The sequence below is a fragment of the Eschrichtius robustus genome, chromosome 9 (assembly GCF_028021215.1).
Source record: "Eschrichtius robustus isolate mEscRob2 chromosome 9, mEscRob2.pri, whole genome shotgun sequence".
NCBI lineage: Eukaryota > Metazoa > Chordata > Mammalia > Artiodactyla > Eschrichtiidae > Eschrichtius > Eschrichtius robustus.
This window is the reverse complement of record NC_090832.1, coordinates 21,875,648-22,164,005: the sequence shown is the minus strand read 5'-3', so window position 1 is coordinate 22,164,005 and position 288,358 is coordinate 21,875,648. Positions and strand designations below refer to the sequence as shown.

The 288,358-nt window shown below is 39.5% G+C and overlaps 1 protein-coding gene and 1 pseudogene across 1 annotated transcript; both read left to right on the top strand.

Moving 5' to 3' along the window:
- The first annotated feature begins 57,727 nt into the window (after positions 1-57,727).
- On the top strand, positions 57,728-288,101 carry AIG1 (androgen induced 1). The gene is given in 8 exon segments (XM_068550808.1): positions 57,728-57,946; positions 57,949-57,992; positions 57,995-58,234; positions 120,671-120,826; positions 146,650-146,751; positions 249,719-249,834; positions 280,324-280,487; positions 287,398-288,101. Coding segments are annotated over 8 exon segments (972 nt in total). The 5' UTR covers positions 57,728-57,834; the 3' UTR covers positions 287,436-288,101.
- LOC137769084 (large ribosomal subunit protein uL23 pseudogene) lies at positions 90,937-91,456 on the top strand (annotated as a pseudogene).
- Positions 288,102-288,358: the final 257 nt, after the last annotated feature.

Here is a 288,358-nt window from a genome sequence, read left to right as displayed (position 1 = left end):
AGTGGTTCCCCTTATCAGAGCTCCTGCTAGCTCAGTGATTTAAGCTCCTGCAGTTTTATAAATCTGCTATCTTAGAGATGTGACTTCTGAGGGTGTCACATTAGGTGATAGAATTGCTGAAGAATTGCTCAAGATATTTTAAGGAATATGCCTAGAAGGAGATTAAATCACCTTTGCCCACATTCCATTGACCAGACAGAGTCACATGGTCTCAACCCAATGCAAAGAGGCTGTTAAATCCAACCCTGTGTCTGCCTAGGAATAGGAACTAGGATAGATGACCATCTAGTCAGTCTCTACAACAATTCAAAATCAAAGAGCTAGTTTTCAGGTAAGTGCTCAAATAACAAGTATACAATACCAATTGTCAACATTTGTGCTCCCATGCAGATTTATTGTTCAAAGAATGTATCATTTATTTTGTAATTCCAAAATAAGATCATACTAGTCTCTTCTACTCATTTAAGACACTTTGCTATTTGGATGCCAAAGGCTTGCTTAATTCTTCCAGAGAAATTCAAATCCTTATGCTAAAGATAATACTTAGTGGTTCTTTAATCCTGCATCAACTTTTAAAGTTTTGAAGCACTTTTCTCATTGCTATCGAGACTTAAGAAAAGTTTCGTCAGGATAGAATAATTACTGCACTGTATCTAGATAGGTCAGCCTTTCCAATACTTAGTGGTTCTTTAATCCTGCATCAGCTCTATGAGAATTTGCCACCATTAACTACAGAGGAGAATTTGGCAAACTGAAACAGAGACCTTCAAGAGATGTAGAACTCAAATGTTTCAAGTTACAAAATCTCAAATGTCGTTATTTAAAAAAAAAAACAAAAAACAGTCTTTTTAGGGATATCCTAATTAAATAATATCTGGCATAATACATAAGAATCCCTTATGTTCACATAATATCTTATGTACATGTATTATCTTATTTGATTATCACAGTCACCCTAATATATTCTCTTTATTTGTCATCATAGTACCCAGATTTTCTATGGGGAATGCTACTCTTCACCTACTCTCTCAAGTTCCTACTGTTTGAGTGGAGCTGATACCTCTCATTTATGGGATGGACATACAGCCTAGACCGGGCCAATAAAACTTCACATCTGCCTTATTGCAAGGAGTAATTCAGAGATAAACACAAATCCAAGTCATGCTAATCAGAGTCATTGCCAATCAATGATTTAACTACTGTTGTAACAGTTGAGAAACAGACCTTCTCTTTCTGAAGCTCGCTGGATATAAGCTGGAGTTTTTGGTGGCCATCTCACCCCATGAGCAGAACCTGCCTGAGAGTTGGATCTAACAGAAGAAAGCAGAGCCACGGCATCGAGAGTGACTGTCTTAGTCTGTTCGGACTGCTGTTGCAAAATACCATAAACTGGGTGGTGTATAAACAACAGAAATTTGTTTCTCTCAGTTCTGGAGGATGGGAAGTCCAAGATCAAGTTGCTTGGCAGACTGATGTCTGGTGAGAGCCTGCTTCCTAGTTCATAGATGTCATTTTCTTGCTGTGTCCTCACATGCAAGAAGGGGCAGGGGTGCTCTCTGTGGTCTCTTTTATTTATTTATTTATATTTTGGTCATGCCACACGGCCTGCGGGATCTTAGTTCCCCAACCAGGGATCGAACCCCAGGCCCACGCCAGTGAGAGTGCCAAGTTTTAACCACTGGACTGCGAGGGAATTCCCTGGGGCCTCTTTTAAAAGGCACTACCTTTTATCAGGTCACCTCATGACCTTCATGCCCTAATCACCTGCCAAAAGCCCCACCTCCAAATACCATCACACTGGGGATTAGGTTTCAACATATGAGTTCTGGGGGGGGACACAAGCTTTCAGTCTATAGCAGTGACTGAGTCCTCAGTGATATTGTTTGAACCGGAATCCAGCCACACCAATGCAAGGCTACTCCTGGAGGGTCAATGCATTATTTTTGTTTCCTTTTGCCATTTTGAGCTGAGTATCTCTCATTTGCAGCTGAAAGAGTCCTATGCTTTTACTTGAGCTGTTACTACTTTCCCTATTTTATAGGAAAATAAACTGAGGTTTAGAGAGCTTAGGCAACTTAACTGGTAGGGCAAAAGGAAAATTGACTGAAAGGGCAATGCTCTAATTTTTTATTTAATTAAGATTCTTTTAAAGTTTTAAAGCACTTTTCTCTTTGCCATCAAGACTTAAGAAAAGTTTCGTCAGGATATAATAATTACTGCACTGTATCTAGATAGGTCAGCCTTTCCAATATTTATTGGCAGTTGTTGTGTAGCATTTTGTTATTATAAATATGAATGCTGAGTCATTCCCAAGAAGTAAATAGTAAATTTAAGCACTTTATGAGCCGTATGATGGATGTCTCTGCTTCTGTTCTGTACTGTACTTGAAATGAAATTTTATCTACAGTTGAGCCCCATGTCTGATCTAAAATCAACAGAGAAGGTTTGAAATACTCAAATGTGTGCCTCTTATGAAATCTAGTGGATTTAGAAAAAAGCATGTATGTACTGTATACTTCAAAATAACTAAATAACAGTATTCTTAATGGGAAAAAAATCCCATTTTTTCCTGGAACTGTGAATGGAAAACTCAACTGCATACCATTCCAATTCAAGGGTCTGTAATCTTAGACCATTGAAGAGTTCCTCTTTCCAAGGAATGTTTCTCTGTGTGGTTTCTAAACCTCCTGACTTTTTGCAAAAATTTAGCATACCCTGGGAAGCTTAAGAGAAACAGCAATATAAGAATATTACGGGTCTTCTTGAGTTTTCACGTTTGACGCATAATTCTTCCATTTTTATCTATCCTATTTAGTCACACTCTTTACTTCATTTGCTTTTACTTAATCTTCAGAACAAAACAGCGAGCTATCAGGTAGTCATAAGGATTTTCTCTTTCACAACAAATGTGAAGACAAAATTTGCTAGGCCTCAGCCATAGGTACTACAGAAACATGTGGACAGCCAAGTTGTTAGGAATCTGGTGTTCTGCTTTACTCTTTTAAAAGTCAATAGTTATAATTTCAGAGCACTAGATTTAAGATTTTTCTTTTTATAATAATAATAATAGCAATAATTAACATTATAGAGTGTTACTTTGTAGTAATTAATATGCAAATAACGTTATGCACATTTTCTCCATCCTGACAATAGCCATTAATTTTATTTGAATTTCAAAGAAATTACACAACTGTCTCAATTCAATCAACTAAAAAAAATAAAATAAAAATAAAAGTCAATAGTTATCATTTTAATCAAACTCTGTAGCATTCTATATGGTGTTTGTTTACCTTACTCAGATTGTTTCCTAATTGCCTGCTTCCTCCTGATGCCCTCTGAACAACATATGTGAATAAATAGCTCACACAGAGTCACAAACAGGGTAGAGAGGGAAGTTAAGTTTCCTTAGCTGTTAAATAGAAATACTAATGCCTTCCTCAGGGAATTTGTGCAGATTGAAAGGTTAAATGTTCTTTTCACCTTTACTGTTCAGTCCAAAAATAAGCACTGTAAATCTGTATGTGAATATAAGATATTAACGATAATTTAGCACCAGTTTTTTAACTCCTCCCCTGACATAAAAATTATGGAAATACATTTAAAATCCAAGAACTAACAAACTACAGTCACCTATAAAACATAACCTGTGACAAATTAAAGTCAAGTTAGAACAAGAGTAATTGTACAGTTAAACTGTATTAGCTACCATATATATATACACACACACATACACATAGTTTTAGTTTAAGTTTAGCCAAATAGAGAAATCAGATTTGAGAAAAGTCCCTGTCCTATAGATGAAGATGTTAGGAAGTGATTTCTGTGGCAGTGCTCTGATGACTCATCCCTCAACTACCATGGTTTCTTAATTAATTTGAGATATTTTAATTAGATTCTTCCTCATCGTCACTTTAGCCCGGCATCTCTGGGTGGGATCATTCCCTCCTCTCCCTCACCCTCAACATCCCCAACCCCAGCCCAGGCAGCTGCCAGTTAAATTTTTTTTTAATATAAATTTATTTATTTATTTATTTATTTATTTATTTATTTATTTATTTATTCATTCTTTCATTCATTCACTTATTCCTGGCTGCGCTGGTTCTTCGCCGCTGCACGCGGGCTCCCTCCAGCCACGGCAAGCGGGGCTCACTCCCCGCCTAGGTGTGCAAGCCTCTCACCGCAGTGGCCTCTCCTGTTGCGGAGCGCGGGCTCCAGGCGCACGGGCTTCAGCATTTGTAGCACGTGGGCTTAAGCAGTTGTGGCGCACGGGCCCAGCCGCTCCGCGGCATGTGGGATCCTCCCGGACCAAGTCCCGAACCCGCGTCCCCTGCATTGGCAGGCAGACTCCCGACCACTGTGCCACCAGGGAAGTCCCTGCCAGTTAAATTGCCACCAGGAAAAGCACTTCATCACCTAACCGCAAGGAGAGTCAAGTGGCAATAGGACATAAATAAAACTTGTCTTTGCTACTTAGCATTTCAACTTCTTGGTTCTTATCCTCTGTCTCCTAACCCTCTCCTTATCCTTACCCAGATTCCTGCTCCCCTGCTCCCTTGAGTCTCATGTCTTCTCTGAGGTCCCCTCCCTGCCTCCTCTGAAGGCTCTCCCCCTCCAAGATGATCACTACTTTTTTCCAGTTTCCTTTTCCATCAAACTCACATTCTTTCAGACCTGCTGATCTCAGAGAAGTGTAAACAGAAAAACCAACTAATCAAGCCTAAAGTGTGAAAAGTTGCTTTTTCCTGCCTGGGATTTTGCATTTTAAGCATGTTAACCCATACTCATCTACAATTAGTGAAATCCCATGGAATTTAAAGGGGATTTTGGTTACAGGGTGGGGACATCTATGGCAACAGACTTCTTCATTCCCTTAACTTTCAACTCATTTGTGAAGCTTCCTCCCCCTTCGGTTAGGGCCAGTCTCTAAAGACTCTACATTTATTTCCCCAGAAAAGTCGCTTCCGGCTGCCATCTCAAGCTTGATGGCAAGAGTGCAGCGTTGTTCATGGAGCATGAAAGCAGCTTGCAGAGTCCTGCTGACTGGTATGAACCCACGAGGAAATAAAGTTTTTCATTCATGTGTGCACATACACACACACACACACACACACACACATACATACACACACATACACGCATATGCACACAAAGCAACACTTCTTCCTCATTCATGGGCAAACACAATTTCAATTGCATTGGACACTTTTTCACCTTTTTGGTCTTAGAACATAGAAAAAAATACAGGCGTGACTGGTGATTAAATACTGAATTGTCAATTGACAAGTATAGAAGCTACAAACTTCAACTTCCTTGGCCTTTGATGAACTTACTCTCTGGAGGTCTTAGAGAATCTTGGGAAGAATGAGTGTTTTGTGTAAATTTTATTATTTTTGCTGAATATATGAAGTTGCAGTGATTCTGTCTAGGGCAGTGTCCGTAAATTGTTGCAATATATTATCTTTATTAATTGCTTTGCATAAACTTACATCGAATTTATTGGTAGAAATAAATTGCATTTATGGTTTATTTGATATTTTTTGTTTGCGCCCCTTGAACTCCAGGAACCAGGAAGATCAAAGTGTTCGAGGACCATAGAACCATATATTCCCTCAGTCTGAGCACAGACCCATGAAGGGAGCAAGAAACGTACATTTGCTCTTTAGCTCTTGTTCTCAAGAGCTAAAAGTGAGGCGAGAGTTACTAAACTGTTTATGTGAAAAAAAATTATTTATGAGACAGGGCTTGAAAAAATAGTCTCAACATTCTTCCACATGTATAATCCACCTTTTGCCTCCACCGTACTACTAAGATACTTCACAGGCTGATTCACCACCTGACTTCCAATGGTCATGTTTTATGGCCTCATTTTAGTCCTTGTATCCCACACTTGACACATTCTCATATTGATCCTTCAATGCTGGAGTTCCCAGAGTTTCATCCACTATCTACTGGGCTCACTCTTCTTCAGAGTTCTCAAAGTAGAGGCCCACAAACTGGATACAGTCCACAGATACTTTCAATTTGGGCTCAATAGTATTTTAGGCAAATATAAGAAACAGGATTTGAAACCTGAACTTTTCATTTATTCATTTAGATTTTCCAGGTTCTTTTAAAACATGGAAAGATTTGACAACACTAGACCAACATTTGTGCATCATAGCTAATTAGTTGGAACTAAATAGAAGTTGCTGGCCATTTGTTCTCCGGTTACTATAGTCCTCACCACTCCCTACTTACTGAAATCTCTGGTCCACCCCCTAAACTCACTTCCATGAGTGAGTATTTGCAGCTACGCCTCATGGACTCCTCCTGTGGAGTCTTATCCTTACTTGTAGTTTGAACTACCTCACTCTAAAGTTCTAATCCAGAACACATTCTCAGACACCCTACAGTATCTCTGTTCCCCCTAGATGTACTGTAGTAGGTTCCTCACTCTCAACATGTCCAAAACCAAACAGATTTTTTTCCCAATTGCCCCCAAATTCGCTTCTCCTGTAGTCTCTATACAGCTAATAGTGTCACCGTCTGTAATGGTCAGTTTTATATGTCAACTTGTCTAGGCCATAGTAGCCAGTTATCAGATAAACACTAATCTAGGTCTTGCTTAGAAGGTATTTTGTAGATGTGGTTAACATCTACAATTAGTTGACTTGAAGTCAAGGAGAATATCTTTATAATCTGAGTGAACCTCATCCAATCAGGTGCAAAGCAACATTGAGTCTTTCCTGAAGAAGAAGAAATTTGGCCTCAAGACAGCAGCATCAGCTTAGCCCCTGCCTGAGAGTTTTCAGCCTGCCAACCTCCCCTACGTACTTCAGACTTGCCATCACCCACCATCCTACTGGCTCTGTTTCTCTGAAGAACCGTGGAATTGATGCCCCAGCCATTTCGACATCCATACTAAGAATCTAAAAGCCTTCCTCAACACTTTCTCCTCCATATAGCTTTCATCCAGTCATACCCCTTTCCAATTATTTTTCAAAATAATTATCAGATCTGATTTCATATTTCTGTAACTTGGATCTTTTCCCTATTACTTAGACATCCAAGTCCAAACTCCTAAGTAGGGTACACATGGCTACTCATTTTCTGGTACCTGCCTACTTCTCCAGACTCATTTCTTACTGTGCTACCCGCTTCCCTGAGGCTGATGAGCTCAGCAGTGAGCCGGCTGTGTCTGGGTTTTAAAAGCTCGGGTCTGGTGTTTGCATTTGGTCCTCCTGTTGTTTGCACAGGGTATCTTCTGCTTTTCAACCTCTGGACTTTGACTTAGTTCCAGCTCCAGTCCCTGGGAAACCCAGTCTTTGACACATTCTGCTCCACTTGGCCAGTATCTGACTGACCAGGCCAATTCCATCTCCTACACGTAGGGGTGAGTTAGCAAATCAAACAAGGGGGAGGAATGGCTAGGTTAGAGCCAAGATTGAGGCGAGATAGGAGGCTGTGAGCTGAGTGGAGAAAGTGCCAGCAGCAAAGCAAGAATTTGAGCCCACAGTTGGTGCAATGGGAAAACAAGACTAGGAGAGAAATATGCCAAACTATTGCTAGGGTGATCTGATTTACTGCTTCAAAGACCATGTTCATTTCATGCCCAGATGAAATATCTATATTACACATTATGACCCTTTTCCGACATAGGTGTAGGAAATAGACACTCTTAGGTACTCGAGTGGGAGTATAAATTAGAAAAATTTTTAAGAGGGCAACTTGACAAGTACCTTAAATATTTTAAATGTGCATTCACTAGCAGCAAAATTTTTTTTAAGGAAAGAAGGGGTTCAGCTTTATTATTTAATATTGCTCAAGATGTCCTACTTATGCAATAAGACAAACAGACCCACACTCACCTATCTACTCTATTCCCAAGAGTAATAATTAATTTAATAATAGATACATAAAACTCATATGAAGAAAACTATAATTTCATTGATGTTTATATGAGGGCTAAAAACATCTCTCTTTGATGATGCTAGTATTCTTATATATAGAAAACCCAAAGAAATAACTGATAGTTTCACATTAGAGTTCAGTAAGGCGGTTAGAAATAAGGTAAATATATAGAATTAATTATATACATCAGCAATACTACTTAGAAAAAAGAATGAGGAAAAGGAAGCAGTTCAAATAGGTAAATGACAGGTAGATTAATCAATAAATAATTTGGGAAAATTTGCTAGCCAAGAAAAATTATATTCTTTCTTCATACAACGCACACACAATCCAGATGGTTTAAATATGCAAATAAAGAATATAATAATATAATAAAATATGGGAGCACCAAAACAAAATATAGCACTAAAACAAAACTCTTTCTCGGTGTAGAAAAGCCTATTGTGACACTCAGGAAAAAATCCAAAAAGTGAAAAGGAAAATATTGACAGTTGATTGCATAAATTTAGAAACTTAAATACCATAGAAAACTTGGCCAGTATATAACAGACTAAGAGGAAATACTTGTGATGCATTTGAAAGGTTGAATATTTTTGTTATAAAGCGTGCCTACACATGGGAAAAGAATCTAAAAAAAAAAAAAAAAAAGAGTGGCTATATGCATATGTATAACTGATTTACTTTGCTGCACACCTGAAACTAACACAACAACATCGTAAATCAACTATACTCCAATTAAAAAAAAAAAAGAGTGCCTACATATCAGTAAGTCAAACACTCATTAGGAAATAAGCAAAGAAAATGAAAAGGTAATTCACAGGAGAGACTTATAAATGAAGAACAAACACAGGAGAAGTTGACCAACATCACTAAATAAAATACATACAAATTCAAACAAAGCAAAATATAATCTAATACCTATTAGGGTGACAAAGATTAAAAAGATTTCTAATCAATGTGGAAGACAAGAAACACCTCAAGAGAAGAATGAGCAAAGAAAAAAAACCAATTTTTGTATATCAGATTAACAGAGATGAAAAAGATAGACATAATGAAGCAGAACAGAGTGATTAATTTGTGTTTGTTCTTCCTGTAAGCATGTTCTACCCCCATTCCAGCCTTTCTATTTTCTTATCTCATGGATTTTTCCAGATTTGCCAGACAAAATCTCCCTGGCTCTACCTGTCATTTGTACACAACTGAACTTATTGACCAAATTGTCTGGTTTCATAGAGAGGTGGGGAGAAAGTGGAAAGAGAGATGGAGACAGAGATGGAAGAAAACAGAGGGTGATTTACAGGGAAAGAGAAAGTTGAGGTTCAAAGGGTCATGAGGGCTGCAGGACTTGAGCCCCCTGCCCCCCACCCCGGGCGGGGGGGGGCAGCACCCTTCGGAGTCTGGAAACCAGCTCTAGGTTTACAGCTTTTTAAAGTTCCCCAAGTATGGCGTGGAAACGGCAGAGTCATCAGATGCCAAGGGATAGTGAGGCCCTGGAGAATAAGCACGGCTGTTGCAGCCCTGTGGACAGAAGGCTTTGGGGATCTCTCTGCTGCACTGGAATAGTTTTAAGAATTCCCCAGATTTTGCAAGACCTTGTGGCTTAGGGTGGGGGACAGGTTTGGAGGAGATCCCCAGTTACAGCTGTAATTTAATCCCTTTTCCCACGTCAACAGGATAGACCACCAAGTCTAATTTAAGTTTTGTTTTGTTTTGTTTTTAAGTAAATAAGGGAATATGACATTTCTTGTGCACCAAGGCTTGGTGGCTTAGTTGCAACATTGTTATCCAGCATGTGGAAGAACAGGCACCGCCAGAAAATAAGCATAACTATTCAGGAGGACTGTTTGTTAATACGTGTTAAAATGTAAAATGAGCATTTTTTTCACTAGCAATCTTAATCCCAGGACTTTACACTAAAGAACTGTATTTATTGAGCAAAGCGAATAGATATACTGCAAAATTGCTTATAATGGCGAAAAGATTTTGGAAAATTCTGCTTGCCTATCAGTAGGAAACGGCTTAAATAAATTGTGAAATAAACCAGGGTACATACATACAATGGACTATTCTGAAGCATTAAAAGTGATTATGTGCTCAAAACATTAGTCATTAAGGAAATACAAATCAAAACCACAATGAGATGCCACTTCATATCCACTAGGCTAAGTATAATTTAAAAAAAGAAAGAAAATGACAAGTGTTAGTGAGGATGTGGAGAAATTGGAATCCTCATACATTGCTAGTGGGAAGGTAAAATGGTGCAGCCACTGTGGAAAACAGTTTGGCAGTTCCTCAAAAACTTAAACATAGAATAATCATACCACCCAGCAATTCCACTCTTGGTTATATATCCAAATGAACTGAAAACATATGTCTATACAACAACTTGTACATGTATGTTTGTAGCAGCATTATTCATAATAACCAAAAAGTGGAAACAACTGGAATATAGATGAAAGGGTAAACAAAAGTGGTGTATCCATGCAATGAAACATTATGTAATGATAAAAGGGAATGAAGTACTGATACAACCATAAAAAGGAACAAAGTACTGTGATGGTTAATATTTTGTGTCAGCTTGACTGGGCTAAGGGATGCCCAGATAGCTGATAAAACATTATTTCTAGATATGTCTGTGGGAGTGTCTCTGGAAGAGAATCAATAGACTGAGAAAGAAGATCTGCCCTCCCCACTGTGGATGGGCATCATCCAATCCAATTCAATCCAATCCACTGAGGGCTCAAATAGAACAAAAAGGCAGAGGAAGGGTAAGAGTTACATTGTGTGGTTCTTGTAAAGACTGAGAAAATGCGCATTAAAAGATCCAGATTGAAAAAAAGAGTGAGAGAGAGGGAGAGAGAGATGGGACATTCACCTCTCCTGCCCTACGACATTGGAGCTCTTGGTTCTCCAGCCTTCAGACTCTGGGACTTACATCAACAGATCCAAGTTCTCAGGCTTTTGGCTTCAGACTGGGAGTTACATCACTGACTCCCCTAGTTCTCAGGCCTACAGACTCTGACTGAATTATACCACCAGCTTTCCTGGTTCTGGGGTTCCAAACTGTGGGACTTCTTGGCCTCCATAATTGCATGAGCCAATTCCTATAATGTCTCCTTCTATCTATGTCCTTATATATCCTACTAGTTCTGTTTCTCTGAGGAACCCTGACTAATACAGGTACTGCTACTGATACCTTTCTCCACATGAGTTACATTCACAGGTTCCTGGTGGACATACCTCTGTGGAGGCACCAATCAACACACTACAGACATGTAGCAAAATATCTCAAAAGAAATCCTTGAAGGGTGTGATTTCAAGCATTATTAGTTTTTCATATACTTAACTGTATTTTTAAAATAAGGAACATGCACTATTTTCCCAAAACCAGTAGAAAAAAAAGAATTGTTAACAACTAGAGTTTGCTGGGGTGTAGAGAACTGAGATTTTCATGTACCATTGGTATAATTGTAAATTGGTAGAGCCTTTTAGAGGGCAATTTGACAATTCAATGTCTAGGAATTTATCCTGTGGGAGTAGTTATACCCTTGTGCAAAGTTATATAGGCTCAATGATGTCCATTAGAGCATTGTTTGTGATGGCAGAAAAGTTTTAAAAATTACTTTTTGTGGTCTATTTCCCCTAGGCAAAATTTCCTTATGGACCTAGAGCAAGAGAGAGTAAATAATTCTATATTATGCAGCCATTAAAAATAAAGGAGAGGGGTTGTTTTCTGTATATTGACAAGGGTTAATAGCCACAATACATTGTTAAATAAAAATAGCAAGTTAAAAGCACTATGTATAGTGCGATCTCATTTAAAATTACTGTTTTTATACACTCCAGAGAAAAATTCCAAAGGATGTATACCAATTGGATAGCAACAATTATCTTTGAGGGATGGTATTACAGAATTTTTACTTCCCGTTTTATGCATTTCTACATTGTAGGAATATTTTACAATTAGCATCTATTATTTCCATTATAAGAAGGAAAACAATGTAGGTTTTTTGTTTTTTTTTTTTAAGAAAGAAAGAAAAATCCCACAGAGAGCAGCCTTGTTCCAGGGCTGGGTCTTGGGCCAAGATTTAGACTCTGCTGCACAGCAGTGGACAGGACCTTACTCAGCTGGAGCTTGTGAATAGCTTGATTGACGTTCTCTGCCTGGGCTGGGCTTTCATGCATCTGGCATGGCTCAGCTGGGAACCCCCTTGAAATTTCCATGAAAGGGCCTCTCCTGCTGTGTGTGTGATATTGACCATTTCTTAGTTTTCTGCACAGGGAGCCAAGAATGCCACCAGCAGTGGAACCAAGCTCTACTCAGCTCATTACTTCTTAGCTGTGTGACCTCAAGTAAGTTATTTAACCTCTCTAGGCTGCCTACCTCAAAGGTCGATTTTGAAAATGAAGTTAAAAAACATGTAAGATATCTTCATAGATGTTGCAACATAGTAGGTGTGTAATAAATGTCAATTCACACCCCCACCAACTCTGCCACTCAATGGGAGCCCTACCATCCTCTTGGTGGCATTTTATAAATGGGAGAAGGAACAATTTTGGGTTGTCACCACAGTGAAGAAGCTACTGACTTTGACTAGATCTGTAGGCAGGGTCCAGGAATGCTAGATATCCTGGAATACAAGAGACAGTCCAGACAATACAAATTTATCTAGAATCCTACAAAACTTGTCATTGTTCCACAAGGTATTCATATAAGTTAAAAACCTATTTATATTACCTGAGTCTAGAAGCTAATTCTATTTTATATAACAACACTACATTTCCCAGGGGGAAGATCGTATTTTGTTTTGTTTGGACTTTACCACTGTTTTTGATCATATTCTGACAGTAGCACCACTTATGTATGCTATTTCAGTCTCCAAATAAAACACACCTCTAACCATCTGCCTTTATAGTTGTCACAAGTAGGTTTGGTACATAGGTACAGTCATCTCACTACAGTGTTATGTCTTCTAGAATGCTCATTCCTATGCATTTACATAATGAAATCCATGCTAATCTATTATGAATTATTTTTCTCCTATTTCTCTTTTATATAAGTTTGTACATTCTTTTTAATTTTTTAGGAAACTTTGTGTATATAGGTTACATTATTCTTGGCTTTTACTTTGGAATCATAAAGGTAGCATTACAAAATAGTTATTACAAAAAGAAGACATGACAGAGTCTAGAAGATCATAAATTTTTTCAATTGCAGCCAAAAACCTGGAAGAGAATATCTCTCCGGTGAAGTAGGGTGGGTTCAACAATTGCATGCTTTCAATTGTAGGATAGTGACATTGACAAAAACTCAAGTATCTCACTGTCTGCATTTCCACAGGGCTTATAAGCATTCAAGATAACAGCCAACATTGATCCTCTGGAGCCAGAACCAGGGAGGCAACAGGGCCCAGAATAACACTTACGAGAAAAGGTTCTGTCCAGTTCGAGAAATCAAATAATCTTGCTGTCCTTTGTCAAACTGGAAGGCAAGAGATACATCATGATCCTGTAGAGGAAGTGAAAGGCAAGAAGCAGAGATGCAAGTACACTAAGAAGGGGCAAGGTGGAGACAGGTGTTGGCAGGTAGTGGATGAAGTAATAAGTTGGATGGGAGTAGGGTGAGGAGTGTGGAGCTCTTTTTTGGCCACAGCATCTCTTTAATATGGGGACTGGGCTCCAGCTGGGCACCTTGATTTGCATGATTCCACTGAACAGTGAATCTTTGTTACATGGCTTCTTAAAGGTGTCATCCAGCATCTGAAAGACAAGAATTAACACATCTGACTTCCTCAGTGGGCCAGATGCTAATGGGCCAGAAGATGGAGGAAAAGCATCAAAAATTGCCGATAAATAAATTGCTATTTATATTTTGGAATACTCTGTGTTACTTTTATTTTAGTTTATATCTGCTGGTGATGGAAGGTCTTCCTTCACAAAGTCACTGAGAACATCAGCATAGGAAGAACCATGGTAAGCTTGGTCTAGACTTAATAAGGATAAAGTGTACGTTTTGTTTGGAACTGCGGGCATACTGCTGGATAAGGGCAGGTCCCTCGCTGTCCTCACACCAAGCATCCTGAATGGAAGAGCATTAAACTCTTGGAGCAGTAGGTGGGAAGTCTCCAAGCTCTGCTCCAGGAAATCTCACCTTGTCGTGATGGGCAGGATAGATTAAAGTCAGGCAGGACTAATGGCGGAGAGACCGACCAGGTTTCAACAATCCAATCACTATGTGAAAAAGGCATCTACTTGGTGGCTCTGTGAGTATGGAAAGGAAAGGGTATTAGAGAGACCATGAGGTAAGAGAGAGAATCTAGAAGGCAAGTGAGAGAGAAGAATCTCCGTCCTTGGACATGCTGGTTGAAAAGGCCAGTTAGCCTTGCCCCACTGCAGAAACTGTGGGGATCAGGCCAAACCAACTGAAATGTCAGCAGAAGTATCAATATTTGCCTCTATTAGTAATGTGAGTACTAAGTTACCAGTCCTCATAATAAATACAACACAGAGCATGGAGACCATGAGATGGTACTTGTGAAAGCAGTTGTTTTCTTGGAAGACTTGACTTCGGTGCTGTTAAAAAACAAAGCTAGAGGGGCTTCCCTGGTGGCGCAGTGGTGGAGAGTCTGCATGCCAATGCAGAGGACACGAGTTCGAGCCCTGGTCTGGGAGGATCCCACATGCCGCGGAGCAACTGGGCCCGTGAGCCACAACTGCTGAGCCTGCGCGTCTGGAGCCTGTGTTCCGCAACGAGAGGCCGCGATAGTGAGAGGCCCGCGCACCGCGATGAAGAGTGGCCCCCGCTCGCTGCAACTGGAGAAAGCCCTTGCATAGAAACGAAGACCCAACACAGCCAAAAATAATAAATTAATTAATTTATTAAAAAAAAAAAAAAACAAAGCTAGAAAGCTCAGTTGTTATTTGGCCGATAAGATTTATTTATCTTGCTTATATGAAGAAATAGTTAACAACCTTAATAGTTTTAAATAGCCCTGAACAGTTCTCTGTCTGAGAAAAGTTAGTCAGCTCATATATAGGTAGGTGTGATGGTGTCTCAATATAAATTAATTAGTACACAGAACCACAGACAAATCATTTGTTTTCTCCACTTTCTCCACGATGGCACACCAGCTCCTCCACCTTTTACCACTGGTTAACACTGGCCCGGGAGAATCCAAAGGAATACATTCATTGCAGGGTTCTTTTCTACATACCTAGATGCCTATGTGGAAAACTTACAAAGAAATACTAATAGAGAATAATAAAGAATAAGCCGATTTCAGGACTCGAGTGGGTGAGATGCCTTGAAACTTGGTTTCAGTACTAATTTTAAGAAACAGACAATTGAGAAGCATGGCAAGTTCCTGAACTAGGTAGGGACAATTAAAATGGTGTTTTAACATTTAATTATAGTTATTGTTTAAGGTAAAAGCGGGAGGGAAAAGACCAGAAGGCTTTACGGGAGCTTGCAGGAGGAAGAGTCGTCGTGATCCATTCAGGCTGCTATAACAAACAACCGCAGATGCAGTAGCTTATAAGCAGCAGAAATTTACTCACAGTTCTTGAGGCTGGAGGTCCAAGACCAGCATGATAGGGTGAGGTCCTCTTCCAGGTCCCAGACTTCTTTCACCTTCCCATGGTGGAGGGGCTAGGGAGCTCCGTGGGATCTCTTTTGTAAGAGCACTACAATAATGAGCGCTTCACTCTCACTACCTAATCTCCTCCCAAAGTCCCCATCTACTGATACCATCACCTTTAGGGCTTAGGATTTCAACATAAGAGTTTTGAGAGTACACAGACACTCAGATCATGGCATTCTGAGTGTGTTTTCTGTCGTGCACTGTATAGCTGTATCATGTTAGGTGGAATTATGATCCTGTTACTGTCCTTACTTGAAAGTTAAGTTGAAGGAGATGCATATGGGTACCAAGCTGATAAGAGTAGACTCGTGATGGCCAGTTTTATGCATCAACTTGACTGGGTGAAGGGATGCCCAAATTGCTGGTAAAATATCATTTCCAGGTGGGTCTATGAGGTGTTTCTGGTAGAGACTAGCATTTGGTTCAGTAGATTGAGTAAAGAGATCCATTCTCACCAATGTGGAGGGCATCATTCAATTCATTATGGGTGCAGATGGGACAAAAAGACAAAGGAACGGTGAATTCTTTCTCTCTTCTTGAGCAGGGACACCCATCTTTTCCTGCCCTTGGATATTGGAGCGCCTGGCTCTTGGGCCTTCAGACTCCAGGGCTCACAGCAACAGCCTCCCTGGTTCTCAGGCTTTCAGACTGAGACTGAATTCCACCCCCAGCTTTCCTGGTACGTCTGCCTGCAGATGGCAGATTATGAGACTTGTCAGCCTCCATAGTCACATAAGCCGATTCCTATAATAAATCTCCTCTTCCATCTATCTCTCTATCTCTCTATCTATTCACCCATCTAACATCTATCAATCAACTGTCTGTCTATCCTGTTGATTCTGTTTCTCTGGAGATCCCTAACAATCATCATAGCAAATAAAATGGAAAACAGGTGGAGTTTCAGATTTTTTTAGTGCCTGGAAAAAGGGAAAAGAAAAAGTGGCTATAAAAGATGTTTTAGATAAGGTGGGCACTATAATTTGAAGCTATGCCACGTGTGAGAATGAGGAACTGGATGAGAGATGTGAGGAAATAGGTGCTACCACAGAAGAACAGATTAAACAGCAAGGCCAGTAATTAGCATTAAGTCCAGTAATTAGCATTACGGTCAGTACAGGGCAACTAAATTTAGAGATGCAAGGCCACTAGATTTAACCCAGAAGAAATCACTGTTAATCTCAAGTGGATACCCAATTAAAGGATAGTGCAAAAGGAGGGGGAAAATGCTAATAGAAAGCAAGGGAATAATGAAATTACAAAGAGAGATAGGGGGTGGGAGAAAGAAAGCAACAACATGTGTCTGGACCTCAGAAATATGGAAGTTGAAAGATAAATTTGAAAAGCGTGAGTGAAAGTCAGAACGTTCTGGTAGTTTTAGAATTCCTGCTACTTTTTATTGCTCTATGAAGTATGAATTGTGGAGCCTTAAAATTGTTTTGAACATAGCATAATAGATGGGGGAGAGCACGGTTTCAGCACACAGCGCCTCTGTCTTGTCATCCATCCATGAGAAGGACAAAGGCAGTGCCGTGAACACAGGGGAGCGGGAGAAGCCGGTAGATGAAAGACGGATACAGTAACGGGAATAATGATTAAAGAAACAGAGGAAATAAGTGTGGGGAGGGAATAAACATCTATTTCCTGATAGGAACCAGATGCTCTAAATACATTATCTCATTCAACCTTCACCACAGCCCCGAGGAGTACGCGTCACCACGACCCGTTTAGGATCGAAGAAGCAGGAGGTTAAGCAACTGGTCCAAGAACATACAGCTACATGGAAGCTGAGACTGTGTTCAGAGTCTCCTATCACAACATTCGTCTCCTCGATACGACAAAAAAAAAAAAAAAAGGCATTTGTAGAGTCGAAGAAACAAAAGGAGAAAAACTGAAGCTGAAAATTATTAAGTAGAAAAAGTCCTAGAGAGGTGATGTTAAAAACATTCTCACAAGCCATGGTCAAAGTCAAGTCAAGGGTCACAGTCATGGAACAGTTGTGGAAAATGCCCCTGAACTATTAAGGAAATAGTAACTATTTACGAAAATGTAATTTCACATATGGAGTGGTGGGAAGAGACTTGGATAATCAACCGAGACATAGTATGAAAATTGTAAATAATGAGGAGACTGTCATGTTTCCTCTGGCAGAAAAATACGGCCAGATTGTGGCAACAGTTCAAGAATTTTATGAAGGAGAGACCCCCCCCTGGAGAAGAGTCATCTTTCCTCTCCCTTTCCCCAGTCCCTTCTACGAGCCAGACCTTTCTCAGAAACTCTTGATTTGGGGAAATAAAACCGGCAGGAAATTCAGCGTTTGCTCCTGGCAGCACTGCCTTTCTTTTCAGGCCGCCCCCCTACATTTCCCATTTGATTCATCTATTATAATATGTATCCACATCACAGAGCCTCCATAACTAAAAGAACTACTAGCTATTAGCAAAAAAGTATCTCCTTCACAAGCGATTTTCTTAAACGTCATTACTTTAAGTCCACGTAGAATAAATAAATCAATAAAATGTAAAATGTCTCTTTCCTGGACAAAACATTTCTGAAAATTGTTTATTTCATGAGAAACGCATGACAGATGGTGTGAGGAGTGGTGAGGCATTCAAAACAGTACAAAGTTTCCTACTGTTCTGTCAGATGTTTCCACTCTCTGTTCCATCCATTAAACGCTGACTGACTTTTCCTCCACAAACTTCAGTTTGACTTTTTAAAAACAAATAATGCTTCTGGTATTCATTTAAGATTTTATTACACTGTTACTGGAAAACTCCATCTGAAATGGAACCTTCACGTGACACAGAACAAGTGGTTGGAAGCATCCATTCTCATATAAATGTCACAACACAGAGAATATGATGCTCGTTGCTCAAGGAGCGTTGATTAAATTACCTATGATCGCCGAAATTATTAAATTCAATGTGTAGCGTGATACATAAGTAGTTGTTAAATTTGTTTAGTTAAAGAAAATTACTGTTAAGATTTTAAACGTCCCATCTGTCAGTAACTGATTTGTTAAAACAATACCATAGAAAATTATGTTACCTCAAGGATAGTTCTATTTAGCTACATTTGCGTAAACGATGACTGGTATTCCCCTTGAGGTCCACTCTACTTTATGGCTGTGAATTGATAAATACATGAAATTGAAGTATTTGCACGCCCACTGGCACACGTGTGCATACAAACACAACTTCCAACAAGATATTGTTTAAATATGGTCCTACATGACCCAGATGTTCCAAGCCTACTACATGCTTCTCCCTCATTCAGTTTGTTTCATTCATTCTCCTTTTATGAATCTTTCGAACAACAATTTTGGATCGAAAGGAACAATGAGCTTCTAGAAGAAAACTTGTAGAGATGTGGATGATAATGTTTTCAGTGGGCCTTCCAGATGACAAGTGTGTCACCTTTTTGTTCTTCCTGCTGAGTCAGATCCTTTATTGAATCAAGTGACTTGGTATGTGCTGATCTATGGTCAAAACCTAGATTTTTATCACATTTATATAAAAAAGACCATAATCTCTAAAAAGAAACAAGAAAAAAGGAAAGATATTTGGATGAAAGACCCCAATTAAAGGCCAAAAACTTTTCAGCAAAACCATATCTGCTGAAAATTAGAAGAACGTTTTCAGTCATTCTGGAAATAAATTGACTCTACTTGGCAACCTTCACGAAATGGAAAGTACTGCAGTGTCTCCTGCCAGTTTTCTTGTGTGCAACTGACCAGTGCTAAATAAGAAACAAGCCCCAAACTCCTTTGCTTTAGTTTTTTGTCTGACCAGCAAACCAGCTTAACGAATTATATCATTTTTATAAAAGATTCGTGAAGTAGATTGCCATCTGTAATTGTCTGTTTTTGAAACACAGCACTCAGTAGCATAATTGGCTAAAATTTCGTTGTTAATAGAATCCTAATGGTAATTACCAACTGAAGAGAAAACGAAGATATTGAAATCTGAGTAATTTGAAGCCACATTTTTAAAGTGGCAGCAAAATAAGGCTGCTATGCTGTCTTCCCTTCTAGGTTTCTTGTCTCCAGAATTCAAATTTGTGACAAGCACAGGTTGGTACTTCAGCTTTATAGAGTTAAGTTTCACTGGAGGATTAATGGAGAGAGAGATTGGGAGAGAGGGAGAGAGAGAGAAAGAGAGGGGCTAGCAATGCAAGCATGCTACACATGGTTCAGAACAGATGTCTAAGTCACCTTGTCCTGACTTCCATGGTACATTCCAACCATCTTAGTAGAAGAAAGAAAATGTGATTCCTTCTTCTGAGGCTAACTAACTACTTTAGTGCATCCATTAAGAAGTATGTATAGAGTATTTATTTGCCAGTAATTACAAAGTGAATGTTAGCCCCAAAAAGCAATTTCATTATCAATGGTGAATATCACCACTAAAGAATGGAATTTTTAGGTTCTGGTCCTTTGTTATGATATGAGGATTAAAATAAGATTCTGCTGAGATTAAGTCTCTGTTGGAGGAAGGGAGATAGACCTATCATCAATTCTCTTGTGATAGTTTTTTGGTCAGACATCCTACTTAGCATTAGGATCTAGCTCAGCCCCTCCATTCCCCATTTCAACCAGATGTTCATCTTAAGTTGCAAAATGTCAGTAAACTAACATACAATCCTTATATATTTTGCATTAGATCGTGGTTCCCATTGCCCTTAGAATAAAACACTAATGCTTTTCCAGGCCACACGAAGCCTCCTACAAACTGGACCCTGCCTATCTCACTGATTTCATATCTACTACACTGCTCCACTATTCTCTAGCCACACTGCTCTTATTAATTTTCCTATAACATTCAAAGTCACTTTTTAACTTAATTTAATTTTTAAATTTTTGCACTTCCTGTTCCCTCTATCTGAAATGCTCTCACTCCAATCTTTTTTTTTTTTTTAACATCTTTATTGGAGTATAATTGCTTTAAAATGGTGTGTTAGTTTCTGCTTTATAACAAAGTGAATCAGTTATACATATACATATGTGCCCATATCTCTTCCCTCTTGCATCTCCCTCTCTCCCACCCTCCCCATCCCACCCCTCTAGGTGGTCACAAAGCACCGAGCCAATCTCCCTGTGCTATGTGGCTGCTTCCCACCAGCTAGCTATTTTACGTTTGGTAGTGTATATATGTCCATGCCACTCTCTCACTTTGTCCCAGCTTACCCTTCCCCCCTCCCCGTATCCTCAAGTCCATTCTCTAGTAGGTCTGCGTCTTTATTCCTGCCCGTCTTCCCCCTAGGTTCTTCATGACCTTTTTTTTTTTTTTTTTTTTTTAGATTCCATATATATGTGTTAGCGTACGGTATTTGTTTTTCTCTTTCTGACTTACTTCACTCTGTATGACAGACTCTAGGTCCATCCACCTCACTACAAATAACTCAATTTCATTTCTTTTTATGGCTGAGTAATATTCCCTTGTATACATGTGCCACATCTTCTTTATCCATTCATCTGTTGATGGACACTTAGGTTGCTTCCATGTCCTGGCTATTGTAAATAGAGCTGCAATGAACATTGTGGTACATGACTCTTTTTGAATTATGGTTTTCTCAGGGTATATGCCCAGTAGTGGGATTGCTGGGTCGTATGGTAGTTCTATTTTTAGTTTTTTAAGGAACCTCCATGCTGTTCTCCATAGTGGCTGTATCAATTTACATTCTCACCAACAGTGCAAGAGGGTTCCCATTTCTCCACACCCTCTCCAGCATTTATTGTTTCTAGATTTTTTGATGATGGCCATTCTGACCGGTGTGAGATGATATCTCAGTGTAGTTTTGATTTGCATTTCTCTAATGATAAGTGATGTTGAGCATTCTTTCACGTGTTTGTTGGCAATCTGCATATCTTCTTTCTCACTCCAATCTTCATGGCTGAGCTCAAATGCTGCTTCCTTACACTGACCTTCCTTCACCTTCTTAGTTACTGTTACTTCACCTTGCTTTATTTTCTTGGTAACAATTATTTTTATTTGAAAAATTTGTGTTCATTTGTTTGCTGGTTTATGGTCTATCTTTTCTGTTGCTAAAATGTAAAGGACATGAATGCATAAACCTCATTTCTCTTTTCCATTGCTGTGTTTCCTGTGCCTATGACGATGCCTGGCACCTATTTGGTGAATAAATGATTGAATAAAAGAATATGTGGAAAAGATCCTTGATTGAGGTCTCTGTTCACAAGGTCTTCTGGTTATTGGTGCCTCTTCTCCATTTTTCATGACCGGCCAGTCTAAGTTGCTCAGATCTTATTTCCCCAAATTTGAAGGCTCTGATCTCGCTCCACCCCCTGGTGTTTATGTCCTCCTACCTTTGTGCACCCACTTGGCATGTGGCTGACTCTAGTACTCCCCATGCCCGATGCCCCTAGCTGGACCCAGATGTAACTTAATTTCTTGCCACGGCTTCTGATGCCCAAGGCAGCTGTGGGATAATGGGAAAAAAGCCTGGATCTGAGTCCAATTCTCCTGCCACTCTGTGACCTCTGGGAAAATCATGCAAAGCATTAAACCTGATGTGTTTTCTGAGAGGCTAGGTGTGGGCTGTAAGAGAAAGGAAAAAAAACGAGACTCTCACGTATTTGACTTGAGTAAACAGAGCTGTGTTTACTGAGATGGAGATGAACGTTAGAGAAGCAGGCGTGAGATGGGGGAGAAGGTGGGCAGCTCCATGTTGGATGTGTTCATTTCGAGGGTCTAATTAGACATGCAAAGTTAGAGGTCAGAAAGTCACTTTACTATAGATGTCTAGATATCAGGAGAGCAGTCCGGGCTAGAGGTACAATTTTAGAAGAATTAGCGTATTGGAAGTGTTTAATGTTTCAAGATTGGACGAGATCACCTACCTGTCACCTACAGCATAGAAAGAAAAGAGAAGTGGCCCAAAGTCTGAGGTCTGGGCATGCAACATTTAGAAGTGGATGAGTGAAGGAGCAACTGGCAAATGAAGGGCAAACAAGGGTGAAGAGAATCCAGGAGAATGTGAAGAAATGATGTAACCTCAATCACATATTTTATATATAACTTAATAGATATTTACTAAGCATGTAATCAGTGCAAGTCACTTCAGGGTAACAAAATGAATCAGATTTGCCATGAATCCTGCCTTCAAGGTGATTTCACTCTAGTAGAAGGATAAAGGTCTACAAATCATTCAAATGCAAGGTAAAGGGTGATAAATGAGTCACAGATAATAGTATAAGATTTTAAAAGTGTGTAACTAAGTGCAGTGTGGTATCCTGGATTGAATCCTGGAACAGAAAAGCACATCAGTGGAAAAGCCAGTGAAATCTGAATTAACTCTGTGTTTTAGTTAATAGTATTGTACTTTTGTTAATTTCCTAGTTTGGACAAATATGCTATTGTTATTTAAGAGTTAACTTTTAGGGAAGCTGAGTCAGTGGCATACAGAGATTCTCTGTAATGTCTTTGCAACTTTTATGAAAGTCTAAAATCATTTTAAAAAAGTTAAACAGTGTGGAGATTGAGATGAGACAGACCTGGGGAGCGGAAGGTACAAAGGGGAAAACGGCATGGTTTAAAGGGGGGTGGGTAGGATTAGTACACAAAACTGAAGAGGGGGTGCCTTCTAAGCAGAGGCAAAAACATTTTCAAAAGCAAGGAGGTACAGTTCTGACTAAACATAAGATGTCAAACAGCATGAGCTCCTCGGCTAAGTGGTTCTAAGTGTGGTTTAGAACTACTTCCTTGCTAGACTCAGAAATGGGGGACCAATCACTAGACCTCGGATTTTGCATCATGTCCCCAAACTTCTTATCTATTAGACACTCAACCCAGTTCCCCCAGAGACTATCTGTCCCCATCTGGTGAATCTCATTTTCTTATTTGGTCCGTGATGGCAGATATATAACATATTTTTACAGCTACTTTGATCAAGCTGTTTTGACATGGGACTTTTTGACATCACTTTACCCATGTTACAACTTCAATTCAAATGCTACTTAAAAATGAAGGAGCCTTCCTTTCTTTCTCTTGGACTCTTGAGCATTTTTCTGAAGGAATCACTTAGTAATTATCACTTTTTGCCTTAAAGCAAACCAGTGCCTGAGAAAAAAGACACTGTACTGCAATGGGGAAGTACTCAGGGTCTGTAGTTGCTGTTCTATTTCCTGCTGGTTACATAAGGTATAACCATAATCATCGTCTTTAACTTTTCTGAATGGTTTCCTCACTATTGTGATGCTAGTAACCTAAGCATTGGGTTGCTGTAAGCATGTAATGAAGTAAAATCATGTAGTCCAGGGCCTGGAATAAAAGAAGTGCTTGATAAATGTTTGATATCATTCTCAAGAAGTTTTTCTCTAAGAGGAGAGATTTTGTCTTATTCATCTTGAAACCCCTATAACACAGTGCCTTATGACTATCAAGCTGAATCCTCAAAGGAAAAGACAAACAGCCTGTCGAGATATTGTTCAGTCCCTCTTGAGAACTGTACTGCATTGCTAGTCTTTAGTGTATAGCAAGTGTAGTGCTTTGTGCTGTAGATATCTTAGCATTAAAGGGCTCTCATTGTATAAATTTTACATAAAGAAATTAAAGATCAAAGGGGTTAAATGACTTGCTTAAGAATATACAAGATGGCCAGTGGCCATGTTACTCCTATGAGATAGTTCCTATTTCACAAAAGATGAGTCAACATATATTATTTAAATATCTACTCTGTGTCAATCACTATCATGAGTACTTTCAAATAAAGATTTTATTCTTAAATATGATCTTAGAATTTGGATGTTACTGCCTGCATTTCCCCTGACTACTGAATTGTATTTTGGTTGTGAGCAGTTGTAGCTGGATGCCCTGACCTAAAAGAGTCCATTTTAGTTTGCTGTCTAATCTCATTAAGTTCCTAAAGTCATGTGACAAGTTTCAGATTACTAACAGACTTCTTTCCTACTAGAGCTCTTTCCTTTACTCATACCTGCTTTCTCTGCTATTCTATGGCCAAGGAACTCACCATAACTCCTGTCACAGCTGATGAATGATATCATTCAGCTCAAAAACATCCACTTCTTCGTTCTAGGTGAAAATTCTACCTAATTCAGACAAGATGTAAAGTCACAATATGTGATGTGTGACAATGTCTGGTAAAAGATCAGCAAATTTCCCTAGTGCTTTTAACGCAAAAGTGTGTGATGCTGCACTTCCTTTCTATAATTAGAGGTGGATATTTGTTTTATATATATATGTGTATGTTTTATATATCTATAAAACATATATTTCTTCTCATTTGTGAACATTAAAACATATTTTAAAAACTCAACATGTTAGCCACAATATTGAAATCATTGGAATGAGTGTCTTTATTTTTTCTATCATATTTGTAAATTAACAATATTTTATAAAACCCTATACTTCTATTTATACTTAATATGAAAGTGTGCTTGGGGTTGAGACAGTAAAAATGTGAATATGGTTGAAAGCTATATTAAGGTATTTTTAATTAGTTTTTTCTAAATTTTTATAGAATTTAAAACTTGTGTTCATCAAGTTAACTATTAATACATAACAATATAATAATTGCAGACTTCCCCTTTTATATTGTAAGAAATACATGACTGGTTTGGTGCAAAAGATGTAGAACACAGATCTTTCCTTTCTATGTCAGCAGAGTGATGTTACATGCCCAAGTTCTTGCATTTGATCAAAGCAAAACCTGTTTGTTCAATACCTCCTCTAACCTCCTGAAGAATTGTTTTTTCTAAGTGAATTTGTTACAAATATTTATTTTATGGTTGTTAATAATCTATTTGCCTAGTACTGTGCTTTTGTTTAGCTTACTGGGTCCTCATATGGATGTTAGGGTGGATGGGTGAATAGAGATTTTTATTGAAATTTGAGCCTTTCTAAGTTTCCTGAGAATGTCCTTTATTACTCTTCTGCATAGCAATTTTACTCCTTGAGCTGTGGGCAGCTTAAGAAGAAATAACTAAGGATATGAATAGAGTAAGAAAACATTGTTTTTTAAAACCAGTATTTTTAAATGTATCAACGTCTTCTATTGAATCATACCATGTAAAATTGGTGTCCCAAAATATTGTAATGTAATTTCAAAAGAATTGCCCTAATGTAATTTTTTTATAATTGGCCTATATGCAATTGTCTACCTAATCTTTTGTTCCTATAATGATAAGAGAGAAGTTCCTTAATTCCATGTTTTCCACAAAGATTCCTTTGACAAAGTTGACTCTTTAAAAGAAGATGCTTTCAATAAGCCAATCAATTAAATTCCCCAGGAGGTCAAGACACAGGTAAACACTCCTACCCTGGCTGCCTCTTATCTTTCCTTTCTCCACACATTTGTTGTTGCTGTTGTTCCATGAACCCCTACCCCAAACTAAGAAGGTTTGCCAAGACCAGAGCTGATTCTATTCTGTCTAGTACAAATTTATAGTTAGTAAATTCCTTCTAGTTTTATTCCATGAATGAAATTCCATGTCTCTTCATTATGGTGTTTTATAATAATCCCCTCACTCATTGATTCATTTATTTTTCTGGAAAATTTTTATTATCTGGCTAAAATGTGTCAACCACAATATTAGAATTTAGAGATGAAAATATGAATAGGAGAAATTTACAGTCTTCATAGACCAATGGTAATATAGGCTTATAAATCATCAAAATACACTATAACAGATAAAAGTGCTAACTGTATAGAAGCACAGAGGAAGAAGTAAGAAACTATAGTTGACTGAACAGAAGTTTCCCAGAAGAGCTGGGTCATAAAAACTGTGTAGGTGCTCATCGGGTGGAGAGGATGAGGATGGACACCTAGGGCGCAGGCAAGGAGTGGCAGAGCAGGCAAGTCAAAAGAAGAATCTAGGCATTTTTCCAAAGAAAACATACAAATGGCCAATAGATACATAAAGAGAAGCTCCACATCACTAGTATCACTAATAATCAGGGAAATGCAAATCAAAACTACAATGAGATAGCACCTCATATGTTAGAATGGCTATTATCAAAAACATAAGAAATAACAAGGGTTGGCAAGGATGTGGAGGAAAGGGAAGACGTGTGCACTGTTGGTGGGAATATAAATTGGTGCAGCCATTATGGCTTCCCAGTAAGAAGGTTTCTCAAAAAGCTAAAAATAGAACTATCATATAATACAGCAGTCCCACTTCTGGGTATACATCTGAAGGAAATAAGAACACTATCTGCACTCCCATGTTCATTGCCACGTTGTTCACAAAGCCAAGACATGGATACAACCTAAGTGTCAATCAATGGATGAGTGGATAAAGAAGTTGTGGCATATATTTATATATACAATGGGATATTATTTAGCCATAAAAAAGGAACACCTGCCATTTGTGACAACACGGATGAACCTAGAGGACATTATGCTAAGTGAAATCAGTCAGAGAAAGACAAAAACTGTACATTTTCACTTATATGTGGAATCTAAAATAAATAGATTAAATAGTTGAAATCATAGAAATAAAGAGTAGAACGGTGGTTGCAAGGGGCCACAGGCTGGTGGAAATGTGCAATTGTTGGTCCAAGGACACAAACTCCCAGCTATAAAATGAATAAGTTCTGTGGATCTAATACACAGTGTAGTGACTGTAATTAACAATACTGTATCGTATATTGGAAGGTTGTTAAGAGAGTAGATCTTAAATATTAATACCACAAAAAATCGATAATTATGTGAGGGGATGGAGGTGTTAGCTAACTTTATTGTAATCATTTTGTAATGTATACATGTATCAAATCACCACAGTGTACATCACAAACTTACATGTGTTATATGTCCATAATGTCTCAATAGGGGCTTCCCTGGTGGCGCAGTGGTTGAGAATCTGCCTGCCAATGCAGGGGACACAGGTTCGAGCCCTGGTCCGGGAAGATCCCACATGCCACGGAGCAACTGGGACCGTGAGCCACAACTACTGAGCCTGCGCGTCTGGAGCCTGTGCTCCGCAACAAGAGAGGCCGCGATAGTGAGAGGCCCGCGCACCGCAATGAAGAGTGGCCCCCACTTGCTGCAACTAGAGAAAGCCCTCGCACAGAAACGAAGACCCAACACAGCCATAAATTAATTAATTAATTAAAAAAAAAATAATGTCTCAATAAAGCTGGAAAATAAAAGAGAGAAGAGTCTAGAAAAATAGAACTCAGCCAGATACTAAGGGGTCTATATCCCAATCATCTTGAGAACAGGGAGGATTTATAAAAGGGTTTCAGTCACAGGTTGAAATAAACACACAAAGTCATAATTTCCTCTACATAATATATATCATTTTCTTTTTTCTGGCACAGAATGTTAGGATGTTGTTTAATTTGGCTATTATTATCGTTAGGTATGACTTTATTGATATCAGAACACTTAGCAGCCAAAAATGGTCCAGAACTATTTCTTGTTTAATTAACTCTTCCCCTCCAAGTCCCTAGTGAGGATTCATAAAATTTTACTTGATGATAGGAAAGCATTCCCTTCTAAGAAAAGAGCCGGGTTATTGGGCCATCAAGATGCAGCCCACTGGGGGGACCTTCAAGATGGCGGAGGATTAAGAGGCGGAGATCACCTTTCTCCCCACAAATACATCAGAAATACATCTACATGAGGAACAACTCCTACAGAACACCTACTGAACGCTGGCAGAAGACCTCAGACCTCCCAAAAGGCAAGAAACTCCCCACGTACCTGGGTAGGGTAAAAAAAACAGAGACAAAAGAATAGGGACAGGACCCGCACCAGTGGGAGGGAGCTGTGAAGGAGGAAAGGTTTCCACACACTAGGAAGGCCCTTCTCGGGCGGAGACTGTGGGTGGAGGAGGGGGGAGCTTCGGAGCCACGGAGGAGAGCACAGCCACAGGGGTGCGGAGGGCAAAGCGGAGAGATTCCCACACAGAGGATCGGTGCCGAGCAGCACTCACCAGCCCGAGAGGCTTGTCTGCTCACCCGCCGGGGCGGGCGGGGGCTGGGATCTGAGGCTCGGGCTTCGGTCAGATCCCAGGGAGAGGACTGGGGATGGCTGCGTGAACACAGCCTGAAGGGGCTAGTGCGCCACAGCTGGCCGGGAGGGAGTCCAGGGAAAAGTCTGGAGCTGCTAAAGAAGCAAGAGACCATTGTGTCCTGGTGCACGAGGAGAGGGGATTCAGAGCGCCGCCTAAAGGAGCTCCAGAGACGGGCGCGAGCCGCGGCTATCAGCGCGGACCCCAGAGACGGGCATGAGACGCTAAGGCTGCTGCTGCCGCCACCAAGAAGCCTGTGTGCGAGCACAGGTCACTCTCCACACCGCCCCTCCCGGGAGCCGGTGCAGCCCGCCACTGCCAGGGTCCCGTGATCCAGGGACAACTTCCCCAGGAGAACGCTCGGCGCTCCTCAGGCTGTTGCAACGTCACGCTGGCCTCTGCCGCTGCAGGCTCACCCCGCATCTGTACCCCCCCCTCACCCCAGCCTGAGTGAGCCAGAGCCCCCGAATCAGCTGCCCCTTTAACCCCGTCCCGTCTGAGTGAAGAACAGACGCCCTCAGGCGACCTACATGCAGAGGTGGGGCCAAACCCAAAACTGAACCCCGGGAGCTGTGCGAACAAAGAAGAGAAAGGGAAATCTCTCCCAGCAGCCTCAGGAGCAGCGTATGAAATCTCCACCATCAACTTGATGTACCCTGCATCTGTGGAATACCTGAATAGACAATGAATCATCCCACAATTTGGGGGGTGGACTTTGGGAGCAATGATATATATATATATTTTTTCCTTTTTCTCCTTTTGTGAGTGTGTATGTGTATGCTTCTTTGTGTGATTTTGTCTGTATAGCATTGTTTTTACCATTTGTCCTAGGGTTCTGTCAGTTTTGGTTTTTTTTTAGTATAGTTTTTAGCCCTTGTTATCATTGGTGGATTTGCTTTTTTGGTTTGGTTGCTCTCTTCTTTCTTTCTTTTTTCTTTTTTTTAATTACTTTTTAATTTTTTTATTTTTAATAATTATTTTTTATTTTAATGACTTTATTTTATTTTATTTTATTTTTTTCTTTCTTCTTTTCTTTTTCTCTCCTTTTCTTCTGAGCCATGTGGCTGACAGGGTCTTGGTGCTCTGGCTGGGTGTCAGGCCTGTGCCTCTGAGGTGGAAGAGCTGAATTCAGGACATTGGTCCACCAGAGGCCTCCAGGCTCCACATACTATCAAATGGTGAAAACTCTCCCAGAGATCTCCATCTCAATGCTAAGACCCAGCTCCACTCAACGATCAGCAAGCTACAGTGCTGGACACCCTATGCCAAACAACTAGCAAGACAGGAACACAACCCCACGCATTAGCAGAGAGGCTGCCTAAAATCATAATAAGGTCACAGACACCCCCCCACACACCACCGGACGTGGTCCTGCCAACCAGAAAGACAAGATCCAGTCTCATCCACCAGAACACAGGTACAAGTCCCCTCCACCAGGAAGCCTACACAACCCACCGAACCAACCATAGCCACTGGGGGCAGACACCAAAAAACAACGGGAACTACGAACCAGCAGCCTGCAAAAAGGAGACCCCAAACACAGTGAGTTAAGCAAAATGAGGAGACAGAGAAACACCCAGCAGATGAAGGAGCAAGGTAAAAACCCACCAGACCAAACAAATGAAGAGGAAATACGAAGTCTATGTGAAAAAGAATTCAGAGTAATGACAGTAAGAATGATCCAAAATCTTGAAAATAGAATGGAGAAAATACAAGAAATGTTTAACAAGGACTTAGAAGAACTAAAGAGCAAACAGACAAAGATGAACAACACAATAAATGAAATTAAAAATTCTCTAGAAGGAATCAATAGCAGAATAACTGAGGCAGAGAACGGATAAGTGACCTGGAAGATAAAATAGTGGAAATAACTACTGTAGAGCAGAATAAAGAAAAAAGAATGAACAGAATTGAGGACAGTCTTAGAGACCTCTGGGACAATATTAAATGCACCAACATTCGAATTATAGGGGTCCCAGAAGAAGAAGAGAAAAAGAAAGGGACTGAGAAAATATTTGAAGAGATTATAGTTGAAAACTTCCCTAATATGGGAAAGGAAATAGTTAATCAAGTCCTGGAAGCACAGAGAGTCCCATACAGGATAAACCCAAGGAGAAACACGCCAAGACACATATTAATCAAACTGTCAAAAATTAAATACAAAGAAAAAATATTAAAAGCAGCAAAGGAAAAACAACAAATAACATACAAAGGAATCCCCATAAGGTTAACAGCTGATCTTTCAGCAGAAACTCTGCAAGACAGAAGAGAGTGGCAGGACATATTTAAAGTGATGAAAGGGAAAAACCTACAACCAAGATTACTCTATCCAGCAAGGATCTCATTCAGATCCGATGGAGAAATTAAAACCTTTACAGACAAGCAAAAGTTAAGAGAATTCAGCACCACCAAACCAGCTTTACAACAAATGCTAATAGAACTTCTCTAGGCAGGAAACACAAGAGAAGGAAAAGATCTACAATAACAAACCCAAAACAATTAAGAAAACGGTAATAGGAACATACATATCGATAATTACCCTAAATGTAAATGGATTAAATGTTCCAACCAAAAGACATAGACTGGCTGAATGGAAACCAAAACAAGACCCATATATATGCTGTCTACAAGAGACCCACTTCAGACCTAGGGACACATACAGACTGAAAGTGAGGGGATGGAAAAAGGTATTCCATGCAAATGGAAATCAAAAGAAAGCTGGAGTAGCAATTCTCATATCAGACAAAATAGACTTTAAAATAAAGACTATTACAAGAGACAAAGAAGGACACGACATAATGATCAAGAGATCAATCCAAGAAGATATAACAATTGTAAATATTTATGCACCCAACATAGGAGCACCTCAATACATAAGGCAAATGCTAACAACCATAAAAGGGGAAACCGACAGTAACACAATCATAGTATGGGACTTTAACATCCCACTTTCACCTATGGACAGATCATCCAAAATGAAAATAAATAAGGAAACAGAAGCTTTAAAAGATACATTAAACAAGATGTACTTAATTGGTATCTATAGGACATTCCATCCAAAAACAAAGGAATGCACTTTTTTCTCAAGTGCTCATGGAACATTCTCCAGGATAGATCATATCTTGGGTCACAAATCAAACCTTGGTAAATTTAAGAAAATTGAAATCGTATCAAGTGTCTTTTCTGACAACAGTGCTATGAGACTAGATATCAATTACAGGAAAAAATCTGTAAAAAATACAAAGACATGGAGACTAAACAATACACTACTTAATAACCAAGAGATCACTGAAGAAATCAAAGAAGACATCAAAAAATACCTAGAAACAAATGACAATGAAAACACGACAACTCAAAACCTATGGGATGCAGCAAAAGCAGTTCTAAGAGGGAAGTTTATAGCAATACAATCCTATCTCAAGAAACAAGAAACATCTCAAATAAACAACCTAACCTTACACCTAAATCAATTAGAGAAAGAAGAACCAAGAAACCCCAAAGTTAGCAGAGGAAAAGAAATCATAAAGATCAGATCAGAAATAAGTGAAAAATAAATAAAGGAAACAATAGTAAAGATCAATAAAACTAAAAGCTGCTTCTTTGAGAAGATAAACAAAATTGATAAACCATTAGCCAGACTCATCAAGAAGAAAAGGGAGAAGACTCAAACCAATAGAATTAGAAATGAGAAAGGAGAAGTAACAACTGACACTGGAGAAATACAAAGGATCATGAGAGATTACTGCAAGCAACTATATGCCTATAAAATGGACAACCTGGAAGAAATGAACAAATTCTTAGGAAACCACAGCCTTCTGTGACTGAACCAGGAAGAAATAGAAAATATAAACAGACCAATCAGAAGCACTGAAATTGAGACTGTGATTAAAAATCTTCCAACAAACAAAAGCCCAGGACCAGATGGCTTCACAGGCGAATTCTACCAAACATTTAGAGAAGAGCTAACACCTATCCTTCTAAAACTCTTCCAAAATCTGGCAGAGGGAGGAACACTCCCAAACTCATTCTACGAGGCCACAATCACCCTGATACCAAAACCACACAAAGACGTCACAAAAAAAAGAAAATTACAGACCAATATCACTGATGAACATACATGCAAAAATCCTCAATAAAATACTAGCAAACAGAATCCAACAGCACATTAAAAGGATCATACACCATGATCAAGTGGGGTTTATCCCAGGAATGCAAGGATTCTTCAATATACACAAATCAGTCAATGTGATACACCATATTAACAAATTGAAGGAGAAAAACCATATGATCATCTCAATAGATGCAGAAAAAGCTTTCGACAGAATTCAACACCCATTTATGATAAAAACTCTCCAGAAAGTAGGCATAGAGGGAACTTACCTCAACATAACAAAGGCCATATATGACAAACCCACAGCCAACATTGTTCTTAATGGTGAAACACTGAAACCATTTCCACTAAGATCAGGAACAAGACAAGGTTGCCCACTCTCACCACTATTATTCAACATAGTTTTGGAAGTGTTAGCCACAGCAATCAGAGAAGAAAAAGAAATAAAAGGAATCCAAATAGGAAAAGGAGAAGTAAAGCTGTCACTGTTTGCAGATGACATGATACTATACATAGAGATTCCTAAAGGTGCTACCAGAAGACTACTAGAGCTAATCAATGAATTTAGTAAAGTAGCAGTATACAAAATTAATGCACAGAAATCTCTTGCATTCCTATACACTGATCATGAAAAATCTGAAAGAGAAATGAAGGAAACACTCCCATTTACCACTGCAAGAAAAAGAACAAAATATCTAGGAATAAACCTACCTAAGAAGACAAAAGACCTGTATGCAGAATAGTATAAGACACTGATGAAAGAAATTAAAGATGATACAAAGAGATGGAGAGATATACCGTGTTCTTAGATTGGAAGAATCAACATTGTGAAAATGATTATACTATCCAAAGCAATCCACAGATTCAATGCAATCCCTATCAAACTACCAATAGCATTTTTCACAGAACAAGAACAAAAAATTTCACAATTTGTATGGAAACACAGAAGACCCCAAATAGCCAAAGCAATCTTGAGAAAGAAAAAGGGAGCTGGAGGAATCAGACTCTCTGACTTCAGACTATACTACAAAGCCACAGTAATCAAGACAGTATGGTATTGGCACGAAAACAGAAATATAGATCAATGGAACAGGATAGAAAGCCCAGAGATAAACCCACGCACATATGGTCACCTTATTTTTGATAAAGGAGGCAAGCATATACAGTGGAGAAAAGACAGCCTCTTCAATAAGTGGTGCTGGGAAAACTGGACAGGTACATGTAAAAGAATGAAACTAGAACACTCCCTAACACCATACACAAAAATAAACTCAAAATGGATTAAAGACCTAAATGTAAGGCCAGACACTATCAAACTCTTAGAGGAAAACATAGGCAGAACACTCTATGAGATAAATCACAGCAAGATCCTTTTTGACTCACCTCCTAGAGTAATGGAAATAAAAACAAAAATAAACAAATGGAACCTAATGAAACTTAAATGCTTTTGCACAGCAAGGGAAACCATAAACAAGATGAAAAGAAAACCCTTGGAATGGGAGAAAATATTTACAAATGAAGCAACGGACAAAGGATTAATCTCCAAAATTTATAAGCAGCTCATGCAGCGCAGTATCAAAAAAACAAACAACCCAATCCAAAAATGGGCAGAGGACCTAAATAGACATTTCTCCAAAGAAGATATATAGATTGCCAACAAACACATGAAAGAATGCTCAACATCACTAATCATTAGAGAAATGCAAATCAAAAGTACAATGAGGTATCACCTCACGCCAGTCAGATTGGCCATCATCAAAAAATCTACAAACAATAAATGCTGGAGAGGGTGTGGAGAAAAGGAACCCTCTTGCCCTGTTGGTGGGAGTGTAAATTGATACAGCCACTATGGAGAACAGCATGGAGGTGCCTTAAAAAACTAAAAATAGAACTACCATACGACCCAGCAATCCCACTACTGGGCATATACCCTGAGAAAACCATAATTCAAAAAGAGTCATGTACCACAATGTTCATTGCAGCTCTATTTACAATAGCCAGGACATGGAAGCAACCTAAGTGTCCATCAACAGATGAATGGATAAAGAAGATGTGGCACATATATACAATGGAATATTACTCAGCCATAAAAAGAAATGAAATTGAGTTATTTATCGTGAGGTGGGTGGACCTAGAGTGTGTCATACAGAGTGAAGTAAGTCAGAAAGAGAAAAATAAATACCATATGCTAACACATACATATGGAATGTAAAAAAAAAAAAAAAAGTTCTGAAGAACCTAGGGGCAGGACAGGAATAAAGACGCAGATGTAGAGAATGGACTTGAGGACTCGGGGAGGGGAAAGGGTAAGCTGGGACGAAGTGAGAGAGTGGCATGGACTTATATATATTACCAAATGTAAAATAGATAGCTAGTGGGAAGCAGCTGCATAGCACAGGGAGCTCGGCTCGGTGTTTTATGACCACCTAGAGGGGTGGGATAGGGAAGATGGGAGGGAGACGCAAGAGGCAGGAGATATGAGGATATATGTATATGTATAGCTGATTCAGTTTGTTATAAAGCAGAAACTAACACATCATTGTAAAGCATTTATACTCCAATAAACTCCATAAAGAGCAGATATGACTGCTTTCCTCCAATAAAGATGTTAAAAAAAAAAAAGATTCAGCCCATCTTTATGCTTATTTAACCTCACTTCGACCTTGAGAGCATTTAAATGTTTTATTCATTATTTCATGTGCTTGATATAGTCTCATTTCTTGTTTAGGTCCTCTCTAAGGAATTGAATCATTAAAGTGAAGCAGAAAGCTCTCTGCAGTCTTTGAAACACAGGTCAGTGTGGGGAAAAATGGGCTTAAGAAACAGTGACTTTGTGAGATGTAACTTAGCAAATCAGAAGAAAAATAGTAGACCTCTGTATTCAGCCTTAATAGAGTAACAGAACTCAGATTTACCTTCCTGCCATAGACAGCTGGAACACTGGACAAAATACATGAAACAAATGTTTTTAGATATTTGGCAATAGGCACTGCATGTCTGTGATCTCTGATAAAATTTCTTTTTTTTTTTAAACATGAATCTAGCATCAGTGACCTGTGGAACAATACCGGGTGGTTTAACATATTTGAGTCTTGGGGAGAGGGTAAGATTATTTGAGGAAATAATGAACAAAAATGTTGTAAATTTAAGGAAAATTTCAAAAATGTCTTCAAAGAAAAGCTAACAATGTAAATTAAGAATAATAATTTAGATCTAAATTCCAGATTACATCAATCCAAATTGTGAAGTGGGGAGAGACAGTAAGGACAGTAAAAGACTAAAAGATTTCTGATTTTACACAGATGATAACTAATAGATACAGTTACATTCTTAACCTTGATAAAAAATATTTCAAACTGCTTTTAATAACAAAAAGATAATCACTAATAGAAAAAATTGTAATTGTGCCTTCCAAATTACTAGAGAAATAAGAGCTAAGAAAATATAGTTGATGAAAATATAACAGGGTAAAAAAACTATTACACAATATGATCCTGTTTTATTATACGTATATATGACATATATCGGAAAATAAAAAAAAAGAAAAACCCCCAAATTATAAAAGTGGTTGTTGGGCTTCCCTGGTGGCGCAGTGGTTGAGAGTCTGCCTGCCAATGCGGGAGACACGGGTTCGAGCTCTGGTCTGGGAGGATCCCACATGCCAGGGAGCAAATGGGCCCGTGAGCCACAATTGCTGAGCCTGCGCATCTGGAGCCTGTGCTCCGCAGCGGGAGAAGCCGCGATGGAGAGAGGCCCGCGCACCGTGGTGAAGAGTGGCCCCCGCTTGCCACAACTGGAGAGGGCCCTCGCACAGAAACGAAGATCCAACACAGCCATAAATAAATAAATAAAGCACACCTAGTATAGTGTAATTAAAAAAAAAATTTCATTAAAAAAAAAAAAAAGTGGTTGTCTCCAACAGGTTGGGATCATGGGGTTTGTGGTTTGTTTTCTTATTAATGTGTTTCAACTGTTCCTAAATATTCTACAATTAGAACACTATTTCTGTGATTTAAAAAAATCAATAAACATTAAAATTGTAAATTAAAAAAAAAACCTCATGATATATGCATCCAGATAGATTAGATTCCATGTTGGTGAGGATGGGGAGTAGTAACTGGAACTTCCATTCATTGCTGATAGGATGTAAACTGGTACACCATTGTGGAAAAACAACTTGACAGTTTCTCATAAAGTTAACATATGCTTACTATACAACCAAGAAGTCCCATTTCTAGATATTTACACAAGAGAAATGAAAACACATGTCCACAAAAAGACTTGTACATTAATGTCCATTGCAACTTTATTTATAATAACCAAAGATGTAAATAGCTCAAATGCTCATCAACAAATGGTGAATGGATAAAGAAATTGTGGCATATGCGTACAAAGGACTACTACTATAAAAAAATAACAAATTACTGACATAGTCAACAACAGGGATGAGTTTCAAAACATTATCCTGAGCAAGAGATGTCAAACACAAAAGAATATACACCACATGATTCCATTTATATGAGGCCTTAAAATGACAAATTCAATTTAAATGGACAGAGAGCAGATATGACTGCTTGGGGCTGGGAGAACGGCAGCAATTGACTACAAAGGTGCATAAGGGAATTTTGGGGTTTGACAGAATGTTCTATAGTTTGATCGTGGTGGTTGTTACATGGCTATCTATATCTCTCAAAACTCACCAAACTGTACTGTTAAAATAGGTACATATTATTGTATATAAATTATTTCTCAATAAAGGTGATTTTTAAAGCAGAATAACAATGGCATAATTATATGATGAAATTGAATTCTAACGTAGCACTTATCTTTTAAGGCTTTAAAGTCAGAAGGTCTTGAAGTCAACATTCACTAACCCTGTGATCTTACAGCAAGTGACTTCAACTTTCTTAACTTTTTCCTTATCTTAAAAATATCGATACTGCCTCACAGGATTGTTACTACTAAAAGTACTTCAAATTCTATGTAAAATTATTTTTCAACCCATTTTTATGCGTTGAAAATAATTTTTTACTTAATTTTCATATAATTTCAGATTTATAAAATAATCACATTCTCCATATAACTTCACTCAGATTCCCCAAGAGTTAACATCATGTATAACCAAGAGATAAAAATAAAGAAATTAACATTGGTCAGTACAATCATTGAATCTTACTCACATTTTTATCAATTATCCTTCGAATGTCATTCTTCTTGTCCAGGATCCAATTCATTCCAGGATCTCCTGTGACACTTAGTTGCCACATATTCTTAGTTTCCTTTAATCTGGCACTGTCCCTCAATCTTTCTTTGTCTTTCACGCCCTCGACACTTTTGAAGAGTGCTGGTCAGTTATTTTTTAAAATGTTCCTAAATTTAGGTTTATCTGATATTTTCTCAAGATTAAACTCAGGTTATTTATTTTGGATAAAAATTCCACAGAAATGTTATTGTGTCCTCTTCACTGTAACACATCAGCAGACACCTGCTGTTGATCATCGTCTCATTACTGGTAATGTTAACTTTGATTAGTTGGTTAAGATGATATCTTCCAGGTTTCCTCACTGTGGTTACTATTTTCCCATTTCAATCAATAAGTAACTTGTAGAGAGATACTTTGAGACTACATAAATATCCCATTTCTCATCATATTTTTCACCCAGTAATTTTGGCATCTATTGCTGATTCTTGCCTGAAACATTTATTACCGTGTTGGTTGCCAAGTGATGATTTTCTGTTTTCACCCTTCCTTCTCTATTTGTTAGTTGGAACTCTAGCATGAGGAAGAGCTTTCCACTCTCTCCACTTATTTATTTGTTTCAATTATCTATTTACATCAGTATGCATTCATGGCTTGTTATTTTAGCCTATAGATTTTAATCCATTATAATCATTATTAGTTCATTCATTTTTTGCTCAAATTGTCCCAGATTTGACCATTGAAATTCCATTCAAATTGACTCCTGTATATTTTTGACATTTCCCCATCACTTTTAGGCACCTCCTTCTTTTCTGGTACCACAACATATTTATCTTGCACTTTTTTGGTCTCAGTCCTGGAGTCAGACATTTCTCTATGGAACACTGCCTTCTTTCATTAGGCAATAATTTAACACTCTATTAATGAAAATGAAAGCTCATGTTCCACCTCTTTAATCAATCTTAAAATATGAGCCTCAAAAACGGAATGAATAATAGATGGTAGTAGAAAGATGAGAAAAGACATGTGGAAGCTTGGGTTTTCATCAAGTGATTGGCTTTAAAACCAAAATTGTTGTTGGCTTTCAGTCTTGCCAGTTGAAACATACCTTGGGAGTTTACATACTATCCAACTGATACTGGAGTCAGAAGGTGAGGATGGGTTGGGAAGAGTATGAAACTGCCATTCAAGATCTTGCTGGTGCTGCACAGAATGCCTCAAACATGGGTCATAAGCAGGACTGTGGAGCTAATATTTGAGTCATCATAAAATTCTGGGCTCAGAGCATGGCAAAGAGGAACTAAGTTTAGAGAGTCAATGAATGAGCCATTTGTTGTCCCAAATGACTTACTAGTTAGGCAGTAACACAAAAAAGCCTGGCTGAGCTCTGGGTGAAGTTCAACAACCTGTCTATGCGGGAATCCAAAAGAGTAACTTCAGTCTCTTCTGCACTGAGAAATGGGATTGAGACCCTAAAAGACATTTTCCATTGGAATTTCTGTGAAAAAGGGAAATTCAGTCACAATTCTAGAGAAATGATTATCATATGGACCATTTCACTTGGTAGAAGTTTTCAAAATGACTCTCCTGAATTTTTAATCAATCTTCAAACATCATATATCTTTTCAACACAAGAGTGAAAATTAATATGATTAGCATGTAACTGGCATAACAATACTTGAAGAGTAGCCCACATCCTGAAGCTACTCAGGCAAAATTCCAGGCTTTTATAAAAATGGAAAAAAATCCTCAGAAAGTGTACAATGCCACATTTTCCCACCCAGGTTGGCATAAATAGAGAGAGAGAGAGCGAGCGCAGAGTCCTGACAATTTTTTCAGGGGTACATTGTATCCCTTTCTACATTTCCATATCTTTCCTCTAGTCTAAGTGTTTTTCTTGAACTACTTTAATTTTTTTTTTAAAGTAGAGATGGAAGGAATCTCCTCTATCCCCATCCCAGTCAGGTTGGAGTTAACGGAGCCATGCCAGGGACAAAGAACTCACCAGGCCCCTGAATTGTGCTGATAGCAACTCCTTTTAAGTGGGAAAGCCTAAGAAATCTGTAAGGGGACCAAGAGTGTGCTAATGTGGGTCTTTTCCTGGGTTTTTCTCCACGTAGCATGCCATTTTCTGCTTCATAAAATAGTCATGTGAGCTGCTGTCCCTCATTCCACCCTAGAAGATGGCCTTGAATAGCCTGGAGAAGTCAGGAGTTCCCTCTCTGGAATGTTGAGCAAGTACATTTTTACCTGATGCTGTAACACTGGATTCATCCTTGGCTCTGAAATCTTCTCCCACGTGGTCTGCAAATCAACTTATCCTCATCCCACTACGCCTGCTTACTCCACTGCTTCATCTGATGATTGCTTGTAATGGCAACATCTGTTGCTTATCTGCCTTTTAGGAGGTTGTGGAGATGAGTGAGGTAATACGTGTGAAAGTGAAAGGAAAGCACTTCAGCTCACCCTTTGCCAGGGGTAGAGTGTCACTGAACACCTCATTTTCCCAGAATGCCTCCTGATTTAATAAGAGAAGGTGTCCTTTTACATATAGGAAAACATAATTACCAAAGAATGAAGAGACTTCGTGGAAACACAATTGAAGATGCAAATAATCCAAATTTAGGACTCAAATTTCCAGATTTTACAAGGGCTATATTTAAAACACTGCTATCTCCCTACTCCATGGAACACATAAGAAATGTGTATTAACACATGTAAGATCCAGCGTCCTAGTTACACCAAATTGCGGCTTTCTAGACTCTAAAGCACAAGGCAGAGTAATTCTTCTCATGGTGGAATGCATTTAATTAAGAGTAAGGCTATGGTCAAACCATTTGAAAATAACTTTATTGAATTTACGTTCATATCACAGCCTATTTCTAAGCATGATTAAATTTTTTTAAATAATATGCATATTTTCTGGTTTAAAAAGTAAAATAGAATCTATGTAAACCTTGAAAATGTAGAAAAAATGTAATGTAAAAAATGTGAAGTGTAACACAATAAAAATAAAAATCACTGTTAAAGACAACCACTACTATAATTTTGGTTAGTAAATCCCCTCCAATTTTTTTCTTTCTGTTTTTTGAGGTGTAATTGACACATGCCATTGTGTAAGCTTAAAGTGTATAGCATGTTGATTTGCTACATTTATATATTGCAATATGATCGCCACCCAAAACTTTTCTGTCCATGTATTATAATTATACTTTTATATATTTTACAATTACATTGTATTATACAATTACATTTATTACATATAGTTATATAGATTTATATAATATAACATACATGTGTTATATATCAATGTATTATAGAATATTATATATTAGTATCTATTATTATACACTATTAATATTATATAGCAATAATTATTATTATTTTATTTAAAAATCAGATGGCTCCTACTTTGAAAAAAACTCCTTCTTACATTTATTATGAAACTTTTCCTGTGAACTTATACAACCTGAGTTTTAATGACTGTGAAGTATTCTATTGGATGATTGTACCATAATTTATGTAAACATTTTACAATACTTAGGTAAATAACATATTGTTGGGACATGGATTCTTTTTTTTATATTATTAACAGTGGTCAAATTAGTGTTCATATATTTGAATCTCTATGCATATCCGTAATTTTTCCCATAGAATACAAATAGGCGAAATATGTACGTATTCAAATTTAAAAGTTTTTGTCACATATCTCCATATTGACTGTAGAAATTTTGCCTCAAGTTACACCCTTCAGGCCCTGTTTCCCTATTTCTTTATTCTAACTTTTAGGATTGCATCTGGCTACAGACAACATAAAAATCTGACCACAGTGGTTTTCAAAAGTAAGAGGTCTAATTGCCTCAGGCCGCAAAAAGCCAGGAGTCAAGGTCTGCCTGGTACAGGTGCTCAATGATATCATTGGAAAGCCTGTCTTCTTCTGATCAGTTTTGCCAGATTTGGCATTCGGCTTGCATCCCCTGGGTTGAAAGATGGCTGTTGTGCTTACGGGCATGTGTCAGTAATGCTGATTCAGAGAAGGAAGAGCACAAAGCTTTCTCCTCGTGAACCATCATCATTTGTTCAGGAAGGGCCTCCCCAGGGACATCTACCTGCATTCCATCACAGCACACCCCTTGCTACCAGGATAGGTGATTATTTTAGACTTCCTAATTCCTGATTCTATAATAGGAAAAGGCAGGAAGAGGGGTTTTGAATATCGTCGAGTAGTCAGACTCAGGGCTTGCAACATATGGTACGTCTATTTGAAGTTTTTTAAAACATAATGCTAAAATTACCCTCCCCCCTGAACGCTTGAACCAAAATACACATATTTTGATATATGTGTTGTTCATATTTTTTTGCATTTTTTTTACTGGAGTATAGTTGCTTTACAATGTTGTGTTACAGTTGTTTCTACTGTACAGCCAAGTGAATCAGCTATACGTATACACATATCCCCTCTTTTTTGGATTTCCTTCCTGTTTAGGTCATTGCAGAGCACTGAGTAGGGTTCCCTGTGCTATACAGTAGGTTCCCATTAGTTATCTATTTTATACATAGTATCAATAGTATATATGTGTCAATCCCCACCTCCCAATTCATTCCACCCCCCGGCTTCCCCCTTGGTATCCATACCTTTGTTCTCTACATCTGTGTCTCTATTTCTGCTTTGCAAATAAGATCATCTATACCATTTTTTTTTAGATTCCACATATATGTGTTAGTATATGATATTTGTTTTTCTCCCTCTGACTTACTTCACTCTGTATGACAGTCTCTATATATAATTTAATATCATCTTTTCATTTAATATTATTTCATATGCATTCTCCTATGCCATTATACTTTTGAAAAATTGACACCAAATGGCTGCCTAATATGATGATTTTATTCTTATCTTCCCCAATTTCCCCTAACTTTTTTGCTATCTTGATTAATTCTGTTTTGAACAGCTCTACGTGTAATTTTTAGTCTGAATCTTGGATTATTAGAGTTCTATGAATGAGGGCTTCTATCTACTTTGATGTTGTGGTCTAGGACTTTTTTTTAAATTAAAATTTTTTTTAAAATTTATTTTTAAATGAACTTTTTATTCTAGAATATTTTTAGATTTATAGGAAAATTGTAAAGATTGTAAGAAGGTTCCCATAAGCCTTGTACCCATTTTCCCCAGCTGTCAACACCTGACATTAGTAGAGTACATTTGTCACAACTAATGAGTCAACGTTGGTACATTATTATTTACTAATGTCCATACTTTATTCAGATGTCCTTAGATTCTACCTATTGTCCTTTTTCTGTTCCAGGATCCCATCCAGGATGTCATTTATTAACATGTCTCCTAAGGATCCTCCACACTGTGGCACTTTCTCAGACTTACCTTGTTTATCACGGTCTTAACAGTTTTGAGGAATACTGGTCAAGTACTTTGTAAAATATCCCTCAAATTGTACTTTTATGATATTTTCCTCACAACTAGACAGGGGTTATGAATTTGGGAGAGGAAGAACACAGAGGAAGAGTATTATTTTTATCACCTCATATCAAAGGTGCTATCAACATGACTTATCACTAATAATGTTAAGTTTGATCTCTTGGCTGAGATAGTGTCCTTAAGCCTTCTCCACTGTGGGGTCATTCTTTCCCCCTCTTTCCATACTGTACTCTGGAAGGGCACCACTATGAGAAGCCCACACTTAAGGGGTGGACGTTATTCTCCACCTCCTTGAGAAGGCAGTATCTATATAAACTGTTTGGAAATTCTTCTGCATGTGCAGTTATTTATTCATTCATTTATTTACGCCAGTAAGAAACTCATGGATATTTGTTAAATACTTTGGGTTATAATTCAATACTACATTATATCTTTTCTTGCTCAAATTGTTCCAGCTTTGGCCACTGGGAGCTCTTTCTGTTGGCTCCTGTTTCCCTTTGGCATACTTCCATCTTTGGTTTTGTCGTTGCTGTTGAACACTTCCCTACTTTATAACACTACAAAATGCTTCAGGCTTATCTTGTGTATTGCCTGCTCCAGGCCTAGAATCAGTCATTTCTCCAAAAAGCCTGGTTCCTTTTTCTGGAGAATAGAATTAGAAACTAGGATCTGGACACTGGGCTTGTTTAGTACTTTACATCTTGTAATCATGAATATATTTTCTCCAATTTTAATCTTGTTCTCATTATTTATATATTCATTATTTATATATTCTAAGCCTATTCTTTGTGTCCTTTTCTTGATAGAAATAAAGCAAGGATGTTTCCAAACATACGTTAGGTTTCTTCTAATTTTAATATGAGTAAGGGTGATACATGGATATTTGCTTGCTGACAGAGGCCTTTTCAAACTTCCTGAGGTCCACCTGAAGTTCCCAGCCTCAGCCTTCTGGTCACCCTTTACAAACCCTGTGAACTTGCACAGGAGGAAGGAGAAGGTCCACTCTCTCATTCTGCATCACCTCAGTAAACCCAGCCATAAAAACGCACTTCTGTTGTAGTTTCTCTTCCTTCACACCTCCCACTAAATACCCCCAAGATTCTGCCTCTGAAAAATAAATTTTATATAGCAAAGTAGCAACTGAGCAAAATACACCCTGATTTGAAGCTCCATTTTGTACCATTCCCTTTTTAACACCGTTTTTGTGAAATGACAAAACAAGAAGAACAGATTTAAGAAACATGAGGAGCCCCATTCATTCTTATGCAGGCATTATAGGCATCATACAGTGACAGAGGCCACTGGCATCAGAGCTAAAATAAGAAGAGAAGTAGTGTAATGGAGAATCCATCAATCACATTAACAGCAAATTGCATACTAATCATTTATCTATTATTTATCATACAGATAAGTGTATCCTGTCTAGACTGCAGAAGCACTTAAATACAAAGGTGCCAATAATTACAAATAGAGATAACTTTATTGAATAATAATAGACATTAATTATAAATTAAAAGGAATGGAATATAAGGAAAAACACCTTCTAGATTGCGTTTATTGACACAGCCTATTCTATGAAATTGTTCAAGGAATTATGGTTTATGTTAGCTGCTGAATCTGATTTTGGAAATTAGGTGAAAAAAGTACTTGTTCAGATTTTTCAAATAAACATACTTGTTAGAAAAAGGATCCCAAAAATGAGTAGAATTTTTAATTTACATAACCAGTGGCTTTGGTGTTTCCAGATATTTTTATTTGATTTTCAAATTTTTATTATATCAATTTTATGTCCAATAAAAGAACTAAAGCAAATAGTTTACTTGGTCAAATTTACCAATCATGACTTGTGTAGTGTTAAACAGGGAAAGATCTCTGTTAAAGACAATCACTATTATAATTTTGGTTAGTAAAAATCACAAAATGTAGTGTAGAATTTAACACATATTTAGATAAAGTCAGGAAATAGCCCCAAATCTTCCTAATTTTTTTTCATTCAAAAACTGAGTTTCCCCTTTTTTGCTTAGTTGTTCAGTTAAAAGAGAATTTCATTTGGACAGTGTGACCAATGGCTCACAGTGGGACAGGGCAGGCAGGGAGGAGCCAGGCCTGACAGAAGGGCCCATTCTGTCCAGTGGGAAAGCTGACCTGCCTCCTAAGGCTTGTAGCCTGGGTTCAAGCTCATGGGCATTTACTCAGAGAAAATTGAGTACGTGGGGGACCCTGGAAATCATTACCTTCATCTAGGGAGTCCTTGGCTCATGTGATAGACGCCAGGGTTGAGAGTGGAGATCCATGACACGACACCAGTGTCTCAATGAATGTGTGGGTCCCAGCCGCAGGAGATCCAGGTGTCCACGGATGGACTTGATTTCAGGAACAAGATTCCAATATCTGGCAGAGCATTTGCCTGGAATAAAACAAGCTCCTCATTTTCTGAGAGTATCCAGATAGGTCATTTAAGAAAGGTCTTGAACTGGATTAAAGCAGAAGCCCAACTTTAGAATCAGAGGCACATAGCAAGAGTGGGTTTGGGTACAAGACCACCTTTTAAGAACATGGCACCAAAGGGAGGTTGTGATTAGGGCATGAATGCAGAAGTCAAAGTTCAGCTGAAGACACTTCACACTGGATCAAATAAAAAGCAAAGGGGTCTTGGTCTCAGCAAATCAGTTGCTGGAACAGAGCACCATGGAAAGCTTCAGGACTGATTTGGTACCTCAGCAGGAACCTTTAGTATGGGGTCAGTTTGATGATGATGGGATTTTAGGTGAAGGCTTCTTTCTGCTGGACCAGAGCAGATTAAATATCGTTGACTCAGGGCTGGAATTGCTCTAGAAAATGGGAAGGCAGGAGGCACAGCTGTGGGGAACTGGGAATTACAGGAAGCTCAAATCTGGAGACATGACAACTAAAGGTAACATGACATCCTGAATGGGATCCTGGGACAAAAAAAGATCATAGCTATCTGAATAATGTATGGACTTTAGTTAATTATAATGTATCAATTGTATATTATTAGTTACAAATGTGTCATAAAATGTACAGTGTTAACAGTAAGAGAAACTGGGTCCAGGGTATCTAGCAATCTTTTGTACTATCTATGACTTTTCTTTAAATCTGACACAATTCAAAAATAAAAGTTTAGTTTAAAAAAATCAAGCTTCTCATCATCTTCCTCTTCTTTTTTCTCTTTTTCTTGTAAACATTTTTCCTGTTCAATGAGAAAACAGCATTTCTAATTTATTTGATCCGGGTGTTTTTGTTATTATACAACTCAAAATGCTTCCCAGTAATATGACATTTATACATATATTTTGTGTATTTCATGTACAAAAACTGGCCCATTTGCCTATGTACTACTCTCTGTACTGTATCAAGAACAAACATATACTATGACTTCAAATGTAATAACTCATTTGAAAAAATACTTTTGTTAATTTGGAAAAAGCACATTTTAAGAACAGTATTATTGAAAAACAGAATCAACTTTTGCCAATAAAGATTAGATTAAAACTTGAAATCATTCTAAATTTACTTCCTTACTTCTTTCCTTCTTTCCTTCACCTCTCGCTTTCCTTTTTCTTTCCTCCTCTGCCTCCTTCTGTTCCTTCTTTTCCTCATTCCCATTTTCTTTTTTTTTTAAATAAATTTATTTATTTATTTATTTTTGGCTGTGTTTGGTCTATGTTTCTGTGCGAGGGCTTTCTCTAGTTGCGGCGAGCGGGGGCCACCCTTCATCGCTGTGCGCGGGCCTCTCACTATCGCAGCCTCTCTTGTTGCAGAGCACAGGCTCCAGACGCGCAGGCTCAGTAGTTGTAGCTCACGGGCCCAGTTGCTCCGCGGCATGTGGGATCTTCCCAGACCAGGGCTCGAACCCGTGTCCCCTGCATTGGCAGACAGATTCTCAACAACTGCGCCACCAGGGAAGCCCCCCATTGTCTTTATTTTTCATTTTAATAGGTTTGAAGTCCTTACTTAGATAAGTCTTCTTTGGATTCCTCCACATTCTAACATTATTTAGCAACTCCCTGTGGATTAATAACCTGGAATATATATACCATGAAGTATTCTGTTAAAATCTACAATTATATTTGATAACTATAAACATCTAGTTCAATCCCATCTTTTGATAAAGAACTTGAGGTTTAGGGTTTGGAGAGGTTGCCCAAGATGAGCTATGTAATTCCACAGATTAATAAATAGCAGAACTGGGCCTGAATCCAGTGGTCCACCTCCCAGTCAAATGCACATTTCACTGCACAGTATTGTCTTCACTCTATAAAAATTACTCTGTTTGCAGAGTTACTCTTGACATTTCCCTTCCTATAAGGAGAAAAACAAGTTTGTGCCAGTAACTATTTGCCTGGACTTTATCATCTATTGTTCAGCAGGATGTTGTTAATCCTTTTACAGCCTAACTTTATTATCTCCCTAAAAGTAAATGCTGAGAAAAATTCATGATTCTCTTACTTAGATGAAAGTGTCAGCTAGCTAATAATTTATAAAATTAATTTACTACCGTATGGATTTCCCTCTCATCTAAACCTTTTTTACAAGTACATATATGGGCTGAAATTTTAATAGTGTAAAGAGTGGTGTTGTTTTTCAAATTGTCTTTACAGTTATACAGCTGTAAAGGAGGTGAAATTTGTTAGCCGTGAAGGTGATGCTGTAAAGATATACAGTTACTTGTTCAAAGAGGCATGCTCCTTTGTGTATTCTGGGCTGTTCTCTATTTTGTAGCTATAGTCTATTTGCTGCAATTTTCTCTGAGGGAATTTCTGCTTCTATCACAAATGGTCTGTGTCCCAGAAGAGCTACCCAAGTTAATTTCTAATATTCTTTTTATTCCCTACAAGTCAATGTCCTGCTTCATGAAAGATATGTTTTCATGTCCTGAGGGCAATTCTTTTGCTCAAACTAGCAGCTGCCTCAGGTGGTTTTACCTGATATAGCAACTGCTGTCATCTTACTTGTCTTTCAGTGGTGGTGCATGGACCAATGGAAGAGTATTTAGAGATTTTTAAAAATGGCTCTATAGGTCAGATTATTGGCTTGGCAGGCATGGGTTTCTGGTTTTGTTGACAGGGGATCCTACCCTGCTCTAACACTTGAGTTTGGTTAGGGCTAGGTGACTCTCTGGCGCCACACACTGGCATCCTGCTCATAGGCAAATCCCTTTGGACTCTCCATCAATCAGTGCAGCAGGTAATATCCAGAAAAATCAGGGGAAGAGAAAGGTAAACATTTCTGCAAAATCTATCTGATTTCAGAGATTTAGGACTAGCCTAAGTAATTTTCTTTCAAACTTTCTTCCCTTCAAGTATTTAAAGTTAGAGCTAAAGCACAAATTTAGCTTTGAGTTCCCATTTGTACCATATATTTCTTAATTTTCATGTTTTTCTGTTTTAGATTTTCTAATTACAAATAACATAAGCATCATTGAAACAAATCATTTAAAAGGAAGAAAATAGCGAGAATCTCCACCCTATCCCTTAGAGAAAACCACTAATCACACGCAGTATATATCCTTCCAGCTTTTTAACTGTTTTTATGCAAACATGTATGTAAACATACTACCAAATACTACCAAATAATACATCATAGTGTTTGTGTGTGTGTGTGTGTGTGTGATTTGCACTAGCTTTTTAACTTAACAGTACACATTGACCATCTTTCTATATCAATACACAGTCATCCCACTCTTTTTAATAGCTGCGTAGTATTCCACTCTCTGTTATATGGAGTTGTCATAATTTATTTAACCAGTCCCTCAGTCACGTACCTTTGGATTTCGTTTATGTTTTTGCTGAAGGTAACAGCATTATACATGTACCTCTGATTACTTGGGACAATATTTCTGTAGGGTAAATTCCTAGAAGAGAAATTACTAAGATGAAATATTATTTCAGTTTATACTTTTCCACCAAGAATGTATGAAAATGCTTATTTTCTTATGGGCATACCTAATACTTTAAATTTTAATCCTTTTTATTCTTCACCAGTCTAAGTGAAATTTGCTTTCAGAAGTGAGTATCTTTTTTAAAAATGTTTCATGATCATCTGAATTCTTTTATGAATTTTATGTTCATATTTTTTGGGTATTTTACATAGTAGTGTTTTCCTTTATCTCACAGATTTGACAGTTAAATTTCCCTCCTTTGTCCTTTGTCTTTTATCTTTGTTTATATAATCATTTCTGTTCATCTTTTTCTTTATGGTTTCTATCATGCTGTTATTTAGCAAGGTATTAGTCACATAAAAATTATTTTCTTCTGGGACATTTATTATTTTTGTAATATGTTCTAATAAACTACAAGTCTAGATTTCATTAATCCTTTGTATATTTTTCTTGGCTGTTCTAACTTATTTATTCTTTTCCAAGTGAAATTTAAAAATAATTTTTCAAGGTTCTGAAAATGCTACATTTAGTTTTCAATTGTAGTTGCAATAACTTTATTATAATTTATCACTTTATACTCTTTCCCCGATATGGTTATGTTTACTCTTTATTTTGCTTTTTGTATTTCATTAAAGGCTTACGTCTTTTTTGTTGGATTTATTTCTAAGTATGTTTATTAGTGTTTTTAATGAGTCTTCTCTCCTGTTTCATTTTCTAACTTGTTATTGATTTTTGGTATATTACTCTTGAATTGACTGTTTCCCTGTACTTACTTTCTGTTGCTATTAATACATCAAATAATTTTCTTGGTCTTGCTCCAAGGATGTTATATAATTGTTGTTAAGTGATAGTACATTTTCTCCCAATATGTATACTTTATTTCTTTTCCTTATATTCTTTCATTGGTTAGAAGTTCCAGAATATTGTTGACTGATAGTGGTATTAGCAGAAAGATTTCTTTAATTTATGACTTCAATGTAATTATTTTTGATATTTAATTACTAAGTATCATATTTGTTCTGGATTTCTGAAAAATACTCCTTATCAAGTTAAGAAAGCTTGTTTCTTTCATAGCTCACTAAGAATTTTAATCAGAAGTAATGTTGAGATTTAGGAGATGACCTTTTAGCATCTATTAACATTAAATTTACGTATTTCCAACACTGGATACATGACATCATACATTTGCCAAACCCATAGAACTGGACAACACAAAAAGTGATCCCTAATGTAACTATGGACTTTTATTAGTAATAATGATCAATTGTAACAAAAATACCACACTAATGTAAGATATTAATAATAGGGGAAACTGTGTGTGGCAGGGAGAGAGGGAATATATGAGAACTCTATACTTTCTGCTCCATTTTTCTATAAACCTGAAACTGCTCTAAAAAATAAAATCTATTAATTTAAACAAAATAAAAAAAGAAAAAATACACTAAAAAAGTCATTTAACTCTCCTCAGCCTCAGTTCCATCATCTATAAAATGAGAGGCTTAGACTAGTTGATCTCTAACTTTTCATCCAAAAAGAAGATTCTATCATTCTCACTGCCAATATAAAGATGTCTGGCTGCCAATATATATATTTTTTCTTCCAGTTTTACTGAGATATAACTGGCATACAGCATTGTGTAAGTTTAAGGTGTACAGTATAATTATTTGATTTACATGCATCACGAAATGATTATCACAATAAGTTTAGTGAACATCCATCATCTCATATACATACAAAATTAAAGAATTAGAAAAAAAATTTTTTTCTTCTTCTGAACTTAGGGTTTACTCTTTTCACAACTTTCATATATAACATACAGCAGTGTTAATTATATTTATCATGTTGTACATCACATCCTCAGTGCTTATCCATCTTATTACTGGAAGTTTCTACCTTTTGACCACCTTCATCCAGTTTCCCCTCTCCCACCCCCCACCTCTGGTAACCACAAATCTGATCTCTTTTTCTATGAGTGAGTTTGTTTCTTTGTTTTTGAAGTATAATTGACCTACAACACTATGCTAGTTCCTATTACACAACATAGTGATTCAATATTTCTATACATTTCAAACTGATCACCACAGTAAGTCTAGTTATGATATTATATAGTTATTGACTATATTTCCCACACTGTACATTTCACACCTGTGACTAATTTATTTTGTAATTGGAAGTTTGTACCTCTTAATATCTCTCACCTATTTCTTTCCTCCCCCCCACCTCTCTCCCCTCTGGCAACCATCTGTTTGTTGACTGTATCTATAACTCTGTTTCTGTTTTGTTATACTTGTTCATTTGATTTGTTTTTTTCTTTAGATTCCACATATAAGTAATATCATGATTTTTTTTCTCTGTTTGACTTACTTCACTTAGTATGAGAATCTCTAGGTCTATCCATGTTGTCACAAATGGCAAGATTTCATTCTTTTTTATGGCTGAGTAGTATTCCAGATATATATATGTCACATCTTCTTTGTCCACTCATCTGTTGATGGATACTTAGGTTGCTTCCATATCTTGAATACTGTAAATAATGCTGCAATGAACACAGAGGTGCATATATCTTTTGTAATTAGTGTTTTTGGTTGTTTTCAGATAAATACTCAGGAGTGGAATTGCTGGATCATATGGTAGTTCTATTTTTAATTTTTTGGGGAATCTCCATATTGTTTTCCATAGTATATTTTCCATAGTATATATTTTCCAATACTTATGAAGGTAGAAGAAAAGAGTATTTTGAAAAACATAATTCATCAGTTTAAGCAAACTGTAAAGGAACATCATTATGCAATTCTGGAAAATAAATGGAACCATATAATTATTGAATGAATCTGGTGATGAAATTGTAGTTTATGTGAAAGGGATAATGGTGAAATGGAGTGTAAATAGGTATTGATGAAGCATTCATTTAAAGAAAATAGCTCAAGTTTTTAAAAGATAACTTCAGATGCCTCAGGTGCCATGAAACTAAATGACATGGTCTAATGATAACTAAAAGATTGTCAATCATGGAAGTTTTATGAAAATTATTATAAAATGATTTGTGGCTTGGGGAATTCGTATCTAAAATTTTCTCATCCTTATAAATCAGACGATGATGTCCACAAAGATGCTGAGATACAGATGTTGTTTCTGCCTCATATGATATATTTCTGTCAGATATATCAGATACATCTGCGTGGGTGGAGCAGGCAGCTGCCTGTGAGGGGTGATGGGAACTGTAACATATGAGAAAACACAACCCAGAGCACATGGCTCTTCAGTAACAGAAAGGGAATTAAACCTGAGGTGTGAGAGGCACTGACTGGCAGTATCCACAGCGTGGTGTTATGATTAAAACCCCAAAATACATGATTTCATATCCCAGTTCTGCCCTTTGCTGGCTGTGTGACTTTTTGGGCAGTTTACCTAATTTTCTCTCTGTCTCCATTTCCTTTTATGTAAGATGCAGATAATAATAGTAACCACTCTCAGTGAGGATAAGAAGAGCTAATATTTGTAAAGTGCTTAGATCAGAGCCTGGCCCACAGTAGGTGTTATATGGGTGTTTATTAAATAAAAATAGATACACTTGAACCCTGGTTTCCTTAGCACTATCCCACTATCCTATGACTCAGCAATTTTTTGAAGCCTGCCAGGAAATCACCCCAAGTATCTCCTGGTATCATCATTTAGCTGCGTGTAACAGAACACCCTACTACATTGCTTTCAACAAATAGGGGGTTATTCTCACATCACAAGAAGCCTGGAAGGAGGCCACTGCTGGCATGGGTTCAGCAGGTTATAGATGTTAGGGCAAAGAGCTCTGGGATCCTCTGATTCTTTTCTTCGTGCTTACAAGGTGACTACTGAAGCTCCAGTCATCCTGTACGCAGTGAAACAGGAAAAATAAGGATGGGGGTAGGGCTGTAGGGAGGGGTGTACTAATGGAATACTTCTCAGAAGTCCTTTCAGCAGATTTTGACTTTACACAGAATCGTGGCTTGGCCCAGACACATCACTGCACGCTCCAAACGTCCTTTTGGGTCTGTTCTCTTCTTCTGTGTGCAGAGTCCAGCAGGCTTGAGATGGTTTTTTGGACACCCTGGGTAAGATGTTAACATGGCACTCTTCCAAAGTCCCACCCTGCAGCCTGCTAGCTGACTCCAGCATACAGGTGTGGTGGTGTTGTTCTCGTTGTTGTTGTTTTGGCTGATACAATTTTTAAAAATTTGGACTACAATGAGTCTACATAGGGCATTTGCTCCAGTTTTTCAAAGATCCAATTTTACACTCTTACCTTACATCTAGCTTGACTGAACTATATACATGCCTGGTCTCTGAAGGGTTTGGATTTAAGACTTCTGAAATATCTTTAAACTATCTGTTGAACATTTATTTAGACTAGAGGCTGAAGGCTGTTGGGAAAAAAGCCCCCCTGGTGGTAGAGGTCTCCCTCTTCTCTACTCCCCTGAGCAAGTAAGTTCTAGTCCCAAACTTCTAAATATGGTCTACTCAGCAAAACAAAAGCTCTGCAATTATCCTGACACCCACTGGGGAGAAGAAATTTAGCAATGATTTACTATTACTCTAGAGCGCATTAGGAGGGCTCTCTCACCAGTCACCCATCCACTGAAGCAGTTTATGAAAACGTTTCCTCCCTGAGAATAATTCTGGTAAGTGGATTACCTTCAATTTGCCACACTTCCAGGGATATTTTGGTGCCATTAAGTGACTGGCACCCCCAGGCCATCTGGCTCTTCTAACACAGCACACTTGTGATGCTTCCAGACAATGCAGACACTGCAAAGGGGGCAGTTTTTGACAAAGGAAATGGTGAGTACAGGTAGAATTCGGATCGCCACTAAGCCATCCACGTGGATTGTTCAAAGCAGGAAGATGACATCCTACATCCCGTAGAGGGACTGGCAAAGTGGGCTTTCACTGAGTCTTGCCCAATGTGCTGGGTCTGGATATGTGCACACCGAGAGCATTCCTGGCAGGACGAGTAGCTTTGGCAAAGTTACTGACAGATCTCAGGAGTGAAGGGGATGTTTCAGATCTGTCTGAGATCTAGCCGGTGCCTCACGCCAAATGTCAGCACTACTTTTTCTAAAGCTTTTCAGTCACTTTCTGTAGAATTCTTGGTGTTTAGAAATCTCATAACTTAGGGTTCTTTATATATATATATATATATATATATATATATATATTTTTTTTTTAAATTTGGTGGCACTCGGTCTTAGTTGCAGCTCGCTGGCTCCTTACTTGCGGCACATGGGCTCCTTTAGTGGTGGCATGCGAACTCTTAGTTGCAGCATGCATGTGGGATCTAGCTCCCTGGCCAGGGATCGAACCCGGGTCCCCTGCATTGGGAGTGTGGAGTCGTAACCACTGCGCCACCAGGGAAGTCCCGTTAGAGTTTTCTATAGCAATTCCGTCCATTTTTAAACCTGAAAAAAACTGTTGCGATCAGCAACATGAGCACAACTGCTCGTTGCTGCCGCTCATTTGCCGTGTAAGTAACAACCCTTCCTGGTTAATAGCAAAAAAGTCTGGCTAATGAAATGTATTGGCACTATGTTTCATATCTAAAGCAATTAAGAATATCTGTAGTGAGAATCAATTATTGGGAAAAAGAGTGATTTTTGCCCACTTCTTAATCTTCCCAATTGCCCTCTAGGGCAGAAGAGCTCTCCTTGGAACCTCAGTCCATAATAAACACATGTGAACAAATATACACATTAGGTTGTAAAAGGATGGTTTCTTAACTGGTTTTTGAGCTACAAATAATCCCTAAAAAGTGGCTTTCTCAACTAAATATGCAGACATTACAGTGTATTTATAGTGATTAGAAACTGGAAACAAACTAAATATCCAAAAATAAAATTTAAGCAAAATTATGTTCCTATTATGTCATGCTATGCAACAATTAAAAATGATTTTTACAAAGAGTTTTAAATAATAACATAACCTACTTATTAAATTTAAAGCAAAAAGAATCTGCTTGATGCAAATTGTTACACGGTATGTCACAACTAAGTATATATTGTAAGAAGGACTGGCAGGTATGTGCTAAAATGTTAACAGTGTTTTCTGTGGGTGGTGAGAGTGGGAGTAATTTTTTTTAATTTCCTATTTTAATATCATAAATATGCTGCTTTTATAATGAAGAAAAATGAGCAACCCAAAGGTATCTTTTCTGCGATACTGAAGGGATTCTTCCCAAGCCCAAACCTCTCAAAGGGACACATCCCATCTTCTACCCTTATGGTGCAGACAACTGTGAAGGGGGAAAAATAATCCTTTCAAATACATTGACACTGTTAGAAAATGCTTATCCAATGTAAACACAGAACCAAAGGAAATGCATAAACATTGAATATTATAAGGATACGCATAAACACAATTATTCCTCCTGAATTTGTAAGCAAATACCCATGGCTATATGAAGTTGGCTTGGTGGAATACAACGTAAGGGAGATAGAGGGTCCTTGTCATTTCCAAAATTAGTAGGGATTATCATCACCAGTATGTTAGATGCTCTCCCCCTTCAAAAAAAAAGAAAAAGAATGAAGAGTCTGTATCAGTTTTTAGAAGTACTTAAGGAGGAATAACTTGAGCCCATATATAGACTAAGAACTATTAACAATAATCAAAGAAACACTAATGTATAATAACTAGAAGCAAAAACAAGGTCTTAAACTCTTCCCTTGGGAAAAATGTTTTCATGAAACTCCACTGGACAAGGCTATTCTCCTCCATCCCCACTCATTGTGGGGCAGTATGAAAAAGCTAAAAAAGTGACATGCAGATATTTCTTCTGTATAGTGTACAATGAAAAACAGTATTCTCTAACTCAAATATGGAATCATGTAAAACTTATCAGTGATTAATGTATTATAGTTCATAAAAAAGGATAACCTTCCACAGAGTGAAGTTTTAAGTGCAATACTGTATTGCAGTACTTACACTAAAAAAAACGCAGTCTGTGTGTAGGTTAATATTTTTTTCACAGAGACATGTGAAACATGTCTAAGATTACTAGATATGGTCTAAAAAGCAAAAAGAGCAACCTGGATGTGTTCATAAATAATCATCAAGATGTTCCAAAAATTGTAGACTGACATTCTCATAAAATATTTGAGTCAATGTTTATGCAAATGTTTCATTTTTTTTAAAAAAAGCCCACAAAACTCATTATCTTATTATGGTTAGCAAATAACAAAAGCAAACCATTAGAATAGGTTCAAAACACTTTTTGAATGCTATAGTTACTTAAAAAGAAATTGAGTACAGAATAAAATTTTAAATGGCTTTATACAAATATTATTATATTTTTCAAGGATGGGATAGGGAGTCTTATTTATGATTTTCTAAATTGTAAGGTAGGAAGGTATATCAAATTTTAAGGATATCACACGAACTCAAAACTCTATTAAGGACTTAGATCTTCAGTAGATCTACTTTTTAATTTTGCAATCTTATGAACCTGTAGCATGGACACACAATTTTTAAAAATGCACCCAACTTTTACATGAAGATAAAACTAGAAATCATCAATAATGAATAGTTTTATGCTGGCAGAACCTTCTTGGAATTATCTTGATTTGGAGGACATTAACTTCTATTGGCATAATTATGAGGCCGATTAGAAAATATCTACTGGGTTTCTTTATTTTGGTTAAGGGATTGGTTGGAAAAATTCAGGAAAACGTTCATGAGTTGCTACTTTACCTCTTAACACTCTGCACTCTGCTTTCCCTGCCCCCTCACTCCACATTCTGTGACTCAGAGACTATTTTCAGAGGACACCTGTTTTAAATGGATCCACAGGAAATACCTATGTTGTCTTTTCATAATCTGACCCTGCATCTGGTTAGCTGAAATGTGATGCGGCCCACAGAATGAAGCAACTTCAGTATGACAACATTTACTGGAAGGCGGAGGGGATACAGTTTATATTTATTTTCCTTCCATTAAGCCCTGGCATTGGAGTGTAGGAAAAAAATAAATCAGGAAAAGGGCAAAACCAGTTTAACCCTCAAAAGATTAGTATTAAATTACACAAACGGGTTTTACATCCAGACTCAGGATGATCTGCTCCTGAACTGAATGTAATCTTGCAGCAGAAACTTATCTGACACTCCTTTCTTTACAACGTTTTATTTATAAACCCCTGGTCCACAGTTCACAGTCTACCTTGTTATATATTGATAGGATATTTATAAACCCCCTGTGGAAAGTGCAGGGCAGCCTACCCACTGGAATAGAACAATAAGGGGATTTCATAGTGGTTAACAGTAGTCTACCACTAAAATTCCAGTTGGGTCCAAAATAAAGCAAGTCACTCGGGGGGCCCCGTTTCACGGGTTTGCACCCCCCCCCCCCACGTGCGCGCCTCCACCGGTGCCACTTGGCCAGCAAGTCCCCGAGCTGGACCGTTTGCCCACACTGGGGTCCGCTCCTTCCGGGCGGGTTGCCCGGCCCCCGCGTCCGGCCCCGCGCCCGCTCACCCTGGGCCGCGCTCCCTCTCCGCCCGGCCGCTACCGCTGGCGGCGGTCCCCGGAGCTCGGCGCGCGCTCCCCGAGCCCCGGTCGCCCTCGGAGGCCGCCCACCCGCTCCCGGGGCTCTGAGGGGCTGCCCCGGGCCGGGTCTCCGGGGCCCGCAAAGGCAGGAGCAGAATGACGGAGATGACGAAAGAACTGACGCCACGCCGCCCACCCGGCAGCCGCCGGTGCCCGCACACACCGCCCCGCCCCGCCCCGCCCCGCCCCGCCCGCGAGGTCGCCCGCGCGCTCGCGCCGGTCCCGCGGGACACGTCCCGCCCCGGCCCCCGCCCGCCCGCCCGCCCCGCCCGCGGCCGGAGTTCCCACAGCGCCCGCCCGAGCCCTGTGCCGCCCGCCCTCCTGGTCGCCGAGCCCGTCCAGGCCTTTCGCGAACATGGCGCTTGTCCCTTGCCAGGTGCTGCGGGTGGCCATCCTGCTGTCCTACTGCTCTATCCTGTGCAACTACAAGGCCATCGAAATGCCCTCGCACCAGACCTACGGAGGGAGCTGGAAATTCCTGACTTTCATTGATCTGGTAAGGCCGCCCCCCCTCCCCCTCCACCTCCCCCGTCCTCCCCTCACCCCGAGCCCGTGTGTGTTTGTGGCTGCGCCGGCACCTGAGCGCGTGCTCCAGCATCCACCCCGGTCCTCGCCTCCTCCCCAGTGACTGCGTCTAAAGGCCAGGCTGCCCCCGCAGCAGCACCTTCTGAAGCACCCAACGTTACCTGGTAGCTGGGGCACGAGTGGAGGTGGGGGCGCAGCCAGGTGGTGGGTTCTTTGGAGGGGAACACACACCTGCTTCTAAGAGGTGACACGGGAAGATTCTCAACTTAGCAACTGGATCAGACGACCTTGATCATGAGCGGCCTCAGCCCCATTCGCCCCCAAGGTGCTTTCCAGAACACCCACCGTGGGATCAAGTCGCAGCAGCTGAAGGAAACTGGGTATTGTCGAATTACTTGGCGCTTCCTCTGAAAGGACTGCCCTCCTAACAAAGGAGAGAAAGCTCCTCATAAAGAAGAAAAATCGCCTAATAAAGTTGTCTTCTTTGCATCTGTTTTTGCCCATTGTCAGTAATTTACTTCCAACCTTCCCCCCCCACCCCAGAAGCATTAGAAGAGAGAGCTTTTCAAAACGCATTCACAATGGGACTTTATACTTTCCCCATCTTCCTATGTAAAAGTTCACAATAGTTTGCATAAGCAGTTCCTCTGTTGGCACAATGATGGCCTTGGCAGTTGGAGGGTTTTGGTTTTTTTTTTTTTTTTTTTAACAGTTTATCCACTTCTGGCACTAAAAGGGCTGGAGAAATATCACATGAGCATAAAATCCAATAAGGACATGGGGTGGAACCTAGGAACTTCAGGGTGAAAGACTGGCTCAAACATACACTAAAAGATGGTCAAGTATGGACAGAGAATTAAAACAAAAGCGAGGAGTTCTGAGGACTAGAGAAAAAGTAGAACCAATTCCTGGATCGCCAGAACTGCCCGTCCAAGGTTATACACAAGGTTGGCTACACAAGCAAGATTGTAATCTCTAATTGTTGACCCTTCATTTTCATGAAGAGAACTTGACACCTGTTTTAAGATACTTCCAAAGGCTTAGGATGCTTCAAAGATATGCAGTCAGCAGGTTTTTGTATAGAAATACCATTTTAAATTTGTATCATGTTAGATACTTTCAGAGAGGAATTTAAGTCCTTTTCCCCAGCACTTTCCAAACTGAGCACCAAGACTGACCAGGACATAGAGTGTTTCAGGGGTTTCAATTTTCAGTTCCTCAACTTCCAGCTCTTTCTTGAAACTGATCTTCTCTGAACACGGGTGTTGCCTGCCAGTTCTCCTTTCTTCTGCCCTGTTCATCCAAGGGACGAGCACGTGACAAGGCTCTGTGCTATATTTATCTGTTCCTTTTAGGATTCAGAAGATAGACAGTTGTCACTAGAACTATCTTCATATTTGATTGAAAAACAAAGTCAGACTTATCTTGACAGAAAGTCTTCTTGGGTTGATTGGCTCGTCATTGAGGATTGGCTCTACCTTTTATGTTATGTAGCAGACTTCCGGAGACTGAAACCTGCAGCCCTGAAGTTCTGATAAATATGTATCAGAGTGTTAGAAATCATGTCCCCTTTTCAACTGTTCAAACTTATGTTAAAAATATTTAGATGTTATTTAAAAAATATGTGCATAGATTTTCAGAATTCTTTTACTGGCTATGTGAACAAAATTTCTCTTGGATCACTACCTTATCCCATTTCTCCTGATCTCACTTTGAGCTGGCCCATTTGAGTGTTGTCAAGGAACAGCACTGAGCTGAAATACGGATGGAAATCCTACCAGAACCATAGGAACTATGAACAGTTCTCAGAAGCACCTTTGCATTAGATATAGTTTTGGGGGCGCAGGGGAGGAGATTAGCAGGTGAGAGCGGTAGAAATTGAAGGTATTGTTAACCCATGGGAGAAATGACAACTCACATTGGCATTGCTTACTGTGTGTTATAATACAAGACTCACAAGAAACAATGTACCTCTCATAACCTTTGAGTGACGTGAAACTGTAGTAGAGCCAATCTGACTCTGCTTAAACTGTCATACACTTTATATTTTAGCATTTGGTGGTTGGACCTGCCTATTTTAAATAATAATCATGACAAATATATTTTTGTCTCTCAGAATTCAGGCCATAAATTCAAATTTGAAACTTTTACTTTGTTTCATATTTAAATTCAGTTTGTATAGGGCCTTCAGCCAATTATTCAAACTTTTTATCTCTGTGGCTTCTGATTAAAATATAATAAATCTTTAATTGAGGGTTCCTGTGAGAAAATATGTCTAGAATATATTCAAAGAAACAGTCATGTGAAGTGTTATTCTTTTTGTTTTTAGAGATTTAGAGTCTTTGGAGCCTAAACATTGTACAGCTGTTAAAACAACCAGCCTGTGAGTCCCTACTATTGGCATGAAAAGATTAGGCTACTATAATTTACCCATTTAACTTTTCATTTTTCTGTGTTAAAGAAAACTGAATAAACTTTATTACTTAGTGCTTTGGACATTTTTAATGATTCTAAGCTCATTAGAGCAATTTTGGAAGAGGGTTTAGCCTCTCAAAACTTCAGTGAGAAGGCCCTTGTTCTAGCCAACTTGGATCACAGAGAGTCAGGACATTTATCCTGGTGGCCACAGTCTGATTCCATGATCTGTGGCATCAGTGTACCAGAATGTAGCTCAGGAATCTCAGGCGACATATCGAGGAGCATGTGGTTATGTGGCAGGGGCCGTTCCAGCTATATCCATACCTTACTTTGAGTATGAGAGTCATCCCAATAGAATCAGAGCTCATGGCAAAAAGTGAAATGAAAGTTATTGCATAAGTGAATGAATCTGCATCATTTGAAGAAAATTCATCAGCTGTGATACTGGTTAAGAAGATACTTGAACATTAGTAATGTTCAGTAATCTTATCCTGTTATCAGTAATCTTATACTCTTATTGTTATTCCCCAAGAGCTTCTTTTCCTAGAATCGAAGAACTGTAAAAGAACTAAAAAGTGCTCCAGGAAAATTCAAGCTAGTAAATGGAAATGGAATACTGTCTCCGCATGATAGGCAGAATAATAGGCCCCCAAAGCATGTCTACATCCTAATCCCTGGAACCTGTGAGTATGTTAGGTTACCTGGCAAAGTAATTAAAGTTGCTAATCAACTGACTTTCAAATAGGGAGATTTGCTCAGATTATCCATGTTACCCCAAGGTTTCTTAAAAGTGGAGGGAGGCAGGGGAGAAGAGTCAGTTGGAGGAAGATGTGACGGTGGAAGAAAGTCCCAGAGAGGTGCAACATTGCTGGCTTTGAAGATGGAGGAAGGGACCAGGAGCCAAGGAATGTGGGAGGTGTCTACAAGCTGGAAAGGGCAAGGAAATAAATTATCCCTAGAGCCTCCAGAAGGAACACAGCTCTGCTGACACCTTGATTTTAGCCCAGTGAGACCCATTTTGGACTTCTGACCTCCAAAACTATAAAATAATAAATTTGTGTTTAAATCACTAAATTTATGCTAATTTGTTGCAGCAGCAATAGAAGACTAGTACACTTGGCTCTAAATCCTGTGACCTAGAAAAAAAACCTTAAATGTTGTTGTACTGATGTGGTGACTCAGCTAGTTCTTTATGTGTATTAGATAACTGGTTAATTTTAGTTTTAACCAGAAACTATGCTGAGGAGACATACATGTGACAACAGGCAATATGAGAATCTATAAAAATGGAATAACTTTGGAAAAACTAGGCCTTTTCTTTACTGTGAAGTATTTTAGAAATTATCATTGCGAAACATGCCATGCTGGGAGGAATACTCTTAACTGGAAATAAGCTGGAAAGAAAAAAAAATTAAACTGACTAATGTTCAAATATTTTCTTAACCAATATCACAGCTGGTGGATTTTCTTCAAATGATGCAGATTCATTCACTTATTCACTAATCAAATAGTTTCCCAAGTTATATAATAATTGTCCCCCAAAATAATAGAAATGAGGAATCAGTCAAACCAACATACATAAATTAAAAGAAAGAAACTGGATGTTGAGGCCTCAAAGTAGTGCTGGAATACATTGGGTGTTAGGAAACATTTGAATAAATGGAACTTTCCAGATGTTCAATGAGTATTCTTTTCTTGTCCTGTTTCCTCCTAAAAACATTCAAAACACTACGGATTTTTTTTTTTTTAAATATATCAACCAGAATTTTATTCAGCTCTATATGGTAGAATGTCTAATACGTGAATAAGAATCAACTTCTTTGAAAAACATGAACTGGACATTTGTTATAAAAAATTAATATTGATTTTGGATTTAAGACACTCTGATTTTTAAAGGTTGAAATAGAAATGTGATGATCCCATTTGCTCTAGTTTGTGGTACTCGCCATTTGGATAGTTATCATGTCTTAGGGCTCCATTATATTCATTATTTCTCCTATACTGACTTTCCATTCATGCACAGGCTGAACACTGGTGAGGCCCCACCTCCTCAAAGTGTGGTGTGAGGACCAGCAGTGATCTTATCTGGGAGCCTGGTAGAAATGTGGACCCTCCAGCTCCACCCCAGACCTTCTGAATACGAATCTACCTGTTGATAAGATCACTAGGTGATTCTTTTTCACATTTTAGTTTGAAAAATGCTGCTCTAGGCCATGCTGTTTTTGTTTTGTAATTTAACATGGAATAGCTTGTAGGACACAGCCTTCATATATTAATTCTGCCAACTATATTTAAAACATATTTAAACGTATTTCAAAATATATTTAATTATGTCACTTTTACTGTGACATAGTTAAAAACATGTTGTAAAAAAATTACAACTGTAAAATAAAAGAAAGAGAAAAGTATGTATTTGGCACCAAGGGTAAGCTATTTGTTGCAATTGAGAAACAAGTTTGGCTAATCTTCAGGGAAATCAGGTGAAAAAGAATACACGTTTGATTGCATTGTCTCTACTGTTGGAATAAAGGAAGCATAACAATTTATCAGGAAAAATACAATTCTTACCAGGCACTGACTTTGCAAGGTTATTTATCACTCAACTAGTCATATAAATGACATCGGGTAGCATAGCAGATAATGCCTTTGATTGTTTTCTAGCAGATTATCTATAGAAATATTCTTATCGTTGATTTTTTTTATATTATGATTTTATGAAAGCCAAAGGCATGGTCTTCTGTTTTGACTGGGTGAAGGCATTTTTGCAGAGGTTTAAGGTAATACAATCTGGGTACTTATTTTTGTTATCTAAATCCGTTTTGCAAAAGAATTTGAGAAAACCACAGAGTGAGCAGGATAAATAAGGGCTGGGATGTTGAAAAGCTTGGGGTGTTCAAACAGCAGGAAATGGTCAAGTACACCTGGAGGATACATTTTTTGCTTTTAGACACACTAAGAATTTTTGACCTTTAAAAATGTTTAAAAGGGAGAAAAAACTGCATAAGTATACTAAGTGATGCGTTTGAGTTTGTCTTATATTTACTTATATACTTATAATAAAATATTCTTGACTCCATTTCCATTAAGTCCATGGCTTAATTTTAAATAGGAAATAAAATATCTTGAGAAGAGATTCTATATACTATTATGTAACTATGATACTTAGCTTTGCCATTCAAAACTGCAGAGTGCCATGTGAAGGCCAGTAGTTCATTGAGTAGTCTGAACAAAATTAGATTGGTTTGTTTTGGTTTGGTTTTTTCTTTTTTTTGTTGTTGGATATTATACAAAGAGGGTGAAACTGCAAATTTTTTTTTCAGTACAATCAGACTTGACCCTAAAATGCACGTAAACTTTAAGGATTAAATAATGCTTTTTCCTAACCTGGGAGAAGAATTTTGAGTATAATACTTTACACAGAGTCCTCTTCCCCCTCTTTGAAAGTGTTTCTTTTGGATCAAACATAAAATAGGGGCCTGGTTTTGTCAGAGTCGGGGAAATAGTTGATGATATAATCTCTAATTCCCTTTCTTAGTTGCAAATGTTATTGAAATTACAGAGTCATCTGACCATGTTGAGGTCACTTCTTTTCCCATCTCTGCCATCCCCCATGTCTGGTATAACATTTAACAAAATTGGTAGCTGCTCTTGAGGCTTTCATTTGTTTCTCTGTGTTCCCCTGAAATGTCATATGTTTCTGTGGAAGTGTGAACAATAGTACAATTTTCCATATTGAATCAGATGTTCCTGTGATCCAAGCACGCTTGGAAAAATCTTACTGCTTAGGATTCCATAACAACATAGCTTTCTTTTGCGTCTAGCAGCCCGTGGCTAGACAGTTAAAGGGCCCCTGTCTCACCTGCAGGGTAGTCCTGCCAGAGGACAGTGAGTACAGACCTCTCTGCATGTGAGAGACCCCTGGATCAGATCCATCGTGGAGGGCAGCAAGGTATGCAATGTTGCTTTGATAGGCTGGATCAAGACAGGCTAATTGGGAATCACCAGAGAAATTGCTTGAATTCACCAAGTGATAAGAATACTGTCATTTTGAATCTTGAGCAAATGGCATGTGTTCATGACAGTGCTTTAGAAGCATGGAATTCTAAAAAGTCAGTGAGACAATGGTCTAGCCCTTTCAGACTGACATATTTAGAACTGTCAGGCTGTATTATAACTTAAAATTTTAATTTCAAAAGCAGTACATAAAATTCCAGAAAATTTGTATAATACCGGAAACCGTAGGGAAGCATATGTATTCCATCTTAAGTATCCCTAATTTTCAGTGCATCTTAGCATTGTAGTGCTTCAAGATGGTATTTACTTCAGAACTTCGTGAACACTCAGAAACACACATAGAGGGAAAGTCAGACTGCATATATATGCATGTATACATTATATGCATGTATGTGTATATATGTGTGTGCACATTTATATATTCAGGTTTCAGAAAAATCATATTATTTATAAAAATTATTTTTAAATTATATTTAAATTAAAGGAGATACCAATGTTAGTATTTTGACATTTGCCGTTTGAGCCATATATGTACTTTTCTTTAAAACAAAAATTCAATATATACATATGGTTTGTATAAATTTGTTTTTAAAATTAATATACACCATAATTCACTCTTTTTGGTGTGCAGTTCTGAGTTTTGACGGATGCATAGTAGCCACCGCCACAATCACCTAAAAATATTAAAATATTCCCTTGTGCTGTCCCCTTATAGTCAAACCCTCCCCTGAATCTTAACAATCACAGGTTTGTTTTCTATCCTTGTAGTTTTGCCTTTTCTAGAAAAATATGTAAAGCATACAGGATATAGCCTTTGAGCCTGGCGCTTTTCGTTTAGCATAATGCATTTCAGATTCCTCTCTGCTGCTGTGTGTATCCATAATTTGTTCCATTTTAACGCTGAGTAGCATTTTATGGTATTGATGTATCGCTTTGTTGATTCACTCATAAATTGAAGTGCATTTGAGTTTTTCCTAGTTTGGGGTGATTATGAGGAAAGCTGCTATAAACATTTGCATACAAGTTTTTGTATGAACATGAGTTTTTATTTTTACTGGGAGTGGGATCGCTTGGTTATATGGCAAATATATGTTTAGCCTGATAAGAAACTGCCAAACTGTTTTCCAGAGTGGTTGTGCCGTGTTGCACTGCCATCAGCAATGTATGAGAGTTGCAGTTGCTCTGTGTCCTGTCAGTGTGTGGCATTGTCAATTTTTCTTCTACTTTAGCTGTTCTAATAGTTGTGCAGTGGTATCTCATTGTGGTTTTAATTTGCATTTCCCTCATGACTAATGGTATTAAGCCTCTTTTCTTATACATTCTTTTTTTTTTTTAAACATCTTTATTGAAGTATAACTGCTTTACAATGGTGTGTTAGTTTCTGCTTTATAACAAAGTGAATCAGTTATACATATACACATGTTCCCATATCTCTTCCCTCTTGCATCTCCCTCCCTCCCACCCTCCCTATCCCACCGCTCTAGGTGGTCACAAAGCACCGAGCTGATCTCCCTGTGCTATGCGGCTGCTTCCCACTAGCTATCTATTTTACATTTGGTAGTGTATATATGTCCATGACACTCTCTCACTCTGTCACATCTCATTCTTATCATACATATATCTTCTTTACGAAGTGCCTGTTCAAATCCTTTGCCCATTTAAAAAAAACGGTTGTTTTCTTATTGTTACGCTTTGAGAATTTTTGTGTATGCTGAATAGAAGTTCTTTGTCAAATACATGATTTGCAAACATTTTCTCCCTGTCTGGGGGTATCTTTACATTTTGTTGGTATAGACAGGCCCCAATTTACAATGGTTCGACTTTATGATTTTTCGACTTTTTTATAGTATGAAACTGATACACATTCAGTAGAAACTGTACTTCCAGTTTTGAATTTTGATCTCTTCCTGGGTTAGTGATATGTGGCACGATATGCTCTTGCAATGCTGGGCAGGGCAGTGAGCCCCAGCTCCCAGTCAGCTATGCGATCAGGAGGGTAAACAACCAATACACTTACATTCTGTTTTTCACTTTCAGTAGAGTATTCAGTAAATTACATGAGACATTCAACACTTTATTATAAAATAGGCTTTGGGTTAGATGATTTTGCCCAACTGTAGGCTAATGTAAGTATTTTGAGCACGTTTAAGGCAGGCTAGGCTAAGCTATGATGTTCAGTAGGTTATGTGTTCAGTGCATTTTTGACTTAGGCAATATTTTCACCTTACCATGAGTTTATCAGGATGTGACACCGTGGTAAATTGAGGATGATCTGTAGTGTCTTTTGCAGAGCAGAAGTTTATCATTTTGATGACATCCAATTAATTTCTGATTGGTGTGTAGTGCTATCTCATTGGGGTTATAATTTGCATTTCTCAAATGGCTAATAATCTTGAACATCTTTTCATGTCTTACTCGCCATGTGTATGTCTTCTTCAGTGAAACAAATAGTATTGTTTTGTTAAATTTTACTTTTTGTTAAATATTAAATACATTTGATTTTTGCATATTGACCTTATATCCTATGATTTTGCTAATTCACTTATTCATTCTAGGAGCTTTGTTGTGGATTTCATGGAATTTTCTTTTTTTATATAGACAATCATATCATCTGCTAATAGAGACAGTTTCCTTCCTTTCTAATTGTCATGGCTTTTATTTCTTTTTCATGTGTTATTGCATTGATTAAGACTTCTAATATGATACTGAACATAAGTGGTGAGAGTGGATATTCTTGTCATTTCTTTTTTAGGAGGAAACAGTCTTTTACAAGTAAGTATAATAGTAACTATAGACTTTTTTTGCATATACCCTTTATCAGTTTGAGTACATTTCCTTCTGTTTCTTGTTTACTGAGAAGCTTTTTTAAAAAAATCATAAATGGATGTTGAATTTTGTCAAATGATTTTAACTGCATCTATTGATATGTTCATATGGCTTTTTTTCCCTCTTAATATGGTGAATTACATTGATTGATTTTTGAATATTAAGTCAGTGTTACATTCCTGGGGTGAATGCACTTGATTGTGGTATATTGTCCTTTTTATATATTGCTTAATTTGATTTGCTAATATTTTGTTGATTTTACCTCTCTGTTAATGAGGAATATTTGTGTGTAGTTTTTTATTTTTCTTCTTTGCCTGACTTTGGTATTAGTGTAATGCTAGCCTTATTCCTCCTCAGTGTTCTGGAAGAGATTGAGCAGAATTGGTTTTGCTTCTTCCTGAAATTTGTGACAGAATCTATAAGTGAAAACCACTGGGCCAGGAGTTTTCTTTGTTGAAAATTCATTTTGGTTGATTGCAAGATATAGGAGTATTCAGCTTATTTCTTTCTTTTCACTGAGATTTGGTAGTTTATATCTTTCGAAAAGTTGATCCATTTCATCTAATATCAACATTCTTTCCTTATCTTTCTCTTATTGTCTTTAGGGTCTGTGGTGATAACCACATTTCATTCCTGGTATTGGGAATCTGTGTCTTATCTCTTTTTTCTTCATCAGTGTGGCTAAGGACGTCTCAATTTTATTTATGTTTTTCAAAGATCAGCTTTTGGTTTCACTAATTTTTTCCTATTGTTTTTCTGTTTTCAATTTCATTGATTTCTGTTTTTAAAGTTTATTACTTTCTCCCTTTTGTTTTGGGTTAAATTGGTTCTTCTTTATTAGTTTCTTAACTAATAAATCCGTGGAAACAGATTGTTTATTTATTAAATTGAGTCCTTCTTCCCTTTTAAAACATTTAATACTAAGTACTGCTTTAGTTGCATCTCACAAGTTTTAATACATTTTATTTTCATCGTCATTCACTTCAAAATATTTTTTAAATTCCTTTGAGTCTTTCTATTTAAAAAAATTATCAAGTCTTTTTTTTGGGAGCAGTTTTAGGTTCACAGCAAAATTGAGGGAAATGTAGAGAGAGTTCCCGTATATTCCTTGCCCCCACGAGAGTCTTTCTATTTTACAATGGTTATTTAAACGTGTGGGGTTTAATTTACACATTTTTGGCTATATCTGAGATATCTTTCTGTCATTTGTTTCTATTTTAAATTCCATTATGATCAGAGATCATTTTCTGCATGATTTCAATTCTTTTAAATTTGTTAAGTTTGTTTTTATGGCCTAAAATATGGACTATCATGTTGAATATTTCATGTACACTTGAAAAAAAATGTATTCTTCTCTTGTTAGGTAGAGTGTTCCTTAAATGTCAATTACATTAAGTTAGTGGATAACATTGATCAGGTCTCCTATATCTTGCTGATTTTCTGTCTGCCTGCGCTCTCATTAACAGAGAGGAGCATTGAAGTCTGTCTGTAATGGTGTGATTGTGTAAAAGTGTAATTGTGGGTTTGTCTATTTCTTGTTTCAGTTTTATCAGTTTTACTTCCCATATTTTGGGGCATATACATTGTTAAGTACATACACATTTAAGAATGCTATATAGCTTGATGAATTGTTTGTTTTATGATTATAAATTTTCTTCTTTTTCCTTGATAATTTTCCTTGTTCCAAAGTCTGCTTTGCTTGCTATTAACGTAACTTTTCCAGCTTTCTTTTGATTGTATATTTTTTTTCATCCTTTTACTTTTATCTTATCTATAGTGATATATTTAAAGTGGATTGTTTTTTGACAACATACTGAGTCTTAATTTTAAATTTATTTGATAATCTCTATACTTCAGTAGATACCATTTACATTTAATTTAATTATTGAAATGGTTGGATTTAGGTCTACCATTTATTATTTGTTTTCTTTTTCTTACCCTTTTTTTTTGTTCCCTCATTCCCCATTTCCTGCCTTCTTCTGGATTATGTGCGTATTTTTTAGTATTCATTTTAATTTAACTCTTGGCTATTTGGATTATCTCTTTGTATTATCATTTTAGTTGCTGTTCTGGGATTATCATATACACACCTCACTTTACACAATCTAGAGTGAATAGTTTACCACTTCAATTAAAACATACAAACCTTATCACTTTACCCTCCCCACTTTATGTGATAATTGTCATATTAAGTACATCCAAATAACTTGAGAACTCCATAGACAATATTATAAGTTTTGCCATCAAGTCAAATATTTTAAATAATTTAGTAGAGTAAAATACTCTATTATATTTACCCAGATATTTACCATTTTTATTGTTCTTCGTTCAGTCCTTGTGTCTATATTTCCCTCTGATATCATTTCCTATAAGCCTGAGAACTTTTTTTTAGCATTTCTTTAAGAACGGATCTACTGGCAACAAATTCCTTTAGTTTTCCTTAATCAAAGACTTCTTCTGTTTTGCCTTCAGTCCTGAAAGATATTTTCACTGGGTATAAAATTCTTGTTAATAGTTCTTTTATCACTTGAAAGATGTTGTGCCACTGTCATCTGGCCTCTGTGATTTCTGATGAGAAATCTGCAATCATCCAAACCATTGCTCCCTTGAATGTAATGTGTTGTTTTCCTCTGGCTTGCTTTAAGTTTTTTCCCTTTATCTTTAGTTTTCAACAGCTTGATTATGATGTGTCTGGCCCTGTTTTTGTGAGTTTATGCTATTAGGGATTTGCTGAACCTCTTGAATCTGCAATCTGATATCTTTCACTCAATTTGAGACGTTTTCAGTCATTGTTTCTTCAGATATTCTTTCTGCACCCATCTATCTCCTTTATCTCTTCTTCTGGGACTCCATTGATATGAATATCAGACCTTTTGATTATTGTCACACAGGTTTCTGAGGACGTGGGGGTTTTTTTTTCAGTCTTTTTTTTCCCCTCTGTTCTTTAGGTTGTATAATTTCTATTGATTTGTCTCCAAATTCACTGACTCTTTCCTTTGTTATCTGCATTCTGCTATTAAGTGCATACAATGAGTTTTTAAATTTCAGCTTTTGTCTTTTTCAGTTCTAAAATTTCCATTTTCTTCATAGCGTCTACTTCCCAACTAAACATTTCTATCTTTTATTCTTTTAAACAATGTTCACCTTTTACCTTATGGAGGATCATTGAAGAGCTGTCCTAAAGTCCTTGCCTGATCATTCCAACGTCTGGGTCATCTTAGAAGTGGCATTTGTTAATTGTCTTTTTCCTTGAATATTGATCAGATTTCTGGCTCTTTGTATGTCAAGTTATTTTTGAATGTACCCTGAACATTTGGAATATTATGTTGTGAGACTCTGGGTCTTGTTAAAGCCCTTTGGAAAACGTTGACTTGCTTTTCTGTTTGATTGTTTAAGAGGCAATCAATCGGGTTAGGTTCTAACGTCATATTCTGTCTCATAGTGGTTCTGATGTCAGCTGAATTTTCAAAGATTTTGCAAAGCTTTTTGGATCTTACTGGAGCTTACACCACTCAAGGGTTAGTCTAGAACTACAGTAATGTTTTCTATGGTAGTTCAGGTCTTGATGCCTCTGCTATGCTTCTTTAGGTTTGTTCTGGGCAGGTCCAAGACTTATGTCAGTTCATAACATAGACTTAGGAGTTGCTTCTTTTCAGCTCTCTTCTCTCCATGATTTCTCCCATACTCTCCAGCCCTCAGACACTCTTTTTCTTGGTTTCTCTGGCCAGAAAGATGGAGTCCTCTCAGAATCTGAGCCTCCTATGCTGCCATGCAGTCCTACACAATTGGAGCGTCCTTCACAGAGAAGCAGCAAGAGAAAAAATCCTCTGTAAGAAGGCCTTTTCCCAGTTCCTCTGGTTTTTCTTGGGGTTTAAGATACATGTGCTGTTGCCTGTGCAGCTCTGTGACTGGGCCTGGCCTCAGAGCACGGCTGGGAGAGAAATGAAAGGTGAAAAAAAAGGGATCTCCCTCAAAATCTCCAGCACACAGGAGTCTTTTTCCCAGACCTCTGGCCGAGAAGAAGGTGTTTCTCCTGGAGTTTTTGCTGTCTGTACTTGCTGCACAGTTCCAGAATTCAGCTTGCCCTCAAGTCAATTCTAGGGAAAAAAGGAAAATAAAAATTCATGAATCTCACCCATTATGGATCCTTAATTCAAGTTTTCACTTTAATTGCCAATACACCTGGTATGTGTACTTTTCAAAGTCCTTAGGTGGTGGTTTTTTGTACTCTGTTGTGAGTTTTAGTTGTAATCAGTGGAAATGATAGGCTGCAGTCAGCTTTCTCCATCATGGCTGGCACTGGAAGTAGCTTACATATCATTTTAATACCTGTTTTTTCGACCTAGAATATTTTGTAAATATTTTTCCATGCCATTATACATTCTTCCATAACATCATTTTTTTTTTTTTAGTTTAAAAATATTTATTGCTAAAAAATGCTAATAACCATCATCTTCAGCAAATAGTAGTAACATTGAAGATCACTAATCACAGATCACCATAACAAATGTAATAATAAAAAAGTTTGAAATATTGTGAGAATTATGAAAATGTGACACAGAGACACAAAGTGAGCAAATGCTATTGGAAAAATGGCACCAACAGACTTGCTCGACACAGGGTTACCACAGAGCTTCAGTTTGTAAAAAACTCCGTATCTGAGAAGCGCAGTAAAAGCGAAGTGCAATAAAACAAGGTATGCCTGTATTACCTTCCTCTTCTGAAAATTATGGTTTGTTTAAAAATCTGGAAAGAATGATGAACAGTCATTTCCTTTTGTTATAAATATTTCAAAAAAATTTTTTTAAGTTTGTGAAAGTTACGACCACATAACATCATTTTTAATGACTGCATATTCCTTTTTATATGGGTGTTTATATTGATTGTCTTAGTGAACAAATGGATAAATAAAATTTTACACACATCTGTGATTATTTTCTTAGGATAAATTATTAGAGGCAGAATTGCTATACAAAGTCTTTAAAAGAGTATCTTAAACTTTAAGTCAGTAAATTTACATTCTCTCCAATATTTAGAGTGCTTATTTCTCTATATTCCTGCTAATACATTTTTCTATGAATAGAAAAATAATGCCAGTGATCACTCGAGGTGCTTTAGCCACACAGTTTCCTGTCCAGGAGATGCTGTGTAAATATTTCACCACATATGTCATAAATATAAGTGACTAGCTATCTTTGACTGTTTATAAAACCCAGTGGTATTAGGCACATTTAGTTTGGGCTCATAAATACTTGAGGCAGACATAAATCTTTAAGTGCCTAAAACATCCCAGTTAGGATGGAATTGACATGGCTGAAGTGAGCAAAATAGTTTTCTATGCGCAGTAATCATGGGTTTGCTTGTTCATTCTACTCATCTTGCATTAAAATTATATGTTAACTGAGTCATGAATGATTTATTAGATCCAATTTGAAAAGTCAACATTAGGAGTCCAAGGAAAGTGTGTTTGCTGTAACATTACCCATCCTTTTCTTTGTAATTACACTTACACATCTTTGCTATTTCTAAAAAGACATATGAACATTAAGAATGCATATAGTATGGGAAAATATCCTCTTCTAAAATATTAAGGCATTTGTTCTATGCCAGAACAGATCATTTCTGAATCAGCCCAGGTCTTTGCAGAGAAGAGAGATGGCACACTTAATTTCGGTAATTTGAGTGAATTTAGTGAAGGAATGATTTACAAGGGTGGGCAGGGTGTAGAGAAGTCACAAGATATAGCACAAAACTTGTGGGCTAGTAACAGGGGCAAGTTACCACTGTGAGGCCCGAGCAGTGACCTTCGGTGCTCATCTGGCATGCAAGGACCCTCAGGGATTGAGGGAACAAAACAAATACCCCTGATTTCCTTCCCCTTCCTCTGTCTGATTTCCTGCCAGTACTCCTCCTTGGTTAAACCCTACAGGAAGTCAGAGGGTAAGAAAGCCCCTTCATGCAGTGCACAGAGATCTACCAAAATGAATATAGGAAAATTTATTGAATTTAAATCCCCTACCACAAGCACATTCAGAAATCTCTGGCCAATTTGCAACCATTTGTATATGATGAAGGAAAATTTTTGTTTCAGAAGGTATTAATTTATAGTTGAATATATAAAATGATAATTCTTAACATATGAGATTTTTAGCAAAATATACTATCAATTTATTGTAGAATTATATGCAACATATTATACCTGTTAAATAGAGGCTTTATAGCATAAAAGGTGAGCAGTTGGGTTTAGAAGTCAGATCGAATTTGAATCCCAGCCTTTCCATCTACCAGATCTGATTCTGGGTAAATTAATTACCATCTCTAAGGCCTAATGTTATTATTGCTGTTGTTTTTAATTTGTTAAATGGGAATAATGATAGTATCTATCACATAGAGTTGTGAGGATTAAATGTGATAATGTATATTAATTGTATAACCCAATGCCTGGCACATATCAAGTAGTTAATAAATGGTATCTACTATTATTCTAATTGTTACATATATACCTGTCAACAGAGACAAGAACCATGATTTGAGACGACTGTGGTCATTATAGGATGAAACTAATTTTTTAACTAAGTATAGTGTTCAGAAAGGATAGAGAGTTCAATGATTAAGTGCACAGGCTCTGGAGTAAAATCTCCTGGGTTGGCAGCCTAGTCCTGCCTCTGACTGCTTCCTTGGACAAGCCACTTATCTGCTCTGTGACCTAGTTTCTTCATCTGAAAAGTGAGGATGATAGAAATATGTGTATACATAGAAAGGATGAGGGACTTCCCTGGTGGTCCAGTGGTTGAGATTTCACCTTCCAATGCAGGGGGTGCGGGTTCAATCCCTGGTCCGGGAGCTAAGATCCCACATGCCTCAGGGCCAAAAAACCAAAACATAAAACAGAAGCAATATTGTAACAAATTCAATAAAGACTTTAAAAGTGGTCCACATCAAAAAATCTTTAAAACAAAATAGAAAGGATGAAATTCACAATAATGTAAAAAATTTAGAATTTACAGTCAACCTGGTTTCAGAATCTGAGAGGATAGTCCCATGAAAGCCAGGGCTAGCGAAATTGTTTCCAGATATGTAACTGATGGCCCTCCATATCTGCTGGTCTAAAATCTAAGATGATAGTACTGAAGCTCTTTTCTTGTTTCTGATTCAGGGATAAAGTGCCTGGAAAGACTTCTTTATTCCAGGGGCGTAGATCTGGGAGGCAGCCAAAGTGTTGCCTAATTGGTGTCTGTAAAACCCAGAAACAACTAGGCAAGAGGGAAGTAGGAAAAGGTCTAACAGAAGTGCATTACGTCCTAAGAAATGTAATATACACAAACAGAGCATTGTAGGTTTCTACTAATAAGCAGTAGTGTACTCTGAGATTTATAGTTTCTTTTTCATGTACTCCATTACTTCAGAGTGATAGAGAACCAACCTATGAGTGGGGCAAAATGCCTTCTCAACAGGGCAAATGCTCATTACCTGGAAAGCTTACAAAATACTACTAAATTGAGCTAAAATTGTACATATAAATTATTATTCATCCATAGTTTTGGGACTAGAGCAGCACTGAAGTAAAAGAGTGACCCCCAGATCAATCTACATATCCTATCTGTTGGAAAATACTAGTCTTAGATAAATCTTTTTTTGTTCTGAGCTGAGTAAATAGAATAAAACCCAACTATATACAACCCTTGAAAATATTTGAATAACAAAGGAAATGGAATATCATCTTAGAAACTCACAAGAAGAGCATGGTAATAAAGATTATTTACACTAGGAAACCAAAAAATTTTAGAAAACTATTCGGAATTCTCAGATTCATTAGAATGAATGGCCTCCAAGAAACAGAGTACAATGTTGCAAGTTGGGAATAGAAAAATGAAAAAGCAACAGGATGAGATGAAAAGGAAGGTGGGTGAGAGAACATTAATTGCGAGACTCTAAAATCCACAATGGGACCAGTAAAAGCTAAAATCAATACTGTGGAAAATCAGATCAGTTTGATGGAGAACAAGCTAAAAAAAGGAAAAGGAACTAAAACAAGCTAAAAAGGAAAAGGAACTAAAACAATGAAAATGAAGCCATAATGTAAAGAGAATGGAAAGTCAATAACAATTATTGATTATTTCTGAAAAATAAACCACAGCAGTTAGAACAGAAATAATAATCAAAACAAAATTGAAAAAAATTCCCAGTGCTGGGGGGAAAAAAGTTCTGGGTATATGAATTGAAAAGGTTCATTATCTCTCAGGCAAAATAAATAAGATATGACACACATCTGGACTCATCCTGGCAAAGTTTGTGATTTAAAATAATTATTAACTATCATATAAGTCTCCATGCATGAAAAACAAAATAAGACATAAACATAGAGCACTTTAACAAATTACCTGCTAGGGAGCAAATATTACAGTACTCTGAGTCATCTAAATTTAGTATCTATCATTTAGACTCCAAATTAAAGAAAGTGACAGAGCAACACCTACAGAATTTTGAGGAGAAAATGATGTGATTTAAAATTTTATATTCAACCAAGTTATCTTTTTGAGTTCAGGTAATTGACATTCATTATCAGTTATGCCAGTTTTCATAGAATCCCACCCCTATTTACCTCTTCTTTTTTAAAAAAAATTCTATTTATTACTGCCTTTTTATTGAACAAACTGAGAGGAATTAAAATGTAAAATTCAAGAATGAAGTAGGCATAGTATAAAACTTGTGTTGTCTATGAAAATGATGAATTATAGGGTAAAGTCTAAAGAATCTGTTAGGTTTTTTCAGGTTGCAAGGACCAGTGGAATAGTTAAAAACTAAAATGTCACTAAGGGAGACTATTGGCCAGACATCTAGCTGAGTTAGTGAGGTCCGAATTATATATTTTTCTAACGTTGTTTTCTTGATTAAAGTTACACAGAACTAATCTGAACAAACGTTTCCTAGCAGAGATACTACTTTAGTGAGTACAAGAGAATTATTTGTAATTAGCACCTGAAAGTACTAATCTGAGCAGTGTTGGTTTTGCTGCTTCTGTTGCAGTTTACATGAATTGATATACCAAAACTGGCTAAATCACCTTTCTAAACTGTTAGAATGCTTTTATTACTGGTCAGTTTCAAAGGCAAATTACAGTCTTATTTAGGCCAGTCTAAAATAAGAGATCTCACCTGTGTAGACTGCTCCTCTCTTTGCTCTTAAAATATGATTTCAAATAGCATAGAATTTAAAAAAAGAAGAAGAACCTTGTGTTGTCACTGTAAATAAGACTTAATCTTGAAATCTCACGATATGAATTTCCTTGGACTAAGATTTCACTTATGTGTATACCACCACAGTGCTATAAATACTATATGATGGTCAATAAATACTATATGATATTACTTGATTAGAAGTTTTCTTGATAACTTCTCTGTCTTCAAAAAAAAATTTTTAAAAAAAGGAACATCCTTCAATCTAGACATGGGTCTCTACCAAATTTAAGTTAGAAATTAATAGTAGTATATCATAGATACAGTAATACAATTACAATTGCTTTATTCCTACTTTACATTTTTACTGAAGGACAACCTAGCATTATCATTTTAAATGAATTTTTCCTTCTAATATCTAAAATTTCTCCATATGTTAACAAAAGTTAAACTCATAACTTGACTGTAATAAACATAATCTGAGCCAATTTCTGTTTGTCACAGAGAGCCATTATGATGTGACCTAATTTGATATTTTAAAAATTGCTACTAATGACTTTAGGCATAAATAGAAAGGGAGCAGCACTATACCAGAGGATCGAAATTATAAAGGAAAAGTGAGATTTTTTTTTTTTCTAGAAGAATGCCTGGCAGATGTAACCTCCCTTGCTTTTTGCTGAAATGGGGATTGCTCTGTTATTTTGTAGAGGGAGACTTTCTCAGAGATATTCTGCTGTAGCCTCTTTCCCAGTCCTTATGTCCCCCCTCATTTCCTCATTTTTTACGCACAGATTCCATGGTCCAACATTTTCACACCCTTGCACACCATCAACTACCATGTCCTTTTCTGCTTTCAGTCTTATTGGCCTAGAGAACCTTTAATTCTGATTAAACCCAGCTACTACCTACTCATTCTTGCACCTGAGCAGCTGAGCATGATTAAAGAAAATCATGGAAGCATGCTGTTTCGTCCTCCTTCATATTTATGGCCACAGATATCATGTGGGCCCTCAGTACTGCCCAACAACGCACTACATTTCCCTAATCATTTGAATCTCCTATTTTCACAGCACCGTTTTCATCTGTTTTCCTCTATCCTTAAATCTTGGGCATCCCTTCCCTGATCCACTCACACAGAGAACAATCTTTATACTCGCCAAAGAGCATGGTGAACGTGCTGTTTGTTTCAATTAGAAAACAAAAACAATCAGAAGAAACTTCTTCATCCTCCCACCATCAAATCTGCCAATCTACCTTCATCTGAGCCTGTACTCCATGTTCTCTCTGTTAGGACGGATGAACTGCCCATACTTCTAAGGACAACTCTTCCATGTGTGCACTGGACTCCAAAACTTCTTGCCTACTTGAGTGTTCCATTACTGAGATTATTTCCTCTCCTTCCTGTATTATACAGTTTCCCACTTCAGCTGCTTCATTTCCATTAATCTGCAAACATACTTTACTATCTTTTATCATAAACAAAATAAAATAAAATTTATCTTGGTCTTGAATCTTTTAGTGCCACCCTATGTCTCTTGTTCTGTTTCCAGCAAAACTCTTTGAAAGAGCTGTCTACACTTCCAGTTTCCACTTCCTCTTCCCCCATTATCTCTTAAACCCACTCCATTCTGATTAAGGTTACCAATGACCACCACAATGACAAATATAATGGCCAATTCTGAGTCTTCAGTTAACTTAAACTCTCAGGAACATTTGATCCAGTCAGTCACCTTCTCTTTCTTGAGACACTTTCTTAAAACTTGGCTTCTGGGAAAATACACTCTCCTGACTTTCCACCTACATTTCTGGCTGTTTCTTCTTAGTCTTCCTTTCGTAATTCTCTTCCTCTTCTTAACCTTTCAATTTCGAATTCCCCAGAAATCAGTCCTAGATCCTCTTCCCTGTATAGTCCACACTCACTCCCTTGAGGAACTCATTTAGCATCATGAATTTAAATATATTCTATGTGATGATGATCCTCCAAATTTATATCTTGAGCTCCAATCTCTCCTGAGCTCCTTATTCTTATATCCAACTGCCTGTCTCTGCTTAGAGGATTAATATGCATTTCAAACTTATGTTCAAAAACAATTATTGGTTTCACCTTCCAAACTTGTTTTTACCTCATTGTTCTCTATTTCAGTAAATATCACCATCATCCAGGACAGCAGTGTTGTACAAATCTGGGTTGCATTGTTCCTCTGAATTAACTGAATTTTTAATTTGCATCTTCTGTGTACTTTCCCCACTGGGATCTCATTTATTCAAAATAGGCTTAAAAATGTAAACAATTAAGCATCAGTATCTAGCTCTTGAAATTTTTAACCTAACTGGGCAGCTACTATATTAATAATATGATGAAAATGATCAACTAATATCCCTTTGTTAGAGAAATTGCTGTAAATCAGGGAATAACCTTCATACCAGTCAAAGCACACACATAATGCACCCAAAAATCTTTTAACCAGTTTTATGGCTTGAAGATTTTTTAGCAAAGGGTTTTTGATTTTTAAAAATTCAGCTTTTACCTAGTGTTTAGGGAAGTAGCAAATATTTTGTAATAACTGTGAATGGAAAGAAGTCTTTAAAAATTGTATAAATAATTAAAAAAATAAATAATGGATAGAGGACCTGAATAGACATGTCTCAAAAGAAGACATACAAATGGCCTACAGCTATATGAAAATGTGCAAAACATCACTAGTCATCAGGGAAATGCAAATCAAAAGCACAATGAAATATCACCTCACACCTGTTAGGATGGATCTTGTTAAAAAGACAAGAGATGACAAGTATTGGCAAGGATGTGGAGAAAAGGGAATGCTTGTACACTGTTGGTGGGAATGTGAATTCGTATAGTCATTATAGAAAGCAGTATGGAGGCTCCTAGAAAAATTAAAAATAGAACTGCCATATGATCCAGCAATCCCACTTCTGGATATATATCCAAAGGAAACGAATTCACTATCTTGAAGAGATATCTGCATTCCCATGTTCACTGCAGCATCATTCACAGTTGCCAAGATATGAAAACAACCTAAATGTCTGTCAGTGGATGAGCAAATAAAGAAAATGAGATAGACAGATAGATAAATAGATAGAAAGAAACAATGGGATATTTTTCAGCCTTAAGAAAAGAAGGAAATACTACCATTTGCAACAACTGGGATGAACCTGGAGAACACTATGCCAAGTGAAAAAAGCCAGACACAGAAAGACAAATACTTCATGATCTCACTAATATGGGAAATCTAAACTGGCCAAACTCATAGAAGCAGAGACTAGAATGGTGCTTGCCAGGAACTGGGAGAAGGGGAAAACGGAGATGTTTATCAAAGGATGCAAAATTTCAGTTATGCAAGATGAATAACTTCTGGAGCAGTACTATATTATACACTTGAAATTTGCTAAGAGGGTAGATCTTAGACATCTTGAAAGAAAGAGAAAGGAAGGGAGGAAGGAAGGAAGAAAAAGAGGGAGGGAAAGAAAATGATAACTGTGAAGTGACGGATGTGTTAATTAGCTTGATTGTGGTAATCATTTCACAATGTATACATATATCAAAATATCAAATTATAAATCTTAAATATATACAATTTTATTTGTCAATTATACCTTGATAAAGCTGAAAAAATCAGTTTTTACCTAGTGTTTAGAGAAATAACCATAAATCATTTTTTGATTTGACCAAAGATGGCCACATTGTTTTTGACTAAAAAGTGGTAAATATTATGTAGAAAATCTGAAAAAGATTGACCAAAAAAAATCTCCTGGAACTAATAAGTGATTATAGCAAGGTTACAGGATACACTCACTTTCCTGTATACTAGCAGTAAACAAATGAAATTTGAAATTAAAAACAAAATACCATTTACATTAAGATGCCCCAAAATGGAATACTTAGGTATAAATCTAAAATAATCTGTGTAGGATCTATATGAGAAAAACTACAAAATTCTGATGACGAAACCAAAGAAGAACTAAATAAATGGGGAGAGATTCTATGTTCATGGATAGGAAGACTCAACACGTCTGTTTCTCCCAACTTGATTTAATGCAGTCCCAATCAAAATTCCCAGAAAGTTAGTTTGTGGATATCAAAACACTGATTCTGGCAAAAGACCCAGAAAGCTAACAGAAGATTGAAGAAGAACAAATTTGGGGGGCTGACTCTACCTGACTTCAAGACTTGCTATAAAGCTACAGTAATTAAGGCAGTGTGGCATTGGTGAAAGAACAGATGGACAGATCAGTGGAACAAAATAGAGCCCAGAAATAGACCCAAATAAACACAGACTACTGATCTTTGACCAAGGAGCAAAGGCAATACAACGGAGTAAAGATAGATAGTCTTTGCTAGAACAACTGGAGGTCTACATGCAAAAAATGAATCCAGACATAGACCTTACACTCTACACAAAAATTAACTCAAAATGGATCACAGGCCTAAATGTAAAAAGCCAGACTATAAAACTCCTAGAAGATAGTATAGGAGAAAACCTAGATAACCTTGGGTATGGCGATGACTTTTTAGATACAACAGTAAAGGCATGATCCATGAAAGAAATAATTGATAAGATGGACTTTATTAAAATTAAAAATGTCTGCTCTGCAACAGAAAAGAAGAAGACAGATTGGGAAAAAGTATTTTCAAAAGACATATCTTATAAAGATCTGCTGTCCAAAGTATACAAAGAACTCTTAAACCTCAACAATAAAAAACAACCCAATTAAAAAATGGGCCAAAAACCTTAACAGACACCTCACCAAAGAAGATATATGGATGGAAAATAAGCATATGAAAAGATGCTCCACATCATATGTCATCAGTGAAATAAAAATTAAAACAACGAGATACCACTACACACCTATTACAATGGCCAAAATCCAGAACACTGATGACACCAAATGTTGACAAGGATGTGAAGCAACAGGAACTCTCATTCATTGCTGGAAAAGGTACAGCCACTTTGGAAGAGAGTCTGGCTATTTCTTACAAAACTAAATATACTCTTGCCATATGATCCAGCATTTGTGCTCCTTGGAACTTATCCAGAATAGTTGAAAACTTATGTTCACAAACGAACTTGCACATGGATGTTTATCGTGACTTTATTTGTAATTGCAAAAACTTGGAAGCAACCAAGATGTTTTTTTGGTAGGTGAATGAATAAATAAACTGTGGTGCATCCAGACAATGGAATATTATTTAGCACTAAGAAGAAATGAGCTATCAAGCCATGAAAAGACATGGAGGAATCTTAAATGTGTGTTATTAAGTGAAAGAAAACAATCTGAAAAGGCTATATACTGTAGGATTACAACTATAGGACATTGGGAAAAAGGCAAAACTACGGATACAATGAAAAGATCAGTCGTTGCCAGGAGTTGAGGGATGGGAGGATGAATAGGCAGAGCATAGAGGATTTTTAAGGCAGTGAAAATACTTTGTATGTATTACCATAATAATGGATACATGCCATTATACATTTGTCCAAACCCATAGAATTTACACACCAAGAGTGAACCCTAAGTTAAACTATGGACTTCGGGTGATTATAATGTGTCGATATTGGTTCATCAGGTGTAACAAATGTACTGCTCTGATGAGGGATGTTGATAATGTTGGATCTTGTGGAGGAGGGGCAGGGGGTATATAGGAAATCTCTGTACCTTTCCCTCAATTTTGCTGTGAACCTAAAACTGCTCTAAAAAAACAAACAAACAAAACAAAACAGAGCTGGAGGAATTAGGCTCCCTGACTTCAGACTATACTACAAAGCCACAGTCATCAAAACAGTATGATACTGGTGCACAAAACCAGAAATATAGATCAATAGAACAGGATAGAAAGCCCAGAAATAAATGCACACACCTATGGTCAAATTAATCTACAACAAAGGAGGCAAGACTATACGATGGAGGAAGGACAGACTCTTCAAGAAATAGTGCTGGGAAAACTGGATAGCTACATATAAAAAAAAAAAGGAATTAGAATATTCTTTAACACCATACACACAAAAAAGACTCAAAATGGATTAAAGACTTAAATGTAAGACTGGATACATTAAAACTTGTAGAGGAAAACACAGGCAGAACACTCTTCAACATAAATTGCAGCCATATCTTTTTTGAGCTGTTTCCTAGAGTAATGGAAATAAAAACAAAAATAAACAAATGAGATATAATTAAACTCAAAAGCTTTTGCACAGCAAAGGACACCATAAACAAAATGAAAAGACAGCCCACAGAATGGGGAAAATATTCACAAGTGATATGACCGACAAGGGATTAGTCTCCAAAATTTACAAACAGCTTATGTGGCTCAATATCAAAAAACCAAACAACCCAATCAAAAAATGGGCAGAAGACCTAAAGAGACATTTCTCCAAAGAAGACATACAGATGACCAAGAGGCACGTGAAAATATGCTCAACATTGCTAATTATTAGAGAAATGCAAATCAAAACTGCAATGAGATATCACCTCACAGTAGTCAGAATGGCCATCACCAAAAAAATCTGCAAACAATAAATGCTGGAGAGGGTACGGAGAAAAGGTATTGCCACTATGTATTCCCACTACATATTCCCACTATGCTGTTGGTGGGAATGTAAATTGGTAGAGCCACTGTGGAGAACAGTATGGAGATTCCTTAAAAAACTAAAAGTGGAGCTATCATATGATCCAGCAATCCCACTCCTGGGCATATATTCAGAGAAAAACATGGTTCAAAAGGATACACGGACCCCAATGTTCATTGCAGTGCTGTTTACAATAGCCAAGATATGGAAGCAACCTAAATGTCCATTGACAGATGAATGGATAAAGAAGTTGTGGTACATATATATGATGGAATATTACTCAGCCATTAAAAAGAATGAAATAATGCCATTTGCAGCAACATGGATAGACCTGGAGATTATCTTACTAAGTGAAGTAAGTCAGACAAAGACAAATATTGTATGATATCGCTTATATGTGGAATCTAAAAAAAATGATACAAATGAACTTATTTACAAAACAGAAACAGACTCACAGAGTTAGAGAACAAACTTATAGTTACCAGTGGGGGAGAGTGAGGGGAGGGATAGATTGGGAGTTTGGGATTGACATGTACACACTGCTGTATTTAAAATATTAGATAACCGACAAGGACCTACTGTATAACACAGGGAACTCTGCTCAATATTCTGTAATAACCTAAATGGGAAAATAATTTGAAAACAAATAGATACATGTATATGTTTAACTGAATCAATCACTGTGCTGTACACCCGAAACTAACACAACTTTGTTAATCAACTATATTCCAATATAAAATAAAATTAAAAATAAATAAAGTCCTAATTTTGGGACTTCCTGGCGGTCCAGTGGTTAAGACTCCACGCTTCCACTGCAGGGTGTGTGGGTTCGATCCCTGGTCAGGGAACTAAGATCTCAGATGCCATGCAGTGTGGCCAAAAATAAATAAATAAATAAATAAAGTCCTAATTTTCAAAGAAGTGTAAATATCAAAGAACTAAAAGTGCATCATTAGCTCTTTTTATATGCTGCTACTACTGTCGAAAACTTTATTTGCTTTTCAGCCAGAAATATTGCAAAGATCAAAGAGCTTTCTAAGGGATTTCTAACTAACAATAAAAATAGGTACTCTGCATAATCCAGGCTTGCAATGCTCTCTTACATAGAGGACTCCATATTCCAGGAAAGATAGAGACTTTTCAAAAGTCAATCGTGGAAAAAATTATACACATAAAATAGTATAATAGATATATGCAAAAGTTATTAAGCATAATTATAAAATTGATTTTGCTGTTGTTGTTTTCCACGTCATGTTCCTTTCCCATCCCATATTTCTGCCTCCTGCCTACAGGTAGCCGCCATCCTGAATTTTGTGTTTATCATTCCCACTTTTAAAAGATAGTGTGTACTCCTAAACAATATATCGTGTTGGTTAGTTTTGCTTGATTAGGGCCTTCATAAAAATGGTATCATTGTGGAGGCTTTCTTTATGCAAATAGAAATGGCATGTTTAAGTAGGGTAAACTTGACAGTACAATGAGCCTTTGTGATATTGTTTACATGCCTGTGTTTCTTATTGCCTCAGTACTGTGTAATTTGGTCTTGCAACTGATTAGCCAGTTAGGAACTGGAAGGGTGATATGTAAATGTTACTGTCTAACTGACAGAATGATTTATTAGATGCGTATATTTGAGGAATTTCACCTGCTTTGTTGTTTGGGAGGCCCAGTGCCAAACTGAAACATGTGTGTCAAGGGCAGAACTGTGGCCAGCTTTTTAAGAAAATTCAGCCAAAGTTGAGTTCCATTCAAGTACAATTTGGTTTGTTTGCCAGTGGTGTCATACTGATTTTAAAATGGATTTATCTTTCCTGTACCTTCGATCAGCAATGTTGAAACTTTCAGCACGCTTGGATATAACCCATGGGTCCTGATGTCACCCACTCGTTGACTACACTAGCTTAATTTTTGCCACTGCTCATGCTAGGACTTTCTATTCTTCCAATGTCAGCTGCCAAGTGGAGCCCCTGAACCATAAGATTTCCATAAAGATGTCTTCCCTTTTTGCTTAGAAAACTATGTGTACTATTCATTGACCCAGGTTGTTTACTTTGGTCTCAGAGATGGTTGGCGTTTTGTTTTCATTAAAAATATTCTTTTGGGCTTCCCTGGTGGCGCAGTGGTTGAGAATCTGCCTGCCAATGCAGGGGACACGGGTTCGAGCCCTGGTCTGGGAAGATCCCACATGCCGCGGAGCAACTGGGCCCGTGAGCCACAACTACTGAGCCTGCGCGTCTGGAGCCTGTGCTCCGCAACAAGAGAGGCCGCGATAGTGAGAGGCCCGCGCACGGGGGTGAAGAGTGGCCCCCACTCGCCGCAACTAAAGAAAGCCCTCGCACATAAACGAAGACCCAACACAGCCAAAAATAAATAAATAAATAAATAAATAAATAAATTAAAAAAAAATATTCTTTTGAATTCAGTATTTTGTCTCAGTGTGATTTGGATAGAAAATGCTATCAATTATTTTTATAAAGAAAGCAGAAAAAGAAGAAACTTGACAGTTGGCCATAACTTTAATCAAAAAATAAAAAAGCATTCATTTACTTTAGGAAATAACAGGACTAAATATTATAAAAATGTGTTAGTTAAAGGTTCCTAATTTTAAAATGGCTCCCTTAATATTCTGATCTTTTTAAGCTTTGTTTTAAAAGGCAAGTGATATATACATACCCCCGTAAAGATTTTATAAGATGCTAATGGAGAATAGAATAATATGGTCATACTTAAAGTTTATTACCTTAAATAATTAATTTAAGCTCGCTGGTATAAAAGCTTGAATTTTATTTTGTACCATTTTTGTATGCATATCTGAGAAGCTTTTATTTTTCTTATAACTCCTTTTACTGGTACTGATGTCAAACTGCTTTAAGTAGCAGACATAGGTAAAATTTATAAAAATGAGCTGTCAGGTTGATGGTTTTTATTCTTCAAGTTTCTATTTTAGTGGAATAAGGTGAGAAAATATGGCAGTGAGATGGCACATCTAGAGGCATCTGAACCCAATGCTCAAAAATCCCAGGGAGCACATTCTATCAACTAAAGTACAAGTAGCCCACGAGGGTGGTACATATCAATAATACCCAACATGTGTGAATTACTCTGTAATCACACTGTTTGCATTCTAACATCTTAGTCTAATTTCTAGGGAATTGTTGGTTGGAGGAAAGAGGAGCAAGTTGGAAGCGTTGGGGAGAGGAAGACCATGCTCAAGGGCATGAATGGAGCCTGGAACAGAGAGATCTGCAGGGGCTGGCATCTGTTGGAGGACACATGAAGGGTGGGGTCCTAAAAATGAGGGAGAAAGAATCCAGAATGGCTTGTCAGACAAGACCACCATAGAAATCATCTACTGTGACTCCTGAATTAATGTCTGAGCAAACATTTTCAGTCAGAAGAATGGCTTAAAACATCCAGGAGATGGTAAATGGAAATGTCATTATTTCAGGTCTCTGAATATTTTTTAAAGCTCATACACAGAACATACCCAGTGGGAGATTACATTAATTGTTCATCATTGCATTCATTTTAACATTCGGAACCCTGCATGTAAAACTGTCTAGATAAAATAATACTGCTTGATATTATTTTTCGTCACCATCATACATATTTACTTTCTGTTCTACTTAACAGATATCTGATTTAAAATACAAAAGTTAGTTATGAGCAGAGACAGATGTAGACATGCCAAAGTCGTCATTTATATTTTCATCAAAGCCAAAACCAAAGTAAAACAAAGAAACAAACCAAAAACTCCATACATCTGATTGCCACTTTATTTATCTATTTATTTTGTGTACTTAACATAGGTGTTGAATTTATCTTGATATTGACTTTATCCAATTATTTTTTTTGAATTTTATTTTATTTATGTTTTTATACAGCAAGTCCTTATTAGTCATCAATTTTATACACATCAGTGTATACATGTCAATCCCAATTGCCCAGTTCATCCAACCACCACCCCCACCCCCCGTCCCTTTCCCCCGTTGGTGTCCATACGTTTGTTCTCTACAACTGTGTCTCAATTTCTGCCCTGCAAACCGGTTCATCTGTACCATTTTTCTAGATTCCACATATATGCGTTAATATACGATATTTGTTTTTCTCTTTCTGACTTACTTCACTCTGTATGACAGTCTCTAGATCCATCCATGTCTCTACAAATGACCCAATTTCGTTCATTTCTATGGCTGAGTAATATTCTATTGTATATATGTACCACATCTTCTTTATCCATTCGTCTGTCGATGGGCATTTAGGTTGCTTCCATGACCTGGCTATTGTAAATAGTGCTGCAATGAACGTTGGGGTGTATGTGTCTTTTTGAATTATGGTTTTCTCAGGGTTTATGCCCAGTAGTGGGATTGCTGGGTCATATGGTAATTCTATTTTTAGTTTTTTAAGGAACCTCCATACTGTTCTCCATAGTGGCTGTATCAATTTACATTCCCACCAACAGTGCAAGAGGGTTCCCTTTTCTCCACACCCTCTCCAGCATTTGTTGTTTGTAGATTTTCTGATGATGCCCATTCTAACTGGTGTGAGGTCATACCTCATTGTAGTTTTGATTTGCATTTCTCTAATAGTGATGTGGAGCAGCTTTTCATGTGCTTTTTGGCCATCTGTATGTCTTCTTTGGAGAAATGTCTATTTAGGTCCTCTGCCCATTTTTGGATTGGGTTGTTTGTTTTTTTCATATTGAGCTGCATGAGCTGTTTATATATTTTGGAGATTAATCCTTTGTCCGTTGATACGTTTGCAAATATTTTCTCCCATTCTGAGGGTTGTCTTTTTGTCTTGTTTATGGTTTCCTTTGCTGTGCAATAGCTTTGAAGTTTCATTAGGTCCCATTTGTTTATTTTTGTTTTTATTTCCATTACTCTAGGAGGTGGATCAAAAAAGATCTTGTTGTGATTTATGTCAAAGAGTGTTCTTCCTATGTTTTCCTCTAAGAGGTTTACAGTGTCCAGTCTTACATTTAGGTCTCTAATCCACTTTGAGTTTATTTTTGTGTATGGTGTTAGGGAGTGTTCTAATTTCATTCTTTTACATGCAGCTGTCCAGTTTTCCCAGCACCACTTATTGAAGAGACTGTCTTTTCTCCATTGAATATCCTTGCCTCCTTTGTCATAGATTAGTTGACCATAGGTGTGTGGATTTATCTTTGGGCTTTCTATCTTGTTCCATTGATCTATGTTTCTGTTTTTGTGCCAGTACCATATTGTCTTGATTACTGTAGCTTTGTAGCATAGTCTGAAGTCAGGGAGTCTGATTCCTCCAGCTCCGTTTTTTTCCCTCAAGACTGCTTTAGCTATTCGAGGTCTTTTGTGTCTCCACACAAATTTTAAGATTTTTTGTTCTAGTTCCGTAAAAAACGCCATTGGTAATTTATATAGGAATTGCATTGAATCTGAGATTGCTTTCGATAGTATAGTCATTTTCACAATATTGATTCTTCCAATCCAAGAACATGGTATATCTCTCCATCTGTTGGTACCATTTTTAATTTCTTTCATCAGTGTCTTATAGTTTTCTGCATACAGGTCTTTTGTCTCCGTAGGCAGGTTTATTCCTAGGTATTTTATTCATCTTGTTGCAATGGTAAATGGGAGTGTTTCCTTAATTTCTCTTTCAGATTTTTCATCATTAGTGTATAGGAATGCAAGAGATTTCTGTGTATTAATTTTGTATCCTGCAACTTTACCAAATTCATTGGTTAGCTCTAGTAGTTTTCTGGTGGCATCTTTAGGATTCTCAATGTATAGTATCATGTCATCTGTGAAGAGTGACAGTTTTACTACTTCTTTTCCAATTTGTATTCCTTTTATTTCTTTTTCTTCTCTGATTGCTGTGGCTAGGACTTCCAAAACTATGTTGAATAATAGTGGTGAGAGTGGACATCTTGTCTTGTTCCTGATCTTAGAGGAAATGCTTTCAGTTTTTCACCATTGAGAATGATGTTTGCTGTGGCTTTGTCATATATGGCCTTTATTATGTTGAGGTAGGTTCCCTCTATGCCCACTTTCTGGAGAGTTTTTATCATAAATGGGTGTTGACTTTTGTCAAAAGCTTTTTCTGCATCTATTGAGATGATCATATGGTTTTTATTCTTCAATTTGTTAATATGGTTTATCACATTGATTGATTTACGTATACTGAAGAATCCTTGCATCCCTGGGATAAATCCCACTTGATCATGGTGTATGATCCTTTTAATGTGTTGTTGGATTCTGTTTGCTAGTATGTTGTTGAGGATTTTTGCATATATATTCATCAGTGATATTGGTCTGTAATTATTTTTTTTTGTATTATCTTTGTCTGGTTTTGGTATCAGGGTGATGGTGGCCTCATAGAATGAGTTAGGGAATGTTCCTCCCTCTGCAATTTTTTGGAAGAGTTTGAGAAGGATGGGTGTTAGCTCTTCTCTAAATGTTTGATAGAATTCACCTGTGAAGCCATCTGGTCCTGGACTTTTGTTTGTTGGAAGATTTTTAATCACAGTTTCAAGTTGATTACTTGTGATTGGTCTGTTCATATTTTCTGTTTCTTCCTGGTTCATTCTTGGAAGGTTATACCTTTCTAAGAATTTGTCCATTTCTTCCAGGTTGTCCATTTTATTGGGATAGAGTTGCTTGTGGTAGTCTCTTAGGATGCTTTGTATTTCTGCGGTGTCTGTTGTAACTTCTCCTTTTTTGTTTCTAATTTTATTGACTTGAGTCCTCTCCCTCTTTTTCTTGATGAGTCTGGCTAATGCATTATCAATTTTGTTTATCTGCTCAAAGAATCAGCTTTTAGTTTTATTGATCTTTGCTATTGTTTTCTTTGTTTCTATTTCATTTATTTCTGCTCTGATCTTTATGATTTCTTTCCTTCTCCTAACTTTGGGTTTTGTTTGTTCTTCTTTCTCTAGTTCCTTTAGGTGTAAGGTTAGATTGTTCATTCGAGATTTTTCTTGTTTCTTCAGGTAGGCTTGTATACCTATAAACTTCCCTCTTAGAACTGCTTTTGCTGCATCCCATAGGTTTTGGATCGCCGTGTTTTCATTGTCATTTGTCTCTAGGTATTTTTTGATTTCCTCTTTGATCTCTTCAGTGATCTCTTGGTTATTTAGTAACGTACTGTTTAGCCTCCATGTATTTGTGTTTTTTACATTTTTTTCCCTGTAATTCATTTCTAATCTCATAGCGTTGTGGTTAGAAAAGATGCTTGATATGATTTCAATTTTCTTAAATTTACTGAGGCTTGATTTGTGACCCAGGATGTGATCTATCCTGGAGAATGTTCCATGCACACTTGAGAAGAAAGTGTAATCTGATGTTTTTGGATGGAATGTCCTATAAATATCAATTAAATCTATCTGGGCTATTGTGTCATTTAAAGCTTCTGTTTCTTTATTTATTTTCATTTTGGATGATCTGTCCATTGGTGTAAGTGAGGTGTTAAAGTTCCCCACTATTACTGTGTTACTGTTGATTTCCTCTTTTATAGCTCTTAGCAGTTGCATTATGTATTGAGGTGCTCCTATGTTGGGTGCATATATATTTATAATTATTATATCTTCTTCTTGGATTGATCCCTTGATCATTATGTAGTGTCCTTCCTTGTCTCTTGTAACATTCTTTATTTTAAAGTCTATTTTGCTTTTCACGAAGATGGCGCCGAAGGTGAAGAAGGAAGTCCCTGCCCCTCTGAAAGCCGAAGCCAAAGCAAAGGTTTGAAGGCCAAGAAAGCAGTGTTGAAAGGCGTACACAGCCACAAAAAAAAGAAGATCCGGACGTCACCCACCTTCCGACGGCCCAAAACACTGCGGCTCAGGAGGCAGCCCAAATATCCTCGGAAGAGCGCTCCTAGGAGAAACAAGCTTGACCACTATGCCATCATCAAGTTCCCCCTCACCACCGAGTCAGCCATGAAGAAAATAGAAGACAACAACACACTGGTGTTCATTGTGGATGTCAAAGCCAACAAGCACCAAATTAAACAGGCTGTGAAGAAGCTCTATGACATTGATGTGGCTAAGGTCAACACCCTCATCAGGCCTGATGGAGAGAAGAAGGCATATGTTCGACTGGCTCCTGACTATGACGCTTTGGATGTTGCCAACAAAATTGGGATCATCTAAACTGAGTCCAGCTGACTAATTCTAAATATAAAAGTTTTCACTATAAAAAAATAAAAATAATAATAATAATAAAGTCTATTTTATCTGATATGAGTATTGCTACTCCAGCTTTGTTTTGATTTCCATTTGCATGGAATATCTTTTTCCATCCCTTCTCTTTCAGTCTGTATGTGTCCCTAGGTCTGAAGTGGGTCTCTTGTAGACAGCATATAGATGGGTCTTGGTTTTGTATCCATTCAGCAAGCCTGTGTCTTTTGGTTGGAGCATTTAATCCATTCACGCTTAAGGTAATTATTGATATGTATGTTCCTATGACCATTTTCTTAATTGTTTTGGGTTTGTTTTTGTAGGTCCTTTTCTTCTCTTGTGTTTCCCACTTAGCGAAGTTCCTTTAGCATTTGTTGTAGAGCTGGTTTGGTGGTGCTGAATTCTCTTAGCTTTTGCTTGTCTGTAAAGCTTTTGATTTCTCCGTCGAATCTGAATGAGATCCTTGCTGGGTAGAGTAATCTTGGTTGTAGGTTCTTCCCTTTCATCACTTTAAGTATATCATGCCACACCTTTCTGGCTTGTAGAGTTTCTGCTGAGAAATCAGCTGTTACCCTTATGGGAGTTCCCTTGTATGTTATTTGTTGTTTTCCCCTTGCTGCTTTCAATAATTTTTCTTTGTCTTTAATTTTTACCAATTTGATTACTGTGAGTCTCAGCATGTTTCTCCTTGGGTTTATCCTGTATGGGACTGTCTGTGCTTCCTGGACTTGGGTGACTATTTCCTTTCTCATGTTAGGGAAGTTTTCGACTATAATCTCTTCAAATATTTTCTCGGGTCCTTTCTCTCTCTCTTCTCCTTCTGGGACGCCTATAATGTGAATGTTGTTGCATTTAATGTTGTGCCAGAGGTCTCTTAGGCTGTCTTCATTTCTTTTCACTCTTTTTTCTTTATTCTGTTCCGCAGCAGTGAATTCCACCATTCTGTCTTCCAGGTCACTTATCCGTTCTTCTGCCTCAGTTATTCTGCTATTGATTCCTTCTAGTGTATTTTTCATTTCAATTATTGTACTGTTCATTTCTGTTTGTTTGTTCTTTGATTCTTCTAGGTTTTTGTTAAACATTTCTTGCATCTTCTCGATCTTTGCCTTCATTTTTTTTCCAAGGTCCTGGATCATCTTCACTGTCATTATTCTGAATTCTTTTTCTGGAAGGTTGCCTATCTCCACTTCATTTAGTTGTTTCTCTGGGGTTTTATCTTGTTCCTTCATCTGGTACATAGCCCTCTGCCTTTTCATCTTGCCTGTCTTTCTGTGAATGTGGTTTTTGTTCCACAGGCTGCAGGATTGTACTTCTTCTTGCTTCTGCTGTCTGCCCTCTGGTGGATGAGGCTGTCTAAGAGGGTTGTCGCCACTTTATTTTTTTATAATATCACAGAGTCCTGAAGATTTGTGTACACTTTAAGCACAAGTATCTAGCATTCAAATATGACTTAGGCCATTACCAGTGAATCTGTACTTTTGGAGAGTGTTGCTGGAGTGTACATTTAAAATCAACACAGAGCAGGGCTTCCCTGGTGGTGCAGTGGTTAAGAATCTGCCTGCCAATGCAGGGGACATGGGTTCGAGCCCTGGTCTGGGAAGATCCCACATGCTGCGGAGCAACTAAGCCCGTGCGCCACAACTACTGGGCCTGTGTGCTGCAACTACTGAAGCCTGCATGCCTAGAGCTCGTGCTCCGCAACAAGAGAAGCCACCACAATGAGAAGCCCATGCACTGCAACGAAGAATAGCCCCTGCTCTCCCCAACTAGAGAAAGCCTGCACACAGCAACAAAGACCCAACACAGCCAAAAATAAATAAATTAAATAAATAAATTGTTTTAAAGGATTCATTTCAATATAAAGATGCCTACACATTGTAGAGATGTGTCATGAGTAAATAACCTATGTGGACAATTTATTTAGATGGAGCAAAGTGATAACTTATCTATAACGTTGCCATAGACGCAAATATCTATCATCTAGATTGTGGGAACTAACTATACAAAATTCTAGTGATATTGCGAGTGAACTGAGATATTTTCAAACTAGACGTGAAAATGTGAGTCCTTAAACATAAACTGGAAAAATTCCTCCCCTCCAAGTGCAAGCAATGAAAACATGCCAACTGGCTGTCTGTGGAAACCTCATCATTTGTTTACTTACCATTTAGCCTTTGTTCCAAGTGGCTGAAAAGCAGAGGGGAAAGAGCCTTAGTGAAGACTCTGAAGGGGCAAGACAATTCAGAAGGACACAAGGAAGGGGAGAAGAATTCTGAATCAGAGGTGGAAGGGATATCTTCTGTAATACTCGTTCTCAGAACCCCTGAGTTACAAGTCTTTTCTGAAAACTTGGAAATCACTGAAGTATCCTTACACCGTGATAACTTGGAAACACTTCTAATTTAATATCTTTCATGTGTTTTGGTTCCTGTGGTTCTTTGTGTTTGGTTGGTTGTGTTTCTTCTAAAAGAGGGAAACGAAGAACAAACACTTTCATTAAATTCATGGTCTGGTTAAACAGATGATGGACAGCATGGTTTTACAGAAAACTTCCCTCGGAAAATTTATGTGCTTGAATTATTGTTGTTTTAACTGGAGTTATATGTTTTGCATCAATGTTTCGACTTGTCAGAATGGCTGCACAAAAGCTTTCATGCTGAATTACATCTCTCAATTGACAGTTATGTAAAAAGTATTTTCAGAGTACAAGGAAGATCATATCCTATGTGGTCAGAGGTGACTCCATGGCAGCTTTCTCGTACTGTGTTTACTGGGTGAGATTATTGTAAAGTGAGCTTCAGACTCTAGAGTCAAACCTAGTTTAGGAACATTCCAGATTTACTCTACTGAAAATGGAAGGTAAAAGTTTTCTGTGAGATTTCTTACCTGCTACATAACACTTAAGAAAAATTTACTCAACTTAAGACAGTATCTCGAGAAACCTAAACCCAAGCAAAAAGGCTTGAAAGGGAAGACATCTTCTGACCCTGATGGTTATTCGTGGTGTCTATATGATAGCGCAACAAGCTAAATAGAACTCCTTGCTTTTCCTTTTCCCTGATCTAACCTCTATTTCTAGGAATACAAAACAAAAGGGCAGTTTGCAGCTCAGAGAATTCTCACTTAACAACTTCAGCTGGATGGGACCCAGAACCTGGCTCTGGTGTATAAAATTACACTTTTAACTGTACGTGAGAATATTAACACTTGCCTTTGCCAGTTTCAAACAGACACATATATGTGGTATACACGCAGGTATTTAACTTTCTGAGATATTTACTGTTAGAAATGCCTTTTAAACCCCTGGACTATAGGTGTATTAGTGTGGAATGCCATGATTCCATACACTTGACCATACCTCCTTACTGTGTCCCTTATACATTTATTTATTCACTCACTCACTTGTTTATTTTATTTTGTTTAGTTATTTATTTATTTTCTAAGCACAACAGATATACTGAGAAGTGCGCAGATCTTACATGAGTAGCTCAAAAAATGTTTACAAAGGGAACATATCTGTGTAACCACCATCCAGATCAAGATATCAAACACCAGCACCCCAGAAGCCACCCTTGGCCCCTCCCTGTCATCACCCCCTCAAAGGTAACCACTCTTATGGCCTCTATCACTATAGACTAGTGCTGCCTGTTCTTGATTTCTATAGAAATGGAATCATGCATTTGTGCCGGGTTTTGTGGTCCAGCTTCTTTTGCTCAGTATTGTGTCTGTGTGGTTCATCCATGTGTTTGCATGTAGCAGTGATTTCTCCTTTTTCATTGCCGTGTAGGATTCTACTTTGTGTATTTTAAAATTTACTTTCCTTTCTATTGCTGATGCACTTTTGGGTTAGTTTCAGTTTTAAGCTATTAAGAATAATGCATCTATGAACATGGTGGTGTACGTGTTTGTTGCACGTGTATGTCTGCCTAGGAGTAGAATTGCTAGGTTAATATAGACTACACTTATGTTTAGTTTAGTAGATACTGCCAAACGGTTTTCCAGAGTGGCTTTAAAATTTTACATTCCTGCCAGCAATGTTTAAAAGTTCCAGTTATTCTATATCTTCACCAACAATTTATGGTGCCAATTTTTTAAAATTTATTTTATTTCATTATTTTAATTTAGCTATCTGGGGGTTATACATTAATACTTCATTGTGTTTTAATTTATATTTCTCTAATCACTAATAATGTTAAAATTTTTTATTTGCTTATTGGCCATTTGAATAGCCTCTTTTATGCAGTGCCTGTTAAAGTCCTTTGCCATTTAAAAAAACTTGGGTAGTCTTTCTTTTCTGATTTGTAGGAGGCTTTTAAAATACATATATTAATATATATACATATATATGAATATATATACATATATATATTAATATATATACATATATATTAATATATGGATAGATGTGTATATGTATATGTATGTATGTATATTAATATATACATATACGTATATATAGGAGTCCTATTTCAGAAGTATATATATATATTACAAATATATTTTCTTTCAAGATATCTTGTCTTCACTCTTCATGGTGCCTTTTGAACAATTGAAGTTCTTACTTTCAATGAAGCTCAATTTATTAATCTGTTCCATTACTGTACATGCTTTCTTTTGTCCTTTTAAGAAATAGTTATATAATCCAAGATCATGAAGATATTCCCCTATGCTATATTTCCAGAAGTTTTGGCATTTCACCTTTCACATTTATCATCCGTCTGGTAGTGATTTTTGTGTCTGGTGGGAAGTAGGAGTCAAAGATCATTTTCTCTCATGTGGATATCTGTTCTTTTGCCCAAAGAATGGCAGTGGCAGCTTTGTTATAGATCAGGTGACTGTTTATGTGTCTGTCTGTGTCTGGATTCTCTTCTGTTCCATTGGTCTATCTATTCTTGCACCAATGCCCCACACTTATAATTACAGTAACTATAAATTAAACCTTGATAGCTGGTAGTGTAAGTCCTCCAACTTTACTCTTCAAGGTTGTTTTTATTCCTCTTGGCCTTTTGCATTTCCATTTAATTTTAGAATCAGCTTGCCATTTTTTACACGCAAAAATTAGGATATTAATTGAAATAACATTGAATGTTATCCATTTAGGGAGAATTCACATTTTGCAATATTGTACCTTCCAGGAACATAGTATATTCCTCCATTTCTTTAGGGCTCCTTTAACCTTATCTTAGTAAAAGTTTGTGGTTTTCTATGTGGTGGTCTCGCATACTTTTATTAGCTTTATTCCTAGTTATGTGTCCTCCTTTTTGTTAGAGAGCTGCTTCTAGTTTGTATAGAAGCAAAATCTTCCTTTAGACTCACAACCTTAAGCAAAATGTTATGGAGAAACTATTTTGAAGCTGAAGAGAGGAAGTGCCCCTGTGCCTTGAGGAGGAGGTGGGAGTTTTTTTGGTTGGTGGTTTAAGGTAGATGAGATGCAGTATGTCTTGTCCAGATGGAATCTCTGGAAATCTTAAAAGCAGCAGATGGGTGTGGGAAGAATGACAGAGAATATTGAGAAGCAGACTGACTTACTGTCTTGGGTAATTGCATAGTTGAATGAAGAAACCAATGTGTATTTTAAGTATCTGAACCAAATTCATTGACTTGAAGCAAAGACCCATTCTAAACAAATAAATTATATCCTGGACCTACCTTTCTACATCTTTGACTTACTTCACCAATCACCAGAGATTAAAAATTTTATAATTAATGATCAAAATATTATCCAGGTGACTAAGTGATAAACTTGTTGGATTTACCATCAAGCGGATTTTCCATTAAATAAAACAAATCTTCAAAATTTAATAAATCATGCATGAGTCAGTGAGAGCATACTGCTTCAGAGTTTCAGAAGTCTCTTGGAATTCCCTCTAATTACTCTTCTGTTTTTCTTCCCTTCCCCAGACATGCTTTGGGAAAGAATATTTCTTATTCACTGACTTCAGTGTCTCAGCTCCAAATGACTTCTCACACTGGCTCCTGACGTCTGTTGAAATTGCTTTTCTCATCAAGACACAAAGCCTCCTCATTGTCAGATTCAGTGGAAACATTTGTACTTCTCCAGCTTCTTTTCAATATTTGAGGTTATTGAAATACTCCTTCTCCATGGAACTCTTCTGTCATGGCTTCCTTGACGTTCATCATCCTCTCCTGGTCTTTCTCTTCCCTCTCTGACACTCTTCATCAGGCCATTTTCCAGGCTCTCTTTGTCCTGCACATGTTGGTATTGCACATGGCCAGCTTCAGACTCGTTTTCTCTTTGTGAACTCTCATTCTAGTGGAACTCATTCATCTCTGTGGTTTCATCGATAAATCAGCATTCTGATATTTTCGAAGGCTGTCTTGAAATATCCTATGCCACAAACACCTCTGTCCGGCTACTCGTTGGATTTCTCCATTTAGTGCCCCAGTGACACCTTAAAATTAATGTCAGAAACGGATACTTTGTAACATGCTCTGCATTTTGGTGAGTAGCACCCTTTACGGTGGGCCTGAAACTAGGAGGTTGTTATTGACTCTTCTTTCTCCTTTCTCCTCCCATGTCCAGTGACAACATCCTGGCTAGTCTTCCTCCTTAATATCCTTAATATTCTGCAGTCTCGGTCTTCTTCTCTATATCCACTACTATTTTTCTGTTCCCACATCCCCTCACACCTGGCCTTCCTAAACAGCCTCCTGATTGGCTCCTCTGCCTTCAATATTCTCACACTCCAAGCTGTTATCTGCTCTCAGGGTGAGCTCTCCTAAATGTGCTGCTCCTCTGTTTAAAATCGTACAGGGCTTCTATTTCTCCTTTGACATAAAGGCCGAACTCCTCGCCATGGATTTCTAAACCTGGCTCTACTGGAGCCCCTCTCTGCTTCTCTTGTCTCCTCTCTTGACGTTAGTTCTCCAGAACTGCTTGCCGTCCCTTCCGTCACTCTGCTCGCGCTTCAGAAGTGCTGCTGCTTCTGCCCAGAACAGGCACACCCCTCTCCTCATCCATCCCCCTCCTTCTGGCCTCCTACTCATTCTCCAGAACTCAACGCAGATAGGACACTCTAGTGAGACCTCATCTCATCCTTCCCCACCAGTCTCGACTCTAATGTTATATTGCATCGTGTTTATCTGTTTTGATCCCCCCCACTCTGAACTTCTTGAAGGCAAGAAACATGCCTTTCATGTTTTTTTTTTTAAAATAAATTTATTTATTTTTGGCTGCATTGGGTCTTTGTTGCTGCGCTTGGATTTCTCTAGTTGCGTCAAGCGGGGGCTACTCTTCGTTGTGCAGCTCGGGCTCTAGGTGCGTGGACTTCAGTACTTGTGGCTCGTGGGCTCTAGAGTGCAGGCTCAGTAATTGTGGCACATGGGCTTAGTTGCTCCGCGGCATGTGGGATCTTCCCGGACCAGGGCTCGAACCCGTGTCCCCTGCATTGGCAGGCAGATTCTTAACCACTGCGCCACCAGGGAAGCCCGCCTTTCATGTTTGTGTTCTCCCTCCACAGTTGCTTTTATAAATAGGCACTGTGTTAGGCCCTGGGGATGCAAAGATGAATAAGACATCATCTTTGCTCATGGGCTCTCACAATATAGAAGGTGAAACAGAAACATCAACAGGTAATTACTGTGTGATTTGATGAGTGCCGTGTTACAGGTGTTTTTAAAACAGGGAAGAAGCGGCACCTGATTCCAGGTCTAAGAGAGTTCTATTAAAGTGTACGCAAGGAATCTCTAGAGAAATAATGTGTGGGGAAATAATCCGCTGAGTAAAGATCATCTCCAGGAAAATTCCTGGCAACCCTATAACACTGTAGTCAGTGTTACCAGTTGCTCTCCTGAGATTGTGCCTCAGATCTCCAGAGGCAGAGAACTGTATAGGAGTTAAAATATTTACAGTTGATACCAGAACATGTAAATAAACATTATGAGGTTTGGATGGAGAGGTATATGCATTAAGCTGTATTTTGACTAGAGAGATATATATGCATTAAGCTTAGTGGAGACTTGAGAGAATTAGCATCTTATTTTGTGTGCCCAGGAGCTCTCTGACCAAAACCCAACCCTACTTGAGACAAAAGTTCACCCTGACTTTGTAAATGTTTGCCTTTACGATGAATGAGAAGAACCTAAAGCCTTGAAATGTTCAGTCTAGTTCTTTTTTCAGATATAATGTTAAATCCCCGAAAAGAATCCAGCAAAGCAGGATCTTCACATTTTCGTTTCCCTCTATCCATATCCAAGGAGAGGACACTTCACGGTTGAGAGTGATTCCATAGGTGTTCTACTGGGCCTGGAGGGTGGCCAGAGCCTTGTGCAGTTTAGGATGAACTGACACTAGAGCAGTCAGAGAAGGAAGTTGAATTCATCTGGACCAAGGTAATCTAGTCTGTGTACAGGATTGTCTATGGTAGGGCCTTGTGCTGATGCCTATATACTTGAGGTACCATGACTGAACTTCAGGACGTTTGGAGAGTCCCTGAAATTCCACACAAAATTGAGTATGTGTGCATAGGGGGAGAAAGGCCATCGCTTTCATCATATATTTGAAGCTCTTGTAACTCAGAGAACCGCTGGTCTACACCCTTTGGTTTCTGTTTACTATATTTACTCCTCTGATAATCATGTCGTGAGGATCTAGGTCTTAGGCATTTTGCTCCATTCTGACTTACTATTTTGACGTGTGTTGCAGCAATTCAAGTCAGCAGTCATTGAGAGCCTAGGTTGCAGGCGCTTCCACGTGCAAGATCTCGTTAAATCGTCACAGTAAATCTGTGTGTTATATATTCTTATGATCCTTTTACAGAAGAGGAAACTGAAGTTCAGAGTGTAAAAAGAACTTTCCTAAGAGCAGCTGAGCCCTCAAGCAGGTGAACTGGGCCTAAGAATCTGAAGATGGATAGAACATTATGCTCTTCTTCAGGAAAAGCTCACAGTCTTCTAGGGCAGCCAGACAGAAATGAACACCTAAATACAGCGGCATAAATTCAAGGGTAGACCAATATACAATATAAAATCTCAGCACCAAGGTGTATGTCATCCCTGCAGCTGTGCTTTGTCAAGGAGAGAGGAGCGGGTCTTGAAGGAGGAGTAATAGTGCACTAGGCGGGCTGAAATTACAATGCATACCAGGCTGATGTAAAAGCATTTGCAAAACACAGATGTGAGCTAGTCTTCTGCTTGTGATAAAATGATAATGGTTTGGGATGGTGAGCCCATAAATAAATATCAGAGCTTAGAAAGAGGCAAGTCGGAGAACCAGGTTCTGCCCTGTGTATTTCCACATATATTAACAAATCTACTGTTCCTTTCCAGAAAGTAGCCGAGGCTATACAGGTAGCCACAATTTAAAATGCCTTTTTAAGATTTTTTTTCCCCAAGGCTAATTCAGTAGGTGTGTCCCTCACACTAGTAAGTACTGGAACGACTTGTTGATTCTGTGAGTTCTCTTAGGACAGAGACGCACTGTAGACATTTTCTTAACTGATCTGAATACAAACCAAATCCCAATCTAACAACTCACCCAGACACACAGGTAATTGTTTTCATCTACTTCATAGCCCTGAATAGCAGGAAAGTTCATAGAAAGTACATCTTCAAGCTGAGCTATCAAAACATATCTGTTTTCAAAACTCTTATAGGGATAGTAAATTAATGCTTGTTTTTTTCTCCTGAAAAACAGTATAACTAGTTTCAAACAATGCTAGGTAATTCCTAAGGGGAAATAGTTTGAGAACCTTTGACATAATTAGAGTATGCTTTAGCTTGCTGTTTTCATTACAAGTTTTCAACAAGTTCTCAGAAACATGAATGGAAAAACTTCTCTGATTCCACTTCAAGATATGTGGGAAAGAAAATGCACAAAGGTGAAAGTGATGGCAGGGAAAGAAAGAGAATACAAGCAAATATGAGGCCAGCACTATTTTTATTTTATTACCAATTAGACGTAGTGAGTTATAATTTGAATAAAATGTTCAGCTTGTAAGTGTATATTTTTCCACTTGAAAAAGTCAGTTAAACTGTGATAAGATTTTCAATGGATGTCAGCTTACTGGTAGTCCATCACTAGAACATAGTATCCTGGCATACTATATACCCTTATAGGATCATGTCCATCGATTGCTTCAAGTATCCTGACTAAAACCTGTATTTTTAGGTCTCTGTTTCTTTGTATGTTTTACAAAAACTTGAGATCATGCTCTATATCAAATATTTTTCTGGGCCTGTATTCCCTCATCTGTAATATCGAGATTATTGGAGTCCCTGGCTCCCGGGGTTATTGTGAGGATTAAACGAGAAGGATTAGTAGAGAGCCTAGCTCAGTGCCTGGCACACAGTCAGCATTCAGTTATATTAGTCGTTGCTGTTGCGGTTATGGTTACTTCGTGTGTGATGAGAACTTTTGAGATCCTTCTCTTAGCAACTTTCAAATAAGCAATACAATGCCATTAACTATAGTCATCTGTGGTTACTTTTTGTTACTTGTTTTTCACACTTGATTATATGAGTATTTTCACAAGTTGTTAACTATTGTTCAAAGGTATGATGTTTCAAGGATATATAAACATCCCACCATTCCTTCAAGTTTTAAATACGTCATTTTGGTCAGTTTAACAATTTCCAGATTGTTAATAGTATAAACTCCAGTGAAATAAACATTCTTGTCTGTAAGTTTTTGTGACCCAGTAAGGTGCATTTATAAAAGTATTTTAAAGACTTTTGATTCATCTGTTCAGATTACATCCCTGAAAGATTGTACCCATTTAGAACTCCCCATTTCTATTACAGTGTTGAAATAAGAATTAAGTAAATGTAAAAGAATGTGGAGAAATGTAACAGAAAGCTGTAAGTTTCAGAACCAGAATATTTGCTTTCTTTTATACCTTGGGAGGCAAAGCAAATATAATGTCTATTATCTTTCATATTTAAAAGAAGCTTTTGTGTGAGGACATAAAACATTGTGTAGAAGTCAAGAGGGCTAATTCCAAGACTGACTGATAGCGGAATGTATACAAGCTTGAGGAATTCACTCTACCTCTCATAGTTATATATAGTTTGTAAAATGGTGATACAATACCTATCTTAAAGGACTCTTGTGGTAGTTAAATAAGATTGTTAAGCACCAGGCAAAGGTCTTGGCACAAAGTAAGTACCTGTGGTTGACCACAGTGTTATTGACCAAGGATATAATTTTTGCTGAAGAGCAAGGCTTCAGCCTTCCTCATTTATTGCAACTGTAGATTCGTAAGGTAGCAGAGTTCCCATCAGGTGTCCTGGCTGCTCCGTGAATGAGCAAGGGGCAGAATGCCATGACACCTGTCAGCTGTACTGTCAACATTTTCGATGATCCTGGTTAGGGTTAGATTAATATGGTTCTCTTTCTTGATTGAGCATACATTTAGCTCCAGCCTTGTTCCAAGCACTGAACCAAGCACTGGTGATTTGAGAATGAATAAAATGTAATCTTTGTCCTTGATGGGCTCACAATATAGACAGGAAGTGGTTACCATCTTCTCTGGGTAAAATCCTTCTCTGTACTTTTAGTGAACATTTTTTATGTTCTTCTGTTGAGACAGGCACTGGTAGATATTTGGGGTTAAAAGTGAGTAATCAGAAAACCAGGCCCACCCCGAGAAGGTAAGAATGTGGTATTACAAGTTAATTAGCAAGCATTGGTAGAAAGAGGATGAGCTTTCCATCAAAAGACCTGGGTTCACAGTCAGCCTGCAAAACATACTGGTTGAATGATTTTGAGCAGGCCAGGCCACTGTATTCTAAGCAAGAAGACAAAAAGAGTTAAAATTTGATTATTCATTCATTCATTTGGCAAGTATTTATTGAGCGCCAGGGAATAACATATACAACAAATCCCAACCTTCAGGGATATCAGATTCTAGTGAGAGAAAGGGGAGGATATAAAAAAATGCTTCTTGTAAAGAAAAAGAAAAGGCAGAGAAGAGAGCTAGGGAGTGTCACTGGGGAGGAGGGGTGGACATTTTACAGAGAGTTACAGGGAAGGCCTCACTGCAAGCTAATGTTTGAATGAAGACAGTGAGTAAGTAGTTCAAGGAAACAGCAAGTTTAGAGGCTCCAAAGAGGAGAGCACTGGGGCTGGAGCAGGGTGAGGGAGGGGGCCAGTGGCAGGAGACAGGGGAGGGCCTTGTGGAACATGCTATTGAGGACTTTGGCTTTTACTGCACATGAGATAGGAAGCTTTTGAAGGACTTTGAGCAGACTGACATGATCTGACTTTTCACAACCTCATTCTGGTTGCTGTGTAGAATAGAGTGGAGAAAGGCAGAAAAGCAAGGTGGTCAGATGGGAGCTTTTCCAACAATCTAGGGGAGAGTTGGTGGTGACACGGACCGTGGAGGTAGCACTAGAAGTGGTACAAAGTGTCAGACTCTGGAGATGATTTTTTAAAATAGAGCCATCAGGATTTGCTAATGAATTGCATGAGCAGAGCTTGGGGGCTGCGTTACTATGAAGTCAAAGTTGCCATCCATGGAGATGAGGATGACTGTGGGAGGAGCATATTTGTTGGAGAACACAAGGAGTTTGATGTTGGACCTGTGAAGTTTGAGATGCCTATTTGAAACATTCAAATGAGGATGTTGAATAGATAGTTGGACTTCAAGGGAGAGGTCTGGGATAGAGATGTAAATGGGGATGGGAGTCCTTATCACAGAGATGGTATTCAAAGTCAGGAGACTGGATCAGATCTCCAATGTAGTGAATGTGGCTGGAAAAGAGAAGAAGTCCAATATCTGAGCCCTGGGGTACACAGAGTTTAGAGGTTGAGAAGTTTGGGAGGAACTAGCAAAGAGACTGAGAAGGAATATCCAGTGGGAAAGGGGGAAAGGCCAACTTGCATAGCAACTATATAAAAGCACATTACACGTTGTAGACTACCATATAGATGATCATTATATTACTATAACACGCTTTTGGAAAAATGCAGTATATCATGATTTTGGGTGCAAAATTTGACTGGAGTATATTTCATGTATAGCCTTTACAACCTGTTCAATTGTGGTGACTACCAAACACACACACACACACACACACACACACACACACACACACACATTATTTCTAAATGTTGTCCTCATGACATGAAAAATTTAAAGAATTTTCCTATCAGAGATTGATTCAGGCACAAAGATAATTTGGGCATCACTGGAGCTGGTTACATGCAGCCCTGTGCAGAATGTTTCATGATAATGTTCAAGTAGAAATAGTCATCTCAATCTCTATATTTACTACGTGATTTGGAAAAACACCAGAGGAATTTGGGTCCACAGAGATTATAATATTACTAAAATCGATGTATACATTATTTACAATATGCTTTCAACATTAAGGTAAGACAGACCTGTTGATTGGACTTAAGACAGGGGCCAATTTTTCTATATAAAAGACACCTTCCAGAAAATGGTTTGTGTAAACATGCTTTTGTCATTATGTATCTGTAGAGAGCCTTTTCACATGTTGACTATATTTATTCAATTTAAAGACCTTAGTTTAGTAGCTTGACACATTATGCTAAGTGAAATAAGCCAGTCACAGAAGGACAAATACTGCATGATTCCACTTATACAAGGTATCTAAAATAATCAAATTCATAAAAGAGAGTAGAATGGTGGTTGCTAGGTGGTGGGCAGAGGGGGAAATGAGGAGTTGCTAATCAACGGGTATGAAGTTTCAGTTATGGAAGGTGAATGAATTCTAGAGACCTTTTTTACAACATTGTGCCTGTAATTAATAATACTGTGTGGTACACTTAAAATTGGTAAGAGGGTAGATCTCATGTTAAGTGTTCTTATTACAATAACATAAAAAATAAAAATGAATTAAACAAAGGAATTAATTTAGTGGCATAACCCCAAGACCTATCATTTATTGCCTTATGATTTGGTAGTGTTAATAAGTAACTAAATCATAATATCCTATTAAGAGTTTTACAACAAAGAGGGAATTGAGAGACCTAAAGAAAAACATTGCCAATGCCACTCCTATATGGAGCTTCTGGAGAGTGTTCCAAAGAAAGAATTGTCATAGTACTTTCTCTTCATCACTTAGTAACACATTTCTAAGCTCATGTCTGGGAGCATTCCGGCTACCAGAGCAACTTAGATTTTTGCCCATATGTGCTCAATTTAAATATCAAACATGTCATAAACTTTGCCACATATATCTTTAAATCAAAGATTTTTGACGACAAAGCAATTCAAAAGTATGGAATAATTTTCATAATATGCTGCCCTCTCAAGATGTATCCATCTCTAGAGCGATACTTGAGTTAAGTGGAGTAAAATCCACTTCTGTGCATGGGTAACAACCACTAATCCAAAAGCGCACAGGCAGCTGGTCCTGATCATAATAGATGCATATACTGTGGATGGAAGAGAATAGCACTGAAGCACTACGCTTCCTATACTCCCAGAGGAAGGTAGGCTTTGCAAAACTGTGGAGCCTTCACTTAAGATAAAGGGGAAAACAGTTATGTGTTTGCAGTAGCTTATGAACACTTTGGACTTAGTTATCTAAGTGGCTTATCCCTTCTTCCTCCAGTGTTTGGGATTTGAGGCTTCTACCTAGATAAAGAGTCTTGGGCAGAGGCCTTCGTCCCTACCTGTAAACCCTATTCAGTGCACTGCTTGGTGTGATTAGCACAATCACAGCATAACAAAGGAAAAGAAGGCCACTAAAAAGAAAGATTTTTCTGATTCTGCATTTGGGGAGATTTCATTCATAATATTTTGTTGTCACAAAAATATATTCTGTCCTGGGCTCAAAATCAGTATTAGATTTTTTTTTAAATAGCCAAAGCAGATGTTATATATACTATACATAAGCTTCCTCGTGGTCAATCTATAAATTTGACATAATTTGATGAACACCTGTAGATACGATTTTCAATTCAGTTCTAGCATCTGATGTCAGTCACAATAGAAAAGATGGCTAGATTAGCTGTTATTTGCCCACCATATGTCTGTGATTTCTTCTCTCATTTACCAGTTTGAAACATCAACCTTCAGCTGCTGCATTCTGATCAAGAGAGTTATTGACTGTAAGTTGAACATCCATGTAATATTAAGAATGAAGCGTATATGTATTTTTTCCTTCAGAATGTGTGAGCATACTACAACTTTACGTTTTCTATGGACTAAATTTTTGTGTCCCCCTCCCCCGAAATTCATATGTTGAAATCATAACCCTCAAGGTGATGGTATTAAGAGGTGGAATCTTTGGGGTGATTAGGTCATGGTAATGGAGCCCTAGTGAATGAGATTAGTGCCCTTATAAAAGAGACCCCACAGAGGTCTCTTGACCCTTCTGCCATGTAAGGATGCAGCAAAACCAAATGTAAAATAGATAGCTACTGGGAAGCAGCCACATAACACAGGGAGATCAGCTCGGTGCTTTGTGGCCACCTAGAGGGGTGGGATAGGGAGGGTGGGAGGGAGACGCAAGAGTGAGGAGATATGGGGATATACATATGTATAGCTGATTCACTTTGTTATAAAGCAGAAACTAACACACCATTGTAAAGCAATTATACTCCAACAAAGATGTTTAAAAAATAAATAAATAAATAAATATTTTAAAAAAAATAAAAAAAGACAACCATCTATGAACCAGAAAGCAGGTCTTCACCAGACACCAAATCTGCCAGCACCTTGATCTTGGACTTCCCAGCTTCCAGAACTGTAAGAAATAAATTTCATAGTTTATAAGCCACCCAGTGTATGATATTTCTATTATAGAGCCCAGATGGACTAAGATAACATTACATAAAGCTTTTCTCCCAAAGATCATTTAACGTATCTTCCTTTCCCTTTTTTTCCCTTCCTCCTTCCCTCTCTCCTTCTCTTCCTTCTTTACCTACCAAAGTTGCCATTAAAATATCACTACTAGTTATTTGGAGAAGCTATTAAGGCACTTTCTTAGGATCAGCTCCAGTGTGGTCCGCAGCTAGGGCTTTCTCACTAGCAAGTGGTCGAAGGCTGCACTGTTCACATCTTAACTCGTAGAAAGCATAAGTAAGCATTTGATTTTTCTAAAGCCCCGTGGTAATTATTTCAAATAAAGTTATTGTTAATGGTTCTGATTTTTAAAAACTACATCCAGAAAAATCTTATTTGGAATCACTTAGAAATTTATAAACAGTTTTTTTTTTTTATATACTAAATTTAGTATACTATACCCTGGACAGGACAGTTTTTCATAAAGTTGTTTTTCCCAGCTATCTTTAAAGTTTGGTATAAATTTTAGTGTGCTTCCTGATATAAAATTTAGTATACTTTCTGATTTCTAACCAACAACAGATGATTTTCATTTATTTGTTATTCTGGTGAGGAAATTATTGCTAGCTTTCAAAGTTAATGTACCTTATGAAGCAACATAAAATATGCATTTTCTGTTTTCTGAGAGTTTAGAACTCTTAGGCTGTTTCTCCTTGATTTTATACTTTTAAATTTATTTTGATTTCTTAATGGGTGGTACTGAATTAGAATCTGTCGGGAGAAGTTTCCAGATGAATACTGTTTATAGAAGAAGAACTGCGTATTTTTATTAATACCTGTTGGAACTCCAGAAGATTTTGGATTTTCCTTCATTATCCCATCCACAATAAAAGTGATGAGACTACCTTTACCCCTTTATGGGGTATATATTCATTATTTTTTTTTGTTCTGTCCGTGTACAGCCTTGGCTACTGATGGGTTTTTACTATTTATTAGCTTTTAAACACACACTTTGTATGTTTATGAGAACAGAAATGTGACAGAGTCAAAAGATGTATTACTTTAATGTAACTGAAAGGAAGAATGCCATTGCTTGTATTTCTATTGCTGCAAGGCACTCAGTTGCTATTCACTGTTTTATAAACATATATTTTAGATTGATATACTTAATTGATAGTTTTCTAAATTATCTCTGATATTTTTTTAGAACCTATGCTTCTGCGCATTTTGGTTCCAATTTCTTTTTTAATTTTTCTTTGTCCCAGACATTTACAATCACCTCAGTACATGAAATTCCCTCCTCACAGTACTTTTTTTCTCCTCAACTCCCCTGACACTTATCATAACCACCCAGGATCTTCTTGCCACGGCCATCCCTGGGTCTCGTGGTCATTGAGAACAGCTTGACCTCTAGCTCATTCTTGGATCACAGCCTGCCATCATTCAACTTGCCATCATTCAACTTGTTCACTCCTACCGGACCTGTGACTCGTCCCCCCCGCCCCCAAATAAAAGCTCATGCTGTATCACTCCCCTGTTTTTCTCTAACCACTCTAAACCCTGTGATCTAGCTCTTTAGTTATTCAGCTCCGGACACCCTCACAAACCTTGTGGGTTTGCCCCGCCGACGCTCATACCCATTAGGTCCGTTTGCGTGCCCCGTGACTGGGGCACTGAGCACGACCGGAAGCAAATGCAGGTACCCCCCGATTTTCCAGAGCTCACTGTACACCACTTGGCTTTTATGAAAGTACCTGTTTTCCATAACTGAAAGAAATCCATAGAGGACTTTCACTTTTATGGAAAAAAAAAAAGATAGAAAGTGGAAAGAGCGTTCAGCATTTGTTTTACAGTGAGTTATTATAGATTCTCCTGAGCAGTGAGAATGGCATTGCCAAGCTTCTTTCCCTGGAAATACATTCAGTATCACAGCATCAAGCCACCATAGCTTTGAACTGTGTCTGTGAGCATCTGTGCTTTATGTCAGTTTATTTTGTGCATCTGTTAGCAAGACGTGTCCTAAGGTAATTGCTTCTCTGCTTTACCCTTTTCAGCTTATGAGAGGTTCATACGAACACTCTACTTTCGGAGAGCGGGGGACACCTGTAATAAAACAGTGCAGCTCAGTTGAAATATAGCTGTGTGATCTCCTTCTTTACAAGGCCCCCAGCATTTCCAGGCCATCCTTCTACCAGCCCCAAGTCAGGTCCCCTCTCTCTCCACTCAGCTGTCTTTGCCACTGTCGTTAATTCTGTAATTAGTAAATGTGTGTTAATACTACACCCCAGCTGTTGTGCCAGTCTCTAGGGATACAACATTGAACTAAAACCTAACCCTGCCGCCATGTGCCTACAAGAAAGTCAGGCATTTATAAAATAGCAACACTAATGATGATTGCATTACACTTGAATCAAGTGGCAAAAAAAAAAATAAAAGGTGACCTGAAATGCAGATTGGGGTAGGGAGAGGGAGACTCTAACTTGCTCTAGGTAGCATTTTATTGTTATTCTTGTCTTGCTTTTCCTTACAGTTTTACCACATGTGTGTCCCTGGTCTAATATTGCGGGGTTTGTTTTTTTTTTTTTCCATTTCTTTTAGAACTTTATCTAAATAGTGTGATACTTTTTCAGTCTTCTAAGATTTGCTTTTATTGTTCAGTGTTATGCTTGTGCAATCATCTGTGTTGATATATGTAACTCTAGGTAATTTATTTTCACTGCTGTATATTATTTTTTTAATATCTCTGTTTATCCATGGTTGAGTCTGTGCACATTTGGGTTGTTTTATTTATTTTTGTTATTATAAACAATTCAGATATGAATAGGAAAGGTATGATAGAGATTGGTTAATTTTCAATATGCATGCAAATTTTAGTTCTGGTCTTTCACTTCAGCCTTCTCTATCGAACACAAGTACCACAAATTAGTAGCAAATTTGACCACTTTGAATGTTGCATCATATTTAAAATGTTACAATAATATCTCCATCAGTTTTCCTGATGTACTATCTATAGAAGGTGGCATAAAATAATTAAATGACCCAAAGTCAATAGATAGGTCAGACCGTCTATCTGAATAATTAAAAACAAATGTCCTTCCCTCATTCGTAGCATTTCATTAGAATAACTAAAATATTGTCAGCAACGCTATTAAATATCAGGGAAGTCATGGTGAATTAAATGAGGTCTCTATTGTCTCTCGGCTCCAAATTCACCCTATAATACCTGCTCTTCTGTAACTTTTTAAGCATTTCTCCTTCACATTGAGGATAATGTTGAGCTTTCTCAGTAAAGGGCACTGAAGGAACATTGCAGGAGGATGGGGCTTCACTTACTGCTTCCAGCTGCTGCCCCAGTGGTCAGCTGTGTGGGTAGAAGGACATTCAGTATCGTTCTGCCCCAGCCACAGGCAGGGAACGTGTAGTCCCTGCAGCTCTTCCAACAAGAGCACCACCTGCACCAGGTCTCCTGCCCACAGTGGTCACTCAACTCTTGTGCACCTGCCCATCAGCAGAGGCCCCCTTTCCCTGGGAAGGCTGCTTCTTGGTGGAGAATTTCTCCACCATCCAACTGGCTGCAAACACACCTTCTCTAGTCTGAAGCCCATCCTTGGGGAGGGGACTTCTTCCAAGTTCTTCTTTCCTTGGGTACTCTCCCTGAGCCCTGGGGCACCCTCTAGCATTCTGTTTACATCTAATACTTACTCTCCTATGATAGCCTAATCATTCTTTATATTAAACTTACCCTACTTTAAAAAAGTCAATGAAAAATCTAAAACCTAGCATAAACTTACACATCCAGTGTTCTAAATGTCACCAGTTTTTAAAGTACAAGAAAATCATGTTACAATTTAGTTATGACTCAAAATTATGTCCATTAAGTTACAGTTGACCCTTGAATAAGGTAGGAGTTAGGGGCGCTGACCCCCATGCAATAGAAACACCCATGTATAACTTTATAGTCAGCCCTTTGTATCCAAGGTTCCTCATCTGTGGATTCACCCAACTGCAGATCATGTAGTATGTAGTATTTACTACTGAAAAAAATCCGTATGTAAATGGACCTGGGCAGTTCAAACCCATGTTGTTCAAGGGTCAACTATTTTAAAGCTATAAGAATAGCTTGTTTCTCAATAGAAACATAAGGTGATAACTTTGTGAAGAAAGTAATGGTCATATTTACTTTGTTACCTAAGTAATTGAGAACTGTAATGTATTTCTTAGTTTCCTAATGTCATAAATAACAGTACCACTTCTAACTTTTTAAAATTTCATACTCGTCTAAAGGACAGAAGCATATACCTAGAACTCCAATCCCATTCCATGTTGTATACTCTAGGTACCAGGAGACATACATAAGACCATTCATAGGTATATGCATCCTCAACTTTACTAGATAATGCCACTATTTTCCAAAGTGATTGAACCAAAATGTACTCCCTCTAGCATTGTTCCACATCATCTTCCACAATTGATATTATCAGACTTTTCTGTATCATTAATGTAATTATAAAATGTCTTAGGGACCTTTCATTTTTTCTGAGATTTTATATTGGCACTTGAGTTGATTGGTGGTAGGACCCTTCCAGCACTAGCTTCATACTTTCTCAAACTATAAGAACCCTGGGATTTTATAAATACTCTTAATCTAGAGGTAAAATATTATGGAGTCATAGATGAACTAGTGGAGAATAGAAATGAAAAGAATGGTTCATCTTATACCTTTTAGGCTCTGCACCAGTAAACTTCAAAATGATATATTAAACAAATTAACGTGGTAGAACAATGGCCGGTTTGAGTTAAAAATAGAAAATATTATCTGTTAGGGAGTGAGACCTTTCAGAGCCCATCCAAAAGCTTTGTGTGGAAGACCCTGTTTCTGAAGGCAGAAGGCAGCATCTAGAAACAGGGAACTGCTTTCATAAGTATTTTAACCATTCAGTTCCCTGCCAAGTATTTATCTACAATTATGCAGACATAGTCTTTATGTAGACTCAATGTTAGACCAAAATCAATAGATTCATAAATATTAAAATAGAAACGTCTATGGACAGGGGCCATGTTTTTCTAATCGACTTTATTAATACAACTTTACCTGCAGATGTATATGCTCTTAATACATATAGTTTTGTTTGTTAAATATAGATTGTGCATGGGTTATGATTCTATGTCAACTTATCACTTAAGATCTGATTTGGCCTTAATTCACGTCCTTTTTTATTTAGGTTTCAGATTTATCTAACTCTTTAACTAATGATTATGTTTGGCACTTAAATCATCTTCTGCTGCAGTAAATTGTTACCACAAGTAAAAATTTAGTCAGAGAAAATAGATTTTACAGTGTTAGAAAATTTAATGCACTTCAGAACAGATTTGTGTTATTAAAGTTACAACATTTTTTTCTTTAAATAACTGTTCACCACTGTTACTGTGCACTTAGCAAACGCAGGTGCCACTAAGTTAGAGGTTAGACACTTCTAAGTACATTCACGTTTGCCGCACAATGTACGATCATTTAATAGTCTGCGTTAGTAGTTTACTAAGTGTTTTGTATGTAGTAATCAATAAATATTTGTTAAATAAATCAATGGTGTGTTTAATTCAGTATTTGAAAGGATTCATGCTAATACTAATAGCTGAAAAAAATCTTTAAGCCTATAAAAGTTTTGAGTAACTTCTAATGTCAGTGTAGCGCCGTGAAAACACCCGAGGGAAATTTTCTGTCGTATTTGCAGATTAGAATGGAATCTCTGGAAAGATCCCTGCAGTACTCTTATCAGGATGGTGCTGGAACATGGCATGATTGCACCCATCACTTTGTGAAGCACATCCAAATGTTTTCTTTAGATGACTGTTCTCCTTGCTACTTAGATATTGAAAATGATTCTGTGATATTGTAACGAATTTTGTGGAAAAGCTTTCCTTTCCAAAGCTGCTTATCTAAGTGCATTATTTCTGACTGAAAAGCTTATTTTTCTTTCTGACTGTCTGAATGGATTGCTAGCCAGTGGTGACTTATGGCTGACTTCATCGATTTTCAGTAATGAGATAGAGCAGTATGAGGTAAATGTCTGTGTACATGGGCAAGGACTCTAAATCACATTCTGAAAACCACGGGCTTGATGATGCAATGAGTCCATCTCCTCAGAAATGTTTGTGGTGAAGATTCCTTGAAAATGCTTGGGCTTAAAGCACATCACTTAAATGGCAGATTTAGAAAAATAAAGTTACAGTCATTAGAGTGGGAGAACCATATTGTCTTGTTCAGGCTAACTCTCTCCAAGGGTAGTAATGGAAAATTCACCAGGCAGTACATCTGATGGGTATAGTCTCAGTGGATGAAGGAGGCAGAGAGAACTTGTGGTACTTTTAAATGCATTTATTTCTCTACAGAGTAACGTTCAAACATGTAACTGATCACGGCTTCCGTATAACTGATGGACTCTATACTGTAGAATTGCCACAGATGTTCAGATGTCCCAGGCAAGGAAGGCACTGGAAGCAAATGCAAAAGAATCCTTGCAGAATGCACTCATCTGATTTCATACTGAGTCACTGCCCCTTGGTGTTGAAATACGTTTGGGATTCACTCTTGATCTTGATAATAAGAAGGAGTTGTGCACTATTAAAAAGTAAGACATTTGTGGAATGGAGGGGGAGTCCCTTAGAAGATTGTGTGTTATGGTATTGCTATTTTGTAGCTGTTGTATTCTTTCAACATGGTGTTTAACTCCTTCAGTCAAATTCACTCTTCATTGAACACACGAATTGCCATGGATTGCTTTTAGGCAAGAACTGCATTGAAATTTTTATGAACTGAAAATAAAATAACTGTTTATGCTATACAGTACCACATGATATATGACTGTGTGAGATACAGGAAGACCTCCAACTCACACCATTTTTCCAAATGTGTTATTCACCCTTCTGCATAGGAGAAATTACACAGATACAAGACATCCATGTATGTTACATGGGCATGGGTCACCTTTCTTTTCTTCTCTTTTCTTTTCTTTTCTTCCTTCCTCCCTCCCTCTCTCTCTCTCTCTTTCTTTCTTTCTATTCTACTATTCTTTCCTAGATTACATGTACGTTTACTATACATAATATTGTACACTAATTACAGAAGAGTTTAGATAGATTTTTCATTTCTTCTGTATCATCTCCCCTTTAATTCATGCTCTTTCCTCATACAGAGGACTCCTCTAGGCCTTCCCTTATGACACCTATAAATCTCACTGCCTTCTTCCCATCTGTTCTCTCCACAGTTTTCCTTCATTCCATGATCCACGTCACTCCAATTTCATTGCCACCCCTCAGAGTTCTGCCTTCTTGTTTCCTGTCTGCCGTGTCTAAAATTAACTTTAAAATAAGCAAAATCTTCAAAACAAACACTGTGGTACTCTTTGCATTAATCTTATGAAAGTACAATATAATCAAAACGCAGTTCAAGATAGATACAAGTTACTGGAAATCTTACTCCCAAAGGTCAAGACAGCTGTACTGTCTTTAAAAATTCATACAAATAGTGATTCCATTTCTTACTTAAGGTGCTGCTTTTCTTATTTTAGTGCATCCTTAGTTCTTGCCTGAGTTTGGCCAAGTAGGCTGAAATATAAAAATTAGCAACTGAAGTAATGACATAACTTGATATATAGACTATAGCTGTGGTACAATCACATATAAATGAGGATATCGAAGATGACCTAGTGAAATGAAATAAAACCCATTCTGGATAAACTATATCATATATGTTTGGGAATAAATGTTAGAGATCTAATGAATTTGCCCTCTAGTACAAACAGAATTGTAATAGTTTAGTGCATTCCAGAGAAAAAAGGAAAATAATGTTAAATTAATTTAATAAAAACCACTCATGTAAAAAAGATAAAGATATGAATGGAATTTTGGTACATTTCCACACTTGTAGAAATGAACCTAAACCTAAAATGACTCAGTAAACAAGTTGTGATTTCTGACAGGGAGAATTGAGGGGGCGGAGAGAAGATGCAGAGTGAATTAAACAGTAGAGAACATTCTAGAGGAGCAAATGCTAGAATGACTCAAAAATATCCTGGGATTTTTTTTTTTCATTCTGATAGATTTCTATTTATATTTCTTGGAGAGGTATGGTACATTTGACCACTTCATTTCTACACATGATGATACAAAATAATAGGAGCAACCAGCCTGCTAAGAACTCAAAGCCAGGTGGTGTATATGTGTGTCATGCTGGGTTGATGGTTTGGAAATGCCAGCTCTGCAGAATGGCTGGAGCCGAATAATGCTTCAAGGTAATCCTACATAAGATTCACTTGTGCATCTCCATGTAACTTTTACATTCTTAACTTAATGACTTTTAAGTTACAATGGACAACATGATATATATATAGGCAATAGAGTAAAATGTCTCTAATGTGATTTGTTAGCTGTCAGCTCAAATCAAATTTTAACAAAGTAGAAGAAATCTAAAATGGTTTAACAGTTTTGGCTAACTGCTTCTTAAACTAGCAAATAACCAAAAGTCAATCCTTGCTTCTCTGCAGGGAATGATGGCCTGTTCCATCATTTTTAGGTATTACATTTTGAGGATTAGCCAGTGTGAGTTAAAAAAAACAAAAACAAAAACAAACAAACAAAAAACAACCCTAACAAAACCCAACAATTCTCTCTCTGTCTCCTGATGTTTGGAAATCAGGTGAAAATTGTTTTGGGTACCTCCTTTCTTTGATTTCCACATACTCACTTTGGGGAAGTCTTCCACGGCAGTTCAGGCATGGCGGCCATACTGTGGTCATAAGCAGGGGAGAGCCAGTGGAGAGACCTACAGACAGTGACAGGGTAGCCACCAGGTAATAGTGAGGGGACTGCTGTGTTAGATGACACCAGTGGATAAAAAGAGTAAGAAAAGGAATCAGCTGTAGAGAAGTATAAGATTTCATAATACCATTAATCTTCTAAATTTGGCAAAATGTTGTTCAGACTATTACATTTATATTTGCAGAACTTCTTTTGTTTTTCTCTTCTAGAATATGAGATTGTTTCTCCCCTTTCATTTGCATTTTAAATCTTCATAAAAGTGTCTGTTTCCCAAGAACCAGTGAATCATTTATTTATTTAACAAACACTTATTGAGTAATTTAAACCCTTCTTAAATAAGTTTTTGCTTCCTCTGTTTTGAGGCTCAGCTACAGTATTACACATTTAAGATCATTATGCCTTCTTAGTGAATTGATCCCTTTATCATTATGAAATGTTCTTCTTTATTTCCGGTAATATTCTTTATCTTGAAACCTACTTTTTGATATTAGTATAGCTATTCCATCTTTCTTATGATTAGCATTCATATTCATTTACCTTTTAACAAATCTGTACCTTAACACTTGAAGTGCTGTTTGCTTTTTAAATGCAATCTGTCAATCTCTGCCTTTTAATTGGAGAGTTTAAAACATTTGTATTTAATGTAATTATAGGTATTGTTGGATTAAAGTCTGATATCTTATTTTTTTCTCTGTGTCATCTGTTCTTTGTTCCTTTTTCCCAATTTCTGACTTCTTTTGGACTACTTTGGTATTGTTAGTATTCCATTTTATTTCCAGTATTGGTTTATTAGCTGTGATAGAAAGAATTTCTAAATTGACCCTGAAAGATGTCCCACTGTAATCCTGGGAACCTGTCAATGAAAGAGCTGTAACTCCTCTGATTACACTATGATATATGCACAGTTGACCTTAAGAAAGAGACATTATCCATGTGGGCCTGATCTTATCACATGAACCCTTAAAATCAGAAAGCTTTTTCAGGCCAGAAGAGGAAAGCAGAAGAGTCAGAGAGATCTGAAGCATAAAGAGTATTTGATATTCTGTTGTTGGATTTGAATATGGAGGGAGGCATCATACAAAGATTGGAGAGCAGACACAAGGAGCTGAGAGTGACTCTGTCTAAGAACTAACAAGGGAACATGAACCTCAGTTTTATAGTCTAAAAGAACTGGATTCTACCAACAATCAGAATGAGCTTGGAAGTAGATCCTTTCCTTGAACCTTGAAATAAGAGCCCTACTTGGCCAACACGATGAGTTTGGTATTGTGGAACCCTGAGCATAGAAGCCAGACTAATCCACCTGGACTTCTGACCTAAAGAACTGTAACCTAAGAAATTGGTGTTTTAAGCTGCTAAGTCTGTGGTAATTTGTTTTGCCACACAGACAACCAACACATTAGCTAAAGATCTCCATTTTATTGTTTTAGTGGTTGCTCTAGGGTTTACTATATGCATCTTTAACTTATCACTGTCTTCTGCCAAATAATATTATACCACCTTATATGTAACTAAGAATTCAACAGCAGTATGTCTTCCATTTCTACCTTTTTGTCTTTTGTACTATTGTAGTCATAATTTTATTTCTAAATGTGTTTAAGACCTCACAATATATTGTTATATTTTTGCTTTAAATAGTCAATATCTTTTAAAAATTAAAACAAATTCGCAGAGAAATCTTTTATAGTTATCCACATATTTACTATTTTAGCAACTGTCATTGCTTAGTATAGATTTGAAGTTATATTTGGTATCATATTCTCAATTCCTTTTACATTTCTTATAGTGAAAGGCTATTGGCAATGAATTCTCTCAGCTTCTATTTGTCTGAAAATGTCTTTCACCTTTGACAGTTTTTCCCCCTTAAGCACTTTAAAGATATCATTTTACTGTTTTCTGGCTTGTGTTGTTTTATACAAGAAGATTATCTGAGATAATTTTTGTCTTTACTTTTCTGTACATGATGTCTTTTTCTGTAGTGACTTTCAAGATTTCCTCTTTTTCACAGATTTTCAGCATTTGATTGCACTTCTGTATACCCAATAATCAACTTAAGAAATAAAATACTGATATAGTTTAGGCCCTTGTGTCCTTTCCTCAATCTTATCCTCCTTGTAGAGGTACCTAAATTTACTGTTATTAATTCCATGTGTTTCTTCATATTTTACTTCATATACATGCATCTTTAAATTTATCTTTGCACTTTTTGAAATCTATGTTAATGGTGTCAATATGCAGCATTTTTTGTTTCCTTTTTTGTTTGTTTAGTGTTTTGTTGTGAGAATAAAAAATTGATGTGTGCTTAGAATTCCATTGTGTGACTATAGCATGATTTATTTATCTAGTCAACTATTAAGAGATATTTAGATTGTGTCATTTTTCTGAAGCAATGAATGTTAAAATTAACTTTCATGTAAATGTGACTTCATAGTGAAGTCACTAGATAAAAGAGTATATGCATCTTTAAATTACTAGATATTGCCAATTGTTCTTCAAAATGGTTTTCCCAATTTGCGCTCCCACCATAAGGATTCTGGTTATTCTCCATCCTTATAATACTTGGTACTCTCAGAATTAAATTGTGAGTAGTTACATGGATGAGAAATGCTATCTAAATTTGCATTTCCCTGGTTATCAATCAGGTAGGACACGTTTTAATATATTCACTGCCAGATTGTCATAGAGATTATTATTCCCCAGTATGGCCACTCCAATTTCTCAACCCCCATTAGGGTTGGCATAAAGATCTAACATCTAAAGTCATAAGATGTGCTATGGAAAATTTTCCCAAGTAGGAAATTATTCTCTGAGTCATTTAAATCATTTCTGGTCATCACAGCATGATTCTTGCCAACACTTTAATTGTGCCATGCTCAACGTGGCAGTCTTAACTTCTCCTCTGGTTTTTCTAGTTGTAGAGAAGCAAGAACCCTTAAATCATTGAAGGCAAAAGGTAGGCTAAATTATGAAGAAGAATAGAACATTACTCTGACTAAGAATGACTAATAATAGCAGGATTTGTTGAGTTCAGAAGAGCCTGGTGTATTATACGTAAAAAATACTGCAGGATTTTTGTTTATTTGACTAAACCTGGTGGTGGAATCTCCATTACTGGGAATTTTCAATGTGTCTAAGATAAGAGTTTAAACAGAGTGATTAACAATCTGAGTATGTCAGTGCTTTGCTGAGGATAATTTTGAGGGTCCTTCTTCCTTTTGTTCTGTGCCTCAGTGAGGAACAGAGCTTTCACAGATTTGTTCCACTGCCAAGATGGTAATTCACTAAAAAAATTATTTTGTTATGTTTGCTAAACATAATGAGTAAAGTTGTATCTTTTACAAATAAATCATCAGTAAATTATTTCTTGTAAATGAAATCAGAAAAATTCCCCTGAATCTATTCTCGGTGCTAAATGGGTATGATTTTGAGCCTAGGGAATATATTTTCTGCCCTTTCCATAATTTGAATTATCATCTGCCAAGCTGTATTACAGTATGCTGCCTGCCTTCACTCGAGGCTAGGGATCATCAATACTTTTACCCCCACTTTAGGAATTTCACAAATAACTGGGCTCTAGCGTTTCAATGTTCTCTCTCTGTGATAGTCCAAGTAAACATAGCTGATGTCAGTAATTTAATTTGTAATTGATTGGGGAAGGTACAAGCGGTTGTTTTACATTTTTGGGGAAAATGGTGTGGGTATCTAAGTTTACATTACTTTGGACAGATTTTATTTCATAAAGATTGAAAACCTGAGAAGGAGGTCATTTAGTTCAAGTTTGACAACAGAAAATTGCTCCATTTCAGTCTTGATTATTGCGTTCAGTTGATTTCTCTATGACTCAAGGACTAGAAGCTTTCTACCACTTCCTTCGGTAGAAAAAATTTTGACTCTAAGAGATTAAATCATAGGAAGGTTTCTTCACATTCAGACTAAACTGTCTCGTTTATTATTGATCTTTTTTTTAATGTATTTATTTTATTTATTTATTTTTGGCTGTGTTGGGTCTTCGTTGCTGCATGCGGGCTTTCTCTAGTTGCAGCGAGCCGGGGCTACTGTTCGTTGCGGTGTGCGGGCTCCTCATTGAGGTGACTTCTCTCGTGTGGAGCACGGGCTCTAGGTGCATGGGCTTCAGTAGTTGTGGCACGTGAGCTCAGTAGTTGTGGCTCGCGGGCTCTAGAGCGCAGGCTCAGTAGTTGTGGTGCATGGGCTTAGTTGCTCTGCGGCATGTGAGATCTTCCCGGACCAGGGCTCAAACCTGTGTCCCCTGCATTGGCAGGCGGAGTCTTAACCACTGCGCCACCAGGGAAGCCCTATTGATCTTTTTTAAGTCTTTTTCTTTGCACTTTTTAGATGTTTGTTAAATCACACTAGTCAATATTACTAAACCACGGATGTGATGTTTTAAAATAAGGGACATGTCATTTGAGAACTGATACCGCCTTCTGTCCATGCATGTTTTGCATTTGTCCTTAGGTGTGCAAAAATGGAAGCAGTGTTTTTAAGATGAATTTTCTCACCTATGATAGCAAGTTGTAAATGTCTGACTCTTTTTCTATTTGCAGGGCTAGCTCTTAAAATGTGCTTCTGATCCTCTTTTACCCTGTGTCATGTTGCAAAGGTGTAGCTTGTTTGCTGCCCTACAGCTTGGGTTTCTTTCAATCTCATTGACTAATACCAATCATTGTCTCCCTCCAGGTTATCCAAGCTGTCTTTTTTGGCATCTGTGTGCTGACTGATCTTTCCAGTCTTCTGACTAGAGGAAGTGGGAGCCAAGAACAAGAGAGGCAGCTCAAGAAGCTCATCTCTCTCCGGGACTGGATGCTGGCTGTATTGGCCTTTCCTGTTGGGATTGTGAGTATGATGTAAAAAAGCATTTAACCACAAAAGAAACTTGGGTCTTATATCAGACTTCTAAGAGGGAAAAAAGGGCTCATTATAGGCTTCCGTATTGGGGCTGCCATAACAAAGCACCACAGACTGAGTAGCTTAAACAGCAGAAATTTATTTTCTCATGGTTCTGGATGTTGGAAGTCTGAGATCCAGGTGTCTGCAGGGTTGATTTCTTCTGAGGCCTCTCTCCTTGGCTTGTAAAGGGCCTCCTTCTCCTTGTGTCTTCACATGGTTTTCCCTCTGTGTGTATCCCTCTCCCAATCTCCCCTTCTTAAAAGGACACGAGTCATACTGACCAGAGCCCCTCAATGAACTCATTCAATCTCAATTGCTTCATTAAAGACCCTGCCTCCAAATACGGTCACATTCCGAGACACTAGGAGTTAGGACTTCGGCGTGTGAATTTTAGGGGGACACAGTTCAACCCATAACCGTTTCTTAAGCAGCCCAAACTTGAAATGTATGTTCCGTGGGTCTGTGACCATTCTGGTATTTTTGAACTTAGGAGAGGAAGTCAGTATTAGCTCATACTTCTTCACTTACCCAGCGGTGCCATTAGCTAATATCACTTAAGTAAATGCTGCTTAATGCTTGGGTCTGTTCTGGCTTCGTTGATTTTCATTGTTTTCAGTTAGATTCCCTCCTTAGCTTAACTTCCTTTACAGATCTGTTCATCATCCATTGTCTGTACGTAAACCATGTTTCTTGAAAGGGCTGGGGCCCCATGAGATTCTATAGATTTTAACCTGTGTATAGCCAGGAGAAGGATGAGAGAATGCTTGTAAATTGTGAGAACAATTAAGAGTGTGTTATCTAATTCAAATTCAGAACTTTCATTGGCCACCTGATTTCTGGGAAAAATAGAAACCCATGTACCAAGTCCAAGGTCCTCTGTAGGCAGAGTCAGAAAGTTGTTTTTTAAATCCTTCCAGGACTTCCCTGGTAGCTCAGTGGTTAAGAATCTGCCTGCCAATGCAGGGGACATGGGTTCGATCCCTGGTCCAGTAAGATCCCACATACCACAGAGCAACTAAGCCCGTACACCACAACTACTGAGCCTGCACTCTGGATCCTGAGAGCCACAACTACTGAGCCCACATGCCACAACTACTGAAGCCCATGCACTCTAGGGCCTGTGTGCCGCAACTACTGAGCCCACATGCTGCAACTACTAAGCCTGTGTGCCTAGAGCCCATGCTCTACAACAAGAGAAGCCACCAAACTGAGAAGCCCGTGCACTCCAACTAGAGAAAGCCCGCACACAACAACAAAGACCCAACTCAGCCAAAAAAAAAAAAGAACTTTAAAAAAATAAATAAATAAGTCCTTCCAATGACTCTTATTTATACCTGGCAGAAACCTCTACGTGCTTATTCTAAGACCAGTTAGTGGACACCCAGACTATCACTGAATTGCTTTTTCTATGTACTGAATTGTGTTTTCTTGGATGAAGTAACCCTCAGCTCTTGAGAACAACACAAGGAGAGTAGTATAATCTGGTCACACTTCTCTGTTCATTCCTCATCCTTACCCTCTGAAAACCTAGATAGATGCTCAGATTGAAGCCATCTACCAAATCTCTCAAACTCTGTTGCTTAACATAACAGAGTTAAATGCTTTATATAATATATTTGATATTTCCTTCTCTGGACTTGCCTTATAAAATGCAAACACCTTCTATCAGAATACTCATCTGAGAGAAAATTTCCATTGGTATAAACTGTAAAGACTAAACTTTCTGCATGAAAGAATTATCTAGAAAATCCAAGTCTGTATATTTTCTGTTACTCTTTTTACTGGCTTACTCCCTTGGAATTTTTCTTCTTCTTCTTCTTCTTTTTTTTTTTTAGTTGCAGCATGCAGGATCTTTTAGTTGCGGCATGCTAACTCTTAGTTGCAGCCTGTGGGATCTAGTTCCCTGACCAGGGATTGAACCTGGGCCCCCTGCATTGGGAGCGTGGAGTCATAGCCACTGGACAACCAGGGAAGTCCCCTTACTGCCTTGGAATTTCCATAGGCATGTCACTTACCCTAGAAGTCTTCCTTGGCTAGAAGGAATATAATAATAACACAATACAAAGGTAAATAGGAATACAATATTAACCATTTCTCTTAGCTCTGCCTCCCCTTCTGTTACGTGGTGTCAAACTGTGTCTCTGTGAGCTTAAGTTGTATGTCTTGCCACTCTCACCAAAGGCTCATTGCATATGCCCTTTAGACATTTATGACATTACTTTAGCCGAAAACTTTTTGCTCCTGCTTGAGACTTGAGATACTTGTCAGCTTTCAGTATCCTTCCTGAGTTTAGCCCATGTATGTATGCTTCATGGTTTGTAAAAGAATGGGAGCCTTTTTTGTTTGCTTGTTTGTTTGATTACATCTGATATTTTCCTTTGTGCTTCACAATTTTTGTTGTTTTCGAAGAGGGAAGAGAAGTAATAATGCCTTTAATTTCACCCCCCTTTTTAAGCCAGAAATCATAATATTATACTTGCATTACATAATGTACCTTTCCTAGCTGATGAGCTTCACAGAAGAATTTAAAGAACAAATAATGAATCAGAGATGTGCGGTTTCAATGATTTCTTTAACTCTTATTTTTTTCTTGCCCACTGGTATTTTATAGTCAATATTTATGTTTTTCATAATTTTCCCTGTTATTATGAGTCATTTTCCCTTTTACAGTCACTGGCCTTTTATTTTTCCTGACCTTTTTGGAGCCTCCTCCCCACTCCTTCCTCTCTTTTTCTCTTTCTGTCTCTCTCTTTAATATTAGGAAGAATCCTGGCCCGTAATTTCCTTACATTTTCCATTGTTCCTTACTCTGTCATTTGATTTTTTGTATCTGTTTACCTGATTTCTCACTCTAATGCACAGAAATTCATTCTGAGGCAAAAAGCTGTTAATGCCTTCTTCCTAGACCCCATTAATTTTATTGTGAAGTCATATTTACAGAGGATATGAATTTGGTTCTTTATAATCATTTTTATCCAAAATATTTTTTTCATTAAAACATACAATTTCATGATTTTTTTCCTATCTTTCCCCATGGTTATTTCCCAGCTTTCCTTCCCAATGAGCCCTAATCTTTGCTATGACTTCTGTATCTCCTCCATCTCCCCCAGCTGCTCAGTAGGGTCTGGAATTCCATGGTAGTTTTACCACTTAAGATTTTCTTCCTTGTTAACATATGTACCCTTCCTGAAGCAATGCCATTAGGAATCACCTGAAGTGGTGTCGTCTTTACTCTTCCTGTGGCTCCCGGCCTGGGAGGGAGGTGCCTGGCCCAAAGAGTTCATTATATCAGAAGGACAGGAATAGTAGTAATGCCCAGGACCTGTAGGATCTGTAGTGTAAGAATGCCTATGTGTGCAAATGATTGGTTATAACATTTGTAATTAAACAGCTTGTACCATGTTGGTTGACACAGTCAAGATCCTAAAGGGCAAACTATGCCCAGAGAGCCTGGGGCGTGGCTCAAGCATCCTAAGGAGGAAGGTACAGAGGCTCCACTTAGAAGCCTGTGGTCGGTCTCCAGAGACCTCCAGGCTCTGACTGCCAGGTGACTGCCAACCTCACAGAGGACTTCCTCTGCTATCTTCTCCTGGCTTCCTCAGCTCCACGCCTTCTGTTTGTCAACCACAAGTTTGCGGGGGGAAAGCAATGTTATTTTTGCTTCCTGGTACAGGGCAAAAAGGCGATGGGCATAAAAAGAGGGCAGAATGGCAGCTGAATGTATCACCTCTGCTCAAAGTTTCCCAAAGAGACCTCTTAGCCCCGAGCTTTTCTGGCACTCCCATTGTCTCTCTCTCTCTCACCTCAGCTGTAACTATGGCAGCAAGAAAGACCTGGTAGGTTATCTAGGATTTGTATTTTCTCCACTAATGCTTCCTCCAGTAACGAGCTGACAGTAATTGCTTTATGTGGGCATGAGGCACTAAATATGATTTTGTGACCCATGGACCTGATGTGTGTCTACTTCATGTACTCTCTATCTCTCTCTCAAGGATATATAAAAATAATGAAGCATTCCAATCCAAGATAATTGGGGTAAGGCTTTGTTTCAGCATAACCTTGAAGAAATCAGGCAGGGTTGCTTGAGTGAACATAGCATGTATCATCCTGATTTGTGTAGATTCCCATAAATGCAAAGCTGGCCTTGATTAGTAACGCTAATGGCCGGAAACCACCGCCACTCCCAAAGCCTTGCAGCTCATTTTTGCAGGGATAACCCCTGGGAGGCTCTTCTTACCATGTGCAGTTCATTTCTGAACGCTGTCCCCCTTTTAAAGAAGCATTACAAATAATTCTATGACATTATGTGGTCTGGAAGCACTGAAGTTTATTAGGAGCAATCAAACCAAGAATGTCTTTTGTCTCCTGTGAGTTCGTTGACTTTTGTGCTGGCAGATACTCTTCTAGTTAAGAGAATAAAGCTAAGGCTTTTTCAACCAAAAAGAAAAAAAGAGAAAGAGTAGCAAACAATGAGTATGATGAGTATGAAATTGCCTCTTTCAGAAATCCTAAATGTGTCTCCAACTGCTATCCCAAGCAGCCCATTTAATGACGAAGAACAATTATATATTTTCCATTCATTCGAGTCTGTGCATCCCGTTCCTCCGCAGCTGCTCAGCTTGCGTGATGCACATAATCAGATCTCACCACCTCTCCAGTACACCTTTGTCCCTGGGCTTACTTGGGTTACTCTAGACCAGATGCTGGGTGGCTGCTTTGCTAACCGTGATGGATGGGTGAAGATGAGGATGTACCTGTCTCAATAAAGAAGCAGTGGGTCTGAGAAGGTCCTGGAAATTGGGATCTGTTCTAACCTAGGATGGGATCCAGGGTATCCTGAGCAAACTAGCATGTGCCCCGATGAACTTTTCTGGAATCTGAGCTTTTCATCTGAGTTTAGCCTCAAAGCTATTTGTTAACTCTTTCTGGTGTTATAATCATGTTCTGGTAAAGACTTTGTGAAGATTTTACATGTAACAACCTAGTCTAGAACCCTTTAAAGCTCATTTTTGCTTGTGGTGGGAACTGTATGGTACCTGCTGCCTTAGGAAACATGGAAAATGGAGTTTGAAGTTTCAAATGCACACTCAAAGAAAAAGTATCTAGCAATTATTTTCAGAAAGAGATTCCTCAAAGTCTTCATTTATTGATATACTAGCTAACTCTAAGCCATCCTTCAGAAAAATTTTGTGATGCATATAAATTTAGATTGTCATACCTCTACGATTTAAAAAAACATTATTTTCATTTCCGATTTTTAGAGGTAAGAGATTGGCTTAAATGGAAAGCAAACTTAGTAATGAATATTAGTTACTAATAGTAATGTCTGTTAATGTAACACACAAAGGAAGGGAATTTGATTCTATTTGAGATTGTAAATAAAAGCCAGTGCTTTTCTTTCTGTTTTGATATTAAGGGGAAACTTGGGATTTAATACACTTAATATCTCCTGATCCTCTCTTTATTAAATTTTCACACAGGTACCTAAAATCAAACTCTTTTCTATTTTCTTTAAGCCTTCACTGATGTTATAAGTTTCTTCAAATGCCCTTTTTCTTTCTCTTCACCTTTGAAGTTAAAAATATAATATCTGCTAGGTCATATTTTATGGTTAAACCCAGTTCATTTGGGGTTGAGTCAGTCATAGGCTTTCCCCCTGCGCTGAAATGAGTGTGAGTTGAGTTGCCTAAGGGGAGGTTCAGAGATGAGAATTCATTCAAGATCAGTTAGCAAAAGGAGCCTTTACCTCCCATACCATTTTTCAGTCTTCTGAAAAATGTTCAGAAGACTGTCATAACCTAACCTAGGTGAGTTGTCTTAAACTCACCTTTTTGAACGCCTTTTCAAAAGACCAAGGGCATAATATGACTAGACAGATGTACCCGATAGAGAACCAGGTTGCTTCTTGACCATCTTATATATTCTTCTCTCCTAAATGAAAACCAAAGATTTTCTGCCTTGGTGAACTATTTAATTTGTACACATTCATGCTAACTCAGAGTAGTCAGCTTGCAAGACAAATATCTTCAACACAAAAAATAACCACACTTTGACAAAAATTTTACTGTAGGTGCCTACTTTTAATCACTCTACAATGAAAACCACACATTTATATCCAGAACATTCAAAGGACAGAAGTTCTAGTCAAGTCAGTAGTTATTTGCAGGTACATGGAGCTTACTAGGTATAGCAGGTACTGAGTGCTAGGAGCCATATAGTGGTGACTAAGAACTGATCTTGCCCTTCAGGGTCTCACAGTTTAGAGAAGGTGACTTTATAAGCCATATCAGCAAGTAAATTGAAAGGTAACATGATGAGTATAACAACATATGCAGGTACAGAAGTAGCCCATAAGAGGAAAGGATTGGTTTTACTGAGTGGGAGGTCCTGGAAGACTTCCCAGAAATGATGATATCGGAGCTCTGTTTTGAAGAATAACTAAAAAACTTATTGGATGTGTAAGTTAGTGATACTCTCAGCTGCAAGTAACAGAACACCCCCAGATATTCACCTGGCTCACTCTTTCGCTTCATTCAAGTCTCTACTCAAATTATTCCACCTCAGAAAATCTTCCATGAATAACCTGTATAAATCAGCCTCCCTCCATCATTCTGTATGCCCTTAACTTACTTTATATTCTCCTTCATTGTTACTGCTACCTGGCACATTATATGTTTATTCTTTTATTTCTACTGTATGTCTTCTCTGACGCGACACCTGCCCTATGAGGATAGGGAGATTGTGTGTCTAATTTACTGCTATAACCCAAGCATCAGAAGCAACGTGTAAATAGTTCAGTATTTTTTGAGTGAATATCCAACCAACCGTGGCTTAAGCAATAAAAGTATTTAATGTTTCATAAAACAAGAAGCCTATAAGCAGGTAGTTTCTGGGTTGTATTGCTCAGTATTACCATGTGAGGCTTATGGATTTTCTGTTTTCCACTTTTCTGTCTCCAGAATCTTGGCTTTTTGTCTTTGAACATGCTACCTACAATCTCAAAAGGGTTGATAAACCACCAAACATCATATGCTTTGCACCCATGTTCAAGGCATGGAGAGGAAGACACTCTTAAGGGAGCTCTCCCTAAGGGTTTGTCTCTTCATCGTACCAATGAACCTTTCCCAGAAGCTCCATCAGCCAGTTTGCCCATACATCTCATTTGACTGTCACATGGCTAGAACTGGCTGCATGGAATGCTGGGAAAGCAAGTAGGAGACAAAGGGAATGAGCTCACCATGAGGGCTTTAATTAATTATGATTTATCCTCATGAGTTAGGCACACTGCTGCCCAAACAAAATCAGTAGTTTCAAGAAATATTATAAGTAACAAATTTTGAGAATAATAATTAAATGTAAAGTAAATAAAAACTAATAGAATTTTAGGTTATTTATTGTTTATGTTGATATAAAAAATAGATATTGTAAAACTGATGAGACTAATCATGGACATTTTCTATCTTAGCCAAGAAAGGCAGATTTTTTCCATTCATTCTCTGCCAATACCATTTTTTGGTGCATTCTCAGCAGTATTATCATGAACAACTGTCTAAATCTGACATTTGAAGAAGTTCTTCTCAAAGAAAATCACATATGTTACACAACTGACTAAATGGCTTATGTTCATTTTCTGAAACTCCATATGAAATTTGTCAGAGGTAGCCCTGCTTTAGTCCAGCAACCGGGTTCAGTGAGTAAAAATCTGCCTTTAATAATAGTCCCCTAGAAATCGTAGAGAATTATCGTGTTCTGTATACCATCTCACAGAGTTCCCACTCTCTCTAGGCAAAAAGGCCACAAATATATTCAGAAAATGAAGATATCTTCTTCCCATATTTATATCCATAAGTAAGATATGTATTTGAAATATGTAATGGAGAAAAAAGTAGACTTGTTAATTAAGTCTATTAACAATTAACATAATTAATGTTAATTCAATAACATTAATAATGTATATGATTCTTGTTCTCAAAAATATGAACCCCCGAGACTTCTCTGGTGGCGCAGTAGTAGAATCCACTGCCAATGCAGGGGACACGGGTTCGAGCCCTGGTCCGGGAAGATCCCACATGCCACAGAGAACTAAGCCCATGAGCCACAACTACTGAGCCCGCGAGCCACAACTACTGAAGCCCACGTGCCTAGAGCCTGTGCTCCGCAACAAGAGAAGCCACCACGGTGAGAAGCTTGCGCACCATAATGAAGAGTAGCCCCCGCTTGCCGCAACTAGAGAAAGCCCACACGCAGCAACGAAGACCCAACACAACCATAAATAAATAAATTTATTTAAAAAAAAAATGACCCCCCCCCAGAAACCAGGACCTTTTGTATGCCCTTGTTTGGGGGACCAAGAACAAGATGCAATATTAGTTGTTGATTTAAAAAAAAAAAAAGAAAAGGAAAGAAAAAAGGAACACTTTCATTTTTCGTCTTCCTTCTCTGCATGTTTCCTTCCCTCCCTATCTCTCTACTTCTGTTTCTGTCTCTCTTTCTCTCTTACCTTTGCCCCACCCCATCCTTCTACCACAAGCGTCTCCTTCTTCATAGAAAAATAAATAACAATTTGCTGTATGGGTGTTCCTGAAATTACTACAGCCCCTGTGAGCATTTTGAGGTAACTCTTACCTGTTTTAGCTGGATCAAAATGTGCTGTGTTAAAGCAGCCGATATCAAAAGGAATATTTCCCCCCAAGGAAGGAGCTAGTGGAATTTCCACCTACACAGAATGTATTAACTTTTTGTTGTGCAATTACCATGCTAATGATTTGCTTATTTTACCACAAAGAGCCAGTCTTGGATAGGACTTTCATTCATCATGCCTTTTTGTAACTCTCCTAGGAACAGAAGTTGAGGCATGATTCTGGCTTTGGGGGACGTTTTCCCAGAGACACAGGCAGGAAGGCGGGAAGGAGAGAAGACGGGAAGATGAGAGATGGTGAGGGGAGAGAACGTGTGCAGCCACAGTTCACAGGTGGCCCTGTTGCCCTGCCCACTGTCTCCTAAGTGCCTGTGAAGAAACTTTTCCAAGAAGTTTCCCTCTTCAGAACGTCCCTTTAGCCTGTAGGTTAGGTCTGTGCTTCATTTACACAAGGGAACAAACATATGCCAGCAGTTTGGGCAGTGGTGGCCAAAGTTTGGTGCAACATAAGGAAAATGAAGGGAGCTGTGTCTCAGAGGGAACCAGAGGAGCCCTTCTGTCCCAATCTGCTTCTATGCTTCTCTGAGTTCCCTACCACTTTGTTTATTATTCACCAAGGGGAAACTAGGGAGGGATGTGAAGTAGGAAAGAATCCTAAGCATAAATTAGTGGTGTGCCAAGGTTGGAAGGCGTGAATGGAGAGGAGTTTTCTCTGCCCATTTTTATCACCTCACCCCGCTTAATCCTAAGGAGGGCCCCTCCCCTTTCTTTGCCTTAACAATCAACTACAAAATTAGAATTGCTGCCTTCATACAAACACAAATAACAAAACAGAAAGAGCCTCAGCGCCCCCATGCCTAGAAAATAATACATAGGAGCCCAGGGGTTTGCTGTCAAAATTAGCAGAGTCAACAAAGGAAAACAGCCCCTACGTTCACTGATATGGTAACATTATTGTCTGACTATTCAGAAATTCTACCTATACCCCCTTCCCTCCCAAATTACTTTAGAGTCCTAAAGAAGATACTACATACGCAGAGGCATTTGCTGTCACCTTCTGAAACTTCTTGCCGTCTCCCTTCCCATAGTGGCAAAACCCACCAGCAACTCAAGAGCCTGAAAAGTCTATGAATGAGAGCTCGCTCCTACTACATGCTGCTGGGGGTCAGACACTGCACCAAGGGCTGTACTCTGATTGTTTATTTAATCCTCAGAGCCCCCAAAGTTCGGAATGTCCATCATTCCCACTTCACAGAAGATGCTTCTGTTGTACAGCTAGACAGACAGGGCTCCCATTTTACAGGTCCCTTGCCTGAGGTCCACAGCTAGGAAACGGTGTGACCTGGACTTGAACCCAATCATTCTGATAATGGAGTGCTTGCTCTTTGCAAGTACTCTAAACTTTTTGACAAACCAAACCCAGCTTTGCTTTTCATCATTCAGCTGATAGACACTTTCAGCTATGTTCGTGAACTCCAAGCTGACCACAATTTCTCATTTAGGACAATGCATCAAAAATGAGAAAGGGGCTTATGCAGAATCTGGCTCAAAAGTCACTGTTTATCTTTTTCCTTGAGGCTGTTTAACCAAAGCCTGTTCATTTGTGCTTATTATTGTTTCTCTGTGATACATTATTTCATTGGCACCATAGAGCCAGTGGTTTCATACAATTTTACAGGCCAGTTTACAAAGTACGAATTTTGGCAAGGAGAGAACATCTTCCTGCCTTGTCTTCTTGTTTCAACAATTGGATACAGATTTAAGCCACCACGGATTTTACCCAGTATACTGGTTTTTAATATGTGAAAATAAGGTATTATCAGTAGAATTAGCTACGTTTTTTAAAAATGGATACTGAATGTATCTAGTACCATCTGTAAATCATCTCTGGGTTTCTAAGAAGGCATAGTTCAGAGCTACACAGTTGCAAAAGAGTATTTTTGGCAAGAGATGATCCAGTACATTCTGCATGGGTATCCTAACAAATCAACTGTGCCTACCCAGTGAAATACCTTACTAAGAATTCTTAAGAGCCATTTTGTTCTGCTTTATCAAGAGAGAGTTTTCTGTCAAATTCGCTTTTCTTTTAAAATGTATAATTTATCCCCCCCGCCTCCTATTTTCGACAAGGATTTGAGGCGGTCTGAGGTACATCAGTTAATCAAAGTGGCCCAGCCTCCTGGGCCTCAGCATCGTTCAGCAAATGCCGCCTGTAAATAATCTTGCCTATTTGATGTGTCTTCTATATTACACTGCGGGACACACAGAGGAACTTGCTTGTGTACTTTATCTTGAAAAATGAGGCAAGCCAGGAAAATGGGGAGAAACCCTTCGATAGACCTTCTGGCAAATTCAGTTAACATTTATGGAGTGCTATACACCAGGGACTGTGTGAAATGCTCTCACACGGTTTCACTCACTCTATTAGGGGATCTTATAAAAACAAGAGGCAGTAGGCAATAGGAAGCTCAGTCATCCCTACAGACTGTGATGCCAACATAGAGGACTGGGGCACCGAGGAGGGGAAGCTGCTGCCATGCTGGCCATCAGAGCCGCTTCTTGCTTTGCTCAGTCCTATCTAGAGAGTAATGCCTGTCGTATTGGACCCAGTCAGAAATATCTGTTGCTCTGTGCTTGAAGAGTCTCAAGCAAAAACGGAATAAGGGAGGAGAAAGAAAGCAAGCTCTGGGGGTGGTGGGGATCATCCACACCAAGTAGATTTTCTTTGGGTCTCCTTGCTCTGTTAGCACAGCTTAAAAACAGATGTTTCTTCCCAATCTTGGCACCTTCCTGAGATGCTGATCCTCAAAGTAATTAGTTTAGCGTAACCTCCTGGCTCTTAATTGACGAGAAGGTTCTTGAACCAAAAAAAAAAAAAAAAAAAAAAAATCCGTAATTGGTCAGCAGTTCTAGAGGGGGCCTAAACAGATGACAGAGAGTTCAGGTAGACCAAATGCCAAGGAAAAAAACTCCTGAAGTGCTGTCAGGCAGACGGATTGCTGACGCTCAGGCTGCACGCGTGCATCTTTGAGCCATTTTGGTTCCAAAGATGATGATTTGCTTTCTGACTCCTTCCACTGTATTTATACAGCATAGATCATCATAGAATGATATAAAGGCAAAAACAAAAATCCACACAAATTTCTACAATAAGCGTTTGTTACTTTTGTAATAGGAAAACCGCACATGTGTTCTCATTTGCAAATGTCTTATTTAGAGATGGTCTAAATTTAAAGGGTAAATTGTTCATAGAGGGAAAAGAAGGAACACTGGTGTGTTGTTGATACGATACTAAAAAACAAACACACCAACCTCTCCAAAAGGTCTTTTCCCATTGCAAACTATGGCTAGAACTGGCTACATGTTTTCCTAGTTTGTTTATGCATATAATCTAAAAATTAACAAAACACAGAAAACCTTAACCTCCTTCCTCTCTTATCTCCATAGCAATTCAAAGGCAGTGAGGTGGCCATTTGTGGGTGTCCCAGCTGGGACAGTACTCAAATGCCATTAAAGCCTGGGACCAAAGACCCAGACACTCAGTTTTGTGAGTCTTTTTTACAGGAATTCTTCTCTCAGTAAATGAACTCATGCTAAGTGATTATAGACTGAAGTATAGCTCAGAAAGATAATTAATTTATAATTACAAAAAAATGGTCAGGGCAACTGGAGTCTCTGTAAGCTCTTCCTAGAGGCAGAACAACTTTGAAGAAGGCAAAGGATAGCCAGAAGAATCCTGGGGGAACTCAAAAGCAAGGCACGGGGTTGGGGGGTGGTAACTGGATGATAATAGTGGCAGGTAGTCAGATTACTATGGTCTGATCCATTCTTTTGCATCCTAAGGATTGACTTGCTAGGTAGACTATAATGCTACCTTGGGTGGCCAGGGGACCCCCTGCTCTAAACAAAACTGGAGACACGTTCGTGTTTTTTAATACCAATAAGCCTAACCACTGTGATGACCAGTTTTCTCCTGTTAACATATCCTTCTTGGGTGGCTCTAACCCATTTGTTCAGGCTTCGTCTTCCACTGTTACCGTAGTATTCCTGTCAAGCCATTCTGATACTACACCCAAGACACTGAATATAGGCAATCATTGACACATAGCCACCTAACATAGGTTGCTTCTACGAAAGGATGATCTAATTACTTACTTAATTAACTTTTTATTAGATTAGATTACATTAGATTTTTCTTTATTCTCTGGTGGGACTTTAAATTCAAGTTGTGGTTAGCTGGATGTCTCTCTTATGTACTTATAGCTACCCTGTGAATATTCATTTTAATGTAATCATATTAAATAACTATAGTCCCCTTTTATTAAAAAGAGAGAGAAAGAGACAGCAAGAGTTGGATTATTCAGTGATTTTATGATGACAAAACATCCAAATCATTTTTCGAAAAAGAAACTTCTATCAATGCTAATTGACTGGCAGTGGTTTTCTAACATAATAAGATAGTCTTGTGTGAGGTTTCTGGATGTGTTTAATTATTCTATTTATGTCACTTGACAGAGAGTGAGAGAAGCCTTGATCAATTTATTTGGGTGCGGAATTCAGTTTAAAATGGATCAATTTATACACTAATATGTATACAATAAATAACTAAGGAGAACCTACTGTATAGTTCAGGGAACTCTACTCAATGCTCTGTGGTGACCTAAATGGGAAGGAAATCCAAAAAAGAGGGGATATGTGTATACATATGGCTGATTCACTTCACTGTACAGCAGAAACTAACACAACATTGTAAAGCAACTATACCTCAATAAAATAAATAAATAAATAAGATGGGTCAATTTAAAACTTTGAACCCATAAAGGAGAGTCAGTTATTAGAATGCTAGAATGACACACCTTATGGGGTCATCTCACCGGTGTGAGGCGTAAGGTAACCAGATATTGTCAAAAGAGCATGAGCCTGGAGACAGACCGGTAGTGATCAATCTGTGTCTGTCTCGCACTCTTTATGGGAAGATTTTTAACTTCTGATTTGATTTCACAATTATAAGGCCATTTGTGTTTTGTCCCTGTTTCTGTAGTTTGGCGGATGACCAAAAAGCGGAATAAACAGAGTTTCCGCCCTCAGGGCCCCCTCTTTTCCACGCCCTACCCTCTCACAATGCACACCACTTTCCTAACCAGGTCCACCGCCTGTGGGACGCTCTCAGCACAGTGTAATAAGCCTTCAAACATCACTCTTCACAAAAGAAGACTGCCACCATTAGAGGCCAACCCCAGGCAATTTGGGTTCTGTTGGTGGAAAAGAAAAGCAATCTTTAATAAAGGCCATTAGTTTCGTGTTTCAGTCAGTGGTGAAACAAGCCAGGCGGAGGTGCCATGAAACGCTGGAAAGAGCCAGAATCGGGGGAACCACGTGATTGGTGCGGTTTCAGCCTGTAGGCACAGGAATGACCCAGGGCATGACCCTGGGCAAATAGTCTGGAGACTCCAGGTCATAGGGCTCCAACCCCACAAGCTGGTGTTGTGGGGAAAGGCTTGCATCTCAAAGATGACATGAAAATAAGAGAGGATCCTGCTAACGACTTTGAGTAAGGAAGGGGGCATGGCTCCGCGGAGCAGGACAAGCCCCTAGTGTCAGTTAGGACCAGAACATATTCTACATCGGCACTGCGTCTCTGTTCTGTGGACGCGAATTTGCCAGAGGGAAGATGTACCTGGTCAAATCATCCGTGCTGAGGCGCTTGCAATTCTATGAATACACTTTTTACTAATGAAGGCAAGAATGATGCTTCCACCTTGTTCTATGTTTCATGCTACTGTCCTGTGGTTTTACATGTATGTCATGTTAGATCCATGATTTTTGGTGATTTTTCTCCATCTCTGACCATTTTCCTTTTCCTTTTTCTAGAATGATTAATCAAAAGTATTTACTCACCAAACATTCATTGAGTTCCTGCTCTATGCAGGCCTTCCTAGAGAACTGAGAAATGAAATAGTCTTTGGCATCTGTGAGATAATAGAAATATATATATATGGGTCTCTGCCCACAGTTCCTGGCACAGAGCTCCTAAAACTCTTGCAGTTTCCTAAGTGATAAGAACACTACTAGCATCTCTTGTTCTAATATTTAGTCGTTGACCCCGTAACTGACACAGGGCTCCTGAAACCTTTGTAAATTCCTAAGTCAAAAGAGCACCAGGAATGTCTTTTGTTCTAATGAGGTGACTCTGGGTGTGCTCCTGGATAGGGGCTGGTCACCAGAAAGACCAAGGCATGATAGAAGCTTGGAATTTTCAGTCCCACCCTCTATTCTCTTGAGCAGGGAGAAAGGCTGAAAATGGAGTAAATGATCAATTATGTGTTCATGATGAAGCTTCCAAAACTGCCAATAATATGGCGGTCGGGGGCTTCTGGGTTGGTGAAGACGTGGAGGGAGAGTGGTGAACCCAGACAGGGCACTGAAGCGCCACACCGCTTCCCACATACCTGCCCTATGCATCTCTTCCATCTGGATGTTTATATGTATCCTTTACCATATCCTTTATAGTAAAGCAGTAAATGTAAGTAAGTGTTTCCCTGAGTTGTGTGAGCCGCTCTAGCAAGTTAATCGAACCCAAGATGAGGATTGTTGGACCCTCGATCTATGGCCAGTCAAGCCAGAAGCACAGGTGACAACCCGGGCCTGTGGCTGGCCTTTGAAGGGTGGAGGGGGCCAGGCTCATGGGACTGAGCCCATAACCTGTGGGATCTGCTGCTATCTCCGGGCAGTAGTATATGAACTGAGTTAAACTGTAGGACACCCAGCTGGTGTCAGAGAATTGGTTGGGGGGGAAAATAGCCTCCACACACTTGGTGACCAGACGTGTCAGAAGTGGAGTGTTCTTGGTGAAGGTAAAGAGACACACAGGAAAGAAAGACATAGTAGGGGAGAACTGGATTTTTCTCCTACTCAGGAAGGAAAAACCTGAGTTTTTCCTTTATAGCACTGAATTATTCATTCATTCAATTATAATTCCTTCAAAAGTATGAACTATGTGCAGAAAGTGTTTAAGGAGGTTAATAGCAATGGCTCTGGGTTCCCACTGTCTGGCCTCACATTCTGGCCAGCTTATTAACTTTTTGACTCTGGGAAAGTTAAGTTTTCTAAAGCTAAGTTTCTTCATCTATAAAAGTAGAAAAATAATAGTAGCTATCTCAAGGTAGTTGTGATTCTTAAATAAGATCTTACTCGTGAAGCCTCTGGCCCATATATAGTTGAAACTAAATAGATGTAAACCATCCTTCATAAAGTACTAGGAAAGATTACATTCATATAATATTCTAGAAATGACGAAATGTAGTGATGGAGAACAAATCCATGATTGCCAGGGGTTAAGATTGGGGGGAGGGTGTGATTCTAAAGGAATAACATTAGGGAGTGTCCTTATGGGGATGGGACTCTTCTGAATCCTGATTGTGGTAGAGGTTGCATAAATGTATACACATGGTAAATTTTTATAGTACAATAACACCCTCTAAAAAAGAATGCATGTAAAAACTGGAAGAAGATCTGTAGTTTAGTTAATAGTATTATACAAATGCCAGTTATGTGAGATGTTATCATTGGGGAGAGCTGAGTGAAGGGTACACAGGAACTCTCTGTATTATTTTTCAACTTCTTGTAAGTCTTAGATCATTTCAAAATGAAGAGTTAAGAAAATTATAAAGCACCAAGAGAGATGTGATGACACAACAGAGAGGGAACAGTCTGACCTTTGCCTTCATGGAACTTCCATTCCGCTGGAAAGAGAAACTATTAATTACACCATCAATTATCTAATCCTAATTACACTTATTGTTAGAAAGGAAAAGCATAGTATGCTTTGAGAGCACGTGCAGGGAAAGGGGGCCCGAGTCTGGGGCAACTCAGGGGAGGCTTCTTGGAGGTTATGACGTTTCTGAACCATCTCTATGGTAAGGATGAGCTGGGAGGGCTGGGAGAAGGCATTCCAGGCAAAGGGACCAGCACATGGGGGGGCACTTGGGGTGGAAGGAGCCCTCCAGCAGCTTAGAGGGCCCAGCAGGTTAGAAGGCTTGTAAGAGTCACAGCTAAATGGGCTACTGTTACAAGCAGAAACCTGTGATGGGTCAGGGAAGGAAATAATTACTCCGGATAAGAGACTGGGGTGGGGGAGGGGAGGAAACAACTGCACAACGAGAGTAACACTGATTGAGCTTGGATTTTGAAAAAAAAATTGTAATGAGTTTTAAGCTATGGTTATAAAAAGCACAAAGGAATGGGTACTTGGAGGTGTGTGGTGAGTTTGGAAAACGACACATAGTGTGGTGATTTGGTTCCTGAAAGGAGCTGGCAAGGGACCGCAAAGAGAATTTGGGGCCATATCACAAAGGGAGTTTGGATTTTATTCTGCAGGCAAGGGAGAGCCATTGGAAGCTTTAAACTGGGAAGTTCTTGAATGTTGTTATAACAAACATTTGATAACTCTGAGGCCAAGATAAAGTAGAAATAGAGTTAAGAGGACACTGAAGCCAGTGGGTCTAAACAAGAAGCGACCACAACAGTCCAGGACAGAGACAGGGACACGGTGGCCTGAAGCTGGGGTAAAGGCAGCTGGCGCTGGGAGCGGGGAATGACAGAGGAGCCTTTGTGAAAGTCAACTCAACAGGCAGTGGTGATCTCGGATCCAAGAGCTTCACGTCTAGTCATTTATTCCCCCTGAGGTTCTAAGTGCAAAAACCATTAACATAACATGTCCATTGCAATGTTATTGGAAATTGTAATAATTGGAATGAACGTATGTATTCATTAGTGAGTGCTTAAGTAAATGATGGTGTGTAGCATACAGTGGGGTACTATGAAGTGCTTCAGAAAAATGGGGTATCTTTTAAAAATATTTTTAAATTAAAAAATTGCAGGAGACTAGGTATAGTGTGACCTAATTTTGTAAAATACTGTATGGAATGCATTTTAACTGCGTGGAAAAAAATCTTGAAGGATATACCTGTCCTTTTGGCAATGACTCACTACTTCAGGGTGAGATTGCAACTAATTTTTGTACAATTCTTTATGGTGATTGATTTACAACAAATGTTTTCATATTTAAAAATATCTGTCTCTTGCACTTTTACATGAATGGCATGGTCTTGGATTGGGGTCCCTGTGAACAGCTCTGAGATGGAGAGTGCGTGCAGGAGGGGGCTCTTGGGAGATATACCTGTTAGGAAGTGAGGAAGACAGCATTGGGTAGAGGGAGAAGATGACCCACACTGCAGCTGTAACGGGCATCCTGGGAGCTCTTAGAGCAGGGATGACCCTTCAGCGTTGCCTTAAATTGAGGCAAAGGGGCTGGGTCTTTGTATCCTTGCATCCGTAAGTCATTGGATTTAGACTGTCCCTGGGGTAGGGGCATGGCCTTGAGCAAAGCAGTTCCTTGCAGCTGAGGGCAATTCTAATGAGGGATGCAGCTGACAGTGGCCAGCAACTGATATTCCCAACATCTGCAGGATGGATGCATGGACCCTGAAGAGGGAATCTGGGGTAAGTACTACAATATCCACTACAGTTAATTGATAGAAGTATAAAATTTATTTTCTGACTTTGCAAAACTTGCCTAATTACCACATGTAGCTTTCATGAATACAAAGATAAAGGAGGAAAAAGGATGATCTCAGTGCAGAACAAAATCAATGAAATGAAACCTTTTTGATTAAAACAATCTTAGCAGTTAGGAATAGAAAGCAATTGATTTAACCAGATGAAGGGTGCTTCCTCTAGCCTACCCTTTCTTTGAAGGTGGGCCAGGCCCCTCAGGTTCAGGACCCAGTCCATAGATTTGCATGGGCCCAAGACCATTGTCATCCATCTCAGTGGCCACAGTTCACAGAACACTCAGATTCTGGTGTTAGCATTTGCCTCCAGGGCAGTCCCAGTTTCTGTGTTTGCTACTGTTCTGGTTTTTTTCCTTGTTCTTTTTTGTCTGTATGGTTTTTTTGGCTCCTAGTGATTTCCCTTCCTTTCTTGTCCGCTCAGCAATACATTTGAAAGTATATTTGTCGTAATTTATTTAGCACCTAGTGTTTCACAGCAGGAAGGTTTCTCAGTGTACCTAGTCCACAGGACTGAGGAGAGCTAAACCCCCATTGTCTATACCAAAGGCAGTTTTTCCTTTCACTGCTTATAATGTGACTTTCAGTTTTATGTGGTTTTATTTTTTATACTTTATTTCTTGCCAAAATTCTACCCATTCACTTTTATCCTCTTCTCTCGCTCTATCTTCTCTTCTTTAAGTCTCAATTTTTCATCTCTGACTGCTTTTCTTTAATGGAGAATTATTTGATCATAAGTTAATTAATACATTTTCTGGTTTGTATTGTTCAGTTACCCCCCGCCCTTTTGGTCATATTCAGCTTTATCTCGCTCTCTTTTTTGTGGTATCTCTTTTTTTGTGGTAATGTAATGAATACATTCCATGCTATTTCTTTTTTAATGATTACTCATCCTTAAATCGGTTTGTTCTTTCTGAGCCAGCTATTTGTGAAAGGCTAGAACTAGAGACAGGCTAAGGAACTGAGTGAGGGCAGCTTGAATTTCTGTCTGTTTCCCACCACCGCCCTCCCCTGGAGAATGGTTTCTTTCTGGGTCTGACTCATTTCTCTGTCTTTGACTCTTATTGATCACAGCCCTGTCGTATGGTGACAGAAAGCTTGGTCTTCATCAGGTGAGCAGGAGAGGTCCATTCGGGCTGGTTACCACAGATCCTGTCTTGTTTACCTCACATGCCCCACATCCTGCTTCTTGCAGAGATGCCATGCTTGCCCACTGCCTCACTGAACATCATCACCTCTGACCCCTGAACGTTTCCCCAGGGCTCCCATACACTCAGAGCTCTGGTTCCCAGCAAGGGTCACAGAGTGTCCCTTACAGTGTGTCACCTGTAGCGATCTCTTTGTTCTGCTCGCCAGACCAGAGAGCCCTCGGATCTTGTTTCTTACATCAGTGTCTCCCCCGGCCGTGTTCAATTTCCCTAACACTTGGCAGCCAGTTGAGAAGAGTGATTATTGGATTAAGGATGTTCCCTGCTTCCATTGGTTTCTTTCTGTTTCTTATTCCCCTTATTCTTGGTTGATTTCAAGAAAGAGAGCCTTTAGTCTTCCATCTTGATCTAGAAATTCAGGGAAGGATTATTTTAAGATGATAGAAGACTTATACAGGTAAAAGAAGAGCTAACGGATAAAAGATCTGAGAAGGGATGAGCTAAAAGAAAAATCTTGGAAAGAAAGGGTTATCTCCTCACAGACAGGAGGACACAAAATGTGGACAACATAAAAGAGAAATCTTAGGTCAATGGGAAGAAAATTGAAGAAGTAAAAAGGTCCTTGCTTCTCTGGGAGATGTGGGGTCTGACACATATAAGGAACAGCAATGCACCTTTATTCATTTATTCAGCAAATTTTTACCATAAACATGTTATATGCCAGTTAGTGGGGAAACAGCAGTAAACGAGACAGAGAAGTCCCTACTTCCTGAGACTTCACTTTCTCATAAAAGAGCCAGACAGTGAACAATTGAACAACAACAAAAAGCCTATTTTCCATCAGGGTTTCTGATAGAAAATAATGGAACAGTGGTGAGGCTTCCATGCTGTCTAAAGTAGACCTGAAGGAACAGAGAATCCAGCCATATGAAAATGAGGGAAGGACATTCCTGGCATAGAGTGGAAAATGCTGTGGTTCTGAGGCAGGAAAGCACATGATGAGTTTTAGGAACAATCAAATTGCCAATTTTAGCTTAGGGAGCAAGAAAGAATACGGTACAAGTGAAGGTTGGAAATATAGGCAGGCATCAAATCATGCGGGCTCCTGTAGGAGCTGGGCTTTTATTCTCACATAATTACTCAGTCAGAAAAGATAATTAAGGACCTAAGTGTGGATAAATATGGAGAAATTATAAATTCTACCAAAAAGATGAAAGCCATGAGAAAGGTATAACATCAACATGTGCTTTAGAAACTCTCTAAATGGAGATTCTGGTTTTAAAGTAATTTGAGCAGAATGTACAGCATAAAAAAATATAATGTAACTCACAACCTCATCATTACAGTAGAGGAATTCTTTGTCACACTTCTAGGAATGAGTACTAGAAAAAAATTGTACTCTGGAACAAAAGATACTATAACATTTCAGAGTGCCCTATGCTTCCCTGTGCATTTCTGAAGTTAACAGTATGGCTGAGGGAAGTCAGCCAGAAGGAGAGCACCTGCGGACTCAGGATCTCCTAGATGTGCAAAGTGGGAAGACAAGGGCCATGTCAAAATGAGGCATTCACTGTCTGCATGGAGGCCATCAGAGACAAAGCCAGCTAGCATCCAGAGCACACAACTTACTCTCATGCTTTGTGCATTTGGAAAGAGAAATCACAGCTGGAAACATGTCTAAATGTTACTTCTCAGCAACAGTGTGACCTTGGAAAGAATCGATGGGAAAGCAGATCATGAAAAGGAAATCTAGAAGCAAAGGAGTAGAGCCCAAAAGAGAATTTAAATGTTTTCCAATCAGTAATTGGTAAAGTCTGAGTACTAATAGATTTGTTTTAAAAGGGAAAGCAGTTCCATAAACTCATGTCATGTTGAAGCTGAAAACTTAAAGATGCATTCATTTAGTTCCTCCTTCCCTCCTTCAACAGTGGATGTTTGAGATCACGCTAAATGGCCTTCACAGACCAATCTACAGATAAGTGACTTTTTAGCCTCCTTCAGGGTAAATGTCTCTGTGACATCCTTTGCATTCTAATTGGTGTTACTCAACTCCAAGGAATTTCCCACTGATCACTAAAGCTTTTTCTTAGAAGTAAACTAAAGCTGATTAGCTTCAGCTTCTACTGGACTCCATATGAGAGACTCCTTACAAAAAGAGGACAAAGTATGAATCCAGTTTTCTTTTGTGTTTATTTCTAATCCTTCCAGGGGGTTCAAATGAGGCCTCAATAACCACTGTAACACGGGTGTTTTGTCTGGGAAGCTTGAAGAACTCGGAAGTGACTGTGCTTCTCCCACTCTCAGTTCAAGTACAGTATTCTGGTCCTGGCAGCACAGAAGCAGCAGGTGTGTGCTGGGGAACAGCTGGCTACCAGTCCTGGACGGAGAAGAAGCTTCTTCACAACAGTAGGACGTTTCAATATCACTTAGCCTGTCCAGGAGAACCTATTTTTGTTCATATCCATGCCCTGGTAGTAGAGTTCAAACTTATTTTGGGTTTGCTGATGACCATACCATCAAGAGGATGTCAGTGCAGGAAGCCAAGAAGCTACCATCTGTGCAGCGTTTTTATCTCAAGAATTGTTTAGAAGGCTGATTACTCAGTTAGCTGTACCTCTTGATCTTCTAGTGTTACACTGAGAAAGGTGACTAACACTTTCTTGAAAGTCACTTTGCTTTTAATAACCCATATAATTCCGTCAATCTATGGTAGGGGTCAAAGGATTGGCCAAATTGCACTATTAAGTATCAACCCCACAATGCTTTATATGTGGTAGGGACACCATGAATGATCATTCCTGGTGAACAGAAAGTTGCTCTCCAGAGTGATGTGCTGGCAAACTTTAACAACCAGCTCTCTAAGGATAAACTACCTGATTTGTAGCATTTGCTGATTTCCATAGCAGAATATTAAGAACAACTTTATAAATTCAAAAATTTAGATGAAATGGAGAAAATCTATAAAAGGCAAAAATGACTAAAACTAACTCAAGAAAAAATAGAAAACCTGAAACCTCTATACCTATTAAAGAAATTGAATTCACAATTAAATCTTCTCACAAGAAAACTTATAAGTCCAGATGATGCCACTGGAGAAGTATATCAGATAGGTAAGGAAGAAATAATACCAACCTTGCACAAAGTCCTTCACAAAATAGAGGAGGGAATACTTCCCACTTTATTTTTTGAGGCCAGCATTATCCTGTAACCAATATTAGAAAATGATGTTATGGGAAAAAAAAAAAACTAACTAGACATTGATATACTTTATGAATAAAGATGGAAAAAATTCCTTAAAATATCAGCAAGTCGAATCCAATAATATATAAAATATTATAAAATAAAAAATAAAATAAAATAATTAAATTAAAAAAAGATCATCATAATGACCAGGAATTAAAGGTTGGTTTAACATTAAAAATCAATTGCTATCATTCATCATGTTAACAGAATAAAGGAGAAAAAAATATATGGTCACCTGAAGATATGCAGCAAAGCTATCTGAAAAAATTCAGCACTCATTCATTACATACATAAATTAAGAATAGGAGAGATTTTCCTCAACTTGATAAAAGACACCTAAGAAAAACCTCCAATTAATATTAAACTGAAATGTTGAGAAACTGAACACTTTCCCTAAGTAGGGAAGAAGACAAAGATGCTCACTCTTCATCACTTCTGGTCAACATTGTTCAATAAGAAAAGAAAAAGAACTAAAAGTCATACAAATTGTAAAGAAAGAAGAAAAACTGTCTTCATTTGTAGATCGTGTACATATAAAAACCAAAATAATTTATAACATAACCACTCAAATGACTAAGTGAATTTAGCAAAGATACAGGATACCATATCAATATACAAAAAATCATTTGTGTTTTTATATGCTAGCAAACAAAGAATGTAAAAAAAAATTTTAATGCTATCTACAATAGCAGAAAAAACATAAAATGCTTAGTGGTAGACTTAAAATATGTGTAAGAGCTGTCACTGAAGACTACGAACATTGAGAAATTAAAGATCTTAATAAATGGAGACATAAATTATGTTCATAGGTTAGAAGACTCAATATTGTTAAGATATCTTTTCTCCTCATATTGAATATATTGATTCAGTACAGTCATAATCAGAATTCTAGGGGGATGTCTTTGTAGAAATTCACAAGCTGAGATTCTAAAATTTAAATGAAAATGCCAAGGACTTAAAATAGCCAAAACAATATTGGAAAAGAAGAGTAGAAGCATATGGCAAGCAGGAATCTAAGACGGCCCAAAGATTCTGCCCCCTGCTACACGGGCCGGTATAATCCCCTCCCCTTGAGTATGGGAGGGGACTTGTGACTGTGATGGGATGGCGCTGTCATGATTAAATTACATTATGTGGCAAAGGTAAAGGGAGTCTACTGATGGCTCCATCCAGGATTGAAACGGTTTCATGCCTGTGTATGGACACCCAGGCCACATGTAAAACTTTGGTTCTCATCCTACAGGAGTAAATACCCCTTAACCATCTCTCTGGTCAAGGGATACAAACAATTATTGCACAGTCAGTCTTCCAGGGTCAGACCCGAGAAGGAGACCCACACAGGCCCTGAGGCATACTTGTGTCTACTTAGGCAGGAAATTCCAAGGTCATGGTTTCCCAGGATGTGGTTTAGAAGGGGAGGGAGTGCAGGCTCTGGGTAGACCAGCCACTTGGACCTGGGATTGCCTCACTCCATGGCGAGGGAGGAGGCTCCAGGTGGCTGGAGCAGAGCCTTCCAAAGCAGGACATCTCAAACGTTTACGTGCATAGGAATGACCTCAGGATCTTATTAAAATACAGGATCAGAACATATCAGGCTGGGACCTGCATTCTGCACATCTAACAAGCTCTCAGGTGGCGTGGGTGCTGCTGATTCATGGGACCACACTTTGCGTAACAAGAGTGTAAAGCATGGAGCCCACCCAGGCCTGAGGGCAGGGAACACTGATATTCAATACACATGAAGTTAGTAGTGGAATGAACAAACCCAAGTTGTGGATAATTCAAAAATTATTTGTTGTACTTGGAAAGATCCTGATGATAGTTAACCTTAAGCTAATAATAGATGTTTTTTTCTTTTTTCCTCTTGTGCATTTATCCACTGAGTGAAAATAGTTGCCCCAAAAGCAGGATAAATAACTGGGGACCCTAATCTGGTATGAAAACTACGTGTGTTATCTACAGTTGCCTATTGTAATTATCATTCAGTGTGTTTTATGAATCAGTGAATGTTCATAACATCCTGGGTTTTAAGGGTGAATTTTTTGGGGGGGCTAAGACTATCCGTGTGATAACTGACGTGCTTCTAAAAGAACTTTGGAATCCTTCTGATTACTAGCCTTGAGCTATAAACACCAGGAGTTTTATAAAAAGTGGCAATAAAATATATATTATTAATAAAATGACAGGGCATGGATGACTTACAAGAAATGAGATAAAATTGTTTCTGTTTAACATTCATGCCACATTTTATCATTCCGTAGTATTTATTATTTTGACACATAACTCTGAAGGGACTATGAGACCTCCCTCTGGGATGGTTCATTCCCTTTTCTATGCTACATTTATAGACTATTTACAAAAGCATTCATTTAAAAAAAAAAAAATTCTATGGTGAAGGTTAAGGCCTTGGGCCATTCATTTCTTTATTTTATCTGAGCTTCCTCTCTCACCATTAGTTTGAGGAAAGATAAGATAATAAATTGAGTACTTTCCTTGCTTTTGTTGATGTTGCTGATGGGTCAAAATAAACCTCTGGAATCCAGATGAATTTATGAGTTATTCATAAATTAAGAATCTTCCTTAATTCTTCGTACACTCTGCTTCTCAGTGTCGCTAAAGCCCCCGCTTAGGCTATATAAATTAATACATTTGCTGGAATTGTGACTTTGGGACATTTTATAGCAGTGATTTCAATGCTGTGAGTGGTGAAATAGAAACTTGAGAATGTGAAGATTAATTTAAACCACATGATGGGTTCAAGGAAAATACACTACAGCTTCTTGAATGTGTTCTAACGCTGTACAGGGGGGAATGGGATCCAAAAAACCACCAATGAACTTTTAAACCCTCTTGAGAGGAATCAAACCAACACACTTAGCCCTGGAAGGGAGCTGTTCCAGATGACAGAGAGACCATCTCTCTCTCCCTCACAAACAGAGCCCTTCGCCTGAGAGAACACAGTTGGGAGATCAAGGAAAGAGGAAGGACCCCAACAGTTACCACTAATGGGTTGAAGTTAGAACAATCTTTGCAGTTATTAGCTGGCTTACTGATTTGTCCTTCATTATAAATTATAGTTTTGTTGGGTTCTTTGAACAATAGATAACCAACAAATTGTATGCTGTGGACAGTTGGTGCCTTTGAAATAAAGGATCTCTTTTTCCCTTCCAGTTCGTTGTAGCGGTGTTCTGGATCATTTATGCCTATGACAGAGAGATGATTTACCCGAAGTTGCTTGATAATTTTATCCCAGGGTGGCTGAATCATGGAATGGTAAGTGGACTAAAACAAATGATTTCCTTTTATTTAAAAAAAAATCTACTAAAGAGCTGTTTTCTAATTTAAGCTGTCCACAGAATCTACCTAAATAGCTGTGAATTGAAAATTATAATGAGAGAGTACAGTTAGAGAAGAAAACTGAACGTAAATAAAAAAGGTCTTCTCATGAAATTGAGTCACTATTAAAACTACGTAGTAGATGAATCCATAGTTTATAAGAGGTGTCAGTGGTGTTAGGTATAATGCAATTGGCTCACTCCAGGATTGATTTAATTTCTGTGCCATTCAAAGGTTTGTCCCCTGTTGGAGACTAAAGATTGATTCCCACCTGCACCACTATGGACACCCCATGCCTCCTCCACTTCACATCAATGAGATTGTGTTGAAAGTAACCAGTGTACTTGGAGAATTTCCCCTGGAGGGGAGGCAGGGCTATTACTTTCCGTGGGAGAGTTGCTACAGACGTTGGAGGTGTCCTCAGCGGTGGTTGTCCACCTTGTCAGGGTCTGCCCATCCCAGGGTATTTGCCTGCAGCTGCGAGGTCTTTTCCTTCTTCTCAGTCTAATTCTTTCAGATGCTTTAGCAATGATGTTACCTTCACAAGTTTCAAATCAAATACTTTGGCTGGTTTGCACATTGCTTGACAAATTTGAGGGTATATTTTCTGCAGAGAAATTTTGTGTCGTCTTCCCTTTCCATCTCTGGGATTGAGCACTGTTTTGTTATTAACTAAGAAGCCTGCATTTTTTGGTTACAGCAATTTTTAGAATGTGTCCCTGGGTGCTCCTAGTGAAAAGGGCAACCCATGACAGAAGTTATAGGGGAATGGAGAACTGGAAATCACGCATCTGAGGTCCAAAGTGTTTCCCTTCTGCCCCCAATTTTGGTATATTTTAAGAAAATGCTGTGTAGTAACAAACAAACACTATTGTACTGAGGGGCATTGACCAAACCTTTTGTAAGCCAACCCCTCAAAAGTAGCACATCTCAGAGAACTGGAATTTTCCTTGAGTCCAATTAGAGCCACACTGTAGAATGATTAACATGGCACCTCAGGTCTAGTTACAAACAAATCAGTTGGGTCTTGTCAATTAAATTTAACCAGGAGCCTGACATGGTTACTCTGCCTCTCTCCAACTTTTTGCTTTTCTTGAATGTGGAAATGCTTTCATAACTCCCAAGTCTTTGCAATCCTCTGCCCCCAATGCCCTTCCCATTCTTCACTGGGAAACTCTTGCGTATCCTGCCAGCTTGTATACTGTCTTCTTCATGGAGCCTTTCCCCACTTTTACAAGCCAAGTTTGCTCTGCTGTTAGCTGTGCTGGCCCCGCACTTTCATATCTCCATGGTACATGTCCGCAAAAATGTTATACAGCTAGTGCAAAATGGCAGCCTTCGAATCCTGCGTCTCTGCCCAGCCAGCCACCTGGCATATAGGAAGACCAGTACATAATCATTAGATTGATGACTAATGCAGTACAGCCAGTCCCCATAGTTCTTTGCCAGTCAATACTGATAACTACTATTTTTCGATAACCTACTATGTGCCAGGCTATATAATTTAATTTTCTTAGTGGTTCTATGAACAAGAAATTATTATCCCTTTTACAGATGAAGAAACTGAGGCTTAGAAAGTTTCTGACACCAGAAGGGCCTTAGCTGAGAACAAATGATTGCATCATGTGCTATAGAAGTAGAGTCCTGGGCAATCTGGCCTGTTGTCTACATCCCTAAACTGTACAGTGTTACCTTCTGGCCAGAGAATAAATCACAATCTTTGCAGATACTGGCACTGTCTAATGTTGCGAATGAATGGTTTATTAAGTTTGTATGAAGTTATTAGAACTTCAGCTGGACTCTCCTAATTTTCCCTTGATTCACTTTGATGGGTTAAAATTCTCACTCTTGGAGAAAAACACTACTTAGAAATGCAAGGAGGATTTGAGTGACAGAAATATTTAGGAAAGGGAAAAGATAAATTAACAAACATGTCAAGTCCTCTCAGATAATATGAGCTCAGTAGATTTCTTTCCCAATGAATTTTGTCTTAGAAAAGCTGAATGACCATTTCTTGGCTTTTTTTCATGTTCCAATTCATGGTTCCAGAATTACTAACAAAGATGTTGGATTTGATGGCTGAGGAATATTTTGCAATATTAAACAATTTGCATTACTCTAAATATGTATATATGAAACTTTAAATACATCATGCATAAAACATGGTGCTAATGCTTTGGATTGGCAATTAAAATATGAACATTAAATGCTGGAATCATGAATAATTTAATCTTTATAAAAATGTGTAAGATGATTTATGAAACATCAAAAAATTAAATCAGCATTTTCAGCTTTTTTAAAATTGTATTTAATTAATTATAGTTTGTATTTGCCTTTAATTTTAATAACTACTTTTGAATATCTAACTTTAAAGTATGAAAATAATTCATTAAAATTTTTACATGTATTTAATGTTCATGTTTTGATGAAAACATTCAAGTTGTATACACTTTAATTATAATTACATTTTATTTTTAATTGATATTTTAGATTAATACTGTTAGTAGAGCTCCAGTTTTGTAAGAATTTCCATTGTAAAAACATATTTAGTGAATTTGCTGAAATGAAGGTGAGAAAATAAAATTTGGGGATATTTATATTATACTACATATTTATATTTGTAATTTATAAATTTTACTACTCATCCAATCATATTATTTTATTTTATTTTACGAAAATATATCTAAGAATGTAGGAGGATAGAACATATTTTATTTAATACTGCCTAGTTTAATTTGTAACCGTCAAATATTTCTGCAAATGGTTTACGGCTCTCTAGGCCTGTTCACTATTATTGCCTGCTTAGATCTTTATAACTACAAGAATTCCAAGAGAGAATGTACTCTGTTCTTACATATAGAATCATATTCATTGTTTGAAGAATCTCAACATAATTTCTAGGGATCCAGAGCCCTGAACCACAGAACTGAGATGCAGTGTATAAGTCTATCAATCATGACACCACTTCAGGAGAATCATCAAGTCAGTCTTGAATTTGCAGCATTCAAACAGGCATAAGAGAAAACTTACAGGGTCTGAAATCCACAGGGGTTTCAATTTTGATTTACACTAAAGTTGCCAAAAGTTAGACATGATTATAACTAAAGGAAAATATTCTACCTCTTTCTTTCCATTGTCTTCCTCTTTTCTCTCAGCAAGCAATCCTAGAATTTATTTGCAGAAGAGAAGAGGAAATGGGTGAATAGAAGGGTAATACACCCTTGCTGTGTAAACACTAGGTTATCTCCAGGCTCCATTAAAAGAGCACACACACACACCCCCTCCACACAAAGAATTTTAATTTATTACAACTAAAAATACAAACATATAAAGTATAGCATATTTATTTATTTATTTATTTATTTGATTTTGGCTGCATTGGGTCTTCACTGCTGTGCATGGGCTTTCTCTAGTTGCGGCGAGCAGGGGCTACTCTTCGTTGCGGTGCACGGGCTTCTCATTGTGGTGGCTTCTCTTGTTGCAGAGCACAGGCTCTAGGCGCAAGAGCTTCAGCAATTGTGGCACGCGGGCTCAGTAGCTGTGGCTCGTGGGCTCTAAAGTGCAGGCTCAGTAGTTGTGGTGTACAGGCTTAGTTGCTCCGTGGCATGTGGGATCTTCCCAGACCAGGGCTCGAACCCATGTCCCCTGCATTGGCAGGTGGATTCTTAACCACTGCACCACCAGGGAAGCCCCAGTATAGCACATTTAAATGGAGTCAGTTCAATATTCAAAATCAAAAATTGTTCTGTCCTTGCAACCCTATTTATCTTTGTATTCCCAGCAATTCAAACAGCATACATGCCCATTAGGCATTCACTAAGTGTTGATAATGTAAAGGATGTTTGTGTATTTGCTTTTGAAACTTAGAAGAATGTCAAGTTTACATTTATTTCTTTCTATCACCTTTTATTCTCAGTCCACTGATAATCAGACAAAGGGAAAACAGAAGTGATATCAGCAAATGAATCGGAGTTTCCAAAATGTAACGAGAGTGGTCACAGATAGTTGTGGTAGGATTCCGCATGGCTGCCACATATGGGGGCTGAGCCTTGGTTTAATTCAATCTAGCAAACATTTTTTGAAAACCCACCACATGCAAAGCACCCTGCTAGGCACTGTGTAGTTAGGGGATGAGAAAAACACATGCAGTTTTAAAGGATGGGAAGGGCATGTTTGAAGTGGATAAAGGTAAGTAAGAAAACAGTTTCCCAGACCAACAGAGTCCCCCCAACAGACTGTGTTCACTCTGGCAAGGAGAAGCACTGTTGTTACTCTGGCTTGTTTCTTAGTTGCAAAAGTAGAACTGTGAACATTTCTCTTCTGCTGATTATAATTTTAAAGCATTGTCAATGGAGTAAATACACTTTAAAAGCAATAAGTAAATAAATATTTAAACTCTAGAAAGATGGCAGACTCTCAGTGATGCTATAACAGGAAAAACCCAACAAGACAGTATCAGCTTATTGAAGACCTAATTAATGTTTATAAAGTGCTTGTGAGAATGCCAAGCACTGCAGAAGGTTAGGATATTATTATTATTCCACAGATCTTTAAGCAGACATGACCTAGATGTTCTTAATAATCACAACAGGAGTTATCCATTCCCCATATAATTTATCAGGAGACAAAAACATAAATCCCACCTCTCATCATGCTTGATTTGTCAGTTGTTCTTGTTATATGTAACTGATCCTCAAGAGAACCTTAATTTAGGCAAATGTTTATTCTGTTCAATATTATTTTGACATTTGGTAATTACTAAAGTTTTTGTACATCTGTCTTTCCCAGAAAAGAAGGCATTAAATACTGCTTGGATGATCATTGGTTTTGCAGGAACTCAAATTTGACACTATTCTTTTGGTAAATAATACAACTTATAGAAATTTTCCTTTTCTGGGATAAAAAGATTATGCATTTCATGACCTGTGGAGTCTGCCACCCTGATATTGGATATTTCATAGAATAAGTTGTTGGTTGAAAGAAGACCTTCTTTTTCATATGAAAAAACTACCTTTCTCAATTTTCACAATATATTCTAAAGTAACTAGAAGATATCTGAAAATTTTCAAAAATAAAAGTAAGACTGGAACAGAGGTCAGAAATTTCTTGGGAACTTCTTGCTAAGGCTCCCAATGGACCTTCCAAAGAAAACAAATAAGACCCCAAAGAACAAGAAGGAGAGCTACATCCACAGTGAGGCAGATACTTTCAGAATTATTGAATACTGTTCTCGTCTGTAAGCTTTTTTCGTGTCAAATTTTACTGATTTTAGCTTCTTCCATTGTGAATTTTCATTTGTGATCATTAGTTCTACCAAGCCCAGTTCTCCTGTGTTAGATATTGCCCTTCTAAAGTTTGACATGAAGATTCGATTATTCTGTCTCTTTTAAATCAGTAATGGATTTTAAGGTATTTTATTTTAGCTTTTGTCGATTCTCTTTCTTATTTATTATTTCAACTGGAAATATTGTAAATTGAGAAAATGTATTCTTTTAAATGATGTTTGAGAAACCTTTGAACAAGTTTGTGAGGCAGAGACGAAGAGGGTTTTCTGGTTCCACATATGAGGAGCTTGGAAGTTGCAACTCCGTCATAACAGGTAAAAAGCTCAACAGATTGAAAACATCAACAACGCTTCCTGGATCCATATGAGAAGGGAGAACATAGAGCAAACCACTGCCCCAAGGTTAGAGAGACAGACAAGCAAATACAGAGAATAACAACTGAACTGGAGCAGAGTCTCCTGAGCAGAAACCACTGCGGGAACCAGCACCCGGGGAGGGAAACCTGAATGGTAATTGATGGATTACTGGAGGCTCAGAGAGGACAACCTGAGAGTGAAAAAGTCCAGGGTGGCCCAGGCATAGAGAGGTTCCCACAATATTGTGAGATTTACCTGCAGGAGCTCAACCAGATTCCCAGAATAAATTTCAGAGAAACATCCCTTCATGCTTCCAGCAGAGGGAAGAGAAAGGAACCATTGTGAAATACATCAGAACACTCAGCTCTTAGCAAAGCCTGACCTTAATGGAAACTAGTTAACCGGAGTCTAACCTGCTGAGGTATCATCAGAGCCTAACTGACCTGGGAGGAGGGACATACCCAACTCCAGCGGGCTCTAGCCTTCCTGTCCTACCTGAGGGGGAAAAAAAACCCCAAGAAACACTTGGGAAGTTCATAGTCCAGAGGCACAGTCTCACTAAAAGACTGAGTCCTAATCATAGGACTGTAGAACACTTTTCCTCCTCTGACACCTCACCACTATATTACTAAAGGCCTTTTACAGTAGTTCCTTTTACTCAGTACATCATGTCCGGCTATCAAAAAAAAAAAACATCACAAGGCATACCAAAGACAACAAACACAATTAGAAGAGACAGAGCAAGCATCAGAACCAGACATGGCAGGGATGTTGGAATTATCAGACTGGGAATTTAGAACAACTATGATTAATATGCTAAGGGATAAAGTAGGCATCATGCAAGAACAGATGGGCAATGTAAGCAGAGAGATGAAAACCCTAGGAAAGAACCAGAAAGAAATGCTAGCAATAAAAAACACTGTAACAGAAATAGAGAATGCCTTTGGTGGGCTTATTAGTAGACTAGACACAGCTGAGGAAAGACTCTCTGAGCTAGAAAATATATCAATAGAATCCTCAAAACCCGAAAGGCAAAAAGAACAAAGACTGAAAAAGCAGAACAGACATCCAAGAACTATGGGATAACTACTGAAGGTGTAACAGATGCATGATGGGATTACCAGAAGGAGAAGAAGGAGAAAGAAACAGAAGAAATGTGACTGAGAATTTCCCTCAAATTAATTTTAGACCTTAAACCACAAATCCAGGAAGCTCAGCGGACACCAAACAGGATAAATGCAAAATAAAACAAAACAAACAAACAAAAAACCCTATGCCTAGGCGTATCACTTTTAAACTACAGAAAATCAAAGGTAAAGAAAAAGTCCTGAAAGAAGCAAGAAAGAAGAGGAGGAGATAGAGAGGCTAGGATGGGGAAGGGGAAAAGATAGAGAGAAGAGAAAAGGAAAGGAGGGAACATCATGGGTGAGAAGAGAAATGGCCACGAAAAGGAGGGAGATCGAATAGGAGATGAGAAAGAGGAAGATGGGGGGAAAGGGAGTTAAAAATGTCCTAGGGTAAAGAAGGCACAGTGTCACGGCCAAACCACACAGTTTTAAATACCATATCTCCTTCATAGCTTCTTGAGCTTTGGGGATTAATTTTTCTCTCTTCAGTACCTGGCATAGTCCTTGGCATAGTGTAGGTACTCAATAATCATCTGATGAATCAATAGATGTTAGTAGATTGAGCTGGCCTCCTTTCTGTTCCTTGAACACACCAAGCACTCTGCTTGTCTTGGAATGCTCTCCACCAGAGATCTGCTTAACTCACTTCTTCACCCCCCTCAAATCCTTGCTCAATGGCACTTTCTCAGTAAGGCTTATGCTGAGTAGCCTATTAGGCACTGCAGCCACCCCGTCCCCCCGGAATCCCCTTACCTTGCTCCTTATCCCCCTCATGGCACTTACTGTCTTTGACATATTATATGCTTTTATTTATATGTTGTATTTAGAGCTTATTGTCCATCTCCTTCTTCTAGAATTTAATTTCCATAAAGGCAGGGATCTTTGTTTTAGTGACTGATTTATCCCTAGCACCTGGAACAGTACCTAATTCATTGCATGAATGAATCGACTTTATCAATAGTCTATGTCCACATTTTCTCTTGTTCTCTTTTATCCCACTCTTTCTCGTTCCCCTCCATAATTGTTGACAGAGGATGCCACCCCAAACCATTCACTTTTTTCCTAACTTGTATTTTACTTCATTTTTCAAATTCAGCTGCACTGCAGCCAAATCTTGCATGCATGGCCTGCTGTCCCCCGAGAGGGGCTTATTGGTTGTACATGTATTGTTTCTCTTACCTGAAAAGGCCAGAATTGATGTCTGAAGAACACACCATGGGTCCTTGGAACATCTAAGAGCTACAGGCCAGATAAGTAATAGCCTGGATCAAATGTGTTGAAAAGCTCTTCCATATATTGATTGTTTTATTTGGGTATTAGTTATTTTTTCTCTAGCGTAATAGCCAGATGCCTTTTTAAAGTAACTTCCTGCCATCACAAATTCCTTTGTAGAACTGATTTTCCATGCAAGGGTAGAATTCAAGGTTAATATTACTTGGCTTACACTCTGCCCTTTTTCTTGCTACATTTAATAGATGAGCAGGCCCAGCAGTACTGTGAGTTCATCAAAAGGTCTATAAATTATATTCAGATATTTTGGGGTCAGCAAAACCCAAAGAGTGGTTTACTCAAGTTTTTTTACCCCTAATCCTTAAATCCATAGATATTTCAAAGTAAACTTCATTCATATGTTTCCCATTCATCTGCCCTTAGCTCTTCATAGTTGGGGGACGGGTGGGGACAGGCAGGCAGGTGTTGTCCTGGGAACTGGCTTCCTTCTTCACTACCACAGACAGATCATTCATTAGCCACAGACTTAACTCCTTGGCAGAAGTCCATCCCTATATCCTTTCCAGTTCCCTTTTAATTGAAGTTCCAACCTCAGCAAGCATCAGTGATGGCTGCCAAAGAAAGTGAAGTGGGAAAAAAGCTGCATTTTCTGTCACAGAGGCACAGAATGCCAGAATCTTGGACTTGGGAAGTGACTCCAACGATCATCTGGTCCATACACCATGTGATACTTAAATCACTTGAACAATATACTGGCAAATTCAGTCTCTGCTTGAGCATCCCTGATGATGGAGCTTCAGTAGTAGACCAAGACCATGGGGTCTTCAGCTTAGGAAAGACTCTCATAAGGAACTGAGTCTTCCGTTCTTTTTAAGTCCAAATCTGCCCAGTCCCTTCATCCATTATTCAAGATTGAAACACCAGTCCTATTTGTTCTCCTCATGTTCTCTTCCAAAAGGGTCTCACTCTCCCTCATGACTTCTATCTCTGCCCTACAAGAGTTATTCCCAAGTCTGTACTTCCTGGTCCAGTGTCTCATAGGGCATCACACTCTGCATTTGACACAAGGACCTTGAGATAAACATATTGAAACAACCTCATTAACCCCTCCTCTAAATCTTGTAACCTCATCTTTCATCTCCTTCTCAATAATGGCAAGATGCATCTAAAAGCTCCTTTTTACCAGACCCCTCAGAGTTAGTTGGCAAGCCATATCGTATATACCTCCAAAGTAGCTGTCGAGTCTGCCCCAGCCTCCTAACCTCCACCATCCTTGCTTTAGTTCAAGGCTTCATCATCATTCAACTGAACTGAGGCAACAAGCTCAATTCATCTCTCTCCTCCCCACCGTCTCATCACCAGACCTCTCTCCGCACTGCTGCCTCAGTTATTTTTCTAGAAGAACTGAAGGTCTGACGCCCCCTTTCTGCATTTCTTTCTCAGACACCACCTATGAGTGAAGTAGCCCAGAGGCTCCTCGGCATCTGAGTAGGTCTTCTCACTGCACTCATAACACTTTGTTTATACACCTATGTTTTCTCTCATCACATTGTTTGGTTACTGTTCAGTTACTTGCTTACTCCTCCAATTGGCTATGAGGCCATAAAGGACAACAAAATTTTTTATCCTTTCCTCCAAAACCTAGCATAGTGTCTGGGATTAAGTGCACACTCAGTAAACGTTTATTGAGGAAATGGTATACATGCCCTTCATCACACTCTCTCCGCTGACCAGGCTTCAGCTTGTCTAGATTTGTTTTTACACTTTCACATGATTTGGCAAGTGCAATCGTCCTTGCTTATTAGTGTTGTCCAAGCTTCCATCAACTTTTTTGGCAGTTTCCCTGTTCTCTAAAGCTTCCACATCATTCTTACCTGACCAGTGTGGTTAAGCTAAGATTTAAAGTTGTTGTTATTTTTGTTTTTCCACAAATTGCAGGACCCTAAGATGTATTCCTAGGGAATTCCAGCTTGTTAAATGCAGTGTGAATATGGGATGGGCTCTGGGGAAGCTGCAGGACTAAGAACTTGAGGATCATTGAATGGATACACTGGGGTTTAATAAAAGGATGTATTCTTTGTTTTGAATTGCGGTGCCTAAGTTTGTGCCATTGAGTTGAAGCTGCTTTGGAGACAACGCTCTGAGTAAAGTCAGTAACAACATAATTGATTTTTCAGAGCAGTAAATTATAACCACGTTGTAACTGTGCGTGGAGAGGATGGTTGATTCCTAAGGTCAAGACAGGTATTTAGATGATGATGACATACGTGGTGGCAGACAGGAAGAGCAGGCAGCAGTAACTGTCACTGAGAATGATGTCCGCTTGTCCAAGCTCACCCCGCTGGTGAGGGGACTAGCTGGGAGGAGAATGCTGAGCTGCCTGACCCCACGGCACTTGCTCTACCGAGGGCCTCTCTCCATGGAGCTTTAACATCGAGTTAAAGACATGTCTTTCAACATGAATTGTCATTATAGCTCACAAACATATTTCATCAAGACACTGGTAAACATTCCTGGCATTTTAAATTATTTTCCTTTTCATCTAAGCAAGAGTGATTTTTTTTTTCCTATTGTTCTGCCATATCCATATTCAGAGAAGGAGCTCACACCTAATGATCTAATTAAGATATGCTTTAACCTAAGTGCAAAGATTAGCCCTGATTGGTGGAAATGTCTCCCTTTAATGCAAACTTTTTCATCCTTATCAAATACATTAATTCATGTGATCTGGTAATAGATCTAATTATCTTATAGGTCCACGTGCTGCTGTTAACATTGCTACTCTCTATATGTGTAGGGTAAAAAGATCGATGTTAATAAACATTCCTTTCTCTTTTTTTTTAATTAATTAATTTATTTATGGCTGCGTTGGGTCTTCATTGCTGCATGAGGGCTTTCTCTAGCTGCAGTGAGTGGGGCCACTCTTCATTGCGGTGCACAGGCTTCTCACTGCGGTGGCTTCTCTTGTTGCGGAGCACGGGCTGTAGGCACGCGGGCTTCAGTAGTTGCGCACGTGGGTTTAGTTGCTACGCAGCATGTGGGATCTTCCCAGACCAGGGCTCGAACCCGAGTCCCCTGCATTGGCAGGCAGATTCTTAGCCACTGCGCCACCAGGGAAGCCCTAAACATTCCTTTCTATACGTCCTTGTTGCCTTGACCGCACACACAACAGAATGTCTTTTTTACTCTATTCTCTTTCTCACACCACGTAAACTCAAAAAAAGCTGCTCCGTTTCTGTATGCCGTACTTCAAATAGATGCAGACCTGTGAGCCACCTAGAAAAGGGAACTGAACCAAGTGACCTCCGTAGTTTTCTCCAGTTTTATTATTCTATGGAAACAGTTTAGTGTATGTGATTTAAGAGGCTAATCAGAATAGCATTCTCTGCTCAACAGTCTTTCTGAATTTCTCTGCCGAGTTCCACTAGTGGAGAATTTAAAGCTTATTGTGGGAATTCATGAGATTGTAGCCATGGAAGTACATAGCCCAGTGCCTGCCACATAGTAGGCCAAAGAAATGTAAATCCTCTAAAATAGGATGGGAAAAGATAAGATAAGGTAAAATAAAATAAAGTACATCCCTTAGCTAGTGATTTCAACTCATCATCATATAGTAAGTAACAAATTAGTGTCAAACTCTGTCTAAAGCTTCCAGGGAAGGTGCCCTGGTAGAAATCTTGTATTTGTAGCAACACGGAATTTGTATATACTCCTAACCTAAAAGGTTAATGAAATTCCTTAAAGGCTTATATAAAATGTAAAATATTTATCTTTGGACATAGACTTCAGATCTTCTTTATTTATTTTTAAGCATTTGCCCTCAGTTGCACTTCTTGAAAATAACTTTGCTTAAACTCAGAATTCGACCGCTAATGTTCACACATATGGCAAATACGAACTAATCAGACCACAGATATTTTGCTGCATTCCATGGTGTCTCATTTATTTGTTTAATTTGCAGCTACAGCAACTAGATTCCACCACTTCAGGCTTTCACACGGGCCTACAGTCTGATTAGCTTGGTCAAAGTTTGGCACTCGACACTGTTCTCAATTGAAGACATATGCACAAACTCACTTACCACATTTTTTAACCCGGTCTTCACACTGGGTAGAGATGTAATATTTGCATTAAAAATATGAAACGCCACCGTCTGCAAGGATAGTGGGCAATGAAAAGAGGCAGCAACCTTCTTTTCTGTAGCATTTCAAATCTTAAGGTTTCCTTGGCATGCTTTCTAAAGCCCATCTGACTCTGAAGCCGGCTGCCTCTCCACAGAAGGCTCACTCCAGCAATGACTAATGGATTGACCTGGTGCCATGCTAGTGCTGCTCCATGCATGCTGCTCTGCACAAGGCGAGCACTTGGAAATGACCTTGAAACGAAGTGTTGCCAAGTTAGTGAAATATGGGCCTTCAAGGAGTGCCATTTCACCAGCCATTTCCAGAAGGCTATTCATCACAATTGCCAAAACTCGGCCCCTTCATTTGGTATTGGTGTACCATGAGTGTTTAACCTGCACGAGGCACGATGCTCCCTCTTGATGTTATTAGTTGCACTTTGCAACGGGTTGGAAAAATTAGATAATGGTGAAAATTGGCTTCCCGCTGTTGTTCCTCCTAGGTGTTTCTTTTTCAAACGTTTGCTGGAGGAAGGGAAGATGCTCAAAGGATCCAACTGTAAGTGGGGAGACGGGAGCTTAAAACGGAGGGTTAGCTGCAAACGGGGGCGAAGATGCAGGCGGTGGATAAAGAAAGGACGGTAGGAAGAAGTAACTCTCTGTGCTTGAAAACTGCCCAGTTGATATGATTCCATTTCATCAGATTTAGACTCCAGGCAGGGAACGTTTCTTTTATCTCAGTATGCGCGCCCATATAGTAATTTGTTGCAGTTGTTTAGAAATGTTCAGCTATGTGGACATCAGTTGTTGCTGTATGGATTTCCGTTTTACTGAGTGGTGTGTTTTAAGTCAGTGCCCAATGTCTCCTTTCGATTGCACTTCTCATGCTGGTGAAGTTGGCTGACATTTCAGGCTCTGGATAATGAAGCTGTGCTTTAACCTTATTTGGAAGTCAGTGATCAAGCTGCTGGATCTGTATGACTTGGAAGGGTCCCCCTCAGCTGCCCCTCCTGTGCCCTCGCTTTGACCCACATGGGACAGTTGTGACAGTCCAAGGTCAGGGCAGTCAAGGTGGGCTGTTGGAAGGACATTGGGGAACAAGTAATTTCTCTTAATTCATTCTTAATTAATTCTCTTAATTCTTCATGATTTCTCTGAAGCCAGCTCTCAGATTTTTATGCAAAATCAGATTCTATACTTCTTTTTAAAAAAGAAGAAGAAAAGACCATTCAGCCCCTCTAGAGTTCCCTGAGGAGCCTGTAAAAGACCTCCAGCAAGTCTAATTTTTTTAACGCTGATAATCCTCTCTAAGTAATCCTGGGAAACATACATCTATAAGATCAGGGCAACACACTGTCAACAGCAACTTCCCAGAACATTCCTTGTTACTTCATCTGGGATTTTTCAATAAGTAATTTGATATTTCTGTGAGTGTAGACTGGACTCACTAAAATGAAGGCATTTTTTCCTTATAAGCTCAAGCCTTCCAGACTCATCATTTTGTAGAGTTACATAAGTAAGCCATACAACTAAGCTAAAAGTCTAAATTATAGAATATAACTATTGCAACACACCTTCTACAGCAACTTATGTTAAAACCAGTAATGTATTTGCAAAACAGTTTTTGCATGCAGCAATTTTATATTGAAATCAAGTTTGGTGATTTTTCATTAGATTTTACTAAGTGTCATGTGCTAAATTATTTGCTTGTGAATTTTCTTTCTCCCCAGTTGCCTGTATTTGGAAAGTTTGCTTGAAAAGTTCTGGCATAGGAAACTCAGAAAGATTCCTTTATCTTATCCTGTTTTCTTTGTCTGTATTTAGGAAGATTTGCTTTAAATTGCAGTTACTACCTTTTTTTCCCCGCTTTTCAATATTTTAAAATGGAGAACATAATTTGCCAAATAGCCCTCATTCCTAATATAAAGCTCTCTCATATTAACGTGACTGATTTTTAATGTATTTCCTAAAACATCTCTCAACTTCTTGAACGATGTAGGAATGAAAAAAATGAATGAAAGACTGAAGGAGGAATGATAAAAGGAGAGGGAAATGCAGCAGGGAACATCAACTATAAGGAACACTGTGACTTCTGGTATTCAACATCATAGATCACAGACCATAGGGACTGAGAGCCAGAATAAAAAAGAGAAGGCCCAGGCCAAAGAGCTTTTGATCACCGAGAATCCTTGTGTCGTTGTTTTGCTGACTTCAGCACACAACACTGCCTTTCTCCTGATGATATTTTTCATTTATCTTTTCAGTAAACATTTTAGATCTGAGAAAGCAGGGAGCTTATCACTATTCAATATAAGTCAGACAACACCTTCACCTTTAATCTATATTCACAATCTCACCATCCTATTTATTAGAATCATATGAGATTATTTATGTGTATGTGAATAGAATGTAAAGCATTTTCTTGTGAAAAATGTATTGATCTATTCTGCATTCCCCCATAGCTCCCTTCAGTTGAACAGGGGCCTTCTCTCCAAAGGTGGGGACTTTCTCAACCTTTATTCTAACATGATGGCACCTTGTCTTCTTTGCTGTTGTGGCTTATCATTGCAAAATCTCTCTCAAATGTTTTCTATGTACCTTCATATATATTTATACTAGAACATACAGTTAAAAGAACTATGATCCTGTATTGGTCAGGGCTCTCCAGAGAAACAGAATCAGTAGGATGTGTGTATATAATAAGGAATTGGCTCACGTAACTATGGAGGGTGAAAAGTCCCAAGATCTGAAGTCGACAAGCTGCAAACCCAGGAGAGCCAATTATATAGTTTCAGTCCAAGCAAAGGCTTGAGAACCAGAAGAGCTGATGGTGTAGATTCTAGTCCAAGTCTGAGTCCAAAGGCAGGAGAAGACCAATGTTTCAGCTAGAAGACAGTTAGGCAGAGAGAGCAAATTCTCCCTTACTCAGCCTTTTATTCTATTTTAAGGCCTTCAGTAGATTTGGATGTAGCCGATCCCCATTGGGGAGGCTAATCTGCTTTACTCAGCCTATTAATTCAAATGTTAATCTCATCCAGAAACACCCTCACAGACACACCCAGAATAATGTTTAACCAAATACCTGGGCACGCCGTGTTGACCCATAAAATTAACCATTACAGATCCCCATTGAAAACTCCTCTTTCCCTTTAAAAACAACTTCACTTTTAGAGGTCTTGAATAATGCTTTCTTCTTTCCATGCCGTTAAAACTGCACTAACGTTGGTCAGCCAGGTTGGCTTAGGTCTCGTGCTCAGAGACCAACCAATGAATGCTGATCGATTCAGTCTGCGATGGGACCCATGCATCATCTGTATTTTTTTTTAATGCTCCTTCACATGGTTCTGAGGCACAGTCAAGTTTGAGAGCCCTTGAATTCATGGGTCTCTAGGCTTCCTTGGGGTTTGATGAAAGTGGCTGATGGAAGAACACAAAGAGGGAAGTCACCGTGGTGATGGCTGGAGCTGAGCTGAGTGGAGGGCACGGCAAAGAGACAAACCTGGGTAAACATGCATGACCAGGTCAACTTAACCATTATGCGTTGGTCACAAGGTGCCTCGGTTTCTACTGGGATAGAATCTGGCACCACCCCAAGATTCTAAGAAAAATGAATCAATATTAACATTACTTAGAAGATTAAAGGCATAATACATGTGTCAGTTATCATTAATCCTTGAAAATATTTATGGAGTTAAATGGTCTGTAACTAATTAGAGACGGCAGTTAACAGGGGATATGGGTTTCCTCTGAGTTATATGAAACAAAATATAAATCTTTTATATAACTCTATTTCCTACAGAATGGATTTTTACTTGTCAGTGGGATTTTTAAAGTTTTATTTTATTCTCTTGGATTTCACTCCTTTTCCATGAATCCTACAAGGAGAATTACAGTGAGGTGAGTCACAGCCTTAACACTTTTTTGGAGCTTCTTCTGCTAATGCGGCTTAGAATATAGGGAATTTTTTTTTAACTGTGTTTGGGAAACATGGTAAGAGAAAAGGAGGGATGTAGGGAGGAAGGAGAAAAGGAAAGGTACAAAATATTTTACTTTAGATTACATTTTTTAACACCATGGCATTATGAAGGTGAAACTCTCATAGTATCTATCAGTACGTTGTAGACCACCTGAAGTACAAATGGACCGGGTTTCAGAAGTTCATTCATGAGCTAGTCATTTAGAACTGGGAACATATTTTCACCCAAAAATTTTGTTCTATAAATGGTCATTCATTTTCGAGGCTAGCTCATAAACTCTCCTCATTCTGTTTTGAAGCTGATTGTGCACTTTCAGTGATAAATAGTAGACTGTACTGTTGGAAACACATAGATCTAAAGAACATAAAAGCAATGAAATCAATAGCTGAGTTGCTTAACAATTTTCACTTGAATGCTGGTGCTGGAGGGAAAGCAGATTTAAATGGAGGAGCATGAGATATCCGGAACATCTAACGTGGATATTTGAGAGCGCCTGTCAAGTGAGCAGAAACCGTTCTCTCTTGAGGGTCTCTGCATCCACGTGTACTCCTCAAGCTACTCACCAGAAAGCAACACGCTTAGACCATGTTAGTAAGTTCTCACTAAAAATGCCTTCTTTCCTGCCCGCAATAAATATTGGTGGAGCACATACTTGTGTAGTGTGCTCCTTACCACTTATGCCAGAAGAAAAAACAGGAAGTAAGTACCTCTCTCCTTGTGGAGCTTGCAGTCTAGTGGGAGAGACAATCAAACAATTTTACAAATAGACAACTTATGATTCATCCATTTTTATGAAGAATTATAGATGAGCATTAAAGTCCATACATATTTATTAGGAATAATGACTCATACAGCGTACACCTGGGGGTGGGGGACACAAGTCTTTGTTAAACGCTTGCCGTGGCCAGCCACTTACTTGCGTGATCTCATTTCACCCTCAGAGTGACCCTGGGGAGCAGGGATCATGATCACCGTTTCTGAGATTCAGAGAAGTTGACGTGTCAAAGAGGGTAGGACACTGCAGCCTAGCCTGGATGTAAACCAAGCCTGTCTGACTCCAGGCACTTTTCTGTCAATCTCAGCTGCCTGTTCTGCAAAACGACTCTGAAGATATTTCCTATTATTCGACTCAGTATTTTTTTATGTAAGTATCCATGCAATAATCTCCTCCTAGAATTTAATACTGGAAACAGTGCTGTCTCTCCTGGTGCTTCTCATTAATGGGAGATATTTCCGCTTCTCCTCTGATGCCACATTTCGTGTTCTCATGCCATAGCCAGCTGGTTTTCTCTCCTTTCCCAGTGTACTTTTTTCATCTGATTCTTTATTTTGTGTTGATTTCCACTGCCCTGAGTGTTTTATATGGCAAGCTGCCTTGTCGTTTTGAGAAATGGTTAGAATATACATCACACAAATAGAAAAGAAATCGTTATGACTTCCGCAATTCCTCGCTGCTCTTTTTTTGTATCCTCCACATGACCTAGAATAGGGCCTTGCACTTAGGAGTGAGAAATAAGTGTTGACTGATTGTTCTGGTTATTTTAAAGAGGGTGAGGAAGTTGATGGCTCTGGCCATATATGTTAACTTCACCATAAGACTTACTATCCTTTTCCTTAGTAGGGATTTATCTCTTGCATCGTCCTGCGTTTGTTACCCGTAAATGGAATATAAAGGGCAATGATCACAGCCCGCATATACCACGCTCCCCCCTTCTGCTGTGCTAAGCAGTTTATAGATATTGTACACTTCATCCCAACCCTATCCTTATTCCCATTTCACAGAAGGAGAAACTGAGGGCTAGAAAATTTAAGTGGTCAATGGGGAAATAACCTTTTTCCTGGTAATTCAGCAAGAGATGGAAGAAAAGAGTGGGGAAAGAAAAAGGATTATATAAGAGAAATAAATTGCTTCAAGTGTGATCAGTCAAATGCAAAAGAAGGCCGGGAAGAATTGCAAGTGACTTAGAAGGGAATTATTCTTCCCACCCATCCCCTGCTCTGTTGACCGAGAGGAGGAAGAAGTCACATGCAAATGGCTATTTTTATATATGAGACAGTCTGTCATCAGGAGATCATAACTCAGTGGGAGGCTGATCTTAGAAATGTCTTTAATCCACATATTTATTTGGATAATTTCAAGTTATATAGTTTAACGTATGGACAGAAACCTAAAGGTCTTCTTTATCCTTCTGGGCTGGCCCTTACTTTCCCGTGGGTCCCCAGGCTGCTGTAACCTCAGGATCCCTGGAGAATCTGGATGTGTGCTCGATTCCTCTACCTCTTGGGTAGTGACCCCAACACACTTGTGGTCATTACTGCCCCAGGAGCAGTAGCTGAGGCTCTCAGTGCACCTCTGCGGCTCTTCATGGCAGAAGGACAAAGAAACACACTGGAAAGAGGGAGAAGCAGGACCATCAGGCCTCCCCGAGGGAATTGAGGGAGAGTCAGAGTAAGAGATGAACCCATTCATGGGTATTTGCTCAACTGAACACTCTTGTGCTTGGGACTGTTCTGGGTACTGATTTTGTTCTTCTTGAGAAAGAACAGCCAATCGTGGGAGAAAAATTAAAGCTCCAAGAGAGGATGGAGGAGATGACCACTTTTCAGGAGCTGACATTGGAAGTAGATGCAATGATTCCGGGAGAATTTCCTTTCAGGCTGAGCTTCGGGAACTCAAAATAATTGGATATTTCTGGAAGTGAAGTCAAAGATATGGGCATAACTGGAGCTTTGGTTAGAGAAATAAGCAGGGGCTCAGATCTGGGAAAGCCCTACATACCAAAAACTAGTTTTGGTTTTATCTCTTAGGAAACAAGAAGCAGGGCAAAGTTTTGCGTGAGGGCAATGATTTGATTTACACATTAGAGAGGTGGGGAGAAAAAGGAAGGGTGTCCGAGCTAGAGGAACAGCATATACAAAGGCAGGAAATACCACCATATGTTGGACAAGCTGTGTGGAGAGTAATCTGAATGCAGAAAAGGTGTGAGGAGTTCGGTGGCACTGGGAGGTCACCCAGGACCAGGCCAGAAACACCCAGTGTCCTGGTGGAGGCGACTGAACTTGATCCTAATGGCTTTGGGGAGTGGCTGAAGGATTTCAGAGGGAGTGTGGAATCAGACAGTTATTTCCTTCTTCGGGGTTGAAGGAGAAGAATTGACAGGGACAGCCTGCATTTAGGAGGGAGGGGAAGAGGCTGAGGGTGGAGCCTTGGCCAACGCCCACACTACGGGGAGGAAAAACTGAGAAGGTGTCATCACAGGGGTGGGGGAATAGCTGAGGGAGAAGGGGAAGAGGAACCAAGAGAGGAGAGTACTTCCTGGATGTTACAGGGCACTTCCGGAGACGACAGGTGCGCAGCATCCTGGGCCACACGGAGGTCTGATCAGACGAGGGCAGCAACCCGCACAGGTGCCGACGAGTGGCAAAAGGACCACAAGGGGACAGACAGTGGAGAAAAGGGGAGCCTGCCTGAAGAGCAAAAAGCATCTTTTAAAAAAAATCTCATCAGGGGCTTCCCTGGAGGCGCAGTGGTTGAGAATCTGCCTGCCAATGCAGGGGACACGGGTTCGAGCCCTGGTCTGGGAAGATCCCACATGTCGCGGAGCAACTGGGCCCGTGAGCCACAACTACTGAGCCTGCGCGTCTGGAGCCTGTGCTCCGCAACAAGAGAGGCCGCGATAGTGAGAGGCCCGCGCACCGCGATGAAGAGTGGCCCCCGCTCGCCGCAACTAGAGAAAGCCCTCGCACAGAAACGAAGACCCAACACAGCCATAAATAAATAAAATTTAAAAAATTTTTTTAAAAATCTCATCCATGTGGCATTTCTTTAGATGAGGGAAGATGGATCGCTTCATCTTTCACTTGAGCCAGAGACAAGGGCAGCTCAGCATTTGAGGGGTAGATGGTTCTTCCCTTACTGGTCTCACCTCCTTGTGACCCTCCATTTTCTCCTGGTGAAAGAGGGGCTATTTCTGACACACACCTTCCACAGGGTCAGTTTTCCCAGCTACACGAAGATGGCCTTTGGTGTTCTTACTACCACTTAATGTACTGTCTTCCAGAATTTTTTTTCTATATTGACCTGAATGTTAATCTATACATAATAAGGATAAATCATAGGAGAATGTGGGAACCACTGATAAAAAGAATTTTCTTGTTTTGTGCATTTCTTGAGGGGTGGAGAAAAGAAACTTTAAAATAATACTTCCCATTTGTGACATCCCGTTTGTCAACACATCAGAAGCCAGAAAAACAAAAACAAAAACATAATTTGATTAATTGGAAAGCTGAATGATTTAGATTATATGTCTTTCTTTAAAATTTTCTGAAATCTGATTTAGATGTTTAAGAGCCTTCGGAAATTTCTGTGGACGTGTCGTTAGAGATAAGCCATTTGTTTTGGTGAGGATTCAAAGAGAAATGTATTTTAGAAAATGGATGAAATTGGACCTGACTTAGAGAAATAGTTCCCTGAAGTTCATTTGAAGACATTGAACTGTGGGCTCCCTGCTTTGACCATTTCTCAAGATAAATATGGAGACAGGAACCGGAACGGGCATTTTAGGTTGCTGTGAAGTTGGTGTTAGAATGTGCTAAGCATGCCCATGACATCCTTGGAGGTACGAGAGTACAGATGAGACATAAATGCTTCTCAGTTCTTTCTCATAATTTCTCTAATCTTTCTGGCAATAAAAAAAAAAGAAAAGAAAAAAATTTTCAGGAGTATGAAATGTTATTGAATTTGCAGCCGTTGTCATGGTTACCTGCATAGTTTCATTGCTTTATTAATGTGTAATCCCCTTTATTTCTGGAAATATCATTATAGTGAAACATAATAGTCTGCAGCCTCTTAGCAGGTTTCACCACATATCTCAGAGATTCTGACAGTGGCTGTGATGAATGTGTTTGTGGTTTCTGGGCCACCTGTGTACTGTTGATTCAGTAACTAGGACATCATTGTTTAGGAAAAGACAACTTGAAGTTAATAACTCTGAGAATCCCTTAAAAGCTTAAATGCTTTCCTAAACAAAAGTGCTTATTTTTTCTTAGAGGAAAATGATCCAAGGCTTGAGTCTTTTTCTAACTAAAATAATTTAGGTTTTCTGACATTGAAACTTTTTAAAGTAATTTTTATTACTTACTAAAGTCACTTGGAGGTGATCAGGAGATTTTTTTTCTGATCAACTCTTTAAAATATTATCTTTCCTAAATTTGTTTCTTACATCATAAAAGGGTTTTGGTGAGAAACTGTTAATAGAGATTTTGAGTAAGTTTTTCCAAGTGTATTCTCCCACTACTCAAGTTGAAGCTAAATATTATAGTTCAGTAAATTATCTTTCAGTCTCACTGCTACTTATGGTAGATGCTGCTGGCTGATCCCCAGATTCATTTCTCTTCTTCCTGGGTGCTCAGCTGACTACATTTCCCAGCATCCCTTGCAGTTAGGTCTGACCATAAGACTCATGGGACAGTGGAATGTGGTGGAAGTTATGAAATAATATATCAACTTCAAATCATACATCAGCTTCCAGTTGTGGCCCCTAAGTACCTCCCCCTTGACCCTCCCATCCCTTGTTACCACGCTGGTTGGTGACTCTGCCAATCTGGACCCTTGAATAACTAGATGGAGCAGAGCCTCCCTGCCAACCAGAAACATCTATTGTTATTGAAGGATTCAAACCCTCTGAGATGTGAGGGTTGTGTGCTATATTCAGCTCATGTTACCCTAACTAATACGCTACTAATCAACATTTCTTCTAAGCAGCCGTATAATCCTTGGGATAAGGTCCGTGATTTTCATCCACAAGTTTTTCCTATAACTTCTTTCACAGTCTTTAGAAACAAACTGGCATTGAAAATCCCAGGACCCCTAATCAGTGTCCAGTGATAACTTTGCTGTTTTGAACAAGTGCTGGAGACCTGAATGGCTACAGCTCTAGTAGAGAATTGGAAAACATCATTAGATCCTTCTGACTTATGGCACAGAGAACCAAAAGAAATGGAATTAACCTTTTCTGGATACTTCTATGTGTCAAGTACCATGTTCACGCCTTTAATATACATTATTTATTCACTGTAATTCATCTTCTAGGGAACACTGTTATTCCCATTTTATAGATTTTTAAAGTGTCATATAGTTTTAATAATTTCTTCATAGGTAGTAGCATGGGGAGGACTCAAATAAAAGTTTGCCTGGAAAGTGTCCATCGACAGATGAATGGATAAAGAAGATGTGGCATATATATACAATGGAATATTACTCAGCCATAAAAAGAAACGAAATTGAGTTATTTGTAGTGAGGTGGATGGACCTAGAGTCTGTCATACAGAGTGAAGTAAGTCAGAAAGAGAAAAACAAATACCATATGCTAACACATATATATGGAATCTAAAAACAATGGTTCTGAAGAACCTAGGGACAGGACAGGAATAAAGACGCAGACGTAGAGAAGGGACTTGAGGACACGGGGAGGGGGAAGAGTAAGCTGGGACGAAGTGAGAGAGTGGCATGGACTTATATATACTACCAAATGTAAAATAGATAGCTAGTGGGAAGCAGCCGCATGGCACAGGGAGATCAGCTCGGTGCTTTGTGACCACCTAGAGGGGTGGGATAGGGAGGGCGGGAGGGAGACACAAGAGGGAGGAGATATGGGGATATATGTATATGTATAGCTGATTCACTTTGTTATAAAGCAGAAACTAACACACCATTGTAAAGCAATTATACTCCAATAAAGATGTTAAAAAAAAGAAAAAAGTTTGCCTGGAACAAAATCCAGCCACACTGGATTTTCACAGTGTACATTCAGTTAACTAGTGTCAGTCAATCATCATACTTCAAGACAGAGTGATAGCTAGTAATAATTGAAAACACATGCAAAGAATATTGGATTATCTGTCATGTTGGCAATAGAAACTCTCATTAGATTTTTAGAAAATTATAAGACTGACATTGTTGAGTTTTACCTTCTATCTTTATTAAGATATCAGAACAGCTGTTGTAACAGATACCAAAATAACCATAGTTTAAAACTGATGGTCTGGAAGTTGGCAGGCCAGCTCTTCCTCATGAGGTCAACCAGGGCCCTGGGCTCTTTGATCTGGTTGCTTTGGGATCCTCTAGGGTTTTTCTTCATCGGCATCTGCATATAAGCCCTTAAGAAGTGGGTATAAGAGAGGAGAGGGCACACGTCTTTCCAGTTAAAAGTGTGATCCCGAAATGGCACACATCACTTTTGCTCAAAAAATTGCATGGTCTCGTAGCTATCTAACTGCAACAGAGTCTAGGAAACGTCATCTCTAAGTGCTTAGCCTTGTGCCAGGACTTCTATTCTTATAGAAGAAAGGGACAAGAGGTATGGTAGGACAAATCACAGCTTTTGCCCCACCTCCTTTCCCTTCCCATTCTTTGATAAACATGCTAATGAGAAAGACCCAAAACAGCAGTAGTGGAAAAAGGGAAGGAAATGAATCAAGCAAACTAAGTAATTCAGAAGTTGAATATCTCCTTTCTCCTTAACCTCTTCCAGCACATATGCTAAAAGAATCAAGAGTTGGTGCCTTGCACTAAGTTGTTTAAAATAGGCTATAACTATTAAAGCAAGCATTCTCTGAATAAAATGATTGCAACAAATGGAGGACATATGAACAAAGACTAGATATTAAATCATCTTAAGTAATTAGGATTAATTTCGTTAGGTCTGACATGTGGTTGAATTATAAAACAAACCTCATCTGGTAGAGATATTTCCTGAGGGATATATAAGTGAAATGATATACTGTCTGGAGTTTGCTTTAAAATACTCCAGAAAAAAAAAAAAAAATGGGAGTAAGGTTGATGAACAGATGAAATTAGATTGGGAAAATGTTATATGAGTTGTTGAAACTGGATGATGGGTTCATGGGGGTTCATTATGCTATTCGTTCTACTTTTATGTATATTTGAAATATTCCATACCATAATACAAAGTTAAATAAATATTTGTTCCAGGAAAGAAAAGCAGTTTTTGGCAGTGCCCTGATATTCATATGAGCTCATTTCTGTACTCCAGTTAAGTACACTCTTAAGTTTCCAGTGAACTATTATTTATTTTGCATGCATACAACTGGAAAAATTCACTTCATCTAAAGAATTCATTAATAATTTGAGCCAATTAAACAAAACTTTGGTGAGTGCCTGCTGCATCTAGTGACGCAAGGGATGCAAAAATGAATACAATAAAGCCCATGAGTTTAAAGTCTAATCAAGCAGATAAGACAGTCTCTCAAATAAATCTAATTTAAGAGAAGTATACAAGGAGGTTTAAAGGTTAGGAGATCACATCAAATTGGAAGGATTAGCAGAAGTTTCCTGGATCAGATATCGTAAGCTTTAAAGAAAAGGGTAGGCTTTTGGCAGATGGGAGTGGTGGAGAGAGTGGTCTGGGCAGGGGACCACCAAGAGAAAGGTTCCAAGCCAAAGACTATGAGTTGGTTCCCTGGTGACAGGAAAGGCAGATATGGTTTTGAGTGTTGAGTATCTGGATGTCCCATTAATGGAAATCGGGGAGTAAAGAGGACCCAACTGAGAAAATTTGTGTTCTTTATAGAGACCTGTTATCTTTGAGACCCTGGTGAGACCCCAGATGAGATGTCCATCTCCAAATATGGTGTTGGGGTACAGAGAGGGGTTAGTGTGGGTAGTCAGCTGCATAAATGGGTGGTTGAAACTGTAGTTAGATGATGAATATACTACTGAAGAGAACAGAGAAAAGATTTATTTTAAGACTAGTTTTATTAGAGTAAAGGATGGGAATTATGACAACAACATCATTGTGAAAACTACATAATGATTTCAGTTGATTTTTTTTTGACTCTTTTTTTTTTAATAGATTTTTTTAAAAATTTATTTATTTATTTATTTATTTATTTTTGGCTGTGTTGGGTCTTCGTTTCTGTGCAAGGGCTTTCTCTAGTTGTGGCAAGCGGGGGCCACTCTTCATCGCGGTGCACGGGCCTCTCACTATCGTGGCCTCCCTTGTTGCGGAGCACAGGCTCCAGACGCGCAGGCTCAGTAGTGGTGGCTCACGGGCCTAGTTGCTCCGCGGCATGTGGGATCCTCCCAGACCAGGGCTCGAACCTGTGTCCCCTGCATTAGCAGGCAGACTCTCAACCACTGCGCCACCAGGGAAGCCCCCATTTCAGTTGATACTAAAGACAAAATGAGTCTCTGGTGTGACAAGATCTGTATCTCTCCCTCCCCACCCTCCGATGAGTTCTCAGCCTTTCTTACCCTCCCAGAGCCCACCTGTCTCTACTTTATCTCTCCTCTCTCCTTCAGCTTAAGCTTCTCCAAAGAGTTGTCCCCACAGAATGTCTGCATCCCTGACTTCCATTCACCCTTTACCCAACGCTGCGTCAGAAGCCTGCTGCACCGCTCCACTGAAACTGTGTTCAGTTCAACATGGAGGATTTGCAGTGACCTCTATTGACCAATTCCATTGACATTCTGAGCAGTATTTGAGCTAACTGGCCACTCCCTCTTCCTTAAAATACTCTCTTCTTGGCCTCTGGTTTTCTCCTGGCTACTGCTTCTCATTTTCTGTGCAATCTCCTCCTCTCCAGAAGGTTTATGTATTGTGGTGCCTTGGGACCAATGCTGGACTCTCTTTTCTTCCTACAGTGTCTCCTAGAGGGGTTTCCTCCTCTGTTCCATAGTTTCACTTAACAAAAACCAACAAAGTTCTCACGTGTTTATCTCATCTGAGTTTTGTATCTACCTAATACCTCCACTCAGATTTCTCATAGGCATTTCATATACAACAGATCCAAACTGAAATTTGGACCCATCCCTCCCTCCCAAACCTGTTCTCCATCTCAGTAAATATCACCGCCATCTACTTTGCTTTTCAAGCAGGTAAAGTGAATCATTTCGTCTGCAAAAGATCCATAGGACAATTCCACTAGGAAGCCCAAGCAACCACCACTTCCTTATGAAATGTCCTTTGATACCCAGACTGTTCCCTAAAGTAGCTAAAGTGTGTAAGCCATAAAAATAAAGCTTTCCCACATAGCTTCACTGTAGCCCAGCAGTTTGATTTAGGCACCAATGCTAGCTTTAAATTTAAATTTGTGGTTGACTTTAAGCTATGTATTTTAAAGGATTGTGTGGGCTACTTATACTGGGCAGCCAGGCTCTCCGAGCTGACCTCACTTGGTTACAGTCAGGACTAGTCCCAGGGAGCCCCATGAGTAGATGGGACCCCACAAAGCATCCAAAAGATGCTTTTCTCTCAGCCAGATTAGAAATCCACAGGCTGTGGACCTCTTCATCACCCTTTACTGCCCAGAGTGGTGAAAAACGGTAACTCTAATTCTCTTTGGTGGAGAACTGGGGGCACTTTCCTTTCTATCCCACTGGGTCTCAAGAAGTGGAATTAAAGTCGACTTGTGTTTTATCCTTGTCTTATGAATCTCTGTTCTCTGTGGGAAAGCACAGTGACTTGGAGGAAAGAGAACCTGCTTCTAGTTCCACCTCAGGGACTAGGAAGTTAGCTGTACAACTGATCGGTAGAGTTGTCCTTACCTCTTTCCTGTACCACCCTCCACATCCAACACGTAGCAATAAGTAACACTTCTTGAGTATTTACCTTGTGCCAGACACTGTCCTAATGCTTTGCATCTATGAACTCATCTAATCCTCATAACAACCTATGAATTAATTGTCATTATTATCCTTATTTAATAGATGAGAAAACTGAGGCATAGGAAGTTAGTAAATTGCTCAAAGACACCCAGCTAATGTGAAGCCAGGACTTAAATTCAGGTTATTCGACTCCAGCTTGCACCCTCTTAACCACTCTGTTATACCAAACTGCTTAGAAACTACCTCTGAATTACGTTTCATTCCCTCATTGCTATTGTGTCATTGATGTCAGATGTACCGTCATTTTAATTTAATCATAGTTTTCAGGAGGAAAGTAAGCGCTACCAAATCAAGTGTAGTTATAGTAGGACTGTCTTTTCAAATTCTAACCAATGTTTTTTTCTTCTTGGTAATTCCTTTTTTTACCTCATACACAAGCTAATTGCAGAAAACAAAGAAACAAAGAGGCAAATTCTTGGTGATTGACTTCTAAGATTGGGTCATGCAATTCATAAAGGATAGTCTGGAGCCAGGGTTGGGGTTTTGTTTTGTTTTGTTTAATTACTAGGTAGAATTTTTTAAAAGATAAACTTCAAAAAATGTCTTCAAGGTTTGCTTTGCATATCAAGAGCCAAAGCCTGACAACTTAGTAGTTGGAGAGAAGGAAGGGTGGTGTCTGAGAAGTTTTGTGTCCCAAAGGAGATAACATTTTAGCTGTTGGCAGGAGAGGAATCTGCAGTTGAGATGCTGAAGGACCCTTAGAAGGTGATCCACACCCAGTGCCTCTGGAGATGGGAGATAACGGAAACCCCAGCAGCACTTGGGGAGATCCCACAATACAAGAGAGCCGGGTTAGATTCCAACCATCGTTCCGGGGGGAGCCACACCTAATAGGATCTCTTGCAGCAGCATAATGGTGGGGAGGAAGCAGCAGCAGCTGGTTGAGACATCCACACAACCTGGAAAGCATCTTAAAATTCCCTGTGTCTCCAGAGGCTTCCCTGGGAGGGGATCCAAAAGGCCTTGGTGTCCTTTGGAAGGAACACCATCAGCATATTTGATGCAGATTCCATGTTCCAGAGGCTGTGGAAACAGAAGCAACCTCAACAGCAAAAGCATTGTGGGTCGAAATCCCCCAAAAAGATTAGCAGGATTGGTGGAAGGGTGGAGGGTTGGGGGGGGGGGCGGAGATTAGCAGGATTGGGGGTGGGTGAAAGCTAATGGACCAGATGTCTCTTCCTTGATGCCATGACACATATGGGCCTTCTTAGAAGTTAGATACTACCCCAGGAAAAAGAAAAGGAAGGGCAGAACCCTAATTTGACTCTAAACAAGTTCTGAATTTGACTGAAATAACTGAACATGATTGAGTATCCCTAGAAGTGGCTGTAGTTTTAGAGGCTAAATTTCTGAAGGTCATATAGATAAGAAAGAACTGCAGCTAGGATTCTACCACCATCTATGCTGTATCATCCTGTACTCTACTATCTCCATGTTTCCCATAGCTAAATGGAATGATGTCTCAAGACCCAAGTTCAATTACATTATAGAAACAAAAGAGATGATTGTGACATTCACCCCGTGACATTAAGCATCAATTTTAAGATGCATACACATTTCAATAGCACTAAGATGTCTTTGACTGGAAGAAGTGTAAAATATACTCTCTTCTCTCCATCTCTACTGCCACCACCTAATCCATGTGTTACCTGGATGATTGCCCAGTGCCTCCAACTTGGAGAGATTAGTCTTTTTGTATATAATGAGGAGCAAGAGAACTAGGACCAATGGATGGAAACTTTAAAGAGACAGAATTCTGTGCAGAATCAGAGGACTTCCTGTAATCTCAGATATCCAAAGATAGAATGAGTATCCTTGAGTGGCACCAAGCGCCACATCCCTTGAGCTGTTAAGAGTATCATCAAGACGCCTACTACTGAGAAGGGACCTTATGGAAGGGAATTCAGGAGAGAATATATGGCTGGTTGATGCAGCCTTTAAGGTACCTTCCAACTTTGGAATCCTGCCATTTCAGAATGGAGACTGTGACTGCCAGATTGCTGTGTATTTAAAGAGTGAAATGAGGACATGAGCAGTGGACTAGTCTTTTGAAGCTGTTTACCATCAAGGGAAGCAGAGCTTTATTGTATGATGTGGTAGGGTTGAGGGAAGATTTTAACACTGGAAGAACTGAGCAGATTTCTAGGAGAAGGTAATGAACTGGTAAACATGAGAAATTAAAAGTTAAGAGTTCTGTTCCAGCACCTACGGCTAGAAAACACACTACCCCCAAACTTAGTGGCTTTAAACAGCAACCTCTGTGCTACATCTCAGGATTTTGTAGCTCTGGAATTGAGGCAGTGCTCAGCTGGGTGGTTTTTCTGTTCCACCTGGTATCAACAGAGGTCACTCAGTGGTATTCAGCTGGCACAGTCCTGTGCCTTGGTGGGGATGGCTGGAAGGCTGTGTTCAGCTGGGACGGTTGACCAGGGCACCTACATATGGCCTCACCAGTCTCTCAGGCTAGTCCAACTTCTTACATGGCAGCTCACAGCTCCCAGAGAAGTGTTCCAGGAGGTCCAGGCAAACTGCAAGGTTTCTTAAGACCTAGCCTCAGAAGCCTAAAGAATCACTTAGGCCACATCCTATTGGTCAGTCAAGTCCCTAAGGCCAGGTCAGATTCAAGGGGAAAGGAATTTTATGCCACCTCTCAGTGAGAGGAGTAGCAAAGGATTTATAGCCATCTTTAATCTCCCATATAGAGAAAATTACTCATATTCTGAACCATGTGGGGAGTTCAAGTTGACAGGAAAGGTAGAAAGATTATCCTTAGAATGGTGGGGGGGAACATGTCTGCCTTGGCAATAAGGACCAGGAAAAAGGGTTCCAGGGAGTGGAGATAGCAATTTCGAGATGAAAACAAGAGAACGTAGAAGGAGTTATTTTCATCGATTTCAAGTAATCCAAGGCTATCTAGTGGAAGAAGAGTTTCACATAATGGAAATTACACTGCCTACCCACTCTCCATATATTTTACCTCTGGGTTGCTTCCTCATTCTGATAGTATATCTTCACTGGTTTTTACCAGGCATGCCTCACACAGACTTTTGTCTGAAGTCACTGACAGCAAGATTTGGGGCTTATATTTTCAATGCTCTTCATGCACTCCATCCAGCACACCAAAGTCTGCTGTGGTCCAGGGCTGTGAGGGAGGTAAATTGGTCTCCCTGGAAAGGGAGCCCATCTGTGGCTTCATCCCCAGTCCATGCTTAAGGGATTGAGCAGACCAGCCGTGAACCAAGGCTGGAGTAGCAAAACATGAACTCTGCCTTCTACAAATTATCCAGATAATCTCTTCCAAGCCCCTTCTGGATAAAAAAACTGAGCCACATGAGGGTGACATTCTGGCAGGTACTCAAAGCAGCAGTGGTCGTGGCTTAGCTCCTGTTGTATGCACAGAGCAGTTGGTTTGGGTTGATTGATGTAGGTCTACTTGTATGTAACCTTTTAATAAGTTTCTCAAGAAGCTTGCTAATTAATTTTAAAGGAATGTTTCTCTTTTGCATCATGTCTCATTCTTTTCACATTATATATTCTGGTGATAAATGATGGATGCATAAATACATTACTTTTGCTCAATCAGTGTTTGCTGTTGTTGATATAAAGTTCACAAATTGGATTTGTTTCAGGATAGCTGAATTTGGAATGTAACATTTTGCCAAGTCAGAAGCTCACTTGCCCAGACAACACACATGTGGATTTTGCTGTTGTTTTCCTTTTAAAATAGTGTATGTCTCTGGTGTCATTGATTAATGTAATATTGCATTAATGTGCTATCACAACACCCTAGGGCATGCATGAGTTCTTTTAGCCAGCAGTAAAGAATTCCCCAAACTAAAGTTTTTAATAAAATACAGATTGCAGGGCAAAAGAAAAAAAAAATCAACCTTGAGAATTTATGGATAGCAAAATTGCTTGAGAAATCAACTTTTGGTGGATTTGCCAATGGAAATACAGGGCAATTGTTATATAATTTCATTCCTCTAAATCATTAGACATTGTCTGTATCTATTTATTTATTGTATCTGTGTTTTTAAGTGCCCCAGATATCTGACTACATTGTTCCACAACTTCTCTTTTTATTTTTAAGTTTCCACTTGCTCCAGTGTTTGTATAGTCGTTATTGTTGGATCCAAAACTTCAATGAAGGCTGACATAGCCACATGTGCAACATAGCTCAAAATGCAAAAATTAGAATTGAATTCTTCACTGTCCATTGTAAATAGCTAGCAGGCAACTTTCTTCACTGCAGTGCTGATGTAACTCTGGCATGGGGTCATTCTGTACCTATTATAAGTAACAACTATTTTTTTTCTTTCTCAAGATAGTTTTCAATCTTTAACCATCATATTTTCTTTTCACAAAAATCTGGAATAATATTTTTTAAATCAATTAACTGATGTAAAATTTAACTGAATAAAAACATTCTTGATACAATATCTTCAACTTTGTAAATGAAGATGCTACTGCAGCCTGCTAACAGAGGGCGTAAAGCCAACTCTGCTCTTTTTTTTATTCCAGGGGTCTTGTTGTTTCCCGACATTATTTGATAAGAAAAACACAGGAAAGGTTTTGCTTTTTTACTGTTAACCTATCTTAGCCTTACAGCAGATGTAAAATACAGAAAGTATCACCTTTCCTTTTAACCCCCTAAAACTGTTAAGATCCACAAGAAAGCAAAAGATGAGAAAACAAACAAAAAAAATATGGTGCTCCTTAATGGAAAGAAAATTTTTATGTAAGCAAGTTATATGAATCAGCACTTCGATACAAATAATTTACAGCTATGATCATAAGACCAGTAAGCATGCAGAAAACCATCCTGCTCTTTGCTAATAGTGCTTAATAGAGGCCAATTGAAATGAGGTAGGTCACTGGTCTTAACATGCCTTCAAATCCAACTGCCATTGATGGTCACAGCTGAGATAAAGAAGATGGTATTTCTCTTATATTTGGATACTTTTAGATCTGAACATTTTTCAGTGGAGTCTGTAAAATAAATATCAATTAAGATTGACAATTAGGGGCTTCCCTGGTGGCGCAGTGGTTGAGAATCTGCCTGCCAATGCAGGGGACACGGGTTCGAGCCCCGGTCTGGGAAGATCCCATATGCCGCGGAGCAACTAGGCCCGTGAGCCACAATTACTGAGCCTGCGCGTCTGGAGCCTGTGCTCTGCAACAAGAGAGGCCGCGATAATGAGAGGCCTGCGCACCGCGATGAAGAGTGGCCCCCGCTTGCCGCAACTAGAGAAAGCCCTTGCACAGAAACGAAAACCCAACACACCCATAAAAATAATAAATAAATAAATTTAAAAAAAAAAAAAAAAAAGATTGACAATTAAAATTTAAAATAGGGGATGATATCTCTGTGGTGAGTGGTTATCTGTGTTTAAAAACTGTATGCCAAGGGACAGGGCTTATAATGTCATAAGTAATATAAACCCAGAAGGCGTTGGGGCAGGTATCCACTACCCTGTAAAGTGGTGCAAGGAGGGTGTGGTGGAACTGTCACTCCCTCCCAGATATCATCTCTTTTGTTAATGCAGAGTTTTTTTCTCTGTTACCCAAATTGTAATGACCTAAGACATAGATTCCATCCCATGACTGTCCTTTCCCTAAAACCACCAGATAGAATGCCTCCCATGTCCCAATTATACAGTCCTCTTGTGTTTTTCTGGTGTTTGTATTCCCATAGTTGCAAATAAAAAGTATATTTTTAGTTTTAGAATTTTCCTTTCCATTAAAAAAAAAAATCCCCGAAGATTTGTGGCACCACTGTTATTTCTGTTAATGTCATTGCTTCCATAGCAGCAAGCTAAGACTTTGTAAGAAACTATGTTTGCAAAAAAAAAAAAAAAAAAAAGAAAAAGAAAAGCAGTAACTTAAGTGAACATTATAGCTACATGTAGCAAAGTTTCAATTTAGATTTTTTGTAACCATTACAGCACACACACATACCTTCCAATTTGTGTTATAAACACAGTGTAACTGGCTAGATTCTACTGTCTGTGGAGCTGAGATGTGACTGATTCTTTGGGTTTCTGTAGCAGAATGAAAGGTCAGGCAACTCACATTCTGAACCATAGAAAGTGGATTCTTCTCTGCTCTCCATTCCCAGTGGGAGTAGAATATAAAATACATGAGTTTGTACTGATATTTAAGCATTAGGGTGGATTTAAGGAAAATAAAAAATAGAAAACAAGAAAAAAATTCTGGTTTTCACAGATCATTGTGCTAAGCATAAACCTTACATATTTATTTTGCCTAGAAGGTTTTTTCCTCTCAGAATTTCAGTTGGTAGAATCGTGTCTTCAATTTAGGAGATTTCAGGTTTGCTTTACCATCTTCTAGGTCAAAGATTTCAGTGACTGTTCTATAGAGAAATAAAAATGTCTGTATGAATGATCATATCTAATTCTATCTAACTTGGCATGAGGTAAGACGAGAACATTTAGAGAAACCATGCTAAGGAATGCACTGCTGAGTTTTTATCTTTAGATGAGTTGGGTTGGCCTCAAGTGTCCAAATGTGGCTTGGCGTTACCAGTTTTCTCTGAAAAACTAATTCCAAAATCTTTCTGATAGACATGGCCTGTGTTCAGTTCTACAGGTAAAAGTTAGCTGAGAAGTAATATTAATGTTTTTCTGCAGCATTTTCAAGCAATGCTTTTTACTAAAATAAGTTATAGCAACTTTTGGCCACAGAACTCTGTAGCCGTTGTGTAGAAGTACAAGCAAAATAACAGCGATGTGCCACTTCCTCCCTTCCTGCTGAGAGCTTACAGTTGCATGGAGAACATAGCCATGAATCCAGAGTAAAATAGATGGATACAAATAAAAGAAGCAAAGTGACACATATTCAGCCAACTGTGTTATATAATCAGGGGGCAGGAAGGATCACTGATGCATGGTCTTGTTAAATTGTCAAAGCTTAATTCTTATAAGACATTTTGAGGAACGAAGGCTATAATTTAGTGAGGAGGAAGAATTGCATGCTTTGGACCAGCAAAATCGTGGCAGCAAAATAGTGGCATCCAGCAAAACAGGGGCATCATAAAATCAAGCAACACTGCAGAAATTAAAAATTAAACTCACCATATTCATACTGCCTAAAAGCAAACCCTAAAACTATCTAATCTCACAGTCACCAGGCAAAAGTCTTTCTAAATCATTTTAGATATTTCCCCCCAGCTATTCTAAAATTCAGTTTCCTTATCTGGAACATGTTCTCCTAGGATCTTTTTTAAAAACTGCATTTTATAATTCAGGAAAATTGCTACAGCCAACAGAAATCAAGGTGGTGGAGCTCTCAGGAAGCTGCAAAAAGAAAGGCTGTGGGAGGAGGGGAAGGACGATCACCACCAGGGATCCCGCACTAGTGATACCGCGGGGGCCAGCCCCACAGGAGAAGCAGAGGGGGCTTCTCCTCCAGAGCCGGATGCGGCAGGGGCTCCTGAGCCTCTCTCTGTGTTGGGATAACTTTGGGTTAACCTGGAAGGTTGACCGAAACTACCCACCCCTCACCAATTCTGCAATACAGAAAACAGAGCTCTTGTTGTGGTCATTTAACAAGAAGCAAATGTGTATAGTTCTGATCCATTTACTAAGTATTGAATTTATGAAGCATCTATTCTATGTAGGTTTAGAAGAGGATACTAAAATTATAGTCCCTCCTTATATCATTGTGCTAAGCAGATTAATGGACCCAAAAAAAAGTCTATGCCCTAAACCCAGAAACCTGTGACTATGGTAGAGGGGGGAATTACGATTATAGATGGAATGTAAATGGCTAATCAGTTGACTTTAAGATAAAGAGATTATCCTGAATTATCCAGGTGGATGCAAGCGTCCTTTATATGTGAAAGAGGGAGGCAATGTCAGGGAGAGAGATGATTTAAGAAAGGCTTAACTGGCCATTGCTCGTTCTGAAGATGGAGGAAGGGGCCACTAGCCAAGGAATGTGGACCCCCTTCTAGATCCTGGAAAAAGCAAGAAAATGGATTCTCCCCTAGAGCCTTCAGAAAGACAGCAGCCCTGACAACATCTAGAGTTTAGTCCATTGAGACTCATGTCAGACTTCTGACCTCCAGAACTGTAAGATAATAAATTTGTGTTGTTTTAAGCCACCAAGTTTGTGGCAATTTGTTATAGCAGGCATAGAAAACTAAGGCAATCATGCTGTTGATCTCCTTCATATAGTGTCAGAAATTACCTTTTGCATTTGCTTCTTTGTTTTCTTTGGTCTCCCTTCACGCTCAAGAATGCCCCCTCCAGGAAGGCAGGACCTTGCTTACGTGTTCACTGCTGTACCTAGGAGCTGGGAGCAGAGTTTGGCATACACTGGCGCTCCATAAATGCTTCCTGAGTGTCAAGTGAATGATTGCATACATAAAAGAATGATTAGAAATCATGCCTCTCTCTGGAGCTTCTGCAAGATATATTACATAGGAAATAACCAAGGAAAAACGAAGAGTAGTACGGGATCAGAGACCCGAAGGGAGAGTAGTTGTGAAGAGCAGAAAATATCAATTACAAAACAATTAAGATTTAAATCCTCTGGGTGCTTGAGAGAGTCCTATGCTACAGAAGAATGTAAGACTGCAGAAAGAAGTAGCATTTACACAGGAAGAAGGCTAGCAGTGTTCAACCACAGAAAACTGTTAAAGCCCTTTTTGAGGTTGACTAACCATAGTGCCGTAAGTCAGTTTTTAGCAGGAGACGATAGAAAATGAAATTAACCTATCACAATAAATACAGTGAGAAAACTGGACGTGGCAGAGAAACTGGGTAGAACATTTATTGTGAAGTAAAATCAATATGGCAAAAATGTATATCCTGCTAAGACTTTCACTGCTTTTGCCTATAAATATTAACAAACTGCTTTCCACATTTGTTACATCACAAAGAAGAAAAATCTTACATTTTGAAGATCCCACAAAGTAAAAGCCAAGTTGTTTTATGTGTTTTTCTTCATTCTTCATTGGTGGTTTGCAGGCAGATTTTTTTTTTAATTTTTATTGAAATATAGTTTACTTACAATGTTGTGTTAGTTGCAGGTGTACAGCAGAGTGATTCAGTTTTAAATATATGTATATATATATATTTTTGTGTGTTTTTACTTTCTCTTCCATTATATGTTATTACAAGATATTGAGTATAGTTCCCTGTGCCATAGAGTAGGTCCTTGTTGTTAATCTATTTTATATATAGTAGTGTGTATATTTTAATCCCAAACTCCTAATCTATCCACCCCACACACACACAGGCTGATTTTTAACCCTATCTTTGTTTGCTTTTTTGATGCTTCACCCATCGACAAATATTAATTAAGCACTTTGTGCATATTAAATTACTTAATTCTACTTATGAGGCAGGTGCCATATATCCTTGTTTTTGTAGATGAGGAAACGGAGCTTTTGTGAGAGTGAAGTGACTTGTCCTGGGTCAGACCGTGAGTTAGTGGAAGAATGCGGGTTTCAGCCCAGGCAGTGGGACTTCAGCATCCACTCTCTTTGCTCCCCCCCAGCCCATCCCCAACATGAGATGCTGAGCTGGGTCCTGGGATAGACGGGAGACACATCAGTCCCTGGCCTCATGAGGCTTACACTCTAGGAGGAGAGGCATATCACAAATAAGAATGCCACAGTGTTCATGGTGCCTGGCGCTATGAAGGAGACACAGCACAGGATGCTGAAGAACGAACACCAGGGTAGACTGACCCAGTTCCGAGAGCACCAGGGGCCAGTCACACTGCACATCTCCTAGTAATACTCTGTACCAAGAGCAAATGAATATTTGTATGTGAAAAAGTGCCTCGTATGCAAACATTAGATGAGGTGGAGGTTGATGAGATGTGATCTGAATGATTTTTTAAAATTCCAGCAGTAAGTTAATTTCTACATTTTTTTTCCTTCTTAGTACGACACCTGCTCTGAATGTCTTTTGTCTAGCCCAGGGCTTCCCAGCCTCAGCAGTATGGAATATTTGAGCCAGATAGTTCTTTATTGCGGGGGAGGGGTGCATTGTAGGATGCTTAGCAATGTTTCTGGCCTCCTCCCACTAGCAATGACCCCTCCCACCCCCAAGTGTGACAACCAAAAATGTCTCCAGACATTGCTGAATGTTCCCTGGAGAGCAAAATCGCCCTGGTTGAGAAGCACTGGTTACCACCCCCCTCCCTGATAATTCAAATTCCACCGATCCTTGAAGGCCAACTATCTGGTCTGATGCTTCTGGCTGTTCCCCTCGCCACCTTCTCTTCTCAGCAACCCTGCACAGTCTTAGAAGCTCAGCCGTTACATTTCTTGTATTCAGCCATCCCCCGGCCTCCACACCGGCCACCTTAGGATGGGACGACCACATCACAGAGGGCAGTCAGTCTGCCCTCAGCTCCCCATTGCTTCACACAAGGCTTGATTTGGGGTTTCTTCCTTACTCTGCCCCACAGACTCTCCCCTCTGCATCCCTGAGCTCTGAAGGTGTGCAGGTTTGGGGGCTCAAGAGCAGAAGAAAAGAGGAAAACTGAGCTTAACAAAGCAAATGGAAGGAAAGAGAGAAAGGTCAGGGTGGAAGGAACTGTTCTAGAGCTAGAGACTGGTTGAGGGTATGGATATGAGCAGCGTCTGAGGCAGTTCTGAAAGATGGCTTCCAGACATGTGTGGAGCAAGGGACCGACCAGATAATGAATTCTGATCTGTTGGTGAAAATGTCTCATTACTTTGTAGTTACACCTATTCAGTCCTCAAAACTGAATCATAAAATGAAAGCATGGTACCGTATGCTGCTGGGCTCTGGAGGAGAGAGGGTAAGCTGTGTGAGTGGAGAAGAGCTTTGGATCTGAATGCCTAGGACAAGAGGTTCCTTGTGTTTAGCTCCCATGTGGGCCAAAACTTTAGGGGCTCCTTACTGTAAAGTACCAACATGGAGAGCAGACAAAGAATAGAAATCAAAGTGAATTTTAAAGGCATATGTGCCCAGCATAACATCTGGTCTTCTAAAACAGCAACTCAAGAAAGCAGAAAGACTTTGCTTTTAAACCAAGAAAAGCAGACTTAATCTGTAAAGCCTAGGCTTCTTGTGGGCGATGTGATGGAGGGGCAAGGGAAAGGAACCTTGAAGCAGCCATCTCTGGATCAACTTGTTAAAAAGGCATTGTGGTCCTAAGTCTAAACAAACAGCAAAATAGACCCCTAAACAGCCCCTCTGAATTCCACACCCCTGAAGCTTTACCTAGAGCTTTTGATTTTTTTGCAGGAAAATTACAGTGAAGGTAGATTTTTTTTTAAATGTGCTCAATATTCTACTACAGTGCCATTTTAAATGTAATTGTATGTGTTTAGTTACATTGTTGGTCCATGTTATTAATTAATCTACAAACAGTTATTGTGGGCTATCAAGTGCCAATTACTGTGCCTGGAGATGGTATAAAGATAAATAAATACCCTGTTGCTGACCTCAAGGATCTTACTGTCTAGTGGAGAAAAAGATAAGGAAACTAACTAGCAATCACAATGCAGGTTTTTAAGTGTCTTGACAGAGTGTGGGTGAGAACAGGTATCTGGAAAGTTCTTTCTGAGAAGACAAAAATCTATGAGAAAAATAAAAATATTATTTAATTCTGTTGATTCAAGACTTTAAACAAGTCTGTTTTGAGAATCTTTACGGCTCCCCACATAAACGAGGAAAGATGGGCTATAATCAAATAGAAAGTTGGAACCGTAGAGAAACATAGATCTTTCATGAGTGTTTGAATAATTGCCACAGCACTGAACAAAGAATAATAAAATATATGGTTGATTTTTCCTATTAAGAGAATTTGCCAAAACCTAATAAAATACTCTTGATATCTTGCCTCACAAAGTAACTGAAGGGAAATGCCTCCATGTTTTCCTACATTTAATGCCACTAAGATATGCTACTGCCAAGACATGCAAATAGTACTGCCTGGCCTGGATTTAGGGGTGACAGGTTGAGTCTGGAATGCTTGCTGCTCTCAACATGCAGTAAAAAGAGCACTGGACTTGGGATCAGAAAACCTTAATGCAAGCCCCACTCTGCCACTTACTAGTTGCCAGATTTCAGATAAACCACTTAACCTTTCTGAGCCTCAGTTACCTCATGTGTAAGGTGGGGCTTCACAGGAGGGCTGGGAGGATTAAATGAAATACAGGTTATTTTTATTCATCGTATCTCTCTATTAATTAGCTTTTGGGTGAATGGATCTTCTCATGCAACAATACAAGATTATACTTTAACTTAAGCATAATTGCAAACATGTAAATGGAAGCCTTCTGCTGTCTTCCTATCTCTTCACCCCACCCCAATCTATCCTCACTATGACCAGAATGATCTTTATGAAACACAGATTGATCATGTCACTTTCCCAAGTGATACCCTTCAGTGCCTACTCACCACTGTCCAGAGGAAACCTAGCACCTTGGTGCCAAGATCCCTTCTGTTCTGGGGGTGATGTGTGCCCACTTCCCCAGCTGATCTCTTGTGGCCCCTGGCACACCCTGTGCTCAGCCAGGCTATCCATGCTCGTTCTCTTTCTCCTCATGTCTTTGCACATGCTGCTCCCTCATATTGGAATGCCCTTGCTCCCACTTCTTCACTGGCAAATTCCTTCCAACTAATTCTTCAACATTCAGCTCAAGTCTTAAGACCTTCCTGTGTGCTTTCCATGATATGCCAATATCTACCTCCCCAGGAAACTTCTCTCCCTGAAATACCAGTGTCCACAAGCTTATCTGTCTCCCTTTCTGACTCAGACTTTTTGAGGGCAGGAACTGGAGGTCATCACACTTTGCCTTTGCCTCATACCATGCGTGGAACATTGCAGGTCCCCAGTAAGCCTTGTTGAATGGATGAATTGATCAAGCACTATGATGGACTAAATGGTTGTGTCCTCACCAAATTCGTATGTTGAAATTGTAACCCTCAAATGGTATTTGATGCTATTAACGGTAGGGCCCTTGGAAGGTGGTTAGGTCATAAGGGTGGAGCCCTCATGAATGGGATTAGTGCCCTTATAAAAGGGACCCCCAGAATGCCTTCTTGTTCTCTACCACATGAGAACCCAGTGAGAAGAAGGCTGGCTATGAACCAGCAATGGGGTCCTCAACAGACATCAAATCTTGCCAGCACCTTGATCTTGGACTTCACAGCCTCCGCAACTATGAGAAATAAATGTTTGTTTTTTAAGTCACCTAGTCTATGATAGTTTTGTTATTTTTGTTATGGCAGCTCGAATGGGCTAAGACAATCACTGACATAATTGGCTAATATACATACCAAATGGTAAACATAAGACAAAACAAGTAGTATTTATGATGTCAGAATACAAATTCTTCATTCTTTAAAAATTTCCACCCTGTAAGGTATAGGGAAAAAGTATGGGTTACCTGTGAATCTACTACTTGTGATTTCACTACATAGTGTTTTATGGCCACGACTGCTACTTGCCTAACTCAGCATCCACACTCTCTTTTCTCCAAAATAATAGACCCTTATTTTTAGGTGGGCACAGGGTCACCAGAAATTTTTAAAAAACAAAAACAAAAAACCTTTATTTCCCAGTCGCCTTTGCAGCTAGACAAGACAAATGGCGAGGTTCTGACAAATAAAATGGAAGTGAAAGTGTTTTGTGGAACTTCCAGGAAGGCTTCTTATTATGAGCTGACTCATCAGGGAGGGGTCCCCCTTTACCTTCTGCTTGTCCTCTTTCTTCTGGCCTGAATTTTAGAAATGGTAATGAGAGTCTCAGAAGCCAGTTGGATCACGAGGTGCTCTTGACGATGAAAGTTAGGATGTCAAAGCAGAAAGGTAGAAGGAGTCCGTTCCCTGATGACACTATTAATCCTCTGTGCCGCTGGCCTCTGGGCTTCTTTACATGAGAGAGAACTAAATTGACACTATAAGACAGTGGTAGGCACACTTTTTCTGTAAAGGGCCAGATAGTAAGTGTTTTAGGCTTTGTGGGCCATATAATCTCTATCACAGCTGCTCGACTCTGCTGTTGGAGTGCCAAGGCAGCCACAGACAACACATAAACAGATGAGTGCCTGTCTTCAAATAAAATTCTAATCTACACAAGTAGGTGGCAGGATAGATTGGAGCTTGCTAATCCCTGCTCTAAGGCACTGAGATGTCAAGTCTTTCTGATACGTGTAGCAAATCTAACCCTAATACATCTTGTTGGGTGAGATGAATCTTTTGATTTGGAAGAGAGAAATTGCCAAGACTCTTGTTTCATTTTTAAAAATGTTTTATTTCAGTAGACTCTTTCTCCCTTACCGTCTCCTGATTGAATTATACAAAGTTCTGACATTGCTCTTTCCAGATTCTTTTGATTATAAAGACCAACTGAATTGGACTCGGGTTTGTCTAGGTTTCCCTCAACTTCATTATGTTCAGTTTGGAGGATTCCAGCAGAATATAAATGGACAGGCATCAGGTGTGTGGACAAGGAGAACAGAGGACAAAAGGCAAGGCCTGTAAGAACTGAATGACGAATGCCACGCTGAGCGCTCCTAAAATGTGTTTGAACTATACAACAAAACTTTCAGGCTGATGGGATGATACCTCATTGTAGTCAGTTACCAGGGAGATCGTACAAGCTGAACTGATGTTTAGCAGCAGGACAACAGCTGGTCTTGAAGATTCTTTTGAGCAAAGACTTTGTCTGATGCTCTTAGGATATCTTGGTTTTTCTGGTTTAGCTCATCCTGTGAAAGCAGAAAAATATACTACAGACCAGGAATGGCAAATTGATTTCCCCTTACATGCAAACTCCAACCGATGGGTAGTAGATATCTGGAATATTGAGAAGGATTCTGTGGCTGTATTGTGTTTTAACAGAAGTGGCCTCTGCTTCTTCCCTAACAGTGTTTTTCCCCAGGTGCATGGGTGCAGGAGAGGAGGGGCTCAGACAGGTCTCTCTCTTGGAATAGACTCAAGGATCATGAAAGCTAGAAGGGAGCCATAGTTTAAACCATCTCTAACCTGGTTCTTTATTTTACAGAGAGTGATATTAAGGCTCAGAAATGTAAAATAACTTACGCAGGGTTACACAACTAATTAGAGGTAAAACCACAATTAATAGTCAACAGTGGGTTCTTTCATTATACAACACTACACGCATTTAATTAAGATCTTTTTATACTTTTCACTAATTTTTCATACTTTCTTTCTAACACAAAACTTGAACCAGCTTGTTAGTGAGATGTTGCTTGGTTCCCATGACCACACCTCTAGACCTCTTGTTCCTGGCACTTTACAAGCAGGATCCTTCAGACTCCATTTAGTCCTGTGAGCCCCTGATAGCCTTCCAAAAATTGCTTGTTTTTGTTGTTGGGTTAATGATGATCAGAGTCAGTTTCAATTGCCTGCATTCAAGAACTATTGTTGATATGAAAATTGATCCTGGGAGTGGGGTTCAGGAAACATATTCAGGAAATAGGAAGAAATGGGAACTGATTATCTAACGTAGATTAGGTGAGATGCAGAGAAGTCCTAGTTGATAACTAGAGTACAGTTCTAACAGCTCATGGCAACCAGTGGCAAGTGAATGAATTAAATTCACCTGTGCTCACCTGGCATCATGGAGAGAAGGCAAGGTTTTGGATCACCACTGTCATAGAAGAGTAGAAAGGATCTGAGGGGTTAAAGAGCCCAGAGGTGAGAAGTAGAATGACAAGCTCAAATCCAAACGTGCCTGGTTCAAGATAAAGAAAAATCCAAGAACTTTCTGATAACCTATATGAGAAAAGAATCTGAAAAAGAATTAATATATGTATATGTATAACTGAATCACTTTGCTGTACACCTGAAACTAATGCAACATTGTAAATTAACTATACTCCACTAGAATTAAAATATTTTTTAAAAAAAGAGAAACCCAAGAACTTTCAATGGCTACGTTTGAAAAAGACGCTTTTATGTAGCCTCGAAACAGCGCTATGTTTTTAAAAAGCCCACAAAGATTGATGCTGTGGGTATTTGAATCACAGTGTTAGTTGAACTCACAGTGTCTTCAGGTCTCCTGGAAAGAGCAGCGTCCAGGGAACTGGAGCAGTTAATTTAGGGGCTCACAATACCTGGGAAACCCCTGCCCCCGTGGGCCTCCATCGCTCTTGGACATGGCTTCTGCTCCTTACACTGCCTGCAGGAGTTCATTGCCGGGGGAAGCCGCTTTTCCCACCTTGGTTAGGACACCAGAATCGTATCTGTTCTTCACTTTGGAGTGAATTTTAGCCTATCATTTTTAGGTAGCAGAATTGTGTAAGCTCATGCTTCAGAGTAACTTTTATTTATGTGAAATTCATAAGGCCTCCATGAGGGAAATTCAATAAATCTGTGGTTTAGAACCCTCATAATTTTTCCACTAAAATAACACAGTTTATTGAACTAACAAATCATTTGTATTAATAATTGCTAAAGATATACAACTAAAAGCAGTTTTTAAATAAATAAAAATTCTTAACTATACTTAGTACTTTTCCTCATTAATCTTCATCTTTATTCAATCACCACCTCATTTTTCTGTTTCTCTTCTTGTTTATTATTATCTTTATTTTAAAGGCACTATAACCACATTAGAGTCAAGAAAAAGAAAACATGACCCATTATTCCATCATTGTTACCGTTTTAGTTTACTTCCTGCTTGGCTTTTTCATTTGCTTTTTTCTCCTAAACACTGTGGTAAATATAATGCTTGTTTACAGCTTTTTAAATTTAATATATCATACACATTTTAATCACTTAAAATGTATTTCCATGGCCTCCTTTCCAATGGTTTCATAATATTGAAAAGAGGACAGGCATTAAGTTGTGATTATGAATTATTGAGGGAAGGAATTCTGCTTTATTATACCCAGCTACTTATAGGTATTCAATTTTCATTTGTTGAATTGAATTGAAATCCCATGCCCATTCTAAGTTTGTAATATTTTGAACACTATTCCAACAAACACCCTTATGGATATAGCTTTTCACATATTTTTTTTATTTAAGATAGATTTCCACAAGTGGGATTACTGGTCATGTGGTACGATCATGTTTATGGCTCAATACATATTGCCAAATTGCTTTCCTTTTAGAAGGGCTGTATCGATTTACAACGCCCCCTGCAATGCATGAGATCACCAGTTTCCCTATACCCTTGTCATCACTCATGGCATAGGCGTACAGCATCTCATTGTGATTTTATTTTCTCATGTCTGTCTTTACTAATTGCATTTTCTTGTTTGTGAATTCACTTACTTGAGCAACTTGAATGAACTCTATATAGAGTGAAGATGTTAACTTATATTTACTGCTAGTATTGTCCTCATTTGGGATTTTTTTTTTTTTCCATCCAGTTGTGGGATTTTTTGGAACACCTTTACTCTCCTTTGAATAGAAACCTGTTAGCCTTCTTCTGAAAGTACCTTGAGCTCTGAAAAGTTGCAACCTGTGAGCATGCGCCTGTCACCTTGCTTTCGCCGCCAACATTAATTGACTCAAAGAGGGCAATTTATCCATGACTACTGTCAGCCAGTCCAGGAAACACCTTGAATTACCTTCTCCCACATGCTGGTATTGCTTTCCATGGTCAAAAATAGAATAAAATATCATAATATCATACGTTCCCCGTTGTTAACTATCCTCTTCCAAGTAGGAAATTTGCCTGTATTTGACCCAACTCTCCTGCCCAACTTCTGTCCTTGAAGGAGGTGTCTGACATATGTCTTTACAAATCTTTGCAGACTTCTGCCTTCCTCTAAACCTGCTTCCAATGTTTTAAAGTAGCCAGGTTGTCCTCCCGTCCACCAGAACTTGAGTCTAAACAGAACATAAACTGTTCCCTCTACCTCAGGTAGTGATTCTTAAAAAATAGGCATCCTGAAGGATCCCTTATTCGTTCTCAGTATTTTGCAAACCATGTCTTTTCTTGTTTTCCTAAACCTGTGGTGCTTTCTGACCCCTGATTCTGTTTACCCTTTTACCAATTTCAGTTTTAGTTTTTCCTCAGGTAGGAAAGAGGGATTCAGCTTTTTAAAAATCTTGTCAGAAGTTGCTGCTTTAATCCTATTCCCTCAAATTTCACTCCTCAGCCCTAACTGACACCTCCTTTGGTTCTGAGGAAACCTCGGTGAACTTCAAGGCACTGAATACAGATCCTGTATTGTTGTTCAAAATTAATTAAATAGAAGTTGTACTTCCCAAAGCATCAGAACTCAGAGCAACAGAATTCACATAATTATAGTTAACAACAGAACCTGGATTCAAACTCAAGTTTGGCCTAAGAACAACACTCCCCTGTTTCTTGGCCTCTCTTGTTGGAAACATTTTCAACTCTAATCAATGCCCATATCTACGTGATGGAATGCTAATAAGAAAATGATCACAATGACCATGAAAATTGTTATACCAATAACTGTACACCCTGTGAGTGTTTCCTGGGCCTCCCTCTTCTTGGTCACCCACAAAGCACACACCACCTCAGCCAGCAGCACAGTTGTCGTTGGATACCACTGGTTTTTTTTTAAAAGTTCTCTCTTTTATCTTGAGCCAGAATCTACCTTCATGCAACTTCCACTCACTGATCCTCATTTACTCCTCTAACAAAACAAAAACAGAATGAATCCTTTCTAGTTGCCAGGTTGGAGAGGAAGTGGGTAGCAGTAGGGCAGACTCTGTCTGGATCTCCCTAGTTTCTTGCCAGTGTGCAAGCACCTGGTATGCCAAGCACTCCCAAGTGGGCAATTTACAAGGCAGTTTACCTGCCATGAGTGCTTTATTGAGTAGTATTGTTGTTGTTTCATCTTAATTAATGGTGATATTCTTATCCTCCACCAGGAGATCGGTACATTCTTATTAAGGAAGTTGGGTCCTCACCACTGACTTTGAGTGATTAGTTTTGTCTTTGCAAACTGCCTTCACATGAAAGAGGTCTTCATACTATGTTCACTTTCCTCTCCAACTTGAATGTGGTTAAGATTGATGAGGAGATGGGCGGTAAACCCTCTGAGCTCTTTGAAACCAGTGCCCAATACAAACCTGTTTAATTCTGTTCTTTTGTGGTCTCTGGCTTCAGCATTTGGCCTTTGAGAGCATTTTGGTCCAAGCTACACTGTGGTCTCTGTGGTCTCCACTGGTGGCAACTGGTTCCCTGGGATATTACCTATGTTTGAATCTTGTATGGCTTATAACTTTCATCTAGATCCAACTTCTCTGGTCTGTTCCACATGAAGAAATAAGGGAAAATGTGATAATAACAGCTAGTATTAGTATGCCCTGTGAGCCAAGAGCTGTTCTAAATCCCTACCTTGGATTATTACATTTAATAGACAATCATGTATCCTGGGAAAACAGCATAGGCTGTGTGCTAAGTGCTTCACATTCATTATTTCATTTCATTCTTCATTTCCATTTCTTACTTTATGGTATTCTAGCCTCCTCAATAACATGACATTAGATGCAATAATCCATGTAAAGTGCTTAGAACAGTGCCTGGCATAGCTAACACTTGAGAAATGTTTATTATAATTACTTTCTTAATGCTGAATAGATTTAGTATTTTTGGATCTAGACTCACAGTGAAGCATGCATTTTTCTGGCTTAAATCAACACACCAGGGACTTCCCTGATGGCACAGTGGTTAAGAATCCACCTGCCAATGCAAGGGACACGGGTTCGATCCCTGGTCTGGGAAGATCCCACATACCGCGGACCAACTAAGCCCGTGCGCCACAACTACTGAGCCTGCACTCTAGAGCCCGTGAGCCACAACCACTGAGCCCACACACCGCAACTACTGAAGCCCACGTGCTCTAGGGCCCACATGCCACAACTACTGAAGCCCATGCGCCTAGAGCCCGTGCTCCACAACAAGAGAAGCCACCGCAATGAGAAGCCCGCGCACTGCAACAAAGAGTAGCCCCCACTCGCCGCAACTAGAGAAAGCCCATGCGCAGTAGTGAAGACCCAACGTAGCCAAAAGAAAAAAAATCAACACACCATACTACAGTAGACAGGTTAATAAGGTAGAAATTGCAACAGGGCAAGAGATCAGGAGTCAGGCATGAGCTGTGCCATTAAATAGACTGAGCACCCAAGCAATTTCCTTGTCTCCTGAGAGCTTTGATTTCCTCATCTGTACATGAGATATATGACCCCGATGATCTGTAAGATCCCTTGACCTCTATAAATCTTCCCCCACATATTTCTTTGTCAAAATGTGAATTTTACCTTATTGAGGGCTATGTTTAGTCTTAGTCCATACACCATGTTAAAGACCCAAAGCACCACACTGGAAGATGCTTCTGGAAATTCTTGGGAAGGAAGGTGAGAAGAGCACCCTCCAGGACGCCTTCTGTCTGCTCCCCCAGCCCTCTCACTAGTAGGCGAAGCCGTCAGTAACCAATTGGTTTAGGAGTTGTCAGTGAAAGTGCAGTGTAAAATGCATTATTGGTAGTATTGTTTTTATTTGCTTTTTAAATCAGTTTCATATAATTCTGCTGCATGGAGGTGGTATGTTATAGTAAGAGAAGTGCTGGCCCAGGAATCAAGAGCCTTTGAGTTTAATTCCAACTCCAGCTCTGCCACTGTCTGGTCCTCAGGCAAATGACATTTACCTTTCTTGGGCCTTAGTTATTTCAGCTGTCAAAAAGGGATTGTTAAAAGTTTCTTCCAATTCTAAAACTCTGCTACTAAGTTCTTTATATGAGAACAATACTCAGATGAAATCCTATGGACAGAAAAGCATTTTGTCTCTCCTTTCTCCTTTCTTTTCCAGGCATAATGAGAGTTGGTGTGGAAAAAAAAAAAATCTGCTGTGAAAAGGTTCATTCAGCCTTTTCTTAATAGATTGAGTGGTTGGTATTTCTGCTGGCTTCTGAAATACATTACAAATCACAATCTGGAAAAAGTTCCAAAGCAGCTCCAAGCCTTCCTGCTGAATTTGGATACATCTTTAGGTCTTACTCTGCAGCTCATCCTTAACAACTGACAAAATATTTACTTTGCTCGGTACAGAAAAGGGTAACATTTTCCAAAATATTAAACTAGGTTGGATTCAGAACACAGACAATGAGGCAAAAAGTTGGACCTCTGTTTGAAGCCATGTCGTTGAATCATTTTCCAGAGTGCCATGAGAAACAGCCTGAGTGCGTGTTTGTGCTCCAGGGTAATTCTGAAAAGGACAGAAGCCAGCCGGTCCCTGTCTAGCGTATTCGCTGGTGTGTAGACCAGAGGTTCTCAAAGTGTGGTCCCCGGACCAGCAGCCTCAGCATCACCTGGGAACTGGTTAAAGATGCAAACTGTCACAACCCATCCCAGAGCTACTGAATCAGAAAGTCAGATGTGGCCCCGCAGTCTGTGTGGTAATGAATCCTCCCAGTAAACAATTCCAGGGAAATCTCATGCTAGGAAGAGTCTGAGAACCACTGGTGAGGCCCATGGGAGCTACAGTGCTTATTAGCTTTGAATTAAAAGTATGAAGCAATGACGAGACTAGTAACTTAAGTTCTCATTAATAAATTTTTCTAATATAAATGAACTGGTATGTAAATTGGAAGCCTGGGCGTATTGCCTTTTGAAATGCTCTCCACTCTTTACCTCCACCCCTCTCCTCTCCCCATCTTCCTCTACCCTCTCCCCAGCCCCACTTAGAGGTTCATGACAATAGTGTCTGAGTTTTGCTTGGCTGTTATTTAGGACGGTAAAGAGGCACAGCAATTTGTTTTCACATACTTGCATGTAGCTAGTGATTTTGATAAGCACTAATTGCACTTTTAAAAACCTCTCATTTGAGGCCTCTCCTAAGATAAAAATGTGGACAAAAATTGAATGACTACAGTTTATCATTTTCTTTTCTATTAAGTAAGTCTTATCATTAACAAATTACTATTTCTGTAAATAAATTGTGATTTCTTTTTAATTAAATTACTGGAAATTGCTGTAGCTGCCCGCTTTAATTAAGAAATAGACTACTGTTTTAATGACTGTATTGTTTCGATAAAATTGCAAATACTTTCTGGGAGAAATTAGGATAATCCTCACAAACACCTCCCTCTTCCACTGCTACCTCACTCACGTGTGTTACTTGCCTGGCCGCTGCAGGCATCTGAGCTGTGACCTTTGTCCTGCAGTCTCATGCTTGGCGATGTCATTCAGTCCCAGGGTCCTGCATCTGTTGATTTGGAAGGCTCACAAATCTGTAACTAGAGTGTGATTTTGCTCCCAAATTCCAGCCAATATCTCCAACTGCTTCAGTATCCTCCCAGCACCTTAAGGAAGGGAGGGAGGGAGGGGAGAAAAGAAAGGAAGGAAGGGAGGAGGGAGGAAGGAAGGGAGAGAAAGAAAAAAAGAAAGAAAAAGAAAACAAGGCATAAACTCAGACTGTGCCAAGAAGAGCAGGATGTACGTTCATCCTGTGTCGTGTATTGTGATGTGTTAGAGTAACATGTAGTATGTCCTCAATAAATACCAGTTCCCTCACCTTTCCTTCCCACCATCCCGATGTCTGCCTTCAGTGTTTTCTGGATCGGCCTTTAATTTTCCTTCCTCCTGCCCCCAAAGCTATCCTCCGTCCCTGTCACTGGGAGGATAGTAATGCTGTCTTGATTGGTATTTCATCCCTCTGTTGTAATCTATGTACTGTTGCCAGATTAATCTTCTGGAAACACCTCTCTTAAACCATTCTCTGCCTCAAGACCCTTTAACGACTTTCCATTGCCCACTTAATAGAGGTAAAACTCCCCAGCATGGCATTTAAGAGCCTCCCTGTTTGGGGTCCAATCTATTTGTTCAGACTTCATTTCAAGCACTACCCTTTATCTATACCAGGTTCTCGGCAAACCCGACCACTTTCCCAACTGTCCTGTCTTCCCTTGTGCCTTTGCTTCTGTGCTGCTCCCTGACTGTACATCCTTCGTTTTTGTCCCCACTGTTGAAATCCACTTTGTCTTTCATGCTGAAGGTGACTTCTTACAAAAAGCCTTCTCCAGGCTGCCCAGTGAGAAGCTCTCCCTTTACCCCCTAAATTCTAAACATGTCACATTCCTATCCTAGAGCCCTGGATGCTCTCTGTTTTATATTGAAGTTCATCAGGTTTATGTTTTAGGCATACCACAGTAGGGGGTGGGGAGGGGAGGCAGCAAATACATCTGGCTCAGGCCTCTTTGCCTTAGATGATCTGCACATAAGAGGAACTCAGTAAATGCTGCTTGAATGAATAAATGACTGAATGAAAGTCACTTTTGCTCTGCCAATAACTAAATACTGCCATTGCCTCCTCAGTTAGCCAAAAGTTCCTTAAACTATATGGCAAAGATTCCCATTGACTTTGCTTTTTTTAAGAACTGGGAGATTAAAGCCATCAAGTCTGTAACAGTAAAGATTCTAAAACTACACATAACTTTCCCTTGACGCTTCACATTGATTCTTTTAGCCTGATTTGCCCAAAAGGAGATTATTTGATATTTTTTTTAAAAAAATTTTGGCAAAAGAAGCAAATTTTACACATGCATATTGTGAAAGCCAGGTATCTGCTTACAACTTGGACATTGTAAAATACTTAAAATCAATCTCTTTGGCTGCCTCTCTCCAAACTCCAGAATGTCTGGGACAATTTTGTCTAGCTTTTTCCTTCTTCTGTCCCAATTTGAGAAGCAAATTTATATATATTCTAAGGTAAGGTGGCATTACTATCTCTTTTGGCATACTTGTTTATGTAACTGTTTTATAGTCAATAAAAATATACAGACTTTTTTATGAGTATCTGCAGTTAAAAGAATGGAAACAATAGGTTTTGTCAAAACATTTTTTTTTAATTTTTACTCAAAATCTCTTTAAGAGAAAGTGCCTTGTCTGAAAAGAGATCATTTGGAATGGTGGTAACAGAGGAACTCAGTCATAATTTTCTGAATTCTTCTATTTTGATATTTATCCACTTGTTTGACTTACAAAAGTGCTCTGGTGTAGTGAAAAAAAGTCACACCTGTACAAGCTTACCTTAAAATGACAGTTCTAGATCCCCTTCTCCATTAACTTTTTAATTCGAGATCATTTTTTTGGATTCAATAATTGCTCAAATAATTCTGCAAACTGCTGTGAATATTTTTACCCAAGACTTTTATCTCAGCATGAGCTTTCAGAAATGAAAATACAGGCAGTTAACTTTCATTGAATTTGAAATGCTTAGGCCTCAGAATTTTTATAATTTTATGAAAATTATAGAGAAGCTACTTAACTTAGGTAACCATTAAAAAATTAATGGAATTACAGAGGGGCAGTTAATTCACATTCTGTCTAAGGAAACTCTGGGATGTCAGGACAGGCCACCAAGCATCCTATTTCCAAAGATAACCTAATGCCCTATGGAAAAATAATTAACTGTCTGAATTTCTGTCGTTGAGTTAAGACTCTTGAACAAAGATAATAGACTTCTCAGAGGTAGGAGGGTTGTCCCAGAAAGCAAGAATCTTACCTGGAGTCAGTCCGTCAGTCAGTCAGCCTGTCCATAAGTGCTTATTCAGTGCCTGCTGTACACCAGGTACTGGGCTAAGTGCTGGGATACAGAGGGAAGCCAGGCACTGCCCTGCCACACGGAGCATGGTGTCTAGTGGAAAGGAGCCATCACAGCAATGCCAATGCCTCTGCCCTGGGCCCTTCCTTCACCCCCATCCAACTCAACTGGCATCAGGAGGAGGGCTTTAGAAAGCAACACTGAGAGGTATCCTACAAGTGTCCTCCAATCTGGGATCTGGACATTTCTAAGTTCTTTGACCTAAGAGATTATGAGACTGGGAAAAAAAAAAAAAGGCAAAAAATAGACCAACTCTTAGGGCCTAAAATACCTGTATGATGATGCAGAGGTCAAGTCCTTCCATTATACGCCAAAAGAGCTGTGATCTCTCGGTTAAAATCTTTTGGGTAGTTTGGGGTTCCTTTAACAGGTTCTTCAGATGCAGGACCACTCACTCAGCTGCCTTAAGTGATTGGATGGGGGGAGGAAGCGGGGTGCGGGGTGTGACCATTTACTCTACACCGGGCCCAGGGCAGCCAGGAAGAGCCGGGGTCCCAGAGGAACAGAAGTGCATGGCTCTTGAATCAGTGGTCTGCATTAATGGCCATTCTCCCAGGGCCACTGCCTCCTCCTTCACCTGTTAGATAGCTATTATCTAGCTTCCTTAAGCTTCTTTGGTTCTATTTTTTTCTCTTTTTTATGACTTTCAAACACTTTTAAGCAGTAAAAACCTTTCTTCAAGCAACATCGTATACTTAAAGCTGGTAAAAGTGGAAATAGTCTGAATAAAGTGGGTGTGGGCTTGGCTCCTCCCCGTGGACCTCCCCTCACCCTTACGTCTGGCCCTTGTGTTACATCCACAGACCTCCAGTGACTCCTTGGAATGAGCTCTGAAAACCTTCTCTCTCCCCTTTTTGGCTTTCTCATTGTTTACTTTTCCCCATCACCTAATATAACCACTGTAGGCCCTCAAGAGAGAATCTAATGGGCTGTATCTTGACTTTTTGCACTAGGCCTATTTACAGAGCAGACTATTCTGTAATGAAGTGGTCACCCTTGATCCAATCAGTTGAGGCCAGGGTGGGCGTGGGGTTAAGTGGTGCAAAATGTGGCTACGTGGGTCTGTCCCTCCAGCCAGGGCTGGATAAGATGGTGGCCCTGGGCGGGGACTGTGTGTGTGGCGGGCACCATGACAATGTCTAATGCATGGTGGGTGTGGGACCTTGCTGGCACCCAAACCAGCAGAGTATGTGGAAAGACGGAAGCATCAAAGAGCCATAGGTCAACACAAAGGAGAGAACAGCTGAGGAGCAGGAAAGAGAATCTGGGCAGCCGTTATGGGGATATGAACCTCCTTTCCTTACACAAATGAGAGAGACTCTGAGGGCTCTGGACTCGGGGGACTGTTGGAAGCTCAAAACCAATAAAGAAATGATTGTCATTAAGCCAGACACTATCAAACTCTTAGAGGAAAACATAGGCAGAACACTCTATGACATAAATCGCAGCAAGATCCTTTTTGACCCAGCTCCTAGAGAAATGGAAATAAAAACACAAATAAACAAATGGGACCTAATGAAACTTCAAAGCTTTTGCACAGCAAAGGAAACCGTAAACAAGACCAAAAGACAACCCTCAGAATGGGAGAAAATATTTGCAAATGAAGCAACTGACAAAGGATTAATCTCCAAGATTTACAAGCAGCTCATGCAGCTCAATAACAAAAAAACAAGCAACCCAATCCAAAAATGGGCAGAAGACCTAAACAGACATTTCTCCAAAGAAGATATACAGATGGCCAACAGACACATGAAAGAATGCTCAACATCCTTAATCATTAGAGAAATGCAAATCAAAACTACAATGAGGTATCATCTCACACCGGTCAGAATGGCCATCATCAAAAAATCTAGAAACAATAAATGCTGGAGAGGGTGTGGAGGAAAGGGAACACTCTTGCACTGTTGGTGGGAATGTAAATTGATACAGCCACTATGGAGAACAGTATGGAGGTTCCTTCAAAAACTAAAAATAGAACTACCATACGACCCAGCAATCCCACTCCTGGGCATATACCCTGAGAAAACCATAATTCAGAAAGAGTCATGTACCAAAATGTTCATTGCAGCTCTATTTACAATAGCCAGGACATGGAAGCAACCAAAGTGTCCATCATCGGATGAATGGATAAAGAAGATGTGGCACATATATACAAGGGAATATTACTCAGCCATAAAAAGAAATGAAATGGAGGTATTTGTAATGAGGTGGATGGAGTTAGAGTCTGTCATACAGAGTGAAGTAAGTCAGAAAGAGAAAAACAAATACAGTATGCTAACACATATATATGGAATCTAAGGAAAAAAAAAAAAAAAAAGGACATGAAGAACCTAGTGGCAAGACGGGAATAAAGACACAGACCTACTAAAGAGTGGACTTGAGGATATGGGGAGGGGGAGGGGTGAGATGTGACAGGGTGAGAGAGTGTCATGGACATGTATGCACTACCAGGTGTAGAATAGATAGCTAGTGGGAAGCAGCCGCATAGCACAGGGAGATCAGCTCAGTGCTTTGTGACCACCTAGAGGAGTGGGATAGGGAGGGTGGGAGGGAGGGAGATGCGGGAGGGGGGAGATATGGGAACGTATGTGTATGTATGACTGATTCGCTTTGTTTTAGAGCAGAAGCTGGCACACCATTGTGGGGCAATTATACTTCAATAAAGATGTTAAAAAAATAAAATAAAATAAAAATAAAAATTAAAAAAAAGAAATGATTGTCACCAAATTGATGGGTGTGGTCTGGGGAGCAGGGAAAACAAAGGTAACTTTCATCTGCCTCTTTGTGTAGGTGTAGAGCTAGCTTTTTAAAAATGTGTTCTTTCTGTTTCAAGTGTAAAGCACCAACTCATTCTCAATTTAAGAGTTCAGTTCGTATTCCCAGGAAGTCAAAAGTTGCTTTTGTGGCCTCATGAGACATTATTTTGAAGGATGCTTGGCCGAGATTTTTTTTGCTGTTGGATCACACCAACACCGTGGTAGAAACCCAGATGGGAGGAACTGTGATTTTTCCAGCCAGAGGAAGCTGAAGGCCCCTCCGTGGGCCCTGTGCCCCCTGCAGAGGGAAGGCCTGACTCCAGGAATGCCCTTGGACTTGGCGGTGAGGCACCGTGAAGAATGCAGCTCTATTTCCTGCAGTTTGAACAAAGTACTTAAAAACTATTTGTACTTACTACTCACATTTGAAGACCTTTGCCTCCAAAACGGAGTAAGTCTGAAGAGACTCAACTTCTAACTTCGTCACTGGCACCGGCTTAAGGTGTAATTGAGCTCCACTTGCCTAGCCCCTTGGTGTCTCTTTCTGTGAAAGAAGCATTCCACAGCTAATATTTCCCAAGTCGGGAATCCCAACAAAGCATTCCCACAACCTAGTGCCGGTTCTCTTCCACCTTCTCTGGGGTTCTATCCCAAACAGATAGGTGGTGCTTGTTGGCAGTTGGAAAAAAGACATTGCATCATGTAATATACATTTCACATTTGCAAGTTAATGCCTTAAAATCCACTAGAACAGGGCTTCCCTGGTGGTGCAGTGGTTGAGAGTCCACCTGCCAATGCGGGGGACACGGGTTCGAGCCCTGGTCTGGGAAGATCCCACATGCCACGGAGCAACTGGGCCCGTGAGCCACAACTACTGAGCCTGCGCGTCTGGAGCTTGTGCTCCGCAACAAAAGAGGCCACGATAGTGAGAGGCCCGCGCACCGCGATGAAGAGTGGCCCCCACTTGCCGCAACTAGAGAAAGCCCTCGCACAGAAAAGAAGACCCAACACAGCCAAAAATAAATAAATAAATGAATAAATTTATTTAAAAAAAAAATCCACTAGAACACATAGTGGATGCTACAACTCCTGCCGTACGGGGAGACTGCTGTGATGTCACTGTGTGTGTCTCACATGGGCTGGGCAACCATGGCCTGGCCAACTGGTCACTCTTATTTCATCAGATAACACCATCTTTGCAAACCATCCTCCGCAGAAAATGATCAGGCCGATACCATTTAATTTTTGTTCTTAATCCTTTTATAATAATTTCATTGTTTGGTTGCTTCTGGTATTTGGACTCCCAGAAAAATGATTTTTGACTATAATCATGGAAGAACTTTGCTGGATTATGTAGTACTATTTCATATGCAGCCTGCCCCATTTACAAGGCCTCATTCAGAGGTAGAAACTGACATTACATCAGACTCTACATGACATTTCATGATCTTAGTGTTTATTTTATTTAAAGGTAATTTAAAATGTGGTTCCAAGCTCACATAACTTCTCTTAACTTACTATTTGCTAGAGTTCCCATCCCAACGTCCTTCTTCTTTTCACCCTCAGATTAGGAGACTGGCTTCTAGAAGTCTACAGGGTCAACCTGATTATGTCACTTCCAGGTTTAAAATCCTTTAAAGGATCCCTGATGTCCACAGCAGTTTCCCAGCAGATGGTATGGATATTCCTAATGATGTGTGAAATTATTTTAGGGACATACTGGTGAATGTTTTTACTACCTACATATCTATTTTACTATTTATTAGGAAAACTATAAGTATATATGTTTAAAGCTAAGCTGAGGCATATTAAAAAGAGTTTATTTGAGCAAAAAATCAATTTGAATCGGGCAGTGCCAAACCAGAAGTGGTTAGAAGCACCACACAGATGGGAGCTGGGGCAAGACTCTTACAGAGAAGACATGGAAACAAAGCAAGGAATTATTTGATGGGCTGTAGCTTAAGCAGTTGCCTTACTTGGGAAAGCCTAGTTGGCTTTGTGATCTGTTGTTCTTAGGTGTTGATTACTTAACCTTGAGGCATTTACAGCCTTAGGTTTTGGCATTAGAACCTCCTCCTCTAATGGCTTCCTTGTTTAATTAATTTTACATATATTAGAGTAAAACTATAGTATATATTACATAGAAATTATTATATATTAAGAATATATTGTACATTAATAAGAATAGTATACTATCATATTGTATTTTAATAATAGTATGTATATATCAAACCATTGTTATTACTGCTTAACATGAAAAGTAAAGTAAATCAGTCAATATATTATAGAATCCATTTTAAAAGTACTAAGAAAATAGTAGTCCAGGTTGTTCACAGGTGTGGCAGAGTTCATAAAGATGGTAGGGACTGACTAAAAGTTGAGGAACATTGAGAAAGTTCAACTCCTTAAAGTGTCTCCAGCTTTCTATCTTGCCACCCATCATTTCAGCCACTCAGAACTATTTGTTGCTCCTTAAATAGGCAATAAACTCCCATTCTTGGGTTCTAGTGTCGCATGACCTTGGGAAAGTCATTTAAACTCTTTGGGCCTTAGTTCCCTCATCTAAAAGAGGAATACAAATAAAATGGCCTACACCCAGCAGAGGTTTTTTTTTTGGAAGAAAGTTACTGTACATAATAGTACTTTGTAAACTATAATAAATTATACAAATTTAAGGGACTATAATATTTCATCTTTGTGTCTCTCATAGTGCATAGCAAGTGCCCATTGAATGTGTGTTAGGGAGTAAATGAATGAATACCATCAATGCTCAAGTTTGAAATGGCATTTGTTTAATTAAGTGAGTCTTCATGGAATGGCAGGGCCTCATGCAGAAATATTGGAGAAAGGGTTTTTATCTTCAAAGAGTCAATCCAGTGGAGGAGACCAACACCTTAAAGAGGTGCTTGCAATGTCAGGTGTCATGTTCATGTTTTTTATAATACAGATAAGGATGAGGAGCATTAATTCAGCTAGGCAAGCTTCCCAGGAGAGGTGATGCTGAAGCTGAGTCTTACAGGGTGAGGCGTTGCATCTCGGTGGACGAAGTGAAAAAGGGAATGTGGGCATAGCTGTAGACCAGCATTGCCTAGCAGAAACATCATGCAAGCCACAAATATGAACCAGATTAAACAAAAGTACAAAAAAAGCAAGTGAAATCAATTGTAATCATATATTTTATTTAATTCAACAAATCTTAAGTATTATCATTCAGCAGATAACCAATATTTTTAAACTACTGATGAGATATTTTGCATTCTTTATTTCGTACCAGGTCTTCGAAATCTGGTGTGTATTTTACACGTAAAGCACAGGCCAATTTTAACTAATCACATTCCAAGTGCTCAACAGCCATGTATGGCTAGTGGCTACTATCTTTGGCAGCACAGGCATAGATGGTAGAGGAAAAGTTTGGAATATTAAATAAACTGTGAGTTCCTTGATATGCCTTTTGCACAACCTGTGTGTGGACGGTGGGGGATGAAAGGAAGAGGTAGTCAGACACCAGACCACAAAGGCCTTAGATGCCAAGTCAGGAGAGTCTCAGTTTAATCATGAGGGCATTCAGGAGCCTTTGCTGCCTTGGACAGGTTTTATGTAGATCAAATTTAAGGTTTTGAAACATTATGCTGGCACCTGTGGGAAAGGTTGATTGGGGAGGCACAGTGCAAAGAACACTGGTGGTGTTTCTCAGTCTGTTGCGTTTCTCTGCGTTTAATGAAACTTTCATATAAACTGTAGCAATTAGTAGACAGCTGTTCTCAATTTCCAGTGTTTTATGAGTTTTTATCATTTTTCTGGACCTTTATGAGAATTTTAAGGGTAAGGTGGAAGAAGAACTGAGACTATCAGGTTATAAGAGAGAGAGAAAATATTGGGCTGAGGCTAAGCAGCTCCTGGTGAATTCATAGACAGACCCTGCCCTCCACCAAAGCTCTTTGTTCAGGCATTGTGCCATTACTAAACACATGTGTGCAGGCCACCTGTCCTTAAGGCAAGGTGTATGCATTGAAGGAACTATCTCACCATCACCTTCCAAATACTTTCTTTTCCAAGATGTTCCAACCCCTAAATTCTATAATATAGCTTTCCTTTTTGGGGTAAAAATTGATTGTTTTCTAGGCATCTTCTCTAAAAAGGCAAATGTCTTAAATAGGTTACTTACTTTATCACCATAACCTGCTTATAATTTGGTTCCTTGCTTTGCTTTTCCCTTTGCTGCAGAATACAAGCTTTCTGGATCCTTTTTTTTTTTTTTTTTAAAGGATTGCCTACCTTACAGGGTGCTTTCTTTTTCTTCCCATGTGCCCTTCCGCCGTTTTGTTCCACAGCTCCATTTCAACTCCATTGGTTTCTAATCTAAAAACAGCACACCGGGGCTTCCCTGGTGGCGCAGTGGTTGAGAATCTGCCTGCTAATGGAGGGGACACGGGTTCGAGCCCTGGTCTGGGAAGATCCCACATGCCGTGGAGCAACTAGGCCCATGAGCCACAACTACTGAGCCTGCGCGTCTGGAGCCTGTGCTCCGCAACAAGAGAGGCCGCGCTAGTGAGAGGCCCGCGCACCGCGATGAAGAGTGGCCCCCGCTCGCCGCAACTGGAGAAGGCCCTCACACAGAAACGAAGACCCAACACAGCCAAAAAATAATTAATTAATTTTTTAAAAATTACTTAACAACAACAACAAAAAAACCCAGCATATCAATACATTTTTATGTGTGAAAGGTAGAGCAAGTGAACACAGAAACGTAAAATGGTGTTGTTTCAAAATGATATGCTGGCCACGCCCCCTCTTTCTGATGCTCTGGAAGCTCCCCAGCCCATGCTAGTCTCCTGAGCCAAATGATAATAACTAAAATGTATACGGAGCGGCTGGCAAGGACAGAAGCCAGGAGCAAAGCGAGGTGTTGTCCTCACTGATGGGGGGGCTGTCCGTGAGTCTCACATCCCCCCCCACTTTAAGCACTAGCCAACCCGCCTGTCCCTGACGCCCAGAATGTGACAAAAGCATGTGAAAGTGGCTGAAGCCTGAGGTGCTTCTGATGTCACCTTAGGGTTTGGACCATAGCGGTGGCTCTACCTGACACTGCAGCCATTTCTCCAATCTTATATTTTCAACTTAAATTTTAAAATCTACAATTTCTTAAATTTCAAAACCAAGTCCTTGGATTACATGCCCATGGTTGATTGATTTATTTCGCTCAAATGAAAGACCAGGAAATTCAGGAATGATTGGTAGTTTGATGAGATAATAAAGAGGAAGGGGGGAATGAACCCTGTTTAGGTACTTGGGAAATCGCCTCAGCTTTGCTGGGCCAGTTGTGAATAATTGCTGTTCTGTCTCTATCATGTCCACGGTTTACTGAGTTAGTAAATCATTAGAAAAGGCTTTCTTTCTTCCTTTCTTTAAAAAAAAAAAAAAGTATCTGCATTTTGAGTTAGATGCTTCTGGGAAGCCAGCCCCAGTGCCTGCCTGGCATCTGTCCATGGTGCTCGAGCAGCAGGGGTGATGTTCTGAAAACAACAAAGCCCTCCTAAAACGTACCCCCGCCCAGCCTTGTGGGGATAGGGTGGCGGGGCGGGGGGGGGGGGGGGGGGAGGGGGGGGTTAGTGAGTGTGGATAATGTCACAGGGAGGAGAGGAAAACCTGGGCTTTGACAGTTTTTCCCACTGTTAAAACACTAGGCAACTAGCCTTTTTAAAGGTAAAAGCTTTCTTTTTATGATCTCTTCACACATTGTCCTCACTCATAAAAGAAGAAAAAGTAATTATGCTCTGGAAGACTGCATGTGGTCTATTCCTGTTCTTTGTCAGTTGCCTTCTTTCAAAGGTAGATTAGAGTGATTAGTGATAATCAGATAAGTATCCTAAGGGGGTTTCCCAAAGAAAAGAGAAAATCCTTGAGATTTTCCCACTTGGTTGGGAGCATCTGATACCTTTCAGGAACTTTGTCTCAAAAGAGAAGAAAAATTGACTGAGCGCTGACCTGGAGGTTTTGTCTTTGTATGGGGGAAAAAAATAATAAAGTTAATTGCTGGAGAAATATAGTAGGAAGGGAAAACAAGAATTCATCCAACCCGTGTCACCTTGCAGGATCTTCTTCTCTCTTAAGGTAGATGTTTCACATGCTCTTTTTGGATGGGGGTGAGTGAGGATTCCTCAGACAGATCCTGATTAGGATCCTTTTATCAGGGAAGAACCGATCCCAATTAGACTCTAGAGCCTAAACCAACACCATTTATAACAGGGTGGAACAGAAATACTTGGACCTTGAATTTAGAAAGTGGCCTTTCACACCTGGGGGTGAATATTCTATGATTCATAACATCAGCGAAAACTAATTGGGGGATGAGGATGAAATGAACTTCAATCAGATTGGCTGACAACACAGCAAAGGGATTATTCCATGCTAAGCTCAGATGCACTGCCCTTCCTGGGGAAAAAAATTAATGATTACTCCATGGCCCTGTATGCATGCGTTTATCCATTCACTCATCAGTCATTAATTGAGGGCCCACTAAATGTTAGGTAGGTGGTGTCAGGGATTTAAAAATGACCAATATATGATGCTGACCTTAGAGGGGCTGAAATTCTAGTAGCAGAAGTGGGTTAGGGAATGGTCACAGACAAGGTAAGGGAGTAGAATGTGTGGAAGGCAGAACTCTGGAAGACAGGCTTTGTCTTCAGATGGAATGACGTGAGGACTTTATTCCATGCAAGATTTTGTTTTAATAGTATTTAGTATTTTCTTTTCATTGTTGCTTGTCTGCATCAGGGCACATGTTATGTGTTTCTATATTGTTGGAAGAAGAAGAAAATCTACAATTTATTTCGATACTTTTGCACATGGCTTGACACGTGGCTATATTTTATAAAATAATTGCAGGAAAAATATGTGGGAAATATATGTATCTACAGGACATTTCTGATTTGAAGCTAAACCTGTGTGTGAGAAAGTAAGTGTCTCGGATACGTTCCTGGAATGAAGAACAGGAGAGTTTTTCTGCTAAATGCCTCCCCCAGACTCTCCATCTTCCTCCCTTCTCCCCTGATACATTTTTATTTTCTTGAACCAGTAAGCCCAAAAAGAGGTGTGAAGTTTTACCTGGCCAGGATATTTTGGTTTGTTTGATCCTGGGAAGCCTCTGTGAGCTTTACAGGCTGTGCCAGCTCTCGGGAGTGGAGCGTGTTACGGCTGGTGTCTCTCCTGGTGACCTCCGTGGCCATCTGGGCTGGGACCTGCGTCTGCCCGCTCAGCCCAGCAGGGCAGGACCTTGGCCGTGAGTTTGCAGATGCTTCACTCAGACTCTGCTTCCGTGACTCACGCCATCTGTTGGCAATTTGTCGTTATTCTGGAGTCGGGGGTTTCAAATGCTTCCATCCCTGGAGTCCCTCCGTGGAGTGCGCTGTCTGACTGCAGTTTTCTGACACCAGCTTCCCATCCGGTCTCAAGCCAGACCCCAGCGCTGGGTCAAGCTGCCATGAATGTAATGATAATGTTCTTTCCATTTTCGAGAGCTTCACACCAAGTTCCTGGCCCCTCTTGAGCAAGTTACGCTTTTCGTGGGACTCGTTTGAAGTTCAGCCAAGCTGGCAGCGTGGGGTTCCATTTTTACAAGCTCTAGAAACAGTAGGCTGCAGTCCTTTGTGTCACCAGGCCATCTGCTTAGCTTTTTCCCCTCTTCAAACTGTAAGTAAAATGAGCTACCTGCACCAGAAATGCACCCCCCATTAAAACCCATTTTCATTGTCAACCCAAATGCCACTGCTTTGTCTGTTCTAAACCACATTCCTTTCTCATACCTCTTTAAGAAATTTTATTTGCACCAAAAGCATAGACAACAATAATAGTGAATATATATTAATTTTTTTCTACATACGAGGCACTGTGCTACATCTTTTATGTTCACACGATTCCATTTTATCCTCAGAAAAAAAACATGAAAGAGGTACTGTTCCTATTCCTGTTTCTGCATGTAAGGAAATTGGGGCTCAGACAGGTGAAGTAACTTACCTATGACTGTTCTGCTAGTTAGTGATGATACCCAAACCTAAACTTCACCACCTGGCTCCTGAGTGAAAGAGCTTAACTTTTTGCGTGTACTGCCCCCCTCTTGACATTAATTCTCCAATGCTTTGAATTTGAATTAGTGCCTTTGACTAATTAATCCCGCACTCCCTAAATACAGCATCACATCCGTTAGCAATTCCCGTTCATTCATCCACCCAACAAATATCAATATTTACTGAGCATCCACTGTGTGCCGTGCACTGTACTGGGCCCTGAGGACGCAATTATGAAGAAGTCTTATCTCATGGAGCTTATAACATAGTTGGGGCTACATTTATTTATTTAACAAACTTTTGTAAGGAACATTGTACACTCACTGTGCTAGAGACTGGGCCTATAAAGTCAAAAACGATACGATCCCTCAACTGTGTGACTCTCAGAGTTAAGATTTCCAGTATAGCGGGACTCTCAGGGAACTGCAATTCCAGGATTAGGAATCAGAAGAACTGGGTGCCAGCACCAATATTTATGATGTATGTTCTGTCCAAATCATTGAACTTCTCCCTCCTTTGGTTTCTTCATCTACTCTAGAAAAATCATCTCTACTCTAACCAAACTTAGGTTCGCAGGAAGGCTAGGGTTTAGAACTGTGGGGAAAGAGAAAAGAGGAAAGTCTAGGTTCATGAGAAAAGCAGGAAAAAACTTCAAGAAGTGAATTAATCAGAAAGCTTTTGGCTTCAAGTAACAGAAAACATGACCAATGACTTGAAAAATTAGGAATTTATTTTCTCACATAAAAGAAGTCAAAGGGTAAGTGTTTCTGGTGTTATTTCAGTTGCTCATTGATGCCACCAAGGACCTTGTTTCCTTCTAAGTTTCTGATCTGCCACCCTTACTGTGTTGGCCTTTCATCTTCAAAGTTCATGCCTCGTGGTTACAGGATGATTCCTATTGTTTCCAGAATTCTTTTCTTATAATGGTGTCCAGAGCGGAAAGGAAACCATAGGAGAACAAGCCTTTCTCCCTAGTGTGACACTTTTTTTGGTGCTTATTCTCAGTTCCTGTACTTATCTCTCCATGGATCTGTACCAACAGCCAGCATTGGTCCACAGACCACACTCTGAGTGTCTGATTGAAAGGACTTCCATGAGGAGCTAGTTATTCCTCAGGCGGAAATATTATACATTTCTGTTTGCCCTTTGCTGGCAATGTTCCTCAGATCTCTCTAGATTTTCCTACACAAACATTGATTGACCTGATGTTTGCAAGGCCGCCTGGAGAACTTCTGTACATCCTCACAGGGCATGAGAAAAATGATCTGAAAAAAACAAAAACAAAACCCCACAACCTCTGCAGTTGACCCTGTGCTGGGCACAGGTAAATGTTAAAAGTCACTTTTAGCAGGGTCAAGAGAGCTGCTGAAAGAGACAGGCCCTGGGCGTACTCAGAAACCCTGTTTTAGCCCAGAATTAGTGCAAATCCCCCGTGAAGCCCAGCCCTCGTGAATGAGACTGAGCCACATTAGGGTTATGTGGTGCCCTTTTACCCCTCACCCTATACCCCTGACTCAAGCCAAACTTGCTTGACAACTTTTTCCTCGGGTCCAAACTCAAATTTGACTGTCACCATCTTCCCACTTCTGGGATGGGTTGTTAAAAGACAAACAGGAAGAAAGGAGCCAGGCAGAGAGTTTATTCCCATGCAGCCCTGCTCTTACACCTCCTATCAAAATTTCCACTTTCTATTTTATTTCCTTTTATTTCTGTTTAACAAATATTTTCACAGTGCTTATTGTGTGTCAGGCACTGTTCTAAGGAATTTACAAACAAATTCCTCATGACAGTCTTATGAGGTAAGTTCTGTTACCCTCCCTGTTTTATAGGTGAGGAAACTAAAGCACAGAACATTTAAGCAATATCTCAAAGTCACACAGCCATGTTTTTATCCATGTCAATGCATCTTCTCATCTGGGGTAAGAAGGAAACTAGAGGGAAGGGTTTAGAATGAGTGGGAATGATAGCAGTGTGAGGAGAATTGAGCCTCAGTCCAGAAGAAACAAGGCTTCTGGCATGAGAAAGCAGCCACATCTCAGAAATAACAAAAAAGGGATTCTAGTCACCGTAAGGGAAAACAAACTTCAGTATGAGTGGCAGGGTTGGGATGTAATATGAGAAAACAGAACCAAAATCACATGTATATCATAACCAGACTCACATCAAAGGGCATGGTGATACATCTGTAGCAGTAACAATAATAAAATGGCTATGCTATTTTGAATATTATATGGCAGCTTAGGTATGTAACTTTGTTTAATTTTACAATCCTATGAAAAAAAAACAGTGTTATTCCCATTTTTCAGATGAAAAAGTTAATAAAGGGAAAAAGAGGTACAATCACTTGCTTGTAATCTCACAGCTACTGATTGGCAGAGCCAGAATTTCTATCCAGTTTTATCTTGACTCCAAATCATAGGCCGTTGTTACTCAGCAACACTGCCAGAGTTAGTGACTCCCATGCCATGGGGGAATGGGATAGGGGAATCCTAAATCTATGTGCCCAGTAACTATGTGTCCAAGAAGTCTCAGAACTATGGCACCCACAGATAAAACTAAACCAGTTATTAGTTTGTTTTCAATTGGAAAAACCCAAGAAAGGTAAACCTAGCCCCCCCCCCACCACCACTAACTAGAAACAGAACACTTCTACTTCCTAGAAGTGGCAATGTCTTAGGCATCTTGCAAGAGGACTATCCCACATGATGGCTGAGACTATGTGCCCCTGACAACCTCAGTGAAACTTCAGTGTCGGGGGCGGGGGGGGTCTGTCTCTTACACCAGGTTGTGTGTGGTCTATGGAAGGTGAAGTGTTACTGAGCCTGACGCTGATCTGATGCCCTGGATGGATGACCCACTGGAGGTCTGGGGTTCTGCCAAGGTTATTTCCATCCTAGATCCACATAGAGTTTGTTGGCAGATAGAGCTGGTTCTTGAGACTAGACCAGAGGGTGTTTTCATTACCCCACGGAGCTTATATAAATTCATTCCCTTCCGTTTACAGTGATCTTTGGTCCAGCTTCTTTTCAGTCGTTGATAAACAATCAGTTGATTGTGTGGGAACATTTGCAGTTGCATATGTAGATGCTAAAGCCTTACTGAGTGCAGAATTGGAATTCTAGCTAGGATATTCATGGTTTATCTAAAGCAATTCAAGAAGGTAATAAAAGCCAAATAATTCCAGGATGGGTCATCCGGAGTGATATTCTTGGAATGCTAAGTGAAATTGTGAAAATAGCATTGATAGGCATTTCAGAAGAAAGAAAGAGACAAAGAAAGAAACAGAGAGAGAGAGGGAGGGAGGGAAGGAGGGAAGGAAGGAAGGAAGGAAGGAAGGAAGGAAGGAAGGAAGGAAGGAAGGAAGGAAGGAAGGAAGAGAGGGAGAGAAGAGGGAGGGAGGAGGGAAGGAGGGAAGGGAGGAGGGAAGGAGGGAAGGAGGGAAGAAAGAAGCTCATGCATTCTTGGAATTGACAAGGTACTTTCCCATAATTATATACTTGCTTGGCACCCTAGTCTTATCTCTCTTTGGATGACCTCCCAGTTAAAAATAACCAGATAAAGTATCCTAGATTCGAAAATGCCAGGAATCTTTTGACCAGGTGAAGTCTCATCTTTCAAGGTATCTGATGTTAAGTCACCCCAGATCGACCTGTACATTTTATTTGGTGACATAGGTATTGTTATAGTATTGCTACAGGACAGTGGAGGAAGGAGACTTTCTATAACTTGTTTAAGAAGAGAAATAATTCTATATTGCCACCCAGCTATGGTTCAGAAGTATTGCTCTGGACTGTCACTGAGGGTAAAATAGGAAGAGAAATTCCCTGTGGTGTGGGGGGAAAGGAAGATTCAATAGATGGAGATTTTCTGGAGAGAGCTGAGGTTAAGGGAGGGGAAAAAACAACAAGTATTTGTAATCTGTTCTTGCCAGACTCATCTGTGACTAGATGTCCATTCAGTTTGAACCAGAAAGCATTCTCCGTCCACACCACAGACATTATCAAGCTCACACCTCTATGGAAAAGCTCTTAACTCTCCCCTCCTGCTCTCAGTGCAGACATAGCTAATCAATCACAGCACTCTTCCCTGCCAAGCCAAGATTTGGCATCAAAATGCTCCTCACCCCAGTGCTCCAGGCAGATCCTCTCATGTGCCGTGACGGTTAGCACATGAGTTGAAAGCTGTTTACTTTCTCGGTCAGCACTGGTGATGCAAACATGAATAAAACATAGCACCTGACCTCCAACAGCTCACAGACTCTTGAGGGAAACAGATCTAGCAGCAGCGACTGACAATATTTTGAGATGAAATGATAGAATTATATATTCAATGGTGTGGCCACACAGAAGGAAAAGTCACTGTCTACTCCTGAAGGAGTTTTTCCCAGAGGAAATGAACATGAATGAGACTGGAAAGAGGAGAGAGCTCACTTCTTAGTCAAGATGGGATAGGCACGGGAGCTCTGAAGAGCTTGATCTGTGACGGTGCTTTCTCAGCCTCGGGTCTGAGTGGGGGAATGGCAAGGCTCTGGGGGCAAGGGGCAGGCCAAAGGTCAAGAGCTATCTCCCCTTGATCGCCAGGTAAGATGTTGAGGATTTTTCATATAGAAAAATTACCCTTCTGCAGCATGTGGACCCCTTGGGGGCATAAAATTATTACAAGGGCTCCGTGAATTCACAGCGCATTGAGTAGCCTCCAGTAACAGTAAATGCGTCACATGGGTGTGTACTCATAATGTCACTGCTAAGAAGGTACAATGTGCTTGGAGCAGAAGATAAAGGGGAAAGAATACTTTCACCCTCAACAGTTTAACCCGAAGTCCACAAACCAAAGATTGTGGACATAGGGGGGGGGTACCAGCTTGGAGAATCAATTTAATTGTGAAAATGCACTACCTGTGCAAGCTGGGAAAATGTGAAGAGCTTAGAAGAGTTCTGGACATCTACTCAGGTGCTCTTATGGTATTTTACAGGTTAATTCTCCTTTTTTTGGACAAATACATAAATTCAGTTTGGGTTCACAAGCTCATAGCATCTGTTACCCCTAAAGCCTTTTCCTGACAACCCGGAGTACTTGAACTTAGGTTCATTCTCTGAGCAGTCATTATATTTAAATAAATACTCTATAAAGGAAATAAGCTCAGCCAGTAATCTAATAGTTCAACCTTGAAAGAAGAAACAATCTGTAACATTGTTATCACTAAATTAGCAGCATTAAGAATTAGCAACCATTATCATTTTTAGTTGGGCGTCACACCTCTCAAAGGCCAGTTAATGAACAAGGCTTTTGCGTTTATTCATCAAAATATTAAACACTAGCCAGCCCTCATTACACAAGTTAATATTATAATAATCTCTTACATTTGAATAGGACAGTTCGCAAAGCACTTTCTCTGATGTACATGATATCTTTCGAAGCTCATAATAACCATTCAGGGTAGAGGGAAAGGTATTATTAAACCTAGTTTAGTGGTAAGTATTGCCATTATCCTAGGTCTGGGTTTTTTTTTTTTTGAACAAATATCTGTATAAACAGAATGAAACAGAGGATTGAATAATTATCTTCAATGAGAATTTGGGGACAATTAAGTGTACTGGCCCTTTCCCACACCATGCCAGTTAAATCATAGGAGGGCTATGCAGGGTTTATAGGAGCCCTTTAATACTTTTCAAGGTGAGTAGGCACCCCAAAGATGAACCAAGTGAACCTAATAAAAAATTGGGTCCCCTGGCAACCAGGCAGCATGCAATTTGAGGAGTTATCCCAATTTGAAACATTGCTATTAATAGCACATTTTCATAAGTACAGAATGTACTCTGGGAAGCATGAAAAACAAAGTCAAATTTGTAAGAAACTGAAGAAAAAGGAAGGAAGTTGAAATGAACAAGACTGGGAAGGAGAAAAGGCTGGGGTGCTAGTTGCCAAGGAAAGGTGAAATAGCGGGTGTGTCATCAGTTCGATCCATCAAAGGAGAGAAATTGCAGGATTTATTGTCACTTCTTTTTCTAGACAGCATTTTGATGTGTGCAGCAGCAAAGTGTACTGAAATGGCATCTATTTATACAAAAGTAGTAAAAAAAAAAAAAAAAAAAAAAAAAAGGGTGTGGGAGAAAAACACAGCTTCCAGAGATTTTAAGTGTGTAGAGTTTCATGGTGATTTGATTTTTCCCCTGAGGGTTCTACACTAAATTTACTGCTTCTTTCATTTTATTGATACTGTAATGGAATTTGATACACTCTAATTCAGAAACTAAAATGTTTATTCATTTCATATGGCAGTACAAAATCCAATCAAGAAAAAAGATTGCCCCTCCCAAAGCTAAAATCATACAGAGTGATAATTGCTTGGAAAAGAAAGAAACAAGCTTGAGATGAGGGTGCTCTTCTCTGCTATCAGCCAATGAAGCAGTTTCAAAAGTGGGGCTCTTCTTCCAGATTTTTCCTGCAGAAATATTTGTGTGTTTCTATGCAGGAAGGACAAACACTGGGAACTTGATGGCTGTGGCTCCCATTGAATGATCACTTTGCTTGGGGGCTTGCAAACCTCATCTGTAATCATAGCAATGTAGTCCGTGTATACCCTCAACAGTGGTATCTTATGCCGCAGTCTAGCTTATCAGCTAGAAGCATAGGCTTTCACGAAATACGGGTCTGTGTTCAAGTCACAAAGATTAGGGTTTGAGTCCTGGCTTCTGCTGACTAACTGACTTAACTTAGGTAACCCCCGTAAGTTTCATTCAGTTTCCCCATAGAGTTAGTGGGAAATAAATGAGACAATCCATTTGAGCCATTCAACACAGAAACAGGCACATAGTACGTGTTCATTTAAAAAATGATTTGTAAGTGTGTGTAAAGTTTATAAAATAATAGCCAACATTTATTGAGCAATTTATATACTATGTATTGTCCTAGATATTTTGCATGTCAAAACTTGTGTAACCCTCTCAACAACTATATGAGGGAATGCAAAAGGTTCAGCCCACAGTGAGAGCCAACTACAAAATTACACAAGACCAGCCTCACTACTGACACCCACTGCAAGTTCAGGGGTTCTTGAAACCATCCTCAGGTTCACAAATCCACTAGAAGGACTCACAGAACTCACTGAATGCTGCTAGGCTCCTGCTTATGTTTATTACAGGAAAAGGACACAGATAAAATCAGCCAAGGGAACAGGCACAGAGCAGAGTCCTGGATGGATCCACATGTGGAACTTCAGTTGAACAGCGTGAATTCCTCCTGGTGAGGGTGTGTGGCCCTGTGCACAGAGTACAGCCAGCCAGGGAAGCTCACCTGAGCCTTTGGTGTCCAGAGTTTTACTGGGGCTCAATCCCATACTGCCTGCATGGCTGACCTTCAGTCTCCAGTCCTTCCTGGGGGCAGAACTGCTACCACGCGGCCCAAAGCCCTCATCATAAAATCACATTCTTAGATTGGCTGGTGGCCAAAGTTCCCAGGCAAACAAAGACACTCCCCATCAGGCAGGATATTCCAAGGGTCTAGAGACCAAGTCCTAATAGCTAAGAGCAAAGACCAGACCTCTCTTTGGGTAGGTTCATTCTTCATTACGAATATTCCCGTCTCATAGAGGAAGAAACTGAAATGCAGAGAGGTTAAAAAAAACTGGCCTAAATAAATAAATAAATTGCCTTAAAAAAAAAAAAAAAAAAACTGGCCTAAAAGCTCTTAGCTGTAAGTGGGAGAGCCAGGATTCAAATCTAGGCAGTCTTTCCCTGGATCTGTAAACATTACCCCTTGCTGCCTGCTGCTGTGTTCATTGAGTCTACGGAGATCAGACTGCTGATAGATAGGAGGATCTGGATTTGAACTTTGGTGGATCTGATTCAAAAGTTCTTGGTCTCTCTGTTTTCCTCTGGCTTTTCCTTGCAAAAACATAAGAACCCCACTGACCAGTGTCTAAGAGACTCTTCTTTGGCTTCTTGTACCCCTGAACGCAGATGAAGTTGCTAGCAACCCTCCCTGGGTTCTGTCTCTGGCACATCGAGCTGTGATGAACGTCAGTGCCTGGCTCAGAAGGCAAGTGCTCCTTAGTGGTTTCCTGGGACTGTCTTATGACTATTAAGAGTCAGTGGAGTTTTTATGAGCCCTGAAAATAATATTATCTATGAAACTAATAATTCTGTATTATTTCTACAGGAAAAAAAAATGTGCTACCAGTACTTACCCATATATGCATGTAAGTTTAAGCCAAGGGAAGGTATTTTAGTCCCGAGCTGTAAGTGTCTCCATGAAAGCACGGCTAGAGCTGCCTGTTTACATACAGTGCATCACAATGGTACATGGAAGACCATGCTTCCTCACCTATTCTTGAAGGCACAGTTTGATGTCTCTAGTACTCTGAAATTTAGGATGTAATTACAGATACCAGGCTAAAGCTTGTAAAACCCTAAAACCCTGTCTCGGTTGCTTGTCAGGCCTGGAAGGTTTTGAGGGGAGTAGTGGGAGGGGAGCCATACCCCATCACCCTCAGAGAAGAGCTTTTCTGAGTACACTGCAAACAGAGAGGAATCACTGATGAAAACCAAAGGGGCGAGCGTCTCCCACCCACAGATCAGCCATGCTGATGTACACGACCCGCTCAACACCAAGCCAGGGGTCAAGTTACGTGAGTTCAGTTGATTGAACTTGAATCAAGGCAAAAAGTAGGTGTAACCCAACCCCCCCCCCTTCCTACAGCTCCCATCAGTTAGTTGAATTCCTCATTAATCAGAATCTCCCAGGGTAAGACATATATTCTCAAAGTTCCACAGAGATTCTGAGGTGCAGCAAACGTCAAGAGCGTAATAGATCTGAAATGATGCCACCACTGAAAAACTTAAATTTGCAAAATATATGAAACAGAACAACCTATCATCTAATATTCATTTTCAGCATCTAGAGCACGTTCATTCTTTAAAAGGAAATGAAATAACCAACCCCCACTTACATTTAATTTTGGTTTGTCAGAGGGGCGGTTAGTATTAAGTGAAAGTTAAGCACATAATTATATAGTATGCACATTTTTAAAATTAGGGCAAGTGTACCACAAAGTAATTTAATTGTCATTTACAAATACATTGCAGTTTTTAAAGGGTTTTCACACTGGATGTTAATGCCCACAGCTGAAGAAAATCCTAAAGCCACTTCCAGGCATGGGGATGTCCCTTGACTCATGTTTCTTCTTTGGGGACAAAGGGTTGGTTTGAAGCTCTTTCCTCCATGCACAGGCAGTTTCACACTGGCAGAATAATCAGTTATTAACTATTTATTGACACCAGTGGGATGTGCAGGCTGTGTTTCAGGTTCTTTCACTGAAGTACACGTGGATGCAGTAGGAGGGTACACGGTAAAGTGAGGGAAGACATAACACCAGCTGGGCAGCCTTACAGCCGGGCCTCACAGAGAAGCGAACATAGGTCATTGTTAAGGCCAGGACCGGACAGTAGCTCCTTTCATCTGAAAGTAGTTCTAGAAACCCGACAGCAACTCTAATAGCCTCCCAAGTTCAATGCTCAGCTCTTCCATCTCTGTTCCTCCCTCTGGACTTCTCATTCCATAACCAGCTATGGTTTCTGCTGCTGCTACAGACGACCTTCCCACATCAAAGCTTCTGTTTACGCAGAGCTTCTACTATCTCATGGCTTCTGCTTTCTGCCTTCTTCTTGTGTCTCTTGCTTCAGCTCACCCTACTGTTTGTTGATGCTCTCTGTGTGTCTACCACTTAAAGCCTCTAAAAGCAAGACTGGGGGCTTCCCTGGTGGCGCAGTGGTTAAGAATCCGCCTGCAGGGGCTTCCCTGGTGGCACAGTGGTTGAGAATCTGCCTGCTAATGCAGGGGACACGGGTTCGCGCCCTGGTCTGGGAAGATCCCACATGCCGCGGAGCAACTGGGCCTGAGAGCCACAACTACTGAGCCTGCGCGTCTGGAGCCTGTGCTCCGCAACAAGAGAGGCCGCGAAAGTGAGAGGCCCATGCACCGCGATGAAGAGTGGCCCCCGCTTGCTGCAACTAGAGAAAGCCCTAGCACAAAAACGAAGACCCAACATAGCAATCAATCAATCAATCAATCAATCAATCTTTAAAAAAAAAAAAAGAATCCGCCTGCCAATGCAGGGGACACGGGTTCGAGCCCTGGTCCGGGAAGATCCCACGTGCCACGGGGCAACTAAGCCCGTGTGCCACAACTACTGACCCTAAGCTCTAGAGCCCGCGAGCCACAACTACTGAAGCCCACGCACCTAGAGCCCGTGCTCCGCAACAAGAGAAGCCACCGCAATGAGAAGTTCACGCACCGCAACGAAGAGTAGACCCTGCTCGCCTCAACTAAAGAAAGCCCGCGCGCAGCAACGAAGACCCAACACAGCCAAATAAATAAATAAAAGAAAGACTGGAATCAGCAGTCAGGATTCCATATGATGCACCTCCACTGAGTACATATCGCAACAAGCAGGTCACCATGAGGGTCACAGACTGCCCGCAGAAGGCTGGCTTTGGATCAACCACTGGTTCTGCATCCAGGTGGCTTCAACCAGGAATGGAGAGTCATGGGATATACAGCATGACAAGCTATGCATAATAAATCCCTTAGGAAAAGGAAACTGTGAGCATGGCAGGCACCGTGGGGCTTCTCAGAAAGCACTGCGGCTGTCCACAACAAGGCGAGCCACATCAGCACCGCTGTGGGTTGACGTCTGGCCTGGTCCCCCTTCAGCCCAGCTGTCTGTGTGCCCTGAGCTCAGGCCCAGGGGTTCAATCGCTCTTCTCCATGAATGCTTTTCCATCCAGGCTGGCTCCCAATAAGAAGCAGCTCTTTATATTCTTCCTCCCCTACCCTCTGTCCCTGAAGGAACCATGTGGCTTTTTTGTTTCAAATGCTTTCCTGCTAATTACCCTGGTTTGAGTATGGGCTAACTACAACACCAAACATTAGGGAAGTTACACATCTCAAAGTAGTTCCATGAGTTGTTTAGATTGAAAAGTAAAAATTTTTGACCAAAAAATATGTCCTCATCTTAATTTACAGAACCTGTGAATATTACCTATAATGGCAAAAGAATGACTGTTAACTTAGATGGCAAAATGATGTGATTAGTTAAGGATCTAGAAAGGAGGAGCTTATCCTGGATCATGAGTGTCGTTATATGAGAAAGGCAGAGGGAGATTAGACAGAACAGAGGAGAAGAGGAGGCAATCTGACCACAGAGGTGGAGGTTGGAGTGATGCAGCCACAAGCCAGAGAATGTCAGCAGCCTCAAGATGCTGGAAAAGGTAAGGAAGGATTCTCCCCTGGAGACTGGAAGCACTGCATCCCTACCGACACGTTAACTTCAGATTTCTAGCCTCTAGAACTGTGAGGGAATAAAATTTTATTGTTTTGTTATCCATTTTATGGTACTCTTTATAGAACCCCTAGGTATGTAATACCTATACTGTCTTAAATGTTCCCTGGAAGTCTCCAGAGTTCTCACATTGAGAGACAACCTATCTGATGCTATTTGTTTGCAAACTAGAGGGGACTGTGGCCTGAGGTAGGTTCAGGGTAACACCATGACTAGGTCTGCTGACATAGGTGGTCTGCAAGCTTCATGAGAGTAGAACTGGGCTGCACATTACAGGTGCATGTTTGTTGAATGAATGAATGCATTCTCTGGTTTCCTTCTAATTGTTTGTTATTTTCTGGTTCTGTGCACCCAAATGACTCCTCTGGCCTCAGATGGCACTGAACTTGAAAGCTGGGACTTTTCTGGCCTTTTTCTGCATCCTATCCTGGCCCCTGGCTTTTTACAATTCTTTCCACTGTTCTTCCTTTCACCACCTGCATACACACTCTGGATAAGAAAGGCATTCTGCCCTTCCTTTTGTTCCCTTTAAATCAAGCAAACTGTTGTTTCTGAAATAAACCTCAATACAAACAGACCTTGTTTTATTGCATTTTGCTTTATTGCACTTTGCAGATATCTTTTTTACAAATTGAAGGTTTGTGGCAACCCTGCATCGAGCAAGTCTATTGGCTCCATCTTCCTAACAATACTTGCTCACTTCGTGTCTTTGTGTCATGTTTTGGTAATTCTCACAATATTTCAGACTTTTTCATAATGGTTATATTTGTTTTGGTGATCTGCCATCAGTGATCTTTGATGTTACTTTTATGACTCACTGAAGATGATAGCATTTTTAGCAATGAAGTATTTTTTAATTAAGGTATGTACATTTTTTAGACATAATGCTATTGTACACTTGGTAGACTGCAGTATAGTGTAAGCATAACATTAATTTGCAACTGGGAAACCAGAAAATTTGTGTGACTCTATTTATTGCAATATTTGCAGTGTGGTCTAGAATCGAACCTGCAATATTTCCAAGGTACGCCTGTATGTCTTCTTTCCATTTCTACTCTCCATTTCTCCATCTCCAAAGCTTAATCAAACTCTATCCTCCCCACAGACAGAACTTTCTCCTCCTTGGAATTTTCATGTCACCTTATCCTTTTTCTATGTCACTTATTTCTCTCTTGAAAACAGATATTTATGTGAATACCATCCTTTCTGCCAGACTTTAGAGTATTCTTACCATCCACTTCATCTTTCTCTTAGTGCATGTTATAGGAACAGCTAACAGTATAGCAACCCAAAAAATACTGGATAATTGAATAGACAGAAAATGCGGGAGAATTGGGGACGTTCAACAAGAGAAGAGAAATTTTGCAATAAAATCCTTAATATGCTAAGAAGTTAATAAGGTAAATAAAATTATTTTGAAACAGCGTTGAAGGCCCAGTTGAAATGATGATGGGCTAGTCTGAACTTGGATGGGTAAAGTCGGAATAGTTAGATGAATCTACACTTGGTTTCTTAGGTTTTTTCTGTGGCTCCATAACAAATTACTACAAACTTCGCAGCCTAAAACAGCACATATTTATCATCTCACAGTTTCTGAAGGTCAGGGCTCCAAACGTGGTTTAGCTGGGTCTTTTGCTACAGGGCCTCTTACAAGATGCAAAGTGTCAGCCAGGGTTGGGGTCTTATTAGAAGGATTGAGTGGGGAAGGATCTGCTTGTAAGTGCACATGGCTGTTGGCAGGATTCAGTTCTTCAAGGGCTGCTGGACTGAGGGCCTCTGTTTCTAGCCATCTGTTGGCCAGAGGATGCTCCCTTTAGGTCTTGCTATGTGGGCTTCCCCAGCATAGCTACGTGCCTCATCAAAGCCAGCAAGGGAAGTAGCCTGCTAGCAAAACAGAACCCACAGTCCCATCTAAACTAATCGTAGAGGTGATATCTTATCAACTTTACCAAATACCATGAGTTAAAAGCAAATCTGTGCCTACCTTCAAACAAAGGCATAGATACCAGGAAGCTGGTATCATTGAAAATACATCTTAGAATTTGTCTGCCATATCTGGTAAGTACCATAGGCATTCCCTGGGTATTTTGAAAGGGTCATGTTCCAAAACTTGTTTCTTGCTTGGTTGGAACTAAGAATTCAGTAGGATTTCCTTATAAAAACAATGGAGTTAAATCCCTGGGCTTACCTCCAGATAAGAGCCATTTTACCCAAAGTAGACTAAGTAGCATGCTAACCAAACTACTCTAACTTAGTTTATTTATGCCGTTGTTATTCTTTGAGAATATGCTTTCCAAATGTCAAGTTGGGATGCTGGGACAAATTCTCCAATTAACAAATCTTTAGCATAGCCATGTAGGGAAGTTAGGAGTACTATGCCTCTGCCATCAGGAACACATTAATTATTTCACACTGTGTATATGAACAGATGATCCCCAAGCAAAGTATTTATCCATAAGCTGATAATCAATGATGCATTTACTGTGTACTCATTCTCTGAAGTCCTCAATATTTGTACTGAAAATCTGAATGTTTCAACAGGGAGAGCAGATCATTTTCAAAGTCTTTCGGAAAATATAATTCAAGGAACCATTTCAAATCATTTTTAAATTCTTAAGACTAAACAAAAACTTCCACCACAGCAACACTGAAGCCCCTATGCTGAAGTTCCTGGTCCCGGTTTGTTTACACTAAATCTCACAGGTTAGTAATGATGCCACCTCCTCTCCCTACAGGTCAATGTGGAAGAATCTCCTCATTAGGCCAGCAGAAGAAATTCTTTTGAATTTTCAGCTTCATCAAAGACTGGCCCTTTCCCTGTTTGAAGTCTTCTCTTGCTTCTTAGCCATTGGGGGTGCTTTGAACTCAGCTCCCACTGACCCTGTTTCCTCTTCAAAGGCTTCTTCCCTTCCATGTAGGGAGAAGATGCCTTTTGAAAGTAGTGGGTTCCTGCCTTATGTGAGTCTGTCGGTGTAAGCAGAAATAAACAAAAATAATAATAAGCAGAAGTAACAGGTCTTGGTAATTACAGAGAGATCCAGAGAAAATGGGAAAATGGAAGGCAAGCCACTCTGCAGTATTACTTGGAAGAGAGAGTATTTAACATGCCTTATTCTCCGCTGTGCTGCAACTTCTGTAGCTTGCATGAAGCAGGGGATGGGCATTTAAAGTGGCCCGTCCTTAGGTGGAAATTTCGGCCCAGGTGGACACCCCAGAGATGTTATACGTGGGAAATTTAAATTTAAAACAACTTAAGTTATCTGAGTGAGACTCTTCCCCAGGCACCTAAACAGTTAGACCCTGTCATGAGACAAAGTCCTAGACGTCTTGCATCTGTAAACACCATCAGAAGCTGAAAATTCTTGAGAATTTTTCTTTTTCTTAGCTATTGACTCATGAACTCATGGACTAGTTATGGGTTGATTCTACTGTACTTTTTTTTTTTTCCCCAGTTTAAGTTGCTAACTTACATATGTACAATTTTAGCTCCAATGAAGTATTTTCTGTTTTATTTTCTAAGGAAGATGCTACTAGAGCTGTGATAGCTTGTAAGACACTTAAAAGTAGGTCCTTCCCATTCTGGAAGTCTCTGATTATGTGATCTTAGGTAAACTATCAGGTAGGAGCATCAGCCAGCGTGACGTAGAATAGCTCCTTAAATTGCTGCCTGATACAGAATAGTTCAGGTATTAAACAGCAGTGGCCTGTACTTAGCAACACTAATCAAACCACACTTTCCTTCATATCTGATAATGGGGTGTATTCATATGCTAGGGCTGCCATAACAAAATACCATGGACAGGGTAGCTTAAACAACAGAAATTTATTACTCACAGTTCTGGAGGCTGGAAGCCCAAGATCAAGGTGTTGACAGGGTTGGTTTCTCCTGAGGCTTCTCTACATGGCTTGCAGATGGCCGCCTTCTCACTGTGTCCTCACATGGCTTCTTCTATGCATGATCACACCCCTGGTGTCTCTTCCTCTACTTATAAGGACACTAGTCCTATTGCGTTAGGGCTCCACCCTTATGATCTCATTTAACCTCAATTACTTCTTTAAAGACACTATCTTCAAATAGTCACATTGGGGGTTAGCACTTCAACATATGAATTTTGGGAGAACATAATTCAGTCCGTAACATGGGGTTACCAATAATGCCCATAGATGGATTGGAGGTCATAAATAGTTTGTGAAAATGTGTGAGTGTGTGCGTTTGTGGATTTTTCTGGAGAGAAAGTTCACGCCTTTCATGGGAATTTCAAAGAATGCTAATAGATAGGACACATTGCTTTATATCAACTTCTCTAATTACTTTTTTAGTTGGGATGATATATGCTGATCCTTCACAAAGATTCTGTGACTTTATTAACCCTATTGTTCCATCCTCCCCAGATTTTGAGATATTCTGTTTGGCTGTGAATCATTACTCTGTCCAAAGATTAGGGAATAGTTGGAGAACGTGTTTTCTTACCCTGCTGAGATGACTAAAATAATGATGTCGCATTTTTTTCATTGATGTCCAGTTTTAGAGTGTCTTCCTTCGTAAATGGTGGCCTAGGTACTTAAGAAAATATGTAGTTTTATAAATCAAATAAATATCTGAGGAAGTTAAAGAGAACAGCAATTAAAATCAATTATGAATTTAGGACATAGAAGTAGTACTTCAAAAATAAATAAAGTTGAACTTCCCAATTATAGGCAGTGTTGTTTATGCCTATATCATGTGCAAAGGAAAGCACTGAAAACAAGTGGTAGGGAAACGGGCCCTATGATAAAAACCTAAAGAAATTAGACATTTTCAAATGGAAAATAGAGTATGACTAATACTTCAAAAGTTACTCCTACCCATTACTTTCTCTCCCTCTCTCGTAGGCCTGTACCTTTATTTGGGTCCTATCATATGCTGATCTCCGGGGCTACTATTTTTATTGCATATATGTGCCACTGACTTTTTAAACCAGAACTTGGGATTTTCATTTGCCATCAATAAATTTCGTTTTGATAGGTTTAGACATTTTTCTTACCCAGTGGTTTTTATTTTTATTTTTTTTTAGTTATGGAAACATTAAATCCACACAAAATCAAAATCTTCCACAGATGCCAAGTGGATAAAAATGGAACTTATAGCTGAAAGAGGGAGAGGAAGGGGTCCTGCTGAAATAAAAACATGTTATCAATATGGTATTTCCCCAATCCAAAGTCTTCTCTATGTGGAATTCCCAGTCCATCAACTGCCCATAGTAGATTATTTCTTTCTTTGCTTAGCATTCTCTATATATTAAAATATCAGAAGAAACAAAATTATGTTCCCAGTTTGTTTTTTTTTAAAAAAGGACAAAATCAGCTGGGACATATTTATTTCCTCTGACTGCAACCTCTTGTAAAAATGTCAGTAGTGGATGGGAAAATTAAGACAGTGCTCACTTCCCTCTCCTCACTTAGGAGAGTGATAGTGGGAGGGGATTGGAAATCCTAAATCCTAAAATTGGCTTTGGAAACATTTTCAATCTTTGGTCTCATTTGCTCCTAAAGCACGCAGCTGCAGTCATAGAAACTAAATATGTAAGACATCCTATGACTTTCTGGTGAATGGCTATTTTGGAAAGACTCCTTTCAAAGTCCCCAGGTCATTTTTTGCTGAAGTCATTGTGTCAGTATCAAAGACATCTGGCAGCTCACTGCCTTGATCCATGCCTGATGGCTTTTAGGGAGCACTCCAAGCTCCTGGGGTTCCATCCATTCTGTTCCTGGAGTCAATAACACCTGAATCACTAAAGTAAAATGAAGTTTGAAATGTGCTGTTTACTATTAGAGACAGTTTGAATATTTCCAATTTTTAAATAAAAAATGTTAAAAGAAAAAATCTTCATTTACTGACCTTCGCAAAGAACTGAGGAAACCTTTTTTAAAGAAAAACAAATTAAACCTCTGAAATTAGTACAAATGCAACACTTGTGAGTCTTTAGGGTTTTCCGTGGAAATGCATACTGAATCCCTGCATGTGTGTATGTGTTGAACTGTTACAGTTAAGCATTTATATTTTTACAGAAAGTTTTATGCTTGCTTTTTTCGTTTTTGTTTGTTTGTTTGTTTTTGGTTTAGTTTGGTTTGCTTTGGTTTAGTCTGGTTTGCTTTGGTTTGGTTTAGTTTAGGTTGGGTTTTTTGTTTTGTTTTTATTCTCACATTTTGGCTCGAAATGGCTCGGCAAAGAAATAAAGTTGCAACGTTTTATGTAATTTGCCCCCAAGTCATGCAGAGTTTGTGTCAAAACTAAATTGAGATTTTTTTTTTTTCAGCCAGGATTTTTAAATCTGCTTTAACTAGCCAACACACCATCCTCTGTTTCTTAAGGTATCTGGTAGGTTCTGATACTGTACTAGGGGCCATGAGGACACAGAAATATAAGTCATGGCCCCTCTCCTCACATGTGCACACTATGCCTTGACTCGACAAACTCAGTCAGTCCAATAGGCCAGCATAACCTCTTCATGAGTTCTAGTTTTTACTTGTGCCAAATAATGTCTGTGGAAGATGGAGACTTAGTTCCAAAAGCATGCATTTTGGTGAGAGGCTGAGTTCCCCTTACCATTCATCACTTCCTGCCAGCCCTCAAGGTTAAGCATATCCACGTGCAGCTGGTGGTGCTTTTTCTTTTGGGATTTTGAAATTTAAGGAGGGAAGGGAAAGAAAACTAATAACTGTTGAATGCCTGTTTATGCTCAGCTGTGGGTTTATATAATTTAATCTTCATGACAATATTATTATCCTCATTTAACAGATGAGGAATAAGAATCAGAAAAGCCAAGCAGATGTCCAAGGTCCTCCAGCTTAGTCCCTGACATCAGCTGTATTTGAATCTAGGTTTCTCCAAAGGCAAAGGGCAGATGTTTCCCACTAGACTGAACCATTTCTATGCAATTGCTAGAGAAGCCCTTAGTTTCCTCACCAGTAAAATAAAGACAAAATCTTCCACCTTGTTTAATATGTAATAAAATAAGAGAGTATTGAACATGCTGAATAAATTCAAATGAGCTTGTGCTCATTCAGCCTCTTCATGAGTTGTGAACAACCACTGGCAAATTATGACTCAAGTCATCAATAACATTAATGTTCAAGCTGACTCAGCAGTGCTGAGTCATCCCATCAAAGTTTTCTTCTTTACCACTGTTAACATTAAAGAGAGTACTACCTTCCCTTCTCACCCACACCCTTTTGCAAAACTCATAAAACTTTTGTTTAAAGATTTTTCTTCTCTCAAATGCTTCTTACCCTGCAACCTCTGCTAGCCAATGAAGGTATTTCATAGACTTAGTTGGCAGAGAGAATCAAAAAGGGACATGTAAAAAGAATGAGAAAAGAAACCTGTAGAGGGACTGGCATAGCTGAGGCAAAGAGACACTTTGAAAATTATATATGAAAGCTTAAGTTGAAAACAACTTGAGGAACAATGAAGGAAAGGTCTTAAATTCTAGTACCAAGAGTTTAGATTGGATAATATGGGTTATCAGGATCTACTGCGCTTTCGTCTTCTGTCCCCATCAACTACTGACATGGGTTTTACTGAGGTCTCTTTTGTTCTCCATTTGCCAGAACATTGGTAGACATTTTTGGTCCTCATTTTGCCTTCTCAGTGCCATTAAATGCAATTGACTGCTCCATCCTTGTATCTTCTTCCCCTTGGTTTCCATGATACATTTTCAGGCTTTCCTTTTCTTTCTCTGGCTACTTCCTCTACTATGCATTGCAGGCTTATCTTCTGCCATCCAGCTTTAAACATGGAGTTCTTCAAGGTTTGTTCTCAGGCCCTCTTCTGGTCTTAATGTACACCTTTCTCTTAAGTGAGCTTGTCTACACCATGGCTTCACCTAACTAAGGATTCTTTCCCAAGCTCTAGACCCACATGAACTTGAACATCATAAAGTTTCCTCTTGTCTAACATGCTCATAGCCAAAGTTGGGAATGTACACAATGTCTTTTTTGAGCAAGTGTTTGGATAATGGACAGGGAACACTAGGAGAGCAATGACATGGCAAAATGGCTGATGGTGAATTTACTTTTGGACTTGCTGCTTTTCAGCTGCCTAAAGTTTCAGTTCAGTAAGATTTGGATATAGTGACCTGGAGGCCAACTGAACAATTTCTGTAGAATATGTGGGCCAAAGTTGTATTGGAGAAGGGGATAAATGGAGACAGAGAGGGTCTTCTACTTCTTAAAGACAGCCCTCCCTACCCACTACTTCAGTTCATTATACATAATTGTACTCAGTGTTTATAGTTGGGATTTACTTCTGTCCTCTGCTTTTCTTTGGGGACCAGTAAACTTAATCCATTCATTCGTTCATTCATTCATGCATGATCATAGATTACCCATACTGGCCAATTAAGTCTGTTCTATTCTAAGTTCACTGAAAAACCTTTGGGATACTGTGATCACAAGGGAGAATCAAGGAAAGACTAGAGCTAGAACAATTAAACAACGATTAACACAAACATTTATTGAGTGCATACTCTATGTCAGGTACTGTGATGAATGCTTTCTCTATGTTGTCAGTTTTATTCCTGCACAGCACGATTCAGTTATTCTCTCTAACCCCCTTTTAGAGATGTGTGAACTGAGGTTTAAATAAGTTAACTGTCTGTCCCAAGATCACAAAGCTAGTGAATGAAAAGCTAGAATTCCACCCAGGTCTAAATTGAGAGCCCTTCCCTTAACCACTGTTCTTCTTATCCCACACCTGCAAAAGTTTCCAATTCATTGATTGGTATATTTTGCATAGAGAAGCCCGCCGTTGGCCTCCTTCTTCATTTTGCTCATTAAAGTTAACAAACAAACCAAAAAGCATGCCTTTCTATTTAACTTCAGCTCTTTAGTTGAAGGGAAAGGGAAGAAAAATTAAAAATGACAGTCCCCTGGAGATGACCTGAGAACCTTATTATCTCCCACACACGGAGGATGCTGTGCAGAGGATCAGGGAAGGAGGAAGGGAAGCACGGCTTACTCTTCAAGTTGGCATCTTGCGACCCATGCAAGGCTGGATTCTGGGGTGACGTGTGACTACTGGTGGCCTTGACCTAAGCAGACAAGTTTCCCCCTGAAAAGTAGCTTTGTTTAAATGTTTAACAAACCCTTTGTTTAATAGGGGGAAAATAAAGCTATTTAAAAAAACATAGGCAAATTGGGGCTTCCCTGGTGGCTCAGTGGTTAAGAATCCGCCTGCCAATGCAGGGGACACGGGTTCGAGCCCTGGTCCGGGAAGATCCCACATGCCGCGGAGCAGCTAAGCCCGTGTGCCACAACTACTGAGCCTGCGCTCTAGAGCCCATGAGTCACAACTACTGAGCCCGTGCACCACAACTACTGAGCCCGTGCGCCACAACTACCGAAGCCCACGTGCCTAGAGCCCGTGCTCCGCAACAAGAGAAGCCTCCGTGCTGAGAAGCCCGCGTACCGCAACGAAGAGTAGCCCCCACTCGCCACGACTAGAGAAAGCCCGGGCACAGCAACGAAGACCCAACACAGCCAAAAATAAATAAATAAAATAAATACACTTATATTAAAAAAAAAAATAGGCAAATTGTAACCCTTACCTTTCCTTCATGTAAAAAATTTTTTAATGCTTGAGCCTCAAGTTTTTCAACACAGCTGGAGAAATAGAATCACCAGCAGACTAACCCCACAATGGGTGGAGTTCACAAAAATGGAAAGTTAGAGGAAACCCCATTAACTTAGAGTTAACATTGCCTCATGAAAAGAGAAGAAATCTAGTTCAGGACACCTCCAAGAGAGCAATGAGCTAAACAAACAGCTCTAACCGCACAGTGATTTAAGGAACTTCCTGAAGTTCTTTTCCCTCCTTGCTGTTAGTGCATTAAATTTATGTTGGCTGGTAATCCTTGGGCTCTGGGAAAATCAAATGGTTAGTTTATGGTCAATTTCTCTCAATGATTGATTATCTTTCAGAAAACGTGTGAGTTGTGAGAGAGAATGGGAGTACTTAATTCATCCTGCTGTTGAAAAATAGAATTGGATGACAGGTCCTAGGTGCTGCTGCTAAGAGGCTTTCAGCAACTGCTGTGCTCAGCCATGGATATTTCAGTGAAATAAATAACCAAAAGCAGTCTAAGAATTTGCAAGAGGAAGTGTTTTCATACTATGGCTTACCAAAAACATCTCTATATTAAATCTACTTGCAAATTTAAACTGTACCAGGGGAAGGGAGATGGGTTTATAGAATCCAAGTAGCATAGGAAATAGTAAATACTTCATGTTGTTAAAACAGGGTGACATCATTGGCAAGGCACTTTTTTCTCTAGGAAATTGAAGGCTCCATCCACCAGTAAGAGGTAGGAAGAATTATTCACTGTGGGAGAAAGTCTAACATACTCACAGCCCTGCCTAATGTTTGTGGTGCCTCTGGAAAACAAGAACTGCCCTGTTTTATCTCATCATATTTTCAAGCTGCAAAACAAAAAGAGGAGCAGAGGTAGGGAAAATAAGGAAATTCTGGGAATCCATGGCCTTCAAATAGAGGAAACTGTTGCCAGGAATCACATTAACTTACTACTTGATCATATATGGGTTTTAAGAAAAAGGATTCTTAAGGATTTCTAGAATGAAGGAAGCGATTTTACACAGGATTAAAAAAAGATAGAGGCAGCCAATATACATCAAACAGAACTACAAACCGAGGACTTTTTTTTTCAAAGGTTTACAGTCTAGCAAGTGGAAGATCTTAGACAGACATATAACAATTATGCTGTCCACTCGTTTCCCAGAGGGCCAATCCAGGGATAGAAAATCATTAGGGGGACCACAGATGAGAGTTATGCAATTTACACTTTTCTGCCTAAACATTGTGGTCAATATTTCAGAAGTTTTCAATGTGCATTGTTACTGCAATCCTTTCTAATATTCTCCCCTTTACATTCCTCCTCAAATAAATCTGCTTAGCCATCCTGAAATATTATACACAAAATTAACAAAAGAGATAAACAGGGGGGATACTAATCCAGTTGGCAGGGGAAAGCCACAAGGAATATTTGTTAGGACACTTAGGTCCCAGGGGGCCGACTTGAAAACTTGAAACCTAAAACACCATGACTCTTGGCCATGACTGCGTACAAGGGAAGTCACACTAGTAACTCTTCCGCACTTGGCCCAACTGTCTTTGACGTTTCTGTTTGTAAAGTCAGTGTTACTTATGGTGACCAGGCATTTTTAAGTGGCCCTCTAGCCAAGCGAAAGGGTTCTACTATTTGGCTCTACAACTTTTATTTGGTACATTTTCCTTTTCCTTTTCTGTGTCTTGGTATTTTACTGGGTTTTCTTCCTTACTTGTCACTTACTTAAGCTTCTCCCTCCCCCTCACTCTATTTTATTTCTGGTATCTGGAACTTGCTCATTTGCCCCTTCTCCCGTTCATCTTCTCAGCTTATACTATAAGCTGTGTCTTGTTTCTTCGTATTTCTTTTTTCTTGAAAATGCTATATTCTAATATTTTCCTATACATATGCCACATTCTCTTCAGTGTATCCTTTTAAACATGTAAATGAAGTTAACTTTAAGATGTGCAAATTAAAGAACATTTGAAAAAATAGAAAAATGTAGAAACAGGAAGGAAGACCCCTCATTGTTCTTCAGACAAAGGAAGTCACTGTTAACACTAGAATGTGTTCTTTTTAGACTGCTTTACACACAAGATTTTTTAAAACTATGTTTGATAGTATAAGTAGTCTTTGATAGTCTTTAATGTCTAAATATGGTAATGTAAGTGTTTTTCTTAATATGTTTTAATGGCTACATAATTGAGTGGATATATCTTAGTTTAAAAACCGTTTCCTCATTGTAGATCAGTGATCAGTAAGATAATTTTTAATTATTTTACTACTGTAAATAGTGTTAGGGAAAATATCTTTGTTTACTAAGCCAAGGAAGGGTGTATTTTTAGTTTGTGTTTATTTGTTTTATTTAGGGTGATTATTATTTCTTTAGCATAGATCCCAGAAGTTCAATTACAGTCTTTGGGAAAGGGTTTGGGGACCTTGATAATAAGGTCAATTTGCTTTCAAAACAATATTTGCAATGTATTCTTTGTCTGGCGTTCATGAGCGTGTGTTTTTCACCTCATTCTTGCAACATTAAGTGTTCTCATTTTGAAAGAAAGGTTTGCTAATATAATATGTGAAAATGGCTTTTCTCTTGAATGAAACTGCTTATTAGTAAGGGTGCATGCATTTCCATGAATCTGTTTATTATTAACCCTTATTCATTAGGTCTTTCACCCCTTCTTTCCCTTTCCATTACCTCGTGCCCACATGCTAATTTCCTGCGCTTATCCTTAGTCCCTTCTGCTTGCTTTTTAACCCCCAAAGTTAATTTTGTAATTCTCTTTTGTCTCGTGTCCAGTAACTTGTGGGGCAGTGGGACCCAAACTGCATTTTAGGAGCATTTTTATGAGTTGTTCTCAGCAGGTGTCTTCAAGGCCCCAAGTTCTTTTTTTGTCCCCCACTGTGAAAAACTGATTGGCAGCTGGTGACAGGCAGGGCACTGGTGCTTGGCACTCACAGGAAGCCTTGCAGGAGGTGCCCAGAGTCACAGTGGAGGAAGTGTGGCCAAGCCAGCACAAGGTGGGGGACCAGATGTCGCCCGATTATGTTCCATTGAAATCCAAACAAAGCCCCAGATTCAGGATCATTTCCTTGAGACTCCCCAGTTGGAAACTGGCACCGATTCAGAACCTCACAACAGCTGGTCTCCCCATGCTAGGATTTATGTGCCTTGCAGGAAACTTTACCTGTGTGCTATTGATTGATTTCTGTAAAGCAATCAAACAGTATCTCGAAGACCCAAAGCGTACTGCTCTCTGCCGAAAATAAAAAGAGCCCGTATATCACTGAACACGCGAGCAGTCTTATTACAGGCTTGGGAACGCTGAGAAGGCTGCTTTGTCCTTGTTATTTATGCCACCCATGTTAACCTTGAGGCTGTATCCTGACACTCGCAGCTTGGCAATGACAATGCTCCACTCTTGTTAGGAGACTAAACCCACCCTTTAGAAATAAATTCTATTATAAAATAAGCTTTCAGGGGACACCAGCAGATGAGAAATCATGCTTATGCTTCTCATATTCCAGTTCATGCTGGGAAGTCTGAGAATCTTTCCAAAAGCTCCTTACTTGTAACCGTCCAGGTCATTTGCATCTATGCCGCCCACTTTCCTGCTCCCAAGGAAGGTGAGCCGGAAGGCTGACAATTTCCTTTTCTGCATATCAAGGAGGAAAAGCAAACAGAAACCGTCCTCCCCACCCACCGTCACCCCCAAAGATATTGTAGTTGTTTGTGCTGAGCAGCAGAGGAAGGTTTTAATCTGAAAACAAAACAAGTATTTTTAAGAAAAACTAGAACAAAGGATAGTGAAAGTACATCAGTTTATCTGATGTTTAGCTAAATACGTATTCCTGACCTAGATCCAGGAGCTCTATTTTATGCCTCACCTTTATAATACTGGCTGCTCCTGCTGTTTCCATCACCTGATAAGGTCTGGGTGACTCTCCCTTCCTCTCTCCCTCTCCCTCTGACTGCCTGGCGGTCCTCAACCCAGATTCTCAGACCTCACAGTGAGATTCTGGAGCTAGCCCTCTCCATTAGAAACAAACAAAATAAATTGTTTCCATTCCCCAAAGGGATGTGCTAAAGCCTTTTTTCCTCTTTAACATGGATGCAATTTAAATTTGGCAAGAGCTGGACACAGTATACCTCACTCTGAGGAGAAAGCCTTGTGAGAGAGACCCTTACAGAAAGACCCCTTCATCCTCCCTGTGAACTGTCAATGACAGAAAGTAAGCAGGTCATGCCCTCAGCATCCACAGGGTTTCCGCAGAATCCTCACCCATTCCCTCATTCCACAAAAATGTCTTCAGTACCTACTACCTGGAAACCCTGTGTGCAGGTTCCTCCCCGGCTGTTCCCGCAAGGCTGTGAAGTCAGAGCTTCTTACCGTGTGCGTTTCGTCCCCTTCATCTCTTACCACACCAGGGGCGCCCAAATATCGTTCAGTGACATTTCTCTTCGTTACTCTGATTCAGAATCCTGCTTGTCTGTAATGCTCTGTAGGTGAGGAATTAAAGGGAAATAAGGAGAAGACAGGGCCCATTCCTGACAGGCATTAAAGGGAAATCACCTGAGATGATCCATCAAAACTTGATCAAAGACAATAATGTGGCGCTTCCCTGGTGGCGCAGAGGTTGAGAATCCGCCTGCCAATGCAGGGGACACGGGTTCGAGCCCTGGACTGGGAAGATCCCACCTGCCGCGGAGCAGCTAGGCCCGTGAGCCACAACTACTGAGCCTGCGCGTCTGGAGCCTGTGCTCCGCAACAAGAGAGGCCGCGATGGTGAGAGGCCCGCGCACCGCGATGAGGAGTGGTCCCCACTTGCCGCAACTGGAGAAAGCCCTCGCACAGAAACGAAGACTCAACACAGCCATAAATTAATTAATTAATTAAATAAATAAATAAATAAAAGAACGTGAATTTCTTTTAAAAAAAAAAAAAGACAATAATGTGATCAAGGGCCAACTCAAGCAGAACCAAAGAATATGCACATGACTCAGAAAAGCAGCCCTGGCCCTTGCCAGTGTCCTGCTTCTTTCTCCTTCCCTTCCCTGTTCCTCCTCTATGTTGGTAAAACATTTCCTGCTCAAGAATCTAACAGATTCCAACATTTTTGCTCAAACACTGGATGTCATCTTGTTTCCTCTGGACTGGGGCAATCATCTCGGAGGGTCAGACCCCAGGTCAGTTAAGGCCAGAGGAAAGGGTCCTCGAGGTCATGTTGGAGATGGACTTATCTGTCTTTCCTTAACTCTAAAAACACTTGATATTCTTTTTTTTTTTTTTGAACAATTATTTTTGATTTTTTTTTATACAGCAGGTTCTTATTAGTTATCCATTTTATACATATTAGTGTATACATGTCAATCCCAATCTCCCAGTTCATCACACCACCACCAACACCCCCTGCCACTTTCCCCCCTGATGTCCATACGTTTGTTCTCTACATCTGTGTCTCTGTTTCTGCCCTGCAAACCGGTTCATCTGTACCATTTTTCTAGGTTCCACATATATGCGTTAATATACGATATTTGTTTTTCTAAAGACACTGGATATTCTTAACGCACCCTAGCCTGTCCTAGTAATCCTTTATTCATTGATCATACAAATTCACCAAAACATTTACTGAATCAATTTATACTTTGAGTCCGTTCCACTTTCACAACCCCTCTTACGGCACAGCACACAGCTTTTCATGTTCCTCAGCTCACTTTATCCCTAGCCCCAGTGTTCTGGGAACCGGCTGTCGTGTCTAGTTCACACAACCCATAACGGTTCTCATTTTATACCTTTTGAACAGTCTTTCTCTCATCCATTCTCCCTTCATCCTCTTCAATTCTTGAAACTGAAAAGATTCTCAAGGTTCCAAGTGAGCTCTGACCTCATCCTGCTTCCTTCTTTAGTGGCTCCCGTAAAGCTTAGATTCATGAGTATCAAAGTGAGAGGAGCATTGGGTCAGGGAGACATGTTGGCTGGAGCAAGGGGTTGACCTGCAGACAAAAAGTGACGAACAGCCCTTAAAAGTCCACTGTCCACTAATGAGGAAGGTTCCTGGTGAAGTGTCATAAATTCCACTCATCACTACAGACACTGGGGATTTTTATGTTCACCTAAGATATTCGCAGAATGGTGACCTGACTCCCAAGGGGTCAACGAAAGCAGGTGTGGGGAAGAGTCCACAAGCTGTGTATAAGCTTACAAAATGTATCTCTACCCTTGATTAGTCTGGAGAGGCTAAGGAGAATGTCAAGTTTCTTTGATCTGGCTGAACTATGTGTACAGTGTAGTTAATCCTGTGGATCTCATACTGATCCAAACAAAGCTGGCCAACATATATGTCTTTGATTAATTATATTAAAATGGGGAGAATTAGGACTTGAAATATACGTTTTGGCAAATAAAGTCATTTAAAATATTAGCCTGTGTGTGCAAATAACAAGACATAAGGCCTTAAGGAAAACCTAAAGCTGAAGATCTTTCCTGTGATCTAGATACGGAGTGTGAAGCATTTTTCTTCCTCCAGCAACCCCTCCCAAATGCAGTGTCTCACAAGGGAATACGAGCTTTATGACAGGGGCTTCCTGGTGGCGCAGTGGTTAAGAATCCGCCTGCCAATACAGGGAACACGGGTTCGAGCCCTGGTCCGGGAAGATCCCACATGCCACGGAGCAACTAAGCCCGTGAGCCACAACTACTGAGCCTGTGCTCTAGAGCCTGCGCGCCGCAACTACTGAGCCCACGTACCACAACTACTGAAACCCGCGTGCCTAGAGCCCGTGCTCCGCAGCAAGAGAAGCCACCGCAATGAGAAGCCCGCGCACTGCAATGAAGACACAACACAGCCAAAAATAAAAGAAATAAATATAAATAAATAAATAAATACATTTTTTTTAAAAAAGACCTTTACGACATCCGTGTGACTGGCATTGTTCCTAGAGCCTCAGGTTCACAGGGATCGAAACTAAGTGGTCTAGCTTGTGCCTTATTCAGCCTTCCTCAGCGGAATACATTGTTCAATAGCTAAAGATTGATAACAAGTTTTAAAGAGCATGACGTGCCAGCTATGCCTTGGTTAATGAGAAACCCAGTTACGTGTCAAGGAAGCTTATTAGTCACGCGTGACCATATATAAAATTACGGTAGCTGCCTTTATGGCCCCCAAATTAGGCGGTAGTGAGGAATTTACCGTATACTGACCAGTTTCTTGTCTCCTAAAACAGTCATAAGTCATACGATGCCAGCGTAGTCATACTCCTGCAGTGCAGTTGTGAGCTGCCAGGCTCCATCACTGTAAATATTCTCTTGATGAGTTTCACACACAGAGGCTGGAGCTGGCTATGTGATGACCGTGGGTGTGCACTCGTGATGCTGTGATGTGCTAGCCAGGTCCCTTTTGGGGACTGAAGGACTTACTTCCCCAGCAGCTGGGGACGCTGCCTCTTCAGCCCCTCACTGAAGATCCTCTCCAGGAGCCACTCTCACCTGAACTGAGCTGTCTTGCTAAAGGTCAGGCCCCCTTCCCTGGGGCAGCCCCATCCCATCACTGGTCCATGCTTGATATAAAGACCTGGCCCACTTACCCCAATTCGGGGCAACACTGAATGGCCAGCCCAGCTTCAGAGCTCTTGGTGGGGTCAGCTAAGGCCCTTGTTGAGACTGCATCATAGGCACACTTCTCCCTCTGCCGTACCACCCTTCCTTCTTTTCTCCAAACAGGCACTGATCCTCAGACACTCCCTAATAAACCTGAGTCTGCTGGTTCCCATCTCAGAGTCTGCTCCACAGGGAACCTGACCTGCTGTCAACTGCTGCAGACTCTTACAGATGAGGAGCCTGGGGTCCAGAAAGGCCCCAGTTGGCTCAAAGTTATGTAGTCAGCTACTGGTGAACGGCTTCCTGGTCCTGTCTTCTCTCCACCTCTCCACAGCGAGCAGAGCCTATGTAGTCACTAGAGTCTGGACTCAGTGCTGGCCACATAATCATCAGTGCAGCCTAAGCAAGACGAGAATGTGCAGGGAAATACTGCTTGAATAAAGACCTAGAAGGAGCACTGAACTTGATGTACTGAGCCCAGGATAATCCATTTCTTAGAAGCCTCCCTCCACCCAGTACCTACTGTCTGCCCACCCACACGTCGGTAACCACCAACATTGCTTTAGGTAGAAAGTGTGTCCTTTTCTGTTTGCAAAGCCAAATTAAGAGGCGACGGAGAAAAAGTTTTGAGCTTTGAGCTAAATTGCCTCTTTCTCCCTTGACTTTCCCCTGTAATCTTTGGGAGAACATTTGAATACTTTGTGCTGTAAAGTTTCCTTCTGACAGTATTACCTTATGTCATGGAATCACTGTAAAAAAGAGCTAAGTTACAGCTACTTCTCTATGTGTTAAATAGTGCTTCTGCAAAAGCTTGAATTTAGTTTAATAGATAATAGAGATGAACTTCAAGATTAAAACTGAAATCTTCCCCATTCCTTAAGTATGTTGGTATGTCTGTGTGTGCGCATTTGTGTATATATACATATGGGTGTGTGTATGTGTGTGTTTGCACGGGTATGTGTGGGTTTATGCGTGTGTGAATGTATGGGTGTGTGTTTGCATGGATGTGTGGGGGGGGTATATGCATGGATATGTTTGCGTGTATATGTGTGTGTTTGCATTGTGTATGTGTGTGTATGCATGCACGTGAATGCATGGATGTGTTTGCATGTGTGTATGTATGGGTGTGTTTGCATGGACATGTTTGCATATGCCTTATGGTGTATGCATATGTGTGTTTGCATGTGTGTGTGTGCACGTGCACATTCTCTATTAACATGATGCCATTGGCAGGGTGCATGTCACTCTCTGGAGACTCACGGCTCTCTGCTTTCGATTACACTCAGTCTAGTCCAAAACCCCTCTGAACTAATCCTAATCAACTTGGAAGCCACCAGTCTCAGGCATGAGGCTGTCAAATGTGAGTGTTTGCAGATGTCAGTGAGGATGGCAGGAATCCAGGAGGACAGATCAAGGCTTAGTCACTGAAAAATGCGTGCCAGTGCATCCTAGCTCCAGAGCACTATCGCAGCCGTAAGAAAAATGTGTCGTGACAATAAGTCAATAACCTCTTGGAGATGATTCTTCTCTGAAATATCCCTGATTAATTATGCCAGCGCACACTTGGCCACAGTACTTTGCTCCAGCATTAACTTAATGCTTTTTGCGTGAAGCAGGATTATAACTCATTCTCATAAGTCAAATTTGACATTTCAAATTGGGCTTTAAAGGTTTGGGTTATAGATTTTATAACGTCTTCATGTCAAACATAATTGCTCTTATTGCTGCAATCAATAAACGTTTGCCAATCAGAATAACATTTATTTTATCATAAACAAGGCTAAATTAAAACCATTTGAAATCATTGTATTTGAAGACTCAGTGAAGAAGGTTCTTTAGGACCATTGAAATCTGCTTGTGCACTGCGGTGGAAGAGTGCGGGGAAATTACCAAAGTTGATGGAAATGTGTTACTATTCTCTCACTTCAGAAGAATTAATGCCTCTCTATATTTTGTGAACATGTAGCTTTAGTTGGGGGACTTAGTCCCAGATGAATATGGTTTGGGGCAAAGTAGTTCCCTTCCTTTCTGTAATAGAAGATTATAATTTTTGTACCTTCAAGATGAAGGTACTTCTTAATTTATTTATATACTGCATCCAGGAACTTATTTTTTTATTCATCTTAAATTGCCAGGGTTTTGTTTTTTTTTTAATAATAAAACTAATGGAAAATAGGGTTTACCAAAGGGAAAGTCATACTATCATGGTCCTTGAACAAAGGTTTGTTGAGACCCTGTTAAGTTCTGCACGGAGAAGAGAGCTGAGTGTACAGCGGTCAGTAAAGCTTGTTTCTTCTCCCTAAAGAAGCGTTCCCCACGCCTCAGGGCCCCCTTCCTTCGTGTTCACTGTGGCATTATGTGGCATATTAATATTCAATCTCTTCACAGCTGCATCGGCCTAGAATAGTGTCCACATCACTCCTATTAATAACAGCCCGTTGACCAGAACTCGTCCCAACGGCCCCACCTAGCTGTGAAGGGGCAGAGGTCTGTGAGGGATGATTCCCGGATGAGCAGAAAATGACCTTACCTTAAGTGTGTACTACAGAGAAGGCCCCAAATATCCAGGGGATTCTAATCAGAGAGAAGAGTATGGGCAAAGGCATGGCCGTGGAAAGCCTCTTGGTGGAGCGGTGAAGTTGCCAGTACAGAGCGGTAGGAGATTAGTCTAGAAAAGCACGCTGTGTCCGATAGATAGTAAGAGTCTCTGAAGGCAATGCTAAGAAGCTTGGATTTTGTTCTGAAGATAGTGAGAATCTTCTAGAGAAGGGAATCAAGGGGTCAGAATAATACTCTGAGAGTGGAGGATGCACATGTGCGTGCATGAGTGGATTCTGTGGAGCTCAGAATAATTTTTGAGAAGCATGTGAATAACATTACAATCCTAGTTTCTTATTTTTTCAGTTTCTTTTTTTAATTTCAGAGCACTCCTAATAACGAGTTTCATTTTTCTGTACTTGCTCCCTGAACTTGACTGTGTGTAATGATCTTTAAGAATGCTGTAAATTTTACTGATGACAGGAACACTTGATTAAATTTCCTTTCCCTTGCCTTCCACTACATCTCCCATTGCTCTTCCTTCCACCCCTCTTCTACCCACCCCCTAAATGCTTTCCAAGTACTTTTAAGGAGAGTAGACCAAAGAAAAGACAGGAAACTAACACCAATAGCATCTCAGAGAGTGCCTGTCTGTGTCAGTGGATTGGGGTTATTCTTATTCCTGCCGCTCTGCCTGCCTGAGGGCCTTAGTACCCGTGGGATTTACCCCCAAACATGAGCACAAAGTCTGGTCTGACAGTCTGCCTTTTAAACTTGGGTGTAGAGGCCACTCATCTCTCAGCCCCTGAGTCCCCCTGAGATGAGTGGCTGGGTGAGGGAAGGGCCAGGCTCCTTCTCCCAGGCACAGCCATGAGACCAAGAGCTTCCCTTCCCTGTACCCGTTCTTGCATTGACTGTTCCCAATCCTCACGTCTTCCCAAGGGCTTCACAGGTAATAGAGCATCACGGTTAAAGAATAAGCTCAGAAGCCAAACTGCCCAAGTCTAAGCCCAAACCCACCGCCTTCCAGTTGGTAACCTCAAGCAACTTCTCAACTTCTCTCTGCCTCAGTTTTTGTAAAACAGAACTGATGTTAACATATGCCTCAGAGGAGCCCTGTGAGATGCAAATGACTTTAATCCGTGTAGAGGACTGGCATGCAGTAGATGTTAGATGATATTATTGAGCACTTTGGCTTAAGTGAGAAATATCCCAAAATAACTTCAATTATTTTTTGTTTATACTGTACAAGCCACTTTTACTATAGAATCTCATACAATCCTCATGCAGCCCTAATGAATTTGGTCTTTTCTGAGCTGAGAGACTCCACGTTTGTATTAGCCTCATTGAAATGCATTCCCAAGAACAGCCGTCTATTGGGGCAAGGATCTTTGTCTGCTCTGTTCTGGGATATATTTAAATACCTGAAATCGTGAGTGGCACATGGCAGGAATACAATCAGCATTTATTGAATGAATGAACAAACAAGCAAGCTTGGGGAGCAGTGTGTGTCACAGTAAAAGCACAGATTTGTGGTCTGGTAGATCTGAGGTCTGAGGCTGGCTGCACCGTTTACTAGTTCTACATGACCTCTGACAAGTTAATCCCTCTGTTCCTGCATTTCTTCATTTATAAAATGAAGGTGCAAATACCAATTTCATTAGAGTTGCTCTAAGAATTAAACATGATGCTGGTGCAAAATGTTTAGTATAGAACTGAGCTTGTTTTACTAGCTCAGGAGATGGTAGCCATTCTTATCACTATGTATTCAGTATTTCTGCACATAAATGAATGACGGGGGAAGCAACATAAGACACAGAGGGATGAATGAAGTCATTAACGTGTTTACCTATCATGTATATGCTTTGCCAGAATTAAGACCAGCTTTCTTTTTTAACCTTTCCCCTATGCTGTTTTCAGTATTATGGTAATTACTAAAGTAAAAGAGAAAAGAAGAGTAGAAACGGGGAAATTGTAGGTGAGGAGGCTGAGGAGAGGTAGGGGAGAGGGGAGGCTGAGGAAGACCTAGAAGAAAGTCATGGAGAGAATCAAGTCCCTTTCTTCAGGAAAGAGCGAGAGGAAGGAAAAGAGGCAGGAGAGAGCAGCAGGTCGGTAGATAAATCTCTCCTCTCTGCAGTCCGTCCTCCACCCAGCCTCCAGCTTGCTCTTTCTACTATTAATACCCAAATATGTTTCCCCTGTGTCTGTATACCTTCAACTCTATGGAGGAGTTTAAGCCTATAGAGCTAGCTCTGCTTCTTCCAGGACAAAGTCCATATACAAGCCTTCCGCATTTTGGCTTCTGCCTACCTCACCTGTCCAGACTTAAGTCTTCATGCCCTTTCACGTCCCACAATGGTGACAGTCCCTCGGTGGTCTGTACTGTGCTTCACACACTATTTCTTCTTCTTGGCCTTGTGAATGAACTTCTTCCTTTACCCTTTCTTCTGCTTGCGAAGCCCTAGTCACACATAAAAACCTGGTTGAACTGTCTCCTGCTGCGTGAATCCTTCCTTCAACCCGCGCTAGCAGACCAGATCACTCTGGCCATTGCACCGTTGCGAGTCTGCACGTCTGCATGCATCTCATCATATTATAATCACTTGATCATCTGAGGGTAGTAATTCGAGGTGCTCTTCTGTGAGAACCCCAAACACTAATTGTGAAATGTTCACGGAAGAAGTGAATATCAGGTCATTTTCAAGTCACTGTTATGTTTTAAGGTACAACGTGGGTTAATTCTGGAATCACATTCACAAAAAGAAGAATTCCTTTTGGTGGCCCACAGGCTGCTGGGCTGAAAAGAAGGCACCACTCTGGAGCCCCCCAGTAATGCCACAGACCCTTGGCACCTTGTGGATACCTTCATTAGGAAGATTCAGGAAGAGATATTAACTTCTCTCAAGTCATATTAAAAATGCTTTTTAAATGCAAAAATAACAGCCCAGTAAAATGGTGCCACTGTCTTAGCGTAATTGTTTCTGTAATGCATCATTTGCTCTTAATTGCAAGGATATGCATGGCTTGGTTTAATGCGTGGCACTATTTTGTTTATTTGGCCTAATTATTAAAACCATATCCTAAGAGCTGTCGGGGCTAATGTTAGAACTGGATGAGTCCATAAAGCATTCTGGAAATGCCTGGAACATACTGGCACTTAATGACACTTAATAAATATTGGTTCCATCTGAATCTAAGTTTCTGACCCTGGGTCACTTTTCTAATGTCATTCTGAGATGCCCTTGTAAGCGCATCTCAGACCGATTTGACAGCCAGCAGGAACGGGTATCCAACACCACACAGGAAAGGCACAATTTAAAAGGCTCTGGCAGTTTCTGGGGAGATTCTGTGTCATATTGTACCGGCATCACCACATTAAAACCAGCACCTCAGCCTTTAGGAGAGGGAGGCCCGTGACGCGGGAAAGTTCCATTTGACTCCTGGAGACTGGAAACTACTGAGGTTAAAACGGGCAGTTTTCTGTCCCTCAAAGCACTAAAATATCCCTGCTGTGAAGAGAGTGAGGGAAGGTGGCGAATCCTGAGCTGACCCATCAGTAAAATTAATAATGACAGTTTCTGGTGGCAGGATAAAACATTTGGTCAGGGTTTCAGAGTTAAAAATGTAGGTTTTTTAGAGCCTGCATCAGCTTTGTTTCTAAGCTTCCTGGGATGACATTGCCGTGTCCTCACATCCACTGACTGAATTTACGCTTGCTCCAGGGGAAGCCCCCACCCCAGCTCTGCGCATGCCCCACCCAACGCTGCTTTTCCCTGCGTTCATCAAACGTTTGCCTTATTTGGAGAGCCCGGAAGATTTGCAAAGGTTAGGATCAGTTAGTGTTTTGTGGTTTTGTTTTGTTTTTTTTTGCCAGTCTTTCTCATGTCACCCTTCCTATCGTTTTAGAACACATTTTGCTAATACGATGGGCTTTGTCTTCAAACTTGGAAATTCCTTCTTGCTTTATTATAGCACAAAAATTTCTATTTTAATCCCCTTTTACTCTAGAGGTGGTTAAGGGGTGGGGGGAGCAAAGGAACAAAATATTCATGTTACAATATGGAATTAATAATAATTATTAATTTTACCTTTCTGTATCCTAGAGCAGTTTTCCATATTATTTTTATGTATGATATACCTGTCAATTGTTAGGACATCATAAGGACTCTCCCTCACCACATCCTCCCCAGCAAATCTAGTCACACCTCTAGCCCTGCCTGCAGCCAAGTACCCACAAGAATGCAAGTGCTCTGAACATGTACACACACACACACACACACACACACACACACGCACACAGCCATCCTTCAACTTTTTATTTACGATCAAAAGTTGTCATAGGATATAAGAAAAACTAGATATCCTGACAACCATGAAGGCAAGAGCTGTGGTCTACCGTCGTGGGGGCCACCATGAGCGCTACTCCACTGGAATCCAGTAAAGCAAATGCCGCAGGAGCTGGGCCCAACAATCTCATTTTTAACAAGCTCATCTGGCGATTTGATGCATCCGTTACTTTGAGGACATTCCCAGAGGTCTGCCTGTGCTCTACAGATGCAAATAAGTGGATATGGGGTTGCCGGCTCTCTCATTATCCAGGTAGGCAGGGGCTGGTCTGGCACACCTTATGTTCAAAAGCTGCTTTTGCTTCCAAGGAAGAAACAATTCTTTTTGTCTTTTTTTAAAATTCATTTTTATTGGCATACAGTTGATTTACAATGTTGTGTTAGCTTCTGCTATACAGCAAAGTGAGTCAGTTATACATATATATATATATCTCAACTCTTTTTTAGATTCTATTCCTATATAGATCATTACAGGATATTGAATAGAGTTCCCTGTGCTATACAGTAGGTCCTTATTAGTTATCTATTTAATATATAGCAGTGTGTATATGTCAATCCCAATCTCCCAATTTATCCCTCCCCCCCTTCCCCCTTGGTAACCATAAGTTTGTTTTCTACATCTGTGACTCTATTTCTGTTTTGTAAATAGGTTCATTTGTGCCATTTTTTTAGATTCCATGTATAAGCGATATCATATGATATTTGTCTTTCTCTGTCTGACTTATTTCACTCAGTATGACAATCTCTAGGCCCATCCATGAGGCTGCAAATGGCATTATTTTGTTCTTTTTTATGGCTGAGTAATATTCCATTGTATGTATGTGCCACATCTTCTTTATCCATTCCTCCATTGATGGACATTTAGGTTGCTTCCATGTCCTGGCTATTCAAAAAGATACATGTATCCCACTGTTCACTGAAACAATTTTTAATCTTTGTTCATATGGTATGGTAGCAGTACTCTTCTATTTAAAAAAAAAATACTTTGGAGAGAAGGAGAAAGACCAGAGAAATGGCAGGTGAAGAGTCCTCACATCTTGTTTAATATTTTTTGTGTTGCACACTCTGACTGCAGCCACAGATGCTAGAGCTCTGAAGTAATCTTGAGTGCTCCCCTAATTCATCCGCTCTAGTTGCCTGAATCCGTACTATCACACAGCATATATTTTTATCCTTCTATTTATTCCACAGCAAAGTTTATTATAGAACTTCCCTTTAGTTTATAGGCTACTGAATGCCATCACAGATAATGAAAATATTTTTCCCCATAACAAGTCCAGATCCTTCTTGTGTCATGTAAATTCATTTCTTTAATCTTGTTAAATACCATTAAGTTCCTCCATCAATACCTAAACTTCCTACTCATCTGTCTTTCCATTTTTCTGGCAAAAGAATACCTATTCATAAATCAAATAATTTAGCAGTTAGAAGGTACAGCTACAATTTATAGATAATCTGTTCCAGTGCATAGGTGTGTCTCTGATTGTACGTGAGATAATTTATGTGGTAGAGGGGCCTGGCATTAAATAGTGTTGAATCACCTGGTGAAAAGGTAGTTCCCCCTCAATTATCTTTCAGTCCTTCTGATTTCATTTAGAAGAGTCTGTATTGCATTCTAGTATGTCTTTAATGCCCCTCTAATACTGACTAACATCCCTATTTAGCAGGCCTCAGAATCAAACAGGCAAACATGTCTATCAGACATTTATTAAGATCAATTAGTTTTCATTGTATTTGTTTTTGTGGTTATCTTTCTTAATGTGTTCCATTTATGAGAGTTTATAAATCTCATAAGTTTTCCTTTAAATATATTTATTTAAGAAAAAATGTGAATTGACTAAGAAAATAATTTTTTTTTAAAAAATCAAGTAGCATGCGACAGGACTGCATTAGGACTTTTGACTTTAGTAGGCACTTTGCATTTGTGGGTCCCTTCCTCCGTATAATATTGTTCAGAATGCTTATATGCCACAGGAAAGAACTCATTTAGTAAAATATGTTTTTCACAGTGAAAATCTTTTTGTTTATTTTGAGGCTCAACCAAAAAATAGTTCTTGTCTGTTGAGAGACATCGTAAGCGATCTTCAGTCATGCACTCCCACAGGTTTTTTGAGTCAAAGATTATTTAACTCTGATATCTTTTAAAGATATAATTCTAATATAGAAAACAGAGCATGGAATTTGGAGACAGACGGAACTGGTCTTGAACCCTCTCCAGACTTAATAGCTCTGTGATCTTGGGCAAGACAATTACCTTTTATGAGTCTTTATTATCTCATCCGCAGGATGGAGTTGGTAACTCCCACTTAAGTTATGGTTTTGAAGATGAAATTATCTCCACCAATATTTATTGAGCCCCTCCTATATGCCAGGCTCTTTTTTAAGTGCTACAAATACCACAGTGAACAAAACATAAGCTTACCATTCTTGTCCAGCTGATGGTCTTACATGGAGTTGAATATTTCCTTGCTGGTTCTTAAGTCATTGAAGCAGAGTGTTGCCTGGGAGTGGATTAGAACTGAATTTCTTGTACTCCTAGTTCTAAAATAATTATCCCTCTTGCTGCTACAGATTTTGAGTCACAGTTAGCTACCAAAGGTTACTTAGAGATTCAGCAAGACCTTTTGTAGATTTTTTTACCGATTTTTTTTTTTTTTTTTTAGTTCATAAAACTTCAGCTACCTTCAGGGAAACATATTTGCTATAAATATTTTGCACTATTTTTACCTTTTTTAATATATACTGTTTATCAGTAAACATAATTTGCATTATAAATTTTTAGAAAGGCAGATACACATTCTTCAGTGCCTGAAAATTCTTGATGATAAGCTGTTACCCTCATATAACATTTGCTGCTGGCCAGACTGACATAGGCACAGCTAGCCCCCAAAAGATCTTTTGTCCTCGCTTACGGAACAAGTAGCTCCTTTTTAGTGGTGATGATGCCAGAAATGGAGTGATCTGGAGAGATTTTCATCTTTCAAAGAGATTTTTTTTTTTTTGCCTGGCATCACCAAAGCACATCCTAAGCTTTCCAGGTATGACATCTGATGATCAGCAAGTAGGCTAGGTAAAATAAAGTTAACTGGATAACTGGATAAGAATATTCAGATTAGTTATTTGAACTTATATAACTTTATAGAAAAATGAGTGAATTTTTACTCAGTTTGGAGCAATGGAGGAAGAGGTAGAGCTTAGATATTTTTTAATATTAATGAGTCAAAAATAACATCATCATTCTACAACCCACACAGGCTATTAGAGTCAGCATTATCTTCAGTGTAAACGTTTCATTTGCAGGTATTTTTCTTCTACGATCGATTCGATAAGTCTTGGCCTTAGTGCTAACCATATATTTGAATTTTACATGAATGCGCTATTGTAAAACTGTTGTTGGCATCTCAAATTGTTGGTGAAATTCCAGGCCAATGTTATCTGAGGTGACTAGATTATAGTGAAAAAAAACCAATAAAATAGATCTTTAAAATACATACTGTCTCTGTTTTAACACATATGTATATTTTGTGTGGTTCCCTTCAGAGCTAATTATACTGTTTTAAAACAATAACAGAGAAGCAAAGGATAAGGAAATATAAAGCTGCCCAACTGTGGAATCACCCACCTGACATTCTAGGCATACCATAGTCTAATTACCATGTATTGGCAGTCAGAACAGTTACGTAGAGGAGAAAGTTTAAAGCAAAGAGTTTCCAGTGTCTTATTATTTCTTACAGTATCCTGTCTATTTTTTCTATGAATATAAACAACAAGTTGCTCCGAAGATGTTCGCTTTGATATCCCCACCGTGTCTTTTCCTGCCAAGACCTGCCTGTCACCTGGTTCCATTTTGCTACAATACTTATTAGAGTTTGAAAATCATAACATTCAATTTCCTGCCTTTTCCTTGAATATGCAAACTATACAGCAAGAGCAGAACAAAGATTCTTTCATGGCCATTAAGGAGTATCCTTAATAGAATCCAAACTTGCTGGTGGTTCAGTTCTCAGTTCCACCATCTTCTTACTCTTGGGAAGCTTTCCAATGCTGGAAGGTAAATCTATATCCTGAGCCAGTTTTACCTAAGAAGCTCTTTTTCCCTTATATCTGTCCACCAAATTTCAATATCAAGAGTGCTTGACTTTCTGCTTACCATAAGGAGGGGGTAAGTTTTACCCCACCCTGCCCTGCTGAACTGAGTATCTGGAGTGGCCACTGGGTTCGAGAAACAAATGGAAATGTTCCGTGCAACTTCTTTGGAGTCTATCTTCCAACATAGTATCTAAATCCATGCACTGCTGGCATCCTTTCTGGAAGCTAATTTGGCTTTATTTTCCAACCTGCTGCTGGTTCACACATAATTTGGCATTATGTATCAACAGCCTTAAAATCTTCATAGCCTTTGACTATAAGAAAATAATTTAAATCACTATGTTGTACACCTGACACTAATATAATATTGTAACTCATCAATACTTCAATTAAAAAATTAAAAATAAATTTAAAAAATAGTTTAACATTCAAAGACTTCTACAAAAGATATTCATCATGATATTTTTAATAAATTAAAAATTGAAAATCTTTTACTACTTAATGTCCAAGAATAAGAATCAGTTAAATAAATGTTGGTCAGGGAATTCCCTGGCGGTCCAGTGATTAGGACTCAGCACTTTCACTGCTGGGGCCCAGGTCCATCCCCTGGTCAGGGAACTAAGATCCCACAAGCTGCTCGGCCAAAAATCAATAAGTAAGTAAGTAAATAAATAAATAAATAAATAAATAAATAAATAAATAAATATATGTTGGTACATCTATAAAATGGAGTTTCAAGCAGCTCTGGTCAGCGTTTATATTCTAGAAGTATTTATATAATGGCATGTCAAAAAGTCTCATACTATAATCCCAAACAAAACTGCATGCACAGTATGATCTTAACTTCTTAACTGTGTATAAATAGCATGAACAAAGAGTGAGGGAAAAGAACGTATAGCAAAATATTAACAGTCGTAATTTTTATTCCTTTCTTATGTTCCAACTTTTTTCCCTATATATCTTTCTATAATTTCTATAATTTCCTATAACGGGCATAAAGAAAATACAATTTTAAAAATTAAGATACAGAAGAAAAAGAAGGGGAGCAATTGATGGGCTGCATGTTTTCACGTCCATTCTACCTCCTAGGTGAGCCATATACTGCTCTCTGCTGTGGCACTTTGGCTAGAAATGTACACTATCCATTCTCCTACTGAAGACAAATAGCTAATTAGGGGTGATGATAAGAACCTGTGTCACCTGGTCTCTTCTTTTTCAGCACACGACGGTTTTGCCCTTTATATTAATTGAGATGAGGACATCACACCATGCGTATCCCAGCAGGAGCAGCGGACTGGCCGCCATATGTACCTTCTCTGTTGGCTATATATTATGGTAAGGACAGTGCCTGCTGGGCTTTCTTACTGTATTAGATTTTGCACTGCTAAATTTGGGCACATATTTCATTATGGATATAATCACTAACAGATTCACACTGCGTGCCTCATTTGGTCCAAGACCTGGGCTTTGTCTCATTTCCCCAGATGCTTATATTTTTAGAAAGTATATGCCAAACCTCACACAACAGGAATTTGTTGAACAATTCCATGTAAGCAGTGGTTCTTCCAAGGCTACATTTTTTCAACTCTTTTTCAAACTAAATGTTTTTCTTGGACATCAGTTTTATTGCTTAAGGGCTTTTTTGCTTGGGATTTTTTGTTGTTGTTGCTTTTTTTGGGAGTGAGGGAGTTGCAGCAAATGCAAATGAGGACAGAAGAAATGACCTCTTAGAGGAGTGACTTCTATCCTCTAAGTGAAACAAGTGAAAATGTACATTTTCCTGAGTCAGTTTAAAACCTTTTCCAGAATTTGCTATTACATATAGCATGCATTTAATGGTTTTGTTTTGAAAAATTGAGATAAATAAATAGCAGGAAATCTCTGCTTTGTCTATTGGGCATGAATAAGCCCCAAGTGTGAGGTGCCAAATTTATCTGATAAAAGAATTTTTGCCTGTTGAGTTTACTTCACTTTAATTTCAGTTCTAACCATGTTTTAACATTTCAAAATTATTTATCTTAAGATAGTTTCTTATTTCTCTGTATAATTCCAAGTGCTCTTTGATATATTAGCATACACAGAAAAGGTCTCTCCCGTCAGCATTTCCGCCTCTTGGGACTCTCTTGTCCTGAGTTCTGGGTCACCATCACCTCCTTTAAGTCTTTAGGACTGAATCACGTTCTTCCAAACCCAGGACTGCACTTAATCCCACCAAAATCCTGGAGCACTTTGGGAGGTCCAGTCCCTGTGGAGCGTTTGGCTCCAGCCAGTCAAGAGATATAAAATAAAGGTCAGTACAGTACTTCACATACTCTGCCTGAATGATCACATAATGCTCCAAATCTGAACAAAAAGGGAATTTGCTTTTAGGAAGTCACACCCTGTGGCTGGATCTAAGGGGACATCCAGGCTACAGACCCCAGAACAAACATGCGGTCATGTTCAATTCCATCTGCCGCTTCATTGATGAGTCACCGACTGTTCACGAGGACTGGGGAACGTTTGTTTTCCTAGTGACTTTTTAGATTTTTTTTCTACCCAAAACATTAAGTATTGGCTTTCTCTGAAAGAAAAAATTCAAATGATCCGGGCTCACAGGTGAAGTGTGACTGTGAAATTATATCTTAAAAATGAATGCGTGTGCTTTATACATAAGAACTTGATATTCCAATGACTCTTATCTTTCAGAAGAGTCAGGTAGGAAAGCGAACAGTTATTCCAGGGTTGCTACAATGTTTACAACACGTCTGGAACTGCCTATAAATTTAGTTTAAAAATCAAACGCCTGGGCTTCCCTGGTGGTGCAGTAGTTAAGAATCCGCCTGCCAATGCAGGGGACACAGGTTCAAGCCCTCGTCCAGGAAGATCCCATATGCCGCGGAGCAACTAAGCCCGTGCGCCACGACTACTGAGCCTGCGCTCTAGAGCCCGCGAGCCACAATTACTGAGCCCGGGTGCCACAACTACTGAAGCCCGCAAACCTAGAGCCCGTGCTCTGCAACAAGAGTAGCCCCCACTCGCCGCAGCTAGAGAAAGCCCATGCGCAGCAATGAAGACCCAACGCAGCCAAAAATAATAAATAAATAAATAAATAATAAAAATGATAAATTTAAAAAATAAAAATAAAATGCCCTTCCCACCTCTCCCCCCGAAACACAGCCTCATTACTTTGTACTCATATTCACTTACCTGTGGGAAGGGAGGACTTTTACTCTGGGAACTCTGGGTGTATTTCTGTGAATTCATTTATATGCCATTAAATTATCTGAATCTTGTAGAGCCCCAGAGATTTTAGGAACTACATACTTTCTGATGGCTTTTCTTCCACTGTGGGTGCCATCAGTCCACATTCCAAAGAGACACGTGGGAAATACCACATAGTCTTCATTGTAGACCCCCAAGATCCCTCATTAAAATGAAGCATTACTCACGCTCTCTGTGCCAAGGGCGGCCTGCCAACTCCGCACCCTCCCTGAGCAAACCAGTGCTTGTTTGGACACGTATCTGCATTAACCAGCGAATTCTCCCAGCTATATTCTGAGAAAGCTTTCAAAGTAGACTTTCCTTTGGTGTTCTGCCCTAGGCATTCATAGCTATGCCAAGAGCTAAACAATGCCCTTCACACCATGTCACATTATACAAACCCAGGGATTTTAATTGTCATCAAAAAAGTACTGGGTTTTACTCCCTTCCGGACTATCTCAGGTGCGACGTACCAGTGACACAACAGCAAAAGGTTCAGGATGTGAAATCTTTACCATACCACATACCAGGGTTGTTCTGGACATTCCAGAACCTTATGCCAAAATGTAAGAAAGCATTCCTCTTGTCACAGGCTAATTATAAAGTAGATCTCCCTTAAAATCCTCTGTGTGGTTGAGCTGAATCTATACCTCCGAGGCTGCTGGCCAGCCTGCCTTGTCTGCTTGGCTCTGATTCTAGCTTGCTGCCCATTTTCACAAGTCTCCCTACCCATCTGAATCTGCTGTCTTCCTAGGTTTGGGTCACAAGAGTTGAGAAAGCGAGGGGCACCGGAGCTTTCCCTCACGGACTGGAGCCCACTGAGCTCCCACGCTCAGTGGCTCCACTTCCCAGCCCCCATCTCAGTCCGACCCAAGCTCAGCATCTGAAGTCATCCCAGACCCTTCCCTTGCCCACCTCCACTTGTCTTTCCACTTACCCAGGGGTCTGGGACACAAGTATCCCCTGACTATTGATGGTGGGCTCTTAACTCCCTTTCTGTACACCTCTCCTCCACCATCCCTCCTCCGTGCATTTCTCTGCACCTTATTTGTGACATTTCCCCTTAATGAGTGAGATGGTCCATATTCTCCTATGCAGGACACAACACAGAAGTCCCCTTGGTTTCTAATGCAACGGTAATTACCAGGAATTGTACTGAGTACCATTTTTTCGACTGCTGTGCCAAAAGCGATTTTAAATATTACCGTATTTAGTTCCCAAAAAAAACTCTTTGAGACAGAGCATTATCTGGCTCATTTCCACACTCCAAATCCTCCTGCCCCAAATGTGTCCATTGTACAACTTTCCAACCTAGAAAATAAAACAAAGTAAAATCATAGTGAAGCGTGATCTTTCTTTTATGATGTAGACTTAAGTGGTCCAAAATCAGAATTTTATCACCACCCAACTTGGTTATGTCTCAGCCGTACAATTGCAGATTTTTTTTTGTTTTCTTATTGAAACGTTTCTATATTTCCTCAAATTTTTGCTGGAAACATACATTATTTTTAAAGTAGAGAAAAAATTCTTAAAAATAAAAATAAGAGTGTACTCTAATTAAGAAGTCTTGGAAAGAATATTAAGCCATGAACAAGTAAAAATTTTTTGCATAAAATTTGCACCTGCTTCACTAAGAAAATTAAATTTTGGACCACATTAAACTCCTGTTTAGTTGGATGTTTCTTCACCAGTTAAACAGATCTGGCCAGCAGATGACCAGCATTTTCTTTTGTTCAACTTGAATCTTTCACTCTACCATAACTGCCTACTCTGTTGACCTTTACATCTGGGATAGTGTGTGAAAGTTTTCCTAATTTCCTGGCATCGGAAAACTGGAACCAAGCTGAAAGAGTGACGTGCTAAGTGCCTCCCATTCTGAAGAGAGATACCTTTCTTGGGTCTTATAAGAGACAGCCAGAGGACCCTGCTTCCTTACCCATCCCCAAAGCCATCCACACTCTCTGCCATGCCCATCCTCTCCACCCTCCTTCCTCAGCCTGGCTGGGGAAGAGGGAGAGGGTCTTTGCATTCTTGAGTTTGGGGTCTAGGGGAGCTACTGGGAGAGGAAGTGCCTCCCCACACTCGCCAAAGCCAGTTAGTTTTAAGAGGCTCCAAAAGAAGCCCTGGTAAATACCCAGGGTGAGACAGGAATCTAATTTAGGAATCAGACTTGTTAACCTTCCTTATGCCTCCTTCCTGAGCAAAGAAAAGGGCATTGGAAGGATATGGCAGGGTGGAGGGAGGGGCAACTGTAGAGCAGCCTAGATCCTACCATCGTAAGTGGCAAAGGTAGATGGGTAAGTTTCTTGTGGATCTGGTGTGACATCAAGGGAGGTTGCTGGGCTTGAACTATCCACTCAAGAAGGCCAGCCCCTGGACAAGGGTTTCCCAGGGGCAAAAAACTAGAAGGTTCCACTGTGGGCAGGAGCCAGGGGGTGTTGAAGAGGGCACGCTGGAGCCAGCCAGGCTCCCACAACGTCTGCAAGTAGAGAAGTCCTTCAGAGACCCCCTACAAACCTCCTGCCTATGTACCCCATGCACGAGTGAGCATCTGAGAATCAGCCTCACAGCCTGAATCAGTGCGAATTTGGTATTAGCCAGAGGAGCAGTGGCAACCACTTGTACAACTATAGGCAATGAAGGCAGAAGATAGTCATCCTCCCATTTCACTTCCTGGATGGAGAAGAGACATCCCAGAATCAGGATTTACCCTCCCCTTCTACATCAAGGTACTGGAGTGGAGGGCAGCATGAAAATGTAGCGTCCCCTCCCGCTCAAGGCTCCAGCGATAATCCTGGTGTGTTCAAGGAAAGCAGAAAGCCAGTGTATTGGAGCAGAGCAAGAGGGAGAGTGAACAGAGACTCTTGGGGTGGAGGGAGGGTCATGTAGGACCTCGTAGGCCATTGTAAGGACTGTGTCCTTAATTCAGAATGAAATTGAGAGTCACTGGAAAGTTTTTTTTTTTTAATTTTATTTATTTATTTATTTATTTATGGCTGTGTTGGGTCTTCGTTTCTGTGCGAGGGCTTTCTCTAGTTGCGGCAAGCGGGGGCCACTCTTCATCGCGGTGCACGGGCCTCTCACTATCGCGGCCTCTCTTGTTGCAGAGCACAGGCTCCAGACGCGCAGGCTCAGTAATTGTGGCTCACGGGCCCAGCTGCTCCGCGGCATGTGGGATCCTCCCAGACCAGGGCTCAAACCCGTGTCCCCTGCATTGGCAGGCAGATTCTCAACCACTGCGCCACCAGGGAAACCCCACTGGAAAGTTCTGAACAGAGAATTGACATGATCTTAGACGTTTTTAAAAATTCACTTTGGCTACTGTGTTAAGAACAGATGGGGGCAAGGATGGAACAAGAGAGCAGTTAAGAAACTATAGAAGTCATTTTGGAGGGAATTGATGTGATTTGGACCAAGGTGGTAGAAATGACAGTGTGAGAAATAGTAGGATTCTGAATATATTTTGAAGATAGAATCAACTGTATTTCCTGTTTAATTTAGACCAAATCCAAATTAAACTCCAGACTCAAACCCCTTTAATACTTTTTAACTTCGGTGTGTGATAGGCAGAATAATGATTCCCAAAGATGTCCACATCCTAATCCCCGGAACCTGTGACTATGTCACTTCACATGACAAAAGAGACTTTGCGGATGTGATTACATTAAAGATATTGACCTGAGGAGATTAGCCTGCATTATCCAAGGGGGCCCAATCTAATCTTAAAAGGAGAGACCCTTTCCCAGCTGTGGTCAGAGAGAGACGTGACTGGGAGAACAGTCAGACAGACGTGCTGTGAAAAAGACTCAAACGACATTTGCTGGCTTTGAAGATGGAGTAAGAGGCTATGAACTAAGGAGTACGGGCTGTCTCTAGAAGCTACAAAAGTCAAGGAAACAGATTTTCCTCCAGAGCCTCCAGAAAGGCATGCATCCCCACCAACATCTTGATGTTAGTCCCATGAGACCTGTGTTGGATTTCTAACCTACAGAATTAGAAGATAAATTTGTGTGGTTTCAAGCCACAGAGCTTGTGGTAATGTGGTACAGTAACAACAGACAACCCATACACTTGAGCAAGTCACTTAGTCTCTGTGGACCTCAGTTTCCCCATCTGAAAAAAAAGAGGGTGATGATAACTTAGGCAGGATTGCTGTGAGAATCAGAAAAATGGGTACAAAATGCCTGCCACGTGATTGGCACTCAGTACAGTATCCATTGTTGTTGATCTGTGTTTATGCTAAGAATACTCAGTCCTTAGGGAGCCTGAATCAGCCCCTTTCTGCATGTTTCTTCACTCGTTAACCTGTCATGCTACTCTGGCAGGTAGAGGTCCATATCCTTGAAGTCAGACAGTCCTTGTTCAGATCCCCTCTTCCTAAGGGCTTTGAGCAAATTACTTATTCTCTCTTAGCCTCATTTTTACCACCTCTAAAATGGGAGGTAATGCCTGCACATTATCTCCCACTAGAGATAATAGATTATTGAGCACGTGGGTCACTCAAGAAATGATGGTATCTTTCCTTCCTCCCAGGCGATAAAAATCCTGAGTGTCTGAGTCTCTGTGAAAAGGTCTCATTTCTCTCTCTTCCTCTTTTCCCACCATCCTTATTTTCATTTTATCCTCGGCTCTTCTTAAGGATTTTGGTCCTGCTTGGTGGGGTTTGTGTCTCCTTGCTACCTATTAAGAATGCTAAAGAGTGTTCTGAAAATTTCTTATGCTTCATGTACTGTTATTCCCCAAGCTCGGCTTTTCCCCTGAGATTTGAGAATGTCGTTGCTTTCCCATTATTCTAATCTGTTTGTTTCTACAAACACTTTGTGTAGTGGTAGTTGTTGTTTTCTTATCCTCTGAGGAGGAGAAGCCTATCTAGACAGTTGAGGACTTGCCGAGTAAGAGTGTGGCTGGCACGGGACTCCTCAGAGTGTCCATTTGGGTGCTGGTTGAATCAGCATCTGGACAGAAAAGGTTTTTGTGTACCATCCATCTCAATTCCCAGTGTTTATTATTCTGAGTTTCATCTTTTCTTACCCCGAACAGCTGGTTCTCAGGCATCCTGGGTATACATGAAGAACTAGAATTCCCCATATGCTATTAACCAGGCCCCTCACCAAGACCATTTTATATGCACTTATGACCTTTCCCCCACTCCTCAACACCCCTACCCTCCATCCACCCCAACACTACTACTTCTCTTCCCTGCCGTCTTCCGGAACCGCCGTTTGGATGCTGCTTGTGCCTTTGATGCTATCGGCAATTTTACTTTGTATTTCTCCAGCCAGCTCTGCCCATCCCCCTCCCCCTCCCCCTCACCGTCCCCTGTCCTCTCTCAGCAGACGGCCTAGTCTTTAACTTCACAGAGAATGTAAAAAACTCTCTGGGCATCATTTGCTGGCTCTTCCCACTCTACCCAAACCTCAGTGCTGGAGTTCTTTGGAGTTCAGCACACGGTCTTTTTCTCTTTTTGTTTATTATTTTTAAATTTTTTTGTGTGGCAAGAATACTTAACTTGAAATCTACCCTTGTAACCTAGGTCCTCTTTTTTTAGTACCTCTTCTCCCTGGATAAATCCATCCACTCCGTGTTTACAACTACCTCCATCTCAGATCTCCAGCTCGGAGCTCTCTCCTGGTGTCCGCTCACAAGTCTCTCACGCTTAGCAACTGCAAACCAAACTCATGCAGTGCCTGCTTTCCCAATCACACCCCCAAACTTGTATCCCCTTGGCATTGCCACCCATCCAGTTATTCATGCCAGAAATCTATGAAACCACCTCTTCAGCCCACCTCTCTTGGGCCTATTACAGAGAATCATCCACCAATTTCTAGCTTCTACACCTCTGAAGTACTTTTAGAATCCGTACACTTTGCTCCCTCTCCACTGCCAACACCATGGTCCAAGCTGCAGTCATCCCTCTTCTGAACCACTGCTTAGAGCTGGCATTCCCCCACTGCCACCCCATCTACATGTAGGATCCCTCAGCTCTTTTTTAAAAATACATATGATCATGCCACTCCCTTGCTCAGAGAATGTGGATGACTTCCCATTGCTTCTAGGGATAAAGTCCAAAATTCCTTTACATGGCTTTGGGGACCTGCATTACGTGACCCCACCGACCTCTCTGGCCTTATCCTCCTCCTCTTCCCCCTTTGCTTATTACAGCCACAGTGACCTTCTCACTGATGGTCAAGAGCTATACGTTCCTTCCAGCTTCAAAGCTTTCACCTGCCCCACACCACCATCCAAACCCCATCTCTCCTCAGTCACATCACCCATAATTATTAGTTACAAATCCTACGCATCCTTCAGGTAGTAGCTGAAATCTCTTTCTCAGGGAGACCTTCTCTGATTCCCAAGACTTGGGTCAGCCCCTCGGTGGTACACTACTGCAGTCACCTGTTCATTTCCATCTAGGAAGTGAAAAACCAGTTGTAGTTATATGGTTATTTGGTTAATTTTTTTTCAAAGTCTGCCACCCAAATCCCCTCCCCTCACTATCTAGAGGGAGAGAAAGAAAGTTGCAATGATCTTCAAGAAAATAAAAAGAGCCTCTTCGTCTACAGTTTTCTAAGGGTTTATACAAATCCATTCTCTTTAGACATCACATCAATCAAATTGTCAGAGAAACCATTCTTAAGATAGATTGCTTAATAAGAGAAATTGTGATAGTATGTGAGTTTTAAATACAAGCAGATAAAGTAAGGAAACAATTTTAAATTATATATATTTTACACCTACCTTACACTTAGCTCAATCATAACTATGTAAAGTGTTTATGATACTCCTACCATCTACTCCTCTGATGTTGAATTTCAGCTTTATTGCCACTTCTCCTACTTGCCTGGTTCATTTAAGTTGCCAACTGACGTTGATAGACATGTAGGAGGGCTCACAGTCTGTGCACCTCGCCAGAGTAACATCCTATAGGGGATCCTGGGGAGGTGACCCAGTGCAGGCAATAAAAAATTCCAGGTGGAGGAAAGATCCATTTATTAGCCAAAGTACAGCCTCTCCATTTCCCTGAGGGGAGCCTTCTCGATTTTTTGGAGAACGTAAGAGTGTTTTGAAGGCTCAGAACATATTCTCTGGCGGCTGCATGGGTGGGATTACGTAAACCTCTTTGCCGTGATCCCAGGCCCGCCCGGTCCCGCCTTCAGCAGGTGGTTTCCACAGCCTGCGATAACTGGGCAGAAGCGTGTTCCACACATTGCATCACCCACAGCGCCCAGCAGGGCTGGGCTCCCAGGAGACACAAAATGAAAACCAACTGAAAATAATTCAGATGAGGAGATATCTGCGCCAGAGTTGAGCTTATACCCCAAGAGTCAAAAGAAATTTACAGCCCCAAAGACCTTTTGTTTGAGATATAATGGAAATGGCAAGAGAACTTGGTCTAAAATACCCACGCAAAACTTTGTCTTTATTCATTTAAGTAGGCCCATTTCGCTAATAATTTTCAAAGTAAGAGAAGGAACTAGCTTGATTATTATTATCATATTTTAATTCTCCCATGTTCTGAAAGAACCAGGTCCATGTAGATTCAGGATGAAATTCCTTAACTCTCCCCAGCAGGTATTTATTTATTGAGTCCCTCCCACGCGCCAGGCATGGTGCTAAGTGCAGGAGGTAAACAGTATATAAAGCTTTGGCTCCGTCCTCAGGAGCTTACAGTCTGTTGGAGGATACAGGGAAATTAAAAAGCAATTACCCTACAGTTCATAAGTGCTATGTATAAGAGAAGAAATACAGGAGGCTCTCAGAGTCCAGAGGTACATTCCCTATCCCAAACTTACGGGGTCATGGAAGGCTTCCCTGAAGAAGTGACATGTAAGCTGGCCCTTGTGGGTGAATAAGAGTTAGCCATATGAAGGTCCAGGGTAAGGGTATCCAGGACAGAGAAGGGACATGGCCTGGAGACAAGAAAGAGCAAATCACAGTCAGGCAGTGAAAGAAGTTTAGTGCGCCTGGAACCACTGGCATTTTCCCAACTCCAATCACTACCTCTACTCTCCCCACCACAACTGCTTTATTTTACCTCTCCACAACATCCTTCTTTGAGTTGGGATTTTGTTTGGTTGGTTGGTTGATTGATTTGCCTGTTTCCTGAGATGCCAGGCTGTGTATGGCTGCTCCCTCTCAGCCTCCTTGACAGGCCCCATTCATCTGCTCACTCCCTAACGCTCAAGCCTCTGAGCAAGCTTTCCCCACTGCCTCCCATCCACTTTCTACTTCTTGGCCAAAGATTATTTTAAAATGCAAATCTGATCCTGTCAATGCTCCTACTCAAAACTCTTCAGTAGTTTTTTTTTGTTTTTTCTTTTTCCTTATACCATGACATATCCTTGGGCCATGATATTCTCACCTGACAGTAGAAAAACAAGATGTTTCAGTCATCCTTAAAAGCTGAGAATTCCGTACAAAAATCTCACGTAAATTAAAACAGTGCATAAATTTGCAGGTACAAATACAAATCATTTTGCGACTATAGTGAGTAATTTAGCCCCATGATATTCTGCTGGAAAAACATTGGATAAGAAAGAAAACGGAGTCTGAAAGCTTGGGTTAGCTATGTTTCTTAGCTGTGATGGAAGACTGCAAGAAAGAAGTCACAATTCATTCATAAATTCTTGCCAGCCTCTAGAGAAATCCAGAAATTGTCATTAGTGCTCTGTTCAGATCTGATCAGGCCCCAGAGGGGTGAACAGCTCACAAGAAATTGTCATCAGATCAGGCCAGGTCCCTTCCATAGACACATTACCCTTTGCCTCCCTTAGTTACACAAAATCTTCAACCAGATACACTAAACTTTAAACCAAATGTATGTACAGAATTTCAGAAAACATGTTATAAATAGTTAACTTGAGTACAATGTGAAATGGTGCTATTTGCCTGCCTATCAGGCAAGGGCAGGTGTCTTTTTAAAAAAGACATATTCGGGTAGATGAGTCTAACATAAGATACGTACCTCTGCCAGGGCAAACTTGTACTTGTGAACTAACTCGTACAGAAAGTCAGTGTATCTGCCGGCAGTCCATTTAAAAGTATTTGCAGTGGCCAATGCCGGACTCATCAGAGCCCTGCTTGCTGGTCCACATCAGCTGGAGTAGCCAGATACCATATTTGCACTCAGAGGAGTGATCATCTTAACTGTCATCGTGGTTGGTTCCAGGGCTGTGCACATGTTTGTGTTCTAAAGTCACTAACACCAAGATACTTGGTGATCCCACCAGACCACACGGTGCACATTGTGTTGGCATATAGGTCCTTTCCAATATCAGCATCACATCTTTAGGTTGAATTGGAAGCATTCCCGTGAATGCCAGGATTCCATGCCCAAGAAGAATGGCTGGAAAGCGCTCCCGGATCTCAGAGCCTCCCACGGCTGGAGAGCCTTAGCTGACGTCAGGGAGCTCAGTTCTCTTCTCCAGGGAGGACGGGAAGCAGCACGAGCTCCTGTTTGACAACCAGGGTGGGGCAGCACCTCTTCTCCTTGATGTCATGTGCAATTTCTGCTGTGGCAGTGAAGCTGTAACGTCTTTTTCTCACAACCTTTAGAAATATTCCTCCCAGTATGAGCTAGCTCGGTCCAGAAACAGGATAACATGGAGCGTGCGTAACCCTCCTAGATGGGCATCGTGTGGGTGACAGCATCACCCCAAGTCTGTACACGCAGCAGTGTATGACCAGAGGCGCACAGGGACGGCACAGCTGGAAGAGCAGCATGCACGGCTGGTTACTGAAGGGGTCAAACAGGACCTGTGACAAGTGGCCTTGAGGTCCAAGGGAGCTTCACCAGGGAGAGCACGGTGTTTCCCAGGAGCAGCAGGAATCACCGCAGTAGGTGTGGTGCCAGATTCCCCTCCTCAGCCGGTAGGAACCGAGCTACGTTCATCAGCGTTCTTCTCTGACAGACACCTCTCTTGTTCTGGGTTCGTCGTCCGTATGGTTTTCCTTCTGCCCCATACCTACCATTACGTCCTGTTATCTTTGGCAGTAAATAACAGAAGGTAACCAGGCACAGGGGTTATCGTCCCCAGCAGAGACCCCTTTGCTTGTGCCCGAGCCATTGTTGAGGGAAAGAACAGTGAGTTCTTGATTCTTCCTGTGACTTTCATTTGCTGCATGCATAGATGGAGAAGAACTGGCCGTGAAGCAGGGACGGTACCATTTCACACTGTACTCAGCTATTTATAACATGCTTTCTGAAATTCTGTACATACATTTGGTTTAAAGTTTAGTACATCCAGTTGGGGGTTTTGTGTAACCAAGGAACGCTAGGGGTAATGTGTCTATGGAAGGGACTTGGCCTGATCTGACGGCTCTTCAGCCAGCTGACAATTTCTTGTGAGCTGTTCACCCCTCTGGGGCCTGATCAGATCTGAACAGAGCACTAATGACAATTTTTGGATTTCTCTAGAGGCCCTGTGAGATCTTGCCCCTGCCTTCCTGTGCTACCTCCTCTTCCCGTCCTTGCACTCTCACCCCCCACCCTCCAGCCACACTCCACTTCTTCCCATCCCTCAGAGCCGCCACGCTCTTTCTTGCCTCAAGACATTCACACATGCTCTTCCCTCACTGATCACTTGATTTCCAGCCCAACCCCTTAACCTACTGAGAGGTTATCTACCCGCCCTTGGATTTTTACCTTAAACATCACTTCTTCCAAGAAACCGTCCCTGATTCCTCATCTAGTTTAGGTCTGTACTGCTTCTTCCTTCCTGCTTCTTGCTTATTTGGAATTACTCCTTAGATATCTGGCTTTCCTACTGGATGGGGATGTCCTGAGGGTGGGAGCTAGGCCTCTTCTGTTTTTCCTATATCCCCACCTCCTAGCATAATGTTTGTGCAAAGCGTTTGTCAAGAGGGAAGAGATATGGGGATATATATATATGTATATGTATAACTGATGCACTTTGTTATAAAGCAGAAACTAACACACCATTGTAAAGCAATTATACTCCAATAAAAATGTTAAAAAACAAAAAAAACACAGAAATGAAAGAATGAGGAAAGGCTATAAGCAAATGTTAAGGTTTGGTGACCACAAGCTGAGTAAGTTATCTCTTGATTTCTGTTTTCATTGTGACATGAAATTATCTAAATGCAAGGAGAAAGGTGGGTGACAAAGAAGGGGTTTTTTGTTTTCTTTTTTAAAGAAAGAATAATATAATATACCCCTCTTATCCATCACCTAGGTTCAACAATTATCAATATATTGCCAAACGTGTTTCACCGACACCTCCAGCTTGTTTTTTTATAGAGATATAATTTACATACCATAGAATTCACCCTTTTAAAGTGTACAATCCAGTGGTTTTTAGAATATTCACGAAGTTGTGCAACCATTACCCTAATTCCAGAACATTTTTATCACCCCCTAAAGAATCCCTGTACCCTTTAAGCAATCACTGTCCCGTCCATCCCCTCTTCCCCCAGACCCCAGCAATGACTCATCTACTTTCTGTCTATATGCATTTGCCTATTCTGGACATTTCATATAAATGGAATCGTACAAAATGTGGTCTTTATGCTGTCTTCTTTCACTTGTCATAATGATTTCAAGGTTCATCCATGTTGTAGTACAAATTCATACTTCAGACATTTTTATAGCCAAATAATATGTCATTGTATGGATATACCACAATTCTTTTATCCATTTATCAGTTGATGGACATTTTTAGATTATTTCCACTTTTTTGGCTGAAGGTGGAAATGTGAAGGTATAAGGTATCCACATAATTAAAGGGAGAAGAGCTAACAGGGAAGCAGAAGGATGTCAGGCCACAGAGAGGACCCATTTGAATTGAGACCAAAAATAATGCTGCACAGGCATGTAACTTTATGGCACACAAAACCCTTTAAACGTGAGCTCTGCCTCTTCTCCAGAACTGCATAAGCCAGTTCTGCTAATCTTCTTGTAGTTCCCCAAACCTCCCTTGGTCTGTCTTACCTCTGGCATTTGCAGTATCCTCTCCATGGGGACCATTTTCTTCCAGGCTTTACTCCCACATGCAGTCTATCTTTGAATCTCAGATCAGATGTCACTTCCTGCAGGAAACCATCCCTGACACTCTGGGTTGGTGTTAGGTGCCCCTTTCCAGTCCTCCCATGGCATCCCCCCAGTCACTCATCAAAACACTCACAGCACTGCTCTGCAATCTCATCCCTGCACCACTGCCAGGCTGGTGGGCAGTAACTACTACGACATTCTCCATGTGATCCTTAGTGCCTCAGACACAGCCTGGTACATAATCAGGGCTCAGTACATTTTGAAGGAATAAATGAATGAATGAGTGATGTATACTTTAAAAACCGTGAGTCCCTGAGGGTCAAAGATGCTAAGAACTGGGGTAGGATAGTAATATGGCTGTCTTTCCAACACACGGTTGCAATTCCTCAGAGATAAATTTTCACACCCTTGATAAGTGAGAACTAGAGTGATTAATGTTTTTCAAAACATAATTATTTGTATTTCTGAATAAGTTTTCCATCAAAGTTGGAAAATATTTCAGAAATATTAGTTCATCTATTCTTCCGTTTTCTTTCTTTGTCCACATTTGGTATTCCATTCTTGAATGAAGGTCTCTAGAATATAAACCAAAGTGGCAAGAGGCTGTTCACCCAGGTGAAAACAGGTAAAGAAGAATAGGATACTAGCCAGGATTTCAAATGTAATCTAGCATTAGAGAGATAGACTCTTAATTGACACTGGAAAGGGTGAAAGTGCTTTTTCAAAAGAAAGAAAACTACTAGTGATATACCCCCCATGGGGTACCATCCATTTTGTTAACTCAATTTTTTATTCCTTTTGTTAACTCAGTTAAAATTTGGACTATGTATACTCCCCCAAAATATTAAATATTATGGAAAATTAAAAATTTTACTAGCATAGTGAGTTAATAGGGATAGTTCCTGAACTTAACCAAATAAATCCTTCTTTAAAATATTTATGCATATAAAATTCAGCAACATTTAAAACATTGTATGCTCCAAGCCTTTGAATTAATTTTCCTTTGAGGAAGGCACTGTGTAGAGGAAGCAATATTGGACACATACAAATTAAGTGAGGTTGATCTATTGAAATGTAGCTGGTAACGATCCAGCTTCCTAGTTTGCTTTCAGTAGTTTATTTCTAAGTCCATGCATCTTTAAACTAACTATGTAGCTTGTTTTTACAGGAGACAGATAGTGGGAGATGGCCTTAAATTGACTCTTGCTTTGCAATCCAAAGTATATCTTAATGCAAGTTCCCCTGTGTTTATCTAATAATGAGGTTGGACAAGAATAATGCTGCCTCAGATTGCAATGTCCAAGGCATTCATTAAAGTTAAGAACCAGTGCTCTTTCAGAGAAGCTTTATGCCTAATGTTGATCAGCCCTTTATTGTGTGGAGTTTGCATGTATTCAAGTAGCAAGGAGCTCACCACAAAGGCCACCAGGTGGGTTTCCATGGTAGCAGTCCTTCTTTTGTTATTCCCATTTGAAACATAGACAGTATCCAAATACTCACCATGTCACTGCTTAATGAAAAGAAATAGAATATTGGTAATGCCAGTAGAGTCAGGAAGCTGGTCTTTGGGTGCAACACCAAAGGAGGACATGCTGTCCCCTCAGGTTTTCTTTTAAGCAGCTGTCCATGAAGCGGGACTAATGTCCCTTTGATCTTATATTATGTCCTATTAATGACCTTCAGTGGCCTCATATCATTGCTCTAGGGACAAATAGAGCTAAATGATGACCAGGATAGTGCTGAATCTTACGAAAGACAAGTTTGTGATTGTAACTTAGAAGAGTGCAATGTGAAACTAGGGAAGAAAAAAATCAGCTTTTTAACATATAAAGGATAACACTGTGGAAATAAAATTGCTTCTGGATTTTTGTTGTGTTTGTGTAGGTGTTCATCTTTCCTAGTGACTCAACACCTGGATTTGCCCACTGTCTTTGTTGTTTAAAAATAAATGTAACTGGGAGGTGTCATTCCCATTGGTTGTGAGTCAGTTATTGGAGTTCACAGCAGCACATGGGAGCTCTATGATGCAGCCTGGCTTGTTCTAACAGAGATCGCTGGAGAAGTCAACTGGTACTCAGTCATTCAAATAGAATAATTTACTAAGGCTTAACATTATTTTTCTATTCAGTCCTCCCAAAACATCATTTCTGCCACTTACTCAGGAGAGAATAAAAACTGTAACTCTTAATTTAATTTACTTTTCTCCCTCCCAGAGACTAGGAGATCCGAAAACGTTTATGAACTGGTAAGACTTTAGTGCTTTAATTTTAGCTACTTAAATTCATGAAATCTCCACAGGGCTCTATAGGGCTTTCCCTTGTAGTACTAGCCTTCATCATAAATGGCTCAAGTAAGTGTAAAATACGTGGAGGTATGTAAAATTATGCCAGATATTAAATATATTTTAAAATACTTTAAAAAGAAAACTTCAGTGAGATCGAGAGTAGGAATTACTATGGAATTGGATAAGAGTGTGGCTGGTGAGACAGAAATGGAAAGGACCCAAGACTGAGATGGAAGAAATTTAAACTGAATCAAGGGTTGAAGGTTTCCAGCTTGAAGTTGTTGGGAAGCATCCATTTACCTTTCAGGTGGGACGGATGATAGAGGAAATGTGGGCTTTCCCAATGAACAGAGAAGAATGAGTTCAAGGGAGAGATTCAAAGTCAACAGGACTAGAAACTGGGGGACTTGCTGGATACCAGAAGGAGAAAAAGCTAGGGCAAGCAATTAAGGTCTTGCAAAAGAAAAAAATTCTGAGGTCAGTGTTCATTTATCTATAGTTTCCATTGCTTTATTTACAATTGACTTGGATTACAAAATGTTGAAAGGAAAAACCAACAACCTAGAATTCTTTATCCAGCAAAATTATCATCCAAACGTGAAGGAAAAATAAAGATTTTCTCAGACCAAAAAAAAAAAAAAACCTGAGGCAATTCATTGCCTGCAAACCTGTCCTAGAAGAAATGTTAAAAGATATTCTTTAGGGAGAAAGAAAATCATGAAGGTCAGAAACTTGGATCTACATAAAGAAAGGAATAACATAGATAAAAGAATAAGTAAAGATGAAATAAAATATTTATTTTTCTTACTCTTAATTGATCTATTAGAGAAGTGTTCCTCAAAATTACAATAGTAGCCATGTATGTGGATAAATGAAATGAATGACAATGAAGTTATAAGGGATGGAAACGAGGAAGTGAGAATACCCTGTATTAGGTATCTGCACTACCTAAGAATCAGTATTTGAAAGTGGACTTATATTAGTTATGAACATGAAACACTAGAAAAAATGTGGAAAAAGAAGTATAATTGATATTCTGAGAGAGAAGAGAAAATGGAAGCATATAAAACACTTAATTAAAACCAGAGAAAATGGAAACAAGGGAGAAGAAAAAAAGAAACAAAAAACAAGTACAATGAATAGATGCTACAAACAGTTATTAGTCCAACTATATCAATAATCACTTTAAATGTAAATGTTTAAATACATCAATTAAAAGACAAAGATAACAGTAACCAAATATGTGTTGCCTACAAGAAACCCACTTTAAATATAAAGACATAGATAGGCCAAGATTAAAGGGATGGAGAAAGATTTAACAGGCTAATACTAATCAAAATAAAAATGGTTTAGCTATATTTATTTCAGACAAAGCACACTTCAAAACAAACAAAGTTATCACAGATAAGAAGAAGCACTATATAATGATAAAGGGATTTATTCTCCAAGAAGACATAACGACCTTTAACGTGTGCTTCTAACAACAGAACATCAAACCATGTGAGGGAAAAACTGATAGAACTACAAGAAGACATATTCAAATCCACTATTATAGTTGGAGATTACAACAACTGTTTTTCAGTAATTGATAGATCAAGCAGGCAAAAATTAGTAAGGATATAGTTGACCTGAACAGCACCATCAATCAACTTGATCAAATTGACATATATAGACTACTCTATTCAACAAGAGCAGAGTACACATTCTACTCAAGCTCACATGGAACATTCACCAAGACATAATATTCTGAGCCAGAAAACACACCTTAAATTTAAAAGAATAGAAATCATACAAAATATATTCATAGTCCACAATGGAATTAAACTAGAAATTAATAACAGAAAGATATCTAAAAGATCCCAAAATATTTGGAGTTTAAGTAATATGCTAATAAATTACACAGGTCAAAGAAGTGTCAAGAGAAATTTAAAAGATTCTGAACTGAAAGAATATGAAGATACAACTTATCAAAATTTATAGGATTCAGAGAATGCAGTGCTCAGAGGTTAATTCAGAGCATTAAATGCATATATTAGAAAAGAAATAGATCTAAAACCAATAACCTAAGTTTCCACTTTAAGAGACTAGATAAAGAAGAGCAATTTAAACCAAAATCAAGCAGAAGAAAGAAAATAATAAAAATTATAGATGAAATTGAAAGCTGGAAATTGATAAAACCAAAAACTAATTCTTTGAAAAGATCAGTAAAATTGATTAAGCTCTAGCCAGGCTAACCAGGAAAAGAACAGAGAAGACACATATTACTAATATTAGAAATTTAAGAGGAGTCTCACTACTGATCCCATGGACATTAAAAGAATAATTAGGGAATATTATGAACAACTCTGTGTCCACAAACTTGATAATAACTAGATGAAAGGGACCAATTTACCAAAACTCACAGAGGAAAAATAGACAATCTGAATAGGCCTACATCTACTAGAGAAATGAAATCAATTTTTAGTAACCTTCCAAAGCAGAAAGCTTCAGGCCCAGAGGGTTTTACTGGTGAATTCTGCCAAATGTTTAAGGAAGAAATGATACCAATTCTTTACAATCTCTTTCAGAAAATAGAAGCAGAGAAAGCACCCTCTAACTCATTTTATGAGGCCATCAATATCAATACTAGAGAAAGACATTACAAGAAGGAAACTTACAGACACATATCTCTCTTGAATATAGATGTAAAACTTCTCAAAAATATTAGCAAATCTAATCCAACAGTGTATATAAAGTTTTATTCACCAAGACCAAGTGGAATTTATTCCAGGTATGCAAGGCCAGTCAACATTGCAAAATCAATTAATGTAATCCACCACATCAACAGACTAAACGGGAAAAATTGTATGATGATATTAATAGATGTAGAAAAAGAATTTGACAAAGGCCAACACCCATTCATGACTTAAAAAAAAAAAAAGAAAACTCAGCAAAGTATGAATAGAGGAGAACTTTCTGAGGTTGATAAAGAACATCTATCAAAAAAACCCACAGCTAACATTATACTTAATGGTGAAAAACTGGATGCTTTCTCTTTAATGTTGGGAACAAGGCAAGGATGTCCGCTCTCATCATTTCTGAAGTCCTAGTGCATCATTCCTAGCTAGTGCAATAAGACAAGAAAAGAAGGTAAAAAGTATATATAGATTAAGGGAAAGAATAAAACTGTTTTTGTTCACAGATGACATGATTGTCCATGTAAACAATCCCAAAGAATTAACAAAAAACTCCTGGAACTAATTAGTCACTGAATACAAGGTCAATTGATTTCCTGTATACTAGCAATGAATAATTGGTATTTGAAATTGAAAACAATACCACTCACACTAGCATCAAAATAGTGAAATACTTAGATAAAAATCTGACAAAATATGTACAAGATTTATATGCAAAACTATAAAACACTTGTGAAAGAAGTAAATAAGATGTAAATAAGTAAAGAGAGAGTCTGTGTTCACGGATTTGAAGACCCAATATTTTTAAGATGTCAGTTCTTACCAGCTTGACCTATAGATTCAACACAAGCCCAGTTAAGATCCCAGCAAGTTATTTTGTGGACATAAAAAACTGGATCTAATTTTATGCTGAAAGGCAAAAGACCCAGAATAGCCAATGCAATATTGAAAAAGAAGAAAATTGGAGAACTGACACCACCTGATGTCAAGACTTACTATAAAGCTACAGTAATCAAGACACTGTGGTCTTGATGAAAGAATATACACAAAGATCAATGAAACAAAATAGAGAGCCCAGAGGTAGAAATCTAGTCAACTGATACTTGACAAAGGAGCAAAGGTAATTCAATGAAGAAACCATACCTTTACAACAAATTGTGCTGAGACAGAAGTCTTTATGAAAAAAACTGAATCTAGACACAAACCTTATACCTTTCACAAAAAATAACTCAAAATGCATCATAAATCTAAATGTAAAACTCAATACCATCAACTCTCAGAAGAAAACACAAGGAATTTGGGTTTTAGATACAACACCAAAGCATAAGGAAAAAGATACTGAAAATGTATTCAGCTTCCCAAAATACGTTACAAATGTATTTGGTGGGCAAAAAATAGGAAAAAAAAGAGAAAAGAGATTGTAACAGAGCTGAACCCATATCTTTCATCTTAGGAAGTCAGAAGATAATATCTAAAATTGATAAGTCAAGAAACAGCAATATATGGGTATTTTTAAGAAACATGGGACTAAAGATAAACGAAACAGCTGAAATTGTTGGAATGTGGCTTCCTCTGGGGAAGAGGATGGGGCATGGGAAGGAGACTAAGGGCTGCAGTTGGATGGGGCAGAGAGTTTCTACTTTTTTAACTTCAGCTTTATAGAACTTTTGATGGTTTAATTTGGACAAAAATTAAAATGAAGTTGAAAAATGAACACTACAACTCGACTTAAAAATAGTAATTGACTATTACTCCTCCCTCGTGCATAATACTAAGGTGTCATCTAATGTCTGTGTTACTGTTAGACTTGGGACCCTGTCTCAAGGGCAGGGATCACATCTACTTCACATACTGCTATATTCATGTCTGACACATCCAGGCCCTGATATGTATTTGTTGAATGAAAAAAAATAAAAGAAACATTTAGCAGTTGTAGAAGCAGCACACAGAGGAGAAATATGACAAATAATGCAGAGATGGCCTCACTATAACTTGACACAGGGCACTGGCACAAAGCAAGAGCTCAAGAAATGTCTGGAAATGTTGCTGTTTATTAAAGAAGGTTGGCAATTAGAGAGAGGTTGGATCAAAGAAGATGTAGTCATGGCAGGGATAACCCAAACATTGTTTGTAACCTAAAAATAAGAATCTAGGCGAGGGAGATGCATGAAATGTGCTAGAGAGACACGAGATCATTTCTGCAAAATATGGAAAATTATGATTTTCTGTTGTGGGTATACCATGTTCTTCCTCCTCCTTTTCCAGAGGTAGTAGTTTAAACGCATGGCTTTCTCATTCCTGCAGCCAATTCTGATGATTGCTTGGGCCATAACAATCCCTTGCTGACCACCCTTCCCACCTCCCTCCAGAAAGAACACATGTTCCCTATGGTGTTCAGAAATGTGTCAACTTGATGTTCGGTACCTGTATGCTTTGAGAACATCCATCCAAATGATTAAAGTTAAGCAAAACCAGTCATGAATTTTATTAAGGGAAATTTGAACTGAATTCTCTCCAGGGCAACATCACCATAAGACCAGGTAGGCTGTAGAAAGTGGGACCCAAAGGAAGCCAATCATTTGAAACCAGTTTAGACGTGTGCCAGGACATTTGTTGTGGGAAAATATTCTGAGGTAGCTTATTGGCCTGCCTTTGTGGATAAATTACTCTGATATTTGTGATTTAGAATCAGGAAGAAAACACATCCTCTCATTACCTCATTACAGGAATTCATTTTGGGAGGCACACACAATTTGCCTGTTTCCCCAGGGATGGGTGGAGGGACTAGTAACCTTGAAAACATCTTTGTGTATGAGAAGTTTGGGAAAATATTCTATATTTCTGCATAAAGAGAAGCAGTGGAAAGCTTACTCGTTTGTTTGGTTTGCTTGTTTTTTTGTCTAACCTAAGTTGACTGTGCTAAGAACTTCACACTATCTAACGACTACAGTTCTGAGGGAAGCAGTACTGTTTACACCCTTTACCAAAGGGGAGACCGAGGCTCAAGAAGTTCAATAATACCCAAGGTGACCAGACTACCACGTGGATGGTCTGCAAGTTAATCTGAAGTATAAATGGCACAACTACATGAACAGGACCCACTACATAATTTGTGGGGTCCAGGGCAAAACAAAAGTGTGGAGCCCATTGTTCAAAAATTGTTACGAATTTCAAGATGGTGACAGCAGAGCATTAAGCCAACTGTGAGGCCCTTCTGAGCACAGGGCCCCATGTGTCTGCACCCATAAACCTTGCTCCATGTATAGATACAGCCCAGGTTCTATAAATTTGGGCTAGCTCTAAGGAGAACATTGAAAAGACTTTGATGAATCTTAAATTATGATTTTACCTTAAAAGATTGTCTTGAAGAATACTCTATTAAACCTGCAGTAAATGAAGAATTATATAATTATGTCTGTAGCTTCTAAAATTATGTCTGTAACTGAGCTAGAGGATGTTTCAGCACTGCTTCATATGGGATGCCTCCATCTGGTATTTGCCTGTGAATTAACACATTAACTCTCTAGCACCACCATACACATCACCAAGGAGAATTTGTTGAGTCCTGTTTTCAGAGCCCTGTTCTCTTCTAGACAAATGTCCTTTGTCATATTCCCTGGGACCTACAGCCTTTTCAGTGGGAAACTTGGCACTCCTCCTCAAGGGCACACCTTTGCACCCCGACTGCTGCTTGCTCCCACCTGGCACACAGTGGGGACTCAAGAAATGTTTGTTGAATAAATCAGTGAGTACATGAACTCCAGAACACTTCAGAATTCTAGATTCTCAGAAATGTAGCAAGAACCAGTCTCCATGCAATCAATACTCAGGAGATGTCCAAGGGGCCTTTAGATTGGCCCTAAAATGAGACAGTTAGATCTAAAGAGAGGGCTAGGTCTAAAGTCAGCATTTGAGCCAAAGGTCAAAACTACCCTTGAAAAGTCCTTCAGAAGCATCAGGTTGGAGGTACCATGTGAGACACACAGAATCCGCTGGGCAAGAAGCTGATGCACATCCTTTGTCTAACCCAACCTTGGGGCACAGGCTCATTGCAGAATCGTAAATTCCAGTAGGCTAACTGCACGTATGATGTGACTGTTTCTTAAGAGGTGAGTCAAAGCTTTCTCTGAAGGAAGTGTTTAATCATTTTATCCCTGCAGTGGCTTTTCTCCCCTTGGGAGAAATTGTAAAATTCGATTTCTGAGTTTTATAAGAGACTCAGTCTTGTGTTAAAACGTCACCAAAACTGATTTATCTTACATCTTGTAAAATTTCTATATCTCACACATTTTCTACACTGAGCATCAGTTGCTTTTATAGTCAGTGGGGAAAAAAAGAAAAAAATTTACACAGAGATTTCAAACTTGGATCATTTTTTTTGGTTCCGAGCACATTAACAGCTGTTCCCATCCACTGTAGCCTAGTCTTCAGAGCATGAGGGGAGCCTGGCATACAGGCTAAGAGCTAAACCGCTCAGGTGGGTATCTCCGCTTCTCCACTTATTGACCCTCTCAGGGCCTTGGTGTCTTCATCCGTAAAATGGTACTAATATAATCCCTTCCCCAAAGATTTGCTCCTATAAAACACTTAGCACCGTGCCTGTCACTAAGAATTCAATGTCGTTACCTATTAGCTGTTACTGCTTATGAGTCTGTGTCCTGTGTCTTTTGCGCTAATAGCCCAGCTGTCAAATAGCCTAGCTCCTTATTTAAATGTGAATAATAAAATCAGTTTTTCAATCCTCTTTCAAATAAACTAATCTTAAGAACTGAAAGGTTATCTGAGGTAAGATAGGTACATGTGTCTATCTAGGATAAACAAGGGTGACAGAGCCAAAAAAGGGAAGGATGATATTTCTCCCTTACTACAACTCCTCAAGGGCTCCAGTGACCACCGCAATTCATGGTTTATGTGATAGGATGAAATTTGGCCATGGGACAGAAAGAGCTACTGAGCTTGACAAGGGCAATTTTTCTTTACTTACTATTTATCATTTATACCTAGTCAACCAAAGTAGATTTCAGTGATACACATACCACTTGGAATCTGAATTTTTTCTTGCTTCCACTTTGTAGGTGGAAAGTCAGTTTTCTAATTATTCTCAATTCTCAAAGATACTGTGATAATAGATGCCTACTCTCCCCTGGAACCACTTGTCCACTGGCTTCAAGGCACTACACTTCTGTCTTTCTTCCATGTCTCCAGCCCATCTTTTTCAGCCTCTTTTTAACCTCATCCTCCTCGAACTACCCCTTAAATCTTGATCTTTTTCGGGGCTCTCTTATGGACATACTTCCTTCATACTGTGTACTCTACCTTAATCTGTTCTGATGGCCTCAACCACCATCTTTTTGCCAGTGAACCCAATATCTGTATTGCCACATCAGTCCTTTCTCTACAGTCCAAACCCATGTAACTGCCTTCAAGATATCTCCACTTGGATATCTTACAGATGCCTCAAACTCAACGTGTCCAAACTGAATTCATCATCCCCCCAAATCAGCTCTCTGACAGCATTCCCTATCTCAGGAAATGGCAACACTCTCCACCCAGTTAATCAAGCCAGGCATCTATGATTAATCCTTAACTCATCTCAGTTCCCTCATTGCCTAAATCCAATCAATCACCAAGTTCTCTTAATTCCATTTCCTAAATCAGTGCCTTTCACACTAATTTTACTGTAAATAAATGAAACATCTTTTGCATCATGACCCAACCAGCATGCACACACACACACACACACACATACACACACATACAAGTGAAACAGAAGTTTTGCAAAAAAAATTTTATCATCGTTATATGCAAGGCTTTCTGATATTTTCTATTATGTTTTCTTCTGTTGTTGCTTTTTAAAATGCTAGTAACCAGTGGGTTACTGGCAAGTGTTTAACAGCCAGCTCTCTGGAGGCGAGGCAAGGAGAGCCAGATATGTAGCATTTGGCAGTTTTTGGTATAAATACTCCCACCATGGTTGAATTTAAGCCACCAACTAACAAGCCTGCAAACATCCTAAAGATACCAGCTCTCCTGACCATATACAGCATGCAACTGCTTATGACCTACAGTTTTTGATGGACACTGGTCTAAATAGCTCTAAATCTACCAACTAATTTTCATTCCCAACGCTACCATTCCAGACCCGGCCACTGCCGTTTCTGATACAATTGTTTTCCAGGCCAGTCTGATCTGTTTCATATTTATTTAATACCCTTCAAAGACTTCCTGTTGTCCACACTAGGACAGAGTCTATAATTCTTACCATGGCTTAAAAAGCCACCCACAGCTTGGCACCTGCCTGTCCCTCACGCCCTCTCCCTTGACTTCAATAAGAATGGTTTCTTCTTGAACATCTGGGAATTCACCCTTGCTTTCATGTCTTTGACTAGAAAGTTCTTGCCTCCCATCTTTGTTCAACTAACTGTTACTCATCCTTCCCATCACAGCTTAAATGCTACGTTATTCATTTATTCCTTCTCCTACTATATAACAGGCATTGTGGTAAGCACTGAGGATACAATGATATGTAGAAATAGACTCAGTCCCTCACCTCACAGAACTTAGATATGCTAGAAGGGGAGAACCATTATGCAAATGAAGATATTCAAATTTAAGTACTAATAAAAGAAGAGCTTAAAAAATAAAAGAGATTCATGGTTCTATAAGAATGTATAAAATCTGACCTACTCTAGCAGATCAGGGAAAACTTTCCAATGTGATGGCTGGTTAGTTATAATAGTTGAGCTAAGCTATAAAATAGAAATATAACTTAATGAGTCTAAGGGGTGGATAACTAACAGCATAGGCAGAAACAGAAGCATGTGTAAATCCACATGGCAGGAAGGAACGTGGTAAAATCAAGGAAACAAATGAAAGCCAGTGTAAGAGGAGCAAGGTAGGAGGTGGGGGTATGAGACAGGTAGAAGCCAACTCTATGAAGGGCACTCTAGGCTTCATTAAAAATAGGGGTCTTTCGCAGATGTAGAGAATGGATGTGAGGACGTGGGGAGGGGGAAGGGTAAGCTGGGACGAAGTGAGAGAGTGGCATGGACATATATACACTACCAAATGTGAAATAGCTAGCTAGTGGGAAGCAGCCACATAGCACAGGGAGATCAGCTCGGTGCTTTGTGACCACCTAGAGGGGTGGGATAGGGAGGGTGGGAGGGAGATGCAAGAGGGAGGAGATATGGGGATGTATGTATATGTATAGTTGATTCACTTTGTTATACAGCAGAAACTAACACACCATTGTAAAGCAATTATACTCCAATAAAGATGTTAAAAAAAATTTTTTTTAATAAAAAAAGATAGGGGTCTTTGAAAAAGAGCAATGGAAGGCCAATAACATGTTTGAAGCTGGCATATAATGTGTCAGGTTTCTAGTTTGAAACACTCACTCTGGTGGTTGTGAGAATGAACTGGAAGGAGGCAAAAATAAATGCAGAGACAAACTAGAAACTATTACACTACTCTAGACAGAGATGATCACAAAAATTAAGATGTTGTTCATGGAGATGGGAAAAATTGACTTATTAGAGAGATGTGTGAGACGACCTTAACAAGACAAAGTAATGGACTGAATATATATATGTGGTGAAAGAGATGGACACAGCAAAGATGACCCCCAGGCTTGAGTTACAAAATTGAATGAATGATAGTACCATTGAATGAAATGGAATACCAGAGGAGGACCAAGCTTGTTGGAAAAAAGCATGACTTCGGCTGTAGCTGTATCGAGTTTGAGGTACCATTAAGATGTGTAAAATGAGATGTTCTGAGGACTATTTGATCAACTGTTCTGGAACAGAGGAGAAATCTGGATTAGGACATAGATCTGTGGAATATCTGTATAGGTGGTAGACATGCGGCATTGAACATGGAAGAACTCATCAACCAAGAAGACATAATATGAGAAGAGTGTTTAAAAGCCAATCCTTAAGGAAATTCAACGTTTAATGGCTGGAGTAAAGGGTGAACTTAGAAAGGAAACCAAGAAGTGCAGCCAAAAAGGTAGGAAGAAAACAGGAGAAACTGAGGTCGAAGAGCCAATATGTTTTGGTGAAGCATAAGAAAAGAAGCCAGACTGTTGGAGGAGGAGGAGTGCAGAGTACAGACCGGGAATCAATGAGTGTAGACTCACTGGAGAAGTTTGTCTTTGAAGAGAAGGAGAGGTATAGAGCAGTATCTGTGAAGTTGATGGAAACTTTTTGATTGTGTTTGAATGAAAAGCATTTGAGCATATTCATAAGCTGTGAAAAAACTGGTTTGAAAGGAAGGTGAACACTTATAAGAGAAAGAATGCCTAATGGTAAGTGTAAGGTTCACAAAAAAGCAGAGAATGATCCCTGTGCCCCCATGACACTCCTACACTTACCCTAATTCTGACTACACTTGTGTTTTCTCTGTGAATATCTGTATTCCTCGTTAGGCTACTGCGTGAGAACAAGAACCACCCTTGCCTCATTTGCTTCTGTATCCCTAGTGTGCAGCACAACTCAGACAGGAGGCATTAATAAATTTCATTCTTTTTTTTTTTTTTAATTATTTATTTATTTATTTATTTTTGGCTGTGTTGGGTCTTCGTTTCTGTGCGAGGGCTTTCTCTAGTTGTGGCGAGCGGGGGCCACTCTTCATCGCGGTGCGTGGGCCTCTCACCATCGCGGTCTCTCCCGTTGCAGAGAACAGGCTCCAGACGCGCAGGCTCAGTAATTGCGGTTCATGGGCCCAGCCGCTCCGAGGCATGCGGGATCCTCCCGGACCAGGGCCCGAACCCGCGTGCCCTGCATTGGCAGGCGGACTCTCAACCACTGCGCCACCAGGGAAGCCCAATAAATTTCATTCTTAATTGCACATTCAAGTGAATGAAATTGGAGGTACATTTAATAAAATAGTCAACCCCAGAAGTCTCATAATACTATAGCATATGCATATATATGTATGCACACACACTATGGTTATCAATTTCTTTAGACTAAAATTTAAATTGACATCATTACCTTAAGCGTAAGCTGTTTGGGCACTAAGATGAGAAGGTCTTAGAATGAGATAGAAATTGAAAGTCAACCAAGAACTGAGAACTCTCCACAAATAGATGAGCAAGGCCGTGAGTCATTTTTGTGCAGAAAATTGAGCCCTGATTATATCAAGGAAACAAATTGTGAAAGCACACAACCTGTTAAGACAAGTGGATGCATCATTCACACCAATCCAGGTGAAACCCCACATAACAGGACTTCTGTATCTGAGATGGTATGATGACCTACTAAGTCAAAACAACTTAAAAAGAAAAGAAAAGAAAAGAAAACCTTCTCTTTGTTTTTGGAGACAATATTAAATGCCTCATATAAAGAAGCAAGTCCATGCAGGAGAAAAGAAATCAGATGTGCGTTCCTTTCCCAGCTTTGCCATTTTAAAAGACAAGTTCTTTAATCTAGTCTCAGTTTCTTTATCTGTGAAATGGGGATAATCGTACTTCATAGGGTGCTTGAATAAGGTAAGGGGGATTATATACTCAGAATAGCTATCCACTTCCCTAACCTGAGAATTTTACATTTCCATTGTCAGTTCTGACATATTCTGACTATACTCTATAAACTCTGATTTTTACCTCAGTAGAATGAGGATGACATGCTATATCTGGGATTGCTGAGAAGACTAAATAAGATAATGTGCATGAAGGTCCTTTGTGAAATAAAAAGAACTACTTTTTTAAATTGAAGTATAGTTGACTTACAATATCATATTAGTTTCAGATGTACGACACAGTGATTCGATATTTTTATAGATTATACTCCATATAAAATTATTATAAAATAATGGCTATATTCCCTGTGTTGTACATTACATCCTTGTAGCTTATTTTATACCTAGTAGTTTGTACCTCTTAATCCCCTTCACCTATCTTGCCCCTCCCCTCACACTTCTCCCTTCTGGTAACCACTAGTTTATTCTCTGTAACTGTGAGTCTGTTTCTGTTTTATTAACTCATTTGTTGTATTTTTTAGATTGCACATATAAGTGATAACATGCAGTATTTGTCTTTCTCTAATTTATTTCACTAAGCATAATTCTCTCCAGGCCCATCCATGTTGTTGCAATGGCAAAATTTCATTTTTTTTATGGCTGAGTAATTTTTCATTGTGTATATATACCACATCTTTATCCATTCATCTGTTGATGAACACTTAAGATAGTTTTCATATCTTGGCTACTGCAAATAATGCTGCTATGGACATTGGAGTGAATATATCTTTATGAATTAGTGTTTTCATTTTTTTCAGGTATAATTCCAGGAGTGGAATTGCTGGATCATATTGTAGTTCTATTTTTAATTTCTTGAGGAACTGCCATACTGTTTTCCATAGTGGCTGCACCAACTTACATTCCCACCAACGCATATTACGGTTCCCTTTTCGTTACATCTTCACCAACACTTATTATTTCTTGACTTTTTGAGGGTAGCCATTCTGACAAGTATGAGATGATATCTCATTGTGGTTTTGACTTGCATTTCCCTGATGATTAGCGATGTTGAGCACCTCTTCATGCGCCTGTTGGCCATTATACAAAGAACTACTTAAATTAGGGAGCAGCAGACTACAGCCAGTGGGCCATATCCAGCCCACCCACTGTCTGTTTTTCTTTTTTTGTTCTTTTATGACCCAGCTAAGAATGGTTTTTACATTATTTAATGATTGGGAAAATATCAAAAGAAGATGAATATTTCAAGACGTGTGAAAATTATATGAAATTCAAACAAAATATGATGCATCAGAATCCTTTAGGGTAGTTCAACTTAACTTCTGTTGATTCTCACAAATGCTTCCTTTTTTTGTTTTTTGTTTTTAATTGTGACTAGCTTGGCTTCCTCTTTTGGTAAAAATCTTTTAGTTTGGACAATCAGTCAAGGTGACCTGGGTGGGCTTAATGAGTGCCTCTCCCCTCTACGGCAGTGTTTCTCAATCTTTTCTTTCATTATTGATTCCCTCCACCAAGGAAATTTTTAGATATTTTTTTCCTAATTTCCACCCCATGGAAATGTTTTATTGTGGTAAAATATGCATAGCACAACATAATATTTATCATTTTAAGCATTTATAAGGGTACAATTGAGTGTCATTGAATCCATTCACGGTGTTATATAAGCATCATCACTACCTATACCCAAAATATTATCATTATCCCCAACTTAAGCTCTGTACCATATATAATCATTCCCTATTCCCCACTCCCCCCAGGCCCTGGTAACCTCTATTACACATTTCATCTCTGTGAAGTATTCTAGGTATTCTAGTATCTTATATAAATGGAGTCATATAATATTTGTCCTTCTGTGTCTGGCTTATTTCACTTAGCGTTAAGTTTTCAAGGTCAGAATTCCGTTCCTCTTTATGGCTGAATATTGTCCCGTTGTACGTGTATACAGCATTCTGCTCATCCATTTATCAGCTGACAGACACTTGGGACGTTGCGGAGTATCAGAAGCAAACGGCGACTGGCCTTGCTGAAGAATGTTTGGAGTAGGGGGGTCTGTATTTGTAATATCAGCAGCTTTAAAATCTGACACGAGAGTGACTGCTGTCTCTGTCTCGTTTCCGATTCCACTGCAGGGTGTGTTGGGTGCATCACGTAACGGGGATGTGGGTGTACCCTTTCCTGGAACACATTGGCCCAGGAGCCAGAATCCTCTTCTTTGGGTCTACAACCATCTTAATGAACTTTTTGTACCTGCTGGGAGAAGTTCTGAACAGCTATATCTGGGATACACAGAGAAGTAAGTATTGTTTGGCGGAGCATAAAACAAAAGAATTGCTGCCTAAAAGAGTGTGTGCAGAGACGGATGGAAAATTCCACTGTAGCACAGGATCCCTTATGAAGAGTTTCATTTTTATAACTACCATATTAATGTGAGCTGCTGGCAGTTACCTGAAAGGTTTATTACTCACTTTGTCATATTAGCTAGTAAAACATCCAAATCTAAGACAAAAGAAGCATGTCTATAAAATTTTATAGGGAGAAATGTAGCGTTAGCAGAAAAAAAAAGTTTAGGAAGTTCACTCTGACTAACAAAACACTGCTGTAGCTAAAGGGACCCCCCGGTGAAATAGACAAATTATTAAATGTAACCAAACAGTCTCATTAGAAATCAGCCAGATCTCCACTTCTTACATCATCCTTCGCGTGGGCGCAGCAGCTTCCAAGAGGGCTTGCCACCACTCTGCCAGAACCCTCAGCAGTGCAGAATATCTCTGGCAAGTGTGATGAAGCAGTGACTGTCATATTCAAGACTTGAAGGTAGCAAAGAGGGACGGGCAGTAAAGGGTAATACTTCATTGCTGCAAAAACTCTCTTCACCTATGATTTGATTTCCCTTTTGTTTCTATTTATGGCAGAGCCTCCATCTTGGCAAGGCACGTAATCTTACCCCAGCTGTGCAAAACAAAATTTGTCCAAAGTGTATGTCAGATAACGTAAAAATAGGAAGGTGGAAAAAACGACAGCACAGATAATGTAGTGATTTGAGTCCTGCATGAAAATACATCCAAAGGCAAGATGGTTTGGGGATTTTAGAGACCTCTGGGTATCGCCTCCAATACAGTCACGACATTGTAGACATCACCTGCAAATGATCTCTGTTCCACAAACATTGAGCACCCTCCTTTGTGCCAAATACTATGCCAGGAAGTTGATCTAATTAGACAAATAAAACACAGTCATTGCATGTTATTGAATTGGACTTCTGCGCATGGATCTTCTAGGACTGTATGCGTCAAGGTGTTAGCCAATGTTAAATGGCCCAGAGGAATTTGAGGGTTTCCTTTCTCAGTAGCTGGCTTGATCTTAGGCAGTGGTCTATTAGAAAAAGTGTTAAATATTTTTACCAATTCCGGCTACAGCTTGGGGGACCAGAAATTAATCTTTTAATAATTTTCTTCTCTGTTCAATAGGGATTGTAATCTTTCTCTATTAGATAACTTATAAAAATATTTAGTTAACTTACAAGAATATTTTCAAAACAAAATATAAACTTTTCTCAGCTTCTTGGGAGAACGGCTATATTTAAATTTAAGCTAATGTATCCAATCTATGTTATTCAGGAAGTACTTATGACTCCTGTTTCCCCTTGATTAGCTCGATTCCAAAGTTCATTTGGCCGTTGTTTTACTACTTTTAAGAGAAGATTGCCTGAAAACCAGGAGAGAAAAAATCCAGTCTAGATTAATAGAATATTGCTGTTTAGCAGCTTTGAGTTAGACATTAAAAATGAATAGTGAAGCTAAGGTTTTTGTTTCTTGTTTTTAATGATCTGTCCAATTTAATTTGTGCCATTCTCTTAATAACATGAGTTAAGGTTGACTAACATTTTGTAACTCATTTCAGAGGTAGAGATTAATTTTATCTACATGGAACCATCTAGTTAATTCCCCAGAGGCAGATGTTTTGTGTCAAGTGCATCTTTTTTGTTTATGAGAGTGATTGCAAACTGATGGCCTCCTCCAAATTTTACCTGCCAAAAAGTTTTGTTAGGCCTACATAGGATTTTTGTTTTTGAACCAACATATAAAAATTGGGAGATTTCACATAAAGGACAGATTTCTCAGCTAATCAAGTATTTTAACATCTGGCAACACCAAGCCCACTATCCTCTTCTGGCAACAATGGATTAGAAATGAGTATCAGTTGCCCCCGTAATATGGCCCTTTAATTTTCCCTAGTTCTCACCAGGCCATTTTGCTCCCTCACAGCGGCTTGGTTCTGTAGGTAGTTGAGTTTGAAACTGTTGATTAAAAGCAGTCGTTTCTGTGTGTGCATGTGTGTGTGTATGTATTAGAAGGAATTGAATACAATCAAGTACAGTATTACAATCCTGAGTACATTTATTACACCCCAAATAAAACCCCCCAAGGAGCAGGAATACCACATTTGAGCCCCCTTCCTTGGATCCATCTTTACAGATTTTTAATGGCTCAGCTTCCTTCACTTGGTTATGTTGGCTTCAACTTCAAAATAAAAATCACATTATTACAGAATCTTAGAATCAAAAATTAGATTAGAAACCATCTATGCCAATTTTTTTTTTTTTTACTAAGAGGCAGCTGAGGCCCAGCAATAAGTGACCCACCAAAATAAGTGGTTGTGGCTTCCCTGGTGGCGCAGTGGTTGAGAATCTGCCTGTCAATGCAGGGGACACGGGTTCGAGCCCTGGTCTGGGAAGATCCCACATGCCGCGGAGCAACTGGGCCCGTGAGCCACAATTACTGAGCTTGCGCGTCTGGAGCCTCTGCTCCGCAACAAGAGAGGCCGCGATAGTGAGAGGCCCGCGCACCGCGATGAAAAGTGGCCCCCGCTTGCCACAACTAGAGAAAGCCCTCGCACAGAAACGAAGACCCAACACAGCCATAAATAAATTAATTAATTAATTTAAAAAAATAAATAAGTGGTTGCAAAGTCAACACCTTCTGACTGATGTTCAATCCTCTGTTATTTCTAGTAAACCATCAGAATGTCACCATTGGAAACCCAGACACATGAGAGCTCAGAAATTTTATGCAGAATCATGGATCTAGCTTATAAAATAACAAAACAGATAAGCCTGATATGAACTATGAACAAAAAGCCCTTAAAATAGGCTAAATTAACAATGAAGCATTTGCTCTTTTTAAAAGAAAGTAACTCGGACTTCCCTGGTGGTGCAGTGGTTAAGAATCCACCTGCCAATGCAGAGGACACGGGTTCGAGCCCTGGTCCAGGAAGATCCCACATGCCGCAGAGCAACTAAGCCCGTGAGCCGCATCTATCGAGCCTGCACTCTAGAGCCCACGAGCCACAACTACTGAGCCTGTGTGCCCTAGAGCCCACGCGCCACAACTACTGAGCCTGTGTGCCCTAGAGCCCACACGCCACAACTACTAAGCCCACGTGCTGCAACTACTGAAGCCCACACACCTAGAGCTCATGCTCTGCAACAAGAGAAGCCACCACAATGAGAAGCCCACGCACCGCAACGAAGAGTAGCCCCCGCTCACTGCAGCTAGAGAAAAGCCCACACACAGCAACGAAGACCCAACACAGCCAAAATAAATAAATATTTTTTTAAAAAATAAATAAGGGCTTCCCTGGTGGCGCAGTGGTTGAGAATCTGCCTGCCAATGCAGGCGACACGGGTTCGAGCCCTGGTCTGGGAAGATCCCACATGCCGCGGAGCGACTAGGCCCGTGAGCCACACCTACTGAGCCTGCGCGTCTGGAGCCTGTGCTCCGCAACAAGAGAGACCGCGATAGTGACAGGCCCACGCACCGCGATGAAGAGTGGCCCCCACTTGCCACAACTAGAGAAAGCCCTCACACAGAAACGAAGACCCAACACAGCCAGAAAGAAAGAAAGAAGGAAAGAAAGAAAGAAAAAAGAAAAGAAAAGAAAAGAAAAGAAAAGAAAAGAAACTCAAGGTGGCTTTGTGGATGTTACATTGGTTTGCTAGGGAAGCTACAACAAAGGACCACTAAAGAGCTTAAACAATAGAAATGTAATGTCCCACAGTTCTGGAGGTCTGAAGTCCAAAATCGGGAGATTGGCAGGATTGGTTGCTTCTGAGGACTGTGAGGGAGGGATCTGGCCCAGGCCTCTCTCCTTGGTTTGTAGATGACCGGCTTCATGTTTACATGGCATTCTCCCCTATACGTGAGGCTATCTCCACATTTCCCCTTTTTGTAAAGACATCAGCCATATTTGATTAGGGCTCACCCTAATTTTAACTTGGAAAAGACCCTATTCCCAAATACAATCACATTCTGAGGTAAGAGGGGTTATGTTTGAAGAGACACAATTCGGCCCATAACATTCTACCTCTGCCCCCCAAAATTCATGTCCTTCATTCATGCAAAGTACATTCCCAACAACCCCCAAAGTATTTCCAGCATCAACTCTTATGTCCAAAATCTCATCTTAAATATCATCTAAATCAGGTATGGGTAAGACCCAGGGTATGATTCATGCTGAAGCAAAATTGCTCTCCAGTTGTGAACCTGTGAAACCAGACAGGAATTTATCTACTTCCAAAACACAGTGGTAGAACAGGCATAGAACATACATTCCCCTTTCCAAAAAACAGAATCATAGGGAGAAAAGGGTCACAGTTCTCAACCAAGTTTGAAAGCTAGCAGGACAAATTCCGTTCGAGTTTAAGGCTTGAGAATAATCCTCTTTGGCCGAATGCCATATCCTCAGGACTCCTCAGGAAGGGGGGTGTGGCCCCACCCTCTTGGCGCTGGGTGGCGGCCCTCTGGGGCCAAGGAGCAGCCAGCCCCTGGGCCACCTTCAGATTCATTCTTCCTTTATTTCATCCTGTCTCTGTCTCTTTCAGTCCAGGCTGGCTGTGTTTCTGCTGGTACAGAATTCTCCCGTGTAATTCGTGGGGTTCCAAGTCATCAGATGAGAGGTCTCCCACAGGTCCTTCCTGGCTTCTACTGAGATGGTTCCTTGGATCCATGAGTCACATGCCTCATCTCTTTAGCAAATGGTTGTGCAGACACACCCTTGGCCTCCTGTCACATTCTGAGGCCCTGGGCATCAGGACTTCAACACATGAATTTGAGGGAGACACAGTTCAGCCTATAATTGCTGAAATATTCTGTGCTTAAGCTAAAAATTTATTCTAATTCTAGTGTGTCTGACTGGGATGACCAGTCTTATTAAAGTCAAATTTTATACGACGAGAAATGCAAGTGTCCAAAAGTGAAAGGTTGGGGTGAGGGCGGAGAAAACAGGTAAAAGAGGAGAAGGGAGAGGAGGTCGGAGCCAGGCCCACGTGACAGAAACCTCTGCCTTTGTTCTCCCCCAGACTTCCATCCAGCTCATGTCCCACGCAGGCCTCCAGGGTTCCAGCGCCGCCCGGCAGGCCCCTCTCCCAGCATGGGGGAACCGCATGTGACTGACTCTCTCAGGGTCAATCAGCTCTTCCTCTACGTTTCTGAAAGAGCATCCTGCCTCAGCTTTGTGACAGGTTTCTTTCTGCTAGTTGTGTGGAAATTATACCTCTGGTTCTTCCAAATATTATTTACAGCTGTCTAGTTTTTTCCGTCCACCTCAAAGCTGCCAAACTAAAGTAGGTGGGGAGCCATTTTCCCTGTCTGGGTCAATGAACACCCCCTGTTCTCCACCCCCGCTTTTTAAGATTCCACTATTGCTGCCAACTCAACCCATCTGCAGGAGAACACTTAGGAGAAAAGAGACTTTGAAAAGAAAAGCAAGCAGTTATTAGCTTCTCCACAGGAGAGGGAACATGGGACAGAGCTGGGACCCAAGTCATGTGTGCTGTTTGAACAGAATCTATGTTGCGTTTTTCTGCCTTTGCCTTGGTTACCCAACAACTAAGCCATCCCCTGCCTTCTCCCCCTCAACCCTATTCCTCCTCCCTTCAGACGTCCTTACTCTTCAATCTGAAGTTTTCCTTAACATGATTTCTGAGAAGTACTTTGGAAAAAGTGTTACAGATCTCTGCCAGTTCCTTAGTCATGAAAACCAAACGTAAAAGACTGTCTAAGGACACCTGTTCTGAGAGTGTTACCCGCATTCTGCTGCTACCACCCTGATCACACAAACACATGGTGCTAGGAGCTGGGAGCTGGGGGAAGGCGCAGGGGTGTCTCTCCTACTCTAAGCCCTATTGTGACAACCCTCCACGTTTCATCCTACTGCTTTCCCACTAGTTCGGCCTTCTCTATGTTCACCGTTTATTAATTTATTCCATAAAGATTAATTGAACTCCTACTCTCAGACAGACACTGTGTTAGGTGCTTGGGATATAATCAGGAACAAAACAGTTAAGGGCTCTACCTTCAGAGAATTTGCAGCTTATAAGAGAATACCAACAAAACCTGCAATGCAGTATCTGGGGTTCTTTTGTTCCAGCAAAAAGGCTCTGAGAATTTGGTGTTAGGAGAAAGGTGTTTACATAGAAGCAAAAGAAAAAAGAAGTGGGGAGCATTTGCCAGATTTAACTTTAATTTATGAGAGTGACTTAAACATTTTCATCTCCGGGAAAATGAAATATCACTAACTATTCATTACAGACAACAGGCAAGGTCTTACCAGTCCAGTACGTATGAGTCTTTCAGGAAGAAAAACATAGTTCTACCAGGCCTGGGTAGAACAGAGGGAGAACTTGAGTTTAAGTACACGTGGGTCTGGAAATAAATAGTTCTTGTGGCTAATAAGCTCTCTATGGGCCTTAAAAACAAAACAAAACAAATAAACAAAAAAGATTTGCTTTTGAAAATCCAGAGTCCTTGCCTTGGGAAGGGACAGGAGTAAAATAAAAATAAATGAGGTCTCTTTGAAACTCATCAGCTCCACACCTCCTGTTGCTAGAAGCTGTTTACAAGGCAGTCCGGTTGGGATTTCTGTGCAAACTCAACGAGTCAAGAACTAACTTGCGTCCCTCACTCCCAGAGGCCTTAAGAGCTGGGTGTGTCTCAGAGAAGTTATGTCCCGATTTGGGGGGAAGGGGAGGGAGGGAGGTCACTGAGGAAGTTTCTGGAGAAAGTTGTAAATGACTTTTCTTCTTAGCGAGGAGAAAAGGGGTGGGCATGAAGGGTTTGTGGGGAGAAGTGTGGAGAGATGAGAGTGGCAAACCTGCTCCTAGTTTAATCTGGTGTCCAAATAAAGAACTTTGCCTGTATTTCTAGGTATGGAAGAAGAGAAAGAGAAGCCTAAATTGGAATGAGATCTAAGTCTAAACGGAAGAGCAGGATGGAGCCACCAATGAAGACTCATTACCCCCGGGCGTTGGTAACACAGGAGAGGAAGCTTCAAAGAAACCATTGGAATCCGCCTTCACCTCCCTGCCCCAGAGAGAGGGAACACCTTTTATGCAGAAATATATATATAAGAATAAAATACAGATATTTCCAAAATAACTTGCCCTCAACTGTGTTTTAAAGAATTCTTTCCAAATTCATTATTGATAATAACATCTTTTTTTCTTTTTTTTTTTTACCTCTTCTAATTTTTAAAACTAAAATTGGTCATTGGATTTTAATTTTTGCAATTGTAATTCCATTTAATCAAGGAAGAATAGAATCCTATTGTGTTTCTTGTTGAGAAATATGTGAAAGTCAAAGGAGCAGATGTGAGGCATAGCATTCATGTATTTATTTAGTCCTTACAGGAGGCTGAAGAATGTAAGCATAAGCCTGGAGGAAACGAGATGGATGTTCCCTATTGCAATAATGTCACAGTTGTCTCCAACAGGCAATATGAGTAATAATTGCATTGATTTAGTTAAAACCCTGAGTGTATTTGGATCTCATGATTTAATTTTGTGAAACATTTCCTAGATGCAAACTATAACTTTAATAAAGTGCAAGCAACTCCTAGCCTAATGCCTGCATGGTGCGTCTCAAACCCCTAACAACACTGGTGTTTCCTTTCTTATTTTGTTTCTATCACCTGTTGAAAATGGGTTTACTGAGCCTGGTTCTTGCAATTTTTTTATTTTAAAAATATGTATCTTTTTGATAAATCCAAAAAGAATAATCTTGTTGAAAAAAAAAAGCTAACTTACAAAGTCTTTGACCACAATGATTTTTAAATAATACTAATGCCAAATATGTAGTAGAAAACACATAAAAATAAATATTAGAGAAA